This window comes from Tamandua tetradactyla, chromosome 11 (assembly GCF_023851605.1).
Source record: "Tamandua tetradactyla isolate mTamTet1 chromosome 11, mTamTet1.pri, whole genome shotgun sequence".
Taxonomy (NCBI): domain Eukaryota; kingdom Metazoa; phylum Chordata; class Mammalia; order Pilosa; family Myrmecophagidae; genus Tamandua; species Tamandua tetradactyla.
In genome coordinates this window covers 46380992-46659201 of record NC_135337.1, presented here as the reverse complement: position 1 = coordinate 46659201, position 278210 = coordinate 46380992, and the positions used below count along the sequence as shown (strand labels likewise).

Sequence of the window (278210 nt, the reverse complement as noted above, 5' to 3'; positions counted from 1 at the left end):
ATAAAATTTTCCTTTCTTTTGTTATCCTCATCTGGCTTTAGTGTAAGGGTGAGGTTGGCCTCATAGAATGAGTTCAATTTTTTTAGAAGAGTTGGAGTAAAATTGGAGTTAAGTCTTCTTGAAATTTTCACTAGAGTTCCCCTTGAAGTCATCTGGTCCTGGGCCTTTCTTTTTGGGAAACTTGATTATTAATTCACTTGCTTTACAAGCATTTGGCTTTTTGATATCTTCTGTTTCTTCTTGAGTTAGTGTAGGCAGTGTGTCTTCTAAAAATGTGTCCATTTCATCCAGGTTATCTAAATGTTCATAGTATCTTCTTATAGTCCTTTCATTTCAGAGGAGTTGGTAGCAATGCTCCCCATTTTATTTCTGATGTTATTTGTATCTTCTTTCTTTTTCTCTTTGTTACTCTAGCTAACGGTTTGTTGATTTTATTGATTTTTTTCAAAGAACTAGCTTTTGACTTTGTTCTCTCAATTGTTTTTTGTTGTTTTGTTTTCTCATTTACTTATCTCTAGTATAACTTTGTTTTGTGTAGTTTTCTATGTATATGTTTTACTTTACATTGAAAAGGTTTTAAAAACAGCTTCCTTATATATTCCCACTCCATCATCCTTGGCATTTGGCTTTCCTCCTCATAGTTGCTTCTCTGGGTTTTACATCCATGTCCAAGGCAGGAAGAAGAGGGAAGGGTGAAGGGCAAAGATCCAGAATTTTCTTTGTATAAGGATTTGTCATATTGCTTGGAAGGGAAACCCTCTTCAGAGACATCTAACCCTCTCTCATTTGTCAGGATGGAGTCTCATGGACATGTTTTGCTGCAAAAGAACACATGAAATGCGTATTTACTCTTTCAGCCTCTAAAATGAGGAAGGAAAGGGAGAACAAAGTTGATGTAGGCTCACAGTTAGCTTAACTTACAAATGTTCTCATTCAGCACCATAAATCCCTCAATAAGTGCTTTTGCTACTCTGAAATAATAATATTAAAAAATCCAATGGACCACTGGATTTTTCAATCATAGCAGTGCCATTGAGATTGATTCCTATGGACAGTCTTCAATTTAAATTGCAAAACATAGGCAGTGATGCTTCAACAAAAAAAATCCTTTAGTTGAAGTAAATTGTCCATAGCTTCGATTGACAAATAAGCAATACTAGATGAATTTCAAGAAAGAAATAATTAGATCACATTTACCAAGTGTTTTAGTTCCTAAGCTGCTGGATTGTGATATACCAGAATTAGAATGGCTTTTACAAAGGAAATGTTAATAAGTAGCAAGTTTACAATTCTAAGCCTATAAAAATGTCCAAACTAAGGCATCCAGGAAAAGATACTTTAACACCTGTGTTAGTTGGGTAGTCACATGGCTGGTATCTGGTGGTCACTTGTCCCTGGGCTCTGTTGCTTTCAGCTTCTGTTCTTGTGGTGCTTCCTCACTTTGCTTCTCCAGGACTGGCTTTCATCTCTTGGCTTCCCTTGGCTCCAGGTTCTGGCTTGCTTAACATATCATGGTGACAGGCTCCAAGCATCTCCAAACATCTGTGTCTTTATTTTCCAAGTGTCAGCATCTGTGTCAGCACTCACTCTGTTGGCTCTGTAGTTTCTGAGGTTTCTCCAAAATGCTTCCCCTTTTAAAGAGTCTAGTAAAGTAATCAAAACCCACCTGGAATAGGTGCAATCACATCTCCATCTAATCAAAAGGTCACATTCACAATTGAGCGTGTCACATCTCTGGAGATAATCTAATCAAAAGTTTCTAACCTATAGTATTACATCAGGATGAAAAGAAATGGCTGCTCCTACAAGATTGGATCAGGATTAAAACATGGCCTTCTGGGGTACATATTACTTTCAAACTGCATACCAATATAAAAACTATTCTCAAGCAGGACAAAAATGCTATTTAAATGGGCCTCTTTCTAGAGTCTGAAAAATTGTCTGCATTAAAATTATGACACCTCTCTGAAATTCAGTAATTGTGTTTTTAATTTAAAGACTTTAATATTTGTGTTAAGAATGGGTGATTATAACTTTACCAGAGAAACCTTGTTACAAGGCATTCATTCTTTAAATGAAGAAAATCAATGTGATTTAGAAAAAAAAGTAATCAACTATTAAGATCATCAGTATCCAAAGCAGCTACATCTCTCATAGCAACTGCACTGGCCTCCATGAGTCATCCACCTGTTTGAACACCAAAACAGTTGGTTATAAAACAGATTTTAGACTATCGTATGGGTTACAGTTCCACAATTTTAGGTTTTTTCTTCTAGCTACTCCAAGAATTTGGAGACTAATAGTCATCAACATGACTTTTCTCCTGATCTTAATTGGTATTTGAGCTATGCCCATTTTAATTTTTTCATGTTGGAAAGGGCTGTTGACAATATGGGGTAGGGGATAGAACCAGTTGATGCTTTGGAGAGGCTGGCATCTCTGGATTTTAGGACTTACCTGGCCTAAGAACCCATCGAGAGGTTGTAGGTTTCTGGAAAGTAATCATAGTGCATGGAACCTTTGTACAATTTCAGATAAAGCCCTAGGTTTTCTATAAGGTTGGTAGGAGTGGTTTTGATTGAGGCTTGGCAAACCATGATACATAGCTATGTCTAATAGCCTCTTGACTGAGCTCTCTCAGCCACTGATACCATATTTGCTACAATTCTTTTCCCCCTTTTGATCAGGAAGGCATTGCCAATTCCATTGTGCCAGGGCCAGGCTCATCCCTGGGAGTCATACCGCTTTGGCAGGGAGACAATCACCCTTGAATGATTTTACTTGCAGAGTTGGGCTTAGAGAGAGAGAGAGAGAGAGAGCAAGAGGCCACATTTGAGCAACAAAAGAGGCCCTCTGGAAGTAATTCTTAGGCATAACTACACATAGGCTTACCTTCTAAGCTACATAAGTAAGCTAAAGGGCAATACTCAAGATCAAGGGTATGGTCTACTGACTTGGGAATCCCTAATGTTTGAGAAAGTGTCAGGGGTTTCCCTAATGGCAAAATTTAATAGCTCCATATTTTTTCTCCCATCCTCAAGGGAATTTGCCAATACTTTAAAATTATCTGCTTAACATATTCTGGTTTGTATCCAGACATTACATTAAGCTATACAAAATTAAAGGATAGAGGAATAGGATAGGTCAAGTTCACCTCTGCTCCAAGGAATAGCTAGTGAACTGACAGGAAGGAGACTGGGATGATGATTCCAGAGAGTGAGTGACCTGGGAGCGTCTTTTATACCACATAGGGAAAACCCTGGTTGTAGAAGCTGAAGAACTGATATGCAGAGAACCGGAGACCATCCAGCTAGTGCAAACAGCATAACACGCCCTTTTTGCAATGGAAGCCCAGAGCCATCAGGTGTGCACAGACAGGGAGACAGGACAAGGCATTAAGCCAGGTCGTGTTTCTTGAACACACTACCCTCACGTATGACGCCCCTGCCCCACGAGCCATTACTCCCCCTACACTCCAAGCACCTGAACCCTGTCACCCACTGCCCACAATGCTGCAAGCAACCCCACCCTGACCCTCACAAATCCCACGTGTCCCTGCCACTCACCCCTGGCTCACGCATGTGTGCACGCCTGTTCCAGCCTGATCCACCTGCCTGTGCAATGCAGAGTCTCACCCCACCCCTCCTGATATCCGCACACCGGTGCCCAGCTCCTCGACCCCCACCTACCGCTCCCTGCCCCCTGCAGTTAGTTACCTGCACATCTGGCTTGCGAGTGCTCACCTTCATGTCTGGGCCACACCAGCCTCCAGCCCACACAGTCACACAATTCTGCCCTGACCTGACCCGCCCGAGCTCTGCACATCTGTGCATCAGCACCTGGTCCCTCCAGATGCGGCACGCACACCCGTGCACCTCGACCATGCTCCCCAGCTCTGGGAAAGCACTGACCTGCGCATCTGGGCCACACCCACCCCAAGCCCACGCAGAAACAACCCTGGCCTGCTGCCCCTGAGCCATGTGCATGCACAACCAAGGGTCCCCACCCCCGGACCCTCACACATCAGGGGCCCTTGCCCACAGACCTGCACAGTCCCACATTGCATCCTCCCTAGGTATCCATGCATCCATACACTGACCTCTTGACAGTGCACCCCAAACCCTGCCCCTCTCACTTGCACACCCTTACCCCACCCCATGGCACAAGCACCCTGCTCCCACACCTGGCAGGTATTCATGTGCATATCTGTTTTGCATAGCTCCTGCCCTGTACACGCATGCACCCCTGTCTCAGCCCCACCCCTGCACTTGCGCACCTGCACCAGTCATCTACCCCTGACCCACATCCAGCAACCCCCATGACTTGTGCCCTACCCCTATGCACTCATACATCTGCATCCCGGCCCCCTGGAATCCTCCCCCTATGTAAGAAGACACCTGCGGTCTGCCTTCCCTGTGCGCCGGCTTTTATGACTTGTACCCCATACCTTGATGCACACGAGCCCCATGCTCCACGCGCCCACATCCTGTCTGTGCACCAGCCCCTGTGCATCCATGCAGCAACCCCATCTACCTCCTACTATGTCCTACCTCTGTGTTCTCCACACTGCATCCTGCTCTTGCCTTCCAAGGCCTGCCTGAGCTACATCCCAACTCCACAGTCCCCACATCACACCTCCACAACCCTGCATCCCACACCCCATACTCACAGGCACCAGAGTAGCATCCCCGATCTGTGCCTATACCTGTGCCACAACCCGTCACTGCATTGCTGTTCCCAGTCCAACACCCTGCATGGTGTTGGACACCTGCTCCACATCCATCCTGCAAATACAAAACTTTAGACTACTGAAGAAAATCAACTTTCAATGTAGCGCTATCAAGATATGTACATGCCTGGAGGACAATAGAAGATCACTAAGCATAGGAAGATACAGACAGATATAACCCAGCCTAATGACCATATTAAAATATAGAAAGAGACACAGACATTGGAACAACTAATCAAATATTTCATATAACTCTACTAAATAAAATCAGTGGGATGATTATGACATGGAGGAGATAAAGAAGACACAAGAAGAGCATAAAAAGGAATTTGAAAGACTAAATAGCGGATATCACAGAGATTAAGGCTGCTGTAGGCCAAATAAAAACATACTAGAAGCACATAACAACAGATTTGAAGAGGTAGAAGAAAGAGTAAGTGAACTAGAGGAAGGAAAACTGATTTCGAACACACAAAAGAGCAAACAGCAAAAAAAGATAGAAAATACAAAATTACAAACCCTCATTGCCATTCTGGCCTCCAGGCATTTGGATTATTTAAATGGTCTATCCAGATAGTTTGTGTTAGATTATGTGCTACAGAAAATTAAGATTTTGGACAAAATGATCCTCTTTCTTTGATCTCATGGAGGAGGTGAAGTTCTAAAATACAGTGTCTTCCTTACCCCTGTATTCTGATTTACCTAAGACCCAACACGATTGCCTTCATTCTTATGCCTAATTGAAGCCTGATCTCTTTTTCAATTTCCTTAACAGTTATTGTATGTGACAGTGTTGACTTTCAGATCTGTAGAACTCCTACTCTTTAGTCTGAGGTGTCACATAAGTACCCACAGTTTCAGGGAAATATCAGGTTATACATATATAGCATAGCATCTCAAAATCTAGAAATAATAATCACAGGTCTAGACTAAATGTGAGCTTACAATCTGGGGCCCAATTTCTTCTTATTATTTTCTAAACGAGGCCATACTATAGTTGCTCTTTTGTTTCTGGCTTATTTTGCATCACACAATGTCCCTCAGCTTCATTCACATCATTGTATGTCTCATGACTTCATTCCTTCTTGTAGCAGCACAATATTCAATCATATGGATGCACCACAGTTTGCCATTCTACTTCTCCGTGTATACTTCAGCTACCTACACCCATTGAGCATCATATGCAATATCCAAAGTCAACAGTACCTGTCTCACATTATCCTCACTTAGTGATATAATCATCAACCCATCAATTTTAGACAATTTTCATTTCTCCCAAGAGAAAAATAACTGGTAAACACACCTCATCAAATGGAAAATCCAAACCTACCTTAACTCTTGTTATTTACCCCTGCTATTACTTTGGTACTGTTAATATCTCCCTGTTAAACAATAGCCCAAAATGTGGAATAATAGTTTCTCCCCTACGCCTCTATACTATTTACTCTTTGTACAAGAGTCATACCTTTGAGGTAGTTCATGCAAGAACCTATTTATATTTGTAGTGTTAATCAGTGGGATACATGGCTCTATACAACCCCTTTCAATCATGTTCAACTTCAATTTGTCAATATTACTTATAGATTCAGTAATGAACTGCCTTCATTTTTATCCATTCCCTTACTTTTAAGTTCAACCTCATTAGCCAACAGTTCAACCATCTCTAGCTTCTCTGTATCTCTAGGTCCCTTATATTCTGTATTTTAAGCCTTGTATTTTATACCAAGTTCATAAAAGTGAAATCATACTGTATCTTTTCTTTTGCATCTGGTTTATTGCTCTCAGCATTATGTCCTCAAGGTTTATCCACCTTGTCATATGCTTCAGGACATCATTTCATCTTACTGCTGCATAATATTCCATCGTATGTATATACCACATTTGGTAAGTTCACTCATCTGTGGATGGGAACTTAGATTATTTCCATCTTTTGGCAATTGTGAATAATGCTACTACAAATATTGGTGTGCAAATTTCTTCTGTATCACTGCTTTCAACTCCTCTGGATATATACCAAGTAGTGGTATTGACAGATCATAGGGCAATTTGATATTTAGTTTTCTAAGGAGCCACAAAAACTGTCTTCCTTGGGTAGGTGTTTTTCATAATTATGACTTCTAATGTTGGTGGCAGGGGTGCAGAACAGGACTTGGTCCATGGGAGTCCTCTTATTCACTGAAACTCACTTTGGCTTTAAATATATCTAGATCCTGATGATGCTCAAATTTAATCCCCAGACTTTATCTCTTCCCTGGTCTCTGATAAATTTTCAACTACCAGCACTATGTATCCACTTCCGTATTTCAGTAGAAGACAGAACACGTAATTTTTCCTCAACGAGTCTTCTTATAGTATACTCAACTTAATAAATAGCCCCATCTTTTACCCAGCACTCAAGCTAAACATTCTTGGAGTCACACTAAATTCTCCTCATCTTCACATCTCCCCTGACTCCACATCAGTTCAACAGTAAATACTCTTAGCTTTTTTTTTTTTTTTTCAACATGGGCAGGCACCAGGAATCGAACCCAGGTCCTCGGGCATGGCAGGCAAGCACTCTTACCTGCTGAGCCACTGTGGCCCACCCAATCTGATTGTTCTTCACTGTCTCCACCACTCACACTCTAGTCTAAATCACAATCATATCTCACCTGATATTACAATTGCCTTTTAGCTGTCGTGTATCTTCCCTTTATAGTCTTCATATAGATTGTTGTGTCAAAGACATGGCTATGTGATTATACCTGGAACCACTGACATTTTATTTAGGTTGGATTGTATGATGTGTGAATAAAATTGTTTAAAATGAATGGAGAGATACAAGTGCTGGAGAAAATGTGGAGACAGAAATGTACCAATTCACTGTTGGTTGGAAAGTAGAGTGGTGCAGCCCCTCTGGAGAGCAGTGTGGTGGTTCCACAGGAGGCTAGGGGTGGAGTTGCCAAGTAAACATGCAAACCCGTTGTTATGTGTACACCTGGAGGAACTGAGAGTGGGACATGAATGGACGTTTGCTCACTGGTGTTTATGCGGCACTGTTCTCGATTTGCAATGAATGGAGATGGACTAACAGTACCTGGACTGAGGAATGGAAGGGGGAACTGTCCTATATACTGAGTGCCTGCAAGAAGGAATGAAGTTGTGGGGCATGCAACTAGATGGATGAACCTTGAGGATAGTGTGTTTAATGACATGTCAAAAAAAAAAGACAAATATTATCATGCTTCACTCATATGGACTAATTATATTATACAAACTCGGAGAATTGAAGTTGAGAGCATAGGTTTTCAGGTTGGGGCATATTGTACATGGTCCTAGATTATAAGCTTTTATAGCAGTCACATCTGTTCCAGAGTGGTAACTGTTACTTCTAAATTCTGAGATGCTGAACTATTTGTGTATAACTTGGTCATTCCCTGGAACTTTGGTATTTGTGTGACAGTTGAGCCTTAGAGTTAGAGCACTGAAGCTATAAAGTCAGGGTTACCCCATATAGCAACTGTTAAAAAAGTTTAAAAAGTGATCAGACTTCAATCAGAGATATGAATGAAGTTGATCTGGATAGGTCTAAGGTAAACCAAAGTATGAGGTAAAGGACAAGATGGTCTATATTTTAAAACTTCAACTTCTGTGTGAGATCAAAGGAAAAGATGTCTATTTGGTGCAAAATTTATATTTCTGCGAGCACACTCTCTAATTTAATTGGTATGGCCAGTTTATTTGAACACCATAATTACATAGAATCTTGAATAAGAATTGAGATTTTGTTGTATTGTACTGGTCTGTGTGATGCCCTGATACATCCCAGGGTAATTTGGGCAGAGAATAAAAAAGTATTTGCAAAGCCCCCTGGAGGGACTGGGGCGAAAGGAGGAAATATGAGACTTCCCCTTCTGGGGAATTACGGATATTCTTGCAAGCAGTGGGGACAACCAATTTAATAGGCCTAGGTTTCAATTTTGGGGTTCATCTCTTTAAAACTTATTCCTGCAAAAGATAGGCTAAGCCTACTTATAATTAGGCCTGAGAGTCACCCCCAGAGAACTTCTTTTGCTCCTCACATGCAGCATCTTTCTCTAAGCCAACTTGGCCAGTAAACTTACTGCCTTCCCTACTACATGAACATGACTCCTGGGGGTGTACATGTCCCTGGCAACATGGGACCAAAGTCCAGGGATGAGCCAGGACCCAGCATCAAGGGATTTGAAAGCCTTCTTGACCAAAAGGAGGAAGAGCGAAATGTGACAAAATAAAGTTTCAGTAGCTGAGAGATTTCAAACAGAGTTGAGAGGTTATCCTGGAGGTTATTCTTACTCATTAAATAGATATCCCTTTTTAGTTATGGTGTATTGGAGTGGCTAGGGTGAAGTACCTGAAACTGTTGAATTGTATTCCAGTAGCCTTGATTCCTGAAGACAATTATATAACTATATAGCTTTTGAAATGTAAGCTTTTATTCAGGGTATGGACAGATGAGTCAAAAATAAGGACAGTTAAATAAATAAATAATAGGAGGTGGGGATAAGGGTTAAAAAATTGGGTAGATTGCAATACTAGTGGTCAATGAGCAGGAAGGGTAAGGGGTATGGGATGTATGTTTTTTCTTTTTTCTTTTTATTTCTTTTTCTGGAGTGATGCAAATATTCTCAAAATGATCATGGTGATGAATACACAACTATGTGTATTTGATATTGTTGTGAGCAATTGGTTGTATACTTTGGATGGACTGTATGTGCATGAAGACATCTCAATAAAAATATTTCAAATATAAGTATTTGTTGAAAGAAAAAAATGAATGAATTAATAAGTGATCTAAGTTTACAAAACAAATAGGAAGCTTACCTGCATAGCTAGAGATCCTGGAGTTAATACATAATGACTTCAACGAAGGGTCTTCTATTCAAATTTCTGGTCAGCGATCTCTTAGATGTGGTCTACTTACACTGTTACATTATTTTCATATCAGTGAAATTATTTTAATACTAATTAAATACACTATTTACATCCTTTTATGTATGACATTGTCTTTAACCTATGACCAGGCAGATTAACTGTATTATAAAATTTCTTACAATACAGGAAAACAGAGTAATTTGTTGTTTGGCAAGTGTGAACTTTGTTGTTTTTGCTATTTTTTTAACAGCTATGGTAAGGTATCATTGATATATAATAATTTGCACATATTTGATTAGTTCTGAAAAATGTATATACGTGTGAAACCACCATCACTCTGTTTTCATTTAGGTTATAGTTCAAATCTTTAACGCCATGTAGTTAGTATTAGAGTGGCCTCCAGCAAATGCTTTAACTCCCAATTTAGCAGTTTATTTAACTGAATACTGGAGATAATATCGGTATTTTCCTCATAAGTTTATTGAAATGAATAAATAAGTTACATGCAAAGTGCTTGACAAATAATAAGCGTATACTAACTTATGGACTCATTTAACTAAGTAGTTAATACACAAAAGCTGTTTAAAATATTTTTATTTGATTTTGCTATTGTTTTATAATAGGGTCAAAAATTTAAGAACTTTTGTGGACCAGGCAGATAATTTAAATCTGTTAGAACCAGTCAGGTATAAGACAAACAGGAGAATTGTAAGAACAATAGGGAATTAACAGAATGGATACCCCATGTAAAATCATTCAAATTACACACACACATACACACACACACAAATAGTGTTGGATTTACACAACAAATCTGCAGGTTTACAGGTTGCATTTAGCCTTTAGGATGCAAATTTATGACCCCAGCAGTGTGAAGTAGGAGAAGGAGCTTTCTTAGGGAATTGACATGATCTGATTTATATTCTGCAAATGAAGCTGATTCTGGCTGTGGTGAGTAGAATGAATTGGGAGAGGGAACAAGCAGAAAAGCTGAAGACCTGATTTAGAAGACTGTTATAATAATTCACATAAGGAAATATGTTGCTTTGGAATACACTCATAGCAGAGATGAGGAGAAGTGGATGGATTTGAGACGTGCTTTGGAGGTAGAAAAAACAACATTTTGCATTTCCATATAAAAGACCTCGAATTTTCTTTTTAAAGTCACTTAAAAATGTAGTGAAATGGTTAACCTATTTTTCCTTCTGACTACAATTCTTTGATTCTCCTGATATTCCTTTTATGTGACTTTGTTTAATATTAGGGGGTCGTTTTATGTTCTTACACAGAGAAGTTGGCCTGCTGCCAACTGGGCTGGCTCACAGAGTTTCAGTTTCGTTTCTGTGAATTACCAGTCTCAAGTTTGCTGAAGAATTTTTGGTCCCATTTTGCGCCTGCCTAGCTGCTCAAAAAGCAGTTACTTTCAGCTCCCACCCTTGTACAGATTCTACAAACAGGTAAATGGCTTGTTACTTTCCATTGTTTCCTTGCTACTTGCAAACAGTAGAATCTTTTTTCCTTTGAGTTAAAAAAGTCGTTTAGAATTAAAACTAGCTAACGCTTTTTTCTTGCTGTCTGTTCACTCTAAGCCATTTCCTACGTAATGTAAATAAGAGACATAATAAATGCAAGTTTTGTATGACAGTACATATCATCTGTTTTTCAATATCTAATAGAAAATATATTTGATTTTCCACTAGATTGAAAAGTATGGCAGTGACAACTCATTTGACATGGATGCAACAAAAGAGACTGGGAAACTGTTTCGGAGAAAAGCAGTTTAGCCTTCTCTATAAGGCTACTGTCCATGCATTCTCTACTGAATCTTTACTTGAGAAATGCAGTAATCAAGGACCTACCATAACAGTGGCTTATAGGGAAAATTATGTTGTTGGGGCTTATATTCAAGAGAATTACCACAGTCATCGGAAATATTCCATTATCCTTTTTGCATTTCAAGACACTCAAAATTCAGAATTTGAAGTAAGATTGTTTGAATTCCATGAATTTGTATACATACGGAATAATACCATAATCTACGGCGATGGTTTACTCAATATCGATCTACGTAGAAAACAGCTTTCTGTGAGCCTTGCTGCAAATGAAAACCTTGGACTACCTGACTCATCTAATACTACTATTACGGAGTGTGAGGTTTTTCGATGTGAAGGTAGGTTTAATCAGATAAGTCTATATAGAATTCTGCATGTTTTAGTGGGTTTAAGCTGACTCATGTCTTTAAGGAATCATGTTTAAAACTTTAACTTTCTTTCTGACTTTTTCACTTGTTCCATCTCCAGATGACCCAGACTGAAACCTTATCACAAATATATATCGTCACAGTAATATATATAATATATATATAGAGAGAGAGAGGTGAGAAATGTGCTGAAAAATTTCATGTGCCAATTTAACTAGGTTTATGGTGTCCAATTGCTTAGTCAAACATTGGCCTGTTTTTACTATAAGGTATTTCATATAATTGCATTATATGAAATATATAATTGCATTATAATCAGATGATTGCATGTACATTCAGTGAAGGAGCTTGTCCTCAGGAATGTGGATGGTTTCCTCACCTAATCAGTTGGAGGTATTATAACCTAGAACTGAGGGTTTTTGAGGTCAAAGAAAAATTTCTACCTGAACTTCAGCCTTGGCTCTTGCCAGAATTTCTAGCCAGCACACTTCCCCTGGGGGATTTGGAGTAAGGACTTCAGCACCACTTTTTTTTTTTTGCATGGACAGTCACCAGGAATCGAGCCTGGGTCTCTGACATGGCAGGCGAGAATTCTGCCACTGAGCCACCATCACACTACCATTTAGCACCCCTTTTATTAAAAGTTTCCACCCTTCAGCCTGTCCTAAAGAGTTTGGAATTGGCAGCTCCCATGATGCATGAGTCAATTCCTTATAAAAAAAATCTCTTCAAATATATGTGTGTGTGTGTGTGTGTGTGTGTGTGTTTGGATACCTTTATGTGTTTGTGTGTGTGTGTATACATATGTCCTGTTGGTGCTGTTTCTCTGAAGATCATGGACTATTGCCAGGGAGGAAAAGGAGAGAGGGAAGAAGGAAAGAAGAGAAGGTGGGAGCATGGGGAAGAAGGAGTGAGGGAGAGAGAGGAAGAAAAGGAAGTGAGACAAGTAAAGCTGAAAATTGCAAGAATCTTGGAAAAAAGCCAGGGCTTGAACTTCTCCTTATTATTGAACTTCTCCTGGTTACTTCTGCTGCAGTTTCTCATTGTTTCAAAAGACGATAACTAATTCACTTGTTTTTCTAACAGAGGGCAAGTTATTTCCAATTTTTGCTTTAATATCTCTATACGTATAACTTTATAAACAAAAACACCTGTTTATGTAAGTTAAATTGCTGCTTAAAGATGATATATATTTGCATTTTGATACACACCTTTCAAAAGCTTCAGTGGTCTATATAATACCAACAGTGTCATAGAAATGCCTTTTCCAATGTCTTTGCCTATGTTTAATATTGTCAAAAATTAGATTATTACCAATCTGATAGTCAAAAGGTGGTTTCTCATTTTCTGGTTGCTTTATCACTGAACACAAACAAGTCCTTGCGTATTGTCCAGTTTCATTTCTCTTTGTGAAAAACTTGTTTGTATCTCCATATTTAAATGAAAGGCTACTGTGAGCAATATTCCCCACGTATTTGCATATTCCACACTATTTGCCTGTGGCCTTTATACTTGCATGACTATCAGAGTACTTAATCCTTGTATGATGCTATATTTCTTTGGGGTTTTGTAATATTTCCACAATATTGGGTGGCTGCAAAGCTGCTATTTATGTACGTACGTATGCATGTTTTCCCATGTGAAGAATTTGATCTTTCTTCCTGACTGTCCAAAACATTTTTTTTTTCCTTTTCAAACTTAACCATTGGAGACATGGTAAATTTACTAGGATATCTCCTGATGTTGACCATCCTGGATCAATTTTCCTTGAGAAATAACATGTCTCTTAATGTGTAGACTTTAGCTGTCTTTTATTTCAGATATATTTATGATTTTTCTGTCTAATATTGGCATATCTCAGTGCATGTTTCTTGATCTTCCCATGGATGTCAGTTTATTTGCTGAATATCCATAACTCTATTCCATATCCCTCATTTTCTCCCTATTTTTTTAAGTAAACTTTTTATTGAAGCTGTGGTGCTGTGAAGCTGTAGGTACCTCAGAAAAGCATGTTCTTGTATCTAATCCATTCTTGTGTGATACCCATAGCAAGTTGGTTTTTTTGATGTGCTTACTTCAGTTAAGTTTTGTTCTGTCTCATTCAGGATGAATCTTAATCCTATTACTGGCATCTTTTATAAGAGGATGAAATTCAACATGGCATGAATTTCCATGGCAAAAAGCCATGGAAACAAGAAGCTGAAAGCAATGAAATCTGGAAGTGAAGGAAGAGACTAGCAGATGGCACTGTGTGCCTTGCCATGTTGGCAGAGGGGCCAAGGATTGCTAGTAGCCAGTCTTCAGGAAGAAAATATTGCCTTAATGATGCCTTAAGTAGGACATTTTTGGACTCCAGCCATGAGCAAATGAATTCCCATTGTTTAAGCCAAACTATCTCACGGTATTTGCTAGAGCAGTCTTAGAGACTAAAACAGAAGTAGAACACATACAGAGAAGTGCACAGTTAATAATGTAACTAATGACAAACATTTTCAAATTGAACATAACCTCTATACAAGTAAAGAAAGATTATTTCCTTCCTTTCAGAAGGCTCCTTTTAGACTCTTCCCCATGATTACTAACCAAAAATAGCCATTCATCTGTCTTGTATCAACATGAATTTTTACAATTTTGCAATTTCATATAGATAGATAGCACAAATGAGAATATGTGCTTAATTGTGCCTGGCCTTTTTCATTCAATATTATGTTTATGATATTGAGACAGGACAAGGGATTAGATTATAAAATCCCATAAGCAATTTTACCAAATATCAATAATTTCAAGAATAAAGGCATACCAACATTGCAGATATGTGTTAGCTCTACAAATGATTCGCCCCACCTCCACCCCCATAAAAAAGAATAAAGACAATCCAAAATCTCAGAGAAAGCAGAAAGAGTACCAGGGTATTTGGCATCGCTCCCCAGAGCCTTCTTTTCCATATTGAACGTAGCCTTCCTGGCTCAAAACAACAAGCAGTGTTTGGGTTATCTTCAATACTGGAAAGTGGTTAGATTTACAGAACAAATTAATTTTATAGCTTTGCTGACATGACATTTTCCAGAAAGCAGTGCCTCGTTATTCTGTAGAATCTGGGTTTATTTACTATAAGGAATTCTTAACCATGGACAACCTGTCAGGATGTTCTAGAGATAAGTTCTCTTCCTTGTGGCAAATATCTTTAATCTGTTTACCAGAAGGCACAGTTATTCACACATTTATAAAGAAACTAGACTGGATCACCTGTCTTCTTCCTTTCCCTGAGAGTACTGTCAATAATGTGAGGGAATGGGTTATAAGCCACCTGCTTTAACTTCTTCCACCCTAGTGATTCATTCATATTACAGAATGCGGCAGTAATTTTGTTCCTTTTCATTTTCATACAGTATTTCATTGTATGGATACATCACATATTTTTAATCTGATCACTATTGATGGACATTTAGGATTTCCTATTTGGAGCTACTATAAATAATGTTTTAATAAATATTCTTTATATGTCTTTTGGTTCACACATATTTTTTGAAAAATATATATGAGTGAAATTCCTGGGTTGTAGGATATACGTATGTTCAGCTTCAATAGATACTGTCAACATTTTCAAAAATAGTTGTACTATTTTCTCTATCACAAGTAATAGATAAGAGTTTTCATCACTACATCTTCTACAACGCTTATTTAATGTCAGTTTGAAAATATGTAGCCATTCTACACTGTGAGTTTTGGTATGGCATTTTGTGGACTGGCTTCCTTTGAATAGAGTAGTTAGTGGTTTACTTATATTACATTAAGAAATTATCAATTACTGTATTAATTTATATTTTCCAGTTTTTGAAATTTGTCTTCATAATTTTATTGATTGCTTCTGCTGCTTATAGTCCTAAGACTTGTTCCTTTATTCTTTTCTCGCCTTATTTTCTGTTTTCAAACTTTTCTCTTTTTTTATTAGTGAAATGTGCCCTTTTTACAGATTTGAGATGAAGGGTTTATATTGTTATTTTATATATGTATATACACACACACACACGCACACACTTTTGGTTTTTTTGTTTCTTTTTGGATATCAGAGTTAATTAAGAGTACCTTTTTAATGTCAAAGTAGTTGCTTTTATATCTCTTTATACTTGTTATTTCTAGTTTTGTTATATTATAGTCATAGAATGCAGCCTTTGCTATTTCTACTTCCAATAATAATTTTTTTTTCTTTTTTTTTTTATTAATTAAAAAAAGACTTAACAAAACAATTAGAAATCATTTCAATGTACATGTACAATCACTAATTCTTAATAACATCACATAGTTGCATATTCATCATTTCTTAGTACATTTGCATCGATTTAGAAAAAGAAATAAAAAGACAACAGAATAAGAATTAAAACAATAATAGAGAGAAAAAAAAACAAAAAAAACAAAAACAAAAAACCTATACCTCACATGCAGCTTCATTCAGTGTTTTAACATAATTGCATTACAATTGGGTAGTATTGTGCTGTCCATTTCTGAGTTTTTATATCCAGTCCCGTTGTACAGTCTGTATCCCTTCATCTCCAATTATCCCTTCTCTTTTTTTTTTTTTTTTTTAATTAACAGAAAAAAAGAAATTAACCCAACATTTAGAGATCATACCATTCTACACATGCAATCATTAATTCTTAACATCATCACATAGCTGCATGATCATCATTTCTTAGTACATTTGCATTGGTTTAGAAGAACTAGCAACATAACCGAAAAAGATATAGAATGTTAATATAGAGAAAAAAATAAAAGTAATAATAGTAAAATCAAAACAAAACAACACAAAACAAAACAAAAACCTATAGCTCAGATGCAGCTTCATTCAGTGTTTTAACATGATTACTTTACAATTAGGTATTATTGTGCTGTCCATTTTTGAGTTTTTGTATCTAGTCCTGTTGCACAGTCTGTATCCCTTCAGCTTCAATTACCCATTGTCTTACCCTGTTTCTAACTCCTGCTGAACTCTGTTACCAATGACATATTTCAAGTTTATTCTCGAATGTCCGTTCACATCAGTGGGACCATACAGTATTTGTCCTTTAGTTTTTGGCTGGATTCACTCAGCATAATATTCTCTAGGTCCATCCATGTTATTACATGGTTCATAAGTTTATCTTGTCTTAAAGCTGCATAATATTCCATCGTATGTATATACCACAGTTTGTTTAGCCACTCTTCTGTTGATGGAGATTTTGGCTGTTTCCATCTCTTTGCAATTGTAAATAATGCTGCTATAAACATTGGTGTGCAAATGTCCGTTTGTGTCTTTGCCCTTAAGTCCTTTGAGTAGATACCTAGCAATGGTATTGCTGGGTCGTATGGCAGTTCTATATTCAGCTTTTTGAGGAACCGCCAAACTGCCTTCCACAGTGGTTGCACCCTTTGACATTCCCACCAACAGTGGATAAGTGTGCCTCTTTCTCCGCATCCTCTCCAGCACTTGTCATTTTCTGTTTTGTTGATAATGGCCATTCTGGTGGGTGTGAGATGATATCTCATTGTGGTTTTGATTTGCATTTCTCTAATGGCCAGGGACATTGAGCATCTCTTCATGTGCCTCTTGGCCATCCGTATTTCCTCTTCTGAGAGGTGTCTGTTCAAGTCTTTTTCCCATTTTGTAATTGGGTTGGCTGTCTTTTTGTTGTTGAGATGAACAATCTTTTTATAAATTCTGGATACTAGACCTTTATCTGATATATCATTTCCAAATATTGTCTCCCATTGTGAAGGTTGTCTTTCTACTTTCTTGATGAAGTTCTTTGATGCACAAAAGTGTTTAATTTTGAGGAGTTCCCATTTATTTATTTCCTTCTTCAGTGCTCTTGCTTTAGGTTTAAGGTCCATAAAACCGCCTCCAGTTGTAAGATCCATAAGATATCTCCCAACATTTTCCTCTAACTGTTTTATGGTCTTAGACCTAATGTTTAGATCTTTGATCCATTTTGAGTTAACTTTTGTATAGGGTGTGAGAGATGGGTCTTCTTTCATTCTTTTGCATATGGATATCCAGTTCTCTAGGCACCATTTATTGAAGAGACTGCTCTGTCCCAGGTGAGTTGGCTTGACTGCCTTATCAAAGATCAAATGTCCATAGATGAGAGGGTCTATATCTGAGCACTCTATTCGATTCCATTGGTCGATATATCTATCTTTATGCCAATACCATGCTGTTTTGACCACTGTGGCTTCATAATATGCCTTAAAGTCAGGCAGCGCGAGACCTCCAGCTTTGTTTTTTTTCCTCAAGATGTTTTTAGCAATTCGGGGCACCCTGCCCTTCCAGATAAATTTGCTTATTGGTTTTTCTATTTCTGAAAAATAAGTTGTTGGGATTTTGATTGGTATTGCATTGAATCTGTAAATCAATTTAGGTAGGATTGACATCTTAACTATATTTAGTCTTCCAATCCATGAACACGGTATGCCCTTCCATCTATTTAGGTCTTCTGTGATTTCTTTTAGCAGTTTTTTGTAGTTTTCTTTATATAGGTTTTTTGTCTCTTTAGTTAAATTTATTCCTAGGTATTTTATTCTTTTAGTTGCAATTGTAAATGGGATTCGTTTCTTGATTTCCCCCTCAGCTTGTTCATTACTAGTGTATAGAAATGCTACAGATTTTTGAATGTTGATCTTGTAACCTGCTACTTTGCTGTACTCATTTATTAGCTCTAGTAGTTTTGTTGTGGATTTTTCCGGGTTTTCGACGTATAGTATCATATTGTCTGCAAACAGTGATAGTTTTACTTCTTCCTTTCCAATTTTGATGCCTTGTATTTCTTTTTCTTGTCTAATTGCTCTGGCTAGAACCTCCAACACAATGTTGAATAATAGTGGTGATAGTGGACATCCTTGTCTTGTTCCTGATCTTAGGGGGAAAGTTTTCAATTTTTCCCCATTGAGGATGATATTAGCTGTGGGTTTTTCATATATTCCCTCTATCATTTTAAGGAAGTTCCCTTGTATTCCTATCTTTTGAAGTGTTTTCAACAGGAAAGGATGTTGAATCTTGTCGAATGCCTTCTCTGCATCAATTGAGATGATCATGTGATTTTTCTGCTTTGATTTGTTGATATGGTGTATTACATTAATTGATTTTCTTATGTTGAACCATCCTTGCATACCTGGGATGAATCCTACTTGGTCATGATGTATAATTCTTTTAATGTGTTGTTGGATACGATTTGCTAGGATTTTATTGAGGATTTTTGCATCTGTATTCATTAGAGAGATTGGTCTGTAGTTTTCTTTTTTTGTAATATCTTTGCCTGGTTTTGGTATGAGGGTGATGTTGGCTTCATAGAATGAATTAGGTAGTTTTCCCTCCACTTCGATTTTTTTGAAGAGTTTGAAGAGAATTGGTACTAATTCTTTCTGGAACGTTTGGTAGAATTCACATGTGAAGCCATCTGGTCCTGGACTTTTCTTTTTAGGAAGCTTTTGAATGACTAATTCAATTTCTTTACTTGTGATTGGTTTGTTGAGGTCATCTATGTCTTCTTGAGTCAAAGTTGGTTGTTCATGTCTTTCCAGGAACCCGTCCATTTCCTCTAAATTGTTGTATTTATTAGCGTAAAGTTGTTCATAGTATCCTGTTATTACCTCCTTTATTTCTGTGAGGTCAGTAGTTATGTCTCCTCTTCCATTTCTGATCTTATTTATTTGCATCCTCTCTTTTCTTCTTTTTGTCAATCTTGCTAAGGGCCCATCAATCTTATTGATTTTCTCATAGAACCAACTTCTGGCCTTATTGATTTTCTCTATTGTTTTCATGTTTTCAATTTCATTTATTTGTGCTCTAATCTTTGTTATTTCTTTCCTTTTGCTTGCTTTGGGGTTAGCTTGCTGTTCTTTCTCCAGTTCTTCCAAATGGATAGTTAATTCCTGAATTTTTGCCTTTTCTTCTTTTCTGATATAGGCATTTAGAGCAATAAATTTCCCTCTTAGCACTGCCTTTGCTGCGTCCCATAAGTTTTGATATGTTGTGTTTTCATTTTCATTCGCCTCGAGGTATTTGCTAATTTCTCTTGCAATTTCTTCTTTGACCCAGTCGTTGTTTAGGAGTGTGTTGTTGAGCCTCCACGTATTTGTGAATTTTCTGGCACTCTGCCTATTATTGATTTCCAACATCATTCCTTTATGGTCCGAGAAAGTGTTGTGTAAGATTTCAATCTTTTTAAATTTGTTAAGACTTGCTTTGTGACCCAGCATATGGTCTATCTTTGAGAATGATCCATGAGCACTTGAGAAAAAGGTGTATCCTGCTGTTGTGGGATGTAATGACCTATAAATGTCTATTAAGTCTAGTTCATTTATAGTAATATTCAGATTCTCTATTTCTTTGTTGATCCTCTGTCTAGATGTTCTGTCCCTTGATGAGAGTGGTGAGTTGAAGTCTCCAACTATTATGGTATATGAGTCTATTTCCCTTTTCAGTGTTTGCAGTATATTCCTCACGTATTTTGGGGCATTCTGATTCGGTGCGTAAATATTTATGATTGTTATGTCTTCTTGTTTAATTGTTCCTTTTATTAGTATATAGTGTCCTTCTTTGTCTCTTTTAACTGTTTTACATTTGAAGTCTAATTTGTTGGATATTAGTATAGCCACTCCTGCTCTTTTCTGGCTGTTATTTGCATGAAATATCTTTTCCCAACCTTTCACTTTCAACCTATGTTTATCTTTGGGTCTAAGATGTGTTTCCTGTAGACAGCATATAGAAGGATCCTGTTTTTTAATCCATTCTGCCAATCTATGTCTTTTGATTGGGGAATTCAGTCCATTGACATTTAGTGTTATTACTGTTTGGATAATATTTTCCTCTAACATTTTGCCTTTTGTATTATATATATCATATCTGATTTTCCTTCTTTCTACACTCTTTTCCATATCTCTCTCTTCTGTCTTTTTGTATCTGACTCTAGTGCTCCCTTTAGTATTTCTTGCAGAGCTGGTCTCTTGGTCACAAATTCTTTCAGTGACTTTTTGTCTGAGAATGTTTTAATTTCTCCCTCATTTTTGAAGGATAATTTTGCTGGATATAGGAGTCTTGGTTGGCAGTTTTTCTCTTTTAGTATTTTAAATATATCATCCCACTGTCTTCTAGCTTCCATGGTTTCTGCTGAGAAATCTACACAAAGTCTTATTGGGTTTCCCTTGTATGTAATGGATTGTTTTTCTCTTGCTGCTTTCAAGATCTTCTCTTTCTCTTTGACCTCTGACATTCTAACTAGTAAGTGTCTTGGAGAACGCCTATTTGGGTCTAATCTCTTTGGGGTGCGCTGCACTTCTTGGATCTGTAATCTTAGGTCTTTCATAAGAGTTGGGAAATTTTCAGTGAAAATTTCTTCCATTAGTTTTTCTCCTCCTTTTCCCTTCTCTTCTCCTTCTGGGACACCCACAACACGTATATTTGTGCGGTTCATATTGTCCTTGAGTTCCCTGATACCCTGTTCAAATTTTTCCATTCTTTTCCCGATAGTTTCTGTTTCTTTTTGGGATTCAGATGTTCCATCCTCCAAATCACTAATTCTATCTTCTGTCTCTTTAAATCTATCATTGTAGCTATCCATTATTTTTTCTATGTTTGCTACTTTATCCTTCACTTCCATAAGTTCTGCGATTTGTTTTTTCAGTTTTTCTATTTCTTCTTTATGTTCAGCCCATGTCCTCTTCATGTCCTCCCTCAATTTATCGATTTCATTTTTGAAGAGGTTTTCCATTTCTGTTCGTATATTCAGGATTAGTTGTCTCAGCTCTTGTGTCTCATTTGAGCTATTGGTTTGTTCCTTTGACTGGGCCATATTCTCAATCCTTTGAGCGTGGACAGTTATCTTCTGCTGCTGGCGTCTGGGCATTTATTCAGATTTCTCTTGGTGTTGGACCCAGCAAGGTTGTAATATTTTTCTGTGAAATCTCTGGGTTCTGTTTTTCTTATCCTGCCCAGTAGGTGGCGCTCGTGGCACACGTTTGTCTGCGGGTCCCACCAGTAAAAGGTGCTGTGGGACCTTAAACTTTGGAAAACTCTCGCCGTCCGGGGGGTTCGCTAGCCGAAACGGCTTGAGCCGGCCCGGGGTCCGAACGCAGGGAGGGTTGCTGGTCGCCGCAGCCAGGGAAAGAGCCCGTCCGAATTTCCTAGTCGGCCCTGGGCAACAAGCGTGGCGGGAGGGCGCCAGCGGCAGTGGCCCGCCCGAGAGAGTGCACGTTCCCCGGGAGTCACGGGTTTGGAAGGGGCCTCCCCCACCCGTCACCGTTCTCCGCGGCCTGGGGGTTTCCGATCCAATTCTCTCAGTTGGTCCGGGGGCTGCGCGTGGTGTGGGCGCCAGCCGTCTTTGTTTCAGGGGACCGCCTCTCCAATTCTCCCAGCCGGCCTGGGAAGGGGGAAGGGAGTAACTCCGGCCGCTTGCCACCCCGCCCAGTAAGGCCCGCGCGCCTCGGCGATCTCACCCGAGCTGCTTCTCTCAGCCAGCCAGCCGTTCCAGGATGGGGTACGCTGTCTTTTTTATCTCTGTTGTGGCTTTGGGCGCTTTCTGTATCGTTTCTACTCCCCTAGTAGGTGTCCTGGAGAAGAAACTAAGATCCGCGCGTCTTACTAAACTCCAATAATAATTTAATAAAGTTTTTTTTTGTTATGGTATTTAGGGCCATATTTATCAATGGTCCACACAGGATTATTCTTCTGTATTTTAGAGAACTATCAACATTGTACACCTAATTCATTCAGTTAGAAATCTGCTGGTTTCTAAGGCCGAGAAAATGTCCCAATTAAAGAAAAAAAGGAAATCTGCTGGTAACAGTGTCTTTTTTTCCCAAAAAGCTGAAATTCTGGGCTCGCTTCTCATTGGTTCAAATGAATTCCTCAGACCCCTCAGAGCCAGTGGTGAACAATAGGTTTCAGAGCAGTTGTGCCAGTTGTGGTTTTTCCTTCTGTGTGCCTGCCCATTATCCCTTTCCGAACTATTGTGGTATGGTGGGGAAAATATTTGGGGGGGACATTCACAGTCTTTCCTTAACCTGGCCATGCCTCCAGATCTTGCTTCTCACCTATTCCTACCTCCTCAGCCCCCCACCCCACACCACCTCAACTCCTATTTGTTCAGAGCCATACATTATTCTTGAGTAATTAGGGCAGAGCAAAGATGTGTTGTTTCTTGTTTTCCTGTTGCAAATGGCAACACATTTGTATTCAAGCCTCCTCTCCGTAGCCTCTAATTGCTGGGGAACCACAAGAGGCGGCAGGTTCCATGTACAGGCACCACAGTCTTTCAGTGGTCCACCTTGATTCCGGCTCTAGCGTGTCTAAAGTGGATGATGGTAATGGGATTTTCCAGAGTTTCCTCTACTGGGTTTTCAATATACTGCACTGTTTTCATGAAAGGCTATTTACGTATTTCACGTACATCCTATCAGCCAGTCCTTCAACAACTTCCGCCAACTTCTAATCTTCATTATTCTTTGGTGATTTCCCTAGATCTATTGGACAAAAGGAAGATAAAAGGAGCCAATATGTAAGTCAGTGTTTTAAATGTTCTATTATTCTGTTTATTGTCTTAGACTTATTGTATCATAGGCTCTATCAATAAAACTGATAGTGCAGATTATCACAGATACCTTGTGGATGATAAAGAGCAAACTTTCACTATATAGACAGAACTATTTGATAATTGTAATGTTAAAAAAGGAACATTGACTAAAAGGAAGACATTTCTCATGTTATCTATACTTGAAAGAAAATAATTGCGGCTGCATGTGTATGATTTTGCTTAGAATTCTTGCATTTACAGTCTCAACTATTTTTGGCAAGTGGGGAATATCTATTTGAACAATAACATCTTAGAAATTATCTACTTCCAAAAATTGTAAAGTTACACATGTGATTTTTGAAGTTTTTTATTAATTCAGTTCCATGTTTAACATAGTTGATATTTATTCCTAGGTTCAATAAGTCTAATAGCTTAGGTATGAAAGGTTTTATGTATCACTAGCTTTAGTTAAAAGTGTTATTTTTGCTTTACCTTCTTTTACTATAGGATCTGAAGTAAGGTAAGATCAGAATGACTTCATATATTTTTTTTCTTTTTTTTTACTTCAAGTATTTTTTAAATTTTGTTTTCCTGTTTTTTATTTTTTCATGTTTTTTATATAAGAAATCAGGTTGCTAATAAAAAACAAATGATAAGAACAGAATATGAATTCTAGGAAAATGTATTGGAAGGTCTTTGCAACTTTACCTATTTACTTTTGAAAATTATGTCTAAATAGGCTCAGGGAGAGCTTATTTTCTGCTGTAAGAACTTACAAACCACATGGAAACCTGGTTCCTCAAGTCCGAATTCTGCTTCTGGGTCCGATTGGAGCTGGGAAGTCCAGCTTTTTCAACTCAGTGAAGTCTGTTTTCCGAGGCTACGTAACCAACCAGGCTTTGGTGGGCTTGGGCTTTGATACAACCAGAGTATCTGAACAGGTGAGCAAATGCCAGATCACCCAACCTTTGCTTCTTAGTCCAAGTTCATTAGATCTGAAAGCCTTATACCTTTATTACCTGTCGATTTCATCTCAAATTACAATTTTTAAAACAAGATCTCATAAATTGCCCTTTTTCCCTCCGCAGTACAGGACATATTCCATTAAAGATGGGAAAGATGGCAACTCCTTGCCATTCGTTCTGTGTGATGCAATGGGACTGGGTGAGAAAGAAGAAGGACTGTGCATGGAGGACATACCCTACGTCTTGCAAGGCCATGTGCCTGACCGATACCGGGTAGGATTTGGTTCATCTTTGTGATATTATAATTATAATTGAGTTTAATTTTCTTTTTGCTCACTATCCACGCCATTAGACTGTAGACTAACTTAGTGCATTCGAATTTATTTTACTGTTCAAAGTTTCTGTCCTCTTTTGATATTTTATTTTATAAATAATGCAATTATAGGAAGGAATCTTCTGTCATAGATGTCCTAACAATTATACTAAACACCATGCCAGTTGCTTTTGGCTACGTGAAACAGAAATCCAACTACAGCAACTTAATCAAACAGATGATCCTTCTCAGGTAACAGGAAGCCTGAAGGTAGGCAGCCCAGGGTTGGTGTGGCAGTGGTCGGGAGTCCTGATTTTTTTGTGCTGAGGCCCTCAGCTTGTGGTTCTCTTCCTTTTACCATCAGGGCATCCATGCTGAGCACTGTCTTTATTTTAGGCCAGGGCGGGGGCAGAGATCAGTCTGTCTTTTTTTTTTGTAATGAGCGGAAAACTCACTTTCTAAGTTGCACTGATTACTTTTCATGACCCAATCTGTGTCACATGGACACCAAAGCTGTAATGGACTCTTGAGAGGTAAATATTTTTTACTGGGTACATTTTAGTTCCAAACATAATGAAATCTTTATTGGCAAGATGATGAATAAGGAACTAAGCAATATCTGACATATAATCAAAGATTCGTATGAAGATTCAATATATTACTTTTGTAAATTACTTAGCAGAGAATCTGGCACCTGGCAAACAATCATTACATTGTGGTGACTGTCATTTTGGCTAGTGAAATAATGATAAATAGTGATAAGAAGAAGAATGCAGTAGCAATAAGAAACATTTCTTTTCATTATGTATTCCCTAAGTTTCCCTCTAATATCTTACTTTCCCATAAATGGAGGAATTCTTCTCAGGCCATCTTCTAATAGGGTTTTTGTTTTTTTCCTGTACCAAATGAAACCACAACTTTTTACACTAACAATAGGAAAGTTTGAAACCTCTTTGTTAGAATTCAATGACTAGATAATGTGTTCCTGTCTTTTTATAGTATCTCAGAAGGCCTATGGAGAGTTTTGGTTTCTATCTGAATAGGAGAAGATGCGGCAGACTGGTTCTGAGTCTGATGCAGATTAGAATTTTTAAGTGTTAATCATTATCTCTTTTATACGTTAATTTATTCAGTCAACAATATGCTTCCAAATATGCTTGGAATTTACTACTATTTTAGGCTTTGAAGTTGCAGTGATATTCAAGATAGTTTTGCCCTTAAGGACCATTCTGTCTTCTATAATGAAGAAATCCTTCTACAGTAATACAAAATGGGTGAAAACAGGGTGCTTTAGGTGTACATAGACTAGGTGCCTAACTAACTTGGGTGGTTCAGGAAAGATTTCTTATAGGCAATGCTTAACACTGTTCCTGAATCTACCTCCTATAAAAGATAGGTTGATTGCACAACTGCTATGTATAGGGGCAAATAGTAATCAGTAACAATGGAAGGGTTGTTTCTATTCCATGAAGTCTTTATAGAAGCTATACCATGATATCTAGATGGTAGAAGCCTAAGGTTTGCTTTGGACCCGGTTCCTTCCCATAGATTTTTAAAGAGTAAGATGCTAGCATCCAAGGAACTTAAAATCATCTGACAATGAAAAGATTCATAATCTGCCTTAATCCCCAAACCTTATATAATATTCTTAATAAGAAGGCAGTGTTAGCTATAGTTTATATGTGGCCCACTGACTCTGATTTGATAATTATTTGCTCTGGTCAAAGATTTCACTGGTGAGATTTTTATAAGATCACAGTAATGGACATACCTTCTGGTCCAGTGATATTTTTCTGTCAATAAAATTTTAATAATTGTTGAGTACTTAAAATGTACTGGGTACTGTTCCAAGGACGGAGAAAGATCATCACCAATTTTGGTTCCTAGGAATGAATAAATAGGGTTATCATGTGTCATGTTTAAAGTGCCAGATTCACTGAACAGTAAAAAACAATTATGATTTAATACTTTCTAGTCCTTTTAATCACCATTTATATCCTGAATTAATCATTAATATACCTTGTTCCAAATGGATAATAAATTGTGCCAACATTTTTCATTGAATGCCTTTGTATTTTTTCCCTATCAAACACAGAGGTCAGTTTCTGTATTCTGTATTTTGATCTATTGATGTATTTAACTATTCCTTTATCAGTATGATATTGTTTTAATTACCATAGCAATCAATTATGTCTCAACAACTTATCAGGCAAGTCATATTCATTTTTTATTTCTCCCATTTGTTTTTCTTGACCCTTTTCACACATACATTTTCCCAAGGGATTTTGTTTTTGTTCTGGCTGAAATTGCATAAAAATTTTATAAGATTTAAAAGTTGATTTACATCTTTACATATACAATGCTTCTGTCCAGAGATATGTATTTTTATTTTTACATTCATGCAAGTCTTCTTTTATTCTCTAGTATAGAGTTTTGTCTTGTAGATGGTGTTATATTTATTTAAATATTTTTTTATAAAATAACTTTTTATTATAGAGAATTTTAAACTTATACAAAAGTAAACAAAATAATTTAATGAATTTTCCTGTACCCAGCTTCTACAATTTCCCACTCACAGCCAATCATGTTTTCTATATCTATCCAGTTTTTTCTCTTCTGTATTGTTTGAGACCAATCTAAGAAGTAATTTTCATTCCTAAATGAATATATATATATAATCTTTTTAAAGTGTAGCCATAATATCCTTAACACATGTGTTTTAAGGATGTTATATTCCTTAATTTATCAAGTACCATTCAAGTGTCCAAATTTCAACATATCTTATAGGCTAGTATATAAATTTTTAGCAATTTATTTGTAAATGATTCAAATAAATCTATTTACTTTCTTTTAGCCTGTAATTTCTACCTCTTTCTCTATTGTTTTGTTCTTGCAATTTGTTTCCAAGAAATCAGGTTGATTGTTCTATAGACTCCCTTACAGTAAAATTATACTGCTTGTGTCCCTTGGCATATTTTACCTGGTCCTCTGTAAATTGGTAGTTAGATAAATAGGCATGTTCAGATTCAGATTTTACTCCATGGATGGTGTTATGCTCTATCAGGAGACATACAATGTCAGGTTGTCTCACTTTTCTAGTGTCAGTATCCATTAGCATCCAATGTCTGGATCTTGTTATTTACTAGGCTGTGCAAATTATGATATTCTATTTCCATTGGTTCTTTCTCATTTCACATATGAAAGAGAAACTTCTCTTGATGTGTTATTTCATTACTCAATGGTACAGTTATATAGAAACGAAGGATACATGCTTGATTCTTCCTCTTTTATTACCAGACTTTGAAATGATAACTTGATTCTAGATATTTATCAGTAGTAACCAGTTATTATTTTATTATCATTATGAACTCATAGGTTTAGCATTTTCTATGTATTTCAGTGCACTGCAATTTTTCTCTATATTGTCAAATATGCCTTCTTCGACTAGTGGGAGGCTCTAAAGTTGGATGCTGAGCCCTTTTGAGTTGACCCTAAAAGTCTTTACTAAATTCCTTGTTTACCAGTATAACTAGATCTCCCAACCACATTTGGAATATTTTCTGTCCCAGATTTTGAATCAACTATTTCTCCAAGAAGCTCTGGTTTTGGACATTACAATTATCAATTGCTACAGGGTTGGTCATTGTTTATTGCTGTTTTAAGTGGACAAAACTAGGAAATGCATAATTTTATGATAAAATGTAAATTCCTACAGATACACTCAAATTCAGGTCTAGAGTGTTTTAATCTGTTCTCTCTGATGTATCTACCTGCTTCCTCCCAAACTGAGAACCCCTATTATCAAAGAAACCAAAGATAATAGAATATCAAATCACAATAGCTTGCTTTATCTCACAAAATACTCATAGTAGTCTCAGAATAACACAAATAATCTAATCGTAATCATATTTTATATCATTACAATATAATATAAGCACAATAAAAATTGGAAGCAATTAAATTAATTTTTAAAAGATTTTTAATATGATACTTAGGACATATCCTTGTAAAGGTATACAAATTACTGAGTTTTGAAGTCAAGTAGAAATACTTTTTCTCTGTGTAGTTGTAACTCCAACTGGATGCAGAAGTTCACTTGCTCATGTAAGTAACAACATTGAAATATATACCTGAATGTGGTTAAAAGGGAGAAATATTGGGTTATATATATGATACTAGAATGAAATAAAAAAAATCCATAGAACTGCACAATACAAATATTGCGCCCTAAGTTAAACCATGGACTATAGTTTATAATATAATTATATTATATTATAATTATATTATAGAGCACAATGAATGTGCTTTCATCAGTTGTAACAAGTATATTATACCAATGCAGGGTGTTAAAAATAGGGTGGTATATGGGAATCCTGTATTTTATGCATGATTGTTCTCTAAACCCACAACTTCTTTAATTAAAAAAAGTTCACTTGTTTAATTTTTGTCTTTTTAGGCAATGATTTTTTATTTAATTTAGTTTTTCTGTTTGTGATTTATATGGTTCCAAAGTCAAATCACAAAGCAAAGTGTATTCAAAGAAATCTACCATCTATCACTGCCACTTCAAATAAATGTCTCCTCTTCTCTTATAAGTAACTTCATAAAAAAAAATGTATGGTTAATACACAAGCAGACATATGTAGACATGTGTCTCCCTTTTTCTTAGAGAAGCGGTAGTATGCCACATTTTATTAACATATCAGACTTCTGCTATTACAAGTACTCCTGTGATTAATAGCTGTGTGCTTTTATCATTTTGAATTGTTGCCAGTATATCTGTGGCACATGTTCATAACAGAGTGATTGCTAGTTCAAAGGCAAGTACATCTTATCCAGACCTGCTTTCCTCCCTCACTCTCTGCCTGACCTTAACAAATTTCTTTTTGATGCTTACTTCCCCCTTTGCCTACACTGCTTCTTCTGTCTACAACACTTTCCATAACATCCCTGTCCCCTTTACCAGACCAACTCCTTCTTACCTCTGAGCTCTCAGCTTACCTGTCCCTTCAGCACGGAAGCCATAGCTCACTAGGCAAAAGGACTGCTAGCTACTTGTGTAATGACTTTTCTCTACTTTACTGTAAGCCCCATAAGATAATTGCTCTGTTCACTGTTTTGTTCACTTGCACAGTGCTGGTTCCAAAAGATGTGCTTATGAATATTTGTTGAATTAATGTGCTGCTTTATGTTTACCTTACAGTTCAATTCAAAAAAACCAATTACCCCAAGTCATCCTGACTACATCGACTCCCCATTGCTGAAGGACAGAATCCACTGTGTGGCATTTGTGTTCAATGCCACCTCTTTTGCAAGCCTCTCCTATGAGATGGTGGCAAATATCAAAAGAATTAAAAAGGAATTGGTAAAACATGGTGATTATCATTCCACTTTGTTCTTGAGGGTAATTGATGAGACTATATATAGGATGGTTTTGGGACAGGACAAAGAAATTAGTGAACTGCATATTTGAATCTTCTGGGGCCAATTAGCAAATTGAGCATTCATGAATCGTATGCCCTCATACAAGTGATTTAAACCGTGCCTCAATTTCCTAATCTATAAAATTAGCATGATACTATTGCCTGAAGTCAGGAATTTATTGTAAGGATTAAACAAATTGATATATATATAGAGTTTGATACAATCTTAACTAACTGCTCTCCTTTCATCCTAGTTTGCAGTTATTGACCCAGAGTTTTAGATAACCCCATGGGCCTTAAAACATTAGAAAGTGGAAAGGAACATTTCAATAAGAAAAAAGAAACAAAGATACTAAGATGTTTCATAGGGAGAGGTGGCTTGAAGGTTTGGAGAAGTAAACAAGATCAGGGAATGAGGGTGACCCATCTGACTTTTTTTTGGTTGTATTATCTCTTTTGTTTGGGGATGAATGAGTCTATCACAATTTTCATTAAGTTAGAATCAGTGAGTGGTTGGCTTACCTTCTTAGTGCCAAAATTGTGAAATAGGAGCAGGGTATTTGTGATGCTTTGGCACAATCTGTCTCCTTCTTGAAGCCTCTGCTCCCCCTTTGGTCTTTCCTCCAGTTTCCATCAAAAGACAACTTTTTGAACAGGATGTGAAAATAATCAGTAGTATGATAGCATGAATTTTAGTCACCTTTTCTAAGGGAGTGTTAAATTTTAAACTTTATTTCTCACCATGGAAGGCAATGAAGAGATATCCTATGTAGAGGAATTCTAGACATTACCTGAGTAGTTAAATGGGATTATTGGGGGATGGGAGAGGAGCGTCCCAAATCTCTGAAATTGCTCTGTAAATAGCCTATTTCATAATTGGTAGTTATTAAATATAAGAATACTGATGCTGTCCTAAAAACCATATGATCTGTTTTACATAGGTGTGGTACATGTGGCTTTGCTTACTCAAGTGGATGGCATAGATCTGATTACAAAAGGTGACTTTATAGACATATACAGATGTTTGCCTGTGAAGCTCAAGGTAATGAATGATGCTGTTTATAAATAGATTTTCTGGGCTATATCACCATAAAATATGATATTATTCTGTATACAAATGAAAATAGACAGCAACAGAGTTTAAGCTGAATTAAAACAATTGCCTAGGTAATGAAAACCAATTTTCCAAATTTTTAAAATTTAGAAAATTTTTAAAATTTAGAAAATATGTGTCTTTACCCTGGCACTTACAGAAAATCCCACTCATTATGATTTAATTCAATTTAGGTTCAATTCAACAAATATTTGTTGAGTGCTTTCAATGATTAAGCCAGTGTAGTACTTTCTAATCCACACAATTCCCCTTCACTAAAAGCTTACAATTTTCTAGGGTGGAGTGAGGGGGTGGGGGTGAGATAAACAAAGTTTATGAATAGATACAATATATGACTGAGTGTGAGAAACAACATGAAAGGCTAAGAACAAAGTGCCTTAAAAGTTTAAAGCAGGAAAATATGGTTTTAAAGAGAATAGAGGACGATTTTACTCATGGGGTGGCACTGGGGAATGGCTTGCAAAGAGAATGAGTATTTCAGGAGGTGAAGAGAGAAAAAAGAAAATGAAATTAATCATGGGGAAGAATAGTCAGTACATCAATGTAAGGAAAGGAAGTGTGTTTGGGAAGCCCAGGGCAATTATTCTGTTTAGTGGAGGCCCCGCTCCTTATAAGAAGGAGAACGTGAGAAAGAAACGTTCATATGAGGCGATTTTACTTAATTTGAGTGCATGATAGGGAATCATAGTAACTTTTTGGAAGAGAAGTTATGTAATCAAAGTTAAGCTTCACAAATATAATCTGCTACATGTGTGCAGTTTGAATTGGAGCCAAAAGGAAAATGGAGATAGAAATACAAATTGGAAGAATGCAATTATAGCTAATATTCAGTAAGCACTACATGTAAGATAAATTATCTTATTCAGTCCTTATAAACTGATCTAAGAGGTGGGTCCTGCAAATCCCCATTTTGTAGAGGAGGAAACAGTATTTGCCAATGTTTAGTTATGGAGTTAAGTGACAGAGACATGATTTGAACCCAGGAAGTCTGGCTTCAGAGAGAAACTAGTCTAAGTAGTTAAACTAGTGTAGCAAAATCTACTTATCCTGAGAATAACTTCTTTTCTCTTTTTAATTTTTTTTTTTTGTAATCCAATTTTATTGAGATATATATTTACATACTATATCATCATCCAAATTGTACAATCAATGAATGGCCCACAGCATCATCCTATAGCTATCATTCATTATCACAATTGATGTTTTTTTTTTGCATGGGTAGGCACCAGGAATGAAACCTGGATCAATGGCATGACAGCACAATTGATTTTTGAACATTTTTCACTACTCAAAAAAAAATAAATAAATAAAAGTAAAAATAAAAATAAAAAAGAGGCAGTGCAATGGTGGCTCAGTGGCAGAATTCTCACCTGCCCTGCTTGAGACCCAGGTTTGATTCCCAGTGCCTGCCCGTGCAAAAAAAATAAATAAATAAAATACAATCAGTATCATCCCTTATTCTTTAGTCTGCCTGGATCAGCTTCATTCATAATTCTAATTGAAGTCTGATCACTTTTTCAGTGTTTTTAACAGTTGCTGTATGGGGTAATATTGCCTTTCACAGCTGTGGAACCCTAGCTCTGAGTCTTAGGTGTCACAAAAATACTCAAGGTAGGGAGTGACCAGGTTATACACAAAGGGCCCAGTATCTGAGAATTTAGAAATAACACAACTCCAGAATGGATGTGACTGCTGTAGGAGCTTAGGAATCTTTACAATAGGCCTTCACTTGAAAACCTCTGCTCACAAATTCAGTTCTCAGAATTTGCCATTATATTTATAATAACTTTAAAAAAGAACAGGAAAATTATGGACCCTAGTGTAATTGTAATGCTTTAACTCCATTCTAGTTTATGTACAACAATTGATTATCTTTTTTCCAACTCATATTGTATATAGTAAATGTATACAAGTGATAATTAGTGATTATCAGCATTTCACTCATGACGTTCTTTAAGGAAGACTTTAAAGTGCCACTTTTCTATCTCTGTGTTCCACAACAGGAAAATCATTGCCAAGTTCCAACATTTTTATTGCTTTCATAATTTACATTGACATAAAATAAATAATATTTCACTGTTTTTCTCTTTCTGGATTTTTAATTTCTTAATTGCAGCTAGAGACAGTCCACAAAGAACTTGGAATTCCTCTTTCTAATATCTTGGTAGTTAGCAATTATACCTCCGAGTGGGAGCTGGACCCTCTAAAGGACCTTTTGATCCTCACTGCATTGAAACAGATGTTGCGGGCTGCAGATGACTTCTTAGAGAATTTGCCTCTTGAAACAGGTGGGTTAGAAGCCTTTGGTGGTACAGATGCTTGGTCAGCTGCTTGGCTATCTCTTGCCTGTATCTGTTGGGTACATAGCAGTTCTCTATCTTTTCTGGGTCACTGCTCTATGAACAATCCTGCCCTTTTCCCTCCTGGCTAGATGAGGTTTTCCCTCCACATTTCCTGATTTTTGCCTCTAGAATTTATCGGAGGAGATCTGCACCATTTCTCTTCTCCTTATCTGGATTTTAGATAGAATTTATGAAATGGCCTACTTCCGTTGTTCCCTCTGTTTGAACATCCCAAAGTGTAACTCTGCTCTGTTCTTTCATATTGTGTGTCTTTGCTTGGGACTTAGAACTGAATTGGCTCAGCATTACTCCTCATCAGATGGGGTCTTTGATTATTTTCTCCTTCCTTGGGTTCCTGACTTTTCTAACTTGACTTTTGATTCCTTTCCTTCATCTTACTCTCGTTTTATGCAATTAGTTCTAGGTAGAGGTATGTGCCTTTTATATTTATGGTCTTAGAATTTAGCAGTATGTGTATTTCTGTTACTAATCTGCACTCAGTATACATTGCATTGTCCCAGTAAAGGATCATGGCAAACGTTTCATCTGTACACAAATCTTACCCAAATATCCAAGTGCAGTTTAGTTCTTGCGAAATCAAATTAGAATATCTTATCGTCTCTAATTCTCTCATACAGTCAAATCACTGGCTGGTTCTCACACTTCTAGCTTTGCTGTTCTGACTTTGCCATCTTGGTTTCTCCCTCTCATGCGCTCCTAAAGTAAGGTTGGCTTAGATGTCCAGCAGCCCATTGTCTTCTTCCCAATGGTTACTTTTTCCCAGAAAATTCATTAAGCATGTCTTGTTTTTCTTTTCTAAGCCGTCAGAGGAAAGGAAGAATGAAATGTACAGAAGAAGAAAAGAAACAAGTGAAGGCCTCACATAATAACTTTCAGCCCATCGTGGAAGAATGAAATTGATAAATGAGAAAGCAGGAAAAAGAGAAATAGCAATAACTGAAGGGCTGTATTTTATTTATGTCCAGGGTGAACATGCATGTATAAAATCATAATACCTGTAAAATACTAGGGAAAGCAGCAGCATTTAAAGTCATTAAGAGTAAGACAAAAAATCAGAACTTCTTTTGAATGTATTTTCTGTTGTCTGTAAAAAAATAGCTTCTTCTTTTAAAACCTAAGTCTAACTTGCATTTACTGAATCCTCAATTAATCATTTTAGCCTTATTCCCAAACTATGTGTGTGTGTGTGTGTGTGTGTGTGTATGTGCAAGAAAGAGAGAAAGAGAAAGAGAGAGCGAGATATTGATAAAAGTTTATTTTAATATGGTATGTCAGCATTTCTCATCTTCACTCTGTCCACCTTAATTTTATCTTCTTAATTTGTTTCTAAAACCTTTGATTTTAGTGTTTTTAAGTCCCCACATGGTGTTATCCTTTATCTTTAACCGAAAGCCATTCTTGCGTAATATATTAATACCCTTCTAGGAGGAGGCAATTAATAGTAAGAGTTCAGTGTTAAAGCTGAAGGCGGTTATGGCTTGATTACTCAATCAGTAACTATTATTTCAGTTACAAGTGACAAACTCAACCTGAACAACAGGAAGAAGATGACCATCATACTGGCTCAAACAACCAAACCTCTCCTCTCCAGCCCTCTTTCTTCCTCCCTCCCTCTCTCTCCCCCTCCCTCCCTCCTCCTCCCTCTCCCCCTCCCCTTCTCTCTCCTACACACATACACACTTAAACATGCACACATCCCACGTACACACACACACACAAACACATCCCATACACACACACACTCCCCCACCCCCACCACACACACATGCGCTAGCACACACAAACACTCCCCCCACCATTCCCCCATACACACACACACTCCCCCACCCCCACCACACACACATGCGCACATACACACACAAACACTCCCCCCACCATTCTCCCACCCCCACCACACACACACACGCGCTAGCACACACACACATCTCATTCCTTACTTCTGCATAATGCTGTCATTTTCTCAGCCTAGGATTCTTGATAAGTATCAAGCCATCTGAAGCCACATATCAAACTCACAATCATTCAGCCTTGCGAATCAGAGAAGAGGACTTTTCTTTAACCAGTTTCATTGTGAAATACCCTACAAAAGGAAAGTAGCTAACCTGGCTTAAGAAATATGCTCATCCTCAGGAATAATGACCTTGTCCAGGGGAAAAGGAAATATGACCAGCTTATCTTTGGTCATACTTGATGAGGGAGGGTGATTTATTACTAGAAAGAGAGTTAATTATGGACATGACCAATGCCTGTAGAGGCTATAATATATACCTAGTAGATTCTGGGAAGTGTTTTTCTTTTTTTTTTTTTAAAGGAAAGACAGAGAGAAGGAAGGAAGGATAGAAGGAAGGAAGGAAGGAAGAAAGGGAAACATCTTTAAACATTTTCTTGTTTTATTGTATTTTGTTTTTCCGTTTTTTGTTACATGGGCTGGGGCCGGGAATCGAACCGAGGTCCTCCGGCATAGCAGGCAAGCACTTTGCCCGCTGAGCCACCGCGGCCCGCCCCTGTTTTTCTTTTTCTTTTAGATTAGAAGTTTCCTTAAAAAAATTGTCTAAAATTGTAAATCAATTTTGAGAACTTTTTTTTAAATTACAATATATATATATATATTAAAAGTGCATAGTGTGTAAGTATTGTAAGACTTGATGAATTTTTGCATATCATGTGCACCCATGTAGCTAGCACTCAAATAAGAAATAGATCATCAGCATCCCAGAAGCTCCCCTTACGCCCACCTAATACTATCTGCTTCTGTTAGTCAGGGTTCTCTAGGAAAACAGATCTGACAGGAGATATCTGTAAATATGAGATTTTATAAAAGTGCCTCATGCAACTATGGGAATGCACGATTCCAAATTCCATAAGGCAGGCCGCAAACCGGCAATACTGGTAAAGATCTCTGATGAATTCCCCAGGAGACACTGGCTGGTTGAAGTGGAGAGAGAGATTTTCTCTTCTGACTTCTCCTTTGAAAGCCTTCAACTGATTGGATTAAATGCAGCTCATTGCTGAAGACATTCTCCTTCACTGATTGTGGAAGTTATCAGTCATCATTGCAACCCACTTACTGATGATTTAAGTTCATGAAAATCCTTGTAGTAATGATTAGGTCAGTGCTTGCTGGACCAGACAACTTGGCACCATTATCTGGCCAAGTTGACACACAAACCTAACCATCACAATCCACTTCTTGTCACCTTGGCAGCATCACATCACCTTAAAGCATATTTAATCTCTAAATAAACAACAATAACAGGCAAATTTTTCACCTAACAGTACTCAACTATCCTACGTAGAACTAGAAATGCACTAAATCTCTCTAAAATAGGTGCAAGTCTTAGGTTAATATTGTTCTTAAGCTTGATATCCTATAACTTAAATACTATGACATGAACAATGCAACCTATGTCATGATATGGAGTTCAGAGAAGAAAAAAGATATGTTCTTTATGTACAAATACAAACATGAACATAAAAAAAACAAGGAAGAAATATTCATACCATTACAGTCCTTGTTTCTATAACTGGTCACATGGTCATAGTTCATATTTATCACTACTTTCTTCCACTACCCATTGCATGTTCCCTGTACCTTCAGCAAGCACCTCAGCTAGCTGTGATTCTTTGCCTGGTGGGGTCATCCAATCCTCGTTCTTGAAGTGTCTGAGCCATTGGTAGTCCTGGCTGGATTGGATGGTTGCAGTTTTCCATTGACTTTAATCATAGGACATGGTAGTACTAACAGATACCCTAGGAGACCTTCGGAATTCCGGGAAAATTATTCTTTACCTCCATTGTGTAGTTGCATTCCTGTATCCCCTTTATACTCAGGATCAATCACCCCAGCCAGTACAGTAATTCCATTCTTTGCCTGCTGATTCAGAGGCATGAGAAGTCCAAAGTGGCCAGGTGGTAGTCTTAACTTCCAGTTCAGTGGAATCACTGTTGGGTCTCCTGGTGGAAGCACTCCTCCTTTTGTATTGAAGACCTGTAGACCAACGGAACTTAAGATTTTAGGGAAAAGAAGCACAAATTCTTCTAGTGAGTTATTAGGGGTAACAGTGAGTGGTGTCACTCCCATTGCTATGGGAAAAATAGCACTATATAAGTGGAGGCTGATTCAGAACATGCACTGCCTCCTGGAAAGCATTGCCCCAGCCCTGCAAGGTCTCTAGTTGGTTCCATAATTGTCTTCAAAAGGTCATTCCACCATTCTATCAATCCAGCTGCTTCAGGATGATGGAGAATATATTAAGGCTAGAGAATTCCACGAACATGTACCTCTCCTACACTTTATTTTCTGTAAAGTGAGTTCCTTGATCAGAAGTAATGCTGTGTAGCATATCATAATGGTGGATAAGGCATTCTGTAAATCCATGGGTGGCAGTGTTGGCAGAGCATTCTGTGCAGGGAAGGTAAACCCATATCTGGAGTATGTATCCATTTCAGTTAGAAAGAATAGCTACCCTTTCCATGATGGAAGTGGTCCAATGTAATCAAACTGTCACTATGTAACAGACTGATCACCTTGGGGAATGGTGCCATATTGGGGACTGATGTGGGTTTCTACTGCTGGCAGGTTGGGCAGGCAACAGTGACTGTAGCCAGGTTGGCCTTGGTGAGTAGAAATCCGTGTTGTTGAACCCATGCATAAACTCAATTCCTACCACTATGACCACTTTGTTCATGAGCCCATTGGGCAATGACAGCGTCAATAGGGAAAAAGGATGATTGGTAACCACAGAACAGGTCATTTTATCCACTTGATTATTCAAATCTCTTCTGCTAAAGTCACTCTCTGGTGAACATTTCACATAGAATACAAATATCTTCATGTTTTCTACCCATTCAGAATGGGCCATCCACATACTTCTACCCCAGACCTCTTTACTGTCAATTTTCCAATCATGCTCCTTCCAAGTCCCTAACCATTCAGCCAAACTATTAACAACAGCCCATGACTCAGTATTCAAACACACTTCTGGCCAGTTCTCCTTCCAAGCAAAATGGAAAACTAATTGCACTGTTCAAAAGTTCCACCCACTGGGAGGATTACCTCTCACCACTGCCCTTCAGGAACGTACCAGAAAGGAGCTGTGGTGCAGCAGCTATTCACTTGCAGTTGGTATCTGCATATTATATAGAGCCATCTGTAAACCAGACAAGAGTTTTCTCTTCCTCAGTCAACTGACTTTAAGGAACTCCCCCAGAGGCCATAGCTGTGGGCTGGGAAAGAGAAGGTAATGTGGCAGAAGTGGGGACAATGGGCATTTGGACCACTTACTCACATAACTTACTTGTATCTTCAAGACTCATTCAAGCCCTATCTCATAATACCATTTACATTTTATTATGTGCACACCCAACTTTATGGCTCAGTGGATCAGACAACACCAAGTTCATGATAGGCAGCTCAGGTTTTATGGTAACTTGGTGGGCCTTGGTTAAGAATGTGGTCTCTACTAAAGCCTAATAGAAGGCCAAAAGCTATTTCTCAAAAGGAGAGTAGTTATTTGCAGAGGATGGCAAGACTTTAGTCCCAAATCCCAAGGGCCTTCATTATGATTCTTCTTAGGGGCTTGCCATTGACTCCAGAGAGCATTTCTATTTACTTCTAGCCACCATGGATCTGCTGGACCATATGGTCCAAGTGGCAAAGCAGCATGAACAATGGCCTGGACCTGTTGCAGAGTCTTCTCTTAATCTGGTAAAAACTAGCAGGTTTATTGATCACTCTGTAAATGAACCAAAGTAGTACACATATATGATGAATATGTTGCCTCCAAAGAGGCCAATTGGGCATTGTGCCTCTTTTTTTGTTCCTATTAGTGGCTAGATGAAACAGCTTATTCTTCATCTTAAAAAGGATATCTCAACATGCCCTACACCTTTGGACACCTAGAAATTTCACTGAGGTTAAAGACTCTGTATTTTGTTGGATTATTCCTCCATCCTCTGACACACAAATGCCTTACATCTAGAGTAGTTGTTACTTCTTCCTCACTCTGTCCAATGATTATGATATAGGACTGGAGAGTTGCTATGCCCCTGAGATAGAACTGATGATGCTCAATGTCTCTCTCTCAGCTGGAAGGGCTCATGGTAAACATGGCAGTATCTGCTGGATTTCCTGAGGCTCTGTCATTCTTCTCTGCTCCCTCTGAATCTCCATCTTTATCCAAAATGTTTCCTCCTTTATAGGATTCCAGCAAAGTAATTAAAACCCACTTAGAATGAGTGGAGACATGTTCAATTTAACACCCACTCTTGAGTGAGTCGCATCTCCATGGAGATAATCTAATTAAAGTTTCCAACATACAGTACTGAATAGGGATTAGAAGAAATGGCTGCCATTACAAAATGGGATTAGGATTAAAACATGGCTTTTCTAGGGTACATAAATCCTTTAAAACCAGCACAACCTATATCAATAAATTTAGCCTGATCTAGCTTTATTTTGCTTCCACAATTATCCCACATCCCTAATATCCATCCCCATACATATGCTCCAGATTTCTGTCTATATAAATTGGAAAACTCATACAGTTCTTTTGGAGTATAGTGTACTTCCTCATTGGTCGCTTTGTACCTCATCTTTCAGAATCTGTTAAGACTTTAGCCTAGTTAATAGGTCTGGAAGAAAAGAGGGGTGGTGGGCATGGGTCATGAAAAGAAATAGAAGTGTCTTTCAAGTCAATTACCTCAGGGCATTCCGCTGAAGTTTTATCTGATGAAACAGGATTAATCTCTCCAGATAGAGCAGTGAGTGCTGTTTCCTCAGATGAGATGGTTACAAGTTTAGCAGCACTAAAGAATTAATCAGTACAGAAGAAAGTTCGATGATGTACTGGTTTGAAACTGTTTATACCCCAGAAAAACTACATTCCTTTTCCTAATCCAAGCTTGTGGGAGCAGGCCTATTGTTTAGAGTGGAACCTTTGTTTAGGTTGTTTCCATGGAGATGCAACACCCAATTGTGGGTATGACCTTTTTATGAGATGGAGTTGTGACTCTATCCATACAAAGTGGGTCTTAATTAGTTTGCTGGAGTCTTTAAGACAGCTCATGGAGAGAGAAATAGCTCAGAGCTGACACAGACACAGACATTTGGAGATGCTTGGAGACACAGAAATTCAGAGAGGAGGCCATTGGAATCAGGAGCTGAAAGCAATGAAGCCCAGAAGCAAAACACCAGCAGACATCACCATGTGCTTTCCCATGTGACAGAGAAATCCAGTACACCATTTGGCTTTTCTTCAGAACCAAGGTACCTTCATTGGGTGCCTCAGTTTGGATATTTTAAGGCCTTAGAACTGTAAACCTGTAACTTAATAAACTCCCTTTATAAAAGCCATTCCATTTCTGGTATATTGCATTCTGTCAGCATTAGCCAAGTAAAACAGATGGCCAACTCCTCAGAGCTTACTTGAGGTCAGGAAGTTGTTTCCTCAAGGCAGGCTGGAGGTGAGGTGACTGGTTGCTCAGAGCAGACCATTACAGGTTATCTAGTAAAGACTCAACAGAATCCAGGGTTTTAACATCCCCACTGACATCATTATCAACTCATATGTTCCCATCCCAAGTTTTAGGATCACATTCCTTTCCAATCAATGCCTTTACTTTAGCAGACATCCTGCAAGTTTGAGTATTTAGTTTATGTTGTGACTCTGCTGCTTGCCCAATGAGACTCTGGGTCTGATTTGCAGAGACTTCAAGTCTGTGAACACAGGAAATAAGATTTTCTTTCAGGGCACACATAGAAACTTTTACATCTTTCATATAACACTTAAATTGCAAATTTGAAACCTTCATTTCATCCCTCTCTTTTGCAACTGTATCCAGCATATCTAGGAACAACCAACCAACATCATTACACCTTTTAAATCCACAAAACTGTTAAGGTGTCAAAAACACTGTCACCCAGAGCCTTGCCTCATACAGTGTATAATTAGCAGAATCAAATAATAAAATTTTGCATATTTCTATTGCCAACTCATGCCATGGACTGTCAGGGCCATCTTATTATTGAAAATAGAGTCATTAAGTGCCTTTGAGTCTAATCAAAACTGATTTTTAAGATTCTGTTTCTTAAGAGCCACTCCTGGTACTAAGCTGTATTAGTGAGGGTTCTCTAGGGAATCAGAACCAACAAGAGATATCTGTAAATATGAGATTTTATAAAATTGTCTAACACAACTATGGGGATGCATGAGTCCAAATGCCCCAGGGCAGGCCACAAGCTGGCAATGCCAATGCAAGTCTTTGTTGAAGTCCATAGGAGAGGCTGGCTGGCTGAAGTGGAGAGAGAGAGATTGTCTCTTCTGACTTGTCCTTTGAAAGCCTTCAACTGATAGGATTAAATGTGTCTCATTGCTGAAGACACTTTCCTTAGTTGATTGCAGATGTAATCAGTCATAGATGTAATCAATTTACTGATTATGTAAGTCCATGAAATATCCTCACAGTAAGGGTTAGGCCGGTGTTTGCTTGACCAGACAATTAGTTCACCATTACCTGGCCATTTTGATACATAAACCTAACCATCACACTACCCTAGCAAGGTTAAGTATTATCCTGATTTCCAATTGCATAGATCGGTTTTACCTGTATTTGTCTTTTATATAAATGGTATTAGACACTGTTTAAGCTTTTAGGGCTGACTCCTTTCAGGTGCTAATATATTTCACACAATAATATATTTATAAATTTCGTATTTAGATAATTTATATTGCTTGAAGATAAAGCCATTTATTCTCATAGTTGTATATTATTCAACTGTGGGAATAATTTGTTCTACCATTGATGGTCATTTAGATAGTTTACAGTGTGGGGCTATTACAAATAGTTCTGCTATAAATATTCTAATACATATCTTTGGAGAGCATGTAGAAACATTTCTGTTGGGTACTTATCTAAGATCAGAATTGCTATTTCAAAGAGTAGGTACCAAGTTAGCTTTAACAGATATTGCAAAATCATTTCAAAGGGGCTTTGGAAATATTTGGTTCCATTTATAAATTTAATGGATGAAACCTCTTCAAATATTTTTAACTCCATCTAGAAACTTAATTAGTTTCCTGTTTTAGTGGTTCTATTGTGTTACTAAAACTTCTTGAGCACTAATTGATTCTTACAAATCTAATAACTTGACAAAGTTATTCTAAATATCCCAATATAAGCAAATTTAACAAGATTTCAACTTAAATACATGTCTAAATTAATTAATTAAACATTTTAAATTACAAATGTAAGGTATTTGACTTATTAGCACACTATATTTGATGAAATATTCCTAAGAAACCACTCCAAAACTCTATGGCTTAAAACAAGAAATATTTATTGCCATCTGTGCATATGGATTGGCTGTGTTTTGGCTGCCCTGTGATAGGCTTGGCTGAGGGCTCTGCTTCAGGTTGTAGCTGTTCAAGTGCATTGGCAAACGCTGTTCCACTCCAGTGTGGCATGTGCATTCGGAGGTCCAAGGTGAAGAGGTATTAGCCACCTGGAGGAAGCTCTTCTCATTATGTGGCTGAATTGCAAGAAGTCATGGAAATAATGCAAGCCTCCTTAAAATCTAGGCTGAATATTAACCAATCACCAATGCCCACCTGCCATTGGCAAAGCAAGTCATATGGCTACACCATAATTAAGGGGCTAAAAAAATCAATCCACACATAATAAAGTCATGGCAAGTGTGCTTAATGAAAAATGTAAAGAACTGGACCCATAAAGTTGATAAGGAACAGAATGAAAGAAGAGGAGTTTGACAGGGTTGCCACAAAGTCTTGACAGCTCATTACTGCTGGCTTGGAAAGAAATCCACTCCAAGTTAGATGACTATCTTTACCAAAGGGTATTCACTGTCAGATCCCTGTCAATTTTTGATGAATTCAAATGCAATGAAATTGAATGGGATTGGAGGAAGAATATGTTTGAACAGGATGCTGAATTTATCCCATCCTTTAAGGTGATGGGGGAAAAAAGTGATTGACTTGAGGGCTGGGATTCTTTACCTGATTCATAGTGAAGGTGACAAGTTCTCTCTGTCCCAAAGGATGGGTTCAGTAGGGACAGTCAATTGAAATGCCTACATGAGGTTTTCCTGCCATGGCAGTCTCAGGAAACTTGTGTTTTTTCACATAGTGACTGGCTTCCTCTAGGGTGAGCTTCCCAAAACAACTAGATGGAAGCTACGAGCCTTTTCTGATCCATCTTTAAAAGTTATATAGTGTGACTTCTGTCACACTTATTAGTTGAAGAAATCACACCACCCAAGAAGAGAGGACATAAAAAAATTGGAAGGCAAAAACGTCAAAGAATTTTCTTTTATCTTAAAAAACAAAAGACAAACACAGAACAATTGGCTAAAACTGAATGGCCTGAGTGTGATGTACCAAGATTTGTGGGCCTATTGTGTAACAGGCCACACTGTCCTACAATAATTGCTGGTGAATGGGAAGGTGACTTTAGGAAGCCAAAAGTAAAACCTGAAAAGTATATTGATAATGTGGTAAGAGGCAGTGGGGTTTTGGTGACACTATAGACTGGAACGCAAACTAGTAAAAGATACCATTTGGTGATACCACTTATGCTGCTTGAATGGATAATTGAATGGATTTGAAATGTGAATGGAGGGCATTGCCATATCCAGCTATGTTTGAATATTGGGCAACTCTAAAAATACCCCCACTTGATCATTACTGGGAATTTTGGACTTGCAAGCTACCCAGTGGCACCAATTAGACATATTTACTTCAAGGGACAATAGTTGGCCTGAAACTGGGTTTTAGTAGAGATAACTGACATCACTGAAAGACATTAAGTATGTCTGAGACCCAAACCACTTATTATGATATAAGTAAATAATGATGGGTCAGCTCAATAGAGCTCACTCATGAAATAGAAATAGTATAGTAACTGGTGGTGGTTTAGGGGAATAGATTGTATCCATGGGATAGTTGCAGTCCTCTCTTTGGGTTAGATGTTAGACCCAATAGAAGAATTGCCAGTCCTTACTATTGAAAAGTTTGAAGTATGATTCTCACCCTTTGAAAACAATGCAAGCTTCCTGGTTTACTGATTCACGTTCCCAAACTGAGGGACATGATGTTTATTGGATATCTAATCTCTTTCAATTTACAGATGGTAAAATCTTGGTTGAAGAAGACAATGTCAAATCCACATAATAGTGACATTTAAGGGCTGCATATCTAATAATGCATAAAATTTTAGATTCTTGCGTGGGATAATGTATATATATTTACAGACTCATGCAGTGCCCTGGCATTTAGAGCAGATGAAATCTACATAATTGAACAATTAAAAATACCCCTGTGTGGAGAATTAGATTATGGAAACCTATTTGAGAGTTCTGTAGAAGAATTAAACTGGCCATACTAATGACCACCAGATAAAACCTGGCCGATGGTTCTTAAAGGGTACAGATGGGAAGGGACCACATAAAATGTGTAATGGTGCTGGGAAAGAATGCATCAGTCTTTTCCTGAGAGAGTGCCTCACAAACAAGAGAAAAATACTCTTAAGATTGTTTCTCTCAGATAGTGGGCCCAGTAATGGCCAGCTTATGGAGAAAATTTTGGATTTTTTCCTCTGAGGAGAGTGGGACTGAAGGTGAAGTATTAGATTGACTCAGAACTTTTATCTGGTTATTTACAGAAAATATGTCAACCACGTGGATAATTCACCTCAATATATATTAGCTAGTTAGAATTTTAAGTTGAGTCACGTTTTATTGTTTACATTTATCATATTGGTTCTATTGTAGACTTGAGAAAAAATCCTACCTATGAACTGGAATAGATACATTGTGATTCTAGACAAGTATTGGTATAAAAAAAAACATGCCACTGCAGCATTTCCAGTAGGTCAGAGTCTCCTTTGCTCTTTTGACTAAACCAGACGTGAATGTGGATGGAAATTAAGGAAGCAGGGCATTCAAGAAATCAGAGTGGTGCCCAAGAGAGTGAGCAATTGCCTGGTATTGTGACCAAATATCACTGATGGATTTGCCTCTGAAGTTTTGAAAATGAATATGGAAATGTATTAAATTGAACTGCATTTAGGTGTTACGTATATTCATTTGACAGTAACCTGGGGGACCAATACTTTGGGTGCCCACTATATATTTAAATAGCCCTCACAGCACAAACACTCAGTGGCAATTAAACTTGTAGTGGCTTAACTAAAGCTGGTGCCAATACACAAAGAGGAATTTTGAAGCCTTAGGACTTCAAAATTGACATGTTGAGTCAAATATAGATGGCTTTTCTGGAGGCTTGTCATTTTGCGAAGGAATTTTAACCCGTGTAGGACACTAGAGGGAGCTCTCTCCCAGGAAACTTGTCTGTGCCAGGTAGGGTACCTGGAAAGATGCTGGGGCAATCTCAAGTTTATATGAAGAGAGGGAGGAATGAAGGAAGGAGGGAGGGAGGAAGGGAGGAAGGAAGAAAGAAAGGGACTGGGTGTATCAGACCTTAGGCTGGATGGTGCACAAACGAAAAATATTATAGTCAGTCTACTTATGGCAAGCCATCACTGGGAATGCAGAGCTTACTTCTATTTCCTCATAACTGGAGACCCAAAATTTTAAAAGATGTTCACATTCCCCATGGTAAATTTGGTTGAGATTAGACAGATTAAGGATCAACACCATTCCTTCTTATTACCTACGAGTCTCTATCGTAGAGACTCGTAAAATTTTATTCTTTGATTGTTGGTGTATGCTTTCCCCAGACAAGATGTTATCCAAAATTTATTGAGCAGTGGTCTTTGGCAATTATCCTGGTTACAGGAAAATATATGGTATATGGGAAAATATTGTTTTTGCTGAGAATGATATCGAAATGACTAGTAATATTATTGATGTGTGGTATGCTGAGTACCATTTAAAACTCTCTACTGTAGCTATATCGTGTAAGAAGGGGTATCCAGGCTTATTGATAGATCTAAATGAAAACAAAACCTACACAGATAATAACCCTCCAAGATGAAATGATCTCTCCACGTATTTATGCATTTTCTACAGAACTAATAGTTCTATAGTTTTCTACAGAAACTAATTGGCTAGAGCAAGAAGTCAATATCAGTTTGAAAAATTATATGCATAGTTGAATATCTCTATTAATACCTATAAAATATGCACATAATAGTGGATAAAGGAGGAGTAAAATAGTCCACCTGGTAAGGGAATATCAAAACACTTATGAGGTGTATGCTCACGGCAAACATATTCGGTGATGGAACCCAGCTCCATATTTAATGACAGGGACTTTGGTTCTTCAGTGCTTTAGTATATCTACTTTTGTGTATCATACACCACTGAAGTTACTTTTATGAGAATTATAATGAAGTATCTTTGGAATAGGTAGCAAGAATATATTCATGGAGTTTAGGAAAAGTTAGCAGCTATATTGTTGCCTTTCCTGTAGTTTTAGGGTCACATGAGAAATTGGCCATTGGTGAATTTTCTTTGTAAATAGCACAGGATCCAAGATAGGCGAGAATCTGCCCACGGTCTCTGAAATAGACCAAGCACATGCTACTGAGTAATGAGTAGCCAATACCGATGACTGCAGCTACCTCAGAGACTACGGAGTTGTGTGACTGGCTATGAATAAAAGAAAAAGAGTTCATAGGGCTGCTGGCTTCCTTGAGCTGAGGTAATCTACAGATTCAGCCTCATTTCTCATACTATTTATATCCCAGGTGTGGAGTCAGAAAAATAGCAGCCAATAAGCAAACTCTTTGGATGGGAGACCATGTTTGGCTCCTTAGTACAATCCTGTTCCAAGCTCAGTGCAGTCAACTGAGAGCTTTCTTGTGGGTTTATCAAAGTACAAGACCAGTTAAGCAATTGCGTCTCAAAAATTAATAGTCTGACATTCTTTTACTACCCTAATGTTAATGGAAAGGCCTAATATTTTCCTGTGGATAATGGTAAAAAATTCCGTTGTATTAAGTTTTTTCCCCAAATGATAGCTATATGGAAATAAGCCATATGGAATATGTGCTGTTCCCAAATCTGTGCAATAATAAACATTCTGTGATAAGAATAGACATTTTCTATTTGAAATACAGTCTGAATATAATATCTTGAAAATCTTGTATTTTACACACAGGATCAAAAATAGCCAAGAACTTTTTAAAGAACAATGTGGAAAAAACAGATGTAAAGAGACATATTAATTAAAAGAATGGAACTTGACTTGGAGAACACCAATAAATCAATGGAATAGAATAGAGAGTCACAAAACAGACTCAAACATTTAAAAACATTTTCAATGTGGTAGCATTAGATTGCAGATGAGTACAAAAACAACAGACAATTTGTAAATGGTGCCAGGTCAATTGGTAATCCATAAAGAAAAATAAATACAACAGAACCCTTTCTCACACTATTTTACCAAAGTCAGTTCTGGGCAGACCAAGTAGCTAAATGCCAAAAGGTTTTTGGAAGATAAAATAGAAGGATGTCTGTATGACCTTGTGGATAAGGAAGTATTTCTTAAACAAGACATAACGGCTAAGCACAAAAGAGAAAAACATGCCAACTACATTGAAAAAACAATTTTATGTTAAAACTCCTTTGAGAGAATGAATGTATTTATAAAACATATAACTGACAAAGAGCTAATAAAAGGAATACAAACAACTCCTACCAGTCTAGAAGAAAAATCAATTAAAAAAGGGAAAAAGGGACAGAAGACTTAAGTAGCCACTCTATGAAAGAGGACATTCAAATGCTCATTAACAGATGAAAAATGTTCTATACATTAGTTATCAACAAAATCCAAATTAAATAATTTGTTTACATTTTTATTGAGGTACAATTGATATATCATAAATTGCACATATTGAAAGTGTAAATTTGATAAGTTTTGACATATAAATACATCTGTGATACCACTTCCACAATTAAGATAACATTTTCATCAGACCTCCACCCCCAAATTTCATAATGACTCATAATCCATTCCTCTATTCCCCACTTTTACCCAATTTACCAGTCAACCAACTGTCTGTATTCCATCATTATAAGTTACTTTGCAGTTTTTAGAATTTTTATAATTGGAATCATACAGAATGTATTCTTGCATGTCTAGCTTCTTTTACTCAGCATAAACATTTTGATACTTACCCATGTTTTTGTATGTATCGATAGTTTCTATAACCTAGCAGATTGGTTCTCAGTTATAGATCTCAAGGAAATTTTGCACGTGTGCACCAAGACCTGAGCAAGAACTTTTGTAGCAGCATATTCGCAATAGTCCCAAAGTGATTTAATTACTGAATCATTACATAAATGTTCCTTTCGCTTTTTGGGATTTTGAAATGGGCCAAGAAGAGTACCTGGAAGCCCTGAACTGTAATTAAGCTGTTTGGACATCTGGGAGGATTGTAAAGCCCTTGTCTTAGCTCTGGTGCCCCAGTAGCTGTGAGAGCTGGAATGCCCTTTATCTGGTTATTTTCTTATACCCCTCAGTGCTAAGGAAAACAGTCATTAACTAGCCTCCATCCCTTACATTTGCAAATCATATCCAGTAGACTCCGCCACTGAAAGACAGCTCAGCCCTCTTATGTTAACCTACCTTAGCGATGTTTTCTTTTTGGCTCAGTTAGGCTATGCCATTTGGCTAAAGATAGATAGCTCCTTTCAACTTATGTTAACTTTAACAATGTTTCCTTTTATGCTTTGAACTTACTATTAACACTATTTTCTTGTCTACTTTGAATTTACTATCTGAAATGACCTAATCTCCCTTTGCTGGAATCCTTAAAAACTCCGAATCTTGTAAACTCAGGGAGAGAAATTTTAGGCTGTCTGCTCTCCTACTACATATGTAGTGATAAACTCTTTCTCTCTTTGAAACCCTGGTGTCTTAGGAATTGATTATTGAACACGTTGGGCAGAAGAATCCACGGCCTTTTTCTGGTAACAATAATAAATGATATTGTAGTACATTGCAATGGCACACCATAGAGTAATGAAAATGAAAGAACTATAACTAAATATTACATCATGGATGAATCCTAAAAATATATATAATATTAAAACCAAAAGAAGCAAGATATGAAATAATATATATACATAAATATTAGAATTATTAGATTTACGTAAAGCTCACACAATTCCAAAGTAAAGAAAGGGAAGGGTGATCACAAAGGTGAAGTTGGTGAGAACATTTCAAAGGGAGGGACTACAGCTAGTGAGGGACTCACATGAAATGCTTCTGTGTGGTCTGGTCATGTCTTTTATTTTGAACCTGGTAGTAGTGAATCATAATTTGAGTTACCATTATTTTTAAATTGCACACATACTCTTTCTGCACGTATTATATATTTCATAATTACAACAGGAAAAATGAGAAGCAATAACACACAAAAGTTGGAATTAGACAAAAGTGAATCTGAGTTCTTATTCTGCCACATAGTGTGTGACCTCTTTAAAGTCTTGATTTAATTTCTCCATCTGTAGGATGGGGATGATAGTAATCACAAGCAACAAAAGAAAAATAGATAAATAAGACCTCATTAAAATTGAAAACTTTTCTACCTTCAAGGACTTTATCATGAAAGTAAAATGACATCCTATCTGATGGAAGAAAATATTCAAAGAAGATATATGAATGGCCAGAAAAGCACATGCTTAACACCATAGTCACCGGGGAAGTACAAGTCACAATCACATCACACCATTTCATACCCATTAGAATAGATGCTATTAAAAAAAAAAGGAGGGGCAGTGTGACAGTGGCTCCATGGCAGAATTCTCACTTGCCATGCTAGAGACCCAGGTTCATTTCCTGGTGCCTGCCCGTGCAAAAAAAAAAAAAAAAAGTGGAGAATAACTAGTGTTGACAATGATGTGGAGAAATGGGGCACTCATTCGTGGCTGGTGGCAATGTAAAATACCCAAAAGAATTGAAAGCAGGGACTTGAACAAATATTTGCACACCGATGTTCATACTGGCATTATTCACAATTGCCAAAAGACAGAAGCCACGCCAGTATCCATCAGCTGAAGAATGGATACATAAAATATAGTCTACACACACAATGTAATATTATTCAGTCATCAAAGGGAATGAAGTTCTGATACATGCAACTTAAAGATATCATGTTGAAGGAAATAAGCCAGACACAAAGGACAAATATAGTCTGCTTTCACTGATTTGAAACAAATGAGCAAACTCATAGAGTCAGAGTCGAGAAATTAAGTTACCAGGGTATGCGGTAAGGATAGGAAATGGGAAGTTAATGCTTAAAATGTACAGGGTTCCAGGAGCGCAAGGGTAGTTCAGTGGTAGAATTCTCGTCTGCCATGTGGATACCCGGGTTCAATTCTCGTTCCATGCACTTTTCCCACCCCCCCCACCCAAGAAAAAACAAGCAAAATAAACAAACAAAAATTCAACAAATAGTGCTGCAATAATGGAATACTCGCATGGAAAAATAATGAAATGTGACCCCGCCACACAGCATACAAAATATATATATGTGTATGTATATATATATATATATACGCAGAGTTCCAATTTGGAATGATGGAAGCATTTTGGTAATGGATGGTGGTGATGGAAGCACAACATTGTGAACATAATTAACAGTAATCAAATATATATCTGAATATGATTAAAAGGGTAAATGTGAGGTGTACATGGTATTGAATAAAACTTTAAAATAAATTCATGGATGTACACTACACAAATACTGGACTCTAAATTAAATTATTATCAATAGCTAATATGCAATTATAAAAATGTGCTGTGATCAATTATAACAGATGTCACACATTAATGCAAGGTGTTAATAGTAGGACAGTATACGGAAATCCTGTATTTTATGCATGATTGTTCCATAAACTTACAACTTCTCTAATAAAGAAAAAAATAGTACTTCTTCAAAAGTGTGTGGCAAGGGTTAAATTAGATAGTAGACATAACTGGATTGTCACAGTATTTACACTTAGAAACCCAAGCTCAGCCGCATGAAATATCAATTCTGTGGAGCAACAGATTGTCTTTCCGTCATAATTTTAATTTTACTGTGATAGAAAAAGATAAAACTTCGACCTGGTGGCTACATAAGAAAATCACAGAGACTGAAAGTTGCATTATCATTTTGTTTTGCTTGTTCAGGCATATAGCTTTAACGGAAATACGCCTTTGGCTTCAAGAGCACGCTGTAACTCAAATTCAAATTTAAAAGTAGCAAATAATTTCCTAAATGGCTTGGTCATGTCTGCCCCCTAGTGGTTGATGCTCTACAAAATAGAGATATTGCTGAAGGTAGAATTCTGTAGCTAAAATAAAAACAAGTACGGCTGTAATAGGAAACTATTATGACAGAAAATTTTAGAAATCTGTTAATTTATAAAAAATGCAATATTTAAATGGAAAGCAATTTGATTCTGATATTGAGTGTGTGATGGTATTTGGAATTACTGTGTTACGTTTTGTTATGTCTTGTGTTATATCATACCTATGATTTGCGCACAACTGCATTTTAAACTAGTATTAATGTATCCAACTTTAACGTATTTGTGAACATGCAGAACAGGAATTTGCACAATATTCAACACTTATGGTGACCGACTAATACGCCTTTCCTTGCTAACACTTTGTCCACAGAGAATTAACCATGGATTCAACTACATAGGATTAAATCTAGACGACTTAGGTTGTCATACTAAACTCTCTTAATCTGGACACATTTGATCTCAAACAAAAAGCAAGAGCTCCACTGAATGTCTTCTTCCTGGACATATTTATGCGTGTGGCTTGTCTCTCCGTCTTTGTTCATATTATTCTTTCAATTCAGAAAAACTTTTTTCTCAATTTATCAATCTTCAAAGCCCAGATGAAAATATTTGTGCGGTGTGCGTGCATGTGTGTGTTTGTATGTGTTTGAAGGCACAAGTTATTAAAGGAAAGTTGTTAAGAGTTTGGGTGCTGGAATCAGACTACATACAAAATGATTTAAGCTAGCCTCTGCTTTGAGGAGAGCTATTTACTTTCTATTTTCTGGTGAATGGGGCTAATTTTAGTACCCATCTAAGAAAATTTATTTGAGGATTATGAGATAGTATATCTAAAACACTTTTCGAAAAGTGTCTGAAACTCAGTAGCACTAGATAAATGCTTGTTATCGTTATTTATCTTTCTCTGACCTGGTTTTTATGATTTTTCTCCCCCTATTCTCCTCCTCCACCCCTCAATTAGGAATTGAGTTCCCTTGTCATTGCATTCTGCTGACTCTGTAGATATCGATTCAAGCAGTATCACACTATGTGTTAATTATTTATTTACGTGGTTGGGGAGCAGAGTTCAATTAGCATAGTTTCTGGCACATAATAGAGGCTCAATGATGTTTGGAGATGAAATGAAATGACTAGAAAGCATAAGAGAGCTGATAGGATGTGAACCTGACTCATTAAAAGTGAATTGAAAACAACAACAAAAACAACTAGTTTTAAATGTAGACATCTAAAAAAGGAAAAGGCAAAGAGAGATGCAATTGAAGCCATTACCCCTTTTATTAACCAGCCTCATGATCATCTGTATTCACCAGATTTGTACATATGAGGCATATGCAGAAATTTGGCTACAGAAGTAAGTGATGGGAAAGATGAGAAGCAACTCATTAGATTACCTGCACCCTCCTTTAAGGCTGGAAGAACAATGTGACAAGGTAGTGTTACCAGAAGTAAGAATCTGAACTCTTTAGATAAATTAAAATCATAATGGATTTTCCTGAAGAAGTGAGGGAATGAGGCAGATTGCCACGTGAAGAAGGCAGAGATGCAAGCCTAGGAATCCAAGTTTTGCTGCAAAATAGCACCAGAATTCTATGGACTCTGGGAGAAAGAATAACCTGTCAAGACCTTGTTTTTGGACTTTTAGCTTTCAAAATATTAGCTAATAAATTCTTGTGGTTTAAGTCACCCCACTGTGTGGTATTCGTCATAGCAGCCTGTTTCAAACTAAGACAATTGCTGGCCAGAGAGCATGCCCAAGAGAGTGAGAGAGGAGAGAAACAAAATTGCCTAATATCTTAGTTACTCCAACCTTCTAATCTCTTGTCAGTATCTCTCAGTGACTGAAACTGGTCATAAACTGGTTGAGGTGAGGGCCTGGAAAGAGCAGTCTGCAGAGATTAGCTTTACCATGTCATAGACCAGAATTGGATGCAAATTCTAGTTTGCTAGCTGTCGGAATGCAACATACCAGAAACGGGACGGCTTTTAAAATGGGGAATTTAATAAGTTGCAAGTTTACAGTTCTAAGGCTGAGAAAATGTCCCAATTAAAGCAAGTGCATAGAAATGTCCAATCTAAGGCATCCAGGGAAAGGTACCTTGATTCAAGAAGGCCGATGAAGTTCAGGGTTTCTCTCTCAAGTGGAAAGGCACATGGCTAACATGGCATCATCTGCTGGCTTTCTCTCCAGCTCCCTGGGAGGCGTTTTCCTTCTTCATCTCCAAAAATCGCTGGCTGGTGGACTCTCTGCTTCGTGGTGCTGCAGTGTTGTCTGCTCTCTCTGAATCTCCTGGAATCTCATGCCTTTCTCTCTTGTTGTTCTCTTTGCTCTCTCTGAATCTTTCTCATTCTCCAAAATGTTTCCGCTTTCATAGGATTCCAGTCAACTAATCAAGACGCACCCAGGTGGGTGGAGACACGTATCCACCTAATCCAGTTTAACAATGTGATTGAGTCACATCTCCAGGGAGATGATCTCATTACAGTTTCAAACATATAGTATTGAATAGGAATTAGAAGAAATGGCTGCCTTTACAAAATGGGATTAGGATTAAAATATGGCTTTTCGGGTACATACATCATTTCATACCAGCACACCTGAGGAATGGCTTTGGATGCAAAAGTGCAGTTGACCACCTTATAAGCCTTCGTCTCCTCCATACCTGACGTTCCCACCATGCTGGTCTTCAACTAGCCCCCAAACAGAGGATAAATGTCCACACCCCCAAGCCTTTCCTTATACTACTTCTGCAGTCGACTGTGCAACCTCTAATTTTTTTTCTTGTTAAACTCAACAAATTGTTCAAAGCCCAATCTGAGTGCCACTTTACCATATAACTTTCCTCACACTACCAGTTAAAGTAGTCCATCTGTACTTTATAATACTTTGTTTCTATAGTTATACTTCTTTTTTTTTTTTTTTTTTTTGACATGGCTAGGCACTGGGAATCAAACCTGGGTCTCCGGCACATCAGGCACTGAGCCACAGCTGTCCACCTTATACTACTTCTTGTAGCAGTATTTTTTGCTTTGCAGCATAATGACACACACATATATATGTAAAAATATATGTATATGTATATATATATATTCTCTCCTAATGTTAAAAATACTTTTGGCTGTGACTTTGACTAAAAATCTCTTTCTCTAGTGCCACAGTGTGGGGAGTTCTTGCATTTTTACAACAAAAAGTGGAACACTGAGAAGAACAAAGATCACTAAAACCACAGGACTTGAAGAACAGTTTTCCTCAATGATTCCTAAGAGTTGATGTCTTTCAGTCCTTGACATAAATAGTTCACATCAAGTGATCACGTTTTGAGCGTGTCTGAGGTAGATAGTGCAATCTCCTCCCTTAACAGTGGTCTATTGGTAAGCCTCTGTATGACAGGAGAAACTTTCTTTTCATGCCGCTTAATAATTCAGGCTGAATTTTTTTAAAATGATGCCTTTTAAAACTTTTTGGAGCAAAATATATTAGGAAAACTAAAAGTCACTTTATCTCATCTAAAGAAATTTTACTTGTGGAAAAGACACATTGCATAAATAAAACGAACGACTGAAGCCTCCATTACTTATAGATTGGAAACATGGAGTACCAGATGTTTTCAGTTACTCTGTGTTTCACTACTTCCTCAGGCTCTGCTAACCTGAATGGTAAAGACACAAGGAATGTGGGAGGAAATGATGCTCGCAAACATGCACATGCATAGGCACAGGTAAGGCTTTGTCTGGATTCATCTAACACAGAGTCAACTTTTTCTTAAAAAGAAAATGTACCTCAAGAACTTTATCAGCTAGAACTGTTCACCTTTGGTTTATTCTTCCTTTAGTGTAGGCAGAGCTTTTTCCTGTCTCCAGCTCCCAACAAATGGCTCCTTCCCTCTCACCCGTAATGACACTGCTCCAAACTGAGTCCCATAGTGCCAGACCTCAGACATTCTCAGTGCTGCTCCTCTAATGCCGGGCACAGCCCTGCAGCCTGAAGAGCTGGGGTGCGAGCAGGTGCCCACTTCACTCCCAGCCTGTGAGCTCCTTCCTCAGGACTTTCTCTGAGGTGGGATGTCCTCACCCACAACCCAGGGAATATGGCACATATTATTTCTCTTGGATCCCAGGACTCAACTGTCCTAAGATAGTAGGAAAAGGACTTTCTTCCTGAATCATGGGAATGGTGAAGCTGCTATGATGTCAAGATTTTGCCGCTACTCTCTTTGGAGAAGCCACCACCACCGGTGTGTGCTAAATTTATTTACAAAAGTAAATGCATTGCTTTCCAGAACATCAACTAAGTTACATGCTCCTACCCTATATTATCGACAGCCCCTTCCAACACGAAAAGGTTAGAATGGGCGTAGCTCAAATACCTCTAAAGGGTGAGAGAAAGATTGCAGGTGATGGTGGAGTTATACAGAGAAGGTAGGGTTTAACAAACAAGTATGATTGCTGACTCATTATATTGATATTTCTTTTAGCCTCCAATACCTTAGAGCAGCTGGAGATAAAAACCTAAAATTGTAGAATTATAACCCATACCAAACACTGAAATCTGTTCTACAACTTTTTCTAGCTGCCAGAATGTGATATACCAGAAACAGAACTGCTTTTAAAGGGAGGGATTTGTTAAGTTACAAGTTTACACTTCTAAGTCCATGGAAATGTCCAAATTAATGTACCAACAAGAGGTTACTTTTATTCAAGAAAGGATGATGAAGTTCAGGGTTTCTCTCTCAACTGGAAAGGCACAGGGTGAACGTGGTGACATCCTCTAGCTTTCTCTCCAAGCTTCTTGTTTCATGAAGCTCTCCCAGGGGCGTTTTCCTTCTTCATCTCCAAAGGTCTCTGGCTATGTGGGCTCTAGTGATTCTTGTGGCTCTGTCTTATGGCTCTCTCCAAAATGCTTGCCCTCTTTTAAAAGATTCCAGGAAACTAATCAAGACCCACCTGGAATGGGTGGAGTCACATCCCCCTCCAATCAAAGTTAATACACACATTGGGCAAATCACATTTCTACGGAGATAATCTAATCAAGTTTCCAACCTATGGTGCTGACTAGGGATTAAAAGATTGACTGTCTCCACAGGATGGATCAGGATTAAAACATGGCTTTTCCAGGGTACACATTCCTTTCAAACCAGCACAACAACTAATTGTTGCAATGTACTTTGAAATTTATTGCTTTTTTGATTAAACATTATTTTTCACAGAGAAGAAAAGAAGTTGATTGTGATGATTAAAAATATATATATATATATATATATATATATATATATATATTTTTTTTTTTCCCCCCAATATTCTGGAGTAGCTAGAAGGAAAAATCTGAGATGGTGGAATGGTAGCCCATGAAAAACTCTGGGATCTGTTCTATAACTACTTTTAAATAAGAGTGCTTTGATAATTATTGCCTTTTTCTTTCTTTGCTTTGTATATATGTTACGTTATACAATTAAAAAGTTAAAAAACAGGGCATTGAATTTTTTAAAAATGAATTGTTTTCTTCTTCCAAATGCAGAGAGAGGTTGTGTCTTGTTTTCAAGATGAGGCTACATGGGGTAAGAGAGTTGTGGCCAGGGTCTTTTTCCTTTACAAATGGTATGGAGCTGCATTTATTGATACGAATGTTCAGTTTGGTTGGCATCTGAATATGTTGTTTTAAACTAAATATAGTTTGCAAAAAAATAATTCCTTAATTCATTATCCATTCACCTGGTCTAGAACTATTTTTTGAGTAGCCATGCACCAAGGGCTATGCAAGTGACTTAGGAAAGTACAAAGCTTGGTGTCAGTGGCCCCTGAAATGGGGAGGCAGTTCTTGCTTGTATTCTCCTTGCCTTGCCTCTGCTTACTAGTTCCCTGCTATGTCCAGGCTTTCTTCAATACTGGAACTGCTTGGGGCTCAGGAATATGGACGGGGCCACTAGGGGCCAGGATTCAATAAAAATAATACAATTTAGCTGCATCATACCAATGTCACAGAGATGAGTCTAATAGCACAGACCTCAGTGATTAGTCACTCCAAGAGAATATCAATATCTAGAAACTGGCAGTTCTTCTTAGTTTCCACCAATCTGAGATAATTCTTTAAGATTTCCAGACTCTGTATTTACAAGACTACCTCTTTCACTATTCTAATTTTTCTTCTTCTCCAGCCACATTTTATTTTGCAAACATTCAGCACTCATCTGGACTACGTTTTCCACGCGTGCCACATAAATAGAAAATGTGTTTAGTCTGAAAATCATGTAAACCATTAAGTTAAAAGAATGGGCCCCTATCTGTATTCAAGAAAATTGGTTTCTTCCATCCTTCATGATTATTATTCATGAAATTCCCAGTTTGTAGGAGATTGTTCCCGATTGTAGGGGCTAAGAGGGGTAGCATTAAAAAGGCCCTCTGGAAACCTTGATTCAATCTTTTGTTCTATTGTTAAATAGCCTTGCAATTTTGGGTTGACTTCTTTACTTCTGTAAGACTCAGTTCTTTTATTTACAAGATAAGGAGCTTGGGTTTCACATGATTAATTCTAGGCTCATTTCTAGACCTGAATTCTTATGATAATATAACTATAAAAATCCTGATATAAATATGTACATACATGGGACTCATCAGTTAAAGTTCCATAAGTATAAACCTCCAACACATGAGGTTCTAAATGATGTAATTTGATTTTGAAAGTGTCTCTGAGGAACAGGTGGTGGACAAAATGCTTGAAAAGAGAAAATGACCACCTGTGTGCCAGTTTGAAAATATTATGTACCCCAGAAAAGCCATGTTTTAATCCTGATTCAATCTTGTGGTGGCAGCCATTTCTTCTAATCTTCATTTAACATGCAGGGTGGAAAATTTTGATTATATTATCTCCATGGAGATGTGACACACCCAATTATGGGTGTAATATTTTGATTAGATGTTGATGTGACTCTACCCATTCCAGGTGGATCTTGATTAATTTACTGGAACCCTTTAAAAGAGGGAATTTTTGGAAGAACCAGAAACAAGAGAAACAACAGAAGCCTCAAAGCTGACAGAAACTTTGCAGCAGAGCCGACAGATGCGGACACCTGGAGAACAGAGACATGGATGTTTATGGATGCTCGGAGCCCAGTAGATGTTGCCATGAGACGTTAAGTAAGCCAGAACCTGGAGGCCAGCCAAGGGAACCCAAGAGATGAAAGCCAACCCCAGAGAAGCAAAGTAAGGAACCCCACATGAACAGAGGCTGAAAGCAAAGGAGCCCAGGAGAAAGGGACCAAGCAGATGCCAGCCACGTGACTTCCTAGCTGACATAGGTGTTCCTGACCCATGAGCCTTCCTTGAATTAAGGTACCTCTCCTTGGATAACTTAGTTTGAACATTTTTATAGGCTTAGAACTGTAAACTTGTAACTTATTAAATTCTCCCTTTTAAAAGCCATTCTAGTTCTGTCATATCGCATCCTGGCTGCTTGTAAAACTAATATTCCCTGCAAGGTACAAATCCAAGTTTCTATGGCTCTTATCTCACATGCCTCTAGTTTTTTATTCAAAACAAGTTTTATCACAATTTAAAGCCCAGTAGAATCAAAATAGGACATAAAAATCCATTCATATTACTTTGAATAACTCTCTGACACCTAAGACCCAGAAATGGAGACCAGCAGTCCTGAAGTTAGCATAGCTATATACAATAACAGTTGAAGTAACTGAAATAGCGATCACGCCTCAATTAGAGATAAAAATGAAGCTAATCTGGCTGGAACTAAGGTAAATCAGACTACAGGGTAAAGGATGATAGTGTATGCATACTAAACCTTCACTTACAGTATGAGACCAAGAGCAGAGAGGGTTATTATGTCTAGAACGTAAATTTTCTGTAATGCACATTCTAAATCAACCTGTCTGTATAGCTCATTGTAAATCACCCAAAACTCTTGGGGTCCAGAATGGGGATGACACCTTGTAATTTCATATAGCTTAATGCAGTACCAGGATACATGTCGGAGGATGGTGAGCTGATAATTAAAAAGTATTGGTAGAGCCCCTTGAGGGTCCAAAGGTAAAAAAAAAAAAAAAAGAAACTTTTAAACTTTCCCATCTGGCAAACCACAAGTACCTTCTCAACCATTGGGGACTCCCCAAGAAAATAGGCCAAGCCCTTGATTTTGAGGCTTGCTCTTATTTCAATAGTGGAGAAGCTAAGATTACCTATAAAGAGGCCTAACAGTTGCTTCCAGGAAACCTCTTTTGTTGCTCAGATGTAGCTTTTCTCTCTCTAAGCCCAACTCTGCAAGTAAAATCATATCCTCTTCCCTACATGGGATATGACATTGAGGGGTGAAAGTCTTCCTGACAATGTGGGGTCTGACTCCTGGGGATGAGTCTGGCCCCGGTATCATGGGATTGACAATGCCTTCCTGACTAAAAGGGGGGAGAGTGCAATAGGCTAAGGCATCAGTGAATAAGAGAGATCAAATAGAGTCAAGAGGCTATTCTGAAGGTTACTCTTATGCATGTTTCAGTTAGATAGTGCTAATTTCCGTGGTTTGCTAAACCTCAACCGACATCACTCCTGTTAACTCTCTTTTTTTTTTTTTTTTTGCCATGGGCAGGCACAAGGAACAGAACCCAGGTCTCTGGCATGGCAGGCAAGAACTCTGCCACTGAGCCACCATTGCCTGCCCACTCCTGTAAACTCTTAAGAACACCGAGGACTCGAACTGACACCCTCTTAAAGTTTCATGCACTAAATTTTCTTTCCTGGAAACTATAATTTCCAGAGAATTACTAGGCCAGATATATCTTGAAACCCAGAGGGGCCAGCCTCTGAAGATTATTATGTAATTACATCCCCTCATGCTTTAGTGTTCACACCCCTTCTTAGCATGAAAATGTCAGAGCAGGCATTGCTCAAAGATCTCTATAGATTGGGAGAAAGATGAAAGAAGGAGGAGGAGGTATAACAGAGAATAAAGGATTTAGCAAATGAGTATGACTGCTGAATCACTGTACTGATATTTCTTGTAGTCTCCGGTATTTTGGAATAGCTAGAAGGAAAAGTCTGAAATAGTGGAATGGTAACCCATATCAAACTCTGAAATATATTCTGTAAATACTTGTTGAAGTGTACTTTGAGAATTATTGCTTGTTCTTTCTTTTCTTTTATATATATTGTATTTCACAATACAAAAAATGTTTAAAAAATCAATCCATGCTTTTTCTGTTTTCATAAATCATTTAAAATTAACATATACTATGCCTGCAATTGGTCCTGGTTTGTTACCTTGTTGACTTACATGACAAGACTGCAAGTCCAGAGACGCAAGAGTACCATTTCATGACTTCAACTAGGATAAGGCTGTGTGACCAAGAAGAGACAAGTTCAGAATAGGCAATTAGATCAGTGCAGAAGGGAGAAAAGGAGAATGATGGACAAGCAGGTAATAAGAAAAAGGGAAGGCCTGGAGAAAGGAATGGATAGGCTGGGAAAACCCAACACACTTGGAAAGAATCATCTTAGTGTATGCCCTCGGAACTTCATAAGTGCGCATTGATCAGGGTGATGATTAGATAGCTCTGTTCAGCTGCTAATTTCATGGCTCCTCTCTTTTGCTATTAGTCACAAAATGAATTGGTTGCATTGAGAACCAGTGTAATTCATAAAACCACAATATATTGACTATGTAATTTTCTCTTTTCTATATTTATTGTTGTTCTTTTCCCTCAATTGCAGAAATTTAGGATGGTGTACAAGATTATAAGACAAAGACTTACAAGGGCTAATTGTAACCCATATATTCCTTTAAATCAATATTAATTAATTTATATGACACTTTGGGGTCATCAAATCCCTTCATCAAAATAAAAAAAAGAAAGGAAGGCTAACAATACACAGTTAAAAGAAATTTAAAATATCTGAAGGCCTGTATTGATTACTGCATTCTCCTCAGGTGCCTGTTAGAAAGCACCTGGATTTGCAACACGTGGTGAATCAGAAACACGGATGTACAAGTCAGTGATGGGACAGATTCCTTCTCTGTGCACTCTCTGAAACAATGACTGACCTACAGGGATTCTACCTGGCCGAAAAGGCTGACTCACTATTTGAACATGATGCTCCGTAGCCGGAGCTGAGAAAAATACCAGAAAGGGTGGATCAAGGTAACACATTGAAGCAAATCAGGTTTTTCTTTGATGTCTCCCCATTTTGTATTTCATCATCTCTCCTTTCTCTTCTCCCATTTTGTTCAAATCTTTTCAGCCTCCAACCCTTATGCTGTACCTTCTTTCTTGACATACTTGGGGAAAAAAATAACATGAATAGGAGTGCTTTTCACATGGCGAATGCTATATCACATATTATCTCAAATATTCTTCATAAGCCCTTGAGATAGAACTATTATTATTACTTTTCAAATAAAGGCCAGGAGCAGTTTTGTCCAAGGTCACCTTGCTGGTTCTCAGGAGAGCCAGAATTTGACTTGAACACAGGTGTCTATGATAGCGTTGCTGGGGCTTTTAAGCTCAGCAGTATGCTCCAGCCTTGTTTGGGTTATTTATTTATATATATTATATATGACATATATGCATGATGAAGACTGCGTTTGGCCTATGAAGCCCACGAAGCCTAAAATCATTACTCTCTAGACCTTCATTGAAAAAGTTTATTGATACTGGTTTATATTATGCTGTTATGCATTACATTTATATACTTGTAAACCCCACAAAACAGGGTCCTAATTTTTGCTTTAAACCCTTGTATGAAATTATGAGGAGAAAATTAAAGGGAAAAATGTCTTTTCCTTTTATGTATATATTCACCATTTGTCAACGCTCTTCATTGTATGTTTTTGTTCCTGTCTGGTATCATTTCCCTTCAGACTGAGGTAGTTCCTTTAGCATTTCCCGCCGTGCATGTCTGCCGGCAATGAACTCTCTTAGTTTTATTTATTTGAAATTACGTTTATTCCAGAAACATATTTTTTGTTGTGTTTTCTGGGTTGAGACTTTTTTCAGCTTTTTTTTTTTTTTTTTTACATGGGCAGACACTGGAAATCGAACCCAGGTCCTCTGGCGTGGCAGGCGAGCATTCTTGCCTGCTGAGCCACCGTGGCCTGCCCTTTTTCAGCTTTTTGAAGATGGTTTATTTTCTTCTGGCTTCCACATTTTCTGATGAGAAGTTGGTAATAATCAGATTGCTGTTCCTTGGTATTTAATGTACCATTTTTCTCTTGCTTCTCTTTGTCTGTCAGCAGTGTGACTGCGATGTGTTTTGGTGTGAGGTACTTTGTGTTTATTCTGCTCGATGTTCTTTGAGCATCTTCCATGTGTACATTTCTTTTACTGTAATTGGGAATTTCCAGGCCATTATTTCTTCAAATATTTTTCTGTCTCACTCCTCTCTCCTTTTTTTTCTGGGATTGCAAATAGATGTATCTTGGACCATTTGACTAACGCAACATCTGCCTGAGGCTTTGAAAATATTTTCAATCATTATTTTTTTAACCCCTCCATGAGTAATTCCTATTGTTCTATATTCAAGTTGAATTATTCTCTCTTCCATCATTTCCATTTCTGCTGTTAAATCCACCCATTTTTTTTTGCTAAATATTTTGTATTTTTCTCTTCTATAATTTCCATTTTTCCAATTTTATTGTTTCTATTTTTCTGCTGAGATACCTTATTTCACTACTGAAATTTCTATTCTTTGAGAGCCTATTTTGTTCTACTTCATAGAGGTTTATCTCATAGTCAGATTAGGTTGGCTTTCTTTTCTTTTGAGAGTGTGCTCTGTTTTCTTGGTTTGTGTCTTGGACATTATGAATGTAAGATTCTAGATTTCGTCATTTTTCTCTGATGAGTCCTTTTTTTCCTCTGTTTTAGGTGGTATTTTTTCTGGATGAGTTTTAAGTGAAAATTCTGTTTCTTAGGCGGCAGCTGTACTGTTGATTCAGATATTTGTCTTTAATGAAATGGGTGTGATTTTGTTCTATGTGTGTTCGTGCAGGGCTCACTCAGAGACGTACTCAACACCACATGGAGAGCCTCCCTCCAGCTCTTTTCCATTTTGGATTCCCCCAACTCTTTTCAATAGCAATCTCTCAGTTTCCTGGCTTTTATAGCCAGAGAGAATACAGGTTTTTCCCACTGGCTGCTTAGATTACAATGAGATCCAGACTAAAAGTCACAGAAATGGGGACGTTACTTTTTACCACTCCTCTCCTCTGAGTGTGTGCTGCCCACTCCAATTGGTCTTCATTCATTCTCCATTGTTGTCAGGTCATTTCTATTCATATTTTGTTCAGGTTCTATAGTTGTTTTCTGAAAGGAGAATCCTCCGCTAGAATCTAATTACACCATTGCTGAAAGTCACGAGATGCTTCTTGGGATGGTTTGAGTATGGATTAAAGTTCTTTAACACATTTAGAGCTATGTGTTAGTTAGAAAGGGTAGTTGAAGGCAGCCAAAGGAGTAGTCATCACAGAGTCATACAATCTCTTGATGGAGGGAATTCCACCTTCTAAAAATCTTCTTTGGACAAAATTCTGTTCTTGGGTAGGGCACTTTGTGTAGTTGATGGTAATATAAATTACATCCCTTTGACACTCACAGAAAATACACTTTTTATTATAAAGACAGCCCAGGATTTCTGGCTTAAAAGTCACTTTTTGGTGGAATAAAGCAGACAGATTTATAATTTGACAATCCCAGTAAAAAAAATGACGTATAGTGGAAAAAAACCTTCTGTGCAATTTTAAAAAGAGAAAAAAATTAATTCCACTCATGGTATTGTAAAGCAGTTTGCATCAGAACATACTTTCTGTAGTGAACCACAAATAAGAATTGATACAAAGATGAAAAATAAAAACAGCTGTTTTTAAGCATTGGGGCAACTGAACACTTAAAAAATTAAAATAGACAAGGTTCTGAGGAAAAGGAATCAGGGAGACGTGAACCTACTTTTCTGCTTGACTTCTGCCCTTGAAGCTGCCATGGATAGGATATTACATAATTAGGTCTGGCTTTCTAGAACTTCAGCTTGTTGTCTATGGATATGGCTGGAGCTTTCCAATTCTTTTAAAAATTAACCTCCACAGACATCCAGAAACCCATTGTCAAGATTTGGAGGGGAAATACCTAAACTAAGATGTCCTCCCACTTTTCAGTGTAGTTCAAAGTGAACTAACACCTCATAGACACAGCCTAAAGGGTACCTCACGACCCTCGAGAACAGCGCCAGACAATGGAAAGATTAAACGTCTAAGAGAGAAAGAGCAATGGATTTTCGGAACTGAGGGTCTGCACTGGCGCTCTCATCTTTTCCCTGACTGTAGATGGTACCAAGGATTTTATAGAACTTAGGGGAGAGATTGGTAAACTTCCTGTAGAGGGCTAGTTAGTAAATATTTTCAGCTTTGTGGGCTTTAACATTTCTATTGCAACTACTCAACTCTACAAAAGCAATCATAGATAATACATAAATAAATGAGAGCGTCTGTATTCCAATAAAACTATTTATGGACACTGAAATTTGAACTTCACATAAGTTTTCTGTTATGAAATATTCTTCTTTTGATGTTTTCCAATCATTTAAAAATGTTAAAATCATTCTTAGCTCAACAGCTGTGCAAATATGGGCCACGCCTGGGGCAGACTTGACACGGGGGCCATAGTTTCCTGACCACTGCCTTAGGGCTTCAAGTCTTTCCTGATATTCAGGATTCTCAGGAGATTCAGTACCTTTTCCCTGCTACAAGAATATTATGGTCCTATGGGGTTTGGGGGAAATATTCTGAGATAATTTGTTTCTGGAATCAAATGCAGATGCTTCTCAGTGTTTACACCAGAAATAATTTACTTGATTTTTCTTCTTCAGAATAGTAGACACTAAACATGGATAAGAAATGATTCAATATGACTCACTGTTTTGTCAAGAAGGCAATGTGCAATGAGAGAGGATTTGTTTATTTTTTTTCAATTTTACATTTGTTGATGAATGAATGCTATTTATGGACAGGTATAACATGAATAGATCTCTGCCAATGTTCAGGGGTATCATTACGAATGAAGTAAGTGAGTATTGCCTGGTTGAAACAGCATGAAAAATACAGATACTTATAGTTTCTTGATAAGTCAAGCAAGAGAATATTCTGGAAATTGAGAAAATGAAAAGAGAAAGACAAGAGGAAAATAATAAGGCAATAAGGACGTGTGATAATACACATTCATTGTGAGAAAGATTGCTATAGATCGGAATTTACTTTAAAGTTAATAAATTTTAAAAACCCTAGAGATCTAGTCCCAAGATTATAACTGATTTCTGGAACTCTCTTGAATTCAAATGGGAAAGTGTTACAATTGCATTTTAGGTGAACATAAGAACACGATCAAAGAAGGAGTTTTCCAGTTTTGGAAAAGGAAAATCAGAACTGAGATTTGCAATAAATTTGAGAAATTGTTTGCCTACCTCCATCAGAAACTGTATCCTCTTTTTCCCTCTGAAAGAATATTTCTAACAAAGGAGTTAGTTACGTAGAATTTTGCCAACCAAGAAGAAGCTCAAGTTGTAACATGCCAGTAGAACAGCAAAAGATTGCTTCAGAAAAGATGTCTTTAGCAAGATATTGAGTGTTTGAATGAAAATAATCTCAGTACTGGGTCCCAAATAACTGTAAAATCATCCTAGTCAAGCAGTAAGTGTGAGAATTTTGGAAAGACAAGTAATTGAAAGGACCAGTAGATGGCATAAATAAGTCAGGATAGAGGCTGAGCCTTGATATAAGGGGAAAAAAAAGACATTTTGGGAGCTTCTTACTGTTTCTCTACCCTTTGTGTCTAAGTTTGTTCTATTTTGCCTCTCTGAACCTAGCACCCTGAGCTACTACTGCGGCTTTTACTCCATGCTTATAAAGGGTTCCATCCTGAGGGACTTACAGATCAAAATCTCTGTAAAATGATGAGATCAGAAGAGAGTTATATTCATAGTCATTTATATTTTCCTACTTCCAAAGTCATGCCCATTTTTTTCTCCCTCCCTTCTTTTCTCCCTCCTTCCTGCCCTCCCTCTGTCTTACCTCCCTTCCTTCATTCTTGCTTGCCTGCCTGCGTACTGTACTTCATTTGCAAATAATTAAACCATTTACACTCCAGGCTTACCTTTATCATTGGTTGCAGACTGCCCTTGTTTCATTTATTTATTTCTCAGCAATTCTGGGCGCAACACCCAGCTCCCCCAGCAACAAACACGTTCACGTATTTGATAGCTACTCTTGACTGTGCATATATACTTATACAATATGTAGTGTTTTGTGCATGTTTTTAATTTAAAAAATAATACTATTGATTTTTTACCACTTTTTATAGTTTTGCACTCAACATGAGCTTTTTAAGAAATGTCCCTGTTGCTGTTAATTCTAACTGCCACATATTATTCCATAGTGTATTTTAATTGGCTCTTCTATTAGTGATGGACAATATTATGTTCCAGTTTGACTCAAGGGCAATCTTTTATTTTTCTCTTTCTTTTTCTTAAGACATGATCAGCCTTTAGGGAAAGAATGGCTTCTAGAAATGTGATAACTAATGAATAAGACAGAGAAAACAAGGTGTGCACGAGGTAAGAAAAGCATTCTCAGGCCTCTACTACAAATCTGCTCTGTTCCTTTAAGTCTCCTAGAGAGGCTTTCTGATTCTCATCATGACTGATTTCTACATTTTACCAAGAGCTAGATTGAAAACCAAGGAGAGATTTACATTTATTCCACACTTAAGATTTATTTTCTCTTGCTCTAACAAAATGATTTAAAGAGAAAGCAAAACAGAATGTTATCAAATCAAAATAACTGGTTAAAGTTTTATAGTCAACATCATGGATTTTTCTAATTTGACTCCTCTCCACAAATATAATAGATTTTTTATAAAACGATAATGCATTCTGCCACATTAAGCATCAGTATCATACTTGGCCTAGATAGGTAGGCAATATGGTGGGATGGAAAGAGCATCATCTTTGGTACAAGTCAGGCTGGCAAATGTTTTCTGTAAAGGGCCAGATGGTAAATATTTTAAGCTCTGTGTGTCAGGATCACATTGCAAAAGCTTATTCTGGAAGGCCTTTCTAAGAAGTTGACAGTTAGTTGAGAAATAAATCATGAGCAAGAACCAATTATGCAAAATTCAAGGTGTCTCTGGCAGAGAAAATAACACATGTAAAGGCCTCAGTGTGGCGTTTAGCCAGGGGTGTGTGGGTGGACAACACGAGGGCCAGTGTGTCTGGTTAGAGTGTGAGAGTGTGAGGCATGTGAGAGAACGACAGAGAATGAGGAGCATGAAGTGATGGTGAGAACAAGGAAATGAATGTGGATTTTATTCTAAGAGTTGCGGGAATATTGTGTGTGTGTGTGTGTGTGTGTGTGTGTGTGTGTGTATGTTTTGTTGTTTAAATTTTAATCTTTTTCCATTTTCAACACTGGAAGTAACTCTGTATGTTAAAAAATATCACTTTGGCTATTAAATGGAATAGAAGCCAGGAGCCCGGTTAGGCTATTGTAGTCCTGGCACATTGGTGCTGAAAAAAGTGAATAGATGTCAGATGTTGTTAGCTGCAAGAGCCATTGGGATTTGCTGATGGATTATAAGTGGAAGAGAAGAAAAAGACATAAATAAGACATCCTTTTTAATTTCTATACCTGTAAGAAGTGTAGCGAAATTCACTGAGATGGGGAAAAAAAATAGGGAAGGCAAACGATATTTATCTGGGAAGAGGATGGCAAGAATTTATTTGGGGTTTACTGAGTCAAAGATGTTTATTAATTCATGGAATTATTGACTAGATAGCTTACAAACATGCCCATTCTCGGTAGAGAAGTCAGGGTTGACGTGTTCATCAGAATGAAAAAGCCATGGGACTTGATGGCAATGCCCATGAAAGGTGTGAACAAGAGAAAAGAAGAGGGCACAGGATTGAGCCTGGGAAGTTTAGGAGCTGAGTGGAGGAAAGGTGCCATCCAAGGGTGCCAAGAGGAAGGATGAACAGTTAACAAGAGAGGCAGGGATTACGGAAGTGAAGAGCAGAGAGGGTTTCAAGGACAAAGAGCCCAATTGCACTGGATGCTAATGAGAGGCTTTGGAAGGTGAGGACAGAGCAGTGATCATTGGATTCAGCATTGGAGGTTGTTGGGAGCATGACAAGAGCCATCTCTCTGAAAGAAGGGGATAGAATCCCTACTGGAGGGTGTTGAGAAGAGAATGAGGGTGTGAACTTGGAGGTGAAGAAGTTTAGTAGGATGAACATTGAACTTAGATCATCAGACCTGGAAATGAAATTGATTCCCGCCATTTTCTGCCAGAAAAGGCAGATTGAGATTGTCAAGTGAGTGCCGAGAAGTTCTAGTAGCAATTTGTTTTGTTGTCATTTAATTTCATTGCACATGCCCTTATCTCCATAACAGAAAACAGACTGAGAGGAGCCGTTGCCCTTAAATCTTCTACGGGTTGCTTTCTAAGATTCTGTTTCATAACAGACAACACTGGTGTGCACAGTGAAATAAAAATGGGTTATTCTAGTTGAGGGACCTGCCACATTCAATTTACTTTCTCTTAATTCCTTTCTTCCTCCCACCCTTGTACCTGTTACTAAGGAAAAAACATTCTTTTCATAATTTAAAAATGCTTTACTGATTAAGATATTTGTTTATGTAACAACAATAATAACAACCAATTACATCCAGCCCGATGACTTGTATATCATGTTTCAGCCAAATAGGACTCAAAACAGCTGAGCTATTAAATCCTGATAAGTGATAATGGAAAAAACTATTCAGCCTTAACTATAGTGATACTACCAGCAGTGCCATAATTATAATTTCCTCTTTCATTAAGGACCATAATTTGCCATTGATTTTTATGTAAAATACCATTGACTTCAACAGGAATTCCTTGTACAAAGCCAAGAGGAAATACGGTCTTTGCTATTTCCTTGAATGTTTCTAAAATATTTAAACTTTTATTCTTTACCACCACACACAGAATGATTGGGTGCCATAAACACCCAGTTATGGTGGAAATAAACACATATTTCCATCCTGCCCTTCATATTTTATTTTATCTTGGAAAACATATATGAAATTACTACAATATTGCTTAGAATATTAATTATTTTTGAAGAAGTTGGGATAAAATTATATTCCCAAGAGAAATATAACACAAGCTAATGGTTTGAAGATAGATTGAATTTCAAGAAAAAATCTTTATGGAATCCACAAAATCCCTTGCTCCAACATTTCATGCCACTTTTTGCTCTGTTTTAATTGTTCTTTTGTTTGTGTGTGGGCATGCATGTATGTGTGTATGTTGAACTTCTGAAGTCTGTAAGCTTTCTGGGATATGTTCAGATATTATCCTTATTTACTCAAACTGTTCACTTAACATTTCCGTTACCTGTCTTCCAACACTCTCTCTACCTCCTTGCTCCCCTCACAAACACACCTAGATCCCTTCTATTGCACAGGTACAAGCACATTTATTGTCAGGCAAAGACAGTGCCAAAATTGCTATAATTTGGCCATCATGATTTGGGTTTATTTTCACTTGCCATCAAAACAATAGTGCTATAATATTATATAGCACAAAACAGTATTCTTGTGCCTTTCTTTTATTTCTTTTTCTTTTTTCTGGAAAGCATTTGACATTCACTGCTGAACCTTGAACACTCACACCTTGCTACTCAAAAGCAGAAACATGGTAATATGGTGAGTGCAACAGGGCAGTTTTCTGTCAAACTGTAGAGCCAGCTGATGGTGACATCTCCTCCAAGCCTCTCTTTGTGTCGTGTCTGCTGACATTCTGTTGGTCAAAGCAAGTCTTGAGGCAGTAGGGAAGTCTACTCCTACCGTTGAGGTGGGGGTGGGCAGAGGAGTAACTATTTTTGAACAATCACAGTAAAAGCGGAATTTATTTTTCTCTAGGTATTTACTTCCCCATTGTATATACTGGTACCTTCAAGAAGGAAGGCTTAACATACATTTTGTAGGGGGAGACTTGTTTCTTTAATTGTGGATATGGAGTGGTGGGGAAAAATAAAAAAAACAAATCACTTGCAACCAAGTAAGGGCTCACTGCCTGATGTGTGCAGAAGTCAAATACATAACATCTACAGAGCAAAAAGGAAGGGTGAGAAAAACATGCCAGTTAATGGCTGACCCTATTATCCTATCTCAGCTGTTTTAGTAGGTGAGACAATCCGACTTCAACAACAGTAATTAACGGTCCACAATGCTGAGTCTCTTCAGTGTTTTCAAGTATTTACACAACATTATGTCATTTAATTCTCACCACAGCCCTTTGGGGCCGGTCTCATTTGCAGATGAGGAGGTGTAGATATATCTTATGTTTGAATGAGCTATGTCTCTTGGGACTGTCACTATAGAAGGTTTAGGAAATAAAGGCATAAACACAGTTGGAGCTACTCTGGAGGAAATGCTGCACCTTTCCAAACGTAATTCTTCTCTTTGTACGTTTCAAATTGCTAAATAACAGTGGATATTTATTGAGGCTTCTCCAGATGGGAAGAAAGATGCTTCTATTCATAGATATTTAGTCTGCCTCAGAAAATTTCAAGGATCTGACATAAAAGGCACATCTATTTAAGTTTACTAGTATACCATCCTTTCTCTCTCTCTCTCTCTCTCTCTCTTTTTCGCATGGGCAGGCACTGGGAATTGAATCTGGGCTCTGGCATGGCAGGTGAGAACTCTGCCTGCTGAGCCACCATGGCCCACTTCTTACTTTTTGCTTGCCCAACATAATTAGTTTATTCAATATGGTGTCTCAACTGAGCCTCAACCTAGGTTTGGAATCTGGGCGGTCAGCTAGCGTGTTGGCTCAGTGAACTTCAGCTCCATTTTATGTGAGTTGTTATGGGATAGATCAGATAGCCTCTGTGGAAGAAATATCATAAAAGTTCTGGTGTAGAAGCAGGAGAGAGAAAAAATGGAATTGGATGAAGCACAAGGATTACAAAGTATGGTAGTGTTGTCTATTACTCAGTCCTATCTCTTTGACTAGTTTTGAGCCTTAAACAAAAGAATCTGTAATTTAAAAAGCCAAAGGAAGTTTCTCAGGAGGAATTTTGGGAAACTTGATATATAAGCTATGCTGCTCTAAGTTCCAGGTAATAAAATTTGCAGGACAAAATATTCTCTCCATTTCTGCACATTGCATCCTGGCTTCATTTCAGCCAAGACTCAAAGACATATCATTCTGAGTCTAGCTTAACAGTTTCATTGAGGTCCATTCTGGACTTATTCATAGTCATGAACAAAAAACAGAAAATGGAAAGATTGCAAGGAAAAATTAGAAGAAATATTTCAATAATCTTGTAAATCATTATTCGGAAACAGCAAATTAAAATTTCACAGAGAGGGAAACAAGTCATTTTTTTGTTGCAAAGCCTGTGTTTAACAGAGTCTAGTTTGAACAGTCTCCACCATGTATTAGCCATGTGACTTTAGGCAAGTGATTCAACTTTTTGTGGTTCAGTTTACTCATCTCAAAAATGAGGATAATAGCAGTACGTATCTCGTTATTTTGTTGGGATTAAATGAGTAAATACAGGAATGTAGTTATTTGTGGATTTAGGGAAAATAGGCCCTTGTTTTGCTGAGTATTAGGAGCTGAAACAATTTTCTATTCCCCTCCCCGCTCTCTTTTCCCCTTTCCCTTCCCTTCCCTTCCTTTCTCCTTCCCTTCTCTTCTCCTTCTTTCCTTCCTTTTTACCATTTGTTCAGTTTTTTATTTGAAGCCACCATCTTCCATCATTTTCCTGATCATTTAAGATTATTTTGGTTGACCCAATATTCTTTTACTGCCAACGTTTACCAATTTCTATCAATTTTATTTGTTTTTTAATAAATTTTTCAGTTTAGAATAATTTTAGATTTACAGAAAACTATCTAAATAAGTACAGAGAGTTTTTGTCTCAGTTTTCCCTAAATGCTAACTGCCTACCTAATCATGGTACATTTGTCCAAACTAAGAAATCAACACTGTCATATTATTATTAAGTAAACAACAGACCCTGTTTGGATTTCACCATTGTTTTCCACTAATGACACATTTTTTTTTTGTTCCAGGAGCCAATTCAAGATACCATATTGAATTTAATTCTTTCCATTTTTAAAAGAAACAACATCTTAGCAAAAATGAAGACAAGCACTGTTTTTATCAATTTGATTATACCACAAAGATTATGATAAATTAGTCAACAGTGATAAGAAATTAGAAAGTTTTGATTTCTAATTCCCATTAATATGACTATATTCAATGTATGATGTCTCAACCCTCTTTGATATTTCTAAAATACTAGGGGAAAGAAGCAAGGCAAGTCCAGAAAATATTGTTATTTAGCCAAAATCTTTTAAGGTAAACTTGGGAGGGTTGTGGTATGCATTATGAATGTTATTTATTATGCACAGTTATTTAAGTGTTTGAGTTTTAGTTTAATTGTGATAAATGTGGTGTCTTAGCCTTTATTCATATAAACAATATGAATAATAACAATAATGTACAAATTATCTTATTAGAGCATCTTAATTTGGCTTTAATTTCATTTCTGGTACTTAAGTACCGAATGAACTTGGTGAAGTTACTTAGCTTCTCTTTGCTTAAATTTTCTCAGATAATATAAAGAGATTGATAAAAAAGTTCTCAGGTCCAATTAAATCCAGAAATCTCCTGTTTACATTTTATTTTTATATATTTTTTAAAAACTTCATGAGATGGGTAAGGCTAGAAACTGTGCCCCAATGAGGTTAAATGATTTGTCTAGGTTGTCCAATGGGGAAGGGGCAGACAGCGAGACACAATAAGATTTTTGGATGCAAGACTGGTGTGCTTTCAATTCTGTGCTGTCCTGCTCTGTTAAATACTCTGGGAATGTGAAACGCATACATACATGTAGCTAATTAGAGGTGTAGAAACACATAATTAACAACAACAACAAAAAGGAATTCTGGGTTACTCATCCTATAGCAGCAATTTTGCTCCATTTTCCTAAGATCAGAACTGTTATAATTGTTTTATTGCTATGTGTCATGTATTTCACAAAAGACACATTCTTGTTTTTGTATGCACAGGCACTGGGAAGCAAACCCGGGTCTCCAGCATGGCAGGTGAAAACTCTCCCTTGAGCCACTGTCACACAGCAGAAAAGACGGGTTCTTAATCTTAATCCTATGGATTAAGTATTTCTGTGGATTTTTTGTGTGTGTGCTGTGTGGTGGGGACAACATTTCATTCTTTTCCCATGTCAGTATTCCTTTATTGCAGAACCATTTCACTGAATTTTTTTTTTTTTTTTTTGTATTTGAGGGGAGGAAGTACACAGACCTGGAATCCAACCAGGTCTCCTGCATGGCAGGTGAGAATTCTAACATTGAACTACCCTTGCATCCCTGTAAATAGGGTCTTCTGAAGATATTAAATTAGTTGAACTGAATCATGGTGGGTCCTAAATCCTATTTCTGGAGACCTTATGAAGGGAGGAAATTTGGTTGCAGTCAAGGAAGCCAGCACCAAGGAGAAGCCAGAGAGGAGAGAGAGAGAGGTTGCCACGTGCCTCATGTTGGAAAATCACATCACCAGCGTGCTACCCACTCCAGAAAAACACATGGCTTGGCTGGCGTCATGACTCTGGTCATGTAGCCTCCAAACTGAGGGTCAGTAAATTCTTTTTTCAGCCAGCCCATTATGTGATGTTCGTCATAGCAGCTCTGGCAAATTCAAACAATGAGATTATTTTGACAACTTACTTTATTTTGGAAAAATAATCTTTAATTTAACTGAAATAACTCCTGGCAGTGGATGGCACAGATAAAGACATCATATGACTAATCTAGGAGCTTGAAGACCAGAGAAGAATAACTGCCTTGGACACTGTCACCTAAGAGACCAGGGTTTCACCACTAATGAGGTGGCAGTTGTCTGCGTTTACTCTGATATTCCTTTTTGATCCACTGCTGAGCATGGTTATTGTCTGCTCTCAGCACTCTTGTTACAAAGTATTGCATAGTTAGTTGTTTCTTCATATGCTTTCCTTGAAAATCACATATGCAGTATAGTTTCAATGCCTACTGTCTTGGCTTTGCTATTAATGAGTAGTATATTGGGGTTCTCCTATTACGGGAAAACAAGTGGGCTGGCTGTATTTTTCAATGCCTACTGTCTTGGCTATCATTTTTCACAGAAGCAAATGAAGATCTAAACTGCAAGTCCTGTAGAGGATGCACCTGGGTTTCATTGTGCCCAAGACACTGAGGCAGCGTACAACCTTTCTTATCAAGATGTGTAGTCCATCAGCACTATTGAGGCTTTCAAACAACAAGGATCATACTTTTAAAATACGGATTGTGTTTTAGCTTGCTAAAGCTGCTTAAATACAGATACCATGAAATGAGTTGGTTTTCACAGTGGGAATTTACTAACTTAAGAGCTTATAGTTCTGAGGTCATGAAAATGTTCAAATCAAGGCATCAACAGGTAATGCTTTCTCCCCTAAGACTGGCTACCAGCAATTCCGGGCTCTTCAGGCAGATGGCAAGGCACATGATGATATCTGCTGGTTTCTCCCTTCTCTTCTGGGCTTTGCTGCCTTCAGGATCTTGCTTCAGTGGCTTCCCCTATGTTTCTGTGGCTTTCTCTCTCAGCTCTTGTGCATCTTTCTCTGAACTGCATCCTTTTATAAAAGACTCCAGTAAAAGGATTTAGACTCACCCTGAATAAGGTGGGTCACATCTCCGTTTAAGATCCTGTTCACCAAAAGATCCTACTGACAATGGGTCCATACCTACAGGAATGGATTAAATTAAAAGCATGATTTTCTTGGGTATATACAGCTTCAAACCATCGAGATTGCAAAATGAGACCTGTAGTGTCATGCCTGTTAGAGAGAAAATGGAATGTGAGGGATATACAAATCCTGCCTCATGCAAATTGGTCCTTGCTTTTCCAAATGAGCTGTTTGTTAGCCAAGTATACAGAGATGTCTTAGCAGATATGGGAAGCACTGTATGGTTTGTTGGTGGGCAGCAAGTAATTATAAACAATGTGAAGTAAGGGTGAAGTGTGGGTAGGTGGAAGCAAAAGCTGTTGTTACATTGCTTTGCCTTTCTAAAGACTCCCTTATTCCTGGAATAATAAAACTTAATTTTGATTACAAGAATGCTACGTACATTTCAGATATTCTATAGAATCTACCTTCTGTTCTGGAATGAACCCGAACAGACTTAACCTGATAATCAATTGTTTATCAGTAGAATAGGGATTGGGAAAATACACAGGTAAGGGGATACCCAGCAGTTAAAGGGTCATTTTTCCCTGATGGAAAATAGTGAATCAGAGCATACCACAATGCCAGCATGTAATTGAATTCTTAAGAAATGCTCTAGGCACACTGTGCCAGAGAAATGTGATTTGGATGCCTAACCCCTCATGCACTGGATATGGGTAGTTCAATCTGACAAATGGAGAAAGACTATTAAAGAAACAAACATAGAGTCAAATTTCTTTAAAGATCAGTGGCTAGCATTATATCTATTTACTGATAATCAAAATATGGTCTTTGTAGCAAAGGAGGCCCTGAATACTTTAGGTTAACTAACCATTTTCAATTACTTATCTATAATATACTTTAAGATCAGTTTCTGCGTTTGCAAACTTTCCTTCTATGAAAGACACACACATAAAAAGAGTGCCATAGTATTTTTAGTAAGCTAAATATGAAATGCTTTTATATGATGAAATATTAAAGGTAACCTTTTCTTGTTTCTTTTTATCAGAGCAAGATTTAAAAAGAGAATCATGTGATCATATTTTTGTATGATAGGGAGCAGAATTTCTGGATAAGATTATGCTGAGCTTGATTGCTTTATTGATAATAAAGGAGGACTTGTGAATGCATATTTTATGAGTAATGCATTTATTAGGCACAGACTGTACATAATACATTAGGCTTTATGTGAATAGCATTGGATTCATCTTTCCTTTAGAGCATATTTTAAAAATGTTTTATTGCATCCATTAGAACCCCTTTATAGCTAGGATGTTATTCCATAGTAACAGTGTTTTAGCAACTTAGAGCAATTTGTAAGATACTATTTAAGGAAAAAAGGTCACTCTGGGGCATAAAATCAATAGTCAATGTCTCCAGGTCCCCCCTTGCCTTAAACAATGCATCTTTTATTCTTATAATTCTGTAGTCAAATTCACTAACAAATCTGTGAAGAAGTAGTATGATTATAAATTAATAGTGGGTGTAATTAACATATCTCAAAGTGGCTTGTGGGGATAGATTCAAACGTCTCAGTCAGAAAAAAGTAGCATAAAGCTTGAATAGAGATTCATGTTCTCTGACAAAGTAAACAAATATTCCTGATTGTTGTTTGTGAAGTGAAAACATACAACCTCCTGCAAGTGACTGAATTTGTGCTTCTATAGCTGGCCTTAAAAGGTAGACCTCTGTGGAAATTATGTACCAGCCACCCATTTTCTCTTAATCACTGCTTGCATATTAGCTAATATATTAGCTCTAAATTTGCTTTAAGTTCACTTATAAGGATAAATCCTTTAGTAATTTTTTCAGGGTTTTATAAACTTCTAATTAAAATTTCCCATATAGTCTCAAATCTGGCATAGCATTTGTCAGTTTTAGCATTAACCTGACCACATGGCTTTATCATCTGCATGAATAAGCCATATCCTTTAATTCTGAAATAATCTAAATGGAATAATATGATTCATCCTCCCAATAAAAATTCTCAGCTGTTTGGAGATTTATCATGGTATAGAGAAGAGTATTAGAGCCTCCATTTGGATTAAGTTTGCATAATGAGAATGTGCAAAGCTTCCCTAATTTTTTCCTGGCTTTGCTATTTATGAGTAGTACATTGCATGGGAAGAAAGTTTTAAACAGTTTAACACCATTCTAATTACACAGTAAATTTGGATTGGGACTCCCAGCGTTATCTATTCACTGAATCAAGCAATATTAAGATCGTTTGAGAATTATTCTTTTCTGACCAATCTGACCCAGAGGTTTCAAAACACCATAAATGTCATATTATCCCAACATGTTGATTGTCATAAGCGATTTAATACAAAGAAAGAGATGTCTATAAAATGCTGTATCTGATTGTAAGATTCTGAGAATCTCATTTACCTTTGCCTTTAGAGAAGATTCTGAGTATTGTGTCTTCCTGTGCACAGAGAGATTTGATTGGCAAAGGTGTACATGTCACCATTGAGAAAAGGATGCCAGATATTTCCATCACCATTTAAATAACAATGATTCTTTCTAGATTTTTCTAATAATTCCAACTGCAATAGGATATATGGACTATTTATAAGCCTGCTATTGCTGGCACATTTCAAAATGCTTTAAATTTCATGGGGCCAAAGGCTGCCTTTCTGGCTTACCATTATACAGCCACTTCCTGGCATTAATGCCTGGCACATGATAGATATGTAATAATACTTGTGGAAATGTGTAACTGAATGAATGATTTAAGCAGCTGTTCTTGTTCATAATTTGCTGACCTTAGATTAAATGTGTAGAGTGGACATCCCTATATAGTTACAATGGCTGTGTTACCTAACTCAAAGCTCAGTGGTTTAAAACAACGTTTATTTTGCTTACGAACAAGAATCAGCAGTTTGGGCAGGGTTCAGCAAAGATACCTCATTTCTTCTCCACTTGGCATGTCTGGGGCAGTCCAAAAGTTGGCAGTCCAGAATCATCTGGAGATGTACTTGTTTGGAGGCTGGGCAGAGAAGATTGGAATAGGTGAAGGCTAGAATAGCTAAGGCTCCTTGGGCATCTGTCTCTAGGTCAATGTGTTTTCTGCTTTTTTGAGGCTTCTTTATAGCCAGCCTTCTCATGGAGAGGCAGGATGTTCCAACGTTGTGTGTCTCACGGGAGAGATGGAAGCTGAATTTTCTGGTCTGGTATCGCAAGTAATATCGTTTCCACTGTACTCTCGCTGGAGGCATTAGAAAATCCCTCTGGGTTTGAGGGGAAGGAGCAAAATCCCTACCTCTTGACGGTGGAGCTTAGATGTCACATTATGAGAATAGCATGTGGGATGGGCTATGAATGGACACAGACATTTATGGAAAAATGCCATCTGTCACAATCTTCAATTCCGTGTTATTATTTTATTTGAAGAGAATAGTGGCATTCTTTGTCAGAAATCTACAAATCCTTCCTGTTTTCTAGAAATGAAAATAGCAATAAAAGCTTAGGTGACTAAGTATCATTTTATTATTTTCACAGCACCATTTGGGACAATGAGGATTTCTCATTTTATGTTTCTAGGGAGATTGGAGATTGTTTACTTTTTACTAATGATGGACTTTTTTAATGTTTGTGTTTTGCTATAATCCAGATTTTTTAGAGGAGCAGAATAAATGGAATAAAGGTTATTAAAATGCATGAAGAACATGAAATTTTGATGACAAACTCAATTTCTCTATTATTATTCAAGTTCTAACAAAATTCCTGAAAATAAGTCATAGCTTCTGTAACACTCTTTGGCTTTAACACAGGTCACGTTGCGCCTACAGATCATGGTACCTATGTTCAGAAGAAAAGTCTTCTTCACCACAATTATGGAGTCTAGAATAGTGTCTATCAAATCATATTGCAAATAAACGTTTGAATTTGTGTTGCTCACATATATTAATGAGTTAACTTATAATGATAGGGTCCACTGACATTGATAATAGTAAAGAATTTTTAAAATTGTATATTTTCTGTTAGTTTTTACAATATTAGAAAATTTGCTTATTTTAATCAATTTCAAACCAGAGATTCTGCAACAAGTACAAATCACGTAACCTATTCTGGTTTTCAGACTGACTGAATTAATGAATGAATGGATTAGCTACTAAATGAATGAAGAGTTAATAGTGGGCTATGAAGAAAACTAATCAATAAGGGACTCACACACAACAGGACACTAGAACCTTACTGGAGATAAAAGAAAATGAAGAGTGCATTTATCAGTATTTCTCAGGAAGGCTGAATGTAAATGAAAGAAATAGCAAGTGCTTTGATAACCCCCTTGGGGTGGGGCATGAAACCCAACATCTGGAATCTGAATTGTCTTCTAAGATGGCGTCACGGTCAGCTTCATGTGTCAACTTCGCCAAGTGGTGGTACCTGTTTGTCTGGTTGGGCAAGTGCTGGCCTGTCTGTTGCAATGAGGACATTTCATAGAATTAGATCATGATCACGTCATCTGCATCCACAGCTGATTCCATTTGTAATCAGTCAAAGGGAGTGTCTTCTGCAATGAGTGAAGCTTAATCTAATCACTGGAAGCCTTTTAAGCAGGATTCAGAAGAGACAGGCACTCTTTCTGCTTCTGCCGGCGTGCCTCTCCTGTGGAGTTCGTCCAGACCCTCCATCGGAATCGTTGGCTTCACAGCTTGTCCTGCGGATTTTGGACTCTGCTTCCCGCGGTCACGTGAGACATTTATATAAATTTTGTATTTGCCAGTGTTCCCTGTTGATTCTGTTTCTCTAGAGATCCCTGAGTAATACAGGTGGCAAGGCTTTCTTTTGGGGGATGAAGAGTCTGGAAGAAACTAAATTTGGTCAATTGGGTAGCATTAATAGAAGGTAAATTAAACTGTGTCTCAAGAGATTTTTATTCTCTACTCTTATCCAGTGCTGTTCAGTCTCCCTCAGCTGCCTCCCTTCCTTCTTTCCCTCCCTCCCTCCTTCCCTTCTTCTGTTCAGCTAACATTTATTGTCCACACATTTTGTGTTAGGCACTGTTTTAAGAGCTTTACATATATTAGCATACTTATAAATACATGTCAGTCACATATCCAATCAATATGTACTAGCCTGCTTACGTTCTGTGCTGGAGCAGTCACGTCTGTTACCTCTTTAATCAGAGACTTTCTCTTTTGTCCTGTTCAGATCTTGGGTTTACTGAGATCCTGTGCTGAATTAACAGGAACTTCTCTTAGTTCAGACCATTTACTTCTCCAGGTTTTTCCTTGGTGACTCATCTCTTAGGTCCTTGACAGCCTAAACTCCCAGAAATCCAAACACCTGAAAAGTAGAGGAATCATAAAAGATACATCATCACCACTGAAGGGTACATTTCTAAATTAGTTTCTTGGCAACCTATTGTATTATGTAAGGTGAGATATAATAATTACCATGGCGTTATGGCCAGAACCTAAAAAAGAGATTAAATAAGTACAATGTCAAGATCAAAGAGAAAAAAATAGAGTGAAAAATTCTCTATTGAGTGGTGTTGAGAAGATAGGATAAGAATGGCAGAGATGAGGAAGCTGAGAGAATTGATGCAGATGATGACAATGGTCATCAACTACAATCTAGCTGCGTATTTGTTAAGGAAAATCTGTTTTCAACATCACATGTACTTTAGAAAATTATTCATTCAGACAGATTACCTAAGGATGAGGATTAAAATATAAATATTGCCCTTTGTGACTAATAAAATAAAAATCATGTCAAGTAAAATTCATGTTGAGGAGGAGGTGCCTTACCTTATTTTTCGTTGTATCCCTAGCATCTAATATGTTCTTTTTTTTTTTATTAATTAAAAAAAGAATTAACAAAACAATTAGAAATCATTCCAATCTATGTACAATCAGTAATTCTTAATAACATCACATGGTTGCATATTCATCATTTCTTAGTACATTTGCATCGATTTAGAAAAAGAAATAAAAAGACAACAGAATAAGAATTAAAACTATAATAGAAAGAAAAAAAACAAAACAAAACAAAAAAACAAAAAACCTATACCTCACATGCAGCTTCATTCAGTGTTTTAACATAATTGCATTACAATTGGGTAGTATTGTGCTGTCCATTTCTGAGTTTTTATATCCAGTCCCGTTGTACAGTCTGTATCCCTTCAGCTCCAATTACCCCTTCTCTTTTTTTTTTAATTAACGGAAAAAAAGAAATTAACCCAACATTTAGAAATCATACCATTCAACATATGCAATCAGTAATTCTTAACATCGTCACATAGATGCATGATCATCATTTCTTAGTACATTTGCATCGGCTTAGAAAAACTAGCAACATAACCGAAAAAGATATAGAATGTTAATATAGAGACAAAAATAAAAGTAATAATAGTAAAATCAAAACAAAACAAAACAAAACAAAAACCTATAGCTCAGATGCAGCTTCATTCAGTGTTTTAACAAGATTACTTTACAATTAGGTATTATTGTGTTGTCCATTTTTGAGTTTTTGTATCTAGTCCTGTTGCACAGTCTGTATCCCTTCAACTCTAATTGCCCATTATCTTACCCTGTTTCTACCTCCTGCTGGACTCTGTTACCATGACATATTCCAAATTTATTCTCGAATGTCTGTTCACATCAGTGGGACCATACAGTATTTGTCCTTTAGTTTTTGGCTAGACTCACTCAGCATAATGTTCTCTAGGTCCATCCATGTTATTACATGCTTCATAAGTTTATCCTGTCTTAAAGCTGCATAGTATTCCATCGTATGTATATACCACAGTTTGTTTAGCCACTCTTCTGTTGATGGAGATTTCGGCTGTTTCCATCTCTTTGCAATTGTAAATAATGCTGCTATATACATTGGTGTGCAAATGTCCGTTTATGTCTTTGCCCTTAAGTCCTTTGAGTAGATTCCCAGCAATGGTATTGCTGGGTCGTATGGCAATTCTATATTCAGCTTTTTGAGGAACCGCCAAATGGCCTTCCACAGTGGTTGCACCATTTGACATTCCCACCAACAGTGGATAAGTGTGCCTCTTTCTCCGCATCCTCTACAGCACTTGTCATTTTCTGTTTTGTTGATAATGGCCATTCTGGTGGGTGTGAGATGATATCTCATTGTGGTTTTGATTTGCATTTCTCTAATGGCCAGGGACATTGAGCATCTCTTCATGTGCCAATTGGCCATCCGTATTTCCTCTTCTGAGAGGTGTCTGTTCAAGTCTTTTTCCCATTTTGTAATTGGGTTGGCTGTCTTTTTGTTGTTGAGATGAACAATCTCTTTATAAATTCTGGATACTAGACCTTTATCTGATATATCATTTCCAAATATTGTCTCCCATTGTGAAGGCTGTCTTTCTACTTTCTTGATGAAGTTCTTTGATGCACAAAAGTGTTTAATTTTGAGGAGTTCCCATTTATTTATTTCCTTCTTCAGTGCTCTTGCTTTAGGTTTAAGGTCCATAAAACCGCCTCCAGTTGTAAGATCCATAAGATATCTCCCAACATTTTCCTCTAACTGTTTTATGGTCTTAGACCTAATGTTTAGATCTTTGATCCATTTTGAGTTAACTTTTGTATAGGGTGTGAGAGATGGGTCTTCTTTCATTCTTTTGCATATGGATATCCAGTTCTCTAGGCACCATTTATTGAAGAGACTGCTCTGTCCCAGGTGAGTTGGCTTGACTGCCTTATCAAAGATCAAATGTCCATAGATGAGAGGGTCTATATCTGAGCACTCTATTCGATTCCATTGGTCGATATATCTATCTTTATGCCAATACCATGCTGTTTTGACCACTGTGGCTTCATAATATGCCTTAAAGTCAAGCAGCGCAAGACCTCCAGCTTCGTTTTTTTTCCTCAAGATGTTTTTAGCAATTCGGGGCACCCTGCCCTTCCAGATAAATTTGCTTATTGGTTTTTCTATTTCTGAAAAATAAGTTGTTGGGATTTTGATTGGTATTGCATTGAATCTGTAAATCAATTTAGGTAGGATTGACATCTTAACTATATTTAGTCTTCCAATCCATGAACACGGTATGCCCTTCCATCTATTTAGGTCTTCTGTGATTTCTTTTAACAGTTTTTTGTAGTTTTCTTTATATAGGTTTTTTGTCTCTTTAGTTAAATTTATTCCTAGGTATTTTATTCTTTTAGTTGCAATTGTAAATGGGATTCGTTTCTTGATTTCCCCCTCAGCTTGTTCATTACTAGTGTATAGAAATGCTACAAATTTTTGAATGTTGATCTTGTAACCTGCTACTTTGCTGTACTCATTTATTAGCTCTAGTAGTTTCGTTGTGGATTTTTCCGGGTTTTCGACGTATAGTATCATATCATCTGCAAACAGTGATAGTTTTACTTCTTCCTTTCCAATTTTGATGCCTTGTATTTCTTTTTCTTGTCTAATTGCTCTGGCTAGAACCTCCAACACAATGTTGAATAATAGTGGTGATAGTGGACATCCTTGTCTTGTTCCTGATCTTAGGGGGAAAGTTTTCAATTTTTCCCCATTGAGGATGATATTAGCTGTGGGTTTTTCATATATTCCCTCTATCATTTTAAGGACGTTCCCTTGTATTCCTATCTTTTGAAGTGTTTTCAACAGGAAAGGATGTTGAATCTTGTCGAATGCCTTCTCTGCATCAATTGAGATGATCATGTGATTTTCTGCTTTGATTTGTTGATATGGTGTATTACATTAATTGATTTTCTTATGTTGAACCATCCTTGCATACCTGGGATGAATCCTACTTGGTCATGATGTATAATTCTTTTAATATGCTGTTGGATACGATTTACTAGAATTTTATTGAGGATTTTTGCATCTGTATTCATTAGAGAGATTGGTCTGTAGTTTTCTTTTTTTGTGATATCTTTGCCTGGTTTTGGTATGAGGGTGATGTTGGCTTCATAGAATGAATTAGGCAGTTTTCCCTCCACTTCGATTTTTTTGAAGAGTTTGAGGAGAATTGGTACTAATTCTTTCTGGAACGTTTGGTAGAATTCAGATGTGAAGCCATCTGGTCCTGGACTTTTCTTTTTAGGAAGCTTTTGAATGACTAATTCAATTTCTTTACTTGTGATTGGTTTGTTGAGGTCATCTATGTCTTCTTGAGTCAAAGTTGGTTGTTCATGTCTTTCCAGGAACCCGTCCATTTCATCTAAATTGTTGTATTTATTAGCGTAAAGTTGTTCATAGTATCCTGTTATTACCTCCTTTATTTCTGTGAGGTCAGTAGTTATGTCTCCTCTTCCATTTCTGATCTTATTTATTTGCATCCTCTCTCTTCTTCTTTTTGTCAATCTTGATAGGGGCCCATCAATCTTATTGATTTTCTCATAGAACCAACTTCTGGTCTTATTGATTTTCTCTGTTGTTTTCATATTTTCAATTTCATTTATTTCTGCTCTGATCTTTGTTATTTCTTTCCTTTTGCTTGCTTTGGGATTAGTTTGCTGTTCTTTCTCCAGTTCTTCCAATTGAACAGTTAATTCCTGCATTTTTGCCTTTTCTTCTTTTCTGATATAGGCATTTAGGGCAATAAATTTCCCTCTTAGCACTGCCTTTGCTGCATCCCATAAGTTTTGATATGTTGTGTTTTCATTTTCATTTGCCTTGAGGTATTTACTAATTTCTCTTGCAATTTCTTCTTTGACCCACTCGTTGTTTAAGAGTGTGTTGTTGAGCCTCCAGGTATTTGTGAATTTTCTGGCATTCCACCTATTATTGATTTCCAACTTCATTCCTTTATGATCCGAGAAAGTGTTGTGTATGATTTCAATCTTTTTAAATTTGTTAAGACTTGCTTTGTGACCCAGCATATGGTCTATCTTTGAGAATGATCCATGAGCACTTGAGAAAAAGGTGTATCCTGCTGTTGTGGGATGTAATGTCCTATAAATGTCTGTTAAGTCTAGCTCCTTTATAGTAATATTCAGATTCTCTATTTCTTTATTGATCCTCTGTCTAGATGTTCTGTCCATTGATGAGAGTGGGGAATTGAAGTCTCCAACTATTATGGTATTTGTGTCTATTTCCCTTTTCAGTGTTTGCAGTGTATTCCTCACGTATTTTGGGGCATTCTGGTTCGGTGCATAAATATTTATGATTGTTATGTCTTCTTGTTTAATTGTTCCTTTTGTTAGTATATAGTGTCCTTCTTTGTCTCTTTTAACTGTTTTACATTTGAAGTCTAACTTGTTGGATATTAGTATAGCCACTCCTGCTATTTTCTGGTTGTTATTTGCATGAAATATCTTTTCCCAACCTTTCACTTTCAACCTATGTTTATCTTTGGGTCTAAGATGTGTTTCCTGTAGACAGCATATAGAAGGATCCTGTTTTTTAATCCATTCTGCCAATCTATGTCTTTTGATTGGGGAATTCAGTCCATTAACATTTAGTGTTATTACTGTTTGGATAATATTTTCCTCTAACATTTTGCCTTTTGTATTATATATATCATATCTGACTTTCCTTCTTTCTACACTCTTCTCCATACCTGTCTCTTCTGTCTTTTTGTATCTGACTCTAGTGCTCCCTTTAGTATTTCTTGCAGAGCTGGTCTCTTGGTCACAAATTCTCTCAGTGACTTTTTGTCTGAGAATGTTTTAATTTCTCCCTCATTTTTGAAGGACAATTTTGCTGGATATAGGAGTCTTGGTTGGCAGTTTTTCTCTTTTAGTAATTTAAATATATCATCCCACTGTCTTCTAGCCTCCATGGTTTCTGCTGAGAAATCTACACATAGTCTTATTGGGTTTCCCTTGTATGTGATGTATTGTTTTTCTCTTGCTGCTTTCAAGATCCTCTCTTTTTCTTTGACCTCTGACATTCTAACTAGTAAGTGTCTTGGAGAACACCTATTTGGGTCTAATCTCTTTGGGGTGCGCTGTACTTCTTGGATCTGAAATTTTAGGTCTTTCATAAGAGTTGGGAAATTTTCAGTGAAAATTTCTTCCATTAGTTTTTCTCCTCCTTTTCCCTTCTCTTCTCCTTCTGGGACACCCACAACACGTATATTTGTGCGCTTCATATTGTCTTGAGTTCCCTGATACCCTGTTCAAATTTTTCCATTCTTTTCCCGATGGTTTCTGTTTGTTTTTGGAATTCAGATGTTCCATCCTCCAAATCACTAATTCTATCTTCTGTCTCTTTGAATCTATCATTGTAGGTATCCACTGTTTTTTCTATCTTTTCTACTTTGTCCTTCACTTCCATAAGTTCTGTGATTTGTTTTTTCAGTTTTTCTATTTCTTCTTTATGTTCAGCCCATGTCTTCTTCATGGCCTCCCTCAATTTATCGATTTCATTTTTGAAGAGGTTTTCCATTTCTGTTCGTATATTTAGCATTAGTTGTCTCAGCTCCTGTATCTCATTTGAACTATTGGTTTGTTCCTTTGACTGGGCCATGTTTTCAATTATTTGAGCGTGATCCGTTATCTTCTGTTGGCGTCTGTGCATTTAGACAGATTTCCCTGGGTATTGGATCCAAAAGTTTGGAAGATTTTTCTGTGAAATCTCTGGGTTCTGTTTTTCTTATCCTGCCCAGTAGGTGGTGCTCGTGGCACACGTTTGTTTGCGGGTCCCACCAGTAAAAGGTGCTGTGGGACCTTAAACTTTGGAAAACTCTCGCCATCCGGGGGGTTCGCTAGCCGAAGTGGCTTGAGCCGGCCCGGGTCCGAACGCAAGGAGGGTTGCTGGCTGCCGCAGTCCGGGAAAGAGCCCGTCCGAATTTCCTGGTCGGCCCGGGTCGACAAGCGTGGCGGGAGGGCGCCAGCGGCAGCGGCCCGCCCAGGAGAGTGCGCGTTCCCCGGGAGTCACGGGTTTGGAAGGGGCCTCCCCCACCCATCACCGTTCTCCGCGGCCTGGGGATTTCCGATCCAATTCTCTCAGTTGGTCTGGGGGGCTGCGTATGGTGTGGGCGCCAGCCGCCTTGGTTTCAGGGGACCGCCTCTCCAGTTCTCCCAGCCGGCCCGGGAAGGGGGAAGGGAGTAACTCCGGCCACTTGCCACCCCGCCCGGTGAGGCCCGCGCGCCTCGGCGACTCACCCGAGCTGCTTCTCTCAGCCAGCCAGCCGTTCCAGGATGGGGTACGCTGTCTTTTTTGTCTCTGTTGTGGCTTTGGGCGCTTTCTGTATCGTTTCTACTCCCCTAGTAGCTGTCCTGGAGAAGAAACTAAGATCCGTGCGTCTTACTAAGCCGCCATCTTCCAGGAAGTCTCTCTAATATGTTCTTGATATGCAGTAGAAGGTCAAGAAATATTTGTGAAAGAAGTAATGATGAAACTCATTTGCATGAACATTAAGGATATGTATGAAAAGCACAAAAAATCAGGAAGCATTCAAAATAAAATCACTACTCACTAAGAGATCACCCGCACATCGGTAGTTTACATTGTATAAGTAAAATATAAAAATTTTCTGATTACTTTTAATGTTTTTTTCATTGTGAAATATAATAGATATACAAAAAAAGCAATAAATTTCTGAGTACATTCTAGTAAGTAGTTATAGAACAGATTTTAAAGTTTGGTATGGATTACAGTTGCACAATTTTTCGTTGTTGTTTTTGTTCCTAGCTGCTCCAAGACACTGGAGACCGACAGAAATATTCTGACTACTTTTGTATTTTCATATTCACATTCCTTTCTTCATTCAGTATCAGTAATTCTATACCTCTCTAATGTTTCCCACTGTCTCTGCTTACAGCAGTGATTCCCAACGGGGGGTTCACATCAGATTAATCGTATTTGCATTTTTAAAAAGGGTCATAGATTATTCTCAGATGCTGCCCTTGTTAAGAACCAGGGGACAACAACATCTTTCTCCACCTCATAGACATGGCTAATTCTTACTTTTTTGTTTTTAGATTTAGCAGATGATTAATATCCTATGTAAATCAAAATTTTAGATTTATCCTTATTATATGCTGATGAATAAACATGGGCTACAGCAGTCAGAATAGATATATTTGAGAAACTTAAGGTACATTACAATTTTAAATGGAAGTTATCTGTTATTATAATTCAGATTGACAGGGCCAGATATTGCCTATCTATTGCATGCTACCTATAGCATATTAATATGAAGCAGATGCGTCTTAAGAAATTAACCTCAGAGTTTTATATAATTAAATGGCTTTCTGCAGAGTTAATATATAAAAGCAAACTTGGAAATAAATTATATTTTTAGAGTGAATTCTCGTTTCAAGAGAAAATTATTTAAAAATATAGAAATATATACTAAAATATATAATAAAAATAAAATATATAAAAAATATATAATAGTCTAAGAGACTGTGAGTCCTTTACAAGTTGTAGTAATATATGATACAATTATATAGTCTCAAATTCTTTTTTGCTATAAAACATAATAAAAATTAACCAACCTTCATATTTCGAATCAATATCAGCATAATATCTAATTAAAAAAATTAAATGGTGATTTGATGATTCAAAATATATTCTTATTTTCCAGCATGAGAGGAAGTACTAGTTTTGCTCATAGACAGTAATCTTTTCAACAAATTAAGTAGTTGTAAGTATTGGTTGAATATCTAGAAAATTTTACAAAGGTATCTAACTTGAGGGGAGGTTAATTCTATAGTCATATCTCTCAATAAAATCAAGATACTCAATCAAAGTATTCTATAATTGTCAAGAAATGGTAGTTTAAAAGCCTAATGCGTAAAATAGAAATTAATACTTATGATTTTTCACTCTGAAAAGATAGTGAAAAATGAGTTTGCTTCACTAACAAAAAGTCAAAACTCTTGTTTTTGACAGGTGCAGCATGATCACCTTGCATTTCTACTATTATACATACTTGTGTTTGTATTATGAATTTGCAATGCTGGTAATAAAATATACATTTATAATTATAGGCAGGTATTGTTTTAGACATCCCTAAAGTAGCTTAATGTTCATGATGGAACTATAATGGGCACACTAGACCTCCTGTTTTAAACCTAGTTGGTGTTTGCCTGATGTTTCTTTTATTTGATTTTTGCTTTTTCAATAAATGCATAAGTTCCTAAAATTGCCAGACTCTCATGATATAGACGAGAATAATTTCTTGACTTATCCTTTAAGAGGCTCAAGGACTAGTAGGTGGATGGGAGTTTTTATAAACCGATTTAAAGGAATACAGCAGAGGTATTTAAACACTCTACCTTGGAAGGTTTTAAGGAGGTCTTCATCTGAAGAGATGATGTTTAAGTTGGGGTCCTGTAGGATTTGTAGTTATTGACTAGGCTGTCTTGAAGTGAACATGCATACTGCTTTGTTGATCCCAAATGCCAGAGGATGAACAGACACTTAGAGCAAAAGGCATTCTTGGCAAGAGCACTGCCCAGGCAAAGGCACACGTGTATGGATATCTGCAGATCAGACCATTTGAGCTGTATGAGATAACTGAGATTACCATACTGAGTTGATAAATTTCCAGCCAAATCAAAATGTTTTCTCATAATTTCTTTTAGAATGAGGGTGGAATGAGGGTAGAGTAGCAGTCTAACCATGATTTATTTTTTACATTTGTACCTAAAAGAGTCAGCGGTCCTCCTGTCCTCTGGTTCCCATGCGCCTGTTGGTGATTATTATGGTTGTAGGATTAGCACCTCCTAAATCTTCTTAAAGAATCTACTCCTGCAGAAACATAGATTTTCAACCAAGAATTAACTGAAATTTCTGTAGGGAAAATGGGGTGGTGGTGGTTGATTTAAATTCCCCACAGCAAAGCACAAGATTTTAAAGTCATTTTCTTCAGACTCGTTCCTTTTCCAAGTCACCTAATGGGAATGGTGCCAGAGTGAGGGCTGACCAAGTAGGACTGGAGTGAGGGTGGGGACAGAGAGCTGTCTATCTTTTTCTTCCCTCACTCACTCCCCATGCAGACTCCTGGCACTACCATTTTCTCCCAACGTTTTCCTTTGCACAACCAGTTTCCATCTTCCTTTGTTATGCATTCTAATTCATCCTTTTTCTCAGCACCTGAGATTGAATTTAGCTGCTCAGATCCCCACACCATCAATGTGGTATATTGCACCACTGGTTGCCTGGACCCACCTTCTCAGGAGGCAGTTTAACCGTCACCTTTTCTTCATGATTATTCCTTTGGGGTCATATTGCCAAAGGATATATTCATACATTTGTTGCAAAAAACACAATGATCTTCCCAAGAGGAATTTTGGTAAATAAAATTGTGCCTATCTCTTTACTTACTCTGTATATAACAAGGACTTCTTTACTTACTCCATATATACCAAGGACCACTCCTGATAAACTACATCAATCTCAAAGTTTCCCTAGTTAGGAACTATGAGTATGAGCAAATGAGCACTTATTTCTTTTCCCCAAAATCCTTGTAAGCAGGACAATTAATTGGTGCCAGTTTAACTTAGATCTATTTGTGTAGCAAATATGTGTCAAGATGAATTTTTCACTTAGATGAAATAGTTATATAATCTTCTATATAAGTCTGTGGTATATGGATGAAATGTGTTTGGTGTGTTTATATATTCGTGTGTGTGTGTGTATGTGTGTGTGTGTGTGAGTGTGAGAGAGAGGTGATATTTTATTTAAATAGCAATTTGGAATTAAAAATATGGGACCAGGTTATAACATCTTGCAATATGGAAGAAGGCTTGGAGAAGAATCCTGTGGGAATAGAAGCTGGGAATAACCTAAATTCCTGATGGAAATCTCTCTTATGTTCACTGACTTCCCTGTATTTGTAATATTCTGGAATAAAGATTTCTTAAATACATTTAGCCTAGCTTGTTCACAATTGTGTTCCTAGTTCCACAGTCTGGGGTCTGGTACAAGTAGACACACAATAAATATCTACAGAATTAAGGAAATATGGGTAAAGCTAGGTGTTTTAGTTTGCAAGCTGCCAGAATGTGATATACCAGAACTGGAATGGCTTTTAAAGAGAGGAATTTAATTATTTACAAGTCTACGGTTCTAAGCCTATTCAATGTCTGTACTAAGGTGTCCAGGTAAAGATTCCTCATTCAAGGAAGGTTGATGGGTCAAGAACACCTCTGTTGGCTGGGTAGTCATGTTGCTGGCGTCTGCTGGTCCTGCTTCTGGGCTCCATTGCTTGCAGCCTCTGTTCTTGTGGGGGTTCCTCACTTTGCTTCTCCAGGGTTGGTCTTCATCTTTTGGCTTCCATTGCCTCTCTCCAGGTTCTGGCTTGCTTAACATCTCATGCTGGGCTCCAAATATCTCTAAACATCCATGTCTCTTTTCTTCAAGTGTCAGCATCTGTGTCACCTCTGCTCTGAAGTTTATGTCAGCAATCTCTCTGTAGCCTCTGTTTTTTCTGAGGTTTCTCCAAAATGTTTCTCCTTTTAAAGGATTCCAGTAAACTAATCAAGGCCCACCTGGAATGGGTGGAATCACATCTCCATCTAATCAAAGGTCACATGCATAACTGGGTGGGTCACATTGCTGTGGAGATACACTAATCAAACTTTTCCAACCTTTGGTATTGAATTAGGGTTAAAAAATGTGACTGCCTCCACAAGAAGGAATGAAGATTAAAACATGGATTTTCTGGGGCACATAACATTTCAAACTGGCAAACTGGGAAAGCCAGGTGTTTAAAAATGCCAGATTCTCAGAAATGGAAGAGAGATGGGAAGAGTCTAAGCAACAAGTACCTCGAATGGAGATGCAACAGATGGGCCATAGCTATGTACCCATGTACAAGAGGAGATTTTTCCTACTTATCACTTATCAGGCTGCTGGTAAGATGATTCCTTTGTCAAGAATTCATTGAAAGAGGTCAATTATCTGAGTAAACATCTCAAAGAAAGAGGATTATCAAATTAGATCAGATTTTTCTAAGAGGAAATACAAGTGTTATATATGGAAAGAAGTATTAATGGATATTATTGGCAAGAAGTTTTAGTTTGACAATCTACTATAAAAAAATTAAGTCCATTTTTTTCAAAATCAATTTTATTATGGTATAATTACAAAATATAAAATTCATGTTTTAATCTAATGGTGACTTTTTTAACTTCAATGTTCTTTTAATCATATTTATAAATATTATTCAGCTAAATACTAAATACATTCTAATAATGTTGTGCTGCTATCACCAGCACCCATTACCAAAACTTTACAATTAATCCAATAGAAACTCTGTCAATTTAACATTAAATCCCCATTCCCTATCCCACCCTGGCCCCTGGTAACTTATATTCTAGATTCTGACTCCATGAGTTTGCTTATTCTAATTATTTCATATCAGTAAAACCATACCATATTTGACCTTTTGTGTCTGATTTATTTCACTCAACATATCTCTTAGGTTTATCCAGGAGTTTACATGCAGCAGTACTTCATTCATTTTTACCACTGAATAATGTTCCACTGTTGGTATAGACCACATTTTATTTATGCATTCATCTCTCGATGGACAACTGGGTTACTTCTCTCTTTTGGCAATTGTGAGTAATGTCACCATAAACATTGGTTTGCAAATATCTGCTTAAGTCTCTGCTTTCAAATCTTTTGGGTATATACCTGTAAGTGGGATTGCATCTTCTTTGGAGATATGTCTATTCGTGTTTTTTGCCCATTTTTAAATCAGTTATTTGCATTTTTGTAGTTGAGTTGTAGGATTTCTATATATATTCTGAATATTAAACCCTTATCCAGATATGTGGTTTCCAAATATTTTGTCTCATTGAGTAGACTATCTTTTTGCTTTCATGATAAAGTCCTTTGATTCATAAGTTTTTTTCAACTTTTTTTATTAATTAAAAAAATTAACAAACAAAACATTAAGAGATCATTCCATTCTACATATACAATCGGTAATTCTTAATATCATCACATAGTTGCATATTCATCATTTCTTAGAACATTTGCATCAATTTAGAAAAAGAAATAAAAAGACAACAGAAAAAGAAATAAAATGATAACAGAGAAAAAAAAAGATTATACATACCATACCCCTTACCCCTCGCTTTCATTTACCACTAGCATTTCAAACTAAATTTATTTTAACATTTGTTCCCCCTATTATTTATTTTTATTCCATATGTTCTACTCTTCTGCTGATATAGTAGCTAAAAGGAACATCTGACACAAGGTTTTCACATTCGCAGAGTCTCATTGTGAAAGCTATATCATTGTTCAATCATCATCAAGAAACATGGCTACTGGAACAGAGCACTACATTTTCAGGCAGTTCCCTCCAGCCTCTCCACTACATCTTGAACAACAAGGTGATATCTACTTAGTGCATAAGAATAACCTCCAGGATAACCTCTCAACTCTGTTTGGAATCTCTCAGCCATCGACACTTAGTCTCATTTCACTCTTCCCCCTTTGGTCGAGAAGGTTCTCTCAATCCCTTGATGTTAATTCTCAGCTCATTCTAGGGTTTTTTCTCAGTCCCTTGATGCTGAGTCTCAGCTCATTCCAGGATCTCTGTCCCACATTGCCAGGAAGGTCCACACCCCTGGGAGTCATGTCCCACGCAGAGAGGGGAAAGGTGGTGAGACTGCTCGTTGTGTTGGCTGGAGAGAGAGGCCACATCTGAGCAACAAAAGAGGCTCTCTTGGGGGTGACTCTTAGGCCTAAATTTTAAGTATACTTGACCTATCCTTTGTGGGGTTAAGTTTCATGTGAACAAGCCCCAAGACTGGGGGCTCAGCCTATACCTTTGGTTGTCCACACTGCTTGTGAGAATATCAAGAATTCAACTTGGGGAAGTTGAATTTCTCCCCACTCTCACCATTCCCCGAAGGGGGCTTGCAAATACTTTTCCAGTCACTGATCAAATCACTCTGGGATTCATCGGGGCATCACTCTGGACAAACCAACAAAATCTCATATGCTACTTGAGATTCCAAGTACTTATGACATTCAATCAAACTATCTACATGAGTTATATTAGGAAATGCTCTAGTCAAAATATAAATTTTGTAACAAATAAACATTTTTTGCTTTAGTCTCACACATAAGGTGACATTTTAAAGTATTAATTATCATCTATTTTCAACACCCTGCAATAATGACATTCCTTTGTTCTTCCTCAGGCAAAAACATTTCTTAAATTTGTACATTGTACATTTCACTACTATTATACACTCTAGGCATTCCTAGATTATACCATCTCGATCTTTACCATCTATCTTTCTTTGATTTCATTTATGTCCCCAGTCTTCCTCCCTCTATCATTCTCACATGCAGGTTCATTCAGTGTTTTAACATAATTACATTACTGTTAGGTAGTATTGTGCTGTCCATATCTGAGATTTTATATTCATCCTGTTGCACAATCTGTATCCCTTCAGCTCCAATCACCCAATATCTCACCCTATTTCTATCTCCTGATGGTCTCTTTTACCAAGGAAATATTCTAAGTTTATTCACTAACGTCAGTTCATGTCAGTGAGACCATACAGTATTTGTCCTTTTGTTTCTGGCTAATCACGCTCAGCATAATGTCCTTAAGGTCCATTCATGTTGTTACATACTTCATAACTTTATTCTGTCTTACAGCTGCATAATATTCCATCTTATGCAAATGTCACAGTTTGTTTAGTCAACTGTCTGTTGATGGGCATTTTGACTGTTTCCATCACTTGGTAATTGTTAATAATGCTGCTATAAACATGTAAATGTCCATTTGTGTCCTTGGCCTTGTGACCTTTGAGTAGAGACAGCATATACATGGGTCCTGTTTTTTAAACCATTCTACCAGACTTTGTCTTTTGATTGGAGAGTTTAATCCATTAACATTCAGTGTTATTACTGTATGGGTAGTACTTTCTTCTATTTTGCCTTCTGGATTTTATATGTCATATCTAATTTTCCTTCCTTTTACCTTTACTCATAGTCTTCCTTTCTACACTCTTCTCCACACCTCTCTCTTCTGTCTTCGCATCTGTCTCTAGTGTTCCCTTTAGTATTTCTTGCAGAGCTGGTCTCTTGGTCACAAATTCTCTCAGTGATTTTTTATCTGAAAATGTTTTCATTTCTCCCTCATTTTTGAAGGACAATTTTGATGGATATAGAATTCTTGGTTGGCAGTTTTTCTCTTTCAATAATTTAAATATATTATCCCACTGTCTTCTCGCCTCCATGGTTTCTGCTGAGAGATCTGCGCATAGTCTTATTGGGCTTCCCTTGTATGTGATGGATTGCTTTTCTCTTGCTGCTTTCAAGATCCTCTCTTTCTCTTTGACCTTGGACATTCTGATTATTAAATGTCTTGGAGTATGTCTATTTGGATCTGTTTTCTTTGGGGTACACTACACTTCTTGGATCTGTAATTTTAAGTCTTTCATAAGAGTTGGGAAATTTTCAGTGATAATTTCCTCCATTAGTTTTTCTCCTTTTCCCTTCTCTTCTCCTTCTGGGACACCCACAACACGTATATTCATGCGCTTCATATTGTCTTTCAATTCCCTGAGTCCCTGCTCGTATTTTTCCATTTTTTCCCTATAGTTTCTGTTTCTTGTTGGATTTCAGATGTTCTGTCCTCCGGTTCATTAATCCTATGTTCTGCCTCTCGAAATCTACCATTGTGGGTTTCCATTGTTTTTTTCATCTCTTCTACTGTGTCTTTCATTCCCATAAGTTCTGTGATTTGTTTTTTCAGACTTTCAGTTTCTTCTTTTTGTTCCTTCCTTGCCTTTTTTATATCCTCCCTCAATTCATTGATTTGGTTTTTGATGAGGTTTTCCATGTCTGTTCGTATATTCTGAATTAGTTGTTTCAGCTCCTGTATGTCATTTGAATTGTTGGTTTGTTCCTTTGACTGGGCCATATCTTCAATTTCCTTAGTGTGATTTGTTGTTTTTTGCTGGCGTCTAGGCATTTAATTACCTTAATTAGTTTATTCTGGAGATTGCTTTCACTTCTTTTATCTAAGGTTTTCTTGCTGGATGAATTTGTTGTCTATCTGTTCTTTGACATTCTGTTCAGCTTTATCTGAACCTTTAGCTTACGTTTTGTTTAACAGAGGAGAATTTTTCAGTTCTTGTTTTCTTGTTTCTTGCCCTGCTTGTGTGGTACCTTTCCCCCACACACACTTAGGAGGGTCTGCTTAGATATTATATACCCCAGCCAGATTTTCCCAGACCAAACTGGCCTCCTATCAGGAGGAAAGAGTCACCTGCGTCAGTTTTCCCTGAGCATGAGACCCAGCAGGTTGAAAGACTTTCCTGTGAAGTCTCTGGACTCTGTTTTTCTTATCCTGCCCAGTATGTGGCGCTTGTCTAACTGCAGGTCCCACCAGCATAAGATGATGCGGTACCTTTAACTTTGGCTGGGGGGTTGTTGGAGACAGAAGAGAGGTTGTAGGCTGGTTTTAATGGCTTCAAATTACCAAGCACTGGTGTCTGAATTCCTTGATGGAGGGATTCCACCTGGGTGGGCCTTCACCCCTCCCCTGGGGAAGGCACAGGCTCCAGATAAGCCCCCAAAAGAGCTCACTTCTGCCTATGCCTGGGGAAGTTGCAGCCTGAAAAGTCCTGCCACTGTATCCAGAGGCAGTCAAGCCTTTGTAGATACACAGCCACAAAAACCTGTTTCCTTCTTTTTTTTCCCCCTTTTTCTGTCAGTCCTGCCCCCTTGGTGCCGGAGCAAAAATGAGCAACCTCTGCTTTGATCAGGTTCACCTAAGCTGGGGGCCTATTTTTAGTAGTCAGAATTTGTTAATTAGTTCCACAATTGGTGTTTGATTGTGCCCAGTCCCTGCTGCTGGTAAAGTCCTTTCCTTTCCCCTCTGGGAAGCGGCCTATGGGGGAGGGGTGCTGGCTGCTGCAGCTTTGGGAACTCACGGTTTTAGGGGGTGCTCGCAGCCGGTCCAGCTGGTCCAGACTGGGGTACGCTGTGTGTCTGGTCACTGACGTGGCCCCAGGAGCTGTTCTGTACTGTTTCTGGTTATTTAGCAGTTGTTCTGGAGGATGAACTAAAACGTGCACGTTGTTAAGCCGCCATCTTGACCTGGAAGTCTGATTCATAAGTTTTTATATATTTTTTTTCTGGTTGCTTTCATTTAGCATGTTTTAAAATTATTATTATTTTCATTAGAGATGTAGGTTGAGAAGCGGTTGCTGTAGCAGAGGCTTTGGCTGTGTGTCTCTGAGGATCTGCCATAGGAACCACAAGTTTGCTGAACCCATTAGTTCCCATGGCCAAAGGCTCTAGCCACTGCTGTGTCCCACTATCTGTATCCCTCAACACCCAACAAGTCTCTGTTCATGGCCGACGGCACCAGGACGGGAGATTTATATTGTGAATTTGGTAGTTATGTTCCTATAATTAATGTGTTTGTTCCACTTGATTTTTACACTTGTCACCCAAGAGGACTTGCTTATGTTCAATTTGAGGAAGCTCGTGATGCCAAACATGCAATATATAGTGGATTTGTGGAGGTCAAATTGAAATCCAGTTTGCACTGGGGATCGGAAGACACCATATGAAATGAAAGCCAAGGAAGGGAGGATGCTAGAAACAGTAGACCGACTGGAAGACCACAGTGTAGCAGAAGCCATTCCAACAATGATAGCCAAGTAAGTAAGGATAAAAATGACAGATAATGCTTCAGTGAGAAAGGAAAGGTGCTTCAGAGAGCATGAGCTAATAAGTTACAGCTCAAGGAAAAGGCCTTGGAACCACTGTGCTATTCTCTCAAAAATTTGGCCCAGTGTGCTGCTATATCTAGTTCAACTAACAAAATCCTATATACCACAAAGAATAATAAAGAAAACCAAACTGACTAACATCATTCTTTTATTTAAGACCAAATGCAGCTGGAATACCCAGTACAGTTCTGCTTACTAAACTTCAAGAAAGATCTGAAAAAGTGAAAAAAGAACCAAAGAAGGGCAGTTCAAGGCACTAAAGGGTAGGTGGAAGGTGCTGCAGTATGAATACTGTACAATATTTTGACTCTGGTTTGAAAGGATAAATGAATGGTATTGAAAACTACATGGAATAATCGAAGTCCCTTCACGTCTGAAAGTAAGCATTTTAGGACAAATAAAAGGAAGTTCAACTTTGTACTTGTGTAAACTAACCTCTAAATATGAATAGGTTTATAGTGATTCATGGGTGAAATAGGTCCATAATAAATTACTGAAAACTAGGACATCTGAATATCAAGGAAGACAGCCATAGTCTCTTACACTAACCTCTATTGGTCTGTGAGTTGGTGGAAAAAGATATAGTGCAACATAAATTTTTCTTTGGTTGTTGTGGTGGTTTGAAAGGATGTATGTCCCATAGAAAAGCCATATTTTAATCTAAATCCCATTTTGTAAAGGCAGAATAATCCCTATTCAGTACTGTATATTTGAAACTGTAATCAAATCATCTCCCTGGAGATGTGATCAAATCAAAAGTGGTTGTTAAACTGGATTAGGTGACAACATGTCTCCACCCATTTGGGTGGGTCTTGATAAGTTTCTGGAGCCCTGTAAAAGAGGAAACACTTTGGAGAATGAAAGAGATTCAGAGTGCAGAGAATGCTGCAGCACCACGAAGCAGAGAGTCCATCAGCAAGCGCTTTAAAAATGAAGAAGGAAAACGCCTCCCGGGGAGCTTCATGAAACAGGAAGCCAGGAGAGAAAGCTAGCAGATGATGCTGTGCTCGCCATGTGCCCTTCCAGATGAGGGAGAAACCGTGACTGTGTTCACCATGTGCCCTCTTGGATGAGAGAGAAACCCTGAACTTCATCAGCCTTCTTGAACCAAGGTATCTTTCCCTGGATGCCTTTGATTGGATGTTTCTATAGACTTGTTTTAATTGGGACATTTTCTTGGCCTTAGAATTGTAAACTAGCAACTTATTAAATTCCCCTTTTTAAAAGTCGTTCTGTTTCTGGTATATTGCATTCCAGCAGCTAGCAAACGAGAACAGTTGTCTCTTAAAGTCAGTTCCAGTTTTGGCAAACTTTGCCTATGTTTATTCTGGTGCCAGTGTTTTCTGCTTAATTGTTTGTTTTTTTGGCCTCTGAGTTTGTTTACTTGTTTCCCACATGCAGCTTACAACTTCTTCTTTCCCAGATAGATTCCAAATATGATTCTTGATATCTAGCTAAGAGGGGAAGGATTCTATTTCTTTTCGCCTCTTCCTTAGTCTGTATATTCAGCAAACATAGGTTGCACCCTTACTGTTGGGCAAAATATTTTTACTGGATAATTGGGGAGAGAAAAATAGATATAATTATTCAGTAAATGTCTACTGAGAGCACAATCCAGTGAATCATTACAGTATGGCTTCATTTTTTGTTTGAGGCATATTATTCACAACAATATTTTACACTTGTCATATCTTAACATAATTACTAAACCCAAAACATACTATGAAAAACAAGTAATTTTGTGATTATATGCCATTTTAAATTAGCCAGTATTTCTGGTTTAATCTGTAATAAACTGATTTATTGTGCAGTGACTGTAATATACTAGAGTTATAGTAAATTGCTAACTGCCTCTTCAAACACATGTTAAGAAGTAAGCCCCAAATAAGTATTCAGCCTTGCATTAGATATAAAGGAGACTCGACGTGCTAAAATTATTACTTCAAGGCAGGCAGAGATGTTATCTCAACTGATTTAGTATATTCTGTAATTGAGAAAATGTTCACCAAATTATACTTTTTAGTGATTTACATGTACATTTTCTATGGCACATGTTTTGTGGACAGGGAATAAATAACTTTTATAGTATCACATAAAATAAGTTATAGGTTTACATAACAGTCATATTAAAAAAAAACTTCCCATATACCCCCCTATTGTTTACACTTTGCATTAAGGCTGTTCCTTTCTTACAAATGGTGAAGGAATATTGAAATAGTTTACATTAGGTATATTTTCCCCATATATAATTAACCTCTTATAATGTTTTACATTTGTTATAATTTATGAAAGAACATTCTTATACTTCTACTATTACCCCAGTCCATAGTCCACAACAGTGTTCAACTAAATTCACAAACACAGCTTTCAACTAAATTCACAAACACAACTCAGTGCTATCAATTACATTCACAATTATTTGCTATCTTCACCACTATGCATTTCCAAACTTTTACAGTAAGCCTAAATAGAAATTTTGTACAAATCAAGCACTAGCTCCCTATTCTTTACCCCAAACTACCCATGGTAACCTACATTCTAGGTTGTATCACTGTGAGTCAGTTTTTTGGTTTGCTAAAGCTCCTGGAGTGTAATATACAGAAATGGGTTGTCTTTTCAATGGGAATTTATTAGGGTTACAAATGCAGAGTTCTAAAACCATGAAAGTGTCCAAATTAAGGCATTAAGAGGAAGATACCCTCTCTGGGGAAAGGCTGCAGGCATCCGGGGTTCCTCTGTCATAGGGAAGGAACATGGTGACGTCTGCTGGTCCTTCTCTCCAAAATGTTTCTGGATTTTTGTGGGTCTTTGCTTTTTCTTTCCAGAGTGTTTCTGTATAAACTCTCTGGGCTTTTACTGTCTTTATATCTTCTCACAAAGGACTCCAGTAAAGAATTAAGACACACCTTGAATTGGAAGGGGTCACCTTTCATCAGTAACAATCTAAGCAAAAGGTCCCACCCACAATAGGTATGCACCCACAAGGGTGGATTAAAAGAACATAGGTTTTTCTCAAACCGGCACATTTGACTTATTATAATTAGTCCATATCAGTGAGACAATACATATTGGTGAGACAGTCCTTTTATGGCTGGCTTGTTTCACTAACTATAATGTCCTCAAGGTTCACCCACATTGTTGCATGCATCAGAACTTTATTCTTTCTACAGTTGAATAATATTTCATCATATGCATAGGCCACAATTTGTTTATCCATTCATTGGTTGATGCACAGTTTGGTTGCTTCCATCTTTTGGCAATTGTAAATAATTTGAACATTGTTGTGCAAATATCTGTTCCAGTCTCCTGGGTATATAACTAGTAGCAGGGATTTCTGGATTATGTGGTAATCCTATACTTAGCTTCCTGATGAAGTGCCAAACAGTTTTTCACAGCTAGTGTGCCATTTTGCAATCCCACCAGCAATGAATGAGTGTTCCTATTTCTCCAAATCTTATCTGTCACTTTGACATTTTGTTTTTTTAAGCATAGCAATTCTAGTGGCTAGTGATGTTGAGCATCTTTTCACGTGCTTTTTAGCCATTTGTATAGACTTTGAAGATAGGTCTAGTCAAGTCTTTTGCCCATTTAAAAAAGTTGAGTTGTTTGACTTTTTATCATTGAATTGTGGAATTTCCTTATATATTCTGGATATTAAATCCAAATATTTTCTCCCATTGAATAGGTTATCTTTTCATTTTCATGACAAATTCCATTGAGGCGCAAAAGTTTTTAATTTTGATGAGGTCCAAATTATCTATTTTTTTCTTTTGTTGCTGTGCTTTGAGTGTAAAATCTAAGAAACCATTGCTGAACACAAGATCCTGAAGATGTTCTCCACATTTTCTTCTAGGATTTTTATAGTCCTTGTTCTCATATTTAAGTATTTGTTCCAGTTCGAGTTAATTTTTCTATATGGTGTCCTTTTTCGTTCTTTTGCATATGGAAATCCAGTTCTCCTACCACTATTTGTTGAAGAGACTCTTATTTCCCAATGAGTGGACTTAGCAGTCTTGTTAAAAATCAATTAGTCACAGACATAAGAGCCTATTTCTAAACTCTCAGTTTGATTCCATTGGTCGTGTATATCTGTCCTTGTGCCAGTACCATGCTTTTTTGACCACTGTAGCTTTATAAAAATTTGTAATGTCAAGAAGTATGAGACCTTCATCTTCACTCTTTTTCAAGGTAAATTTGACTATTGAAAGCTCCTTATGCTTACAAGTGAATTTGAAGATTGGCTTTTCTATTTCTGCAAAATAGGTTGTTAGAATTTTGATTCAGATTGCACTGAATCTGTAAATTATTTTGGGTAGAATTGATATCTTAATGTTATTTAGTGTACCAATCCATGAACATTCATTTATATATTTCGATTCATTTAGATCTCCTTTAGCAAAGTTTCTTAGTTTTATGTGTACCAGCACTTTGCATCCTAGGTTAAGTTTATTGCTAGATATTTGATTCTTTTGTTTGCTATTATTAGTGGACTTTTTTTCTTGATTTATTCTTCAGATTGCACATTACTAGTTGTTCTAGTCTGCTAGGCTGCCAAAATGCAATATATCAGAAATTGTTTGGCCTTTAAAATGGGAGTATATTTGTTTTCAAACTTATAGTCTGAGGCCATGAAAATATTCAAATAAAAGCATCATCAAAATGATACTTGAAGACAGAATGCTGGTGGTCCTGTCACATGGCAAGGAACATAGCATCTCCTGTTCTCTCTCTTCTCTTCCAGGTTTCATTGCTTCCAGCTTGTAGTTCAGTAGCCTCCTCTCCATATCTGTGGATTTCTCTCTCAGTTTTTTATTTTCTCTCTGTCTTTCTTTACATTTTCATCCCATATATAAAGGACTCCAATAAGAAGAGTAAGGCTTACCTGGGCATGACTCAACTGAAAACAAACTAATCTAAGGACCCCAGGCACAAAAAATGGTGGTTAGCTTTAACAGGAGATGGTTAGCTTTAAGAACATGGTTATGTAGGGTCTATTCACCTCCAAACTACCACACTAATTTATAGAAACACTAGTGATTTTTTTGTGTGTTGCTGTTGTGCCCAACCACTTTGCTGAATTATTTATTAGCTCTAGTAGCTTTGTATTAGTTTTTGGGGGACTTTCTATGTATAGGATCATGCTATCTGCAGTTAGGGAAAGTTTTACTTTTTTCTTTTCCAGTTGGATACTTTTTATTTCTTTTTCTTGCTTTATTCCTCTGGCTAGACATTTCCAGTACAATATTGGAGAACAATGGTTAACAAAAGGCATCCTGGTCTTTTTCCAGATCTTAGAGGGAAAGAGTTCAGTCTTTCATCATTGAGTATGATGTTAGCTGTGGGTTTTTCATATGTAGCTTTTATCATATTGAGGCTGTTTCCTTTTGTTCCTGTTTTCTAAGTGATTTTATCAGGCAAGGATGCTGGATTTTGTCAAATGCCTTTTCTGCATCCAATAGAGATGATCATGTGGTTCTTTCCCATCAGTTTGGTAAAGTGGTGTATTCATTAAGTTGTTTTCTTATGTTAGACTACCCTTACATACCTGGGATAAATCCCAGTTGATCCTGGTGCATGATTCATTTAATGTGCAGTTGCAGTCAATTTTCAAGTATTTTGTTGTATCATTGGGCCATATTACCCTTGTGTGACTCTTAAATTGCTCAAGACCAACTGATGGGGAGGGACTCAGACTGACTGTCTGGGTTGTTATTCCCCTACTTTTTGGTGATTTCAAAGTTTTCTAATATTTAGTGTTTGTGGAGTCCTTGTCCAGTTTCTGTCATCTTCCAGAATTCCAAGCAAGTGGGGTTTGTCCTTTCATTAGTTGTTTCTGAGAGGAGACCTTTCCAGATGCTGTCTTATGTTTCCATATTGGTGATGTCATCAATCCCAATTTGAGTCTTTTTTTCAGACAAAGTTACCTTGTAAATTTAAATTTTTCTAAACTAATCATGAATATTTTGAAACCAAGAAGGATGTCTAAAATAAAGAATGCATTGGCTAAGAGAAACTTATGAGTTTGGGGCAATATATTACATTTCCAGAAAACAACTGGGAAATTATGTTATGCTAACTATAAAATCAAGGGGGCAATATTATGGCAAAATTAAGTGTTGAGGGAATTCAACATGAAGGAGGAATTGTGTGATTTGAAATATCTCATGAGAAAAAACCAATTTTATTAAGCTCAGTACAAGGTATATTTATCACTTCACATTGTCTGGAATCGTGAATTATATTTTACGTAGGGCAGAGGGCAAAATATGATCCAAAATTTATCTCATGGAAACTATATGACCTGTCAACAAGATGCAGAATCATGGGTTATGTCTATTTTTGTGGTCATAACAAGAAGAAATAGATGCATAACAAGCTTGCTTAAGAAACTGGTTAGAATAAACAAGTATCTGAGAATAGTGATGGGAGCCATTCTTTGTCCTTGGGAGTCTTAGGTAATTGTACCTACTCAATACACAATGAGAATAAGCTGAGGAGTAATTGGGAGATTTAGCTGAATCAGACACTTGTTATTTAAGCAGACATTTGTTCATATCCTGTCTCCATGAAAGATATGGGAGGGTTGGTTTAAAAAAAGAACATCATAAAATAATGGTAAATAGAAGTAAGAATGAAAACTCAGAAACAAGAAATTTCAAGTAAGAAAAGATTGATAGGACTGCAATAAAATTTGTGCAATCTATTCAGCCTTAAATAATTACTTTGATTTAAACTCAGATTTAGTCACAATCTTTCTGGAAGCCAAAGTGAAAGAAGAGACATGACTGTTATTATAGGTTTTATGATAAGAAAGGATGAAGCGCATAATATAATCAAGGAAGCCAAGCTTTTCCTAGGGCTGAATTCCAAAAGAAATTTCAATAGAACTAAATTCCAAAAGAAAATTTTCATGTGGGACTTTGTTTAAAAGTTACTTTTTAATGTGGTGTTTACTAGCCTTAATAGTGTTTCCATGTAGCGACAAATTCCATATGGCTGTTTCCTGTAATTACTTTCCATGAAAGCTAAGACAATGGTAAACTGAAATACAATAAGGCAATTCTACAAAAGGTGATAATAATATTATCTGAGTACAATACCTTCTTATAACTCTGTGTGAGCAAAAGATGGCTTCTAGATCAAAGATCTTTAAACTAAATTGAATTTTAAAAGAAACTTTTACTCTCTTGCTTATCTTTAGCTTGAAGTTGAGTTTTCCATCTTAAGTTACATTTAAAAGTGCAATGTCTGGAGTACTATGAATGTTGGCATTTAAACATAAATAATAAATTATTCTTTTATGTATGTTTAGTGGACTCTGACTGACCCAATAATATTGGACACACCATTGCCAAATATAAAAACAATAGAAATGGACTCCCATTTGATAATTGGAAATTCTACTTAATTCTTTTTAATCCTTGAATTTGTAATTCTATTCCACGTCTCCCATAGAATTTAATCCTAATGCAATAATTTTAATGCTGAAACTTTCTAATGGTGATTCAAACCTACTTCTCTGAAACAAAAATATGTAAATAATCTTTTTCATTTTTAAATTTCCTTTGACCATAAGCCTTAAATAATGAAACTTTCTACCAAATTGAAATTCCATAATAACTATTATTGATAATGACAAAATACATATATAGACTTGAATTTTTATGATTAATTATTAAGAATAAAAAGTAAATTAAATCTCTAAGCTATTTTCAGATGCATGAAGAATATGCTTTCTTTTGTAAAATGGGAGGCCAGTTGTGAAGGGGGAGGTTAAAAAGAGAAAAACTTAAGCCAAAGGCACTCTCTCAAGCAGATCAGTTTTAGGAAAGAACATTATCCAGTTAATCCTCACTATTTGCAAATTCTTTATTTTTTAATTCATCAGTGTTTATAATATTGCCAATATTTATTTGCATCACTAATATCAATACCCATGGCACCTTTGCAGTCATTCATGGACATGCACAGAGGGGTGAAAAATTTGAGTTGCTTGACTTGCAACTGAGGTTGCAACAAGGTAATACTGTGCCTACATTTCAGCTCTCAAAATTAAACAAGTGTCCTTTTTTGTAGTACATTTAGTGCCATACATTTTGCATTTTTGTGCTTTTGTTGCTGACTCCACTGATTAAAATGGCCCCCAAGTGCAGTGTAGAAATGTTGCTTAGTGTTCCCTAGCACAAGATTTTCATGTGCCTTATGGAGAAAATATTTATGTTCTATAAGATTTGTTCAGGCATGAGTTACAGTGCTTTGGGTTGAGAGTTTAATATTAGTGAATCAACAATATTTATTGAATAAGGTGTCTTTAAACAGAAACACATTTGCAAAACAAGGTTATGTATTGACTGGTTGATGAAAATGTTGAGATCAGAGTGGCTCTCAGGTACTTAACTTCATATGTTTTTTGGGAGTGATGCTTCACTATTCACTAATTCAGTATTTACAGTGATTCTATAGCCCAGAACTACTATGAATAATAAAAATTGACCGAGTCAGAAACTAAAGATATGGAAATTGACTCCCTTCAACCTGTATACATGTATTACTTCTCGAAGAGTCTTTACATATTCCAGTTTGGAGATGACTCGATCTCCAACGTTTTATCATGGCACACTTAAAGGGGAAAAAGACCCAATAGCCTGCATATCCTGCCCTGTCCCAGTTTCCCAGGAGATTCTTCAGAGGCACTTCAGAGTTTACCCAGATTTCTTACTAGAACCCTGAAATAGCAATCTTGGTAAACTCTAATGATGTATTTAGATTGGTTTATAAATATCAAATTTAGAAACTACATAAATGCTAATAAGTTTCTTTAATCATATGAAACATCAGTCTATGGAGTTATATATCTTTCACAATTAAGAACCAAAGAAAGGACTTGCACTTCAAAAAATCTGTGGCCCTGCGGGAGGACATTATAACCAAAAAATGGACTTTAGAACAAACTTTCAAAATCACTACCCTACTGTAATGGACAGTCTGCATAAGTTCCAAATAATCCTTTATTAATATCATTTTTCAATGAAGTTAATAATTTGATTAAAATCTATTTCCTTTTCTTTTGATCCCTCACTAATACCCTGAGGGCAAACTCAGGCCATACCAGAGGAAATCAATGACTCAAGAAAAGCTTACATGTGTGAGCCAGAAATATCCAGATGCTTGTCAGCAGAAATAGGTTTTCTGCTCTGCAAGACAATGAAACTTGGTTTAGCACAGACTCTGTAATCAGGCTACTTGGATTCTAATTTCACCTCTACATTTACAAGTTAGATGTGAATTTGGGCAAGTTATTTAACCTCTTTGTGACTCGATCTTCTATATCTGTAAGATGGGATTTAAATCAGTTAGTATTTCCTACAAAAAAAAGAAAGCATAGAAGGGTGCTTGGCACATATTAGGTAGTATATAATGCTTGTTTATTTTAAAAATGTGTATATATGCATATATCTCTCTCACAGCACTTTAGATGGTCCAAACTACATATTTAACTTTTATTATTTTATAGCACAGAAATTTCAATTACAAACATGTTTTTATCACAAATCCATGAACTATTAACTAATATATTTAGAATTCAAATCCAGATATTGTAGCTTTATGTTCGGAGGAATTTTTACCAAGTTTATATCTGAATTTGCTTTACTCCTAGAGTTGTTTTGCTACTTTTAAATTGATTTTGTGATTTTTAGTTTTAAGTTACTGAATACTTTAAGGTGCTCACAGCAGAAATTGTTTTGATTCTATTCAGCCTTTTCACCCTCATGAAAGCCAGTTAGAAATTTCCTATGACTGAGTTTCATGGTTCCTGGTTGCAACTAGGTCAATGAAAGAACTCTTACTCAGGAACGTGAAAAAATTTCAAACAGTACCAGATGACATATACTTGAAGTAAAGGGCCTCTTCCCTACTGTATTAGTTAGGGTTCTCTAGAGAAACAGAATCAACAATACTCGCAAAATAAAAATTTATAAAAGTGTCTCACGTAACCATGGGAATGCAGAGTCTAAAATCTGCAGGGCAGGCTGTGAAGCTCACGATTCCAATGGAGGGTCTGGATGAACTCCACAGGAGAGGTTCACTGGCTGAAGCTGGGAGAAAGCCTGTCTCTTCTGAATCCTCCTTAGAAGGCTTCCAATGATTAAATTAAGCAACACTCATTGCAGAACATGCTCCTCTTGGCTGATTAGAAATGGAATCAGTTGTGGATGCAGCTGACATGATCATGATTTGATTCTATGAAATGTCCTCATTGCAACAGACAGGCCAGCACTTGCCCAACCAGACAAACAGGTACCACCACTTGGCTAAGTTGACACCTGAACCTGACCATGACATCTATCTATTGCATTGTCTAGGAATAATATTTTTCCATGTTTCTGGATAGAAATTTCAATTAATGGAAGATGATACAACAAAAGAGCCTATATTCTTCTCCTGCTTCAAGATACTGTAATACAAATTCCATTACAGTCTGTTTGATTGTTGACTATTTTCCCCTATTAGTCAAACTAAACTTGAATCATAATATTATTTCATTTGTTAAAACTCAGTTACTTCCATTCTAGAAAGTGAGAAACCAATCTTTCAGGATTTTTAAATGTTCCTTATTCTTAATTTCTGCTATGTTAATCTGGAAATAATATGTCTGAGTTCAAAGGGAAAAATTTATAAAGAGGCCTTTGTGTTCAGTCTAAAGTTGGGAACTAAGTCTTATATATCTTCATTTATGCCATATTCAAAGACGTAGAAACTCATTTTTTGGAAGTTATTCTTTTTTGGAAATGGCATTACTCTATTTTCTTTCTTTATTAACTATGCTATTTGAAAACAAAAGAGCCCAAATTGTCATTTCAGCCTGTGCTGAATGCCTCAGAGAAGTGAAAACATTCAGACTATTTAAATTTTTAAAAATTATCAATATAATTGAATTTATGCCTATCTTTTCTATTTGTCCATCCATTACTTATTTCACTTTATCTCTCTTTTTCTGTTTTGTAATGGATTATTGAATATTTTTCATTTTTCTATTTTATCTCTATTATTGGCTTATTAGCTAGTAATTTGCTTTTCGTGGTTACTCTAGGGATTATAATATGACTCTTTAATATATTACAAATATCTTCAAATAATAACATACCAATTCACATACAATGCAAGAAACTTGCAACAAATATTTCATACCCCCTTATTCTCTTCTGTGGTATTCATATGCTACTTTAACAAAGGTTATAAATCAACAATACATTATTATTTTTTTTTTCTGTAGACAGCTAATTATCTTTTTTTTCTGGAGGAAGCAGGTAGAAAGTTTATTAAGAATACATGGGAGGGCGGGCCACGGTGGCTCAGCAGGCAAGGATGCTTGCCTGCCATGCCAGAGGACCTGGGTTCGTTTCCCAGTGCCTGCCCATGTAAAAAAAAAATAAATAAAAGAACACATGGGAGAAGGAACATGTGAGCACTCTTGCAGAAAAAAAAAGAGGTGAGGGGCAGGAGGCCTGACACTGTAGGGCAATCTGCTTTTATAGATCTTTGTTCCTGTTGTAATGTTTATTGACAATTTACTACTCTCCCCTTCTTCCTTATCTGTGATGCTTGACGGTGGATGACTCACTCAGGTGGGCCATTTGGATCCACCCATCCCATAGATGACTCTCTCAGATGGGGGTTGTTTGCCCCCACGGTAGTGTCTATTGCTGTTCTTCTCAGAGATATCTTTCTTCTTGAGGTCTGAACACTTCTGGGAATTTGCCCTTTGCTCCATCAGCCACAATCTTAATTCTAACCCTACTTCATTTCCACCTCAAAGATTTCTAGCTCCCTTAGTCATAAGGGAATTTTGACTAATGGTGCCTCTTCTGTAGCTGCTTCAAGCTGTCAGTGGGGTTACAAGCCACACTTGTAGGAGCATGGAAGGCTCTGGCTATGCTACTGAGGGTGGATGGGTAAGCGCGGAGGACAGGAGCATAGCCTCTGGCAAGGAGAAGCTAGTGATGAAAGGCTGCTAATGTGGAAGAAACAAACTGGGTGAGAAATTGTATACATGGTCTTAACAGGAGCAGGAGCAAGATGGAGCTCAGGGTATTTTCTAGAATTTTTGGAGTGCTGTTGGTTGTGGCTTGGCATACTGTGGCAGTTTGCAATATCTGGCTGAAATTTGCATAAGAGAAACTGTTACAATGACTTTTTTCACTCTATTTGGAATTTCTTAGCCACTAAAATTTCATTTTCCCTTTTTGGTCAACTGATTCTGTGATGCAAAGGCCAGGTTCATCTTTGGGAGTCATGTTTTATGCTGCAAGGGAGGCTTATGCCTCTGGAAGTCATGTTCCATATAGGGGAGAAGATAGTGAGTTTATTTGTAGAATATGATTTAGAGAGAGAGACACAGATATGAGCAACAAAAGAAGTTCTTGGGCTAACTCTTAGGTATTAATTATAAGTAGGTTTATTTTCTGCTATTACAGAAATAAATTTCACAAGTTTCATAATAGGAATCCCTATTGTTTAAGAAAATAGCAAGAATTTTCCAGGTGAGTAAGTTGAATAATTCTATGATTTCCTCTAGTTTCTTAAAGAACTTTGCAAATATTTTTTTTTAATTTTTATTTTCCTAGGTTCTATGGCAAATAAAGCTGAATTAGATTGTTTAAATAAACTGCTACAAAAATTTTGAGGTTTAGAATCTTTAGAGAAAAGTGGCATAACTGGCAAGTAAATGTGGTTGTTTATATGCTCTGTAATTTTTTTAAGAATAAAACCATGACCAACAACATCTGACATCATACAGAACAGTAATCAGGATATAAGATGGACACTAAGAACATTGACAAATTTTTAGGAATTTATGTAATCTCCAATATATGAGTAACAAAAGGATAGGATTTATAATACTTCCTAAACACTTTCTGTCACATGTTAAGCTATTTTAGCACCTCACTTTTACAAAATGAAGGAACAAATCTTTTGTAACAAAAGTTTTCCTTTAAGAATGAGAAGACTTGTCTTTTGAAATAAAGGATGATAAGGTTAACATAAATATCCACAAGAATGTTATTCTGATGTGGTGTACAATCTTTATCGTACATGGTTAAGGAAAACTTTTTATAACCTTTCATTAAGAGGAAACTATCTTCATTATTTTAGCAACATTTACCTTCTCAAACCTTCCACAATTTTCTATATCCATCCAGGGCTTCTAATCAGAAATGACTACAAAACTCACTCATAATAGGACTATGTTAGTTCACAAACATATGTTAGTTCAGCTCCTTGTCTTGATAGCGAGCCATAAAGATCTGGGATTTGGGAATTTCTGAATATTTTCCCTGTCTTTTACAGACTGAAGGATGGTATTGTAATTGAGAGTCCCATTGGAAGGTTAAGTTTCCCCATCTTTTAGCTTCTATTGATTGTTAACGTTTCCCATTTTCTCTGGAAAAGGAAATAGAGGGTCTCACCAGTGCCAGCATGACCATGTGGTGTCCCAATGTGTGTCAGAGCTGGATGTTTCTCTCTCTGCTGGCCCAATCTTTGGGAATACAGAACGTACAGTCACTGGGCATCCCCAGGACACATTTCTTTAGAGATGTCCAGACCTATGCTTCTGGGGGTTCCCCAGGTCTTGCCCAGAAGAATTGCAGGAAAATGCTCATGAGGAGTTCCTTTTCTCTACTGCCCCAATCTCTTGAGAATTCAGGGAGGAAAGTCAATTTGGATAGTTTCTATGTTATGTCTTCAAATTCATTGATATTTCCTTCTGAAATATCTAATTGCTGGTAAGCCTGAACAGTGAACTTTCATTGCAGATACTGTGGTTTTTCAGCTCAAAATGTGCCATTTTGCTATTTTTTATATTTTACTTTTCTCCCTTCATTCTGTTTATATTTTCGTTCCAAATCTCGAGTGTAATTGCAGTAGCTGTTTTAAAGTCCCTATCAACTGCAATGCATGGTTCTGACTCCATGTCATCTAGTCATGGGTCATGGGTCATGTTTTCCTCTTTCCTTGTATGGATTGGATGTTGGATATTCTGATGTACATTGTTGAGTGCTTGGATTTTTCTGTCTTCATTTGAAGTATGTCGAATCTAGTTTCAGCAGGTACCTAAGTTATTCTGTATCAGACTGATCATTTTGAGGCTTGTTTTTACACTTTGTTAAGGAGGGACAGGAGGAGACCACTTTTTAAAGTTAGTTTAGCCCTAGCTGTGTCATGCACAGCTTAGTATGCACCAAACTAAAGGAATTTCTTGTGCGTTTTCTTCCTAGAGCCCTCCTTTTTAGTACTTTGCCCAACTAAGCCAAGGCACCTCAATCTCAATTAACTGCACCTCTGACTCCTCAAATTTGTGAGACCATCCTTCTATACTTAGGTTCCCCTTTTCTGTGCCATGAGTTTAGGCAAAAAGCCTGGGTGATAATAAGACTTATTTGCTTTCCTTTTCTTAGGGATCAAAGTTCTGTGTTGCCTGTAAGTTAATGTCTAAAAACAGCTGTTTTATATATGTTTCTGCTGGGAGGGCAAGTCTGGTACCACTTACTCCATTATAGTCTGTCTGTTGAATCAAATAATAAAATTTTGGCTTATGCTTTCCTTCATCTTTGTTGTTTAAAATTTTTATTTTCATGGCAATTTATTTTTATTATACTTTAAAAGAATATTAGTCTGTGAGAGAGGGAAATAAAAAGAACAGCTTTAATCACAATAATGTAAACTTTAATGTGCATACAAATCACTTGGGATCTTGTTAAAATTTTGATTCTGGTTCAGCAGGTCAGGGATCTGAGATCCTAACAACCCTCCAGGTGATACCAACGCTTTTAGTCCAAGACCACATTTTTTTTGTAACGATATTCTCTGGCCCAGGAAAATCAACACTTGCATTAGCCACATGATGAGCGTTTATAACTAGGAAGTGTCACTGAAGCAGCAAAACCAATGATGAAACTTCAAGACAGGTCATGTAAGGAATCGGACACTTGCCTCTTTTCTTTTCCTTTCTTCCTATCCCAAATACTGGAAAAAGTTTTTGGCAGTGGCTGAGAAGAGATGGCTCAGAGTGAAATAATATGTTACCTGCCTATGTCAAGAAGTCAGGTCTGGTTCTGGGCTGTGCTGTGGCAAAGGGCTGGCAGCACACAAGACCCTAAGAGAGTACGATGTTAAACTTTTAAATACTGTAAGTAATAGAATTGGCTCAAGATAACATCAAAACATGAGAAGATTATACAGAACATAACTGAAAGCAATGATTAGAGAACAAGAGAGTTGTTTCTTGTGCATATATCCCAATATGAAGACTACTCAACAGAGTGGTTATGTATATACAATACTTCTTTGGGAAAAATTCTCAAACACATTTCAAAGTTTATATAAAAATGGAATAAAGTCATGGATAAAATTATTTTAAATGTTACCATAGAGCTGTGTCCATACAATTAATGTGGAAAAAACTTCTCTTTATCCAAACCCTGTAAAATACGTAAAAACAATTTTTATAATAGAGTCAAGATACCACTTTTATGATTGGCATCTCCTGCCGGCTGCTCAAAGTTGGTCACTTTATTTCTAATGTCTTTACTTTCTTGAATGCTAACTTGGTCAGCTTGCAACTTACTGGAAGACTCTAGAATCTAGACAATAGAAAAAGCACTATGTAAGGCTGATTAACTCTAAATAGAAAAGTTATTTTGCGATACTGCATAGGCAATAGGATTGGATGATTTCGTAGATGCATAAATTGAATTACAATTATTGCCAAAGGCAAGCTACACCATTAGAAAGCACATCAAAACAGTAACCAAACCAGACACACTGCCAGGGTTTTTAATGGGTGTATCAATTGTCCGTGGAGATGTTGCTGAAAAATAACTTGACGACACTTTTTTTTGCTGTGCTTCAGAAAAGAGAGCTATTAAGATGTATATTTCATCAGCTTACAAAACAATGCACGTTTTTAGAGTTAAATGAGCCAGTTCATGTAAACTTGTGAACACAAATGTGCACCCACACAAAAAATACACACACATACCCAACAGGCATCTCATTCTGTGGCTACCATTTGATATTCATGACGAAATATTTGTTCTTCATCCAGAAAGCTGTATTCCCTCAAAACTTCCCCATAGAGAATTTGACTTCTTTTTTATAATTTTGAAATTCTAAGCCCTTTTTTGGCTTTTCTATATGAAAAAGAGAAAAGATAACTAAAGTTTTGTCAAGACCTGTCTACTCCTGCTTCAAAACTCCTCTCCAGGCCCACCTCCTCTGTGAGGCTTTTTTTCTGGCCGCTTCAGCAAAAAGGAAATTTATTTCTCAAGTCATTTTAACTCTCTAGTTAAATATTTAAGTTCTGATTATATATATATATATATATATATAAAATACACACACACACACACACACACATATATTTCATCAGTTAAATACTGCTTAACATCAGCAATTATTCTTTCTTGTATTATTTTCCCAAACAGGGCTTTAGGGCAAGAAATGTACCATTTTGGGGTATCTTGTTGTATTTTCCATGGAGTCCATAACTAACACAATAAGTAACAATAATAATCATTATAATTTGTTGGGCTTTAAGTACCTGCTAGACAATGCTAAATTATTCATATCTAGTGTTTCAATTAATTATTACAGTAACTTTTTGAGGTAGCTATTTCCCCATTTTCTAGAAGAAAACTGAAGGTAGAGAGGTTAAATGAATTGCTAAAACCATGTATTAGATTAGAATTTAGGTCTGACTTTAAGGATTTCATCCCTGTCACATCCTGCCTTCCTGGTATCAAATACACGGGGTAGCTAATTAGTCAAGGGTCAGATGCTAGGTCCAGCTCTGCCACTAAATATCTCATTGATTTTTCATTAGTTTATTACTTCAATTTCTTTGGCTGAAAAATCAAGAGAGATCCATACAGCTTACCTATGTGTTTATATAAGACTGACATTTATTAAGCACATATTATGTGCCACAAATTATACTAGTCAACTTGTATACATTCATCTCATTGAATCCTTCCAATGCCCTTTAAAAACAGATATTGTTATATCTGTTTAATAGATGATGAAAATAAAATCTGAAGAAGTGAATTACCCAAAGACATTCAGTCTGAAAATGATGGAACTTGGAATTGAACATAGGTATATATGACCCCAAATCATTGACTTTTAGCTTTACACTCCAACTGCTGCAGGAAAGGCTGCTGCTACATAATATTGACTTAGACAATCAATTTTCTATTTAGAGAGCAGGGATGAACATTATCAATTCCCCATATTCCTGTGTTAGGGCTCAGATTAGTCTCACTTTAATAAATAATTCCCCCTGTCAGAAATGTGGAGCTTTTTAGAAGTCAAGCATGCCAAAGTGGTTGCAATAAAAAGAATGCGAAGGTATCAATGTATCAGTCCCTAAACACAAGCGTAATTTATTTTTACCACCGTGGAGAGTCCAATAGTATAGGCAATATTTCAAATATATTTTTCAAGCAAATATTATATGAATGTGTTGAAGTCATTTCAATGTTTAGTTACAACTAATATTAGTTGATATATAAAATGTGTTAACATGTTCAGTATGCCTTCTCCAAGGCCTATAGTAAAGAGATCAAGCTTTGGCTCTATTAATACATCTTTACTTGCCGTCTATAACTTTTATTGTTTAATTGCAAGATTTTGTTTTTAAATTAGCAACTAGTTATTTAGGGATGGGCTTAATTACTTTTATTGTTTATCTATTTTAATAACCCCAATCTGGCATTTGACTTACATTTTTTTCCTATTTCTTGATAGGATATTTTATCTGAATAGGGCAGTGAGCTGCATTTATGCTGCTGTTAAAATAGCGTGGACTTAGAAAACCAATTTCTTATTTAGGGGGAAACAATGAACAAAACCATACCTATTTCTCCCTGAATGTGTTGTGGTACAATTTTCACGTTGAATTAAAACCATTAGGTCAGCAGCCGAGCCGCCCGACCTCCCTACCCCCTCTCTCTCTCCGCCGGACCGCCGCGCGGCGCACGCGCCCCGCAGCAGCCGAGCCGCCCGACCTCACTACCCCCTCTCTCTCTCCGCCGGACCGCCGCGCGGCGCACGCGCCCCGCAGCAGCCGAGCCGCCCGACCTCCCTACCCCCTCTCTCTCTCCGCCGGACCGCCGCGCGGCGCACGCGCCCCGCAGCAGCCGAGCCGCCCGACCTCCCTACCCCCTCTCTCTCTCCGCCGGACCGCCGCGCGGCGCACGCGCCCCGCAGCAGCCGAGCCGCCCGACCTCCCTACCCCCTCTCTCTCTCCGCCGGACCGCCGCGCGGCGCACGCGCCCCGCAGCAGCCGAGCCGCCCGACCTCCCTACCCCCCTCCTCCCCCTCCTGCTCCGGCTGCTCTCCAACCAACACGGTGCCCTCTTCCCCCGCCTTCACCGTGCTCCTCCGCCACCAGCCTCGACAGCCTTGCCGCCCTCACCTTTCCTCCTCCAGAACAACTACTGGGGGAGTGGAGATAATACAGAGCAGCTCCCAGAGCCACGAGGGAGATCAAAGGGACAGCGTACCCCATCCTGGAACGGCTGACTATCTGGGAGAACCAGCTCCGGTGAGATCACCAAGAGGCACGGGCTTTCCTGGGTGGGACAGCAAGCGACCAGAGTCCCTCCCTTCCACCTTCCCAGGCCAGCTGGTAGAATTGGACAGGCGGTCCCCTTAGGCCGCGGCGGCTGGTGCCCCCACCACACGAGGCCCCCCGGAACAACTGAGATAGTTGGGTCGGAAATCCCCAGACTGCGGAGAACAGTGACCGGGGGATCCCTTCCAAACACGTGACTCCCCCGTCGGCTGGGAGCAGTGCACTCTCCCGGGCTGCGACAGCTGGCGCCCTCCCGCCACGCTTGGTGCCCCGGGCCGACTAGCCAATTTGGCCGGACGCTCTCCTGTGCTGCGACAGCCGGCGACCCGCCCCGCGTTTGGAACCCCGGGCCGGCTGGCATTCTTCCAAGACGCTTCGGTTGCCGAACCTCCCCTACGGCGAGAGTTTTCCAGAGTTGAGGGACCCACAGCAACTTTCGCTGGTGGAACCCACAGACAGGCGTGTGCCACGTGCGCCACCTACTGGGCAGGATAGGAAGAACAGAACCCAGAGACTGCGCAGAAAAATCTTTCAACCCGTGGGGTCGAACACCCGGGGAAATCTGACTAAATGCCCAGACGCCAGCAGAAGATAACGGACCACGCTCAGAAAATTGAACATATGGCCCAGTCAAACGAAGAAACCAATAGTTCAAATGAGATACAGGAGCTGAAACAACTAATGCTGAATATATGAACAGAAATGGAAAACCTCTTCAAAAACGAAATCGATAAATTGAGGGAGGACATGAAGAAGACATGGGCTGAACATAAAGAAGAAATAGAAAAACTGAAAAAACAAATCACAGAACTTATGGAAGTGAAAGATAAAGTAGAAAAGATGGAAAAAACAATGGATAACTACAATGACAGATTTAAAGAAACAGAAGATAGAATTAGTGATTTGGAGGATGAAACATCTGAACTCCAAAAAGAAACAGAAACTATCCGGAAAAGAATGGAAAAATTTGAACAAGGTATCAGGGAACTCAAGGACAATGTGAACCGTACAAATATACGTGTAGTGGGTATCCCAGAAGGAGAAGAGAAGGGAAAAGGAGGAGAAAAACTAATGGAAGAAATTATCACTGAAAATTTCCCAACTCTTATGAAAGACCTAAAATTACAGATCCAAGAAGTGCAGCGCACCCCAAAGAGATTAGACACAAATAGGCGTTCCCCAAGACACTTACTAGTTAGAATGTCAGAGGTCAAAGAGAAAGAGAGGATCTTGAAGGCAGCGAGAGAAAAACAATCCGTCACATACAAGGGAAACCCAATAAGACTATGTGTAGATTTCTCAGCAGAAACCATGGAAGCTAGAAGACAGTGGGATGATATATTTAAGTTACTAAAAGAGAAAAACTGCCAGCCAAGACTCCTATATCCAGCAAAATTGTCCTTCAAAAATGAGGGAGAAATTAAAACATTCTCAGACAAAAAGTCACTAAGAGAATTTGTGACCAAGAGACCAGCTCTGCAAGAAATACTAAAGGAAGCACTAGAGTCAGATACAAAAAGACAGAAGAGAGAGACACTCTCATCAATGGACAGAACTCTACACAGAGGATCAATAAAGAAATAGAGAACCTGAATATTACTATAAATGAACTTGACTTAACAGACATTTATAGGACATTACATCCCACAACAGCAGGATACACCTTTTTTTCAAGTGCTCATGGATCATTCTCAAAGATAGACCATATGCTGGGTCACAAAGCAAGTCTTAACAAATTTAAAAAGATTGAAATCATACACAACACTTTCTCGGATCATAAAGGAATGAAGTTGGAAATCAATAATAGGCGGAGGGCCAGAAAATTCATAAATACATGGAGGCTCAACAACACACTCTTAAACAACAAGTGGGTCAAAGAAGAAATTGCAAGAGAAATTAGTAAATACCTAGAGGCAAATGAAAATGAAGATACAACATATCAAAACTTATGGGACGCAGCAAAGGCAGTGCTAAGAGGGAAATTTATTGCCCTAAATGCCTTTATCAGAAAAGAAGAAAAGGCAAAAATGCAGGAATTAACTGTCCACTTGGAAGAACTGGAGAAAGAACAGCAAACTAATCCCAAAGCAAGCAAAAGGAAAGAAATAACAAAGGTTAGAGCAGAAATAAATGAAATTGAAAACATGAAAACAATAGAGAAAATCAATAAGACCAGAAGTTGGTTCTATGAGAAAATCAACAAGATTGATGGGCCCTTAGCAAGATTGACAAAAAGAAGAAGAGAGAGGATGCAAATAAATAAGATTAGAAATGAAAGAGGAGACATAACTACTGACCTCACAGAAATAAAGGAGGTAATAACAGGATACTATGAACAACTTTACGCTAATAAATACAACAATTTAGAAGAAATGGACAGGTTCCTGGAAAGACATGAACAACCAACTTTGACTCAAGAAGAAATAGACGACCTCAACAAACCAATCACAAGTAAAGAGATTGAATTAGTTATTCAAAAGCTCCCTAAAAAGAAAAGCCCAGGACCAGACGGCTTCACATGTGAATTTTATCAAACATTCCAGAAAGAATTAGTACCTACTCTCCTCAAACTCTTCAACATAATCGAAGTGGAGGGAAAACTACCTAATTCATTCTATGAAGCCAACATCACCCTCATACCAAAACCAGGCAAAGATATTACAAAAAAAGAAAACTACAGACCAATCTCTCTAATGAATACAGATGCAAAAATCCTCAATAAAATTCTAGCAAATCGTATCCAACAACACATTAAAAGAATTATACATCATGACCAAGTAGGATTCATCCCAGGTATGCAAGGATGGTTCAACATAAGAAAATCAATTAATGTAATACACCATATCAACAAATCAAAGCAGAAAAATCACATGATCATCTCAATTGATGCAGAGAAGGCATTTGACAAGATTCAACATCCTTTCCTGCTGAAAACACTTCAAAAGATAGGAATACAAGGGAACTTCCTTAAAATGATAGAGGGAATATATGAAAAACCCACAGCTAATATCATCCTCAATGGGGAAAAATTGAAAACTTTCCCCCTAAGATCAGGAACAAGACAAGGATGTCCACTATCACCACTATTATTCAACATTGTGTTGGAAGTTCTAGCCAGAGCAATTAGGCAAGAAAAAGAAATACAAGGCATCAAAATAGGAAAGGAAGAAGTAAAACTATCACTGTTTGCAGACGATATGATACTATATGTAGAAAACCCAGAAAAATCCACAACAAAATTAATAGAGCTAATAAATGAGTACAGCAAAGTAGCAGGCTACAAGATCAACATTCAAAAATCTGTAGCTTTTCTATACACTAGTAATGAACAAGCTGAGGCGGAAATCAAGAAACGAATCCCATTTACAATCGCAACTAAAAGAATAAAATACCTAGGAATAAATTTAACCAAAGAGACAAAAAACCTATATAAAGAAAACTACAAAAAACTGTTAAAAGAAATCACAGAAGACCTAAATAGATGGAAGGGCATACCGTGTTCATGGATTGGAAGACTAAATATAGTTAAGATGTCAATCCTACCTAAATTGATTTACAGATTCAATGCAATACCAATCAAAATCCCAACAACTTATTTTTCAGAAATAGAAAAACCAATAAGCAAATTTATCTGGAAGGGCAGGGTGCCCCGAATTGCTAAAAACATCTTGAGGAAAAAAAACGAAGCTGGAGGTCTCGCGCTGCCTGACTTTAAGGCATACTATGAAGCCACAGTGGTCAAAACAGCATGGTATTGGCATAAAGATAGATATATCGACCAATGGAATCGAATAGAGTGCTCAGATATAGACCCTCTCATCTATGGACATTTGATCTTTGATAAGGCAGTCAAGCCAACTCACCTGGGACAGAGCAGTCTCTTCAATAAATGGTGCCTAGAGAACTGGATATCCATATGCAAAAGAATGAAAAAAGACCCATCTCTCACACCCTATACAAAAGTTAACTCAAAATGGATCAAAGATCTAAACATTAGGTCTAAGACCATAAAACAGATAGAGGAAAATGTTGGGAGATATCTTATGGATCTTACAACTGGAGGTGGTTTTATGGACCTTAAACCTAAAGCAAGAACACTGAAGAAGGAAATAAATAAATTGGAGCTCCTCAAAATTAAACACTTTTGTGCATCAGAGAACTTCATCAAGAAAGTAGAAAGACAGCCTACACAATGGGAGACAATATTTGGAAACGACATATCAGATAAAGGTCTAGTATCCAGAATTTATAAAGAGATTATTCAACTCAACAACAAAAAGACAGCCAACCCAATTACAAAATGGGAAAAAGACTTAAACAGACACCTACCAGAAGAAGAATTACGGATGGCCAAGAGGCACATGAAGAGATGCTCAATGTCCCTGGCCATTAGAGAAATGCAAATCAAAACCACAATGAGATATCATCTCACACCCACCAGAATGGCCATTATCAACAAAACAGAAAATGACAAGTGCTGGAGAGGATGCGGAGAAAGAGGCACACTTATTCACTGTTGGTGGGAATGTCAAAGGGTGCAACCACTGTGGAAGGCAGTTTGGCGGTTCCTCAAAAAGCTGAATATAGAATTGCCATACGACCCAGCAATACCACTGCTAGGTATCTACTCAAAGGACTTAAGGGCAAAGACACAAACGGACATTTGCACACCAATGTTTATAGCAGCGTTATTTACAATTGCAAAGAGATGGAAACAGCCAAACTCTCCATCAACAGAAGAGTGGCTAAACAAACTGTGGTATATACATACGATGGAATATTATGCAGCTTTAAGACAAGATAAACTTGTGAACCATGTAATAACATGGATGGACCTAGAGAATATTATGCTGAGTGAATCCAGCCAAAAACTAAAGGACAAATACTGTATGGTCCCACTGTTGTGAATGGACATTCGAGAATAAACTTGAAATATGTCATTGGTAATAGAGTTCAGCAGGAGTTAGAAACAGGGTAAGACAATGGGTAATTGAAGCTGAAGGGATACAGATTGTGCAACAGGACTAGATACAAAAACTCAAAAATGGACAGCACAATAATACCTAATTGTAAAGTAATCATGTTAAAATACTGAATGAAGCTGCATCTGAGCTATAGGGTTTTTTTTTTGTTTTTGTTTGCTTGTTGATTTGTTTGTTGTTGTTTTTTACTATTACTACTACTTTTATTTCTTTTCTTTATATTAACATTTTATATCTTTTTCTGTTGTGTTGCTAGTTCCTCTAAACTGATGCAAATGTACTAAGAAACAATGATCATGCATCTATGTGATGATGTTAAGAATTACTGAGTGCATATGTAGAATGGTATGATTTCTAAATGTTGTGTTAATTTCCTTTTTTTTCTTTCCGTTAATAAAAAAAAAAAAAAAAAAAAAAAAAAAAAAAACCATTAGGTCAAATTCTGCAAACCATGTTGGACACTTTTTGACTTAATATTTTACAGTGGTTAAGGTTATTATTATTTTCTTTTTCTTAAAGTAAGTTTAAAAATCGGCAAATTACAGGAAGTTACCATTGTTTGCCTTCAGGTGAATTATGCATTATTTGGCATTAAGGTGGCTCTACCGAAGAGCCCTATTAAAATGTATATATATATATATATATATATATATATATATATATATATATATATATATATATATATATATATATATATAAGGAGTTTTCTCTAACACATGAAGGCTATCCTTGCTGTGAATCCAATTCATTGAAAAAAAATTTGTGCAACTGATTAGTAGGGAATGTGTTTATTTCAATTTTTTCCCAGTCCTGACAGTAAATTTCTCCTCAAGGTAATATTGAATATACCAAGCAAAGAGAAGAACTCAAAGAAAATTGGCCTTTACATTGAGCAATCTAGATAGCTTCTTTATGATATTTTGCCAGTGACTATAGAGCCCAAGAGTCTGTTTAGCTCTACTATTCAGATCTAGTGTAGAGGGAATAATCTGAGCATTAAGCAGTTCTTAGGGACTCCTGAGCCAGAGCCTGAATCCCTCTGCCAAGCTTGGAGAGAAAATACCCGTGATGACCGGAAATGAGACAGACACTGAAGCTCTAGTGAAGCCTGGGAAATGAGCAGCAGTGTGAATTCCTCAGAGGTCACTGATTCCATGTCCAGTGGAGCCAAGCCTGTTCATAAGCAATTAATTTTATAAAAATGGGAGCACTTTTGTCTTTATTCTACTGCTCCCAGGTAAGTATATTAGATACCTGGAACATGTTAGCACTAAGTTAGTATCCTATAGGACTGTATTACTTAAGGTAGGATTTTAGGATATAAATTTCTTATTATCACTTAGAAAAGTGTATTTAAAATCTTCTATCCATTTATATACTACTTTTTGTAGAACTTGATACGACTCTGCTGCCTATGGAAAAAATCATGTTTTTTTATTCATCCCTGAGAGCATGGGACTCCATCAAGGGTTAAGCCCAGTAAACAAGGTTCAAACTACATTTACCTGAGGGAGGGAGACATATCTTGAATTAATAAAGCTGATCCTATAAAGAGGGCTCTTGGCAATTCCATTGATCTCATTTTACCGAGAGTCATTTTTGAGACATTAAAAAGTAATTGAATATTTTACTCCCTTTACACACTCTGAGACATCTAAAAAGAACAAGGGTATTTAGGAGCCATATTATGGAGAATAATGTGTATTTCATAGTCACAGTTGAATACTTTTATACATTTTCAGCCCTCTGTCTTTGCAGAAAATACATCAGCAATCAAAATGCGCCTTTTTTTTGTTTGTTTTCCATGTGTTTTTTTTTTTTTCTCTTTAGTTTGATAAACAAACTGCAGCACTAGTAAGTGAACTCTGTGTACTGCATTTTGGGAGAGTAAATTTCTAGCTGTGGTCAATATATTTCCTGCTGTTTTAGGTTAATAGCTCCTTTCCATTGTTTACTCCAGAAAATGCATTTCTCTGAGGTTGCTCCTGTTTCATTAAGTTATTAAAAAAAAAAAGCAATAACCTCTTGAGTAAAAATGTTACCACAGCTATTGATACTGCTGCTGCTGTTGTTGATACTGCGACTCCTACTGCAGCTAATGCTTTGCGTGCTTCCTGTGTCCATTTTCTTCCCTGGGATTCTATAAAGTCATGACAAACAGAATTACATCTGTAATTAGGCAAAGAGGAAATCTTACATTATATGCAATTGAATAATATTTATTTTATTTCAGAGGGCCAATTTAGCTTCTCAACAATAGAACAATGTTGTATCAAATACACAAAGTTCTTTACCCAGATGAGAATGATGGAAATTGGTCCAGCAGGCTGACCATACTTGTTTTTGCCATTTTTAAACAACACATGGAGAGAAAACAACTACTGGTGTCATTGGGTTGAAAAGTAATGCTTTAGTTTGAGTTGAAATGTGGTTGGGAAGAGGGATCATCATTTAAGGTAGACCCTTATTTAAAATAAACAAAAATCCTAATAAATAAATCTTATTTAGTGTTATCTTCAATTTTATTTTATATAAGAGCTGAGATTATGCCCATGGTGTTAGTTAACAGGATTCTTTGAACATGGCAGGCTAATGTGGGATTTCAGACCATGAGGTCAAATAAAAGCCAAGCTTAGTCACTTACATGCTGTGCTAAACTCTTTTCAAGTCCATGGCTTCACTGGTGGTCATGCATTTAAATTCATATTCCAAGTTCTATTTCTAAGGCAGTTTTTATTTCTAAGGCAGTTAGCTTAAACAATCTGGTCCCACAGTTTTCCTGGAGAATTAGGTGTTAGCAGAGTAAGTCTCTTTTCCCAGGTATTAGATTAATATTTGCTATTCTTGGTATGGATTTTCAGTGCACGAGCTCCTTAGAGACAAACTCCCTCAGCTTGCACACATATAAACTCACCCACAATTTCCCAAGACAAACAGATAGCACCTGAGCAGGTGGGTCAGGAGCAGTTTATGCTTTAGGCCTTTGAAATTCCTCAGGTTTTAGGGAAGAAGACTGCTTAGCTTCAATTCATTCATTTATTCCTTCATTCAACAAGTATTAATGATTATCTTCTATATGCAGCAGTGTAGGAGTTAAAAAGGTTATTGTTTAACCTAAAGAAAGTCTGTGAGGAAATGCAGACTTGAGCTTTCAGGATCTGGAACTTCAATAGAAGCTGAGATATGCAGATAAAAGCACAATGAGGTGTGGAAGAGACTTGCTTAAGGGAAATCAACATCCTAGCGTTAAAAGTATTTACTTCCTGGAACTTATTTTTGCATTATATAGCTTTTGCATGCAAACAACCTTTACCACCTTTCTTTCTAGTATATAATTTTGTACTTGGCTGAAAATAAACTTGTCTGAAGACCGATGTTTCCAAATCCCCTGATCCCAAGCTCTCTCTCATTTTTACTTTAACATTCCTTAGGGTCATAGCTGCGGCCAACAAATGGTGACCACGAAGGGACTCTAAGAAAGGATTACTCTGCTTTCATGTTAAAGTATCCAAGGAAATTGAGTGTGTCCGGACACTGAGGATTCACCACAAGAACAGACCTAGGTCATTGTTGTAAGTCTTTTAAAGTTTAAAGTAATTTTAATTTCCTTGTAGCATCAGGGTAATGGGAAATCATAGTGGGTGAATGGAGGAGTACATTTGTGTGTTCATAGCATTGTTAGAAACTGCAGGGGTCTCAATGAAGACTTCAGAGTCACTAGAGCTCTTATCTTTAGTACAAAAAGTATTGTTATTGGTTTCGGCCTCAGGGCCATAATGTTTTCTATTAGTATGATAGATTTAAAAGATTGCTTCTTTACCATATCTTTAGCAGAGCAAGAAAAAAAAAAAGTTGATTTCTGAGCTTGTTCTTAATGAGCTGCCTTTATATAAAAACTCATATACACCTGAATCAAAAAATACTCAATAGGAACAATGCAGAACAAGAGTCAGTGCTCATTAATGGTTCCTATGGAATTGTAACAGATTGGTCCCCTTAAGGGGTATGCAATTCAGGATTGTAGTTCTGACTCAAGGTATTCTGTTAAGTTACCTTGGTTTAATCTAAACAATTATTCTACTGAAATTTATACCAATGTTACAGATAAAATCCTATGACTCAGAATGGGAATGGCAGCCCCATCTCCTTTTGTTAACTTAGATCCTCAACAAATAGCTGTTTGGAAACTGGCCATGAGTTTAGCTCCTATTCATATTTGAAAAGGAAATATATTTTCAGAATTTTACTGAAAATTTTTGTTAAAAACTATATATTGATGTTTCAAATATGCATTAACTAAAATATTTTAAGTATTTAACATTATTTTAACAAATTTAATTTTGATGGTAATTATATGTGGTAAAATATTTGTTTAAAATAATGGTTTAAGTATTAAAAATATAAAAGATGTATTTTTATTAATAGGAAAAAGAAAATAATTTTATCTTAAGATAAAATGAATAACTGTTACAAAATGAGAAGAATGTAGGACAAAGCCTGAACTAATATAATAATTGCTGAAGGTTTATAAAAATAAAAATTATAGTCAAAATCAAGAAAGATTTAATGAATCTAAAATTATGTTTTCTTGGACTCTTAATGAAAAAATATAAATTTTTTTCTAGACAATCAGTGTAAAAGGCAAAGAGTCTGTGTTTTATCAAACTAGCTTACATTAACTTTTATCATGTCATTATCTGTATAAAAAATACTGATTTTCTCCTGGGTATCATTATACTGGCAAAAAACTGTTTCTTTTCTTGCCCTAAATCAGGTGGCTTAATCTATTAATCTAAGTAATATTACTATAAATGAATCTATTACTGGCTAAATAATATTCAAATCATATAAATACCTAAATTCCTTTAAGCCAAATATCTTAATGCTTTGTTTGATGTTTATATAAACTACATATATACAAAGTAAATTTATCCCAAAATAATTGTGGCTTATTTTGGGAGCAGATCAGATTTGAGGGCTGAATGCAAGGAAAAGACTGTGGAGTCTTTTTTTTTCACCTGATGTTGCCATTAAATGCACCTGATGTTGCTGTCACATGACCTTGGTAAGAAACAATTAAAATGTGCACTCTAGCTGGGAGGACTGGCTATCCTCCCAGAGGAGGTGCACTTTAATAAAAATATTTAGGTCCCAGGAAGCTCCTCTTGGTCCCTAGCCAGTTCCCAGAGGACCTCACTGGGCCTGGTCATGTAAACAAATTGGAATTTGGCCACTATGGTGAAAAAATATCATAAAAACTGTATGCAATAAATTTAAAATTAGCAAAAACACAGAACCAATTATAAAAAATCCTCATTCCTGCATTCCTTTTCAATCAATCGAATGAATTCATTTAAAAAATCTGGTCATTTGCTATGGGTATATGTCACTATTTATACTTTATGTAATGAAACCTGTTTGAAATTTTACAAGGAGATTCTGATTTATTAAGCAAAAGGCAGTTAACAGCTGTAGCTTAACAAGAATTAAAATTAATTGAACAATGCATTCAAGAAGGACAGCTTGTTCAAATAGATTTAGAAAAACCTGTTAATTTTGTTATTTTCTTTACCGTGCAATCTCCCACAAGCCTATTTTGGCAAAATAATGTTTTAAAATAAATTTTATTACCAAATACTTGACAAAAATGTTTAAATACATATCTGCAAAAAATCATTTCTTTAATAGCCAAAGGTCACCAAAGATATCAATTAAGAGGTCACAATCCTAATGGCATAGTGTGTGAACCTCACAAAGGAAAAGAGGTTCAAAGTCTATTTATCTTCAATGCCTCTTGGCAAATAGCTTTTAGAAATTATAAAACACAAACTGATAATCATTTGCTGATGTCAAAACTTTTATAATTTCTTAATCATGATGATGAATGTGCAACTGTGTGATGATACCGTGAATTACTGATTATATATATAGAACCGAATAATATGTTAGAAATGTTTTTGTTCATTTGTTAAGTTTTTAAAAAATAAATAAATAAACTTTTACAATTTCTAAAAAGAACATAATGGATTTTGCCTAAAATAAATCGCGCTTCCCCCCTAGCTATTATCATCTTTACTAATGGTAATAATAATGGGCAGGCTGCATATGTCACCCCAGGGAAAAACAAAAGTTAGAAAACACCTTATACCTCAACCCAACATACTAACTTAGCAGCTGTAACTCAGATATTGCAAAATTTTCCACAACCTCTTAATATTGTTTCTAATTCTAAATATGTCTGCCAAACAGTCACTCACATTAAGACAGCTTCTTTGTTTGAAGGAGATGAATTGTACCAAATGTTTTTACATTTACAAACATTAGCCAAAAGTTGAATTAATCCTCTTTTTATCATGCATATAAGAGCTCATACTAATCTTAAAGGTCTTTGTCATTACAAAATTAGCAAGTAGATACTCTTGTGAGGGTAATTCAGGATCCCACAGCATTTCACAAATTGACTCATATCAATAACACAGGGCTTCAAAAGAAATTTCCATCTTTATCTAAACAGCAAGCTCAGGTCATTGTTAGGACTTGTCAAACCTGTGGACCTTTAAATGCACTCCCATTTGCATCAGGGATTAATCCTCAAGGTCAAAAACAAATAAATTATGGCAAATGAATGTTACTCATATTTCACATTTTGGTAAAATGCAATATGTACATGTTATCATAGACACCTTTTCTCATTTCATCTGGGCTACCGCACAATCTGGAGAATGTTTCTGCCATGTTCGATCACATTTACTTAATGCTTTTGCTCTTATGGGATGTCCTCAATCTATTAAAATGGACAATGGTCCCGCTTATACAGGGAAGCCATTTCATAAATTTTATACTACTACTTTTCATATTACTCATATCACAGGAATTCCACATAATCCCTCTAGGCAACAAATTATTGAATGAACAAACTGGACGCTAAAGTCTATGCTCATAAAACAAAAAGGGGGAGATCAGGAGGATGATGTTGTGAAAATAAGTACACCAAAAGATTAATTAGCAAAAGCACTGTTTATTTTAAATTAAAAAAATTTATGATAATTCATCACAGACTCCTGCAGAACAACATTTTAGTAATTTGAAAAAGAAAAATGATTCAACCCAAACAGAACAGCAGATGCAGCTGATCTATTGGAAAGATGTTTAGGATGATCTATGGAAACCAAAATGATAAAGGTGTGGGTAGGGGATTTGCTCTTGTCATTGCAGATGACGGAACCTTGGTTTGTATTTCCTCGAAGGGAATAAAACCCAGACATGTCGACCTGGACAAAAATAACTAAATGGGTAATGTATATTATAGGACATATAACTTTAATTGCTAAAGGACAGTGACATGGTCATACATATTGGGCTTATATCTCTAACCCACTTTTGCTGCAGGCCGTCACATGGGCAGATCCAACTTTACCAAAATATCTGAATACTAGTTTAGGATTCCCAGGTCCAGTAGATTCTAGGCTTCCAAAAATACTTAAGGAAGAAGAAAAATGGTATCAAATTTAACTTTTCCATTTTTAGAAAGATCCACATGCATAACTCTATGGAATCAAATGATACTTGCCTGTTAGATGGGAAAGAAAGTTGGTATAGATGGCAGTTATGTCATAAGGATTGAGCAGTTATCATAATTAATGATTCCTATGAAATTGTAAGAGATGCGGCCCCTGTGGGGTCTAAGATAACTGAGACTATATGGACAGGCAAGCTAAATCAGAGTTTATTACATAGAGGATGATTTGTGCCAAAATTTGAGATGATAAATACATTATTCAGAGAAATCTATAGAAAATTTTCCTAGGACTGGGATCAATTTTTATAGCAAATTCTAGTAACTGCAACTTCTCTTTAGGTAGTATCCATAAACACTATATGCAAATATGTACTAAAGATCATATGTATTTGTTAAAAGTCATATGCATATAAGAAATAAAACTTTTAATTGTGAGAATTGTTCTCTATTCACTTGTCTCCAAGCATTTATGTTGCAGGAAAATGAGATGATTATAGCAGCAAGGAGAGGAAGAGGTATTTGGCTGTTGGTGCGGATGTCAAGATCTTGGCAGTCCTCTCCAGAAACACAAATCCTGATCTGTTTGGCAAAAGAATATCTAAAAAGGACTAAGAGACTAATTGGACTCATTATTGCAGCTGTTATTGAAATCATTGGAATTATCACAGTGGCTGTGGTCACTGGAACTGCATTGCATCAAGCTATACAGATGCAGTATTATGTTAAAGGATGGCATAAAAACACCAATGAACTGTGGCATAGTCTATCTTATATTGATGAGCAAATTAATATAGACTAAATGATATAGAGACAGCATTGGTTCATATGGGAGATCAAATGTATAATTTAAATTTCTTACGAAGTTTGAAATGTGACTGGAATAAGAGCTATTTTTATATTACCCCTTTCTGAAATAGAATAGGAAAAGATAAAGAGGCATCTTTTGGGGCTTTCACATGGTTTAAATCTTGGTATCTTAGAGTTACAAAAACAGGTATTAGAATTATTTCAGAATAATTTACATGTAGCCTATGGAGGTGATGTTATACAATCAATTACCCAAGAGCTAAAAAATCTTAATCCTGTTTATTGGTGGAAAACGTCTCATTTTCTGAAAACATTGGGAATAGGAATTTTACTTTTTATACTACTTCTTTTCCTCTAAAGTGTCCTGAAACATCGTTTGCCATCTGTCATATCTTCTAATCATAAACAAACACAAGCTCTCAATGGATTGTTTGTAAAAGCTTTGAACTCCTCCCCTAAATAAGCTATAACACTTGGCTGGTAGTCAATGACAGGTAAGACCCTTACTTCAAGGATAAGGGCAACCTAAGACAGGCACAGTCACCATAGCTTTACAAAAAAAGTGGGAAATGTAGGAGTTAAAAAAGTTATTGTTTAACCTAAAGCTTGCAAACACAAGTCTATGAGGAAATGCAGACTTGAGCTTTCAGGATCTGTAACTTCAATAGAAGCTGAGATATGCAGATAAAGCACAATGAGGTGTGGAAGAGACTTGCTTAAGGGAAATCAACATCCTAGCGTTAAAAGTATTTACTTCCTGGAACTTATTTTTGCATTATATAGTTTTTGCATGCAAACAACCTTTACCACCTTTCTTTCTAGTATATAATTTTGTACTTGACTGAAAATAAACTTGTCTGAAGACTGATGTTTCCAAATCCCCTGATCCCAGGCTCTCTCTCATTTTTACTTTAACATTCCTTAGGGTCATAGCTGCGGCCAACACAGCAGCTGTTCTAGGTACTGCAGATAAAGGGGTGTAAGAGAAAGTGCCTGCAGCATAATAAGGTAGACAAATAATAAGCAAGTAAAAATAAATAATACAACTTCAGAGGCAAATCCTCTCTGAAAAATAGTGTAAGGGATAGAGAGTGATGGCTGGTCGGAAGCATGATCAAAGATAACCCCTCTGAAGAGATGACATTTGAGCAGCTGTGGCTGAAATGAAGGAACAAGCCATGCAAAATCTGGGATAAGAGCCTTTCAGGCATAGGGGACAGTAAGCATAAGGATGTGGAAGGGAAGAAGCTTGGTGTGTTTGAGGCCCAGCAAAAGGCAAGTACGGCTGGAATGGAGTGGCAGCTGCGTGCAGACTGGACTGTACTGGGGGAAGACTGCCACTGAAGGGCACAAGAAGAATGTTAGGGGGCCCTTTTAATATTCTCAGAGAAATTATGGTGAATTGTGTTGTAGCAGTAGTCACGGATGCAATAAGAAGTGGTTGAGGTTTAGAAAATGTTTTAAAGTAGAGTCCAAGAGTCTTATGAGATCTGAGGAGAGAGGTGGATGGACGAATGGTGGTGTCACTGATTGAGAAAAAAAAAGAGGATATGGGTTAGGATCTTATTTTTTTCAAGGGACCTGAAAAGTTTTGTTTTGACCAGAACTTATTGGACATCCAAGTGGAGATGACAAGAGAGTATTATCTATTTGAGTCTGGAGTGCCAGAGGAATGTTGGTGCTGGATATATAAATTCATTGTCCTATTAATAGTAAGTAACACCGTGGATCTGGACATGATTGTCAAAGGAGGCAGTGGGATAGAGATGAAAGAAGGTCCAGGAACTGAGCCCAGGCACCCTAACAGAGATCTGGAGATCTCTGCTCTTAGCTCGATGTCTAATCATGTCAATAAATATTCAGATCATACAGTGCATCTGAAATCTATTATACCTCACATTTGAACTTTGAGCTGTCATGAGCAAAGGGAACTAATTCTCTATTCTCCTAATTAAAGTGATTATCAAAGGAAGCAAACTTTCTAATGCAGGTGGAGTAAATGTCAGAAGGTCAAATGTACAATCAAAACAACCTTCCCTCCTATTAAAAGAAAATAAAAAAGGTTCAGGCTTCACTTTTCACCATTTTCTAAATTGGAAATTAATTCCAGTACTACATTATTTGAAGATATATATATATGTATGTACATATATATGCACATATATAAATATTTAATTCAAATCTTAAAAGTTATGTACTTTCAATTATTATTTTGAATTCAGCAATTCTTCATGAAATCTTACATTTTTTTTATATCAAAGTAAAATAATTCCTTTAAGGCACTGTGATAGAGTGAATCCTAAATCCTATTTCTGGTGTTCATGGTGGGCAAAAGCAGTTGACTTGATTTTTTTTTTTTTCAGGAAATGTCTTAACAGGGCTTTTTCTTCTGTGAGTGTATAGACACTAAATGCTCCAAGCACGTTGTCTAAACAGACACCTCCCTTTGTCTTAGTTGCTTTAAGAACAGGAAGAGAACATTTGAAAAACATAAAAGAAACCCTGTTGTTACATTAGTCAGAGTTATTTTCTTTCCACTGAGTTTGTCCTTCATTTATCAAAGAGTTGTTTGCAAGGGTGAGAAGGCTGACATATCTCTCTGTTCTTTAGTTCTTTGTTTATGAACTGGTATAATCAAACAAGAAAGTACATAGCACGGGGAGTGGTAAACAACCATTGCTTTGTTATCATAGTTTATAAAATTACAGAATTTCTCAAGAGATTTGGATCATTGTTTGATGCAGAGCATTTTCTCATTAATTAAGAAATGAAATCACTTTCAGAGATTTAGTAAATACATTTTAAATGATTTGCTCAACTGTGCTTAAAATAAAATGATTAAGAAATTAATGTAAATTTCTCTACTCACTTTGAATTAATTTTAAAATATTTTAAGTCCAAATATCTTTTGTCCTACATCGTGTATGTTATCCTTGCTTTCATTGTCAATTTGTAGCCAGTACATTCTTAACAATTCAAACTTATGATATGTAGTGCAATGTTCTGTAGAGAGGCTATATTTTAAGCATAAAGACTGTTGGAGGTCAGGGGAAGAGTGTCAAATAAAACGTGGCTCATCTTCATTCTTGAAGATGGACAATTCATTTGAAAAATTCTTGGGATACCCTGAAAACACCATCTCAGCCTTGGGATATGACTCCCTGAAATTCATATGTACTAAATGATTACAAATTAACAGTAGGCATTTCTTACTGTGCAGCTGAATTGGATATCCTGAAACAGTCTTTCAGATGGTCATATTCTGATTCCTAGGAGAATTCCACTCATGAATTTGCTTCACAACATTTCTTATTCTATATAAGTTGGAAAACCAGGTAAAGCATTATTTGTGCCACCAAGGTCACACAGATGGAAAAAAAATGCCATTGTTTTGGTTTGCTAAAGCTGCAAACAATACACCAGAAATGAATTGGTTTTTACAAAAAGGACCTATTGGATTACAAATTTACAGTTCTAAGGCCATGGAAATGTCCAAATTAAGAATCAACAAGAGGATACCTTCAGGGAAGAAAGATCGATTGCATCCAGGTTCCTTTGTCACATGAGAAGGCATGTGGTGATGTCTGCTGGTCCTTTTCTCTTGGGTTGGTTTGAAAATGGCTCCTGTGGGCCCTTCTGGCTTCTGCTGGGGTATTTTCTTTTTTAAGCATCTTTCACTTGATTTCATCTTTCTGCTCTCTGTACAGACTCTCCAAACATCTTTGCTTTCTCCAAAATGCGTCCCTCACGGAGGGCTCAGTAAGTGAATTAAGACCCATTCTGAATGGGTGGATTCACATCTCCATGAAAACAACCCTGTCAAAGGGTCCCACCCACAGTTGGTCTGCCCCTACAAGATAGGATTAAAAGACATGGCTTTTCTGGGATACATAACAGTTTCACACCAGCACACCATACACAGACCCCATCTGTACTCCATCTGCTTCCGTAATTAACTGATGAAAACCATTTTAAATTTTATTTTCTGGGGGAACATTTCATTAGGTAAGATGATGCTAACTGATATAAAGGATCAGCAGAAAATCTCAACAACCTAATAAAATAGAAGTTTATTTCTCTCTAACATAATCCAAGTTGGGTGTTATGGATCAACAGACAGGCTTCCACATTTAAAGGCTTAAGTTCCTTCCGCCTTGTCTTTCTGTCCTCCTGAAGAGCCATGTATCCTTCTCAAAGGAGAAAGAATTTAGCTTATGGACAGTTTGGAAGAAGGTGAGAAAGCATACTTACTCCTTTACCCATTTGGCTGGGAAGATTTCAAATTACTTCTTCTTCCATCACCAGTTTGATGGTTCCAATGACATGCCAAGGGGCCGGGAAATGTTGTCCATTGTTCTGCAGTTACTTCTCAGTAAAAATTCTGCACAATGGAGGGGGATCCTGAATCTTTGGTTGTCTTTTAGACTTAGCTGTCCCAAACATCTTTGACCCATGCAGAAGTGATGCTTTTTTATTTAAAGTAAATTTATTAAGTTCTTACTAATTGACAATTGGATTAAAAATCTGGAGAAATCTGATAAGGAAAACTTCTAGGTGAGAATGTATTTTGTAAGGAATATTTTTTTTCTTTGAAAGATCTTTTTTTTTCCTCTCTCCCTTAAAGGGAGTATTTTAACTTTGGAGTTTGCACAGCATTGATTTCCAAAGTAATAATAATTGAACCCATACAAATGTTCAGCACAGGATCAAAGACTGATTAATCAAGAAACAGTGACATATAATCATAGGTTGAAGTCAATGTTCTCAGGCATTTCTTCTCATTTTCTATTTGAAATAATGGCTTTATGGATTCACTCCATTGGTGTAGGGACTTTTCAAGAGGCACACAGTAAAATACAGTATAAATATCTTTATACAATAAAATACTATCAGTTAAAACTTAGGCTAGGAAAAGTTTCTTATAGGTATGAGGCCCAAAATAGAGGCCTGAGGAGGGCAGAACCTGGAGTGACTGAGAAGGATGCTGGAAGAGGAGATGGTGTGATGATGCCAGTGACAAGTTTTACCTATTTTGTAATTGTACTGCATGTCAGCATTCAGTGGGACTGATTGAGCTGGCATACAATCAACAATTACCAATTATAAAGAGAATCTATTCCTTTATTTTCTCAAAATATATTTTCCAAGTGCTATTTGTTAGTCATTTTGGAAGGAGCTGGAATAATGAAGAAGGGGATGGTGGTTCCTGTCCTTGAAGAGCATACAGAGTACTAAATTGGATTAGTTATGTTGGCAAATTAAGTCAGAATTATAATTAATAATGAAACTAGGTCAGTGATATTGGTAGTTTCCATTTCATTTGAGATACTTTGACTTCCAGTAAGATATTTTAACTTAGATGTGTAAGTTTCTATATGACATACTGGTGTATTTATGCATAGCTAGCAAATAGGATAAAAGGTGTTCCTGGAGCCCAGTGGAGTGTTGGCATGTAACTGTTGCTCAGTCAATCTTGCTGAATAAATGAATAAATAAGAGAGCCCTAGGGAGAGGTGGGGCAGGATGAGGGTAGAGTGAAATGTGGAATTTAGTTTGTCCTCCAGAAAAGCTAGTGTGTAGCCAGAAACTGTACAGAACCACTGCTGTGGGGACTTCAGTGCCTGGACATACAGTGTACACCAGTCTGGAACAGGTGTAATGGCTGAGATCCCACACAGAGCTGAGTCTCCCAAGCTGCGGAGGCTGGTACCCCTCCCCCATGGGCATGGCAGGCTGGTTCCCTGAGGGGAAAGGAAACAGACCTTATTAATAGCAAGAAGTTAGCTCAACCAAGCTCCAGTTGTGGAATTAATTGACAAATTCTGACTGCTGAAAACAGGCCCCTGAGCACAAGATTGAAAGTGAAAGTTGGAAAAGATATCTTATGCAAACAACAACCAGAGAGAGGAGGGGTAGCTATGCTAATAGCCAACAAATTAGACTTCATATATAAAACAATTAAAAGGGACAAAAAAGACACGGTGTATAAGTAAAAGGAAAAATTTGACAATGTCATAATAATCATAAATATTTATACACTGAGACAGAGTGCTCCCAAATACATGAGGCAAACAATGACAACACTGAAGGGAGAAATAGACTCCTCTACCATAATAGCTGGTGATTTCAATTCCCAGCTCTCATCAATGGCTAGAACATTTAGATAGAGGATCAATAAAGAAATAGAGATTTTGAATTATATTATAAATGAACTAGACTTAATAGATATTCACAGAACATTACACCCCATAACAGCAGGATACATATTTTTCTCAAGTGCTCATGGATCATTCTCAAGGATAGACAATACGCTGGGTCGCAAAGAAAGTCTCAATAAATTGAAAAAGATTGAAATTACACAAAACACTTTCTCAGATGATAATGAAATGAAGTTTGAAATCAATACCAGGCAGAGTGCCAGAAAATTCACAAATATATGTAGGCTATACAACACTCTCTTAAACAACCAGTAGGTCAAGGAAGAAATTACAAGAGAAATCAGTAAATATCTCAAGGCAAATGAAAATGAAAGCACAACATATCAAAATTTATGGGATGCAGTAAAGGCAGTGCTGAGAGGGAAATTTATTGCCTTAAATGCCTATACTAAAAAAGAAAAAAGGGTAAAAATAGAGGAATCAGCCTTTCACGTGGAAGAACTAGAGAAAGAGCAGAAAACTTACCCATAGTAAAAAGAAGAGAAATAAAGATTAGAGCAGAAATAAAAAACGGAACCGAGAACATGAAAACAATAGAGAGAAACAACAAAAGCAGATGTTGGTTCTTTGAGAAAATCAATAAAATTGATGGATCCTTAGTTAGGCTAACAAATTAAAAAAAAAAAAGGGAAAGGATGCAAATAAATAAAATTGGAAAAGGAAGAGGGGACATGACCACTGAACCTGCAGAAATAAAGGAGGCAATGAGAGGATGCTGTGAGGAGCAATATGCTAATAAACTGGACAAGGTAGATGAAATGGACAGTTTCCTAGAAAGGCATGAACAACCAACATCGACTCAAGAAGTAATAGACAACCACAACAAATCAGTCATAAGTAAAGGGATTAGATCAGTCATTAGGAAGCTCCTAAAAAGAAAAGCTCAGAAGCAGATGACATCACATGTGAATTCTACTAAGCATTCAAGAAAAAATTAGTACTAATCCTGCTCAAGCGCTTCAAAAAAATTGAAGAGGACAGAAAACTGCCTAACTCATTCTATCACCCCACAATCACCCCAATACCAAAGCCAGACTAAGATACTACAAGAAAAGAAAATTACAGACCAATCTCTATAAGGAATATAGATGCAAAGATCTTCAACAAAGTGCTTGCATATCAAATCCAGCAGCCCATTAAAAGAATTATACACCATGGCCAAGTTGGATTTATTCAAATGCAAGGAGAATTCAACTCAAGAAAATCAATTAATATAATGCACCATATCAATAAAAAAAGTCAAAGCAGAAAAACCACATGATCATCTCAATTGATGCAGAAAAGGCATTTGACAAAATTCAATATCCTTTCTTGAAAACACTTCAAAGGATAGGAATAGAAGAGAACTTCCTCAACATGATAAAGGGAATATATGAAAAATGCATGACTAACATCATCCTCAGTGGGGTGAGATTGAAAGCTTTCCTTCTACGATCAGGAACAAGACAAGGATGCCCTATGTCACCATTGTTATTTGACATTGTGCTGGAAGTTCTAGCCAGAGCTAAGAAAAGGAAATAGAAGGCATCCAGATTGGAAAGCAAGATGTAAAACTCTCACAGTTTGCAGATGAAATGATACTACTATGTGTTGGAAATCTCCTAAAATCTACAGCAAAGCTACTAGAGCTAATAAATGAGTACAATAAAGTGCAGGGTACAGATCAGTACCCCCAAATCAGTAGTGTTTCTATACACTAGCAATGAGCAATCTGAGGGGGAAATCAAGAAAAAAATTCCATATGCAATAGCAATCCAAAGAATCAAATATTTAGGAATAAATTTAACTAAAGACACAAAATACCTATACACAGAAAACTACAATAAATTGTTGAAAGAAATCATGGATATTCTCACAAGCAGAAGGGACAACCAATTCAATAGGCTGAACACATGATCTTGGAGTTCACCCCTATGAAACAGGACTTCTGGAATGAGCTGGAACCTGGCATCATGGGACTGAGAAAGCCTTCTTGACCAAGAAGAGGGAACAGTGAAAGGAGACAAAATAGTTTCAGTGGCTGAGAGATTTCAAACAGGGTTGAAAGGTTATCCTAGAGGTTATTCTTAGGCATAATACAGATATCCCTTTTTAGTTTATGGTGTATTGAGTGGCTAGAGAAAAGTATCTGAAACTGTTGAATTGCATTCCAGTAGCCTTGATTCTTGAGAATGATTGTATAAGTACATAACTTTTGCAGCATGACTGTGTGATTGTGAAAACTTTGCGTCTATTGCTCCTTTCATCCAGGATATGGACAGATAAATAAAAAAATAAGGATGATAAATAAATAAATAATGGGGGATAAAGGTAAAAAAATAGGGTAGATTGAAATATTAGTGGTCAATGAAAGCGGGGGGTAAGGGGTATGGGATGTATGAGTTTTTCTTTTTTCTTTTATTTCTTTTTCTAGAGTGATGCAAATGTTCTCAAAATGATCATGATGGTAAATACACAACTATGTGATGATAGTGTAAGCCATTGATTGTATACTGTGGATGGACTATATGTGTGTGGAGATTTCTCAGTAAAAATATTAAAAAATAAAAAAGATAACCCTAGATAAAAAATCAAGAGATTTAGTTCTTAATGCAATTTTGCCTGCATCCTTTTATGGGATTTAACAAGTAACTCCCTTTACAGTTAGCTAACTTGAAAAAAGGTAAAAATATCCATTCTACCCATCTATGTTGTAGGCTCTTCTTTGTATAGTTACAGGATAGGACAATACAATATTGCCTGCAGATATTGTAATAGCCATATAAACTGCAATTTACCTCCAGTTTCAAAATGGAATATATTCTTCCTTGACTTATTTCCATATTTTCTTTTAAAACTATGTTTCCTGGTTGGCATATGTTTTAGGGAAAATAATAATCATTTATCTTAGAAAATTTAACTATATTACCATTAAGCAAGTAAATTTTGTGAAATATCTTAGACAATAGCATCTCTTAGAACTATATAAACTCAGGTAGCCTAATAAAACTGACTTCAGGCCCTGGAAAAATTTCAGTGCATCAAATTCTATCTCTTCCACAATCCTTTTCCATTTATGGATAGATATAAGCTAAAAGGTAAAATCTTGGTTCACTTTTATTCAACTTGGGATGGATAGGAGAATGAACTGCCAGATGATGGCAATCTAACAACGAAGAGGGAGAATCAGCACACTCAAAAATTCAAGATAAAGATAAAAGATGCATGTTTTATTCAAAGTTCAACATTTATTTTGGGGATAGAGGTGTCTGTGTTGTGACTCAACCCTGCTGTGAAAAAATGCCAAGTGTTTTGATAACTAATGTTAGTAAGGAAAGATTCACCAGGGGCAGAAGCTCATGAAATGCTAATAGTTGAATTCAAGAGTGAGACTCAATTTTAGATTTTGATCTCCTTGAAACATTTCTAAGAACTTAATGTTTTGTTGAAAAAAGAAATTTTTATATTCTGAGAGTAATGATAAACACTTCTCCGACCTACATTTGATCTCTGAGGTTTTCTTTCCTTTCTGACTGCTTTGGTTTTCCCATTTGGCATTTGTCTTCATGTCACCCCTCATTTTCCCTCTAAGCTTTCAGACTAAACATTATATTCTTTTACCTTTTTTTTTAAAGGACAATACTTCAGAATCTCTTCTTCAACAAATGATTTTTCAGAGCATTAAAAATGCCATAAAGAAACAATATGTTCTCCTTCACTGTTGAAAGTATGATGAGTGGTCTATTTTGAAAGTGAAGGGACGAGCCATTTTGTGAAGTATGAAGAACAAGTACTAGGATTTAGTTGTTAACAAGAGACACAAGGCAGTTTACCTGAATGGCAGTGGATCAAATTGATCCTGTAAAATGACAAGGGCAAACACAGGTGACATCCATTATGAAACACCTTGCAGTGAAGATTTAGCATGAAGTCAGTCCTGAGTAAGCAAAAAAGCCAAACTCTATCACAAAATAAATTGTTGGAAATGATTTATTTTTATTGGAGAATAATTAGTTATTATTTTAGAACTTTTTCTTGAATAAAAATACTGATTTGGCTAAAAAGATATATTTTTTCATCTCAAGATAACAATGGCTCCAAAGAAGAGGTAGGTGGGTCTCTAAAGGAGCAATTGTGCTGGTTTGAAAGGAAGTATGCCCCCTAAGAAAAGCCATGTTTTAATATAAACCCCATTTCATAAAGATAGAATAATCTCTATTCAATACTGTATGTTTGAAACTGTAATGAGATTATCTCCCTGGATGATGTGATTTAGTCAAGAGTGGTTGTTAAACTGGATTAGGGGATGACATATCTCCACCCATTTGAGTGGGTCTTGATTAGTTTCTGAAGTCCTATAAAAGAGGAGAATGAGAGATTCAGAGAGAGCAGAGAATGCTGCAGCACCACGAAGTGGAGAGTCCATTGGAGATGAAGAAGGAAAACGCCTCCCGGGGAGCTTCATGAAACCAGAAGTCAGGAGAGTAAACTAGCAGATGACGCCATATTCACCATGTACCCTTCCAGCCGAGAGAGAGAAGCCCTGACTGTGTTCGCCATGTGCCTTCTCATTTGAGAGAGAAACCCTGAACTTCACCAGCCTTCTTGAACCAAGGTATCTTTCCCTGGATGCCTTTGATAGGACTTTTCTATAGACTTGCTTTAATTCTCGGCTTTAGAACTGTAAACTAGCAACTCATTAAATTCCCCTCGTTAAAAGCCATTCTGTTTCTGGTATATTGCATTCCGGCAGCTAGCAAACTAGAACAGCAATCATAAACTACAAACAGAATACTTTAAATATCTTTTGCTCTTGATCACTGAAAATGGGTTAACAAAACCAAAGCCTTCTTCAGCTTGTAATTCAAACACATAAAATCATTTGACCTCAAAAGACAATGCAAATTCACACTTACTTGGCAATGTCAAAAGTGCTTTCAGAAACTCAAGGAGAGGACTTAAAGAGATGAAAAATGTGTCTAATAAATAATTAATAAAAATAATGCTGACTCAAAGAATATAGTTGAATGGGATCTTCCCTACATCTTAAATATTTCCTAATGTTAAATGTGATTCTATCAAATAGCTTCAAAAGATGTGTTGGCTATATATTAAGAAATCTGCTTTTAGGCATTAAACAAACATGGATTTAATATTTTTGTATTAGCCAGATTAGTTAAATTAGTTAAAGCCAGATTCAAGTCCGGTGTGATTTGCGTGTTTTGAGTCTGGTAAATGTAGTTATAAAAAGAACGCACATTTTTAAAAAAAGCAACCATACCATTTGCTCTTTTAAATTGCTCTGTTGCATTTATAAAAGAGTTTTAAAATGGGTACTTGGTATGTTCAGGACAGCAACTGTTGCTCATTCTGTCTGTGCCTCTATTCCAGCAAAGGGATGTTTTGAAAAGGAATACATTAGAAATACATCAAAGTACATAATGCAATGGAAATACTTTTCATTTTCTTTTTTCTTTTTTTTTAACCTTCATCCAAAGCATTTTGTTTGCCCTCCAGAAGAGAATACCTCTTCCAAAACCCCATGACCCCCTATCACGAAGCCCATATGCTTTGCTGCATCTAGACGATTGGCATTCATCAGAAAATACAGTGACTTTAAAGAACAGGCTATCACTCATTGGAATAATACAAGGGTTTGGTGTTTTTGAAAGTATGTGGCATTTTGGGAAAAACAGTTTTGAAGACTTTTTTTTCTTTTCCCTGTTTCTTCTATGTCACTGTAATTTAATAAGTCTAATTGAACTAATAAACACAAAGTGAAAGACCAAAGTTGAAAATGAACTGAGAGACTTAGGAGTTAGAAAGATCAAAACTTTGAGTAGAATGTATTCAAAACCACAGAATTTGGGGTTCATCAAAGACCTTAAGGCTGAGTGCTGTAAGGTCTTTGAGAATTTTGAAAAACATGCTGGATATGCAATTGTTTTAAATCACTGACATAGTCAAACCATTTCGAAAACATACAGAACAGTGCCATGGACATTTTGCAGTTCTTTCACCCTTCATTTCTTTTATATTCAAATATATAAATATTTACATATTTTTGAATATATGAAAAATTTATTTCATATATAAAATGCGTGTTTATATGCATTCAAAATATATATAACATATATGCAAAAAACAATATAATCTCACTGGTGAACCTATTATTCAACTCAAGAATTATAATGAGTTGTATCTATTTAACCATGCATACTTCCCTATTCCATCCTCCTGTCTTACTGCATGAGAAAACTAATGCTGTTTTCATTTCTTTACATATGTGTATACACACACACACACACACACAAATATATATGTATTGTTTTTTGAACATTTATATGTAAAACGAAGACAGTTATATGTTCTAATTTTTCTTGTATCAACATTTATAAAAATAGTTTCATATTTTAGGTAGTATTTTAGGACATTTTCAAACTCAACATTATTTTTTATTTTATTATTTATTTTTACATGGGCAGGCACCGGGAAGCGAACCCGGGTCCTCAGGCTTGGCAGGCAAGCATTCTTACATGCTGAGCCACCGTGGCCCTCAACATTATTTTAAGATGCATCCATGGTTTTATAAAAAGCAGTGTTTCATTTATTTAAAATGCTTTGTAATATCTGAGTCAGCAAAAATACCACAAATTATGTTATTTATTCCTTTGCCAAAACACATTTGTATAGTTTCCACGTTTTTATTATTACGAATAGTGCTGTTTGAGTATTCTTGTATGTGTCCCTTGTCAAACACGTATGCAAGAGGATTTCTAGGATTTGTACATAAGAGTGGGATTTTTGGTTTGCAGGCTATGTGAATCTTTAACTTAGCAAGATAATGTCAACAGGTATACCAAAAAGCTTCCAAATTTGCAATACCACCACCAGCAAGTATAAGGGTTCTTATTGATCTATATCCGGCCGAGATTGTATTTTTTCTTGATTATAAATGATTTTATTAATTAATTAATAATTACTATTTGTAAACTAAATTGCCTTTCACTCATTCTGTTCAATTTACTTTGATTTAGTTCCTACTATGTGCCAGGGACTCTTGACTATGCCAAGAATCCAGAAATAAACAGTAGAGAAAAAAAAATCCCTGCCTCTTGAATGTGAAATTCCCATTGAAAAGAGACTGAAAATAACAGCAACAACAAAAATATGTTGTGTAATTATAAGGGGCAATATGTGCCATGGAGAAAGGAAAAGCGAGATGGAGAATCCTGGAGTAGAGGGCTGGTCATGACTTTAAACAGGGTGATGAGGGTTGACTTCTCTTACAGGGTAATATTGAGGAAGGACTTAAAGTAGGTGGGGAATTTAGCAGTAGCAGAGATGAGAGCCATGGCTGGAAAGATCCTAGTATGTTTAAGGAATAGACAGGAGCCATTATGCCAAGAGCAAATTGAATGAGGGCCAGATCACGTAGCACTTTGTCAGCTATTTTTAAGGAGTCTAGTATTTATTTGGTGAAATGTGAATCTTTTGATAGATTTTGAACAAAAGATTGACATGTTCTGATTTCCATAGGTGGAATATGGAGGATAGGTAAGAGAAAATTATAGAAATATGAAAGATGATGGTGGGTTGGGTTAGGGTGATAATTGAGGTGGTGAAAATTGAGACGAGTATAAACTTTTTGCATGTTGGGCTATTTTATCCTTTTACATGGGATATCTTTCTATTTATTTAGGTCTTTTGCAATGCCTTTTACTAATGTTAAATTTTCCTATGCATGTATCCCCACATCTTTTGTTTTAGTTTTTGTTGTAAGAAATCTCTCTCCCTCCTATTCTTTCTTTGGTTTTTGGCATGGACAGACTCCCGAAATTGAACCCAGGTCTCCAGCATGGCAGGTGAGAATTCTGTCACTGAGGCACCATTGCGCCGCCCTTCCTCCTACTCTTTGTTACTTGTGTATTGGGATGCTATATATTATTTAGCTACCTTGCTCAATTCTTACTACTTCTAGCAGTTTGTCTGCACATATTCTTGTATATTTTATTTGGTCAATGATATCATTTATAAATAATAAGTTTTCTTGCTTCCAAATACCTGTGTCTTTAACTTATTTCACTTTACTTACTCTCCTGGAAAGGACTTGCTTTTTAGTTTCTGTCATGGTCAGGTTCATGTGTCAGCTTGGTCAGGTGGGGGTGCCTGATTGTCTGGTTAGGTAAGCGCTGGCCTATCTGTTGCTGTGAGGACATTTCATGGACTTAAATCATGATCATATTGGCTGCATCCAAAGCTGATTGCATTTGTAATCAGCTAAGGGGAGTGTCTTCTGCAATGAGTGATGCCTGATCTAATCACCAGAAGACTTTTAAGGAGGATTCAGAAGAGACAGTCACTCTTCCTGCTTTAGTCAGCCAGCCTCTCCTGAGAGTTCATTGCGGACCTTCTTAAGGGCTGCCAGCTATGAATTGCCCTACAGCTCTTGGACCCTCACATCCCCATGTTGCCCAGCCAGCCTCTCCTGAGAGTTCATTTAGGACCTTCATCAGAGCCAGCTTGTGGCCTGCCTTACAGACCTTGGGCTCTACATCCCCAAGGTTACATGATCCTTTTATAAATTCTGTATTTACAGATATCTCCTGCTGATTCTCTAGGGTTTCTCTAGAGGACCTTAGCTAATACAGTTTCTTAGGCAGCTTAAGCAAATACCATGAAGTAAGTTAGCTTAAAAATGGGAATTTATTAGTTTATGGTTTTGAGTCTAAAAAGAAGTCCAAATCAAGGTGTCATCAAGACAATGCTTTCTCCCCCAAAACCGACATTCAAGGGCTGGCTATAGCCAATTCTTAACTCCTGTGTCATATGGCAAGGCTGTTTCCATGGATTTCAGCTTTGTGTTCTTTCCTCTGTTGCTTTGTCTCTCTCCTATTTGAATTCAATTTGCTTATAAAAGACTCCAAGAATAGGATTAAGTGCTGTCCTGATTGGGCTGGGCTGCACCTTCTTAAACCATGTAATGTCATAAAAACATCCTACCTACAATGGGTTCATACTCATAGTAATGGATTAAATTTAAGAGCATATCTTTTTGTATTTTAATATTTTCTTTTAAGATTTTGCCTTTAGGTAGAAAGAGAAAACTATTTTCAGGAAGTTGGATTCCAGTCCAATTTTAATAATAAGTCATATTGGCTTCAACATTTTGAGTAGCACACTATTTTTAAATTCTGCAGTATAAATTTTCATACTAACAATTAACAGTCAACATCTCATTTTCTATATTCAATCATGTATTTTTTAAAATTTATTTATTTGTTAATTAAAGTAAAATTTAACAATAAACAAACAAAAATATTAACATATGATCATTCCATTCTACATATATAATCAGTAATTCACAATATCATCACATAGTTGCATATTCATCATTTCTTAGAACAATTGCATCAATTCAGAAAAAGAAAAAAAGACAACAGAAAAAGAAATAAAATGAAAACAGAAAAAGAAAAAGATTATACATACCGTACTCCTTACCTCCTACTTTCACTGATCGCTAGTATTTCAAACTAAATTTATTTTAACATTTGTTCCCCCTATTATTTATTTTGATTCCATATGTTCTACTCATCTGTTGACAAGATAGATAAAAGGAGCATCAGACACAAGGTTTTCACAATCACACAGTCACATTGTGAAAGCTGTATCATTATTCAGTCATCATCAAGAAACATAGCTACTGGAACACAGCTCTACATTTTCAGGCAGTCTCCTTCAACCTCTCCATTACATCTTGAATAACAAGGTGATATCTACTTAATGTGTAAGAATAACTTCCAGGATAACCTCTTGACTCTGTTTGGAATCTCTCAGCCATTGACACTTTGTCTCATTTCACTCTTCCCCCTTTTGGCCAAGAAGGTTTTCTCAATCCCTTGATGCTGGGTCTCAACTCATTCTAAAGTTTTTCTCAATCCCTTAATGCTGAATCTCAGCTCATTCTAGGATTTCTGTCCCACGCTGCTAAGAAGGTCCACACCCCTGGGAGTCATGTCCCATGGTAGACGGGGAAGGTGGTGAGTTTGCTTGTTGTGTTGGCTGGAGAGAGAGGCCACATCTGAACAACAAAAGAGACTCTCCTGGGGGTGACTCTTAGGCCTAAATTTTAAGTAGACTTGACCTATCCTTTGCGGGGTTGTTTCATATGAACAAACCCCAAGACTGGGAGCTCAGCCTATAGCTTTGGTTGTCCACCCTGCTTGTGAGAATGTCAAGAATTCAACTTGGGGAGGTTGAATTTCTCCCCGTTCTCACTACTCCCCGAAGGGGACTTTGCAAATACTTTTCCAGTCACTGATCAAATCACTCTGGGATTCATCGGGACATCACTCTGGACAAACCAACAAAATCTCATATCCTACCCAAGATTCTAAGTACTTATGGTGTTCAATCAAGCTATCTACATAAGTTATATGAGGAAATGCACTAGTAAAAATATAAATTTTATACCAAATAAACATTTTTTGCTTTAGTCTCATGCATAAGGTGACATTTTAAAATATTACTTATCATCTATTTTCAGCACCCTGCAGTAATGACATTCCTTTGTTCTTCCTCATGCAAAAACATTTTTTAAATTTGTACATTTAGTCACCATCATTACACACTCTAGGCATTCCTAGATTATACCATCTCAATCTTTATCATCTATCTTTCTTTGTGATTTCATTTATGCCCCCAGCCCTCCTCCCTCTAACATTCTCACATGCAACTTCATTCAGTGTTTTAACATAATTGTACTACAGTTAGGTAGTATTGTGCTGTACATTTCTGAGCTTTTATATTCAGCCCTGTTGCACAATCTGTATCCCTTCCACTCCAATTACCCAATATCTTACCCTATTTCTATCTCCTGATGGTCTCTGTTACCAATGAAATATTCCAAGTTTATTCACTAATGTCAGTTCATATCAGTGAGACCATAACAGTATTTGTCCTTTTGTTTGTGGCTAATCTCACTCAGCATAATGTCCTCAAGGTCCATCCATGTTGTTACATACCTCATAACTTTATTCTGTCTTATGACTGCACAACATTCCATCATATGTATATACCACAGTTTGTTTAGCCACTCATCTGTTGATGGACATTTTGGCTGTTTCCATCTCTTTGCAATTGTAAATAATGCTGCCATAAACATTGGTGTGCAAATGTCCATTTGTGTCTTTGACCTTATGTCCTTTGAGTCAATACTTAGCAATGGTATTGCCAGGTCATGTGGCAATTCTATATTCAGCTTTTGGAGGAACCGCCAAATTGCCTTCCACAGCGGTTGCACAATTTGACATTCCCACTAACAGTGGATAAGTGTGCCTCTTTCTCCACATCCTCTCCAGCACTTGTCATTTTCTGTTTTGTTGATAATGGCCACTCTGGTGGGTGTGAGGTGATATCTCATTGTGGTTTTGTTTTGCATTTCTCTAATGGCCAGAAAAGTTGAGCATTTCTTCATGTGCCTTTTGGCCATTTGTATTTCCTCTTCTGAGAAGTGTCTGTTCAAGTCTTTTGCCCATTTCGTAATTGGATCGGCTGTCTTTTTGTTGTTGAGCTGAACAATCTCTTTATAAATTCTGGATACTAGACCTTTATCTGATATGTCATTTCCAAATATTGCCTCCCATTATGTAGGCTCTCTTTTTACTTTCTTGATGAAGTTCTTTGACACACAAAAGTGTTTAATTTTGAGGAGTTCTCATTTATTTATTTATTTCTTCAGTGCTCTTGCTTTGGGTGTAAGGTCTATAAAACTGCCTCCAAGTATAAGATTTATAAGATATTTTCCTACATTTTCTTCTAACAGTTTTATGGTCTTAGACCTAATGTTTAGGTCTTTGATCCATTTTGAGTTAACTTTTATATAAGGTGTGAGATACGGGTCCTCTTTCATTCTTTTGCATATGGATATCCAGTTCTCTAGGCACCATTTATTGAAGAGACTGTTCTGTCCCAAGTGAGTTGGCTTGACTGCCTTATGTATCAATTGTCCATAGATGAGAGGGTCTATATCTGAACACTCTATCCAATTCCATTAGTCAATATATTTATCTTTATGCCAGTACCATGCTGTTTTGACCACTATAGCTTCATAATATGGCTTAAAGTCAGGCAGCATGAGCCCTCCAACATCATTCTTTGTCCTCAGGATACTTTTAGCTGTTGGGGGCACCCTGCCCTTCCAGACAACTTTGCTTATTGGTTTTTCTATTTCTGAAAAGTAAGTTGTTGGGATTTTGATTGGTATTGCATTGAATCTGTAAATCAATTTAGGTAGGATTGACATCTTAACTATATTTAGTCTTCCAATCCATGAACATGGTATGCCCTTCTATCTATTGAGGTCTTCTGTGATTTCTTTTAACAATTTCTTATAATTTTATTTGTATAGGCCTTTTGTTTCCTTAGTTAAATTTATTCCTAAATATTTTATTCTTTTGGTTACAACTGTAAATGAAATTTGTTTCTTGATTTCCCCCTCATATTTTTCATTACTAGTGTATAGAAACATGACAGATTTTTGAGTGTTGATCTTGTAACCTGCCACTTTGTTGTACTCGTTTATTAGGTCTAGTAGTTTTCCTGTGGATTTTTCGGGGTTTTCGACATATAGTATTATATCATTTGCAAACAGTGAGAATTTTACTTCTTCCTTTCCAATTTTGATGCCTTGTATTTCTTTTTCTTCTCTAATTTCTCTGGCTAGAACTTCCAACACAATGTTGAATAACAGTGGTGATAGTGGACATCCTTGTCTTGTTCCTGATCTTAGGGAGAAAGTTTTCAGTTTTCCTCATTGAGGATGATATTAGCTGTGGGTTTTTCATATATTCCCTTTATCATTTTAAGGAAGTTCCCTTCTATTCCTATCCTTTGAAATGTTTTCAACAAGAAAGGATGTTGAATTTTGTCAAATGCCTTTTTTGCATCAATCAAGATGATCATGTGATTTTTCTGCTTTGATTTGTTGATATGGTATATTACATTAATTGATTTTCTTATGTTTAACCATCCTTGCATACCTGGAATGAATCCTACTTGGTCATGATGTATAATTCTTTTAATGTGTTGCTGGATTCATCAATCATGTATTTTGATAATTAAGTTGAATTACATCTGCCATTTGTTATTTCAAATATTTATTCTTTCAGTTTTTGCATCTACCTTTTTCAATACTTTCAATATATATATATATATATATATATTTGATAATTGCTTCCCAGTCTTCAAAGGTCTAATATGTAATATACTAAAACACTTTAGGAAAAATTTTCTGTTAACTTAATGCTTCTACATATGTATCGTGGATTCTGAAAAACTTAAGGTGAAGTTAATAACTTTCACCACTACTAATATAGGTACTTATTATCTCTCTAAAATGCATTACTTTTGATGGGAATAAACATGTCTGTATAGAATATCATTGGGCAGAAATTTAGTTTCATCTTTTGATTCTTGCAAAGCCCTGGTTAATTCACAATGCAAAATGTCTGTGAGTCTAGGAGTGTTCTTTTAAAATATTTCTTGATAAAAGATAGGAAGAAACTTTTCTTCTATTATTTATCTCTCCAAAGAGAGATCTAAACATCTCTCTTTGATCCATGAATCAATTACTTATTATTTATTTGACATTTAAGAAATTCTATGTATTATACTGGGTAGTGCAACACATAATCTATGTCCTCAAGAACTTTTCTATTTGTTTGGTCAATAAGGCAAGTGTATATTTGTTTCAAGACAAAGATTATAGATTCTTTTGTCCAGTTGCTCAAAGGACCAATTCCTGAGACTCTGGATATTCTAGTTTGCTAGCTGTTGGAATGCAATATACCAGAAATGGAATTGCTTTTAAAAGGGGAGATTTAATAAATTGCTAGTTTATAGTTCTGAGGCTTAGAAAATGTCCCAATTAAAGTAAGTTTATAAAAATGTCCAAGCTAAGGCATCCAGGGAAAGATACCTTGGTTCCAGAAGGCTGGTGGGAAGCCTTCAACTGGGAAGACACATGGCAAACATGTGATGTGTACTAGCTTCCTCTCCAGGCCTCTTGATTCATGAAGCTCCTGGGCAATGTTCTCCTTCATCTCCAAAGGTCGCTGGCTGGTGGACACTGTGGTTCTCTTTTCACTCTGTTGTGGTTCTGCAAGTCTCTCCTCACTCTCAAAAGGGAATTCTCTGTAAAATGTCTCTTCTTTTATAAGATTCCAATAACTAATCAAGACCCATGTAGAATGGGTGGAGACATGTCTCCACGTAACCAAGTTTAATATCCACAACTGATTGAGTCACATCTCCGTGGAGATAACCTAGTCAAGTTTCCAACCCATAGTACTGAATAGGGATTAGAAGAAACCATTGCTCCCACAGGATTGATTAGGATTAAAACATGGCTTTTCTAGGGTACATAAATCCTTTCAAACTGCACACCGGGGTTTCAGTGAGAGAAAAAGTTTATTATTAGACATGTAACAGGAGACCAGATGGCCCATGGACCAAATTACTATAGTTCTGTCACCCTGAACTGCAGTAATTTGGATAGTTTATAACATTGAAAGATAGGCAGCTTTTAGGATAATGAGTATAATGGCCCCAGATGATGTGATTAGAGATAGTTTAATTATTGAACACGCGTAGATTAATTGCATGCTTAGTCATAGATCGTGTGTAAGAAAGTGGCGGCCTTAATGTGATAATGTACATGATTTTTAGTATTATAATGTGGTATAGGTGATTTTTAGGTTAAATCTAAGTTACTGTGCATGTCAGGAAGGCCTATTTTGGTTAGAGTCATTCTCAGTTATCAAGATAACTTTGGACTTGAGATGGTTTATTTTGGTCTGACCCAGGACTCTTCATTAAAAACCATTAAGAGCTGCCTTTAGTGACTACTAGCTCCAAAGTCAAAAACTGGATAAATGGGTACAAGGTTTTTACAATCACAGGGGCACAAGTTAAAGCCTATACAGCTATTATTAGAGATTAAGGCAGCTGGATTATAGCTCAGAGATGTCAGGTATTTCCCTCTGTCTACTTTAGTATGCCAGAAAGTAAAAAGGAATATTATATAATGATTCAGCAATTAAAATCAACCTTTAAGGGCAGGCCAAGGTAGCTCAGCAGGCAGATTTCTCACCTGCCATGCTGGAAACCCAGGTTTGAGTCCCAGTGCTGCCCATGCAAAACAAAAACAAAAAAACAAAAAAGCAGACAAAAAAAAATCAACCTTTAAACCCTAATTTCTTGGTTACACATTTAATTGCATTAAATAATGCAGTGAATTCTGAGGTGATAACATTTTAAATGATGTGGTACAAAGAATTAAGAATAAAATGTTTATAATATACTACTTGGAAGGTAGAAACAATCAGGGTGAAAGGAATTAGAGTAAGCAAAGAGGCTTTGCAGAGGAGGTAAGCCATAGTAAGATCTAGAAGGTTATTTAAAAGTGATATAGAGAGGGAAGCATAGTTCACCAAATAAGCATCTCCTAGTCAAGCAGCCTATTCACTTTGGAGTCATAGCTAATGATTCCCCTTTTGTAACCAACAAATCAGGATTTAAGGGAAATTTTTGATTACTGAATCATAATGTAGATATTCCTTTTTGCTTTCTGGTATGTTGGAGTAGATAGAGAGAAATACCTGAAATCTCTAGATTGTAATCCAGCTGCCTTGATCTCTAATAATGACTGTATAGCCCTTATCTTCTGCCCCTGTGACTATAAAAACCTGTGACCTTCATTTGTACCCAGTTATCCAGCTTTTTGACTTTAGAGTCTTGTAATCACTGAAGACAGCCCCTAATGTTTATTATTGAAGGGTCTTGGATCAGCCTACAACTAACACACCCCAAGTTCAAAGTTATCCAAAGATAGTCCAAAGATAACCAAGGTTGGATCTAATGAAAATGGGCCCACCTGACATGTGCAGTAGCTTAGACTTTAACCTACAAGTCACCCCGTTATATTAAAAATCGTGCCCATCATCATATTAAGGCCATCATTTTCTTGCATGCCTCCTGTGACTCAACATGTAATCAGTTTGCACATACTTGATAATTAGATCACCTCTAATTAATCTGAGGCCACTGTGCTCATGATCCTAAACACTGCCCATCTTTTTCTATAATAAAACGGTTAGAATCAATGCCATTCAGGGAAACAGAGTTTGGGCCAAGAGGCCATCTGCTCTTCTGCTATGCGCCTAGAAATAAACTCTTTCTCTCTTTGAAACTCCAGTGTCTCAGGAATGGTTATTGAGCATGTTGGACAAAAGAATCCATGACCTTTGTCCGGTAACACTTTCTTTGGTCCTCACATGCGGTCGTTTTTCAGTATTCTGTGTTCTGTCTCTCTAGTGTCATTTTCACTTTCTACTTCTCGTTTTTTATGACCCACATTAGGCTCAGCCTTCTTAACTGGTGAAAAACCTCCTTATTTATTTCCTTATTTCCACTTTCTCTATTCTCCTGTCCCTCCTTCCAACATTGCAGATTAACCCTCTCAAAAACACAATGCAACTATATCTCTCCCTGTTGTTTTACAAATTAATTGCAAATTCCCCAGAATGGAATTTTATACTCTCCACAGTATAATCACAATCTATTTCAAGGTCTATCATTTTCTTGCACATATATTTCTTGCACATCCAGTGAGATGGTATTGTGTGTGATGATTTAAAAGTATTTTTAGTCAAATGTTTAAATCCTGCGTTAAGGATTTTGTTTGTAGTAAATCATATAACTCTTATGACAATTCTGTGAGGTAGTTACCATTGCTATTCTTACTTTAGAGAATGGAGGGATAAAGCAAAAACAAACAAACAGAAGCAAGGCATGTAGAAGTTAGACAACTTGCCCAAGGTCACAGAATTAGTAGCTGGCAGTGTCAGGGACTGAACCTCAGCAAGCTGGTCCCAGAGCATGCAGGTTTAATGGCTATGCTATGCCTCCTCCTTGCCTGCTAATTGTTATTCTATTTCTGAGCTTCTGTTCCTGCTGTTTCTCCTTATGATGCTTTACTCCACCATCAAACCTTTTCTTCTTATTGAACTCCTACTCATCTTTTAAGGTTGATCTCAAAATTCACCTTCTCTCATGATCCAACAAATGTACCTTTTGTACTCCACTATACTGCATGTCCCTCTTACTACTGTATAGCTTTATCTGATTTCTCTTCAGCTGTTTATTTAATTCTCCCTCCATCTCTGTGCTTGTGTGATGGTTAGGTTCTGGTGTCAACTTGGCCAGGTGTTGTCCAGTTGGCTGATCAGGCAGGTGCTGGCCTAACCATTGTTGCAAAGATATTTCTTGGTAGGCTGATAAACCAGAAGGCTGGTTTATTAATCGATGAGTCAGTTGATTGCATCTGTGGCTGATTACAGCTACGATTAACTAAGGGCACGTCTTCTGCAAATGAGACAATCCAATCAGTTGAAAACTTTTAAGGAAGAAGAGAGACTTTTCACTGTTTCTTCAGCCAGTGAGCCTCTCCTGTGGAGTTCATCGAGACCCTTCATCAGACTGCCAGCTTCACAGCCTGCCCTATGGATTTTGGACCCTTGAATTCCCATGATTGCGTGAAACACCTTTCTAAATCTCTTATTTACAGATCTCTCCTGTTGGTTCTGTTTCTCTAGAGAACCCTGTCTAATACAGCTTGTTTTAGCTGCATTAGGAGATTACAAGACTTATCTTATATCTTAATTCACATATGTATCATTCAATCAAATGGATTTATATATTCATTCAACTCTGTCACTATGTCAGTTTTTGCAGAACATGGAATAAGAGAATTCCTGACCTCATGAAAAAAATCTGCCAGTGTGGTAGGTAATTACATTAAATAATTATAATCCAGTGGGATCAGCGCAATGATATTGATACAAACAAGACAGAACCAGAAGGTGCACTTAAATAACCAAGAGGAAGGGGGTAGAAGATAGGAACAATTTCTAGGAGGAGTTGATGCTGAGCTGAGATTTTAGTGTTGAATTGACAGGTGAAGAAATGGACAACATAGTCTGCAGTGCCAAACAATGTCTCTGCACATAGTAGGTGCTTAGCAAATATGCCTAGAATTCAATCAAATTGAAGTGATTTGCATGTACTTTCCTGTTTGCCATTCTTATGTTCCGCTGTTATTCAGACACTGAGAATGATTTTAAAGCTGATGATCAGAAAAGACTTTACAGAAATGAAAAGTTTTAACTTTTTGTGAAGTTTTCTGTCAAGCAGCCTCACAATTGGCAAATATTATGGGCTTTGCATCCTTCATTTTCTTTAAAACCTTTTTATTTTTTAGAGCTTGCTAGATAAACACGTGGTAGCATTCCATGCTGTCAGCCTATTCAAAGATAAATCCTAGAAAGCTGAGTGGATAAAATAATAATAAAAAAAATCAACTAGCATTTCAGGTGGTTCATTTGGGCCAAAGAGAGAAGACTGGAAATGGCTTTTGTCCATTCCGCAATTCAAATTACTGGAGAACAGTAAAGGTACAGTCTCCAGGCAGAAAATTTCCTTATTAATTTTTTGAAAAGAATTTCTTATACTAATGGCTTATTTCTACTCCCAAATGAAAGCTGAAGATCAGTTTTTCCTCCGTGAGTACAGAGCGCTGGCCAAATGTGGTTTCACCACAGGTGACATACGGAAATGCCTGTAAAATTACACTGTATAATAAAAATAGGCAGGCAGAGTTGGTTCTAGTGTTTTAACAGCAAAAATATTACAAAGACTGCCCAAAGCCATGTCATAAGAGAATGTGTGCTCCCTATGATCTTTGTACTAGGGAAAGTAAAATAGATATTCCCAGTCTAAATGCACTGATATACTTTGTTATAATATTGGGTAAAATTGAGTGTCTACAATATTAAAGGTATGTATAAGCTGTTTACTTGTAATTCATTTAAATTACTTTCCCTTAATATAGTATTAAAGAAAAAGAACAGTAATTTCCACGGCATCTGCCCACATTTGTGCTTTAATCATAACAGCCTCATTTTCTAAAGGTTTATTTACATAAGTACTTTCTCTGTAAATGTTACATTAGAAAAACACACACATTCACATAACTTTTTAAATGGACGACTGCTGGCAAAATGAATGGGGGAGACCAAAAAAATGTGCCAAGAGTGGTTTGGAAATGTAGTTAGCCTTAGTGCTGTTTATAAAATTCATTTTAACTTTGATGCCTGATTATATTGCAACACTTTTTCAAGATTCCATCTGGCGCTGTAAGTGTAGTGGGTAATCTGTGCTGAAAGGGAGTTTGGGAGGTGTTAAGTACATTGCCGTATGGGGATTTTGGACTAGGTTTTTCAGGCACTGGTGCTTTTGCCTGATTAAAATCTGTGAACTTGACTTACATCTTCATCTTGGGGGCAATGGGAGCCTGCTTTTCCAGAGCAGACCCTCGCTCCAGCACCTTTTAGTGGATGTTAATGAGCCCAAAGGACCCCTCCCCAACATGGAGAAAGGTCTTGTCATCAGACAGTCAGACTCCTTTTCACTTTCTAGAGGCATTGTTTAAAGGAACTGAAGAAATCGGCCAATTATTTTAAACTTGAGTGGACAAAATCTAACAGATGATACTAGAACAACAACAGCAAAAATCCTAAAACTTCATAACAATGGAGGTAAAGTTTCTAATGAGTTATTCAAATTGTTGTTTAATTCTCAGATTCACTTTTTCCCATTCTGACATCATATTTTCATATTTACTTACTGAATCTTTTCTTTGGTTTAGCTTTGTAAACATGGACTCAGATGTTATAATGAAGGGGCTATAAAACTGAGTCATACATTTTAGCTATTGAAGTTCTGGAATATTTATATAGATGCTTTTACTTTAGAATTGAAACCATCTTCAAAGCTGAAAGAGAGATTAACAAACATTTTAGTTGCTTTTCATGTTAGCTCTCTAAGGTCATTTTAAGAAAATACTGTCTATATATGCTTTTAAAAAATTTTTTTCCTGGACTAAATCTTTCCTCTGGATTACATGATCATCTGTTTTTATTTTTTGGTATTTTTTCACAATTGTTTTACGGAGAATATTTTTTAATAATTAATAGAAGTAAATCAAATCCTTCAGAGAAATAATTCTCATATGTTGAATAACAAAACCAGATGAAAGTATAACTGCAAAGATCAGGTTCATGTTCAAAGTAAAGACTGGAGAATTTTCCCTGTGGCCTTGATAAAAATCAACAGGACTTGTATGAGTAAGCCTTGGCAAAATGTTCTAAAAATGCTATTTTCTGCAACTATCGAAGGAAACTGTAGCCAGCTAAAATGTGTCAAGAAAACACAGGGGCATAAAAGGAAGACCTAAGAAACCCATATTTTGTAAAAGCTAGGAAAACATCTTGTATTAAATCATTCAGTATTTTTGGCAGTGCATTGGAGATAAAATTTTATGCTCTGGAGAAACCATGACTAATTTTTCTACCTGCTGTTCCTTGGTTTCTATATTTTTTCATTGGAGTTTTCTTTCCTCGGCTCTGCTGAATGCAGCCTTATCTTCTTGGGAAAGAGCAATGAGAATTCCAATTTTTCATTATTTAGTATTGTCTAAAAGTCTCATCTGCATGCTGATCTCACTTTGAAATCAATGGAGTCTCAACCCCTTGAAGAGGTGTTTAAATAAGAAGCAGCTCATGGAAAAATGACAGGGACACCATTTTATCATACTAATGTACATTTCAAATGCAAATCTAAAAATATGGTGGACAATAGAGACAAAACTGTTTGATAAATGCCAAAGTGCAAAGAAACATAGTATGCTAAGAATTGATTTAGTTCAATGCAACAAATGTCTCAGTGAAACAGAGAGGGTAATACAAAGAAGTAAATGTTCATGTCATTAATTTAAAGTAATGCATCATAGTTACTAAGATCTAGCATGATTCAATACTTATTTGATTTCCTAATTAAGCAAGTAGTATACCAGGTGTGGTGGTTTGGAACTGTATGTACCCCACAAAATTGTGTTCTTAAAGCTAATCCACTCCATGGGTGTAAACTTACTATAAGTAGAACATTTTTGATGTAGTTTCTTCAGTTAAAATGTGGCCCAGGGTGGGTCTAGCCTCTTACTGAAGTCCTTTGTAAGAAAATACAACTCAGACAAAGAGAAGAAAAGTTGCAGAAGCAAGAGACTGAAATCAACAAAACCCTGAAAAGAAAGGAGAGATGGACAGACACCACCATGTGTCTTGCCATGCTGCAGAGGAATCAAGGATTGTTGGCAGCTTGTCTTTGGGAAGAAAGCATCACCTTGACGATGCCTTGATTTAGATGTTTTTCTCAAAACTGTCAATTAATAAATTCTCATTGTTAAGCCAAAGCATTTCATGGTTTCTTCTTTTAGCAGCCTCGGAAACTAAAATGCCAGGGTATTTTTCATTGGCGAATATTTTCTATGACTAGAAAGAAAATGCTCAGAATCACAAGTAATATATCTAATTACATTATATTATAGAACTTTATCTTTATTAGCTATATTATATTATAGAAGGATGATTATTTGCAGGAATGATCAGAAATCAGGTTATCTTAGAACATTTCCGTTGTCCGGTGAAGGAGTTCATTCCCTGGAGGTCTTCATTTCCTTGGGTTGAAAATTGTGGGTATCGTCCTTTTAGACCTTCAAAACTATACAAAAACCTTTTCAAACCGAAACCTAAGACGTTTGCTACCCACTGTTGTTTCTCTCTGTCATTTACATACTATACAGGCACAGTCTTTCATCACCCCTTCAACTTCTGTTATCATCCTGGGTATATTTCACCATATAAAGCACCACAAAAATACCAAGTCTCACAGTTCCATGTTTCCTCTATGCCAATATCTCTCATTTATATGTCTTTTCAGCAATTTGTCTTCCTGGCCATATCCTGAACATTCTCCTCACCTGCAATCAGACCTCCACATGGTAGGATTAGAAAGCTTAAGCTGCCTTATCCTTACTGATGACAGCACCATTTCTGTTCATACATCTCATGCTAGCATTTCCTACACTTGGATCTTGTTAAGACTTTCAGTCTCTAGACATCAACTTTTTCTTCTAGTCTTCTAGCCTCTAGGCATTCTTTTCCTTCCTAAAATGCACACAATCAGTTCGAGAATCCTTTGGCTAACAGGCTCGATTCCTTTGCCTCATCAATATTCTATTTCACTCCCTACAGCCCTCTCACGAACTTAAAACACTAAAAATTGCCTTACTTCCCTTTACCTGTATATAACCAGAGACAATCACAATTTATCAGCTGCTTTCTAACATTTCTTAAAAAAAAAAAGACCTGATTCTTCTTTTTGCTCCTCATCAAGCACCTAACTTGCTCCCCTAAAACTTTTTGAGATAAACTTGCCTCCCCCTTCAATGAGTACAAGAAGTGTATAAGCTTCCAGGCATGAATTAAGCCACTCCCCCAATCCCGCTTCTAGAAACATCTCCTTCTCCTCTTTGGAGACCCTGAGAGTAATCTTCATTTGTGTTTTAAAGCCTTTTCCTTCTAAGGGAAATCCCTTTTAAGCTTTTCCATAAGTTGATTCATCAGTTCTCTCCTCTTTGTTTTGTCAACCACTTCTTCATTTACCCTTTTCCTCAGCATTAAAAAACAAATATTTTATGTACAGATTTTACACTATCTTATATGGATCAGTTTATCTTTACAATAGTCCTTAATGTGTTCATGGTTAAGTCACAACCTGACCTGGGAAGCTCAGGCTTAGTGACATTGAATGTTTTATGTGATGTCATTCTACTAGTGATATAGCACCAGCCAATATCAAGCCTTCAGACCCATTCCATCATGCTTTGCTAGTTATTCTTCCATATGCAATCTTCTAAAGTAAAAGGTGTGTTCTTTATTCCTTATTGTCTCCATCAAAGTGCTCAGCCCAATACTCATTATAAATAATAAATATTCTATATAGTTACCCATATATAAGTGTATAAAAACAATACATTTTATAACAGCAGTATTGATTTCATGACTGATCATGAAAATTCGAATTGGAAATTGCTGTCCTTAATAAAGAGGTGACAATCATGGGATTATCTGCCTTCATTCTTTTTTTTAATAACTTTTTTAAAATAATTTTTAAATTATTTTTTTAAATACCAAAAAAAAAAAAAACCCACATCAGATGCAAACATTCTTATTTTGATCATTCTGTACTACATATATAATCAGCAATTCACAATATCATCACATAGTTGCTATTCATCATTATGATCATTTCTTGGAATGTTTGCATCTATTCAAAAAAAGAAATAAAACAAAGACAGAAAAAAAAATTATACATACCATACCCCTTACCCCTCCCTTTCATTGATCACTAACATTTCAAACTAAATTTATTTTAACATTTGTTCCCCTTATTATTTATTTTTATTCCATGTGTTCTACTTGTTTGTTGACAAGGTAGATAAAAGGAGCATCAGACACAAGGTTTTCACAATCACGCAGTCACATTGTGAAAGCTATATCAATATACAATTATCTTCAAGAAACAGGGCTACTGGAACACAGCTCTACATTTTCAGGCAGTTCCCTCGAGCCTCTCCATTACATCTTGAATAACAAGATGATATCAACTTAATGCGTAAGAATAACCTCCAGGATAACCTCTCAACTCTGTTTGGAATCTCTCAGCCATTGACACTTTGTCTCATTTCACTCTTTCCCCTTTTGGTCAAGAAGGTTTTCTCAATCCCTTGATACTGAGTCTCAGTTCATTCTAGGATTTCGGTCCCACGTTGCCAAGAAGGTCCACACCCCTGGGAGTCATGTCCCATGTAAACAGGGGGAGTGCCTTCATTGTTAAATGAATATTTTTGGTTCATATTGCAATTCTGTTCAAATATATGCAGATAGAGGAAAGGAATAGAACAATGCATATAGGAAAGATATAGGAAAGATGTAAGATTTTAGTTCATATCATATGGAAATCATTTAAATTTTAAGCTCAGCTAAGAGGCACATATATTATTTATTTTACTTCTGCCTTTTAGGTACAATTCAGGGTTTCCATAAAATAAGTGAGTCAATCTGAAATGTTCAAATTCTGTGGTGGAATCTGAGTTTGAACCAGCTAATGTAACTACAATGATTTGATGTTTTAAAGCTGCCTTTACAAGTTATAATCTTGCTGAATATACTTACTCTGATCTAATGGTATACTAATAGATGTACTAACTGGAGGTTAGTATATCTTTTGAATGTTTGAAAAAAATAGTGGTTTCCATCACTGAACTATAAAACCATACTGTCATATCTTAATGACATTCTTGATTGTCAAGAGATTTGTTTCTCTGGAAAATTCCTGAAATTATAGGAAAAAAATATGAAATACTAACATCATGTTATGAATTACACCTGGAGAAAAGGCTCCAGTTGTCATGAAAACCACTTGATTATGCAGATGAATCAATTTTATTTGAAAAATAAATAAAGAAGAGAACATATCATCCCATGATTCAAAGGAGCTAAAAGAAGATAGAAAAAAAAACACTATATCTTTTTCAATATTCTAATCAATTTGGAATAGATATTCATCAAGTCCAGTAAAATTTTTGTTCATATAACTTCATATACAGTGATGAAATTATTATCTGTGGCTATTGCTTTTCAGTCAGGAAGCTCTATAACAACAATGCTATAGCAATGATCTCACCTTAAGTATTAATAGCTCAAAATTAATTTTCCTGGTTTTATTTTATGTTTCGTTGTTTTTTGGATATCATTGCTATTATCTGACCCATAAATATCAGATCTGACTAGATGCTTTTTAATAAGCGCTCCTAGCCAGTGTTAAGTAGGCATCTCTCTTTACTTTAGAGGAGTAGACTACACCAAAAGATTTCTTCCATATTTTACATCCAGGGCCAATCAAAGAAAAAATTTCAATATTTGGATATTAGCAATCTTTTGAGAGAAAAATAATACCTGTATTATTTACTGAATAGTATAGAAGGGCATTTTCTATCATAGGAGAATCAAAAGAGAAAAAAAAACACATCAGCAGAAGCATGGTTGGTCTTTAAAACCACTCTGCAGTTTCAATCAATTTACTAATTGCCTAGTTTGACTGATACAGCATGATATGAGAGATGCTGGAAATCCCAACCATAAAATCATGATGTTATTAAACCATCATAAGCTGAAAACTGTCCATCTTTGTCTTATTAATGTGTATAATTAGAGGTCCTTTGTTCATTTCATGGCGGTTTTAATATTTTTCCATTTGTGCTAGCTAGATCATTTATATTCCTACACATTCTGAAGTATCAGCTCATGAGATGTATTAATAAGGAATTATTCAATGTGAGGTGACAAAGGGCTTCAAGAAATGAAACAAAGGGCTCTCTTTTGCTATCAGTTTGGGAAAAGTGATGGAGGTGCTAGAAAAAACTACGCCAGATGGTGAAGAATTTTATCAGATACTAAATTATATTAAGGTAGTTTAATATATCCAGTGATGCTTGCTAAAACTTTGAAAGTAAGTGGCAATAAAAGCACATATTTTGTTAATCTAATTTTGGACATGTATATATATATATATTCTCAATGGTAACATTTGAAAGTTTAAGATGTAGGGCTCAGTGAAAAAGTACTGATTACAAGCAGATACAATTATTGCATGCATAGAAGGAAATGAATTTTGCTAAAATGTGTTCAGATTTAGTTTTTAAATTTCACTTTAAGTTTAATTGCTATTTTATTTTGCAATTAAAAGTAATTAGAATCTTTTAAAATAAAGAGCACATATAACCTCAGAAACATTTGCCATGTTGTAAGGTTGGCTATTTTTCTTTGAATTTATCCCTTTCCGATCTTAGAATTAAGGGATGAGATAAGGTTTTACATGTAACTGCTGCATTTTGAACTATAGTAGTAGTCTCTCCCATTAGGATGGACAGCAGAAGTAGAATTTGCTAGTATGATGATACGGACCATAAAAAAATGTAGTCTAGAGAGGTTGTGGCAGATGCAGGATTATACTTAGAGGAAGTCAGTCTTCTGGTGGAGTTCCTATGGAGAGATCTAGGCTGTCTGGTATGCTATTAGGCCCTTTTCCCCTTCATCTGCCAACTCTATAAATTGTTTATTTGAAATTTATTTATTTGATAGGCAGATATGAGTTCTCTTTGGAGAAAATCCCAACCACCCCAAATCCCTATTTCTTCACCCAATTGCACTGCAGTGGATTCCATATCAAAAAAGACTATTGGATGCATCACTGTGAATATGTACTATATAAAGAAAAGTGATAGGTTTGCTAGAACAGGTGATGAAACATATAGACTTTTGAATTGATAAAATTGAACTGGTATTGATTTGTAGCTCTTACGGTGCAATTGTTTCTAATTCAGATGCCTTTATCTCACTGACAGCGCTCCACAGACACTCACTCTTGCTCCACCTCCACCACTGGGATCTAATGTCATCAGCATCATTCTAGAATCGTTAGTGCTGGAGGAAATAGATTTGATAAACACATTCACACTGAGGTATTAAGGATTTGGTGCATTATTCTTCCCAGAATGTAGTTAAATAATAGGTTTCACAAACCCCCAAGGAGAAAGCTATTTAAAAAAAAAAAGTAAAAAGATGCTAACAATCTTATTTCTGGAATCAGTGGGGAAATCTCTGGGCCTGGGGAATCTAGAAGTGTTCAGTTAATTCTATCAGCAGTGAACAAGCCCCTGTCTGTACATGAGATTGGCAAGATAACTGCACCTTATTTTAAAAATCTAAGTTATTTAATGTTATTGGTATCTTTAATAATAAGGCATAAACTAGAGTTTAAAGGTAATTAATATATTCGCACAGCATTATTCTTTTGAATTTCCACTTCACAAACCACTCTTTGTAAAATAATGAACTTTTCTTTTAATATAAATGTTCTTTCCCTATAGTTCAAATACAAACTCACTTCTTCCTAATTATAAATTACAATTTCCTCAGTATATTGAGTAGGTGTTGGGGATTGACTCATGTCCTCAACAAATGACTTGTTCAAATGTTTAATCTTACTGCATTCCTGTGGGTGTGAACCAATTTGCAAATAGGACCTTTTAAAGATGTTTTTATTAGTTAAGGTGTGGAAAATATGAATCAGGTTAATTAAAATATGAATCCACATGACTGGAGGTTTCTTGAAGAGAGGAAATTTGGACACAGTCAGTCAAAGAAAGTCACAGAAAGAGACAATGTGACAGATGCAGAGATGCAAGCCAAGGAACCCAAAAGATTGTAGCAACCAACATCAGAATGTCGCAGGCTCCAGGAAGAAAGCAAGTACTGCTAATACATTGATGGTATGTCTAGCCTTTAAAACCATGAGATAATAGATTCCTGTTGCTTAAGCCAAGTAACATTTGGTATTTGTCATAGCAGCCTTGGCAAACCAAGACAGTGGGGTACATAAGTAAGTCAGAAGGTAGGTAAGGCAGAAAGTTATTGTGAGATAGAGATTTCTTTTGACATTTGTATGGTTTCAAGGCAAAAATATTACATCACTCCTTTCAGGCATTATATAAGCAACCCTCTTGTCTTTAAAGGGAGTGGTGATGGCTTAACAGAAAAGGGTGCAGTACAATACTATATATTTTAGCTATAATTAAGGCTTTTGTTTTGGCATGTGTGCTGTATGGCAGGGTCACATTTTCATTCTTTTCCCATGTGAGTATCCTTTATTGCAGCACCATTTGTTGAATTCTTTTTGCTAGTTTGGTGTTTTGTTTGTTTTGCTTGTTTTTTTTGTGGGGGGGAAGTGCATGGGCTGGGAATCGAACCCGGGTCTCCTGCATGGCAGGGGAGAATTCTACCACTGAATTACCCTCGCATCCCCAGGGCATTGTTTTTAACTGTCTACCATGCACTTCTAGGCTATAACTTTTGGCTGGTGTTGTTAAAGAATAATTTTCAAAGAAAAAGTAAAATGATTTTTATACATAAAAAGTGAGAATGTAAAGAAATAAAAAATTTTATTTAATCATTAATTAATAGGGGAACTGGTAAGATGTTGCAACCAGTTCAAAGGAAAAGTCAAACAGTAATCTTAGATTTATAGGGCAATCTACTTGAAAATGTAGAGTAATTGAATGTTGAAATGAATGTGCAAGTGGAAGCACAACTGGCTTTTCTACAGGGTAGAAGGTTGTTTCTCCACAAGATTTATTTGCATGTCGATGGCTAAGAATTGTTTAGTACAAGAGCTCTCAAAAAGTCAGAATCAGAAAACTCAGAAGGATGTGCTATAGACATTGCATACTTTCCCACTGAAATTTTCTCTATACTGTCAAGACATTATGAGCTTGATTAATATGTCCTGTTGGCCTGAAATCATGTTTCTGATGATTTTTAGTAATATGAGCATCATGGAACATCAACTGCAATGCCAAACACAAATTTTTACAGTTGAATTTACAATGCTGACAGCTCTCATTCAAACACTGATTAGTCTGAGAAGCTGCTGTAGTCACTCCTCCAATTGCTGGCACATGGGGTGGTCTAGAATTGGCACCTCCAGAAGAAATAGCACTGAGTAGCAAAGAAAAATTACTGTAAGGAAATGTGGAATAAACAAAAAGGTCATTTTACTGGACTTGGTAAATATCTATTCCAAATTAATTAGAGTATTGAAATTAACAACATCAGGGCTGAAAATGGGAAAATACAATAGTTGATAAAATGATAATAAGGGAATATTTTTAACAATTTATGACAATAAATTTGACAATGAAGAGGAATTGGACAATTTCATCTTACACAATAAGAAATTGAAAATATGAAAAAACCATAAGTGTTGAGAAACTTAATATCAATATTTTCCCACAAACATTTGTAGATACAGATAGTGTTGCTATTGGAGTCTATCAAATAAAAAACAACTCTGATGGAAAATTATATATTATGTAGATGACCATACACTTTTGGGTTACAGATTCTTAGCCTTTCATTGCTTGCTGTAGATAATTGTTAGCAATGAGAAATCATTCTTGCCAATAGATATGTAAATGAATTATGTAAGGTGCAGGTTGAATTGCTATCCTTTCTCCCTCCTCACACTACCCTGTGGCAAAAGTCCATTTTGAGTCATTTGTAAATTTATTTCAACATTCCTTTATTCCATTTAAATTTGTGGTTCTTTGAGTCTCCTTTGAACTGGTCATAGCACCTACCAGTTAAATAAATTATTTGACACCTGTTTATTTGATATTTGTATGGCAGTCTTGCAGGTCTTTTAGAGTTTTCATTTAACTTCACACAAATATCTAGAACTTCCTCTTGCTTAAGGAATAATTGCAGTATCATAGTGGCTGGGCTACATGACAAAGCAGGTAGAAATAAAAAAAAATGACCACAACCTCTAATAAATCTCTGCCCTTGTATCCCTTCTTTTAAACTTGGTGAGTATTCCTTGACATTAGGAATAAAAACTAAATAAATATTTGTCATATGGGGGGCAGGTGGTTATTAGATGAAAAGCACTATGTAATTACCATTATACTTGATTAAGTAACTTGTTTCCACTGTATCTTATATTTTTATGTGAAGATAGATGGCATTAAATTTATTTCAATTCAACCAAGTTCAATTCAAGTCAGTATACCTCTATTCCAAGTTTTATGTGCACTTTAAATTAAAAAAAAGTTTTTGTCATTCTGGTTAGATGTATTTGTATAGTTCTCTGAGAGATCCCTATGGAAAACTATTTCATAACTACAAGGTAAGTTTCAGATTTATATATAAGCAGTATCAATGATCGCTATTTCTCTATTATGAAAGAAAGCAGTGCTTTCTTTTTAAAAAAGGTATTGGTTGTTACCTATAGCCTTACTCAGAACATAGATATTTTTCAGCTGTTCATGCCAGTTTCTCAGCTTCATTAGCACCAATTAATTATAGACAATGAAGAGAAAACATCTACCAATGAGTAACATGTTGACAGTGAAATGATGCATTTAGTTATCACGTTTAAGAAGGTAAGTCTAGATAGGTAGACATCTGATTTAAGGATATATGTTATGCTCAGTTGCAATTGTTTGAAAATCTTTTTAGAATGTATTTATATTAATAATTATCTTTGAGAAATATAAACAAAAACAAATGCCTTTAACAGATCTATATCACAAAGCAATTTATTGTGACATTTCTTAGGAAAGCATCCTCCGTTGCATATCTGATGCTGTGGTACCTTGAAATGGAAGGGACTGCATTGCTCAACCTTGTTAACAACTTTTGTCTCTGTGTGTATAAGTATATTGTTAAAAACGGGGGAACGAATTATTCAATCTGAGCAATATTTGCTTATAGCATCACCGTTTTACCTTCTAGAGAAACTGTTGCTGGCTTCATGAAGCCACCCTTAGTTCAAATATAAGACATTTACATTCTCAATGAAATAAGTTTCTGCAGTGCAATGCAATTGGTAACATCTGGTAAATATAATTGCCTTAGTTTGGAATAGAACCTCCTGATTAAGTGAAAGTAGACTATTCACTTTCATTACAGCTTTCTTGAAAAAATACATATATGTGCATATTTCCTCTTTTCTGTCACAAAACTCAGACGGTTACTTTCTGTGCAAATTAGAATGAGATGCTGATAGCACAAATGAATATGTTATGAAAAGGAGGAAGTTAGTGAAGAACTTGGTACTTTTAGACCTCTTGTCAATTCATGATGGTGCTACCCTCCAAAGTATCTACAACTCAAGACTCGCAGAAATGCTTGATTATTATAAGCTGTAAATTATACTATAGGCATAGGTCTGCCAAAGTGATACTGTATTAATTGAAATATTTTAACATATGGTACATTTTAAACTTCTCTCCAAGTTTTGAACATATAACTAACACGAACACACTGAATCAAGTTGCTAAAAGTATTGTGCACATCCCCAGTGTCTGCTGGCATACTGTTTTCTCTTGACCACAACATGAAATGCCACAACACAGCTCATAAACCTTTTCGTCTACACTCTTGCTTTGCACAAGGATTTATTTTAAAGTATAAGTGAAAAAAAAAGAAGTTCGACAGAATGAGATATTTGGGTTATTATGGAAAATTGCCTCTCACCTTCAGTACATTCTAGAAAAGCATAAAAGTTCTTTTATACTTTTAGTGCACAGTAGTGATTGTATTTCTTTGAGCATGTTTTTCTCCATGTCTCTCAAGTGCCTAGTATAGGTATCATATATTACTGTTGCTTCTGTGGTCTGTTTTCTATTTGTTTTTATTGAGGGTGGGGATTAAATGGTGTTGTAAAGTATATGAAATTAAAAAAAAGGGATCCTGTAAATATGCCTGCCAATGACCTCAAAGCTCTACATATTTATTTAGGGGTTTAAAAATATTTCAGGGGCTTCACTTCCCCACACAGCTTTCCCCAAAATTGACTATAAGTGCTATTTTCATAGCCACCTTCTTGACTGTAAAAAAAATACTTCTTTGTGGTCTTCTAATAAATTACATGGGCTATGCTACCTTTTGACAGCTTCCATGTGTTACTTCTATTATGAGGACAACTTACAAAAGGGAGCACATAAATTGACCTACCTGCAAACCTTATCATTGGAGAGTTTCCATGCAAATATTATTTAGTTGGAGCTAATCAGTAAGAATCATAAGAAAAATAGTTGATATTGAACCAATTACTATGGCTTCTCTAATTATCACACTCAGCTATATAAACCACAGCTATATATATAGTCAAAGATCAATGAGCATAATTCCCAGTATCATCATTAAAATTCAGACGACAGAATTTGGAGCCAGACAGACCTGATTTGAAATACAGCTTCACGACACATGAACTTAACCTCCTGGATGTTACCAACCTGTTGAAACTTCTGTTTCCTTTGGAGGGTAATAAAATTAGAGATTATATATACAAGCACCTGGTAAATTCCTGACAAATAATTGGAAGTCACCAAGTTGTTCACATTATTGATTTTCTTACTACGTATGTGTGAGGCCAGGCTATTTCTTGATCTTCATAGAAGGAATATGACACAGTTTTTAGTCTCTAGGTATGTAAGGCTTTGTAGAATATATTAAATATTTTTATTTTTGAAAGATCAGCATGAAATTCTTATATACTTTAATACATTTGTATTTATAAAAGATTATTTCATGTAATAGTGGAGAGTAGACTTCAAGAAGGCAAAAAGTATAGTAGAAGGCTCTATGTCCAAAATAGAAGTTAGAAGGCTGCTTGTGCAAACACAATGTGATGATAGCTTGGGAAAAGGTGCTGGCAATTTGATGGAAAGGTGTAGATGATTTTGAGATGTAGTAATTAAATAGATTCAAGAAGAAATGATGATCGGAAATGGTATTATAGAAGGTATATCCAAATATAACATTAAGGTTTTTAGTTATTTCTTTAATTGATATATCACTGACATACAATAAAATACACAGATCTTAAGTGTGCAATATGATATGTTTTGGCAGTTTTATGAACTGGTATAATGACAGCATAAAAAAATACATGGAACTCTTCCATTGCTTCAGAAAATTCCTTGTGACCTTTTTTGGTCAATTTCAACCCCCTTCCCTAAGCCTTTTCTGACTTCTATTACCATAGGACAGTTTTGTAATTTTTGGATTGTATATAAATGGAATCATACTAAATGCATTCTTTTGGGTCTGGATGTTTCACTTAACATAATATTTTTGAGATGGTTGTGAGTTTTGGTAGTTCATTCTTTAACTTTCTGAGTAGTATTCCCTTTTATGAAAATATCCCAATTTATCCATTTTTACTATCAATAGACTTTGGGCTTGTTTCCTGATTGCTATGACTATTTTTGTAGTATATCTATATCTGTATTTCTCTCTCTCTCTCTCTCTCTCTCCCCCTTTTATCTACCTACCTACCTACCTACCTACCTAGTCTTCTCTTCCCTACCCTCCTTTCCCTTCTTTCCTCCTCTCTCTCTTCCCCTTCTATGCCTTCTCCTTTCCATATTAATATCCAAGAGTGGAATTGCTGGGCTGTAGAGTACATATATACTTGAATTTAATAAGAAACTGCCAAGCAAATTGGTTTCCATTTTACGATTCAACAGTTTATGAGGGTTCCAATTTTCCACATACTTCTCTATATTTAGAATAGTCCATTCACGTTTCTCTATATCTACCTACATATCTATCTATCTATCTATCTATCTATATATCTATCTATCTATCTATCTGCTTATCTACCTATTTATTTAATTTTGCTATTCTAATAGGCATGAAAAGATATTTCAGTGGCTTTCATTTTTATTTGTATTTCCCTGATCACAATGATGTTGAGTGTCTTTTGATTTAGTTCTTGTTTTTTTGAATATCTTATTTAAAATTTTGTTTCTGAAATTATTTTTCCACTTTTTAAAAATAGGGTTAATCATCATTTTATTGTTTATTATGAGTTCTTTATATGTTCTAGATATAAAGATTTGTTCATATCTATGTATTGTGAATGTTTCTCTCATTCTCAAGTGAATAAGTGGCTTGTCCATTTATTGTTTAAATGGAATCATTGCATGACTAGAGATTTTTTCAATTTATCAAATTTTAATTCTTTTAAGGTTAATGTTTATGTATGGACCAAGAAATATTTGCTTACTTTAAGGTCAAGAAAATATAAGTGTATGACTTCTTTGAGAAGATTTATGTTTCTGGGTTTTCAATTTAGACCTATTATCATCTCAAATTAATTTTTGCTATGGGATGAAATAGTAGTCTCATTTCCTATTTAATTGTTTCAGCAACATTTGTGAAAGGACCTCAGTTGAAAGTTAGCTGCCTTTCCTCTGAAGAACTAATGAAATAAATCTCCTTTTATTAAAAGTCAAAAAAAAATACTTTGACTTCTAATTTATTTAGATATTGACCAGATAAATGTGACTCTATTTCTGAACTCTTTTTCTCTTCATTGATTTTTTATTTATATTATACCAAATCACCCTGTCTTGATTATCATGGCTTTATTGTAAGTTTTGAAATCAGCTTGTATAATTTTCTCAACTATTCATTTTTTTTCAAAAATAATTTTTGCTGCTCTAGTTTTTTTTTTTGTATTTTAATGGAAATTTTAGAATCAGTTTGCCACTACCTATGAGAAATTCTACTTGAATTTTTTTATGGATTGTGATGGATCTGCAGGGCTGTGATCATCTTAAAATATTGAATCTTCCAATCCACATACATAGTCTCTACATTTATCTAGGTTTAAGAAATGTTTCTATTTTTTTTTGGTATAAATGTCATGCACATATTTCATTGGATTTACTCCCAATATTTTTAAATGTACTAATGATCTTGCTTATTGCTGGTATATAGGAATACAGTTGCTTTTATCTATTTATTTTGAATCCTGTAACCTTTTCCAATTCTCTTATTAGCCTTAGTAATTTCTTTGTAGATTCTATAGGGTTTTTGTAATATACATAATTATATTGTCTTCAAATAATACCTGTCTGATATCTGATTTTCTATTTTTTTTTTTTTTGTTTTTTTGCATGGGCAGGCACCAGAAATTGAACCCGGTTCTCCGGCATGGCAAGTGAGAACTCTGCCTGCTGAGCTACCATGGCCCACCCTAATTTTCTAATTTTAATGCTTTTTTTTTTGGTGTATGGTGGAGGTCACATTTGATTCTTTTTCCACGTGAGCATCCCGTTATTGCAGCACCATTTGGTGAATTTTTGTTTGTTTGTTTTTGTTGGTTTGTTTTTTGGGAGAAGCGATGGGCCAAGAATTGAACCCAGGTCTTCCAAATGGTGGGTGAGAATTCTACCATTGAGCTACCCTGGCAGACCCTGTGTTTTATCTATCTTTAAACAATTTTTGATTTCTTGTACTGAGTAGGGCAACCAGGACAATACTGAATAGATGTGCTGAGAATAAATATCCTGGCCTTATTTCTAATATTAGGCAATAATGGCTTAATATTTCATCAAGTATGATTTTAGCATTACATTTTGCATAAATGCTGCTTATCGGTTGAGGAGATTTCCTTCCATTCTTAGTTTAATTATTTTTTATCATGTAGGGCTGTTGAATTTTGTCAAATGCTTTCCCTGTATGTATTGAAATAGTCATATGGTTATGCTTTATTCTGTAAATGTATCATGTTATATTGATTTTTAAATGATAGATCAAACTAAATTTCTGGGATAAATCCCACTTTGTCATGACAATATCGTTTTCATATGGTTATGGAATTCATAAACCTACTGTTACGGATTTTTGCCTCTGTGTTCATGAAGGATATTGGCCTGTATATATTTTTTGTTATATTTTTGCCATAATTTGGTTATTCTGTTTTCATAAATTGTGTTTGGAAATGTTCCCTCTTGCACCATTTTCTGAAAGATGTGTTTGATAAATATTATTTCTTCCTTTTTTAATTATTAGAATTCAAGAGCAACACTATCTGTATCTACAGATGTTTGTGGGAAAATATTGATATTAAGTTTTTCAACACTTATGCTTTTTTCATATTTTCAGTTTTGTATCATGTTGGATGAAATTGTCCAATTCCTCTTCATCGTCAAACTTATTGTCATAAAGTTGTTAAAAATATTCCCTTATTATCATTTTACCAGCTTTTGTATCTCTAATATTTTCCCATTTTCAGCCCTGATGTTGTTAATTTGGGTTCTCTCTCCATGAAATTGTGACAGACTAACTGAAGGTAAAATTTCAGTTTTTGAAATTTTCACTGTCTTTGACAGCAACATGGTTTAATATTTCACTAGCCTCATGTTTGTCTAATTTTAAGGTAATAATGCTTTTTTGGCTACTTTCCAACTATCTCAACCAGGTAGTACCTGCACAATATTTCTGGTATCCTTGGTGAAGATTACAGTCTTCAGAAATAATTTCACTTATGATTGAAATAAAATATACGATCATTTATTTACGAGGATGTGGTACTTTCGCTTTCCCTTGCTGACATTACCTGCCCTATTACTAGAAACCGGATGAAATTGATTTTTGAATCACTTAGGAAATATTGAGAACTCCTTTTAAGCCAGCCATTTTGTAAGGTGCTGGAAATATAATCATTAATAAGTCAGTTCCTGCCCTGGAGGGATTGTTGAGGAAGGCAAATTAATATGAAATTATGGTACAGTCTAATAAATATGGATTGATTTTAAAAAGCAGGCATAAGGAACATAGAATGAGGTAATTTACCTCAATCTTAAGGATTAGATAAGGCTTCTAGGAGGTGGTGTATGTAAACCATTTTATGTAAACTCAATTTTGAAGAATGAATAAGCATTAATTAAAACCACTCCCAGATATCTGACCCCAAGGAACTGTACGATAATGCTTATTGTTTTAAGCCACTAAGTTTTGGGGGTAATTTGTTATACAATGATAGGTAAGTAATTCAACATCTGAAGCCCAAAATATAGCCTTGTTTTAAGACCTACATAATCTCATGAAATAGAGCACCTCTAAGAGCATGTCTAATTGACATCCCCCAAAATTTAAGGATGGGAAATATGTGTGCATTTTCAGGATGCTTGTTCTTTTTTGCTTGAATTGCCATAGTCTTATAGGCTATCTGTACTCATTGTGTGTTAAGATAGTGTGTGTAGTCTTCTATTTGGAAGTAACTCAATGTATTAAGAATTGGCAACATCCAGGACCTTCCATCTAATTTTGCTTTCAGGGTCCCTTTTAGATGTTTTTTAATGAACAACATGCCTCTGTTAGTAAATACATGTCTTATGGACTTAATATTGTATAATTGAATTTTTAAAAATCAGTCAAAACAAGATTATACTCTATTTGTGGAAAAAGGCGTATCTTGTTAATTAAGGATCCCCTGTTTGGTTTATATCCTCCAAGATTACTCTATATGTGTTTAAGATCTCAATGAATATTATTCAAACTATAGAAGTACTTTACATAATGTTGATTAATGCATCCTATGCATGCTGGTTTGAGATTATTATGTACCCCAGAAAAGCCATGCTCTTTTAATCCAAACTTGTGGGTGGGATCTTTTGATTAGGTTGTTTTCCTGGAGATGTGACCCACCCAATTGTGGGTGGGATCTTTTGATTAGATTATTTCCATGGAGATGTGGCCTGGCCCATCCAAGGTGGGTCTTAATTGGTTTATTGGAGTCCTTAAAAGAGTGAGTTCATGAAGAAAAAGCTCAGTGCCAATACAGAGAGCAGACACCTAGACACAGACATTTAAAGATAAAGAAGGAGGACCACCCCCCAAGGGATACCAGAAGTGGCGAGAACAATTTGAAACCAGAAGCCAAGAGAAAAGAACAGCAGACTTCACCATGTGCTTTCCCATATAACAGAGAAACCTTGGACACAATCACCCTTTCCTGAGTGAAGGCATCCTTTTGTTGATGCCATAATTTGGACATTTTCATGGCCTTAGAACTGTAAATTTGTAGCCTAATAAATCCCTTTTGTAAAAGCCAACCCATTTCTGGTGTATTGCATTCTGGCAGCTTTAGCAAACTGAAACACTACAGGTGTGGGTTGAACCATAGCAAAAAAATTCCACTTTTTGGTTCTGTTTTGGAAAATTCCATATAGTTTGTTAAATGGTCCAGATTATGTGCAAAAGTTAAACATAGATTAGTTGGTCCCAGTCATACTGCTGGGATTGGGTGCATGGCAGCTGCAAAACTGTTCTGAGATGCAAAAGCAGCATTTTCACTCTAAAAAGGCTGGGGGTTCTCATTGCCTTTTCAGCTCTGTTTTATTGCCAGGTCAGCAGTTAAATTACTGGTACTTTTGGACAACCTGGAGTTGTCTGTGTTGATAAGGAAAATAATTTAGGAAGTACATGTGCTTTACTTCCAAGAATGGAATGTTAAATGGATATCTAAGAGTAATAATCTTAATATCCAATTGTGTGATGTACATATGAATATTTTATAAGGTACATGGAAAGTAAAGTATGTTACGGATATGGTTAAATATATATTTATTGAGTACTTACTTATTATCACTGTTCATCTCAGAGATAGCACTGATACTGATGCTGAATTTTGGTGGAGACAGAGATAATGGAAACTGTCAAGGTATTATTTGATCTAGAAGGAATATAAGGGTTTAGCAACTTATATTTTCTAAATTTAACAGATAATCCAAAATCATATATATCACATCTTCAAGGATTCTATTTTCTTATTTTAGATTTTATTAATCAAAGACTGGAGTTTTAGCACTGCAACGAGAATATTAGCACTTATTCACGTTCTTTAGAGTCTCCAATATTACTCTAAAAAAATCACAGTAGAAATGACTTATTTGCACGTTAGTGCTGCTTAGACAGAAAGTCATATTCATGCCTTCGTCTACCATAGAATGAGGAAAAACATGAAAAAAATTAATTTAGTACTCTAACTCTATTCCCTTTGCTCTCGTTCTCCCAAGTTAACAATTCCGTTTGGGGTGTTATAACACATACCTTCCACATACTAGTTCAGGGAAACAATTGGACCAGCTATTTCATTTTCTTTACATACCAATACTTATTTTTTCATGTCTTCAACAATTATAGTAGAGCAGATATAAACAAATGGTTACAAAATAAATTTTTGAAATTGTCAGGGGGAAACTTTTAGATCTTCCCATTTTAAATTTCTATGTTTTAAAAAATCTTAATTATTAATTTTCAGATTCCTTAAAACCACCAAATGGTTTAAATAAAATTCGATTTTTTTTCTGATTAATCCACAAGTGGAGTGAAAATGGAATCTTGTTCTATGAATTATAGTTTAATAGTTGCATTATTATTTAAATTGACTGCACCTGTATTTGATTTTTTTTCATAGCATTACATTCAATCTATCCTTTTGATTTACCCTATCGGAAATATCCTTTATAGGAAGAATGATTAAAATCTTTGATCCCTTTTAAAATTTATCCAGTGGCCAACTTAGTTCACTGATCTGATTCTAAAATGTTGGTATACGAATACCTGAAATAATTAGTTTCTGAGAAAATTAATGTCTGAGATAATTGATCGAGTTCATAAGGGCAAACTCTATGGAGGTAATAGTAAAACTGAAAATAGTGTGAAAAAATTTCCATTAGTGGATTCTTCATATTGGAAAAAACAATGGATTTGTAATTCTCTCTGCAACAGAAGCGCACCAAGATTATGAAATATATTTCTGAAGGTAAAATGTGTAATTTATATCTGGCAAAAAAATGAATTTTAACTCTATTTTAACTTTTCAAAAGATGAGAAACATTCGAGAAAATGCCTTAGGTTCCATTTCACTTTATTGATATGAACATATCTGTACATAGTAAGTTCATTTAATCTGAAGGAAAAGAAAAAATAGCTATGATAACAATGCATTCTTCATATTTCAGGAATAAAACCAGTTGACTGATTTTTTTTTTATTTTTATAAGCAACAACAAAAACACTGAAGAAGTCATATATGCTCTAACTATCCTATTTTGTGACTACCATTGCTTCGATCAATAATATTATATTCATTCTTGATTTTCCTTCTCTCACGACATACATCTCATCCTCCAGGAAATCGTATCACTTCTAACTTCAACATGTCCTCTGTGCTGGTTTGAAAGATGTATGTACCCTAGAAAAGCCATGTTTTAATTCTAATCTCATTTTGTAAAGGCAAAATAATCCCTACTCAATACTGTATGTTTGAAACTGTAATTAGATCATCTCCCTGGAGATGTGATTTGATCAAGAGTGGTTGTTAAACTGGATTAGGTGACGACATTTCTCCACTCACTGGGTTAGGTCTTGATTAGTTTTTGAAGTCCTGTGAAAGAGGAAACATTTTGGAGAATGAGAGGAAATTCACAGAGCAGAGAATGCTGCAGCACCAGAGTCCATCAGCCAGTGCTCTGGAAATGAAGAAGGAAAATGCCTCCCAGGGAGCTTCATGAAACAGGAAACCAGGAGAGAAAGGTAGATGCTGTGCTTGCCACGTGCCTTTCCATATGAGAGAGAAACTCTGAACTTCATGGGCCTTCTTGAATCAAAGTATCCTTCCCTGGATGCCTTAGATTGGACATTTCTATAGACTTGTTTTAATTGGGACATCTTTTCAGCCTTAGAACTGTAAACTAGCAACGTATTAAATCCCCCTTTTAAAGCCATTCTGTTTCTGGTATATTGCATTCTGGCAGCTAACAATCTAAAACATCCCCATAATGCAAAAATTTCTCATCACTTCCATTGTTTCTACTCTCATATAAACCACCATCATCTCTCACTAGGATTAACACATTAGCCTAATATGTTTTCAACCAGGAGATGTCTGTGTGGATAGGGAAAATACTTTTGGAAGTACATGTGCTTTACTTCCAAGAATGGGATGTTAAATGGATATCTAAGAATAATAATCTTAATATTCAGTGGTATGATGTACATGTGAATATCTTAAAAGATGCATGCAAAGTAAAGTATCTTACTGATATACTTAAATATGTATTTATTGAATACTTATTATCACTGTTCATCTCAGAGATAGCACTGATACTGATGCTGACTTTTGGTGGGGACAGAGATAATGGAAACTTCCAAAGTGTTATTTGATCTAGAAGAAATATAAGGGTAAAGAACTTATATTCTATATTTTAATAGATAATCCAAAATCATATGTATCACATCTTCAAGGATGTGGAAGAACCTGAGGTCATTAGGACTGGAGCACAGTGAGTGGGGGAATGACAGAAGGAAAAAAAAAAGGAGAGCTGGGGACCAGATGATGCAGACCTTTTATGGAGGTTTTGTTATAGTTTTGGATGCTTGCATAGATGGGGGCCTTTGCCTCAAGGTCTCTCAAAAGCCTGCGCTGGCCAGTGTCACAGTCTCTCTCCTCTGAATCTTGGAGTCATGGAGGACCCACTTACAAGCTTATACACCTGGCTGTTTGCTTTCACACGGGCTGTAAGATTGAGGTTCTCAGTCTCTTTTACTGTGATCTGGCATTCTCCTGCAGTTCTTTGAGATGTGGGCCTCTCTTTTGAGCATCTTATACATGTGAGCTCCTCTCAGAGCAAGTGTGCAAAAGAGAGAGCACCCAAGATGGATGCCACAGTCTTTCTGTAATCTAATCTCAGAAGTGACATCCCAACACTTTGTCCTATTCTATTCACTGTAAGTAAGTTATTAAGTCCAAGACACGTTCAAGGGGAGGAGAATACTAGGGCACAGGGATCATGAGAAGCTGCCTACCGAAGATGCCATTCCAGGGGTAAGGGAAAGCCACTCAAGAATTTTGAAAAGAGTAAGAACAGGATTTAACTTCCATTTTTAAAGCATTTCCCTGGTTATCAGTGAGGAAAGTAGAAGCAAAGACCTTTCTAGTTTGTTGCCTCCACCTAGAATGTTCTACTACAGATCAAAGGAGACTTGTTTCTTCACATTCTCCAGGTTTCTGCTGAAATGTTATTCCATTCAGAGAAACCTATTCTGCATGTCCTATCTAAAACAGCTCACCTCCATGTCAGTCTCCATTCCTTTATCTTGTTTTATTTTTCTTCATGGAGTTTATTACCAGCTGACTTTGCACTACGTATCTATCCGTCTCCCCATTATTTGGCTGACCCTCTAGGAAATGAAGTCCATGAGATGAGGGACTTTTTCTGATTTGTTTACTGCTCTATCCTAAACACTTGTTATAATTCCTGGCCTTTCTCGGGTACTCAATACAGAAATTTGGAACAAATGAATAGGTTCTCATTATTTAGTATCTAATTTCAGGTAAAAGGTCAACATGCATATCTGGGCATGTAAGTCTGGATTACCTTATTCCAGTGCTGCTTTCCTAATGTAGCCAGCGAAGATAAATGTGGAATGTGAACTGGTTGGCTTTTACCTAGTTGTCCAATTTATTCATTGTGAGCCCCCTTGATGATAAGTTGTAGTTATACCCGGAATTTTGAGAGGTATGACTTGGTATATCTCTTACTACTTACTCTTGAAAGGATCTTGTTTCCTTTATGGTATAAATGCTAGATAAAGACTAGCAGAAGAGCATACTGACCTGCTTTTTAGCTGTCTCTTACATGGTGCATACCTCATATTGCAGAATGGCCTGAAAACCCTGCCTGGCATTTGGGGAGATCACCAGAAGCAAATGCTGTTTGGTTATGGTCTCAGCGCCTGCCCATTTATCTTAAAGCTAAGTAAACTGGTATTGAGGAATATTGAATCACAGAGGTCTTTTAGATAATTCCTAACCTAGGTATAACTGATCACGAGTCAGTAGCCATGCAACAGGCAGGCAGCATTCCTGAGTTTAATTAACTCTGATGGATCTAGTAATGGTTTTATGAACCTACCAAGGGAGGGCCAGACCCTGGAGGATTATGAGATCTACTCCGCTTACAGAAACAACCAGTATTCCTAGATTGAATTTGTATTTTTATAACCTCAAACAGTAACTTTTATTAGGACATATGTAGCTCCTCCAGTGTTCAATGGCTGTTTCATGAATGTGAAGGATATACTAACATAATGTATCCCAGTGGTTAAGTAAACAGGTTTGGAGTCATTTACATCTGGTTATAAACTGTGAAACAGGGGAAAAAATTGCCTAACCCTTCTGGTTCTCCATTTGTTCATGGGATAATTTCTATTTGAGAGGTTATAGCACCCAAAAGGCATTTGTAGATTAAATGAAAGAATAAATATCATCTTATATAGTTAATGTCAAACAGCAGGTACTCCATAAGTGTTGTTTCCTTTTCTTTCCTCTTTTAGGTCACTAGTTTACTACTGAACTATTATACTTGTAGTGCAATGAACAAGAGCCATGGACTCAGAAAGTCAGCGCATTTCCGAGCGTGTCTACATCATACTCACAAGAAATGAATAATGATAGTATAAAATGGTTCAATATGACATCATAAGGGAGGGTCCAATCGTATTAATATTACTACAGCAATTGCCTCAAGTATTTGAAAAATTGCTTCCTAAAATGAATAGGGCCCTTATTTCAGGATAAATTGCTGTTAGAGATAGAATGGGGTGCTTTTTATCACCTTTAACTTAATTTCTGCCATCTGTGTAAAACACTATAATTTTTCAAGCTGTATGTACTTTGCTTGCTCTTGATGATGTTTTCAAAAATTTCCAAATTGCTTTTGTATCTATGCAGTGTGTGTGTGTTTGTGTATGTATGTGTATTCAGAATACTATTAACTTTTAATGTGTCGCATAAAATCTTCCAGCTTGGCCTCTGTCATTCTGAAATTTGTCAGGTATGACAAGTTGTATTGCTAGAGATTTGAAAAGTTTAAAAGAAAAAAAGTTATCTTTTAGCCAGTTACCTTTATATTCTGATACTTTAACTGAATTAATTTCCAAAAGAAGGATTACGGTTTGGACTTTACATGGAAATTTTTCAAAAAGTCAAGAACTTTCTATATAGTACTTATTTTCATTTCACTTGCTTTTTTTTTTAACTTCAATCTGTGTCTCCCTGTAGAAAGCAGTAATGTTCCTCGTAATAATAAAAATAATCCTTTAAGGATTACATTTTTTCTATAAAACAGATGAAATTAGGGAACACAAAATATTAGGATTTCTATATATGACAGAAGTCTGAACACACATAAATCTTCATTTATTCCAAAAGTAGTTTTTGCGTGCCTACTGTGCACCAGGTAGTGTGCAATGAAATGAAGATAGAATGTTGAACAAATCAGATACATTTATTGCCCTTTTGAAGCTACAAGTCTAGCAGGAAAGAGAGATGGGTAGTCAGATATTTAATATGAATTGAAAAGGCACTATGGAAACATGTAAGAGATAACTTAGCCCAGCCTAGGGATGGAGGAATAATAGACTGTAAAAGGCAATGAGAATGCTGTCTTACCTCCCATCTCCCAAATGAATGAGATCTGAGGTCATTCTTTTAGTCATTCATTGACGAATATTCATTGCAAAAATACTGGCTCAGAGGCTAGGCCAGGATTATACTGGTGGACTAAATTAGACACAGTTTTGCTCTCATGGAGTCTATAGTAGGCACTACAGACTTAAACAAATTATGTCATTTTATACATTATGAGTCATATACATTTAAAGTCATTTTATACATTATGATGAATCTGGTGAAGGTAAGAGGTAGAGTTCTAGGAGAATAATTAATGGGTGAGGTGTGTGTGGGAGGGGGTGGTTGGTGGGTGGGGAAGAAAATACTTATGAGAATGAAGGAAGGTCTCGAAGAGAACAGGACATTTCAAATAGTGCTTGAAAAATGAATGGAAGCTCAGGGAAGGATCAAGAGAAGAATTTCAAGCAGAGGGAAGAACCTGAAGACGGAATGAACTCTGATATGTTTCTGAAACTGAAAGAGAACCAGTATGTGGCAAGTACAATGAACAAGAGACAGAGAGGGGCAAGATGATGCTGGAGAGGTGCCAGAATATGCAGAACCTAGAGAGCCAATGCTTAAAACTTGAAGTGTTAATAGAGTGGGAAGACACAAGCGAGCGTAGAACAGGAAACAACCTGACGTGGTTACTAAGAAAAAATTTGTATGTTTGTCCAGAGTGATACCCTGATAAATCCCAGAGTGATTTGAACAGTGAATAAAAAAGTATTTGCAAAGTCTCCTTGGGGGAATGGTGAGAAAGGGGGGAAGGAAATTCAACTTCCCCATTTGGATAATTCCTGATATTCTTATAAGCAGTGGGGACAACCAAATCAATACGCTGAGCCTTCAGTCTTGGGGTTTGTTCATTTGAAACTTATCCACCCAAAGGATAGATTAAGCCTACTTAAAATTAGGCCTAAGAGTCACCCCCAGAGAACCTCTTTTGATGAGTAGATGTGGCCTCTCTCTCTCAGCCAACATGGTGGGCAAACTCACCACCGTCCCCATTTCTACGGGGGGACATGACTCCCAGGGGTGTAAACTTCCCTGGCAACGTGGGACAGAAATCCTAAAATGAGTTGGGACTCAGCAAAAATTCTCGACTGAAAGGGGGAAGAGAGAAACAAGACAAAATAGTGTCAGTGGCTGAGAGATTGCAAAGAGAGTCGAGAGATTATCCTTTACACATTTTATTGATATCCCTTTTTTAGTTTAAGGTGTATTAGAGAGGCTAGAGGAAAGTGCCAGAAACTGTAGAGCTGTGTTCCAGGAACCCATGTTTGTTGAAGATGAATGTATAATGATAGAGCTTTCGCAATGTGACTATGTGATTGTGAAAACCTTGTGTCTGATGCTCTTTTTATCTATGATATTGACAGATGAGTAAAATACGGATTAAAAATAAACAAATAGTAAAGGGAACAAATGTTAAAATAAATTGAGTAGACTGAAATACTAGTGAACAGTGAGAGGGAGTGGTAAGGGGTATAAAAAAGAGAAAATAATTCAGATTGCTGAATGGAGAATGATGTGCAAATTAGACAAAAGATTATGGAAGGAAAGGAAGGGAGAGGAGTGGAAAAATGACTGGAGCAGCTCACATGTGGCAGAAACTAAGAATAAAAGATCTGTGGGTTGCTCAATATTTTCCTTAGCACTTGTTACACATGCCCCCAAGCACCTAAAAGCATGACTGGAGAAAAGCACTTCATCCCAACTTGTTCCACTTTATACCCATGATTAAAACCTCAAATAAACCTTTGGAGGTTCCTAGAAACCCTACTGGATTTCCCTAGTGCATTCATTTTTCCACTCTCCCAGATCAGGGATCAGCCAACCACAGTCTGTGGGTCAAACTGGCTCTGTGCCTGGTTTTTGAAAATAAACTTTTATTGAAGCTCAGCCATGTCAATTTGTTCCTTCATCTCTACGGCTGCTTTTACACTACAAATGGAAATTGGGCAATGTGACAGAAACCATATTGCTCATAAAGCTTAAAGTATTTACTGTATAACTCTATGTAGAAAAAAGTTTGCAGACCTCTGTCTTAGGTGACTGCTACATCCATTCCTCTCTGTCATTTAAACTCAAACCCTCTTTCTTCTCAGTAAATATTAAAAGATCAATTATTAGAAATTGGCCCACCTGACCATGAGGATTGGCAAGTCCAATACTGTAGACCAGGCTGCAGGTTGGAAACTTGATTAAGGTGAATTCACTGGTAGAGGCTGGCTGGCAGACATACAGACAGAAAGTCTTCTTTCTGACTGCTGAAAACCTCGGTTTCCCCACAAGACCTCCAACTGGTTGGATGAGGAGATTCATCTCAGAGATGAGGACACTCATCATTTCAGAGATGAAGGCAATGTATTTGATTGAAAGTATAATCAGCCATAGGTGCAATAAAAAAATACAGATTTAAATCCATATATAAGATATTCACAGATTTCTGGACAAGAGAAGGGTTTTATAGTGCTTTCACTTTATTTGCTCCTTCCCATTTTTTTGGCCATTATTGTTGTTGTTTTAAATAGTCAACGTTCACTTAAATACAACTACAAATTACTCTTTTCAGTGCTTTTCATTCCTTCTTGAATCATTATCTCTCCACATTTGGGAATAATTTTCCTTGTGCATGGTGACTTCTCTTTTATGTGTGCATGTGTATATGCGTGCTTGTGTGCACATGTGGATACATTATGTAGATACTCTACCCTAAAATGACATGTGTGAATGTGTAATAGGACAGGGATGTTGAATTCTCCATGTAATTTTCTGAGAAAGTTTTATTTTGGAAGGATATTTTCATTATGTTTAGAATTCTAAATTGGCATTTATTTACTTTTTTTTTTTTAACATTTCATTCGATTTGTCTTCTAGCATTTATTGTTTCTGTTGAAAAGTCAGAGGACACTCTTATTATTGTTCTCTTCTTTAAGTTGCTTTTAAGATTTTCTATTTGCATTTAATAACATAACCTTAAATATACAAATCAAAAACTGACAGGAGTAAACATAGAAATAGATAAATTCCCATTCAGAATTGGAGATGTTATCATATCTCTTCAAAAGGTGATATGATAAGCAAACAAAACTAAATCATTGAAAATTTGAACAATATGATTAACAAACTTTATCTTTTCATCACATACGGATCACCGCCATCAATAATTGTTGAATATACATTATTTTCAAATGCACATGAAACATTTTTATAAATTGACCACATACAAAATATAGAAAAGTTTAATTCAAATGTAAAGGATAGGATCACTATAGAAAATTCAAAATATCTCTCTGGCCATAGTGAATTTGAGATAAAATAAAAAATTTAAAAGATAGATAATTTCAGAAAGTTAGAAATGTAAGCACCTATTCCTAAACAAGCCATGAATTAAAAAAAAAAAAAAAGAAATCACCATGAAAATTAGATACTACCTTGAATTGAGTCATCATGGACATATATCAAAATTGAAATACCAGTGTTCCAAGGGAAATTTATTTACCTGAGAGAATATATTAGAAGAGGAGAACTAAAACCAATGGTCTAAGCATTTCTCCTAAAATTCTATACTAACAAATTATCAAGTGAGATCCAAATACAGCAGGAAGGAAATGTTAAGATTATTAATCAATAAAATAGCAAACAAAAATACAATAGGAAAAAATAAAGAAACTTAAAGATTATTTCTTTGGAAATACTAACAAAATTGTTAACTCCCTAGTGTTCTAGTTTGCTAGCTGCCAGAATGCAATATACCAGAAATGGAATGGCTTTTAAAAAGGAGAATTTAATAAGTTGCTAGTTTAATTGTCCCAATTAAAACAAGTCTGTAGAAATGTCCAATCTAAGGCATCCAGGGAAAGATACCTTGGTTCAAGAAGGCCGATGAAGTTCAGGGTTTCTCTCTCAGCTGGAAAGGCACATGGAGAAAATGGCATTGCTAGCTTCCTCTCCACACTTCCTGCTTTATGAAGCTCCCTAGGAGGCATTTTCCTTCTTCATCACCAAACGTCTCTGGCTGGTGGACTCTCTGCTTTGTGGTTCTGTGTCATTCTCTGCTCTCTCAGAATCTCATGGCTTTCTCTCTTGTTTTTCTCTAGCTTTTTCCAAAGTGCTTCTTCTTTTAAAAGATTCCAGTAAAACTAATCAAGGCCCACCTGGAATGGGTGGAGACACATCTCCACCTAATTAAGTTTAACACCCACGTTTGACTGAGTCATATCTCCATGGAGATAACTAATTAAAGTTTCCAACATATAGTACTGAATAGGGGTTAGAAGAAGCTGTTGCTCCCACAAGGTTGATTAGGATTGAAACATGACTTTTCTAGGGCACATAAACCTTTTCAAACTGATACACCTAGCAAAACTGATAAAGAAAAAAAGTTAATGCACAAATCACCAATGTCATGTATGAAAAAAGGCATATCACTACAGATCCCAAAGACACTAAAATATGATATTATGAGAAATTTACACAATAAATTTGAAAATGCATATGAAGTAAACAAATTCCATGAAAATAAAATTTGAATACCTACATAATAAAAAATGGAAACTCAATAGTAGTCCTATATTTATCTAAACATTTGAATGTTGTAGGTATATATAGACTAGCGGTCTATCTGTCTTCACCACTGAATGCTTTCAAACATTAGAGGCAGGTGCAAAACCCATCCTAACCAAACTCTTTTAGAGAATAAGTAAAGAAAGAATATTACCCACTTCATTGTATGATAAAGCTATAGCAACTATATCAAAACCTTTACAACAGCATCACAAGAAAGGAAAATCTCTGTCATGAATATCAGTGAAAAAAAAATCCATAACACAATATCAGCAAGCTGAACACAGCAATATACAAAATGGATTACACATAAAGACAAATGGGTTTCTTTCAGGAAGGAATGGTTGATTTAAAATTTGCTAATCAGTGTAGTCCATCACATTAAAAAGATAAAGGAGGAAATAGACTTGACTATTAACAGATTCAGGACATGCATTTGAATTTGATAAAATTCACATGCACTTGTGATTTCAAAAATTTCTTAATAACCTAGATATTGAAAGAAAACCTCTTATTCGGGTAAAATAAATTCACATCAAATGGCATGGTTATTGGTTAAATATTGAAAGCTTTCCCCCTGATGGTAATGAGACAAAGATGGCCCCTGTCATCACTTGTACCCACTGCTGTGCCCAATGCAATAAGTCAAAAAAAAAAAGAGTGAAATATTTGGATTAGAAAGAAAGAGATGATATGATTATAGCTTTTAGAGGAGATGTGATCACAGAAAATTCAAAAGAATGTACAAATTAATCATTGGTACAAAGAATTTACCAAATGACGAGATACAAATTCTGTATATAAAATCAATTATGGAGAAGAGACAAGTTTCCCATGCAGAAGAATTCCAAAAACATTATGTAGCTACTCCATTCTAAAGGAGAGGGAGCAAGTCCTCACTTCTTAAGAGTAGGCTGCACATAGTAACTTCCTTCCAAGCAATACAATATGGAAAGAGGAAAAGAAAGAGTAACTTTACAGTGTAGAGACCTGATAACACTATGCCAGCTAAGTGAGAAAGGGTCACACCAATGATCATAAATCATTCTATAATGTGCCCTTGACATGACGTGAGGGGAATGACACTTCACCTCTGTGCCATTCGTCCCAATAACCCATAACCCCAGCCTTTTCATGAGAAAAACATTACATAACTACCAATGGAGGGGGCATTCAACAAAAACAAAACAAAACAAAACAAAAAATGGCTAGCATTCCTCAAAAATGCCAAGGTCAACAAAAACAAAGAGTCTGAGAAGCTGTCGCAGCCAGGAAGTACCTAAAGACAACTGAGATAAAAAATAAAATAAAATAAAATACAAGTAGCAATGGTATCCTTGACGGGATCTTGTTTTTTTCTTTGTATGTTGTATGGTGGGGTCACATAGCATTCTTTTTCCATGTGAGTATCCCCTTATTGCAGCACCATTTGTTGAATTTTTGTTTGGTTTAGTTTGTCATTTGTTTGTTTGTGTGGGAAGTGCATGGGCTGGGAGTCTCCCACGTGGCAGGCGAGAATTCTACCACCCAACTACCCTCGCCCTCCATTGATGGGATCTTAGAACAGAAAAATGACACTAGAGTAAAACTGAATAAATCTGAATAAACTATGGACCTTATTTAATATTTTTGTATTAATGCTGGTTCATTAATTGTAACAGATTACAAACTGATGAAAGATGTTAATAACAGGCAAAACTAAGTGCAGGTGGTATATGGGAACTCCACTATCTTCACAACTTTCCTGTAAATCTAAAATTGTTCTAAACCATGAAGTCCATTAATAAAAAAATAACTATGAGTGCAAGCAATAGCAGAGCAAATACATAGCAACTTTTACAAAGTATCAGGAGAAAATATACCAGAATACATCCAATTAAATATGTGCAGGGTCTATGTATATATAAAATTATCAAACAGTACTGAGACAGTTTGCAAAAAATATGAATAAATGGAAAGATATATCTGTGGATTGAAAGATGTAATATGAGAAAGATGTCAGTTCTCTACCAATTGATCAATAAATAGTTTTAATGCACTCCCATTCACAATCCTCGGAGATTTTTTTGAAAATGAGAAATTACATAAAATTTTATGAAAGTTGCCAAGGGCCAGCAAATGTGAAGGCAATTCTGAAAAAGTACCAATTTGGAAGACATAGTGCCGGACATCAAGACTTATTCTACAGCTACATCAACTGAAAAAAAAAAACACACATTATTTGAATAATCATATTAGAAGAATGGTTAAATGAGTTCTGGTGTATTCATATACTTGAATATCATACAGCATTTGCAAAGATAAAATTGATGCTACCTGAGAAAATCAGATTGATTCTCACAGTCATGAAACTGAGTGAATGCAGACACAAAAGATTATATATCATGTGATTCCATTTACACAGACTTTAAGAAGGGAAAACTAAATTATGGAGATGGAATCAGGTTATTGTTTACATTTTGGTGGATAATGGGGTAAGGCGGGACACAAAAGAAGCTTCCTGCCTAAATTGAAACCCATAGTTTCATGCAGCAGCCAGAGAAGTTTTAAATAATGCAATCCGTTGTCTACATTTGAGCTGGGAAGAGGTTAGGAGATTGTATCTGGGTGGTAAGAATGTATTAAACTACATAATGTTTTGTATACTTTATAGGATGTACATTATGCTTTAATAAAAAAGTAAAAATTAAATCAGGAGGAAAATAAAACGTTGCCCAAGTATTTTAAACACATCCAAGTTGAAATTCAAGTATAAGAGAATGATGCAGCTGTTTGAAGTTGTTTATATATATATATATATAAAATCAAAGGAATGATGCAGCAGTTTGAAATTGTATATATAAAACTAAAGTTATTCAGTCTAAAGTACTTATATAACTGAATAACAAAGAAGAAAATTAAACATTTGATTCAAGACAAATAAAATTGAAATTAACCCAGGGAAAGCAGAATAAAATAAATATTATAAACAGAAAACAAAAATTAATGGATTAGAAAACATAAAAAGAGTATAAATATAAATATATTCTAGAGCTAACTCTGGAAAAAGAACACAAATGAAAAAACAGTGACTAATTATATAAAATATCTAGGAAGTACTTACAGAAATCATTTTGAAAAACTGTGCAAATAAAATGAAAAAGACCTAAAGAAAATAATGAATGCACACTTTTTGAGGAAATTATAATGTCATTATTACTGTAGAACAGATACAAAAACTAAGCAATAGATAACAATGAAAATAGGAAATTTGAGAGGCTTGTTAAAGGGTTAACCCCTGCAAATTACCAGTCACAGATAAATTCACCAAAGTGTCATTTCATACATTTTAAGATAAAGTGCATAGAAGTAAAATTAAATTTATAATCTGTTTTTAATTTAACAGAATACATACAAAATTATGAAAAAGATATCATGGAGAATAAAGCACTATCAATGTATTGCTAAAATTTTTGGATTTCAATAAATGCATTCCTTTTAAATCCAGGATCAAGGCAAGGGTGGCTAGTACCACTATTATAATATAACTTCGCAATTTCTAGTGAATTAAATTGTAAAGAAAAACTGAAAGGACAAATTTTAGAAAGGAGAAACAAAAGTCATCAGAATGAATAGACCAAGTGATGTGTTCCTAGAAGAACTATTAAAAACGATATGAAATCCTTTAAAATGACTGAATAAAAAAGTTTTCAATATAAACAAGAGCCATAAAAATATAATGATATAATTGCAGAAAAAATATAATTACTAGAGTTACCAAAAATAAAATACCTAATGAAATAATCAGAATAAGCACATTCATAGATTCAGTAACTAGAATAAAGGGTCTAGGGAAGAGATAGGAAATGGGGCATTAAAACTTAATTGGTACAAAATTTTTGTTAGGGGTGATGAAAAAGTTTTGGTAATGGATGATGGTGATGGTAGCACAACACTGTGATTATATTTAACATCGCTGAATTATATATCAGAATGGGGTTAAAGGAAGAAATTTTAGGTTGTGAATATATATCACTAAAATAAAAATTAAAAAAAATCTTCCAACCCCAGACAAAAAGAGACATTATTGGAACAACTAAAAAAAATGGAATATGGACTGTATGCTTTATATAAATACTAAATTTCTTGGACTTATTGATAACTATACTTAAGGTAGTTACGTAGTGAATGTCTTTGTTCTAAGGAAATGTACTTGAAGTGTTGTGTTAGAGGAGTATGATGTATGCAACCTGCTCACAAATGTTTAGATAACAGGTAGATAGGTAGGTAGATAGAATGATATAATACATGCCACAAAATACCAAAAGTTGGTAAATCTGCGTATCTGGGTGAGGGGGTATTTTGTAGTTCTATGTGTTTTTGTATAATTTTTGCCCCTTTCCTGTAAGTTTGAAGTTACTTCAAATAAAAAAAATTTTTAAAAATCAATAAAAATAACAAATATCTAGGAATAAACTTAAAAAATTTGCAGGATCCAAATGAAGGAAACTTTTAAAATATATTTTTAAAATCATCCCTTCCCACCCTGTAATTTTCGTAATAAAATTGTACTCAAGTTATGTATGTAAAATGTATATCTATTTTTATATCCACAAGCATACATTCAAACACACACATATACAGATAACACTCACTAATGCACATTCAGACAGTTATGTTTTGAATGACTGTAATAAAAAAAACCTGGAGACAACCAGTGAGCAGGAACTCTGATTTTGAGCTCAGACTCAGATTGCATGCTACATGGAAAAGGGACAAACAATAGTACTTACTGCACAGAGCTGTCATAAGCATTAAGTGAGTTAATCTATGTAAAGCATCGAGTACAATTCTTGGCACAAAGTATTTTCTAATAATAATAATTAAAGAAATGGAATATGATAGTCTTATATGTGCTGATATGAAATGTCTTTAAGAAATGTTAGTATATGAAAAAGCAAGGACAAAACAACGTATATAGGTGAGCCATTTTATAAACAACTTTTTTTGTATGCTGTATGACTGGGTCACATGTCATTATTTTTCCATGTGAGTATCCTGTTATTGGAGCACTATTTGTTGAATTTTTGTTTGTTTGTTTTTGTCTGTTTTGCTTGCTTGTTTTTTAGGAAGTGCATGGACCCGGAATTGAACCCGGGTCTCCCATTTTGCAGGCAAGAATTCTACCACTAAACTACCGTTTCATAAACTTTTAAAGGCTATAAAAAAGGTCTGAATGCAGATGTATAGACAGGTGTGTGTGTGTGTGTGTGTGTATGTAAATGTGTGTTTGTGTCTGTTCACAGACATTTAACACTTAATTTTTTTTCTGGAGCTGTATATAAGTAAATATTAACTGCTATATACTTTTGAAGAGCATTTGGAATTGGTGTAAGACGTAAAAATGTTTTTGCTTTTCATTTTACATTTCTTAAAAACTTTAACTTATTCATCATATGTATAGTTTACTTTCTAGAAACCATAAATTACAGTAGTGCTGTCACATATAAAATATGAAAACTACATTCTATATTATGTAATATTTGTAAGAGCCTAATTATGTGAATACTATTGTGTGAATTTGCATAGTTGTAAGGACTGTTCTGGAATGATACATATGGATATTTAAAAATATAACTAAAGAAAAAAGCTAATGTGATAGACATTTCTAGACTAATTTATAGAATTATAAACAGATGTTATCAATATGCCTTTGTTTGAAAACAGTAGAAATTCTAAGTTGGTCATGTGGCACTTCAGCAGAGCTATTTTGGGAAAATATCTAATTTATCTTTATTTTTGAAGAAAAACAAAAATCTGTGCAAAACTTGTGGTTATGACCAATATTCACAGTGCAATGTAAAATTCTATTGATTCAGCACTGTATCACCTCAGTCTATCTCTTAATTGACTATACCTTACCTGTTAGCAGAAAATAGTAGTTAGTAATTAGCTAGTATTTTAAGGGAAATTTGTCAGCAAAAAAGATAGTACTTTTGGAAACTAATAAAAACATTGGAGGTTGTATAGTAGAAAATGATACTGACACTTTTTTTTTTGACTAATACTAGGTGTGCTAGTTTGAAGCTGTTATGTACACCAGAAAAGGCCCTACTCTTTTAATCCGTTCCTGTAGGTACAGACCTGTTGTAGGTCAGACCCTTTGGCTAGGTTATTTCAATTGAGATGTGACCCACCCCATTCAAGATTGGTCTTAACTCTTTTACTGGACTCCTTTGTGAGAGGATAAAGAACAGAAAAAGTCGAGAGGGCTTAGAGAGAAAAGCTCAAGTTGTAAGAGAAAACTCATAAAGGAAGCCACTGGAACCAGAGCTGAAAGCAACAAGACTTGGGCACAAAGGACCAGCAGATGCCAGCCATGTGCCTTCCCGTGTAACAGAAGTGTCCTGGATGCTGCCAGCGTTTCTTCAGAGTCTAGTTATTCATCTGTTGATGCCTTAATTTGGACATTTTCATGGCCTAAGACTGTACATTGTAAGTTAATAAATCCCCAATGTAAAAGCCCACCCATTTCTGGAATATTACTTTGCAGCAGCTTGAACAAACTGAAATACCAGGTGTTACTGTTGTAACTTTACTGTTGTAACTTTAGATCCTTTAATCCTGGCTACAAACACTTGAATGGGCAGGAGATTTGAAATAGCCTTTGAGGTTCTAATGGAGTGTTTTGATTTTGAACTCATTTGACAATTTCAGTTCACTTTATAATGATCTGTAAAAACCTTAGCTTGGTCTGAGCCCTGACTTATTTCATGTGGAGAGATAAATAATAGTTGATATAGAAATGTTGAATTCCTAAATGCTGAATTTCCCTTCAAAGAGTTTCTGAAGGATGTATTCTTCTAGCTATACATATAGCTAAAGATGCAGATATTAATATAAAACAGATAGCTCTCATAAAGTACTATTGGTCTGTGATCATCTGTATTCCCTGAAGTCAAGCGATGCTGTTTTTATGTAAGGAGATTGAGGAGGCTGTTTTCATATATTTTTCAACAGGACAATATTTAGCATGAAGACATTCTTTTGCAACATGGGAAATGTCAATATCAGCACATAATTAGAATTTAATGTTTCTCTGCTGAATATATATATATTTTTTGAATCCTTGAAATACAAAAAAAAACCCTGTATTAATTATGATGAATATCAAGTAGTACTCAACTACTTCCTTTTACATGTGTTTTTTTTCTGCTTATGAAATGAGTTTTATGATTTGAGGTTATAGAGTTTTGGTTCAATTGTACTGATCCGGAATGAACTTCTGTGCATTCAAAATTATGTTCTATTGTCTCCCTGAGCACAAAGCAGAAGAAATCCCTCAAGCCCAAGGTTGGCTTGAGCTGAGAATTACCTGGCAATAGTGTGAAATGGAATTTAGGCTATTGCATTAAAAAGAATAAATAATAACAGTGTTATTTACATTCTGCATGAGTAAGCAAAACATATGATGAAACTTAATTATTTGTCCAAAGCTTGAAAAAGTCGTGGAGAAAGGTAATTTCAGCTTTCAAATTGGATATATTTTTCTTACCCTAATAAGACTGGATTTTAGTTCTGTGCCAGTGATTTCTACTTTACTTTTCATTTACATCTCAGCTCTTTCAAGTGCTGTGTGGCAGTCCACTAGAAATATACTTTTATATTTAGAGCTATAAATCTTCCTTTTCTGGAAGTTTGGTTCTGAAAAATAAATACAACTTCAAATTACAAACATGTTCAATTCTATTTTATGAAATATGAAGAACAGGTTGAAATAATGGATGTGCTTTTGTTTCCCTGAGGACCACATGCAAATAAGAGAGCCCTACTTCTATTAAAAATGCCTACATACCTTATCCTATATTTTAGTTTCAATTATGAAAACACTGTATATCATGTGGACCAAAATAATGAGATCCAATATTTAATTGAGCTAAAAATAGTACTCTAATACAATTGTTGATTCCATGAATACCCTCAAAATTGGAAAATATTGCAATTAAGTGAGATTAAAAAGAATCATTTATTTCCTCCACTACATTGCAATATCATTTATTTGTTGTAATACATCCATTTTGTCAATTTTGTCTCCCTTTAATTGATATTCTTCATTTTAAGAAACACATCAAATGGGTCCTTATTTCATTATTATTAATACACTGAAAAACTTTCTAAAGATCTATTAGTTTTTCATACAAGATGCTGAAGGTTTTATGTTTATAAATGTTCCAAAAATCAATAGTCTGCCTAATGTGTTATCCATCATGCATTCCTCAGGAAATTGATTAAAATGAATTTACATTTACTTACAAACACAAGTAAAGGAACAAAAGGAATAAAATAAACCACCTTATTTTAGTGTGAAGTATGCTGTGTGCACTCTAAATTCACTTTTAAAAAAATATTTGGCCAAATGGTTATTTTGGTACTTAGCCATACTAAATATATGTACTTTTAGAGTCAACATTTAGCTATACTCACAAGGAAGGCAGATGTCTTTTTATTTTAGCCAAATTATTTGATCCAATATTTTTTCTGAATATTAAACATATCTTTATAGTATTTGCATTTGTCATCTGATACTTCAGTTATTAGTATAAGTTGGAGGCTCAACAATAAGGAAATTACACTTTATTCCAATGGTAGAATAAAAAAATCTAAAGCAAATTTAGATTGCTTAATATTCTATCAAATATTTATGAAAATCTAGGTGTCATTGAAAAAATAGCAAAATTTGATCAGTTATTGAGTTTACCAATTACATTTTTTCCTGGAAATCCCGTGAGTGTGCAGATAATAAACAGACACAATAGCTGATGTTTAACATTTGAGCCAAGAGTTTTCCTGCTTTATATCATTTATTTCTGTCAACAATATAACATAAATTCTATTATTATCTTGAAATTATAAATGATAAGTTTGAGACATTTAGCAATTAAGGAACACGATTAAGCATTCTCAGTTAATAAATGGAGAGGCAATAAAAATGGAAAACATGATTATTATCTTCACTTGAAAGCTGAAGAAATTAAAGTACAAAAGGCAAGTCAACTATAGAATGTCCCAGATTATTAATAGATCAGACACAAGCATCTAGGTCTCCAACTTCAAATCTTAGATTGATTCCATTGTGCTACAGTCTCAATCTTAGAATAAATGGTATTTTCTGCTTTTTCTTTGATAGATCAAATTTATATTCCATAGGAAATTGAAATTCATCTTGATATAAAGTAATATACTACGTATATTTTTTCTTCCCTCTTTATACATTTATATGACAAATGGTAGCCATAAATCAAGATTTACATTCTCTAGTAAGTTAGAATGACCATTTATGGAAAATTGCACATAGTCCTGAGTGCTTGCATATCTCATTTAATGGCTAGAATGATTCTATTAAGAAAACTAAATTATCCTCAAGTTTAGCTGAAGGAATGTAAATACAGACTGAAAAAACTCAAGGTTATACAGTCAATAAACTGCAGAGACATAATTGAAATCCAGATTTTTATTCAATTCAAAACCAAGCTCTTAATTGCTATTCTATGAAGAATATTAACTATACCACAAGATCAAAAAATTTTAATTTTAAAAGTATCTTGAAATAAAAAAACAATTTTACTTTTAAAACTGCATGCTTTTAAAACATAATATTGCCACAGTAATCTAAAAAGCATTGCATATTTCAATTCTGACACCCAAGTACATTCTGTGGTTTTGTTTCATTTTTTTGAAGGGTAAACGGATTTTCAAGCATATATTCACCCAAACAGTCTACGCTCTCCTTGTTTTATTATTCAACTCAAGGTCCCACATCACATTTGTTGTAGGAGTGTCCTGTGGGGCATAAAGTTTCCCATATGTCTGGGTGGAACATTTGTATACTCTGAATTGAAAGAAATGATAAATGCATTTTTAGTTTAGATTCGCATATCTATATCCTTGTTTGGTTTGTCTCCAGATAATTATATTTAAAATAAATGATATAATTTTTAAAAATGTAGTTAAAATTTGCATAGTAAAGTGAAGATCATAGGGGAGAAAAAAATGTCTCTACCTATAGTCCATGCTATTAATGAACCTCAGGTTTTCCTGCATGGCATGTGACTGTGTAAACAAGGCAAAATATTATTTGTAAATATGTTAGCAGTATTCACAGCCTTATTCATTGAGTGAAAATTACCAACATTTTTGACATTTATTGAATGCTAATTGTGTGCCAGTCACAGTGCTGAAACCAGCTGTAATAAGCCCATTTTCTAACTCCTCCCTAACTTGCTTGAGGTCCACTTACTCATGTTTATTAGTAAGTGACTTGCTTCACTGAAAGCTTAATTACTGTATCCTTCTTTCCCTGTGGAAACCAGTAGGACCAATTCCAACTAGATCTGGAGACTGGAGCATGAGCAAAAGAATGAAACTTTGACCTAAAGTTACCTATGCTTAATTACAATGTTAAAAAACACCTTCCTTGGGCAGGCCATGGTGACTCGCCTGCCATGCCGGAGACCCGGCTTCAATTCCCAGTGCCTGTCCAAGCAACGAAAACAAAACAGCTTCCTTTTCATGTCAAGGCCACCATTTTAAAACATGCAATGCATGAACAAGCATGGTTTGCAACTGTGCATGCTCCACATAACTTGCCTCCTGATCTGCAGTATCTCACCCTGTCCTGAGTCACCCCCCTAGGTCATCCCCTTCCAACTCATATCAATAACATAAACCCCTTTCAGCCTGGGGAGACAGATTTGAGTCTTACCTCCTGTCTTCTTGGCTGGTCTTGCAAAAAATAAACTCTTCTCAATATCCCATACTATATTGGCTTGTATGTGCATTAGGCAATGAGCTCTCTTGCTCGGTAACAATTTGGTGACTCCGCCAGGATGATAAGGGTCTCAGAACCCCTTCCTTGAGGCCCTGTGGGGGCTGCAGGATAGAATTCTTCGGTCGCTGACTCTAAGGGACCACCTGGACCTGTTTGTCTAGAAGTTCAATGATCTTTCGATACAATATAATTTTGAGAAAAGAAATGTTTCTAGAAACAGATGTCTTCTGGGTGAATAACTTTGTCTGAGCCCCTATTCTCTTGACGAAGCTTGTTTGCTAGGATTATGGGTTCAAGTCCCCCAGTACCAGTTTTGCCTTAAAGGGTTCCTGGTTGCTAGGAGCTTGGATTTGTGTCCCCCCTAAAATCTGTTATTGGGAACAGTCCTCAAGACTTGAAAATCAGCTGTGGCAAGTACTCACAGTTTCTGGTTTGGGTTCTGGGTAAGCTTACAAAGGTTCAAAATTAGGTTTGAGTCCAGCTAGGTAGATCTGGCACCAGGGAATCTGCTGAATCCAGATGATTGTAATCATGTGAGATGTTAATAGTACATCTGACTGCAGTCCTTTTAAATGTATTTTGGGTAATTGGCCTATATTTAGTTATGAATCAAAGAAAAAGAAAATGATTATTATTATTTTTTTAACAAAACCTAGCCCCAGTAAAAACTACAACCTGGGAAACAATGGCCAGAAAATGGATATCTTAACTATAATTTAGATTACAGTTAGGTTTATATTGTAAAAGACAAGAGAAATAGAATTAAATCCCAGATGTCTGATATTATATGTCTTTGTATCAGAATAAAAATGTACAGGAAAGGTACAAAATTATAGTTTAAACTAATACGTTTTATGTTTGTGTTTCTGAATCTGACTCATGGCTAAAGATTTTTTTTTTGTATGCTGAATGGAGGGGTCACATTTCATTCTTTTTCCATGTGAGCAGCCATTATTGTAGCACCATTTTTTGAATTTTGTTTGTTTGTTTTTGTTGGTTTCTTTGGTTTTTGTTTGGGAAGTGCATGGGCTGGGTCTCCCACAAGGCAGGCGAGAATTCCACCACTGAACTACTCTGTTACTCCCTGATTCATGGCTAAAAATTTTGATTGAAGCTACAGGCTTTCTATGTGTGTCTGTGTTTGTTTGATGTGTATTTTTCTGCCTCTGCATAATAATACCAAATTAACAAATAAAAAATTGTTAAGAGAGCTCTATTCAAATTGCTTAAAGACAAATAAGCACATTTATATATACACACATATATAAATATATATTTTTATATATATATATATATGAATAAGCATATGTATATAAAAATTAGTATTTCTGGGGAGACCAGAAATTAAAGAAGCCAGACTTCTAATACTCTTTAAACTCCTCCTGTCTTCCTATTCTATTTTCTAGTTTAGCCTAACTCCACTTACATAATAATAAGATTTCCCAAATCTTGTGGAATACTCAGTGAGTTTTGCAAAATAATTCAATCTTATTCAGATTTATACGCCTGTATACCCAAACATTTACCAGTTAAGTTACATGACTTCTGGTGAAAGTCATGGACAAATCTGGATAAACAAAACTATCTAAGAAAAAAAAAATGAAAAAAAGAAATCCTCCTCATCTGAAACAGTAGCTAAATAAATCCCGATAAATTCTCTAGGCACCAGGGTTCAGGGCGCTAATACTTATAATTGCTGTAAATGACGTGGACATTGGAAACACACACCTGGAACTTCCTGAAAGTAGCTGCAAACCTTTCTCCACCATGTTCTTTGCCCTCTAAGAAAGCAAAGTGTCCTTCAGTGTAACTGCTAGGGCTGCTTCTGAAATGGCAGAGACTTTTCCAATTGTCCATATCATATCTTTAGGTGAAATAGATCTGATAATTGGAAACAATTAAGAGCATAAGGACTCTGATATTTTAGGGTCACTTTATCTGTTATCCTACCGCCCTCATTTGGAATATTTAACACCTAATTCAAAAGACAAGGGCACATTCTTTTGTCTCACCTGTCTCATTTCCCAGGACCTCTTATACCTTGGCCCAATATGAATGAACCAGTTAGGGCAGTTTGGGGTAAGGATAAATGTGGGAAAATGGGAGTGATATACGTTTGATTTAGAATTCCTTCTACTGGGCCTGAAGATTAGAAGTGATAGGCATAAGGGAATGCTGCAGAATTGGCCATGATTGTTCTGAGGGAATTTCCCAACTAAAAAATTTCTTTTCTAATAACACCTTTGCAGTGGTAGCCTCAGTACACAAATTGTTATTAAAATGTATTTATAGCCTTCAGAGGGAAATAATTGAATAAAATCAATGGCCAAATTTGAGAAGATCCAATAGGTAAAAGAAAAATGTCCTTGAGATATATGGAAAGGTTTTCCTGGATTGTTCTTTGGACAAATTAAACAGCTATGGTATATTTTCTATAGTCTGATAGTCAATACCCTTTTTGAGTTTTCTTTTTCTATCTATTTTTTTGAGTGCACAGTCCGGGAATCAAACCCGGGCCTCCCACATGGAAGGTGAGCATTCTACCACGGAACCAGCCATACACCCCATAGTTAATATACTGTTAAAGTTGTTTGTAAAATTGGCATGTTATAAAACTAAAAAACTTTTTTTTTAACCTTCAATGAAAGAAAAAGGAAAAATTTGCAAAAACTACTTTTATAAACCTACAATTAAATCATGGCTTTAAAGCAATCCTCCCTGCCTCCAGAAAACTATTTCAGAAATTATTAACAATATGTCACTAGAATACTTCTAAAACGAATAACTGAAGAAAGCAGTATTTCGGGAGACCGTCCCCTAAAATAGCTGCTTTCTAAACTATCAATGTTAAGTGCAATATAAACATACAGATTTATTCTACTTGAGTATGTTCTCCCTAAATTTAAGCAAGTTTACTGATAAAATAAGCTAGCATCGTATCTATTAAATCTTTAAGATGATGAAAAATGTAAACTTGTGTTTAACAAAATTGAGTCATCATTTTGACAAATTTTATTTTAAGAATAACTGTGTTTTTAGGGTATTTGGAAACATGCAGATATGTAAAGTATGCAATATATACTTTGCTTAAAAAAAGAATGCAGTTTTGCCCGAAAATAAAATATTCTTTTTCACAAAATCAGACACAAGAGTGGATAGAACAAAGCCTGGATGAGTATGGAAAGTTAGGAAGCACATTTGGAAATGATTTTTTTTTCTTTTTTTTGTTGACTAGGATTTGATAAGCTCATTTATAATATTTTTTAGAACTTTCATATCAAACAATTTTTTTCACACAGAACTGGAGTTTGATTTTCTCTCAAATTAAAGAAATTTTCTCTGATTATTGGTCTGCATTTAATGAGAGGTGTTAGATACTTTTTCTTAACCATCTGAGTATTCTTACTCGAAAATAAAGATTTTATGTCATACCAAAATAATATCCTTATTGATGTTTATGTTAACCTTAACATCCTTTATTATTTAGGAAGACATGTCTTCTCATTTTTAAAGGAACTAAATCTTTTTTTTTTACAATCATATTAATTCCTATCGTACTCTTTTATTGTCACTTTGTTTACATAGGGACCCAAATATTGTTTCACAATGACCCATTTTCCTGTATAACAAAATATGAAAACCTGAAAGGTTGACATTTTATCTTTCCAAAATCAAACCTTAAAATATACTTTTTTATTTCAAACCATTGCAAAAAACTCTTTCTTTTCTTAAAATCTTGATATTATAATACTGGCTTCTGTGCACATGGGACAATAAGCCCACTTGCTCAGTAACGGTGCTAAGCATTAATCTTTCTCAGAAGCTTGTGTAAGAGGTACTATTTTAAGAAGTTAATGAGGCCCAGGAATGCCCATGAACTGGCCTAAAGTCACAAGGCTAGTAAGGCACAAAGTATGAGAAGCAATAGAAAATATTTGTAGACATTAACTTATTTATAGGACTCAATTCTTAAAATGACTGCAGCGTGGGTGACTATATATGTGAAGGCTTACACAGGTGCTCTCACTCTGAACTTCAGTGCCCAACTCCAGACTGACACTTGGTAAACTTCCAATTAGACTGTTGAAGAAATGAAAAAAAAATGAATGTGTTAATGTTACTCTGCATTTTTTTTTTTTATTTTTTAATAGAGACTGAGAGTTGCCTATCAATATTATTCTGATTAAGCCCTTATTTTCTACTTCTGCAAGCTTGAAACTCCATTTTTTCTATTAGATAATTGAGAAATTCAGAGCATGGATTAAGTCAAATAAACCTTGTTTTTGTCTCATATCTTCTTGAGACTTGTAAAGAATAAAATGTAGGACTTTCAGTCAGAGGGAGTTAAGGGTTACAGTTTGACATCATTCTAAGTAGCACAGATCCATTCTGACACTCAACAGATCCTTAAGAAAACTGGATCCAGCCTCTTCTCATTAGAAGAGGAGCAAAACCCCCATCAGTGGATCCTATTGGCTACAATAGCAATAGCCTGGAAACATGTGATAGACACATGGTCATTTCCTTGTCCAATCATCTCATGTCCTCCTGGAAATGGTCATTGGCCCCTTCATAGTAGAGGCCAGCCAGTCACTCTTAGATGTGTGGTCAGGTGACAGCAATTCTGTTATCTATTTCTTCAAGAATGACCAAGGAAAAATGAACCATGAATATTTTAAAAACACCTCATTTAAAAATCAATTACCCTTTTATTTCAAGAACAGCATTTGCACTTAAATTCAAATACATGCCATACAGTCATATATATTACCCAACTTAATAACTAGGGTCTACTTTAGGAAACCATTTTGTGGCCAAAGATAAAAATCCTCACATCAAAGTGATGATTGCTTGTAGTATATCAGACATACCTTTATGTGTACTTCAGATCCTCTTGAACTCACTTATCTGTTGTTCCATCCAGGTCTGAAGCAGGTGAAACTTGACTACCTTACCTTAGCCCTTGCTGAGGGCTTCTCAATTCCTTTCCCATGGCCTCTTTTTGACACTGAAGGGTGGGATATCACCTTATCAATACTGGGTACCCACATATAGGCAATCCAGAAGTTTAAGTTTGGAAAGCATAATGACCATGGGATAATCTTTTGACCCATTGTGGGATATGAGAACTGGTAGATAAATCTTGTCCCTCTTTCTCCCTCCACAATTCCCCACCCAGACAGACTTCCTCTGAGATACAGATTAATGACTTCCTAGAGGATGACCTGACCAGACTGAGCAGACTTTCACACCCAGGCAATCAGCTTAATAACACATAGCCTTCTATATTTTACTTCCCTTGTCTCTCCTGCTCTCTGGGCTTATGCTAACTAATAAAACAGTAGCATGAAATCCTTTTACTTAGCTTCTGTTTCCTGGTAAACCTTTGATAAGACAGTTGGTAGCAGGATGAAATATTAACAATACCTATCATGTTATAGCATGATCATTACTAAGTGTGGTTCATTAGGGTGAGATACAGGAAAAAAGAGAAGCAGTAGAATATACAATAGCTTTGGTTCTTAATAGTATGGGATTATGATAATCATAAGAACTGAAATTGTGGAGGAAGTCAGCTTCTGTTAACTTCATTGGAAGCCTTAGAAAATAAATGATAGACGTAGGGCAGCCAACTGACAGCTGTGTGGATATGCTGTGAAAGCTTAGAGGGCCTCAATGACAGCTTTTACAGAGTTTATCATATTCTGTATCTACAAGGCAAATTATGTAAATATCAGGCCCAATATCTAATTATAAGGGTGGCAGAGGTTTAAAAGGACTGAATGCATAGCATCAAAAGGACTTGTATGTCAAAGTCAGGAAATGGATAGGAAAAGAATGGGAACTTGAACCCAGGTAGAGTGACAACTCAGTGGGTGAACTTGAAAATCTTGAAACACCAAATTGAAATAAGTCTTGCCAAAGTTATTTCATATATAAAGGGGGTATGGCTGCTATAATGGTTGTTCTCAGATCTTAAGAGGCAAATCTTTTCTGACATTTCCATCTCCTTGAATCTGCTGACACCTTCTTCAAAACTATATCAAGAAAATCCTGGCATCTCCTAATTTACTGTAGGCAATCATTTTATTCAAGTTTCAAAAAGCCATACCAGCAGATGTTTAAGATCAACTAAAGTTAATCCATTTTTGTGAGTGTGGAATCATTGTAAATAGAACCATCTGATGAGGTTACTTAAGGTATATCTCACTTCAATAAGGGTGAGTCATACCCCCTTTTTCCTAAATATCTGCACCCATCCCTTTTCATGTCCTCCAGGTTGATAATCAAGATAAGGTATCAGGACAGACTGAGTGGGGAATTACAGTGCCTACCCAGGGAGGAAATTGTTTGAAAGAATTAGCTAATTTAGCTGATATGTACACAGAAGAAACATGAGGGTGTGCTGACGTGGATCCTGCAGGTGTTTATATAAACCTCAGTAGGGGATTTATTGTCAAATGAGTCCTTATCAATGAATCAGGGTTTAATGTTCTTTCAAGGGCATCTTCAGTTGGTCTTAAACATCTGCTAGTATGGCTTTTTGAAACTTGAATAAAATGATTGCCTACAGTAAATTAGGAGATGCCAGGATTTTCTTGATATAGTTTTGAGGAAGGTGTCAGCAGATTCAAGGAAATGGAAATGTCAGAGAAGATTTGCCTCAAGATCTGAGAACAACCATTATGGCAGTAAGGAATGCACTGGTGAGACGGACACATAGTGTCTATGAAAAGCTAAGTGGTAGTTTGTTGGGGTTGGTGCCATAGAACTGGACTCCATGGTATCAATAGGGACAATGATTCTGGAATGGTAAAGGCCAGGATGTGGCATTTACTTAGTATAAATAAGTACAACCTAAGTACCAAAATAGGCAATAAGGCTCTAATGTGAATCAGGGTGCATTGACCCTCAGAGGCAGAAACTAATAGTCATGGTATTCCTCTGAGTAAGATAGACAGATTGCTGACTAGGGTATTGATCAACCTGAATGTTGTTGTGGGTTTGTGCATCCCAGAAAGACATGTTCCTGAAGTTAATCCACTTCTGTGAGTGTGGAGTCATTGTAAATAAGACCATCTGATGAGGTTACTTAAGTTAAGCTTATCCCACCTCAATAAGGGTGGGTCATAAGCCTATTATTGGCGTCATTTACAAGGTTAAAATTCAGACGTGAGAGAGAAAAAGCCACAGGAAGAAAGAAGCTGAAATGGGACCCACAAGAAAAGAAGAGATCAGGAGATGCCACCATGTACCTTACCATGTGCCAGAGAAAACAAAGATCACTGACAGCCAGCCCTAAAATCTTGCAGTCTTTGAGGAAGAATGCATCACCTTGGTGACACTTTGATGTGGACACTTTTTCAGCTTCAAGATTATGAGCAAATAAATTTCCATTGCTTAAGCCAAACCATTTCATGGTATTTGCTTGAGCAGCCTAGGAAATTGAAATATGTAATGAAAAAATAAAGATTTGTGAGCATAAAGTTTGTAATAGCTACCACAATAAATCATCACAATCTGACTCAGAGCTTGGGGGAAGTATTATGTTCCTTTGAGATGAACCTACCATGCTAACACAAGTTTTATGAGAAAATTTCCCTAAACCTTTTAAAAGAGTTCTACGTACATTTGTCAGGATAACACTGCACTTGGAAAAGAAAAATGCCTAAAATTTTGAGGGTTATAACATACATTGCTTACATGAATACCAGTCAATTTAGAACATGATCATGCTACTCAAATTGAAATGGTAGGCTTTTGGAGACTAGATGATTAATGGAGTTTGAGCTGGGGTCCATTTAAAATGAATCCTAGGGATTCATAAATCCTGCCTGTGGTTATTTCCATAGTGCTTGAGTACAAAAAAAATTGGAATGGATACACTTAGCAACTGATAGAACCCTTACATTGTTTCCTGATCAGCGAAGTAGGTAACCATTGTGGAAAGAAGGGTTTGACTGTGGCTTGACCCCTTGCTCAACCAAGATACTAACCAAGAAGCATATTCCAACTTGATTAATCTGTATGGGCCCACAAACCAGATTAATTATAGTAGATGGCAGTGGATTTCTTTAAATTAGCCATGTGGTAACCTTAGTTGCAACTACTATGCGAAATGCGGTTCTTTACTGGAATACGTTCTTCCAATCTCTGGTAAATAGTATATAATAATGGATCTGATGAACAAATTATTTCCAGTTACCATTATCTGAGAGGTCAAAAGCAATTCACTTTAAATATATATTCACAGTTTTGCCCCTAGGATTATGTTAATAGCTCAACTCTCTAAAACAGTTAAACCTTCAACATCTTCAACTGCCTTTGTATTTCTAGAAAACTTCCCTGATATACTCTGTTAATGACATAATGCCATTTGGAACTAAAGGACAAGAACTGGCAAGACTCCAGAAGCTTTACTATATAATGCAAAACCCAAGAAGAGTTGTCCTACTAGAACAGCTTAATGACCTGTGAAAACTTTAGCTAATATGCTAGCTTGGTCAATATCCAATGAGGTTAGAATGCCTCCCATTAGTTAGTGGTATAAGAATGAATCAATAGCCCCAATGTGGTAGACAGTCTCAATAATTACAATGCACAGATCTGTAAATTAAGAAGTAGGAATATGAGCGGCTCCTCTCATCATTCCTTCTAGTATTTCACTTATAGAATTTGTGATTCCTGTTTTGCAACATTAGCCACATTACAGATCGTTGTTTCGAGTGAGGGAGAATTCTTTTTCAGGACCATAATAAGGATTCTGCTGAATTCAGAGATACAGCTATCACCTGGTCTCTTTGAGTTCTTCATGTTAGTAGTCAAAGAGGCAGGAAAATAAAATACTGTTGTAAGTAATCAACCCTGTTATCATGGAAATGTTGGGTTGTTGCTTCACAATAGGGGTAGGGTGAGTTTATCTGGGCACTATGGGATTCTTGGTGCTTTCATCCCCAATAGTAATGACAAATGCAGTAACCATGGCCCAAAAGGGCAATATAACTAAGGGATCTATAGTCATCTCTCTGGGATAAATATTTGTATCATCCTATTGGGTAGGTATCCAAGATAAGCCAAAAAGCTGGCAGCAAGAGTGGAAAATCTGAAGTGGGAGATACAGGAGTATAACACCTAGCAATTAAGGCCTCAGGGTCAACGGCAATAGTGGGGTTTTTAGAAGGTTTCATGAACTCTCTGGCCTTAAGTTTTTCCAAAGATTGTAGCTGGCTTTTATCTTGAAGGGAACTTTGTGGCTTATTACGGCTTGAATTAAGCCTTTAGGGAGCATTATATTCTCACTAACAAATCAAGTCCATTTATTTATACCTTCTTTAATTTCTTACAGTTATTATTTGTAGTTATCAGTGCACAAGTCCCTTACTTAGGTATTTCATTCTGTTACTTGCTATTGTAAATGGAACTGTTTACTTCATTTTCTTTCAGGTATTCATTGATGGTGCATTAAAATACCACTAATTTTTCAGTGTTGATCTTGTACCCAGTCACTTTGCTGAACCATTCATAAGCACCAGTAGCCTTCTTGTATATTCTTCAGGATTTTCTCTATATGGGAGCATATAATGAACAAATAAGGAAAGCTTTACTTCTGCCTTTCCAATTTGAATGACTTCCATTTCTTTTTTCCCCTAATTGTTCTGGAGAACATCCAGTACAATTTTGAATAGCAGTGGCAAAATTAGATGTTTTTGTCATGTTCTTGATCTTAGGGGGAAAGTTTTCAGTTTTTCACTCTAGGGTATGATGTTATCTGTGATTTTTCATGTATATCCTTTATCATGTTGATGAGTTTCCTTTTATTTCTAGTTTTCTAAGTGTTTTTCTCAAGAAACAGTGCTGTTGCTGGATTTTTTCAAATGCCTTTTCTGTGCTAATTGAGATGATCATGCACTTTTATTCCCTTTATTCTATTCATGTGATATATTACATTGATTGATGTTGTTATGTTGAACGAACCTTGCATTTCTGAGATAAATCTCACTTGATCATGACATCTAAACCTTTTACAGTGCTATTGAATTCAATTTGCTAGTTTTTGTTGTGGAGTTTTTCATCTATATTCATAAGGGATATAGGTCTATAATTATCTTTTCTTCTGGCTTTGGTATTCGGGTGATTTTGGCCTCAAGGCACTAGATCCACTTTAGTTTTTTGGAAGAGTTTGGACAGGATTGGTATTAATTCTTTTTGAATGTTTGGGAAAATTCATAAATGTAGCCATTTGGTTCTAGAATTTTATTTATTGGGAATATATATATATTTTGTATTTTAGTGTTTTGAGCTCTTTACTCATTATTGATTTGTTCAGATCTTCTATTTCCTCTTGAGTCTGTTTAGGTAATTTGTGTATTTATGGGAATTTATCAATTTCATTTAGGTTATTGAATTTGTTGGCATATAGTCGTTCACAGCATCCTCTTATAATCTTTTTTATTTCTGTATTATTACTGACCTTTTTTTGCTTTCTAAGTTTTGTTTTTTGTGTCCTTTATTTTTTTCCTTTGTCACTTCAGCTGAAGTTTTGTCAATTTTGTTGGGCTTTTCAAATGACCAACTTTTGGTTTTTCTTATTCTGTTTGTTTTTTTATTCTCTATTTCATTTATCTCAGCAGTAATCTTTATTATTACCATGTTTCTCCTCACTTTGAATTTATTTATTTATTTTATTATTTTTAGTTGCTCCAGCTGTGCAGGTAGGTTACTGATTTGAGATATTTCTTTTTAAATGTAATCATTTAGGGCTATACATTTTCCTCTGAATATTGACTTTCCTACATTCCATAAGTTTGGGTGTGCTGTGTTTTTATTTTTATTCATTGCAAGATATTTCCTGATTTCACTTGTGATTTCTTCTTTGACCCGTTGGTTATTTAGCAGTGGATTGTTCAGCTTACACATATTTGAGAATTTTAAAGTTTTTATCTAATTATTTATTTATAGCTTTGTTCCATTATGCTCAGAGAAGATATTTTGTTAATTTCAATCTTTTTACCTTCATTAAAAAGACTTCCTTGAGCATGATCCAATCACACTGAGTAAAAAGTTTGTTCTGCTGGTACTAGATGATATGCTCTATATATGGCTTAGGTCTAGTTGGTTTATAGTACTTTTCAAGTCCTCTATTTTCTTATTGATCTTTTTCTAGATGGTATACCTACACTTTCTAGCAGTGTATTAATGTCTGTTATTAATGTAGAACCAGCTATTTCTCCCTTCAAATCTGTCAATGTTTGCTTCATATATATGGGGACTCTGTTGTTCTGTGCATAAGTGTTTATAATTGTCAAATCTTCTTAAATAATTGGCCATTTTATCAAAATACGGTGGTATTTTGTCCTTTTTAACAGTTTTAGATTTGAAGTAATTTTTTCTGATTTGAGCATAGCCACACCATTCTCTTTTGGTTACTATTTTCATTAATTTTTTCCCATTTTTTCTTTTTAACCTGCCTGTGTCCTTGAATTTATGGTGAATCTCCTGGGAACAGCATATAATTTGGTCATGATTTACTATTCAGCCAGTCTCTACCCTTTTCCTAGAAATTTTTTTTGTTCACATTTTTTTTACATTTAAAGTAACTACTGATAATGCAAGTCTTACTTTTACAATTTTGCTATTTTGGCTTTTGTAAGTCTTAAAACTTTTTTCCTCAGTTCTTTCATTACTGCCTGCTCTTACATTTAGTTCATTTTGAAGTGAATCCTTTAGAATTTCTACATATATCTTTCTAGCCAGATTTTTCATATATTTTCTTTGTGGCTACATTGGTGCTAAAATTTAATATCCTAAATCTGTAATAGTCTCCTTTTATATGATATAAAATTAACTTTAATAGCATACATAAACTGTTCCTTTATCCCACTCCCCCACCTTTTTAATGTTTTTATCACAAATTACATCTTTATAACTTGTATTCCAAAACCATAGATTTATCATTACTTCTTATGCATTTTCCATTTGGGTCCCATAAACAGTAAAAAGTGGAGTTATAAACTGAAAAATGCATTAGTACTGGCATTGTTTATCCATATAGTTACACTTGCTAGAGATCTTTATTCATGCGGCTTCAATATATTGTCTAATGACTTCTCCTTTCAACTTGAAAAACTCACTTAGCATTTCTCTTAAGGACAGTCTAGTGGTGAAAAACTCCCTCAGCCTTTGGTTAGTCTTAATCTCTACCTCATTGTTGAAAGTTTTGCTGGATATAGAATTCATGGTTAGCATTTTTTTCTTTTCAACACTTTAAATATAGCATCCCACTGGTTTCTTGCCTCCATGGTTTCTAATAAGAAATCAGCACTTAATCTTATGGAGGCAATCTTTTACTGATGCATTTTATCTATCTTGTGGCTTTCTGAATTCTGTCTGTTTTTGGCATTTGACGGTTTAAATATAATGTGTCTTGGAGGTGTAAAATTGAGTTTACCCTCGTTCAGAATTTGTTGAGCTTCTTGGATGTGTATATTCATGTCTTTTGTTAAATTGGGGAAGTTTTTAGCCATTATTCTTCAAAGAATCTTTCTGATCATTTCTCTTAATCCTCCCTTTTAGGTCTCCTGTAATGTATATTTTGGTTCACTTGACAATGTTCCATGGATCTCTTCATCTTTGTTCACTTTACTTCATTCTTTGTTTCTTTCTGATCCTCAGACTGATTTTATCTTCAAGTTTGCTGAGTCTTTCTCTTGCCAGCTCCAATCTGCTATTGAACCTCTCTCAGGATTATTTTAATTGCAGTTACTGTAGTCTTCATCACTTTCCATTTGGTTCCTTTGTATGCTTTCCATCTCTTTATTGACATTATCTTTTTTTTTCCTTTATTGTTGTTATGATTTCCTTTAGTTCTTTGTGTCTTCCTTTATCTTTTTGAATGCATTAAAGATAATTCAAAAATCTTTATCTGGTATATCCAAAATCTGGCCTTCCTTAATGATGGTATCTGATGCTTTTTCTTCCTTCTTTACATGGGTCATCATTTTCTCTTTCTTTATATGTCTGGTTATCTTGATTTTTCACACTGGTCATTTTAATACTTTATGTGTTGTTCTAGTTTGCTAGCTGCCGGAATGCAACACACCAGAGACAGATTGGCTTTTAATAAAAGGGGATTTATTTTGTTGGTTCTTCAGAGGAAAGGCAGCTAACTTTCCACTGAGGTTCTTTCTTATGTGGAAGGCACAAGATGGTCTCTGCTGGTCTTCTCTCCAGGCCCCTGGGTTCCAACAACTTTCCCCAGGGTGACTTTCTTTCTGCATCTCCAAAGGCCCGGGCTGAGCTGCTAGTGCTGAGATGAGGAATGCCAAGCTGCTTAGCAGTGCTATGTTGCAATCTCTCATTTAAGCACCAGCCAATTAAGTCAAACATCACTCATTGCAGCAGACACGCCTCCTAGCTGACTGCAGATGTAATTGGCAACAGATGAGGTTCACGTATCGTTGGCTTATGTCCGCAGCAACAAGACTAGGTATGCTCACCTGGCCAAGTTGACAACTGAATCTAACTAACACATGTGTTATCTCTGGAATCCAGTAACTGTGGTGTCTGCTCCTTAAGCTTGTATTCAGCTACTTTTATGATAGAGATTTTCATGAATGCCAAGAGCTAACACCAAGTACAAAAAATACACTTTTCCCAATCTTTGCAGATTAACCTGTGCGAGTGCTCTCCTTCGGAACTCACCCTACCTTAAAGGAATCTAAAGACTAGCCTAAGGCAAAAACTAGGTTCCTTCCACATCTTTTCTGTGCATTCTTCTCGTCCTGGTCTTGCACACATAGTCTTAGGAGTTCCCCAGTCCACACAGACCTGGAGGTTTCCTTCTTCCAGAAAATAGTCTCTCATCTCAGGAAATAGTCTCTTATCTTGCATATCCCAAACCAGTACTCCTTTACTCCAGCATCCACAACTTGACATCCCTTTTACAGCACTCTAGATGCCCTGTAAGGCACCTCCATATTCAGGGCAAGCTCTGTGAGGCAAGCCTATGTCAAATTTCCTAATTCAGTCCTTCAGGCTGCCACCAGACAAATCGACACAGACATGTATGCACCTAAGTATATGCAAAAAAGGTTATTCTCCTCTTCTTGGAGTGGGACCAGGGACCCACACTAGAAGCATGGACCAGTTGCATTTGGAGTTAGAGTGGAGGTGAGGGAAGGACCAGTAAGAATACCACGGGATTTTTCTACCATTTTTAAGTTGACTTTTTCATGATTTAGTACTCACCCAATTATAGAAAACCTTTAGCTGTTTTTTTGAAATGTGAGAAAGATATTTCTGCCAAGTTTTTGCTTGTTATTTAAAGCTTCTGTCAGGGGATGGATTCACCCCACCAACTTGGTCTTCTTTTTTGCTTTTGCTAATTATTATCTCCCTCCCACTTGTTTTTTTAGGTACATGGTCTGAGAATCAAACCCAGGTCTCCTACATGGAAGGCGAGCATTCTACCATTGAACCACCCATGTACCTCCCCCACTTAAAAAATATAATTGTCTTAGATATTTCCTCTATGTACATTGAACATCATATAAGACATGAAAGATGGAAAATTAACTGCTGGCTTGTCCCCACTAAGTCTGTCCTGTCAGGGGAATTCAAACACCATTTGTTTCTACTAGGTGTGATATGGAAGATCAACTTCTCACTTGACACAATGCTAACCCTGCTGATAGTACACTGGTAAAGAAATTGGAGCACTGCTTACTGCATCTACCATAGGATGAAAGATTAATTCCTTGCTTTCCCAGCAGACATGGAGAAATCAGTAACATTCCCTGACCCCATGGGTAGGGGTGAAAAATAAGCTTTTGGCCCCACTGAAACCCTGAAGAAAGGTACAAGGTTTTCTCCTGATGTTTGACTGGGATAGGGTGGATATTATCAAAAAGGTTTCTCTTCTGCTAGGTCATTCTTTTCCTGATGCCTTGAATAGGGGAACAGATTTTCTGGAGCTTCATTTGCCTGTGTCTTTTGATAGTTCCAAGTTGCAGGATTCTCTGGCATCTCTTCCATGATTCATAGTAGGAACAAAGGAAATCACCACCACATCATTTCTCAAGTTTCAAAATCAGTCTACCTTCCTCTTTCCATCTTTAAGAATATTCATATATTTGTTAGCTATGTTATGTCTAGGAATTTCTAATCACAAGAGGGAAAACCTAGGAATAATTGGCTATTCAATTTTGACCACAATGGGACATCCAATTTGTATTTTAAATATATTTCAAGTCACCAATCTTGTTATCAGTGCCTTAATTCATTTTTTAAAATTGATTTTTATTTATTTATTTTTAATTGTATAAAATGACATATATACAAAACAAAGAAAGAAAAAGCAATAGTTTTCAAAGCACTCTTCAACAAATAGTTACAGGACAGATCCCAGAGTTTGTAATGGGCTACCATGCCATCACCTGATATTTCCTTCTAGCTGCTCCAGAATATAGGATGCTATAAGGAATAAGTATCTTTTTATCATCACAGTTGACTTTTTTCTTTTTTTTGTGAAAATGAGATATATCCAAAAAAAATAAATTACCTTTATTCATTTTTAAAATTCATTTATCAAATATGCAGAGAAGAATGGCTCTGTCATGCCACTAACTGACTTTACAAGTTTCACATAGGTTCTACAGGCCAGGCTCGACCACAGTGAAACCCAAACCTTAACATAATCTCTGTGATCCTCTCTGGAACAGAGCATGACAAGCCTTCTTGTGAGGAAATGCCATAAGACTGTAGCTCATCCACTTCCCTGTCTTGCAGTAGGCTCCCTGTCTAGCGAGAAGGCTATACAGGCAGTTTCTCATTCACCCCTAAAGCCTGAGACCTTCTACCTTGCCACTTAGGAAACAGTTGCAGGCTACAAAACTACTTAACCACAGTCTAGAAATGACTTCTTCGCAGTGGAGGGACCTCATAATTGCATTGTCATCTGCTCCCTCAAGCTCTTTTTCAATTTGTGGGCTTAGCATCACAGGCAGCTGAATCCATGCTGAGCTTACTTTTCCTTTGTGTAAATAATAAAATGTCTAAATCTACTTAAGCTCTCTGTCTCTTTACTGGCTGAACCTATGGAAATGCAGCAAGCCAACCTAGCAGCTGTCACCATGATGCTACTCGGGGATTACTTGACCACTTGAAAATATTTATTAAACTTCTACCCCCAAGAACCACCTGTCTTACTTATAATCACATTCACTTCACAATCTCCTTGAGAATAATCCTGTTCTCTGCAAATTTATTTACTATATTGAAGTTAGAGTGACTTTCTAAAATGCAAGTTTAATATCTCTCCCTCACTTTAAATTATTAAACTCATGATAAAGTTGAAATATTTAACCACACCTTACAGTGGCTTCCATGATTTGACTTCAGACCACCTCCATCACTTCATTTCTTGCCACTCTTTCTTTTACAGTGTAAGTTCTAGTGGAATTGAATGTGTTCTCACTTTTGGGGCAAGATGCACATGTCAAGTTTTAGACATTGAAAAGTCTTTAGCACTGAACAATCCTAAGCATGCCTAGAACAGTAAGATATAAGACTGCAAAACAAAACAACATTGGATTCCTATGGAATCTGCAGTCTTACCTTATTCCCCTTTGTCTTAGTGAGTGTGTATCTCTGAAATATATGCAGCAATCCATTATTTTTATGTAATAAATACCACAAGTATCATATATTATTGGATGGCAGAAGACCTCAAGTCCAGAATGCCATCTTATTCCCCCATCTCCTCTATCTCCAGGATTTAAATTTCCTCACTTTTAGAAAACCTGAGAGGATATGTGTTAGTCTGCCAGGCTGCTATGACAAGAATCATACAATGGGTTGGCTTAAACAACAAAAATTTATTGGCTCATGGTTTTAGAGATTGGAAGTCTCATATCAAGGCATCAGCAAGGGTGACCCCAGGTCATATGGTGTTCTGGTGATGGTTTTCTGCAATCCTTGGGATTCCTTTGCTTCCCATAATATGGCAATGTCCTCTCCTTTCTTGTTTCTGTGACTCCCAAGTGCTCTTTATAAGACCTCCAGTAGCAAGAATTAAGGGCCGCCCTCATTCAGTTGGACACACCTAAATAGGGCGTTCGGAGATCTTATTCACAAATGAGACCACACCCTGAACCACCTTAATATATTCAAAAATATTGTTTACAATGAGTTCATAGCCACAGAAACATGGATTATCATTAAGAACATGCCCTTTCTGATTTAATCTACTATAGGATATTATAACCTGGAGCTGATTTTGAATCATAATTAAGTAGTGTATACAGCACTTTTAAATGGTCTAGGATTAATTGAGAGCTGTCTGATCTAAAATTTTCTGCAGTGTTTAAAAAGCCAAAGAGTCTCATGTTGATGTGCATCAGACTCCAAAGTACGTGCTTTGATGCTATACCCTCTGCCCTCTCTACCATCCTCAAACCATTGGAAACTAAACAGGCCTTTGTAAACATTTCGTAAACATATTTTTAATATATATATTCAAAAAGAAAAGCAAAAATGGGGCTATCAATACATTTCCCCCCTCAAATTGAATGTTCCTCAAAAGGAAACTGAATAAGAGGCCAAGAATAATGTTTAATAAAAGTATGAAAGATCTTAAGGAAAGGTGTTTAGAGGATAAAGATGCTATTTTAACATTCATGAGGGAAAATATGATCTCCCTCCTTAGTGATAAGAAAAGCTGACATTTGTGACTCACCCACTTTGATACATCTAATGTGCATCTGGTGTTTGGCAGGGTTGGTAGAAGCAAAAATAAGAGTGAATAGAGCATAAATGTGTGAGGTTGAATGTAGGATGTTTTGCATTGCAAAATCCCCTAGATATGAAATGGGAATGCATTTTAATTATCACTTTAGAAACGCTGCTTTCACACTGGTGTTGTTTGTTGCTAACATATTCTTTTCAGATAACAGAGTCACATTAATGGTTGTTGAAATTCAGCAGATATTCCTAGGTACTCTTCTCACTATATCCAGGATTCTGAATTATGGTTTAGTGGTGCTACATTCATACCTTTCAAATGCTGCTTAGGGACAAAGAAAAGATTAGGAAAATTGTTCCCTAGCCACCATAGTAAATTTTCACCAAATGTAATCAAGTAGGCTGCTGTGGTAGATGGCATTGGCATTCACTTTGACTTCTAAAGTACAATCTCATTAGAATGGAAATGACTTTGTGTCATATCTCCAAAATATATGTTCTATTTTACTATCCTTTGTTGCTGAGTTATGTTGCCTAAGATCAGTACATTCTGCATCTGCATGCTACAGGGTGAAAAAATCAGTATGTTTAACATTCTCCCTCTTGTTTTTCTTTGGGTATTTGGTGACATTGGCACACAAAGAATATGTATGAAGTGGCTAGCATTTAAATTGTCATTGTGTGTGGGGGGAAGAGGTAGCTTAAAGCATTTTTAATGTCTACAATTAATTCCTTGTTATTCTCTGCAGATTCCATACTATTTTCCAATTTCCTAAACACTCAATAACAGAAATTGTAATGTAAATGCTAAGTGACAGCTGATACTTTAAACAAATGTTTACATGACCATGATGCTGCCCAGTCTGATACAAGACACAACGTTGTATTGATGCTATGCAAATATTTTACTCATTTAACTTCTGAAAAAATATTTTTAGTAAATATGCATTATTAATAATGTCAGAACCCAAATTGTCATTGTAATCAATGCGTTCTGGTATTTGTGTTCTAACTTGTCCATAGTGGATGTTTCTGATTGCAGTCTGCCATAGGTTCATAAACTCAGACTGTCCTCTTGGTTGCTTCTCTCAGGTGACCTTACTAGACAATCGTGTTTTAGTTTCATGGAAGAGGCCAAATTTTAGTGTCAAAAATGCTAAAATGGAGCATAGAACAAAATGTTTTACACATTAAAAAAAATAACATTGTGCAATTTATTTGCTATTAGGGAAATATGGGACAACAGGAGTTTTTAATTCTTTTCCTTCCAGTCAATTTTGTAGAAAATACTGACATGGGAAACCAGAAGAGATTGAGATGTTAATTCTAATCTGCCATTTTTTTATTTTAGCTGTTACCTTGGCCAAATCATATTAACGCTTCCTTACTTTAATATTCCCATGTATCTAAGAAGAGGAAGTTGGACACGATTATCAATATGATTTCTTTAGTTCATGTGTTTTATATTATTATAACAGAGAACTTGTTTACATATGAATTTCTTTTTAAGTTATACACCACAAAATTTGGTATTACTTATGTGATTCTAAAGTGAGAGCATAAATTTTTCTTTCTGTTAAAATGAAATCAGGGTTACTTTCTTAAAATTCAATTATACTTATTTTAGGCTTTTTTTTGTCAAATAAAAGTAAAATATTATTTCTTCTCTGAAAAGATGTTAAGAATACTAAATGATTTGTTTTTTTTTCTCCAAAGGATTTTATTTGTCACAGAGATATACATTTTAATGGTGTCTGTGTTTTATTTTCAATATAGAATTGATATATTGCATGGCACACAATAACATCTTGGAATAAGTCAATAGTTGATTGTGTCACTAGATTTGATATGTGTAGAATGTCATGATATATATAGAGAGAAACTAGCATGACATATATGTGTGTGTATATATATGTATGTATACTGTGGAAATATACCCTTTCCACATGGAAAGGGTGAGTTTGCCTTGGAGGCAGAGGGGAAGGTGGAAAAGTGTTGTCCCCTGGGGCCTCTCGAGGGTGGAGCACATTTCTTGGGGTTGAGGAGAGACTTGCTGCCACCCTATCTTTCTAAAGGGGCTGAATATAAGCCCTGGAGATGGCAGAGAACCTGGATGCTTGGAGAGGGTGGAGCTGAGACAAAGTTGGTCTCCCCAAAGTTTCCTAAGGTTCCAACCCTCAGCACAACATTTGGAGAGAACAGGGCTCTTCCGAGTGTGGGACTGCTGCTCTATTGACCCTCAAGGATAAGAGACTCTCAGACTTTGAAATCTGATGGTGCTTGCCCTGTCAATTTTAGGAATTGTTTGGGTCCAGTGACCCCTATGTTCTCTCTAATTTCTCCCTATGGAAATAGGACCATTTATCCTATGACTGTTCCTCCTTTGCATATTGGCACTAGATAACTTGTTCTGAGTTTTACATGTCCAGAGTCAAAGGAGAATTTTGCCTTAAGGTAGAGTGCCGTCGGAGAGCTCCAGTCGGTCAGGCCGGCTGGCATACCCGGTGGGGTTGGGGAGCGAGCTCGCGGAAATTAACCTGGGTAAGCCGAAGCCGGGGTCTTTCCCCTGCCGGGGGTCGCGAAGAAGTCGTCACTCAGGCCAGATGCGGGTTTTAAGTCTTTATTGTTACACTCCGGGATGGGTCACCCGGGAACCCGAAGAGTGAGACGTCTGGGGTCCGAAGACCCTGGGGCTCTATCGACAACGCGGGGCTGGGCGAGCAACAGGCTTAAATATACTCAGAGGAGGGGTGGAGCTAAGGGTCTACACGTCACACTGAGGCAGCCAATCATGCAAGGTAGTAGGCAGTTGCCAGGCAGAGGGTAGAAATTAGGGGTATGGAACGAGTTGAGCATAACAGGAAGGGTTGCAGGCTTTGAGATGAGCTAAGGAAATGGGCGGTCTACAACAAGAGGGGGAAGGGGGAACAGTGAACTAGGTTACCGATATGGGGGCCGGGAGTGAACATAGAGAGGGAGAGAAACATTAAAAAATTTTAAGTTTGGCTAGGCTCCAGTCCCTGAGAAATACGCCACAGTAGAGCATACCTATAACTGGCTTTGATGATTTTTTACATGGACAGACACTGGGAATTGAACATGGGTCTCCAGCATGACAGGTGAGAACTCTGCTTGCTGTTCCACCGTGGCCCACCCATTGATGAGATTTTGTACTGCTCCTGACTTTGTATGTATTTGTATTGTTACTGAAATGGTTTAAGCCTTTTGTGATATTGAAAGGGAATGAATGAATTTTGTATATGGAAAGAACTTGTCTTTGTGGGTTCCAGAGGATAAAATGTGCTGTCTTGAAACTGTTATGTATCCCCCAAAATGGTATTGTGTTTACCAAACCAGTCTTATGGGGGCAGATCTATTGTTTAGGTGAGACCTTTTGATTACGTTGTTTCCATGGAGATGTGTCTCCACCCATTCAAGATGGGTCTTAATCCACTTACTGGCATGTTTAAGAGGAAACCATTTTGGGAAAGGCTCAGAGTTGACACAGACAGAGACATTTGGAAATGTAGAAAGAAAAATGGCTTTGGGAAATCTGTTTGACACCAGAAACCAAAGGACTAGCTATTGCCAGCCATGTGTCTTCCCAGCTGACAGAGATATTCTAGGTGCCATTGGCCTTTCTTGAGTCAAGGTATCTTTTTCTGGATGCCTTAGTTTGGACATGTGCATGGCCTTAGAACTGTGAACTCATAACTTAATAAATCCCCTTTATAAAACCCAGCCCATTTCTGGTATATTGCATTTTGGCAGCTTTAGCAATTTAAAACAAGAAGTAAGGAAAATTACTAATGATGAAAAAATTGAAACAGAAACCCAAACCAAGCTGAGACCAAAATAATGAGCAGTAAGTTAACAGAAGCTAGGGGATAACTCAATAGTAATTGCATATACCAAGATCGTAGAAGTAAATGACAGAATACATAGGAAATTAAGCACTATAATTAATGCCACAAATTAGAAAGAGATTAATTGGACATCTTAATTAATCTGAAATTCTAGGAAAGAATTACATCAGTAGTTTATATGTAAGATACCAAAAATTCACTGGCCAGTAAATGGAAGCTACAAGGACACCTGTCTGTTTCCATTTCAGCAGTGTGAAAAATAATAAGGCATAAAAATAATGATAGTTATCAAAATGTTTGTTTTCCTTGATGATTTACAAGCATAGGTCTTCTCTCATGGGAATCCAGATTTCAAATTCTATAAACCATTTCAGCAGAGAATGTCAAGTCAATAGATTAACTTAATGATGTCTCAAGTCTTTAGTTTCCAGATGACATATAAACCTCTCAGGAGGAAATCATCCTTAAGAAAATGTCCACAGGTTACTAACAGATTAAACTCTACCAAATATAAATATAAAATACTGGCCATATACACCAAGAGAGAAGACACCAAGCCTGGGGTTGAGAAGATACAAAGACATCCAATGACTTCAGATACTGGAATGATCAGTTATAGAATATTATGAATTGCTTCAAAAATAAAAGATGGCATGGAAAAATAGCAGAGTATAAAAATGTATCAAAAGCATCAGAAAGATTTGATGTTGAACAAAATGACTATTTAAAGTGAAAATATAATGCATTAAATTGAAAAAGAATAGAAGATTAAACTGCTAATTACATAAATTTTGTAGAGAGTACTAATGAACTAGAAAAGAGATTTAAAAAATGAAAGAGATGAGGAGATGTACACATGAATGAGGGATGAAAATATATGTAGGATATACTGATCTGGTCCAGATCAATATGACTAGAATTACAGAAATAAAGAATAAAAATAATGGCTAAGAATTAATTTTAGAAAAGATAAGATATATAAAATTTATAAAATTTTATATGATTTTATATTATACACAGAGAAAACTGAATGCAAAGAAGAATAAGTGTAAAGAAGCTTACAACTTGATACTTTGCAATGAAATAATTCTAACATATTAAAGACAAAAGAGGAAATACAAAAAAGTCACATAAGATATATTTAAAAGCACAATACCCTACACATGAATAATAAGTATACTAATAGTAGATTTCTTAATAGTAACACTGTGATCCAGGAAATAATGAAAAACATTTTCAAAATGTTGAGAGAATTATTATACCCAGGAACACTGCATTCTACAAGTGAGGGGAAAGAAGAGTGATTTGCAAGTAAACAAACTGAGCTTACTATTAATAAACTCTTATCGAAAGAACTTGCAGAGGTGCGATGGTGGAGTAGGGAGCTCCAAAGTTCAGCACATCCTGCAGGGCAGCTAATAAACAGCCAGGAACTGTCTGGAACAACTGTTTGGAGGCTCTGGAGATGAGAAGAGCACTGTACACCATCCAGGGAAGAGACAAATGGCAGTGAAGAACTGTGAGTAGAACTCTTTATACTTTGGAAGCTGCTGTTCTACTCTCAGGGCAAGCCACCCCAGTATCTAGTTCCTGGCTGGAAATAAAAGTCCTCTTTCCCAAGGTTGGGGAGAGGGGCATTGCTGATCATGGCTTCTGTTCAGCAAACTCAAATAGCTGGGTCCAGGATTTGAGGGAAGGTACAGTTTCAACCTGACCAGAAAAAAGTTACTGGCTGCTTGCTTCAACTCTGTCCCCAACAGGGGTGGAAGCAGAGTCTGATTTAGAGAAACAGTGCTTTCTTGGGACTGTAGGAGGCAGTTTTCTGAAGGATGGCTATATCCCAAGAAAAGAGGGGGTGCATAACCTAGCACTGTACATTGCTTTTGATGAGCAAATTCAGATCTCTGGGTGCAGTTACAGTTTCAACCAGTCCAGGTAAAAAAGCTGTCTACAGTCTCTGTTTCAACTACACCCCCAACAGGGGTAGAGTCAGATGAGACTTAAAGGCACGGTATCTCCTTGGGACTACAGGGAACAGTTTTCTGAAGAACATCATCTACAGGGAAGGCCAGGAACAGCACAGATTTACAGAGCCATCAAAAAGAAGTTTGGAGTCTTCTGGGGCTCTTCCTTAGGGCATTTTGGAACTGATCTACACTGCCTTCATATCCCTGTTCCTGTTTTGACTGGGAAATATTGACTTACAAAAATCCTCTAAGGGGAGACCTCCTCCTAGAATTCTCCTAGAATTCACGCCAAAGCAGTTAGAGAAAATGAAAGGAGTATTAAAAGGCTATAGAGACAAATAAAAAACAAGTAGAACAGATCAACATTCTCAGAGAAGGAACAGGAGAAGGGTAGGGCAAGAATCAGATAATAAGAACCGAGAAAAGCTGATCATGAGCTTTCTGAAGGCCTAGAATAAGTTCAACCAAGTGTTAAAGAAGAGCCTTAGCACAAAGCCAATAAACAAGAAAACCTTAGACAAGAAAGATAAACTGACTTCCAGAGTAAACACATCAAAACAATTAGATCCTTAGACATAAGAAAAATTATAAGCCACATTAAGATACATGAAGATATGGCCCAGCCAAAGGAAAAGATTAAAATTAAAGAAGAGAAATAGAATTTGAATAACTAATCAAAGAAATAGAACAAATCTGAATCAACTCAAGGAGATGAAGGAAAATATGGTAAAGAGATAAAGTGTTTTAAGAAGGCATATGTGAGCAGAAAGAAGAATTTGAAAATACAAAAGGAAATACAGTAGAAATGATGAGAATAAAAGACACAAAAAAAGAGATTAAAAATTCACTAGAGGCATACAGTAGTAGATTTGAACAGGTAGAAGAAAGAATTAGCTAACTAGAAGACAAGATAATTGAAATTTATGGACAGAAAGACAGAGAAAAGAATGGAAAGAATTGAACAGCGTCTCAGGGATTTTAATCCAGCACAAAGCATGCAAACATGTGCCATGGGTGTCCCAGAAGGAAAAGAGAAAGGAAAGGGGGCAGAAAGAGTATTTAAGGAAATAATAGCCAAAACTATGAACGACACAAACATACATGGTTGAGATGCAAGCAAACTCCAAAGAGAATAAAACCTAATAGATTTCTGAGCACATACCAATCAGAAAATCAAATGCCAAAGATAAGGAGGGAATCCTGAAAGCAGCAAGAGAAAAACAATTCACCACATACAAGGACAACACAACGAGGCTAAGTGCCAATTTCTTGTTAGAAACCATGGAAGCAAGAAGATAGTGTAATGATACATTTAAAATACTGTAAGAAAAAAAGTCTCAGCCAAAAATTCTTTATCCAGCAAAACTGTCCTTAAAATGAAGGAGAGTTTAAAATATTTACAGGTAAACAGAAACTGAATTTGTCAACAAGAGATCTGCCCTACAAGAAATATTAAAGGGAGTTTGTAGGCTGAGGGGAAAAGATAGGAGAGAGAGGCTCAGAGAACAATGTAGAAATGAAGGTTATCAGTAATGGTAATTTAAAGGGTGAAGAGAGAGACAAAATAATAAGATATGGCATACAAAAACCAAAGGAATTGGCAGGCAACAGTGGCTTAGTGGCAGAGTTCTTGCCTGCCATGCCAGAGACCTGGGTTCGATTCCCAGTGCTTGCTATGCAAAAAAACAAAAAACAAAGGAGAAAATGGTTGAAGGAGGTAATACAGTAATATATTAACAAGTATACAGTAATATTCATTGTTAATGGATTAAACTCCCTAATCAAAAGACACAGATTAGCAGAATGGTTAAAAATGTATGATCCATCAGCATGCAGATATAAGATACTCATCTGAAACCTAAGGATGCACAATTAGGTTGAAAGTGAAAGGTTGGAAAAAGATATTCCACACAAACAATAAGCAAAAATTAGCTTGGGTAGCTGCACTAATATCAAACAAAGTAGAATTTAAATGCAAAACTGTTGTAAGAGATGAAGAAGAACACTGTATATGAATAAAAGGGGCAATCCACCAAGAAGAAGTAACAGTCATAAATATGTATACACCTCACCAGGTTGCCTCAAAATACATAAGACAACCACTGGCAAAACCAAAGGAAGAAATAGACTTCTCCACAATAAGATTGGAGACTTCAGTACACCCTTTTCATCAATATATAAAGCATCTAGAGAAAGAGTAATAGCGAAGCAGAGAACTTGAATAATTTGACAAGTGAACTAAACCTAACGAACATATACAGGGCATTACAACCCAAAGCAACAGATTATATATTCTTCTCAAATGCTTATGGATTATTCTCCAAGAAAGACCACATGTTGGATCACAAAACAAGTCTCAATACATTTTAAATGATTGAAATTATACAATGCAATTTTGTGCCCATAATTGAATGAAATTGGAAATCAATGACAGGTGAAAACCCATAAAATTCAGAAATATATGGAGATTAAACAATACACATTCTTAAACAATCTGTATGTCAAAGAAGAAATTGCAAAATAAATGAATAAATATCTTGAGATGAATAAATATGAGAAAACTATATTTTAAAACTTATGGGATGCAGTGAAGGCAGTGCTGAGAGGGAAATTTATAGCCTTAAATACCTAAATTAAGAAAGAAGCAAAAATTAAAATCAAAGACCTAATGGCATACCTGGAAGAACTAGAAAAAAAAGACAACAGCAGACATCCCAACATCCCAAAAGAATGAGAAAGGAAGACATAACAAAAATCAGAGCAGAAATAGATGAAATTGAGAGTAAAAAAGACAAAAGTTGTGAGAAGATCAATAAAGTTGACAAACTCTTAGCTAGATTGACAAAGAAAAAAAGAGAGAAAATGCAAATAAATAAGATCAGAAATGAGAGGACTGACCCTATTCCTGACCCCACTGAAATAAAAAAGATCATAAGAGGATATCATGAACAACTGTATGCCAACAAACGAGACACTTCATTTTTAAATTTTTTATTCTTTTTAATAGTTTTATTGAGATACACTCATACACCATACAGACCTTCTGAAGTATACAATCACTGGCTCACAGGATCATCACATAGTTGCGCATACATCCTCTTGATCAATTTTGGAACATTTTCATTATTCCAGAAAGGAAATAAAAATAAAAATAAAACCCAAATCCTCCCATACCCCTTATTCCATGCCATGCCCCCCACTAATGACCGATAGTATTGGTGTGGTACATTTGTTAACTTCTCATGACCAAATATTAAAATATAACTGTTAACAATAGTCCATAGTTTGCAATAGGTATATTTTCCCAATGTATCCATCTATTATTATTTTTTTAACATTTGTTCCCCCTATTATTTATTTATTTTTAATCCATATGCTTTACTCATCTGTCCATATCATAAATAAAAGGAGCATCAGCCACAAGTTTGTCACAATCACACAGTCACATTGTGAAAGCTATATCATTATATAATCATCTTCAAGAAACATGGCGACTGGAACACAGTTCCACAGTTTAAGGCAGTTCCTTTTAACCTCTCTAATACATCTTAAACTAAAAAGGGGAAATTTATACAATGCGTAAGAATAACTTCCAGGATTTAGTTCGACTCTGTTTGAAATCTCTCAGCCACTGACACTTTATTTTGTCTCATTTCTCTCTTCCCCCTTTCTGTCAAGAAGGTTTTCTCAATCCCTTGATGCTGAGTCCCAGCTCATTCTAGGATTTCTGTCCCATGTTGCCAGGGAGGTTTACACCTCTGGGAGTCATGTCCCACATGGTGATGGGGAAGGCAGTGAGCTTACCTGTGGATTTGGCTTAGAGAGAGAGGCCACATCTGAGAAACAAAAGAGGTTCTCTAGGGGTGACTCTTAGGCCTAATTTTAAGTAGGCTTAGCTTATCCTTTGTAGGGGTAAGTTTCATATGAACAAACCCCAAGAATCTCGGCCTATTGATTTGGTTGTCCCCACTGCTTGTGAGAATATCAGGAATTCTCCAAATGGGGAAGTTGAATCTCATGCCCTATTCAAGTTTCCAGTTACTTATGGTGTTCAATTAACCTGTCCATGCAAGTTATATCAGGAAATGTAACAAACATTTTTTGCTTTAGTCTCACACAGAAGGTAAACTTTTAAAATATTAAAATATTATTAATTATCATCTATTTTCAACACCCTGCATTATTGATATTCTTGACTACAATTTCTTAACATTAGAAATATATTTAAGATAAATTAGAAACAAATTACAAAAAAGATAATTAATGAAACTTCTCTACATATTATAAAGTTAAAAATATATATTTAAATAATTAATGGTTCAATGAAAAAATAAAAATGGAAATTAAATTAAAAAATATTTTACCTGAAAGTCTACAAAATACTGCGTTCTAATATTTGATAGGTGCAACTAATTTATGCTGACAATTTATAGCTTTCAATGCTTATATTAGAAACTGAGGCACCTTAAAATTAATGCGCTCCGCAACCAACAGTTAGAAAAAGAAGAGAAATAAGCTACATAAATTGGGAAAATAAATGTAATTAAGATATTAGTAGACATTAATAAAATATAAAGCAGATAAACAATAGAAAAGAGTCACTAAGCCAAAAGAAAGTGATTAAAATATTTAAGAAACAGGCTTAACAAAAAGAAAAAGTAAGAATGAAGGTACAAATAGCGTTTAGAATGAAAATGGTTACATATCTACAGATACAGCAGAAAATAAAAGGACAGAAACAGAATATTATAAACAAATTTGAAAACATAAGGAGTGGGAAAAAAAATCCTAGAGTACTGACTTACTAAATCCAACTCAGGAAGAAATAGGAATCCTAAATGATCCTATAATCATTGAATAAATGGAGGCAGTTAAAAATCTCTTCACAAAGATAACATCACTAAACATTACTCACAGATGGTTTTATAAGCAAATTCTGTCATTTTCATAAATATTTCTCATCTTTAACAAATTACAGAATAGAAATAGTGAGTATATGTCTTTGTTCAATTTATGAGACTAGTATAATCTTGCTCAAAAACCAAGTAAAGAAAAAGGAAAATTATACTTGTGGACATAGATAAAAACATTGATAAAATATAGTAAATGAAATACAACGTATATAAAACTAACATTACATCATGACCTGAAATGTAAGTTTGATTTAATGTTACACATTCTATGCAATCTGCTCATTAAAAGCTTAAAAAATCAAAATCCTATGATCATCCCAATAGTTTAGAATCATTCAATTAAATCCAATATCCATTCATGATAAGAAATTAATAAACTAGTATTGGAATGGAACTTCCTTTACCTCCTGGCAATTGATAAACATCATTGTTAATGGAAAATGTCTGAAATATTCCTTCCAAACAAGGAAACAGATAAATATACTCAATCTCCTTCCAGGGAAGGTCCTGGCCAGCACAAAAAATAATAAAAGACATGAGGGTTGGAAATAAAGAATCACAGTTTTAATTACTTACAATTGAAAGAACAAAATCTATTTATTGACAAAAAATTAAACAATAAGAAATTATAATGAGGTGCTCCAGATATAAGTAAATAAAATAACAATTACTGGTGTGTTTTTAGGAATAAATATAATAAAAGATGTGCCAGATTTTTTAGAGAAAATTATTGATTATTGAAAGGCATTAAGGATGGACTCCATATTAAGTGTTAGTTTTCTCTAAACTGATAGTCAACGTAGTACCACTCCAAATTCGAACAGGATTTTCAATGAAATTTGACAAGTAGATTTAAAATTTGATATGGCTAAGCAAGGAGAAAAGAATAGCCATAACACTGTTGAAGAAGAGAACCAATTTAGAAAATTTGTTCTCGCAGATTTCAGGGCTAAGTATATATGATAATTAACATAGGGTGGAGTTAGCAAATAGATCAGTGAAAAAGAAGATATAACATAGAGACAGACCCAAGCATGTACAGAAGCTTACAATTTGACAGCATTGGCATCGCGAATAGGCATGTTAAGCATGGACTATTCAATCAATAGTAAAGACAGAACTGGTAATCCATATGGGGAGAAAACAAAATTGGATCCCATCCCCCACATCATAGACAAAAAACAAATTCAATTGTTTGAAGGTTAAATGTATGAGGCAAAGCGTAATACTCTTAGAAAAGAATATAGGAGAATATGTGTGTGCTTAATGTATCATAGGTTTTCTTAAAGAAGAAAAAAAAAATCAAACTCAATAGAAGCAATTAGTATATTTGACTACTTTACACCTGATCTTAGCCAAAGGGCTGAGAAGCTATTTGACTATTTTAAAATTAAGAATCCATATTCTTCAAAATATACATAAAATGTGGTGGAAAAATTAGTTACAAAACAACAGAAAACATTTGCTATATGTAAAATGTAACAGCTTATATTTTGACTGGATATAAAATAAAATTAAAAAATCACATAATGTATAATAAGTAAAGGTAAATACAGTCATTTCAGAGACCAGAAAGCAAGAATTCTTAGTAATCATAGTAAAAGAAACTCAAAATAATCTGCAATTAAGTGCAAACTGAATCCATAAATATACTTTATTTTCAATACAAATGATTAACTAAATAAAATGTCTAATGATACTGGTTGTTGTAGAAGATGGACAGCAAAAGAGCTTACATACTACTCACAAGAATAGAAAACTTCATTATAAATCAACTTGAGATTATCTTGAAGTGTTGAGATCGATACCATACAACCTATAATTCCAGGCAGAGATGTAATGAACATTCTCGATTAAAGAAAACCTTGAGCATGTGTACCTAGAAACATGTACAGAATATTCATATTGCCACTTTTTTTGGTGATAGCAAAAACTACAAATAACCCAGATGTCTATTTATTGGAGAATGGATAAATAAATATAATTAAATTCATACAATGGATTACTCTGTAACAGTAAAAATGAATGAGCTATAGATGTATGCATGAATAGAAATGAATCTCAAAAACACAATATTGAGTGAAAAATAAGTGTCCAAGCATACATGATTTAAAAATATACTGTGAGATTGATATTTAGGAAAACAGAAAAATGAAAATTCTGAATTGTACTGACATTTGTTGGGGAACATGGACATTTGTTGGGGAACGTGGGGAACATGGCAGGGGATTAGAGGTTACTTAAGCTAAATGTTAGGTACATGCATGAAATTATTGTTATTTTTATATCATATATTAAATATAAAAACATAAATAATGAAAAGTAGGTATTATATAACTACATATTTACATATTTTCTTTTGGCACAATGTACATTTGATCCAATAAATTAAAATCAGGTTGTTCTAGTTTGCTAGTGGCCAGAATGCAATATACCAGAAACGGAATGACTTTCTAAAAGGGGAATTTAATAAGTTGCTAGTTTACAGTTCCAAAGCTGAGAAAATGTCCCAATTAAAACAAGTCTATAGAAATGTCTAATCTAAGGCATCCAGGGAAAGATACCTTGGTTCAACAAGGCCAAGGAAGTTCAGGGTTTCTCTCTCATCTGGAAGGGCACATGGTGAACACGGCGTCACCTGCTAGGTTCCTCTCCTGGCTTCCTGTTTCACGAAGTTTCCCAGGAGCTGTTTTCCTTTTTCATCTACCAAGGTTGCTGGTGTACTCTGCTTCTCATGGCTATGTCATTGTTTGCTCTCTCTGAATCTCCCATTCTCCAAAATGTTTCCTCTTTTATAGGACTCCGGTAAACTAATCAAGGCCCACCCAAACGGGTAGAGACACATCTCCCCTAATTCAGTTTAACAACCACTCTTGATTGGGTTACATTTCCAGGGAGATGATCTAGTTACATACAGTATTGAATAAGGATTATTCTGCCTTTACAAAATGGAATTTTGATTAAAACATATCTTTTCTAGGGTACATGCATCATTTCAAACCAGCACACAGGTGTATGGTGATGAACGTCTTGAGATAATTATGCTGAAGACATAATAAAGATGTAAGCAAAAGCAAATGAACTAGAAAGTAGAAAAATACAGAAATTATCAATATCTTCAAGATTTTTTTTTTTGATAAAAACTAAAATGAACTCCTGGTTTATAGATTGGCTTAAACAACAATAATTGATTGTCTGAAGATATTGAAGGTGAGATGTCCAAAATCAAGATGTGAGCAAGGTCATGCTTTCTCCTGGAATTGGTAGCGTACTGGAGCTGGCTTGCCACACTTTTTGGGGTTGTGCTTCTGCATTAGTCACATAACAACATTCCTGGTCTCCTCGTGTGGATTTCTCTGACTACTGGCTTCTGGTGTCTGGCTCCATCCTCTGAATTTCCTCTTTATATAGCGTCTACTGATATGAGCCCCACCCAGTTGGCCACACCCTAGTAGTATAAGATCCTATTCACAAAGGAGTACACATCCTCACTCACCTCATATTACTGTTTACAAATAGGTTCATACCCATCAGGAATCTGGATTAAGATTTAAACTTGCCCTCCTTCTTGTTTCAACTTTCATACTATAAACAAGTGTCATTACTGTGGTATATTTATTATCACATTTTTTTGCATTGTTGCTTTTTTTGTTGGTGATATCACTGTTGAAAATCATCCCCAAGCATAATGATATAGTTCTGTACAGTGTTCCTAAGTGCAAGAAGGTTGTGATGTGCCTCACAGAGAAAATACATGTGTTAGATAAGCTTTGTTCAGGAATGAGTTAGAGAGCTGCTGGCCATGAGTTCAATGTTAATGAATCAACAGTATTCATTAAATGTGTCTTTCAACAGAAACACACATAAAGAAGGTTATGCATTAATCAGTTGAAAAAAATGTTGTGACCAGGCACTCATAGGAAACTAATTCTGCATTTCTCTTAGAAGTAATGGTTCAGTATTCACTAATTCACCATTCACGATGACTTTATATAACCTAACTATGACGAATAACGATAATTGACTGTACTACTATGATTTCTGTTTGTCCAACTGATTCTTCACCAATGGTGGATCAAAACTGTCTTCTGGAGATTGAAACATGAATTCTTTCCACTCTAAAGAAACCTGACATATGGAATATCAAGTAGCCCACCCTACCCACCCTTTATATGTATATCAATATCCAAACTGTTCCAACTTTATATCAAGAGTTCATTTTAGTTTAGATGTCACTGTTAGTCCAGTAACCAAATTCAAATCACATATGGGTCTTGATTTGCAAGCATTTTTATTTCAAACATTTGAATTAGAATGTCTTTAGATGGGGTACATGATCTTTAATTTGGTTAGTGATTACCTATCCTTATTGTCATATATTTCGGCTACTTCATTCTTTTAATTTACTTTCAAGTTGCATTTAAGCCCTGTCCAATCCCTGCCTTAAATAGATTTTTCCTTATAGAAACATTTACTTATATATTTATTTCTTCAGTTATTTGCTTATTCATGTTATTATGTATGCATATATTCTAGTGATTGTGCTTGGGTCTTTCACCCAACACTTTACAATACTATCTCTTGTAATCATCATATAACACTTTCAGATATTATATTCCTCACTCTATAGTTGAGGGCCTCTAATTCAATGACATTAAATATCCTACTGAAGTAAGGAGGAAATTCCTTCTTGTAACACAACTGAGGGACTACTTAAATGTCCCAGCAATTTATTTTATGCTTAAATACTTTTTTCATAAACAAATTGTCATTTAAATCTCACAAGTGCACTATACATTTATTTTTGAAGAAATACAAAGAATTTAAAAGTTCGAAGTTTTTCACAGCAAATTGGTACTAAGACTGGAAAAATGACTCAGATTCCCTAATAATTGGGCTAAGCAATTTTCCAATTAAAAATTAAAGACATTCATAGACATTATTACATTACTAAAACATTATTCTCCAAGATAAGGATGATTGTCTAAGACCCTGAAAAATAATTTTCTCTAGGGCATGGCTGCTTCTCTTAAATACCAGAACCTGGTGTCCTTTCTCAAAGCTCTTTCCAGGATCCTAACTAGATGTCAGAAGAAAGGATGATGATGAGATTAAGAATAAGAACAGTGGGGAAGAAAAATGTAACAGAGGTTGACAGAAAAGTGTAGTCACAGAAACATCACTAGCAATAATACAAATAGCTTTTTTTATGGACATTGTTTTAAAGAAAAACACGAGTAACCATAGCATGGGAAGAGAGTTTAGCTAAGTGATGGCAGACTGACTAAGGGAAGAACCCAAGAAATATTAACATATTAACTGGTTCAGGAAAATGAAAACAATGTCTTCTACATAGAGATAGCTTGTTTGAAGAGTCATTGTCTTTTGAGTGTTATCAATGACCTAGGAATTTTTCTTATTTTTATTTCCTATTTCAATGAGTTTTAAATGAATTTAAAGCAATAGTACTTTGAATATCCTCTTCCAATTGTCATTTTATTTCTGGGAACCAAAGGTCCTCTGTATACCACCTCCCTACATATAGTAAGCCATATTTAAAAATTTTTTTAGAATAAATCATTGTCATTTATTGACAGCTCTGTTTAAGTATGGAGGAAGACTTTCCTCCTTGCTGCAGATCTACAAGACAGATAAGGGGAGCTAATTACTTAGTTAACAGACACTTATCTACTCTTTCAACATATTATATTGATATTTTACCTTCTTTAGATAAGCCTTGGAAAATCTCATCATTTCCCGATTTATTCATCAACATTTAAATTACATCATTTTCTCTTCTTTTGCTACAAGTGTCCCCAAACTTACATCCCCAGCAAAGACTTCTGAAAATACCTTAAACATATATTCAGCATTTGATATTGTCCCACCTTCACTACTACAGCTCTGGTCCAAGACACCATCCTCTCTGGATTATTGTCATAGTCTCTTAATGGGTTTCTGTACTTCCACCTGTGAGCTCTGGGAGTCTAGATTGCACTTCGATTACCAGACGGCTCACTCCCTCACCTCCCTCAGGTTTATTTAGTGCCACATTTCTTGCATTTTTGTGCTTTTAATTCCGTACAGATGTCACCTTCTCAATGAAGTGTACCATTAAGGCCCTAATATAATAAAAATTATTTCTCATCTACCCTCTTTCATTCCCATTTCTTCCCTTCCCTATTTGATTAGCACCCATTTATTTTAACATTAAATTATAATTATATTGTCCATTTTGATCACTGCTGCATCTCCAGTACTTAGAATGATGTCCACCAGGCATTCAATAAATATTTGTTGCATGGGTCAATGATGTGTGAGACAAGTTGGTGTGGAGGACATATGCTCATTTAATATAAACAGATAATCTATATGAAGTTTGGAGAGAGAGAGAATGAGGAAAAAGAACAGCAATTTAAATAATGCAGGTAATTCAACTCACCATTCCATTCACTGAACATCTGCCCTAGAATTAACATGACACGTATCTGAATCTGCTCTTTCTCTATGTTGTCTCAGTGGCCTTCTCAGAGTATGAGCATGGCCCCATACTGACTAGAATTCTACTCTTTAAAGCTGTGTATTTTTAATGTACATGGCCCTAAACATGAGCCAGCAACTTCATCTGAAGCTCAACTGAAGAAACCATGATCTGTTTCAAAGCTGGGGGAATAACAGCTGTGCTGGACATTCAAGAGAAGGCATGTTAGTGTCTGACATGGTATATCCTAAGGAGTCTTTAACTCTGCTTGATTTCTATCTTAAAGTTCACTTTAATGTTTAATTTCAGAACTAGGTGGAAAGGACTCCACTGTCATTTATATGATTTTTTAATAATGAAAACAGCAATCTATGTCAGGCATAGACATAGGACAGGTCATGAAAACACAGCTTCCCCACACCATATATGCTTCCCAGGCATCAGTCTCATTGCATAGCCTTTATTTTCACACTTCCCTGCTTTTGCATTTGCAGAGAAGTTGCCTGCTTCCTTCTTCTACCATTGGTAGAATTCTACTTGTTCTTTGAGACCCAGTCAAGGACCTTTTTGACAGAAATTCTTTCTCTGACTTTACACTGTCCTTTATTTGTTGTTCCATTCTCTAATAGTATGTATCGCATTGCATTATAACATTTAATATCTCTTATTTTAAATATGAACTAGATGTTGACATTTTAAAATATAAACTAGAGGTAAACAAACATTAAACATGAACTAGAGGTAGAGAAATGGGCAGTTTGTCTGCTGAGTTTTTGAAAAGTTATATTTACATAGTTATGAATATTTTTGTTTATTGATCTATTTCTTTAACTATATATCCAGGTTCCAGCATAAGATTGCCATATTTTAGGCACTCAACAAATATTTAATAAATAAATGTGGCTCAAGTGGCCTTAACTTATTCTTAGCTCACACCTAACTTGGCCCAAGTTGTAAACAGTTTAACAAGGTAACAGCTTAGAACAAGAGGTTTATTTGTTGTGTTTTTCTTCTAAGGACTACTGTATGATTGGGAAAATGAAATAATGTAGAAAATTACTGAAAAAGAATAATTAATACAGTGTGTTATTATCCCAGCTTCCAAGGTAAGGATTAGAGAGAGACTGGTGGATCCTTTTTCCAAGTTCTACTTCCTTTTTCTCTCTCCTTCGCATTCTCCATCTCTACCTTTCCCTCCTTTCCTTTCCTCTCCCTCCTTCACTGCCTTTCTCCCTCATGTTCTTCATAATAGATTTCTAAATATTAGCTTCCCCAGAGAAGTGATCACTTCTCTAATGTAAATCTTCTATTTTTCGACAAAACATCATTATAATTGCAGTGCCCTGGAAGAAAACCATGATAATTTAGGCAATTTCTTTAGGTCTATTCCAGACCCACCTTCCACCTCAGCTTCCATTTATCCTTTATACCTTCCAGCACTTTTTAACCTCTGAGAAGATATAGTGTGGAATTTCTTTTCTTTGATTAACTCAATTCAGTCAGAAACTGAGCTTTTCTCAGAGGATTGAGGGTGGGAATCAAGATACAAGAGCATGTGTGAACCACTGTTTTTTAAAAATACATACACATACAAAATCTTTTCTTTGAAATAAATTATTTTAATGCTCATATATAAAAAAGAGAATTTTCAAAAGTAACTCCCACTAGGAGAACAATAAGCTCTGATTTTATCATTTCTCCGGGATTTGTTCAGTTAGCAAAAAGTTACATTTACCACTCTAAATCTAGATTTTAAAAAGTCAATAAAAAATAGAAGAAATTTTGGTTATCACAATGATAGATTGTGGTTTATAACAATATCAATTCACACTTTCTACATTTTTCTTTGTAATATAAGTAGAGCTTATAGTAAAATTTTATTTTATGTTCCTTATATTCCCTATACTATATACCTGTATCATATTTCCTTTTCATTGCTTATTAGGTTTCGAGTATCAACTTGGCCATTGGATAAAAATGCCTTTTTCTTTCACCCTGAGATCCCCATCCATTTAAGAGAAAAATGTTACAGAGGGAACTGGCATATATATAACCATATTGGTGTCATATAACTTAGCTCTGGACCTGATACATCAAATATAATCTAGGGCAGTGTGATGGTGGCTCAGTGGCAGAGTTCTCGCCTGCCATGCCAGAGACTCAGGTTTGATTTCTGGTGGCTGCCCATGCAAAATAACAATAATAATAATAAATAATAATAATAATAATAATAATCTATAGTGGCCCATATTTCTTAAAAGTAAACTTATGATCTCTTTTGCTGTGTCTATCTTAACAAAGAAATATTTTATTTTAGTTTCCTGTACTTCTCAACTAAATTCCATGAAACAGGTTGGGTTAAACAATGGGAATCTATTTGTTTGCAGACTTAAGGCTAAGAGAGTCCACATCAAGTCGTCATCAAGGCAATATTTTTTTCCTGAGGACTATGACATTCTAGGGTAGGCTGCTGGCAATTCTTGTCTCCTCTGACACATGTCAAGGCACATTGCTTCATCTACAGAGCTCTCCCTTCTCTTCCAAGTTCCATTAATTTCAGCTTCTGGCTGTTCTCTCTGTGGCTTTCTCTCTCTCATGTTTGACTTTATTCCTTTTATAAAGGACTCCAGTGATAAGAATAAGACCCATCCTGACTGAGCTGGGCTACACCTTCTTAACTGAAGTAACCTCATCAAAAGGTCTTATTTATAAAGGGTTCACTCCCACAAGAATTAGATTGAAGAACATGTTTTTTCTGGGTGCCTGCAATTTCAAAGTAACACTACTGTAATGTCTAGACTCCAAAGCGTATTTCTATATGCAAAATAATTCATTCCATCACAATATTCCAAAAACCTTAAGTTGTTTCAGAAACAATGCCTATACAAAGTCTCATCAAAATGTTTATGGGTTTGGTCTGTCCTGGGGCACAATTTTCCTCCAGCTGTGGACCTGTAAAACTTAGAGAACAAGCTATCTGCTTCTGATCTGTAATGGAGAAATACAGATAGGATAAACATTCCCATTTCTATAGAGTGAAATTAAAAGGAAACAGGGGTCAAGGGTCCCAAACAATTCTAAAACCCACCAAGTCATACTCCAGTAGATTTCAAAGTCTGAGAGTTATCTATGGAATGATGTTTTGTTCCTTGGGCCTGATGAAACCTCATCCCTTCCCAGTGCTTGTGGAACAGTCGTGCTCTCCCCAAACACAGGGGTAGAGGTTTAAGGGTTAATGGCAGCCAGGGCCTATGCCCCATCCTCTCTAAGCTCTGGGGTGGCAGCATTCTTCCTGAACACAGAAAGCCAGCTCTTTCCAAGCACGGAGGCAGATTCACCTTTTCCACATACATAGGTGGACCTGCTCTCTTGGCCTGAGAAGCAGTCTTCAATCTCGACCCCAGCTTCTATGGTTCTGCCCCTGAAGTGATTTTTTCCTTCAATTAGTCCCTTCTCTATCCCTTTTATTGCAGGCTGGCAATGGTTCTGCTCATACAAATTATTCAGAACATTTGTTGGTTTTGCATGTAGTTCGCAGGGACCCATGCCATCAGTCAAAAGAGCTTTCTACAGATCCTTTCTAGATAACTTGCATTTCCAATCGTGACTGGTTGCTGATTGATTTCATGTTGAGTTTAACTCTTACATGGAGACCTATTCTCTGGGGATTCACTTTCCAGAAAACCAGGATTTTCCAAATCACCAGTTTCTGGTTTCTTTGTGCTCAGGAGTTAAGTTTTCAGTTTAGCCCTTTCCTCTCTCATTTTACTATAAGCTTCAAGCAGAAACCAGGCTTCACTTTCCACACTTGGCTTCAAAATAGCTAAATATCCAAGTTCATCACTCTCAAGTTCTGCCTTCCATCACTCAACAGAACTCAATTTCTCCATGTATTTTGAAACTGAGAGAGAATCCACATCAAGATACCATCAAGGCACAAGATGTCATGTGCTGTTCTGGGACTGGCTGCTGGTGATCCTTGGTCCTAAGGTTGTCACATGACAAGGCACATGTGACATTTCCTGGTCTCTCCCTCCTCTTCTGTGTTCCATTGATTTCAACTCCTTGCTACTTCCTCTGTTGCTTTTTCTCTCTAAATATGAATTTCATTTTGCTTGTAAAGGACTCTGGTCATGGGATTAAGACCCATCATGATTATGCAGCACCACAACTTAACTGTAGTAACCTCATCAGAAAATCTTACTTACAATAGGTTCATAGCCACAGGAATGGATTACATTTAAGAACTTGTGTTTTCTGGGGTACATATAGCTTCAAACTACCACTTAATTAAGAAAAAAAATCTAGAAGTCAGTGAATGTGGAGTACAGCACCATCCATGCACAACATTATTGTTTAAAGAATTGTCTTCTTTTGTGACTAAATAACTAGAAAATGGTGAATTTTTAATGGAAATGTACAAGATGGGAGTGTGTAGAAAAGTTTATGAAAAAATATAATTGATTTAATGGCATTTACCTGAGAAGAGCAAATTGATGTTGGCTGATTCAGAATTAGCAAAGATGATTCAGCCTTATGTGCACAAGAAAGGCATTGCCTAACATTTTTACCCCAAGACTCTGGTCTTTGAGACTTTTAAAAAAGTGGAAATGAATGGATAAAAGTATGTTTTGCATTCTTTATTATTTTCTCTTTAACAGTAATACTGACTTGATATAGTTTTTAGATTCTTTTAGATTAAAAGACTTGTAAATTCCTCTCAGTGAAAAGTACCCAGCTTGATTAGAAAATACAGGAAACTTTTTGCAGGTCTCATGGAGAACTTGGAAATTGCTTAACAGTAAACTTAAGAGTATAGAATTCGGGGCGGGCCGCGGTGGCTCAGCGGGCAAGAGTGCTTGCCTGCCGTGCCGGAGGACCCCGGTTCGATTCCCGGCCCCAGCCCATGTAAAAAACAAACAAACAAACAAAATATAATAAAACAAGAAAATGTTTAAAAATGTTTCCCTTTCTTCCTCCCTTCCTTCCTTCCTTCTCTGTCTTTCCTTCCTTTCCTCCCTCTCTCTTTAAAAAAAAAAAAAAAGAGTATAGAATTCCTGTCCAGCTAATCTATCTCCGTTTCTTTTTTTGCTCATTTCTTTTTCCAACCCTGCTACTGACTACCCTCTCCTTTATTTTCCCCAATGATTTTTCTTACTCACAGCTTATTCTGCTTAGTAAGCTCTTACTGTTTTCATCAATCAACCATCTGTTATCTTCCTTGCCAGGTGTCTTATTTCATTCATTCATTCATTTAGCAAATTATTTTTCATTTATTTGACAAATATTGAATGCCAGGTACTACGCTATTTCTTGTATTGAATTCAAACTTACCAAAGATGATCTTCGTTAATTATTACTAAAATATTAGAGGTCTTGAACGTGACCGTTTTTAGAAGCCTATGGATCAATCTGTGGTTGGCCAATTTAGCTTATCTTTCAATTCCAACAGTATCAGTTTTGACCAAGTGATACGATCTAGCAAAGAAGGAACATGATTATCATTCTATTAGAATGTTTTGTTTGTGTCATGGTAGAATCGGGAGAAGCAGTTCTAGCTATTTCTGATACCATTTTAATATCATGTGATGTTTTTCATTCCCTCCTCTTAATTTGGTCAAAATATATAAAGTCCATGCCAAATTAGAGAAAAGAGTCTACAAGACTGCTCTCATTTCTGACATAATTACAAATCTGAGGGTCCCCAAGACCCTCCTCATGTTTGATCATTTATGAGAAGGAATCACAGAACTCACTGAAAACTTTTATACTCACAGTTATGGTTTATTAGAGCGAAGGAATTCAGATTACAGCCTAAGTAAGAGGCTAAGTAATAGGGCAGGGTATAAGAAATTTCCAAATGTGGGGCTTCTAACTGTCCACTCCCCATGGAACAAGGATAGCATTACTTTTCTGTAAACAACGAGTGACAGGATGCATGGAGGGCCAAGAGCGAAGCTCACCTGAGCCTTGGAGTACCAGGGTTGACAGTCCACATTGCTGATCTCATGTCCTACCTCCAGGGGGCATGCTTTAACCACATGGCTCAAAGCATTGACCTTAAACACCATGTTAGATTACCTAGCATGACTTAAGAACTCCAGACAAACGACATTGTTATCAGATGTGACACTCCAAGAGCTTAGAAATGATCTCCCAGAAGCTGAGGGGAAAGGCCAGGGCTGTCTTTCAAACATGGTTAAATTATTTACTGCACACCATGAAAAAAAGAACTCTTCAATAATCAGCAAAAAAAAAAAAAAAAAAAGGCTGAAGTGGTGGTTTCTCTATGCATAATTTTCTCCCCTTTTTTTCTAAAATGCCTTTCAAAGCTATTTTGGAGTACCAATTATTTCTGTTCAGATTGTTCTTTGTGACTTCATGATTAAGTTTGTATAATCTATCTACTATTAGAAAGACAGAAATCTTAGAATAAGTGAGATACATTTCCAATTGCCCATTGCAGTTTATTCCAGTTCTATAAAATTGTTTGCAATCTTTACACCTTCCCATCCTTTGGATGAAAATGCTCATCTCCTGTTAGACTGGGGAAACTGTCAGGTAGAATGGAAAGAACTTTCTCTCTCCGGTATGTGGATTCTCTTGTCATCACATACTTTCTCCTATTGGTCTCAGATAGGACCTATAGGATCCTGGTCAAAGTTGAAGATGAAGAGCCTCAGTAGTGCCATCCATATTGCCATGCCTTTAGCCTCCTATTTCCCATTTCCCTGGAATCTTTTTTTTCCTTCCGGGCAGACCTTTGACCGGAAGTTCTCTCACTCAACTTCTGTTGAGGCCCATATGGTGGTGAAAAGCCTCTTTATTTCCTTAGCATGTGTGCAGGTCTTAGACTGGAACGGCTCTCTATTAGCTAAAATGCAAGCAGGCTGGAGGCGGAAATGACGAAGGAACCCTCAAGAGCAGGCAGGCAGGCAACCGGAAGGGCTTGCAGACACCAGGCTGTGTGAGAAGGATGGCGGCCGTAAGGGCTTTCCTTTCCTCAGTGCACGGTCAGAATGACAGCTGGAAGTCCTGTTGGCTCTGTATCCTGTGCGACCTACAAGGTATTCAAGTGGGTTCTTGTGTGCAAAACATGTAGGCAGGTTGAGGGCTTAGATGGGTCTTCTTTCCTCAAACACTAGCCGCCTGGGGGCCAAAATGTTTCGCGAAACCCTTGTGCGGGCACGTTGTCCAGCGCACACATGCACTGGAAGGACGGTGCTAAAAGGGTTCCTGTTTCCCTGCACGGGGGCAGGCCGTTGGTCTTAAGGGCTCACTCAGCTGCCTTTAGGGCTCATATGGTGGTGAAAACCTCTGATTTACACAGTATGTGTGCATACCGATGACTGCAAAGAGTCACTTAACTAAAAAGGTAGTGGGCCTGAGGTGGAAATGACGAGGAATCAAGTCAGGTCGTTAACCGGAAGAACTTCCTAACAGCAGCCTGCTTGCAAAACGGACGGTAGCCGGCGGGGGACTTACTTCCTCAAGCTTATGAGCATGCCTCTGGCCAGAAGATCTCTCTGCTCTGTATGGCAGGAAGGCTGATTCATGGCAAAAGTGCTCTCATTTCCACAGCGCAAGGGTATGTCGAGAGTCAGAATAACCCTTAATTCTTTAGCACTGTGGTAAGCTGCTGGCAGAAATGACCGGCGGGACCGTAGAGAGCAGGCAGGTTGTTATCGGGATCCCCTGGAGTCTTGAATGTGCTTTTGGTGGAGGCTGAAATAGAATATATGACTGCACTGGTTTAGAATTTGGGCTTCTAATTGCCTTTAATCAGATTTTACTTAAAAAGAAATTGATGCCAAAGGAGAGCATGCAAGCCTTCTCTTGGTGTTAGATTACTTTTGGTCCTTGCCAATAGTAGGCTTTTTTGTTTGGAAGCTGTGGTAGACATGGAAGGCATTTAAAAATTGGAGTCTCCTCTCCAGGGCATTTCTGTTTATGGTTAACACTTTTAAATAGGACTTTCACCTGCCCTAATGAGATTAATAGCTAGGATCTGTATTTTCTCTGTTTCGTAAAGGAAGACATTGGAAAATTTACTGATTGGACAAAATTTATATCGCTTTATTTGTTTTCCTAACTTGAATGATGGCCATTTTCTGGGCAAAAACTGTGTCTTACTTATTTTGTTTAACCTAGTGTCTAGTAAGTTTCTGACACATAGTAGATATGCAATTAATGATTGATGAATAAATGAATAAATAAAATAAATATGAAATTAGAGCCTACGCCTCTCTAGTCTATTGCATATCTCATTTCATTAAAGAGTCTTTCAGTTGATGAATATTTTGAAACTCTAAGTCCCTGCCATTAGAACTTTCTACCATTATTCCCAAAGTTCAATACATTCAATACTGGATATTAATTTGCCAACTAATTTAAATTTATGTCCAGATAACACACAGGTTCAACACAAATATCTTACTCTGATTAAATAGGCAAGAAAGGCATATTTATCAGTACATCAATATGATTATTCTTCACTTTAAAATTTCAACAAAGGCACACAAGATACTAAGGGAATGTGCTATATGTATAATGCAAATTTCCATGTATATGCAGTAAATTAAGTTCTTTAAATTTGAGACCAATTTTATTTTGACTAGGTTATAACCTAACACTGTCTCTACTGCCAATCAAAATGACAATCTCAAATTCATTCCTAAACTTGTTCTGAGGAAAAGGAAAATCCTTACAGATGATTTAAGTAAAGGGGAAGTAGAGAAGAACGTGAAATTTGTGGAAACTGGATGTTATTGTCCATTATGGTTGCCAAAATTACTACTGGGATCTCTGAGAAGTGGTGGAAACAGTGTCCAGGAAGTGGCTAATAATTTGAAAGGATGTAAGATGAGATTAAAAAAGAAAACTTAATGCCCATATGACAAATATTTGTGAGCTAGAGTGGCATATTTTCTCATCTAGAAACAAACAAAAATCCTAGATAGAAACTTTAATAGAAAACCTTAAGCTTTTGGAAAATTGGTCTGTCTGTCAAACTTTATAATATGATTTAGGTAAGAGTTTTTGCTTGCCTCAGGGAATGAGGGCTGTTGGGCTTAACTAATGAGATTTCACTGAAATAGATGAATCCAAAAGAGAATAATTGCTCTAGTATTTTTACCCTTTTAATGGATAGAGATCAAGGAAATTATCTATCCATATATACATATTCTTGGATGTGGTCCTTTTAAAGTATTTAGAATACTTGTAAAAGACTGCACAGTCAAAGAAATGTACACATTTGTGAAACACAGTGCCTGGCACTCAATAAGACATGAGTCAGCATATGCTGGAGAGAGGGAGCATGAAGGAAAAGATAGAAGGAGTAAGAGAATAAGGAAAAGTGAGAAAAGAAAGATAAAGGAGACCCTATTTGTGCCAGTTTGAATCTGTGGTGGACCCCAGAAAGGCCATGTCCTTTAATCTTCATTCAGTATTGCCGGGTGGGAGCATTTTGATTGTTTCCATGGAGATGTGACCCACCCAATTGTGGGTGGTAACTTTTGATTAGATGATTTCCATGGAGGTGTGTCTCCACCTTTGAAAGTGGAGTTGCTTACTGGAATCTTTTAAAAGAGGAAATATCTTAGAGAGAGTCCCTTTGATAGAGCCAAGAGAAAGCCAGCAGACGCTGCCATGTTCGCCATGTGCCCTTCCAGCTGAGAGAGAAACGTTGAATGTCATCGGCCTTCTTGAACCAAGGTATCTTTCCCCAGAGGCCCCAAATTGGACATTTCTATAGACTTGTTTTAATTGGGACATTTTCTCAGCTTTAGAACTGTAAACTAGCAACTTAAACTTATTAAATCCCCCTCTTTAAAAGCCATTCTGTTTCTGGTATGTTGCATTCCATCAGGCAGCAAACTAGAACACTATTATAGTAGTAGCTCTGAAGTTGCTACTTAATCTGTTACTCATTTGTAGGTTTAACACTTGTTATATAACATTTAAAATATACAAAAGGGTATAAAGAATATCTTATCAAGTATCCATGTACTCAACTCAAGAAAATAATACCTCGCAATAGAGTTAAGTCCCCATTAGAAATCGTGTCTTGGTACACAGCCTGTACTTCCTCTTGTAGTACCCATTATCGTAAATTTGTCTTTTTGTATTCTCATGAATTTCTTTTTGGTTTTCTGTATGTATAAATCCCTATGTATACACAGCACTGTTTTGAATACTTAAATCTTTATATAATTGATTTCAATTCTGCAGCTTTCTTTTTACCATTCATGGTTATGTTTGTGAGATTTATCTATATTCATTCTTTTTCTGATTGGTATTGTGATATTTAATTTCATGTGTCCATTTGGCTAGGTGATAGTGTCTAGTTGTGTGCTCAAGTACGGGCCTACTTGTTATTGAGAGGTAATTTCGTAGATGGAATTTACATCTATAATCATTTGATTGCCTCTCTAAATAGTAAGGGATGTTGTCCTCCACAATGTGCGGAGTTTCCTCATCTAATCAATTGGAGGTTACAAAAGCTACAAATGAAGATTTCAGAGGTTCAAGGAAGAATTTCTGCCTCAACTTCAGCCTTGACTCTTGTCAGAATTCTTTTGGCCTCCAGTGCCAGCAAACCTCATCCTCCAAAACTCTCATCTTTTAAAATAGCCTCACCATCCATATAGTTTCTTAGTGTGAAATTTTCTAGCTACTAAAACAAAAAACTCTTCTCTTCCTCCCATACCCAAATACAATGCCCCCCTGATGATTTTAGTTCTCCCTTTGAACTAGATTCTAAATTTGAACAATGCTTGCTGTCTTCACTGCCAACACCCTGCTCTAAAGCATCATCTCCCACAAGCAGTATTGCAGTTTGCATCTACCAGGTATCCCTGTGTATTCCTCATGCTCACTCCATGCCCATAGCAGACTGAATGATCCTTTGGACATATAAACAGGATTTTGCTATTCCTTAGCTCTAATGGTTTTCTGTTTCTGTCAGAGTAAAAGTCAAAAAGTCTTACGGCTTTTAAGTAGAGTGCACATGCATTTGTCCTCCAAACCAGGACATTTTGGGGAATTAAAGGGGACATAAAACTAATTTAAACAATGTAATTTTGAAATGTAAATTTGTGAATAGGTAAATTGGACGAATTATTTTAGTAGACCTAGAAAATAAATTATTCCAGATATATATTTTTTCAAAACTAAAATTCACTCTAAAATATGTGTATATTAAAGTAAAATTTAAAAATTAAATATCTTATCTAAAGCTTAACATAAACAGTATAATTATTCTTGATACATTTTCACACAATTTAGTCACAGCTAGCCTTGAGCTTTCTCTAAACAATGCCACTGATAATTTCTCTAAAAAGTATGTATTTTTAAACATGGCTTTATTGATTTTACTTTTTTCATAAAATTTTCTTCAAATGCTCTTCAAATTTGCAATTTATGGTTAGTTTGAAAGTGATGATTCTTACAGTTCTTTCTGGTTGCAAGCTGAATGTTCAATACTTTCAACTGGTTGAAATCTTTAGATCTGATATTTTAAGGGAGATCAACTTCTTGAATGATTTGATTGAGTAGTTCAAACTGGTTTTGAAAAAAATACATAAAAGTTTATGGGATATTTGTTAAAATGTTCATTTCCACTATAGGACACTTCAATACAGTTTTTCAAAGACTCAAACATTTCCAAAATTTGATTGCTCTGGGCAGCAGTCAAAATGCATACTGTCAGGCGGAGATGTATATTTTTTGGTATTTAACTTTAACTTAATCAGAAAAATGCTATAGTTAAATTATTTTTATCTGTGTATCTATGTGTGTGTATTTGTAAATTTTGATAATTACAGCTTACTGTTTCCATCATAGAATATTGCTATTTTTTTGGATGTGACTAGAAATTATATGTGCATCACAACCAATTTAGGAATATCTCTCCATACATTTTTAAGTTTGTAAGAACATTGTTTGCACAGCACTGCTATTTTTAACATTTGTATTTAGATTATCACTGCAGTGCTAAACTTTCTAAATGAATTAACAAAAGTATTTATAAGAATGTCAGATATTTCACTTTTGACAGGATAAATAAAAAGCTTTATTTTCATCCCATGAATTAGATAAAAAAATGTAATCATTACTACAGTTAAATTAAAAATTTTTAAACATCAGATGACATTGATAATATATAAGGATTATAGCTAATCCTTACGTGGCTTTTAGGGTGTGCCAGAAATGTTCAAAAAATGTTTACATATATTAATACATATAATTCTTACCATGACCCTGTGAAGTAGATGTTATTATGGTTCCCATTTACAGAGGATGAAACTGACAGCCAGATAAGTTAAATAACTTGCCCAAGAAATCATAGTTAATATGTATAAAACTTGTACTAACCCCAGGCAAACTGGCACCAGTATCTGTGCCTCTTACTGATAAAACCTCCAAGTGCAACCATGAATTACCCCACACTTCTTGAACTCATCTTCTGGAGTGCCCAAGACACTCCAGAATGCCAAAAATGAGCATTTACTCTGGGAAGCCTAGAAATATAGTGAAACCTTTCTTCAAACCCTAGGAGAGGGGCAATTATGAATAAACCCATCTCCTTTTCTTTGTTCCACTCTCTGTATGTTTTTATGCAAAGGAATAAGCTGGTTTCCAGCATCTTTTCCCCACAAACAAGAAATGAACTTCTTTCAAACAAGAAATGAACTTTTTTCAAATTTCCTGTGTCTTGAAGAAGGGTTTGTAGGTTTTAGGATTTATGTATGTCACCCTAGGAGAACTAATTTCAGAGTTAATTTAGAACTGGGGTTATTCTGTTACATATGAATCCCAGAATACTCTCTTAGCAATCTTGGTCTTGGAGAAGCTGATTAAGCTTTACAAATAGCAATATTGATATTTGTTAATTTTCTTTTCCTTTCAGATATTTAAAGCAATAGGTGCTATTTAGGGGATCCATTCTGAAAAGTGTTTTCATCCATACTTTTCATTATTGGATTGATTTAAACACATATATTGCTATGCAAGAAAAATAGTTTGCACACTATTTACTTATTTTGTTAGCTCTTGGACATAATTAGAACAAAATATGATAAACTGACTTTGAAACAATTAAGAACCTGAAAGATTGTGCAAAAAAAATAGATTAAAAAAAGAAGCTGCAATTTAGGAACTTAGGAATATTGAATTCCAAATTTGAAAATAATACTTTAAAATATCTCTGTGTTGGTGAGTATCTTGAAATTTCGAATGGGGTAAAGATGGACAAAATTCAGAATGGCTGACCTAGCAAAATCTCAAAGCAAAATGAAGTAAATTGTTCTGGCTGGGCAAAGACCATCGTAGACAACGTTAGTCTTCATGAACAGCTTGACTGGTAGACCTTCACACTTTCCGCTACGTGTAAATCTGTGCATTTAACATGAAGAACCAAAGAAGTCTCCTGGAGGTATAATGTGGGAAATCATTAAAACCCTCTTTTGCCCTGATGAAATTTAGCATAACAATAAAAATTCTGATCTAGTAGGGAGGAGTCAATCAATGCCTGACTATAAGAAAGATCCTAAGAGGACTCTGAGAGAAACTCAGGTTGAAGAGAGAAAGAATGTAGATTGGAGACCCAACTCAGGACAGCACTGGCCCTTCAGAGGAGAGAGCTGGTGCAGGGTATGGGGAAAAGCTGGCTCGGGGACCTGTCTGAACCCAGTATATTTTCTGGAAAAATGGACAGGTATAGTATATGAACTGAAAGTGCTGTGCCACTGAAGAGTGTAATGCCTCTCGTCCAAGTTGGTTTGTTTGATTAGTGTGTCTGAGTTTGAGAGGACTCATCCTTTTGTTTGACCTGCCAAACCACTGAGATTGGATGTTGTATACTTCACAAAGGGCACTTTTAGGTGAGCTATCAAAAATGCTGAATATCTGTTTCCCCTACTAGCAGTGACACTCCGCTAGGGCTAATGGCAACAGTTATAAGACTGAGGGCAATTGGAACCACCGGGGTGGGGGGTTAGTGTGGGACATTATTGCTTGTGGAGTTCCACCTTGAGTGATGCCATTGGCAATAGGAGAGTTCTGACAGGGACTCATTTACATATACAGTGTAATCAGCTTTGGGTATTGTGTAAATTTTGTGGAGAGAAAATCCCGGAAAAGATTGAAGTAAAGGGATAATGGTCTAAAAATACTACAATCTAAGGGTAAATATACATGGGCTTTCACTTGTGCCATTAGGCTAGTAAAGCATGAGGAGGTTCTCAGTGATGAAGCAGCCTGTAGCGAGGCAGTGTAAGAAGGTGGTTAAGGGCTCAGAAGTTGGAGCTGGCTTCCTGTGTTTGAAGCCTGGCTCTACTATGTAGTAAATTTCTAACTGAAAAGTTAATTCATTTCTCTATGCTTCATTTTCCTTATCTGCGAAATGGAGCACAAAAGTGCCAACTTCATAGTGTTTTTATGAGTTTCATGGTCCTAGATCATTTATAAAATAGTTAAAGCAGTACGAGACCCATCATATATGCTATATAAATATTTAGCAAAAAATCAACCAAGGAGACCAAAGAGAATGAGAGGATGAGGAGTGTTAAATTTGCATTTCTAAAAAATAAGAATAACAGAGTGAGGGGATGAATTTGTTAGCATTTCAGAAGCACGATTCATCCATTCAATGAATATTTTTTGGACACTCCCTGTGTGTCAAACACAATTGCCTAATTGCAATTGTAAACCAAAAACTCCAGCAATAAGTGAGCCAATCAGGGAGGGACACCAACCTCTGTTTTCTTCCATGATTCAGAAGAGTTGGCACTGGACTTTGGCCTGATGTTTGGTACCTTGAATGTTTCTCCTTCAAGGTAAAACTTGTATTCTTCCAGCCTAAGGAATGACCCTAAGTGAACTCTGTGCAAGATTCTCCTCTGAGGGTATGTAGGGCATGACTAGATGTTGAGAAGCAGTAATGTAGAGTTATTAGAAACTGGCTATGGGAATGGACAGAGAAATACCTCCTTCACAGGGTTATTAGTATTAAGTAAAGCACATGTACAAAGCCTAATGACAGGCTAATTGTAGGCTCCTGTTATTAGAAAGTTAAATTCCTTAAATGATTCTCCTCTGCTGGTTCTCCAAGAAATTCAGCATCCGTCAAATATACAGCACTGTTGACAAGTGCTTTTGGGATGCAGCCAAGAAAAACAATAGTTAAACGTTTGTGCTATCACTTCTGGGATGAAGTTTCCTGTCCTTGTATGTGGCTGTTTTGGTTTATCTGTCAAGGTGAAGTGCAAACCTGTATTCCTGTAGGTGTAGTTTGGACTGAACTTTGCATGTTTACGTCCATCCTTCCTCTTATTTCCATTCATATTGTAAAATACAGGACTAAGGCAGAAGTAGTTAAATAAGTGAATGAAAAAATAAAGTGTTTTGGACCTGACTCAATTTTATATGGGCTTTTAGTACTTTATAAATGTAGTATTTCAAATTCATAGATAACAAATTGGTCTTTAGGCTTGAAACTGATGCTGAGAAAATGAGTTAGCCTTTGGGGAGAAAACTGTAATGAAAATTCATACCTCACTGAAATCAATTCCAGATAGAGCAATGAATTTAATATTAGAAAGTAAAATTTTAAAAACAGTTGAAGAAAATAGAAGTGAATATTTTAGAAGCTTTGATAGAGGACAATGTTTTTATGCATGACATAAAGCCAGAAAGTATAAAGGAAATAGTTGACAGTGTTGCCTACATAAATATTAAAAGTTTCTGGAAGGAATAACAGATTCAATAAAAAAATTAAGATGCATATAACAAACCGAGAGAACATATTTACAAGATAACCTTAATGTATTTAGAGATATATTTACACATACACATACCACTTCCAAGTAAGAGGAAGCTTAGCCTTCCCGTGGCATATGTTCTGGTAGCCACCTTCCTTCCCTCTTTGCCATTGGGGTTGAGAACTCAGCATTGAGGATGAATTGGCCCCAGAAACGTGTCTACAAGCCTCTGTGCAGCTAAGCCAAAAATGTGTGTGATGTGGTTATGGTCTGTGGGATTTGAGTTGAGGTATGCTGAGCCGCCTGGAAAATATTTCCCCCTCTAATAAAAAGGTCTCTAATAGGAAATATATCTTTTCTTTCTTTTTGGACATTGCCATGTCTACATGGGGGCAGCATTTTGCTAAATTTGGGGTACAAGTCAAAAGTTTCACGCCTTAAGGCAAAACTGACATGGTGAGGAATTCAATCCCATTTGTAATTTGAGAAATGATAGGTCATACTAAAAGTTAAACATAAACAATACATTGTCAAGTTTTCCAACCCATAAACATGAAATGTCCTTCCATTTAGGTCGCCTTTGATTTCTTCTGGCAATGCTTTGTAGTTTTCTGTGTATAACCCTTTACGTCTTGGTTAAATTTATTCATAGATATTTCATCTTCTTTTAGTTGTTATTATAAATGAAAATTTTCTTGATTTCTTCTTTAGATTGTTCATTACTGGTGTATAGTAACACTATTGATTTCTGCATGTTGATTTGGTACCATGCAACTTTCCTGAATTTGTTTATTAGTTGTAGAAGTTTTTTTGTGGATTAACATCATATCATCTGAAAATAGGAAAAGTTTCATTTCTTTTCCAATTTGATGCCTTTTATTTCTTTCTCTTGCCTTACTGCTCTAGCTAGAACTTCCAGTACAATGTTGGATAACAGTATTGAAAGAGGGGGCCCTTGTCTTGTTCCAGATTTAGGGAGAAAGTTTTCAGTCTTTCACTATTTTTTTTTTTTTTGTATTCAGTAATATTTAAAAATTAGTAGTACAGGTAGACACAAGCCATGCCTTTTCTTTTCTTTTTTTAGGTGCATGGTCTAGAAATTGAACCCAGGTCTCCTGCATGGCAGGCGAGCATTCTACCGCTGAGCCACCTGCGCCCCCACAAACCATGTTTTGAAAACACCCTTGGAGAAAGAGTAAAAGATTAAATAAAGATTTTTGAATTGTTATATGTTGCATATATATATATATTTTTTCTGGTACAAAGTTAAATTTTATTGACTATTACTAAAAGCCTAGATTTTTTTTTAGATCTGAATAGTTAATGTTGGTATTACAATCTTAAGGTGGTTTAAGCTGAAAATAGTATTGTCATTTCAAATTATCCCATCACTGGAGTAGGATTTCTTAACCAAATATGCAATTTTTTTAGAGTGAAAAGGTCAACTATCTTGTAAAATAATGTAGAATTTAGCTATTACCAGTAGGTGTCTGCTTAAAAAAATTCATGCAAATGTCTATCCCAGGTCAGTCTTTTTAAATGAGCTTAGTTCTCCCACAAATTCTAAACCAGTAGTGTGTAATTTCCAGATTTCCTGGTTCTGTTTGCTCTCCTTTTTGCATTTCCTAGCTTTTGGGGGTTGCTTATTTCACACTGAATTCTGACCAATATGCTTGACAGTTTTTGACAAATGCATTTAAGCCTGCTTTACTCAACTTGATCCTTTCACCACTTCCTGGATATTGTTTAAGGTTATCATTCATTCACCTTACATTCTTAAATTTGGTTAAGAATATTATCATGAAATTGCCACTGAATGAAAATGTGAAGACTTCAAGCTCAGTTTAATTAAGCCACTGAATAGACTGGTCACGTGAACCAGAATCTGCCAAATCCATTTCCTGAGGTGGACTTCTTTCGTCTTTGATTTTTCAGCATGCATTCTCATTCCGGTAACACCTAATTTTCTACTGAAAATCTGTTTCCTCCATTCTCATCCCTATTTCCCAATTCTGATTTGCTTACTTTTTTATTTTTATTTTTTTTAGCTGATGAAGTTTGGCAGAAGGTTTTTTCAAATTGATTTTTAATTGATATAATTATATATTCACATAACATATTATGATCCAAAGTGTGTATACAATCAGTGGTTAACAATATCATCATATAACTGTCATTTATCATCACAATCAACTTTTTTTTTCTTTTTATGTGGAAAAATAACATATATACAAAAAAGCAATAAACTTCAAAGCACAATGCAACAATTAGTTGTAGAACAGAATTCAGAGTTTTGTATGGGCTACAATTCCATAATTTTAGGTTTTTACTTCAAACTGCTCTAAGATACTGGAGACTAAAAGAAATATCAATTTATTGATTCAGCAATCATACTTATTTGTTAAACCTTACCTTCTCTGTTTAACCTCACTATCACCTTTGATCTTTCTCCCAGTCTTTAAGGGTATTTGGACTATACCCATTCTAAATTTTCCATGTTGGAAGGGAATGTCAATAATATGGGACAGTGGAATGGAACTAGTTGATGTTCTGGAGTAGCTGGTCCTTTGCATTTCAGGACTTATCTGGTCCAGGGACCCATCTGGAGATTGTAGGTTTCTGGAAAATTACCCTAGTGCATGGATCCAGTTACTGTAGTGCATGGAATCAAGTCTTTCACTATTGAGTATGGTAGATTCTGTGATTTTCTTCATATATATCTTTTATCATGTCAAGGAAGTTTCCCTCTGTTCCTAGTTTCCTAAGTGCTTTTTATCAATAAGGGATGCTGGATTTTGTCACATATCTTTTCTGCATTGATTGAGATGATCATGTGGTTTTCCCTTCATTATGTTATTGTGATGTATTACATTGCTTGATGTTTTTATGTTGAACCACCCTTGTATACCTGGGATAAATACCACTTGACCATGATGTATAATTCTTTTAATGTGCTGGTGGATTCAATTTGCTAGTGTATTATTGAGGACTTTTGCACCTGTATTCAGAAAGGATATTGACCTGTAATTTTCTTTTCTTGCATCTTCATCTGGCTTTGGTATGCGGACAACACTCGTCTCAAGAATAAGTTAGGGAATGTTCCCTCCTCTTCAATTTTTTGTTAAGAGTTGAGTAGGTGTTAATTCTTGTTTTAATGTTTGGTAGAATATCCCTGTGATACTATCTGGTCTGGCCTTTTCTTTGATGGGAGGCATTTGGTTACTGATTCAGACCCTCTGCTATATTGGTTTGGTGAGATCTCCTGTTTCTTCTAGAGTTAGTGTAGGTAGCTTGTGTGTTTCTAGGAATTTATCCATTTCATCAAGTTTATCTAGTTCTTGGTGTAGAATTGTTTATAGTAACCTCTTAATGTCCTTTTTATTTCTGTGGGGCTGTCAGTAATGCTCCCCTTTTTGTGTCTGATTTTAGTTATTTGTGTTTTTTCTCTCTCTTTTTTTGTCAGTCTAAGTAGATGTTGATTTTATTCAATGTCTCAAAGAGCCAGCTTTTGGTTTTGTTGATCTCTCTATTGTTTTTTATTTTATTTTAAATATGCTATGTCATTTGTATCCATTCTAATCTTTATTTCCTCCCATCTAATTTAGTTTTTTCTTCTTTTTCTAGATCCGCCAGTTTTGAGATTAGGTCTCTGATTTGAAATCTTTATTCTTTTTAGTGTGAGTCCTTCAACCCTGTTCTTTTTCAAGATGGCGTTGGCTATTTGAGGTCCCCTTATCGTTCTGTAAACATTTGATGATTGGCTTTTCAATTTCTGCAAGAAGGTTGTTGGAATTTTTATTAAGATTGCATTGAGTCTATTAATTGCTTTAGATAGAATTGACATCTTAACAATATTGTGCTATGTATATAACGTGGAATATTATACAGCTAAAAAAACGAAATACTGATACTTGTGGCAACATGGACTAACCTAGAAACTGCCATGTTGAGCGAAATAAGCCAGGAAGAAAAGAACACATATTGCATGACATCATGGTTATGAAATAACTAGAATATGAAAATTAATAGAGTCAGAACTAGAAAATAGATTACCAGGGGCTGGGGTGGGAGTAGGAAAGGGAAGGTAATGTTCAAAATGTACAGAGTTTCATCTGCGCTGATGAAAAAGTTTTGGTAATGGATGGTGATAATGGTACCACAACATTGTGGATGTAATTAACAATTCATATAAATATAAATCATGTATTTGAATATGATTAAAAGTGAAATTTCAGGTTGTATAAATGTTACTAGAATAAAAATTAGAAACAAACAATGTAGGACTGTACAACACAAGCAACAGATTCCAGTGTAAACAATGGACTACAGTTAATGGGGCAATTTTAAAAATGTTCTTTCATCAGTTTTAACAACTATAACACACTAATGCAATGTACTAATAATAAATATGGGAACTCTGTATTGTATGCATGCTTTTTCTGTGAATCTACAATTTCTCTAATAAAAAGAGATAATGCTTTGCCATTCTTTCAAATGCCCATATCAGGATTCTTTTCTACTCTAGATGTTTAAGCAGACTATAGCTGTTAAAAGTCTTTGAGGACTTTTTTTTTCCCACTCACATGTTCAGTATTTGAATTAACCATCATTCAGATGGCTCAGCAAATTAGTCTACCATTTGTAGCTCTGCTGCAAAACATCCCAAACAGTACGTGCAGTTGAAAGTTTCCAAGTTTTCCAACAGCTAACACATATAGTATGCAGCACTCATGGCTTCTGGGATCCCTGACAAACAACCAGGCCAAATGAAAAAAATTAATATCCATAATCCTAAACAAAATTGTTCTATCTAAATCTGTATACTTCTAATTTCTGTTTCAATCAGTGCAAAGTCCAACTTTGTGCCTCTCTACCATCTGTGTGCTAATATTCCATGGTCTCTATAAATCTCTGTGCTTCTTTATCCTGAGATGCACTCCTGCATCTACTAAACCATTCACTATATCCTCTGAAGTTGTTCCTCCATAATCTGCAAACTCTCAGCTTATCATCTCATTATTTCTTCCATCATCTTATCTTAACTAAAATTGACTCCTTCCTGAGGATGCCATTTCCGCTCTTTTTGCTAAGTTTCTCTCACTCTATATAACTCATGAACAAAAATTAGTCTTTGGTGTCCTCCTTGATCTGCAATTATCATATCCAGCACATTATTCTTACATTCTTATGCAGAAAACTCTTTTAGCCCAAGCCAATTTACTGAAGACTGTGTTACCTAGCTTACTGTCTTCACCCTGTGTACTCTCAGTGCTCACAGAATGAACCCTTCAGTGTCCTAATGCCTCCACAGTCTCACCTCCTTATCCCCAATGACTCTCTTTTACCCGTTTCAGCAGTCCATTCCAGTCGTCATTTGTAACATCTTTTCTAATTGCTTTTCCTACAAAATAAGTAATTCAAGCCTCCTTCTTGTCACTACACCCTCTTCTATATTCAGCTTATTTATTCATCTACTCATTTTTTAACTGTTTAACAGTATCTGTATCATTTGGCCATTTTCATCCATTCATTCCTTTATCAATAACTACTTTTCATCTCTCTTAAGGTTAAATTTCATGATTCATCATTTCAACAGTACTCTTGCCTCTATCTTAATCTCCCTTTCTTTGTTTTTTCCATCATATTTATCTGGAAATGTTCTACATCTGCATCTCTTTGATTAATTTTTTCCTCCTTTTACTAAATCAGCCATTATCTGATTCTTGCTTCTTACATTCACCCTCTTCCCCTTCACAAGGTTTGTTATTCAAAGTTCTCAAAATATTTTTTGAAATTTCTCCATTTCCTTATCTGTAATTTATTCATTAATTTAGTCCTGTAAGCATCTGACCTCATCATTCCACCAAAACAATACATGCCTAGACCACAAATATCCCCTGTTTTCAGTTTCCCAGCTGCTAAAATAAACACCATACAATGGGGTGGCTTAACAGCAGGAGTTTATTGGCTCATGGTTTCAGAGGCTAGAAGTCTTGCTTCTCCCCAGAGTCAGTATCTTCCGACTGCTTGGCAATCTTTGAGGTTCCTTGGTTTTCTAAAACAGTGTTTCAAGAAAAACATGTTCTTAATCTTAATCCATCCTGGTAGGTGTGAGCCCATTGTAAATAGGATCTTCTGAAGGTGTTATTTTCAATTAAGGTATTGCCAATTGAATCAGGATGAGTCTTAATCTATCACTAGAGGCCTTATCATTAAGGCCAGAAAGAGAAACCACAGGGCACAGCCAGAATCTGGAAGTCAACAGAACCAGGAAGAGAAAGGAGATACTGCCATGTGCATTGCCATTTGACAAAAAAACCAAGGACCCAGGATCACCAGCAACTAGCCCTGAAATGCCACAGTCTTCAGGGAAAAAACATCAGTTTCTGTCAAACTCTGGTTTGAACTTCTAGCCTGAAAACTGTGAACCAATAAATTTCTGTTGTTTAAGCCAATCCATTGTTTGTTTGCTTGCAGCCAAGAAACAATTGTATCTGTCTTCTCAAAGAGAAGGATAAGGGTTGAGGTTGACCCAGAGATTTGGCCTGATAAAATTCTAGGGTAGTAGTGGCATTTCCTGAGATAGAGATGAATGTACAGCCAGGAGGACTTTGTTGTGCTGTTCTTTGTAGTGGTGGAAATGATCAGGAATTGGGTTTTTTTTTTTTTGGAAATGCACATTAAGCATCCAAAAAAGATGATAAGCAGGCAATTTGATGTAGGAGTTTGAGATTTTAGAAAGATGGTGTCAGATATATTAAGTCCATTATTTTATGAAATTGTCTAGGAAGTGAATGTTAATAGAGAAGAGGTTCAAAAATTGAAACCTCAAGTATGCAAACATTTAAAAAATTTGGTGAAGAGAAAGATTCAGCATAGAAAACAGAAAAGAATGATCAGTGAGAAAAAAACAAAAGTGGTGGTGTCACAGGAAAAAGCAAAGATAGTAAGGGACGACGTATAACTGGGCCATATGATGCTGAGATGAGTACATTTACCCTGGATTTCTCAGTGTGAGCTTGATGATGTCCATTACAAGTAAAATTTCAGGGGAATAGTGGTAGTAATATCCTGGCTAGACAAATCCAAAAAAATATGGAAAGTGAAGAAGTAGAATCAACAAAAGTACTATACATTCCATGAGAGAAGTGTAGTGTCTGTCTTTGCTCTCCAGGTACATTCATGATAGTGAGATACAGTAGGCGTTAATAAATATTTGTTGTTGAAATGGAATCCATGGAAAAGATGGAGGAAAAACCATTATAAACATAAAATTACATAAAATACATTCAGTTGTTCATTATTAACATTACCGTTATCTAACTTACGTTGTGCTGGTCAGAAGGGACATTTGTTGCCACCTCCAATGAAGGAGTCTCAAGTCATGGAGAGTAGCAAAAAACACTACTGTGCCTGCCACTATAATGGTAGTCCTTCAGTCCCAACCCACTCCATAGCTAACAGGTGTCAGGGTCACCAAAAAAAGCCAGACTCACACAGTCACTGGGGAGAACAGTGTATCCACATGGAGAAGAAACAGAGCAAGGTTAGCCTCAGTAGCGGACACTGGTGCCCCACGGACGCCATGCACTTTCCTCCAGGAACAGATATAACAGTGGGGATGGGCCAGTTGTTGTGAAACTTAAATACTTAGTATGGAAATGTTTATATGAACTAAGGGCAAGAGGAAAAAGATTACATGAACAGACAACGATCTGTTGTCGGATATCCCCAAGAGATGCCCCAAGAAGTGTCAGCCCGCATTCCCATTCCGTCCTACAAGTCTGACTAACACAGCTGGTTTTCAGCACAAGTCTTCTTTGTGGGTCCCAGGGAAAGGCGGCAGGCTGCACTCTTGTTCCACAACTTAACATATATGTGTGCGTGTGTATATATATGTGTGTGCATACAATTCCAGTTTTCTTTATATAATAGTACACTGTATATTTTCAAATTGTCATACAGTAAAATTGAGTTTTTTCTCTTGATGCACAGTTCTATAAATTTCAATGAAAGTATTGATTCCAAAATAATCAGGATACAGAATAGGTATATCATCCCCCAAACTCCCTTATGTTGTTATTTTAGTCACACCCTCCCTTTATCCATATCCACTGAAAACTACTTATTTGTTCTCCATTACTACAGTTTTGCCTTTTTGAGAATGTCGAGTGAAATCATTCAGTATGTAACCCTTTAAGAGCAGCTTCTTTCATTCTGCATAATTTTTTTTGAAAGTCATTCAGGTTGTATGTGTCAGTAGTTTGTTCCTCTTTATGGCTGAGTCTAGCTGAGTATGTACAGATGCACTATAGTTTATCGATTTATCATTTGAAGGGTATTTGGATGGCTTCAGATATTTTAATTATTATATGTTCTCTTTTATTTAATATATATGGTAATAAGTTCCATATGCTATCACTCTCAAATATTAATATAGGAAGAAATAACTAAAAGAAGGTTTTAATTTTATAACTGTGTCATAAAGTGGTACCTGGATTGTATAAAATGATTGTTTTTTCTCTTAAAGGAAACACTATTTTAAATTCTAAGTCAGCTTACAATAGGACTATAATTCATTATTTGGAATTTTGTAAGCACAAAATGCCGAGATTATGTTAAAATGTTTTAAGATCAATATAGAGAGAAAACTACCAATATTCTTTATTATCAGTATCTAAAATTTCTTTCTCTCCTTCTTTTCAAAGCCCTTAAGAAATTTTGCATGAGTACATGTGTAAATGTTTTCACATTAAAAAAAAAAAAAAACGCTTTCAAGTATCAGGTTGAGGTCCAAGCCCTGAAGAAAACTGTTTCTTAATGGACCTTTCATCTTTTGTAGCTTTTAATCATTTTTCTTGTTACGAGAAAAGGTGATAAATATAACTTATTTAAAAGTAAATAAAAATAAGATATATTTTGGGAGAATTTTTTAAACATCGTGACAACAGAGAAGGTAGAATGCCTTTGGGCTGTAGCAAAATGGAGATTAAATCAATCATTTACTTAATTCAATGTAATAATCTCCCAGGAAAAAAATTAGAAGTCCACAAAAGGAAGAAACATCTCCAGGTATTTTCCAGGTATGTATCTTCTACATATTACAGATATATGTGTGTGTGTTTGAGAGACTGAGACAGAGAGAGAGAGAGAGAGAGAGAGAGAGAGAGAGAGAGAGAGAGCTGAGCTGATGGTCACCTGGCCAGCATCAGATGGAAGTGGAGATAGAGAAAAGTTTGAAGCAAGTACAAATTTTGGCTTGGGGACAAGAACTTACTCTACTGTTTAGAAAATGCTTCTTAATATGAAAGGGAAGGTAAACATACAGTGAAAATACTCTTAGAAAGCTCAAGCATTGTAGGCTGATAAAACTCCTTTGGCAACTGTTGATTTGCACAGGGCTTTGCTTTGCCACTTTCCAAGGATTGAGAAGTATAGCTGGGACATCAGTCACAGAGAGAGAGAGAAGGATGACAGTGAAAGAGGATGGCATGTCATTTTATCTTGAGCCCTTATGTTTAGAATGGTGAGAAATACATGCATGAGAAATATATTTGTTGCTGAACTTGAGGAAATTTGAGCATGGGTAGTGTTTTTTTTCTGGTTCAAATGGAAAAGTGTTCTCTTATCTGCTTATGCCTGGAAGATGGTTTCTTTAGAATCCCAAGAATGGTGGCTGCAAATCACCAGGAAGCTGGACACTGATATGCTGCTCATCAAGGGTACTTTCAATTATGACACTGGAGAGGTCCCTTCGAAATCTCTGGGCATAGACAAGTATGAATTGGAGAAGGAGAGCAAACAGATACACCACATTGACTTTTTGCTTACAGGCTGGTTTGGAGACAAATGTGAAGATCTACTTAGGATTCAGAAAATATGGACTCTGAGGGAACCAGAGGGATGTAGCATAGCTAGAGAATGCAGAAGAGGAGTGGAGATGGAATGTAGAGACATTATCTAGACTTTCTATATTACTGTGCTTTCATTTGTACCCATTGGATCGTAAGGATAGGCAAAAATACATGTTATACAATCACACTCTCACATATGGCCTAGATAAGTAAAGATCTACAAGGCAGACACTTCCTTGGGGGTTAATCGACTATTTTCATCTTCTCTAAACTAATTTGAATTGGTGTTGGCTTGAAGTCCCATTTCTTTGTTCTTCATCCATATAATCTGAGGACAAGCCAATCTGTTTTCATGAGGTGCATTAATGGAAATATAATTCATTTTAATGCACGGTTAAATCATATCAAGAAAAGCATAGCCCATATTCCTATCTGTGGAGCAAAAGCTGCTCAGGGCTACTGTTTTCTCAGGTTGCATATGTGGACTCACCATCAGTATTTAATAGAAGCTGGGCACGTGCACCAAGAAGATAATATTATAGTACCTGAGAATGTGGAAATGGCTGTATAATATTAGGCTTTTCTTGTGGAATAGACATAAAAATGATTGAAATCTTGGTTTAAGGAAAAAAAGGCATGTATTCATTTTAACTGTCTTCTTTGGTGGCATTTATAGAAACAGCTTTTATTCTTCTCCAACAGCTTTCCTAACTTGGAAAAAAATACATGATCTCAATATGATGCCATATAATATATAAAACCTTGGCCTGCAATTGCTCCAGGCACCATTTAAGTACACATAACCGTCTGGCTGGAATTTGGAAGAAAAGTCAAGGAGTTCTACCTAAAATTTGCTTTAAATTGAGGACAAAATTAAAAGATTATTTTGCGGGTCTTAGTGCATATGTGCATATGTATGTGTGAAATGATACTGTGCACATTAAACTCTAGAGTCAAAATAATCAGCAAGAAGTGTTTCATTTTCTAAATGCTGGTTTGCTCAAAAAGACTGTCTTTTCAAGGTTGTTGGTTTAAAAAAATAAAATCACCATGTGTTTCAAGTCTTTCTTCTTAAATTTCTTCTTTCTGGTGTCAGCGCGATACAATAAAAAAAGAATCCTCATAAACCTGTGATTGATTAAAATGAGAAATTAAAAATATCCTAATTATCTTTCCACAATTATCATTAAGCCTAGCATGATGAGGCTTACTGGCTTGCATTTCATTTTTAAAATCAAATGTCCCAGATCCTCACATTCAAATTCAATGAGCACTCATTATTTGAGGTAGAAGATCTGTATTTCCTACTGACTTGTTCTTTAAGTGAGATCTCTGAATGAAAAGGAGGTCCCCCCATCTCTTTTCCTTCCTCAGGAGGTAGGGGGTAGGGAAGCCTGTTCTGGATGGACTTATAAGCTAGAATGTCCCAATATGGAACTGCTTCTTGAATAGTTCATTTTCAGAGACATTAGTAAGCATCTTCTAAATGCATACATTTTATTAGAAGTTGCATAGTTAAATTCAGAGAAACCACACTTGCTTCCGCTGAAAATTGTTTCTTTGCATTTTTTCTATACTGAGTTCAAGGCAATTAAAAATTTTAAATCTAATATTCTTCCCTCAAAAACCATATGCTCTGTTTGGATTGTTTCTGTGAGGGAATTTAGTTTCTAAAAAAGTCAATCCTATTATTATTTAAATCTATTTAAAATTTACAACATCATGTTACTTATTTTGGAGATATTTTCAGTAATTCCTAAATAAATGGCTTGCTTTACCTGTTCGTATCTCCATGCCTTTTGAGGTAATTCATCCTGAATATTAGCTTCATTCTCTTATATACATAATAAACTTATTATTTATTACTTTGGGATTTTCTAAAAAAATGTGTCCATTAGAAAATAAGCTAAATTCTAACTCTCTCTCTCTCTCTCTCACACACACACAAATAGGTCTCAGTCCTATTCTTGTGCTTGATTCTTCCCATTCTTTCCTCTTTCTTTATCTTTATTTAAAAATAAATCTTTCTTTTCCTTTGATCAGTTCCCCTTTTCTCTTTCTTCATCTTTCCCCCACCTTCTCCTCCCTCTCCTTTTTCTTCTTCATTTTTTAAAATCTTTTTTCTTTGCGAATACTAATGGATTCTTTCAATTCAGCTTGGGTAGGCTCAGTTTCTACCTCTCTTGTTTTTAAAGATTTTTCCAGGAGGTGGCAGTAAAACACTGTAAAAAGATCGAGTCACAGTTATTGATTTTGAAATGTCATCATTTGGAAAAAAACAAAATCTCTGATGGGTCATGAGGTTGCTACATATAAAGACGGAATGTTTGCAAACAAAGAATGCTTTGCACTAGAGAAGTCTTACTGCTTACATTTAAACTACTACCAATAATTTAGTCGAACCTTTTACTCTGTACAAAAGAAATCAATATTCTTGTAGAAATAGTACGAGTTTGTGTCTCCGTTGGGGAGAATTAAGCGCGACAATCTTTGTCTCCAAAGAGTTTGCTAAATGTTGTATAAAATATTATGTTAAATCTGCATAAAATCAGAATTAAAAATGTATTTATTAGTATCCATATGGTTATGTTCCTATTTAGACATGAGGGAATTGGTGCAATACTCTAACTCCTATTAGTGTTAATGGGAATTATATGTGTAAATCCCCAAGTCCCAGTGCATTGAGATGAGAATCTCCATAAAGATTTCAAAATCTGTATTTGTGTTGCTTTTGGTTATGTAGAAACTAAAAGTATGGTAGCTGTGTGTATATCTTTAAACTTAGTAGGGATAAGTTGCACCTGAAACAACAGACCCTGAAGTGTTATTTATTCCAGTTAAACCTCCAGTTTTAGTGTAATGATCAATTCAGAGCCAAAAGCTAGAGAGGCTTCTTAGATTGCCAACCCTGAATTCTGGAACTTAGCCATCTCCAAAGAACTGCCACAGCTGTTCCCATAGTAGCAGAGGTTGCTCCTGGGTCTAGCTTCCAAGAAGAAATATCTTCTTTTCGATGCCAGTTCAAGCACATTAAAAACAGCCGAGCATTCTTCTCCCTCCCCACCCTTATCTCTGCAGCTCCTTCTGCCTTGCACAGCGGGGCTGCTTAGCCTCACTGGCGCCTGCTGCTCCCTGGCTTCTCAGAACACCACCTGGATTTGGAGCTGGTCCCCAGTGGCTCTGTAGAAGCAGATTCTTTCCAGAATGCTGCAGGCCCAAGCAGCAAGGAGTAAAAGTCAGCTGCATTGCAGCAACCACCTCTTCCTGACTGACAGTACTGAGTTTGGCACTTAACCAGGAAAGTGAAGAGAGGGTTCTGACAGCTGGGAGATGCCCTACCCTACAGACCTAGAAGATCGTTGCACCAGAAAAGAAACCTGTCCATCCAGGAATGCAAAGGGTCAGCCAGCCAACCAGCCAGTCTTTTTTCTTAGCTGGTTGATTTTCCCGACTCTGCTTTTCTGAGCCTTGTCCTGCTTAGATGACTAATAAATGTGATTGCTTGAAGAATCTGTGTGGTCTCCATTCAGCTGTAGGCTCTACCTCTCATGGTCCCAAAAGCTTTCTGGCCTTACTTAAAAGCCATTCTGTGCTCCAGAATATGCTACCAGGAGCTGAAGACTTCAGTTTTCTGTCAAATTGATCCTGAATAAATTGATTAGCTGATATTTATTGAGTACTTCCAATGTGGTCTATGCTGATTATATGAGGGATAAGGGACAAGGTTCCTCTTCCTTTTCAATTTGCTCATCCCTCTTTATTCTGACTAGCTTGATTTGATGTAAAATTACTGTTTCCTTCCTTTCCTTCCTGTGCCTAGCATGTCTTTCTATTCTTGCTGTATTTGCCAAGATGATAGCTGTCACACATATATCCAGCCTTCAGTGTGTACTGGGTGATTCGTAAAGGCATGATTGGGGGCAGTAGGTGGTATACATGGAATTCTGGTTTAAGGAAAGCGTGAAAAAGTCTTTCATGGTAGGCTGAAAATTCACTGTCCTTTAAATCTTGTAGTTTTAAAATTCCTAAAATAAAATATATATTTTTTCCATTTCATACTAAAAACAGAGTGGAAAACTGCAACACTAGCACCATGTGATTAGTAATGATTTGCTTCACTGATAGAGCAAATTGGTTGTTGACGATGGTTGACTGCAACTGACACTGCCTAATAAGGGAAAGAGGCATTTTATTGATTATAAGACAAAAGTACCCAAACTGGGTTTTGTACTTTTACATTTTATTGACTATAAAATGGGGACCTTGCACCTTTTAAATTTGAGTTTAATCTGATATTACAATTACTGTTACTATCACTCTGTTCATGCTCTCTGAAGGCATGCTCATTTATTCACACACAAAAATACTAACCTTTAGCAAGTGTTTTGCAGGAATGTAGAACACATTCATATGCAGAGAAAAATTTCAATGCAAGAGATAAATATTTAATTCATCTAATTTAAAATAATATCTAATTTTAAGGAACATTCTGAAACCATTGCTTAAAAAAATTGACTTGAAGTCATCACCTCCAAGTTGAATATAATATTTATTTAGGTCAGGATCTTCGATCTATATCTCATTTACCATATTTGAATCCTTAATTCTCTAATACCAGTTTGAGTAATAGTCCATTGTATAGGTTCCATCTTCAAGTCACCAGTCAATGTGAAATGACAGGCAGTGAAATCAGAAGGGTTTACTGGCAGGAAGATAAAAGATATCAAAGAATGCCTGCATGCCTTGTAAACAGCCAGAGTTTATAAACTATATATTAAATAAATATTTTTTTGAGCACTGTGCTAGGCAATGGAGAAAGTAACCAAAATAATCATCATTCTCAAAAATTGTCACTGTTCTCAAAATACTTATGATCTGGATAAGGCAGGTTGATATATCCAGAACTACAGGAGCTGATAACAATAAAGCATGTGCTTCTAAATGCCACTTTCCCAGTAAAAGCTAATATATGCCATTTTATTACTCTTCACAGCCTCCCTACAAAAGGTATATGCCATCTCCGTTTTACCACTAGACCGTTAAAGCTCAGAGAGGTTAGGTTACACGGCTATAATTTACCTTATTAAGTGAAAAGACATCATTTGAACCCAAGATTGTCAGACTCCCAGGACTGAGACCTTTCTTCATACCTGGGTATTTCCTTTTCTTGGGAATGCAAATTATCAAGTCAAATTTTCTACCAGGGACATTGAGGTGAACAGGTAAGACTTCACAAAGAAGGCATCTCTTGGAACCGGAGAATAAATTTTCAAGGCACATTTCATTGGCTAATTAAAAAAGAAGTCCTGGAGTGTTGCTAGGTAGTTTATATTTTATTCCATTTCAAGTTGGGAATATACCTTGCTTCAAAGCTTTGTTTTTGTATATATTCTTTGGAGGATGGATCACATTGTAGGCAATTTGGAGAAAATGTTTATAGTTGTGCAGGCTGAGAATCTGGTCCTTCCCCAACACATATTTTAATGTATAGCAAAACACAGCCACAAAACAGTCCTGCTGTTCATGATGCAAAACTTGATTCTGGGACACATAAACAAGAGTGTAACTATAGGAAAGATTAGTTAATTCTCATAGTTCTTTGCATTTGTAAAGTCTTTATTAGAGCCTCATGCTTAGAATTGGTCAAAACAATTTAAATAAGACACGGAAACGGGAGAATCCATAGGAAAGAGTCAGGAGTGACACAAAGATTATTGAGTTTACCTTATGCAGGAAAAGTAGAGCACAATTCAACAAACACTCATGTGTGAGATAACACAATTGGAAAGGCACAAATTGTGAGCTCCAAGAGAGCTGAACTCACATCTGTTTTGTTAACTGTTGTGCCCACAATTCTTTTTCCAGCTCTGGGTACATAGTAGTGGTTCAGTCCATATATGATGAATTGAGTCAAGGGCCTTAGAATCTGATGGGGACACAAAATTAAAAGGAGGCTTGCAATGCTAGCAACAGGAGATAAGTGATATAAAAAATACACAAAGAAGAAGAGAAGAGATGATTCATTTTGACTAGGTCATCAGTTAAGGCTTTATGGCAAAACATGGCATTGGAGATAAGATTTGAACTATGGGAGAACTTCTATGGGTCAAAGAGACAATGGACATTTCTGGCTTTGGGGTCAGCCTGTGAAAGGACATGATAATATTCTACTGTATTGATAGAATGCAGAATGATAGCTCTCTGATGTAAGTTTTGTGACTGGTGGTTAAATATAGAGAAAATAAGACTGGAATTAAGTTGATCTCAGGCTACAGAAGATTGGACTGCTATGTTAAGAAGTTTGCTTTATTCTTTAGATGTTGGATAAACAGAGCTAATATTTATTAAGCTGCAGTAATATCTAGTTTTATAGTGAGTAAATAAGCAATTTACAAACATTGTCTTACTTAATCTTCAAAAGCATGCTGAGGCTCAGAGAGTTTAAGTAATATTCCCAAGGTCACATATCTAGTTAATAGCATATCTGGGATAATAATCTAGATCTGTCTATCTCCAGGGCCAGAGCTGTTAACCAGTACACTAAACTGCTTTATTATCAAAAGGTTTTGAACAGGGAAATGATCTGATTAGAATCATAATGTAAATTTGAAGGATGTATTAAAAAATACAAGAGAATGGAAGTAATGAAACCAGTAAGATGGTCGAAGCAAAATATCATTTGAGGTATATATATATACCTGTTGGAGTAAAAATAGGGACTAGGTATAAAAACAAATGTCAAAGTGAATCTAACATGGACTCTAATAGCTTGACTTTGAGGATGTAATTGTCTTTAGTTCTATTGGCCAAATAATTCCAATTCTCTCTTTTTCTAGATACGTAGATTGCACTTTCTGTCCTTCTATAGTGAGGTGGGTTCAGGTGATTAGTTCATGACAAGTTGTGCATGGAAGTGAAGTGTTTTAATTTTTTACCTGAGCACTCAGTTTCCAGTGTAAGACTCTCCAGTGTGTTCTTTTTCCCTCTATCATTGTGACTGGCTGTATCTGGGAAGGTGAATGCTCCGTTAGCCTGAATGGCAATGAGGAACAGTACCTGTTGTCGCATAAGAGATATGATCTGTGAATGAGAAAGAAACCTCTGCCACCGCAGACTACTGAGATTTCATTTATTTATTTGTGTGGTGGTTTGAAATTGTATGTACCCCAGAGAACATGTTCTTAAACACAGTTCAGTCCTGTGGCTATGGACCCATTGTAAGTAAGACCTTTTGGTGAGGTCCCTTCAGTTAAAGTGTGGCCCAGTAGGGGGTTTAATCCTGTTATTGGAGTTCTTTTTAAGCAGAACGAAATTCAGACAGATAGAGACAAATTTAATGGAACCAGAAGAAAAAGGAGAAGCCCTGAGATGCCACCATGTGCACTGCCATGTGACAGAGGAGCAAAGGATTGAACATATCTGGCAGCTAGCTTTTTACAGGAAGAAAGCCTCACTTTGCTGATGATTTGAACTTTCTCTTAGCCTCAAAACTGTGAGCTAATAAATTTCCATTATTGAAGACAGCCCTTTGCATGGAATTTTCTTGAGCACACAGAGACACTAAAATAATTTATTATTGCAGTAAACCTAGGCCATCTTGACTAATATAAGGCATGAGGGAACTAGCTAACACTTATTGAGCTTATACTATGTGACATGCATTTTTGATCAATTATTTAGTTCTCAAAGAGAGTCTGTTTCGTAGAGTCCATTATTGTCCCTATATTTAGGTAAGAAATCTGAGGCATGGTGCAGTTAAGTTCAGTCTTTAGCCCTTTCCATTTCACTTTATATTTCTTCTCTGGGTTATCTCACCAGCTTCCCAGCATCAACTATCAAGTCTCTATACCAGAATCCCCAAATGTACTATTCTTGCTGTACTTACATCACATTGCTGTAATAAATTACTACAAATATAGTCATTAAAAACAGCACAGATTAATTTTACAGTTCTAGACATCAGAAGTCCAAAACAGGTTGACCAGGCTGCATTCCTACTGTAGGCTCTAGGAGAAAATCTAGGCAGTTTTCTCCTAGTTCCCATGTTCTTTTGCATTATGTTACCCATTCATGATGTTTTCTGTTAAGGATGACTGGGATAATAGCTATACAACATTAGTGGAAAGGAAAGGGGAGCAGTTTCCTTGAATGTATGTTGAGAGATGATTTTGCTTTTGAATGTTTTTAAGTAGAAGCAGAAGCAGTAAATTGGGAAATTTAATGTAAATTTAATACTTGGAAGAAAAGTCAAACTAGTTTAGTAGACAGCATAATGGCTCTCCACAGATGTCCATATCCTAATTCCCCCAATCTGTGCATATATTACCTTACGTGGCTAAGGACTTTGCAGGTGTACCTCAGTGATTAAGTTAAAATCTTGAGATGGAGAGTTAATCCTGGATTATTTGAGTGGGCCCAATGTAATAACAAGGATCCTTAAAAGGGAAAGAGAGACAATGTGATCGAAGGAAGCATAGGTCTGAGAGTCAGAATAATTTGAAGATGCTGCATTACTGGCTTTGAGAGTGAAGGGAGGGGCCATGAACTCAGGAATGCAGGTGACCTCTAGAAGCTTGGAAAGGCAAGGTAATGGATTTCCCCCCAGAGCCTACAGTAGGAATTCAGCCCAGTCGACCTGTTTTAGAATTCTGATCTCTAGAACTGTAAGATTAATCTGTGCTGTTTTTAATGACTACGTTTGTAGTAATTTATTATGGCAATGTGAAATGAGTAGAGCAAGAATAGTACATCTGGGGATTCTCGTATAGAGACTTGAGAGTTGATGCTGGGAAGCTGCTGAGATAACCCCGAGAAGAAATGTAAAGTGAAGTGTAAAGGGCTAAAGACTGAATATAGGACATTTATAAGTTGTTTTCATGAGGAAGACAAGGGAAGGAGGCATAGTCAACAGCAAGAAGGTGAATTGGCAGTTTTGTGAGGAGAGAGCTAAAAATGGGATAGTTAGAGATCTGCCATGAGTTTGGTGCTGTGCTTTCTGGAAGGAACAGTGAAACTGATTCAGAGGCTAATCACAAAAATAAAAATCTAAGAAAAATAGGGCATGCTGGTGTGGAGCTCAGCTCCAGCAGCTCAGTAATAACAACAATAATAAAAGTGACCAACATTTTATTGATCATTTTTCATATGCTAGGTACTATTCTAAGTAATTTACATGTGTTAACGTTTTTAAACCTCAGGACTGCTATTTAAGGTATGTGCTATTATTAGCCTTGTTTTGCAAATGAGGAAATCATTTGCTGCAAAGCAGAATTTTAAGTGCAAGAGTTGAGATATAGAACAGAGAAAGCTTTACACAGAGTCTGCAATCTTTCTTTCCTCCACGTTTCTCATCCCTCTCATACCTCTTTCAGCATGTCAAATTCATCCTTTTCTACAGAAAAATTGCTCCCTCCATTCACTGGGGAGCATGTTTGTCTGCATTTCTTAGATTCTTCTCCACTAACTTCATGGGTACAAAGCAAATGATTTGGCCTGTGGATATTCCTTGTTTCATATCTCCCCACTCTGCTACTAGCTCCTGCCTCCATCCAGCCACACTTACTTCTTTACTGTTCCTTGACTATGCCAAGCAAGCTACTATTCAAGTATTCTACTGGAATTTGCCCCCGCAAGATAACAATAATAATAATACTTACAGATTACTTCGTATGCTCAGCTGCCATTCTATGGGTTTTTAAGTAACTCATTTAATACTCAGTGTCAAGTCTCTGAGGAATACAAATGAAGGATACTAATTTATAGAAAGATATCTTACTTAATGTCACAGTTAATAAATGGCATAGCCATATTCAAGCCTTAGCAATTTGGCTTCAGTGTCTGATTCATTATGTCTTCATTCTCTCATTTCTTTCAGGACTCTGATCAAATGCCACATCTCAAGGGCCTGGACACCTTATTAAAAATAATACCTCTGATATTCTCTATCACTTTTTCCATTCTCTATTTTCTCCTAAGCATTTATCAGTACTAGGCATTCTGTTATAACTTGTGGTTTATTGTCTGCATTCTCCACTAGAATGTAAGTTCCATGAGAACAGAAGCTTGATCTGTTTGTATAACTACCTGCCATGTAGTAACATTCAAATATTTGTTGGATGAATTGAATGATCAGATTATTATGTGGCAAGAGCTGTTCTAGATGCTTAGAATATCTCAAGGATCCTTGTCTTAGTATAATTTGCATTATATGGGAATGGAGGAAGACAACCAACAATATTCATAATCTGAAGGTAATTTTTTTAGTATGTTTGAAGGTGATAAATTCCTTGGAACAAGAAAGAAGTAGAGTAGGGATATTTTAGTTTGCTAATGCCGCCAGAATGCAATATACCAGAGATGGAATGGCTTTTACAAAGGGGATTTATTAAGTTACAAGTTTACAGTTCTAAGACCACAAAATATGTTCAAACTAAGGCATCCAGAGAAAATGGTTTAATTCCGAAGAAAGGCTGATATCTGTCAAATGGGAAGGCACGTACATGGCTGGTATTTGCATCCGTTCTTGGCTTCTCGTTTCAAATGGCCCTCCTAGCCCATGTGGAGCCTCCTGGCTTCTGGCTTCTGGCTTGCTTAGCATCTCGTGGGAAGGCACATGGCCATGTCTGCTGGGTTCTGAATCTCCAAACATCCACGTCTAGGCATCTGCTCTCTCTGTTGGCGCCCCAAACATCTTCAGTACTCCAAGCATCTCCAAAAATCTGCCTCTATGTAGTTTCTGAGATTTCTCCAAAATATTTCCCCTTTTAAAGAACTCCAGTAAACTAACTAAGACACTCCTTAAATTGGTGGGTGTCTCATCTTCCTCTAGTCAAAAGGTCACATCCACAACTGAGTGGGTTACATCTCCATGACAACAATCTAATCAAAGTTCTCACCCACAATTGGGTGTGTCACATTTCCATGGGAACAATCCAATCAAAGTTTCCACTGTAAGCAATAGGTCTCCCCTCAACAAGATTGGATTAGGAGAAAGAACATGGCTTTTCTTGGGGTATATAACAATTTCAAACTAGAACAAGGGAAAAATAAGATCAGGAATGTTGTGGGGGAAGGGAGTTGCTAGTACCAAATTGAAACTTGAAAGTGAAGGAGGAATCATGTAGATAAGGAGCAGGGGGGTAAGACTTCCAGGCAGGAAAAAGTAGCCACTACAAACTTGAGGCTGGAGCTTGACTGGAAAGCTGTCACTCAGTCATGAGGAAGAAGCCAGAGGTAGGAGCTGAGATGAAGGAGGTCAGAGGCAGAGAACAAAGAGACGGGCAGTTCACATATAGGAGGCTTCCTGTAAGTTTTCGGTACTTGAACAGAGCAGTTACTTGATTTACTGAGTGAATAAGTGAGTGAACGATTATAAGAGAAAAACTCTATCACATTAGCTCCAGCGAAAACAGCAACAGCCGTAAATCCTGGGATAGACTCTGAATCTCTTCTTCAGGCTTGTGTCTATCTCTGAACAATTACCATGACCAGTGTTTTAGTTTGTAGACTATCGGAATGCAATATACCAGAAACAGAATGTTTTTTAAAAAGGGAATTTGTGAAGTTGCAAGTTTATAGTTCTAAGGTCATGAAAATGTTCATATTAAGCCAAGGCTATAAATATGTCCAAACTAAGGCATCTGGGGAAAGATACCTTGGTTCAAGAAGGCTGATAGCATTTGGGTTTCTCTCTCAGATGGAAAGGTATATAGTGACGTCGGCTAGTTTTCTCTCCAGGCTTCTTCAATGACTTCCCTGGGGGTGTTTTCTCTAAGTATCTCCAAAGGTCTCTGGTTGAATGGGCTGTGTTGGCTCTAAAGCTTTTTCAGAAATGGTTCCCTCTTAAAGGGCTCCAGTAAGCAACATCACCTTGAATGGATGGAGACACATGCCCAGAGAACCATGTAATTAAGAATTACTACCCACAATTGTGTGGGTCATGTCTCCATAGAAACAACAAAAATGATTCCACCCAACAATACTGTATTAAAGGACATGGAATTTTCTGGGGTACATGATAGTTTCAAACCAGTACAACCGGGAACTTAGGTACCAAGCTTAGCTCAAATTTGTTCAGTTGTCCACTTCTCAAAAGAAAAAAAAAATCACTGTGGCTAGAAAGGTGGAACTATGTAGCAGGCAGTGGTTCAGTGTCGTAACATTTAGTTTGATTGAAAGAGAATATGTTCTCCCGAAGTTGTAATGGGATCCCACATATGGCTTGGAACAGTGGATATTAGCAGAAGAATAACCTGGCGAATAAAATTCTAGTTAAATTATAAATGTCCTTTCATCTCTTTAAGTTATTGGGAAATATCATGTTTGATGTGTGGAATCTACTTCAGATTATCTTTCATTAAACTCAGTGTTCTAGGCACTTTGGACATAAAATTAATTGACCAGGACATGCCCTCAAGAAGCTTGCAGTCTAGTGAGGCAAAATATAAGCAAATCACTCTAATAGGATGTGCTTCCTGCCATAATGGAAGATGCACTGACTGCATGTATGGGAACATACATGCTGGATAGGGCACTTAGGTCGCAATTTTCATGTCAGCGCTTCAAGAAGTATTGTTCATGGACTTACCTGTATTTGAATCACCTGGGAAATACTTATTAAGATGCAGATTTCTGGGCCCCACTCCAGACCTATTGATTAAAAATCTGTAAGTATGGGACATAGGAATTTGCTTTGTAACACGTGTCCTAATGATTCCCAGCCACACTAAAATTTGAGAACTACTGCCATATATTCTTTCTTTACTGCAGAGCTGCCTGGTAACAGTGCTGAGCGCAAAACCAGCTGCAATGAGCTGGTTTACAGCTGAGCCAAGTCACAGGGGAATTGCATGGTAGTCTCTGCCATAAACCGTACACATCTGAAAACTCAGCACTGAAAATAGAACAGCAGAGGCCCCCGGGCTATTCTTCAGATTTTAAGGCAACGCTGTGGATGCCTGTGTTTAGAACTTAAATATTACTCTGGGTGATATGGGTCATTATTTTTTTATTGTCCATTGTGACTTAATTATTTTTCAAAACACCAGGCTTTTGAGAGAGTCATTCTTTGACCACTGATAGCCACCTGTAGTTTTCCTGAGGGTCAAACACTCAAGCTAACCTGATTGGGGGTTGGTGAGTCAACCAATACTTTCTTTACATTTGAAAGATTTAAAAAAAAAAATCTATCTTTTCTGTTGTTGTTAAAATTTTGGTCATAGACCTTACTTATTTCTCCATACAAAAAGTATTTACCTGAGGGATTCATTAAGGAATCGACTCTGGTGATGTTCAGTACTGATATCCAGCCCTTCAGTCTTGTTCTCCAGGATCATTCATTCATGTCTCTTTATTTCTTCTGTCATTTCTTTCACTATAGTCTGTAGGCCTCATGTTCTCTACTCTAGCTTAATTCAATATATTCTTATCTATAATATTCAGTACTGATGTCTGATAGATATTCCTAAAAAAAAACTCTATAATGCGATGTAGTAGGCTTGTTGAGAAAAGGAATGACGTTTTGCTCTGATCACCTTAAGTATAAGGGGATTAATGCAAGCAATTGTCTACTTTCTTAGTCTCCCTTGTGGCCTATGTGGTTTCATGAAATGTTTCACTCTACAAGTTTCCTTAGTCTAACCCATACTCCTTCCTTATCTTTCCCGTATGCAGCCAGTCTGATTGACTTAATTAATCATCATCATTTATCTTGGGAAGATCCCTGTATCACTGAGGTCAGTACCACCCCGAAACAGTCGTCAGCTCTAATAAAAGAACTTCCTATCTTAGCTTTCCTGAGCAGGAGTCTTTTGTTGAGGACGTGTGTAACTTTCTAGCTCAAGACGTTACAGTGACTCTTTGTTATGGCCACAAAAACTGTTTAAAGAGGATTTCACCACACTGGTCTAACTCTCAATTTTATTGCTGACTACTCTCCAATATGAAACCACTGCCATAACTAGACCAATTTTCTTTCAATTGCTTCCATCTTTCCACCTCCATACCTGAGCCAATAATGCTTATTCCACCAAAGTGATGCAACTCTCTAATTTACACCAATCAGCACCTTACCATAGAGCCACAATTCAAGCATTCTGCAAGGATCAGGTCCTATCACCTTCAAAAGTATCTGCGAGGATCTTCTTACATGTTTATTTCCTCTGTCATTACCCATATGTAATTATTCATGTCATCTAATTTGTGTATTTTTTAGAGTCTTTCTTCTCTAATGGGCTTCTTTATGGGTGACAGTATTGTCTCAGCACTGTCTTCTTTTATTAGGGCCGTGTTTTACTGTGTTTCTGTGGTATAGTGCTCAGCCAGGTTCTAGACTTATAATCAGTGCTCAAATAATCATTGTGCAGACAGGACAAACTAGGATAAGCAATTGTTAAATACCAAATCCCCTGAATTATTGTCGTAAGGGGTATGATTAGCATCATATAATTGGTCAATAGGGAACTTATTTTCAGTATGGATTCCCTGAGTGAGTTATTCTTTCTACCACCCGAAGTGGATTTACTAACCTTCCTCATCAGTGCATCTCAAAAAAGCAATTGCTGATCTGGCTAAAGCACAGAAGTTAAAAAAGAAAATTCTTTGAATGAAGTAAAGGGCGTAGCTCATGAAAAAAATAGGAAGGGAAAGGAATTTAAAGCAGAAAAAAATGACTTAAAAAAGGATGAAAACAAGACATTCATGGTGTGATTTGGAGATTAATTGCATCGAAGCAGAGGTTTTATACGCCACAACCCCACTTCTGCACTGGTGGTAAGGGTATGGGAGCGGGAGGCTTGAGATATCCTCACCAAACCTTTGTGGAAAGATGACTCACGTTAGAATGAAAAAGGGAAAAAAATTTAAAAGGCATAGAGAAAGCATTCTTCAGAATATACAGGAAGAATATTAAATACACATGAAAATAAATGTATTTGAAAGAAAATATGTAGGTATCAGTCACTGATTTTTTTTTCATTCACTATTATAACTACGTTTCCTAATAATAAAAGTAAACTGCTCATGTGTGGATGATTGATTTAAAAGACTTAGTAATGAAGGAGCTGAAACAAACATTGGCAAGTCTGGTACCAAATGCCACAAGATTAGGTTTCTACTGGGCACACAGACGAAGATGAGTAGGTCTGTGACAAGAGTAAGGAAAAAGGGATTCAGACTCAATAATTTGTTTTTTTAAACATATTTTCTTTTGGTCTTCCTGCTGAAAGTTTCTTATCAGTACCTATATGAGCACATTGACATTGTAACTCATGTTGTATTAAAAATTGCTTTATTATTTTGTGCTTGGTTATATAAATTTCTGTCATTCCAAATAATTCATTATGTTCCTTCTCATACAATCTTCATTAATTGCATGCCATGTCTTGTTATTGATTTTCTTTCAAATATTTTTATATATAGATAATAGAATTTAGCCAGTCTCATTTAGGTTAGAAGAACTTTTTTACCACAGTACTAGAAATGCAATGGCTAAAAAAAAGGAACTTATTTGTTTGTGTAACCTGAAAGTAAAGATTCATACACATTCGAATCTTGGGACTCCAATGATGTGACCATAGCTTTCTCTTCATCCTGTGACTCTACTTTTGGTTGTATATAGCTTGAATGTTTTCTGCTCCAGATGCGCATCTCCTATGTGGCCAGTTAAGGCCACCAGTGGGCAAAGATCCACATATCCCCAGCTTAATAACAAAGGAAATATACATTCTCTCAGATTTCTGTTTTCAGAAAATGCTCTGATTGGCCCTGCTGGGAGATGTAATTTCTATGAAAAAATCACAAGGGCACTAAGTTTTATGATTATTCCAGTTGTGATTGTGTCCCTTCCCTCTCCCAACCCCTGACCTCCAGTGTCCCAAACCCTGATCCCCGCACCAGGTGGTACTGGCCACCACATGTTACAGCACTACAAGATTACATGTATTAATGGAAGAATGCTCCAAAAAATTATGTTGGCAATTTCAAATAACATATACTTACAATTATGACAAAATAAGTGAAATGAAGATTATGGTTTGTGAATTGGGAACAAAGAAGTAAGCAGTACCTTTGTCACAGGATGTCATCCTAACAAGGTTAATTTTTGCATGGTGGTACTTTGTTAAAGGCTGTATTTTATGAAGATAAGTGCAATAAATCTTCGATCTCATATAATTTTCTTCAATATGATTTTTCTACTTTCCCATCAAGAGATAGAGTCTAACTCCTCCCAACCCCTCAAATCTGGACTTTAACCTATGGAATATATAAGAAGTAAACACAGCAAGACTTTCGAAGTGAGGTTATAGAAGTCTTACAGATTCTGTTATGGTCTCTTGGGATGCTTATTTTAGGGATTTTCTGGATCCCAGAAATTATACAGTGAGAAGCCAAATCTGCATAACTTGACCAAGAGAAGATACTCTGATGGATAGTCCTAGTGATGTCCTAACTTTCAGACACCCCAGCCATGGCACCAACTTGGATGCATATCCTACAGCCCAATTGTGTCACTTTCAACTGAGGCTCTGGACATAGAGGAACAAAGATAAATCACACCACTCTGTCTTGGTTGAATTTCTGATGCCAAAATTAGAAGGTATAATAATATGACTGTTCCTTTGTGCTACTAAATTTGAGTTAGTTAGATAACAACAACATGCTTCTTGTTCTGAGTGCTCAGCTCGGGTATTTTCAGAGGAAAGAGAATAATTTTGCTCCTGACATTTCAAACAGAATTATTTCAAGTGAAAATAATATATTCTGAAAGTATCATTATCATAGAGAGATTTAACAGACAGAGGTGGAGACAATTAGATAAATAATTCTAAAGAGATAAATTTTGAAGTAATAATGTCAGAGAAGAATATTAATTAGAAGAGATAAATTTAAAATAAAACTCAGGAATGGAAAGTTTAGTAATTACAAGAACAATATGAGACTTTCTTGATTGAAGTATAGGGGTAAGAATTGAGATGAATTTCAAAATGAGGCAGTTTGTTGGGGTCTTGAATGCTTTAAGAAGTTTGAAGTTAGATGAGAATACACAGGAAGGATTGTTGTGATGACCCAGCATTTCCACTTTTGGTGGAAATGCTTTGTATTGTTCATTCTGGCAGTTTGGGTCTTCATCCTTCCTTGGACTTTAGGCAATGTCTTTATTGTCTTTTTTGACTTCATGTTCCGTAATCACAGGCCACTCTTTTTTCTATTCTAGCATTTTAAAATTGATTCTCATTATCAGGAACAACACCTTAAAAAGAAGGTTTGAAAACAGGTACTCAGACAAAACTTTGTGCCCAAATGTGTATAGCAACAATATTCACAATAGGCAAAAAGTGGAAACACCCAAATGTCCACGACAAATGAATGAATGAACACTATGTGGCATATCCATTCAATGGAATATTATTCAGCCATGAAAAGGAATGAAGAACTGATACTTACTACAGCATGGATAACCTTTGAAGTCATTATATTAAGTGAAAGAAAGCAGACATAAAAGGACATATATTCTACAATTCCATGTATATGAAATATCTGAAAGAGACAAATCCAAAGAAACAGAAAGAAAATTAGTGGTTTTCTGGGACTGGGAACAGAAAAGGAATGGGAAGTGACTGCTTAATGGGAAAAGCCTTCCTTTTAGAGGGAGGAAAATGTTCTGGAGCTGTATAAAGATGATGATTGCACAGCATTGTGAATGCACTACATGTTCATAATATTAAATTTTAAAAAATCAAAATTTGAAAGTAAAGGGTTATATGAGATGTGAGGACTTGAAAAAATATGAGAGAGAATGTAAGGGTAACCTAATAACTAAAATGACTTAGAGTGAGGAGAAAGAGAAGAGGCAAAAATAATAATCTCATCAGGTAGTGACTAGAGAGGGTGTCAGAAAGCAAGAACAGTTCAGGATACATATTAAACATGGAAGAAAAAATAGGCATAATTGTGAGGCTGATTGTAATTTGGAATCCATCATAAATTCTTGCTTCCACTAGATGATCAATAACCACAATAATTCCAGAGTATGACTACTGTTAGTACTGGGGGACAGCTGGGAGAGCAATTTTTTCAGGGGATTTCCAAAGTTAATGTTCCAATGTTAATGGTATTCAAAAATTGCTGTAAAAACAAGGATGTTTCGCTTGGCATATTTGTGATTTTTAAGGTTTTGCAGATAGGTCTTGCAAATCCTGACTTTAAAACCAAATTTATTGGACTATGCTGTATTTGATGTAATGGACTTAGGTTTAGCACTCAAAGTCCCCAGTTACTAGGGATAAGGATTAGAGCAAGTAACAGTCCAAGAACTTAATTTTATCACTGGGAAGCTATTAGTTGAGTTTATGTTAGAGTAGGATGAAGAAATAGATGTGGAAATGTTTTTCCCGTCATAAAATTCTAGACAGATAAAAGATTCTTAAGATGAAACTATATAGTTATTTCTGAATGGTTCACAAGAATAGGTTAGAATAGTTCAGTTGTATCAAAGGAGTTCATTATAAAGGTAAAGCCCTTTAGTAGTGACCCAACTGAGTTGGTATCTTGGATTCTGTGTGGGTCTATCAAGAGAGGGGTAGCTTTGCCCAGATTGAAGATTGGGGAACACAGGTAGATAATGTATCAGAATGTATCCATTTTATTTGGAAGGAGCCAGGAATGGGCCTGGAGGGACCAAGGAATATGTAGAGATCATTTTGAGTCTTAAGGTAAAAGAGGAATCAATGAGCAGTCAGAGAAACAGATTTAGATAGACTGAAGGAACAAAGTCAGAAATGTGTCAGGGACCATCAGTAGGAGAGTCGCAGTATGCATTATCTGTGTTCTATTGGTGAAGAGATTCCAACCCCGAGGTCGTGGCATTCTCACATGGGATTACTTAGCTATTAAGAGCTACAACTTTTTCATTTTTTCCATTCTTAAAATTGCTATAGTTGATATTTGTCTAAGAGAATTCCTATTCATGTCTTAGGTTTAAACTAAGAGCTAAGGAAATATAAAAGCTACTGCTGTAATTGGCTCAGCACTATTGACAGCTCCCTCTCTACACATACACAAGAGATGCTGCAGGTACCATATATAAAGCTTTTATCCCCAACCCCAAACCCAGCTATTATAGTTTCCTCTTTCCATTTTGAAATCCCATTGCATCAGAAGTAGTTCCACCCCCTTGCCTGTCTCCTCTGTACTGTCATTCTGTTGGGATGGGTCTTCATCCTTCTTTGACTCTAGGCAATGTCTTTACTGTTTTCTTTGACTTCATGCTCCATAACCCCAGGCCACCCTTTTTCTATTGAAGCATTTTAAATAGATTCCCATTGTCAGGACCAACACCTTAAAGAAATTATCTCAGTTATGGCAATCACATACACTGTTAGGCAGATGTTGATGTAGTCAGATATATTTCAGATCAAACATTGAGATTATTTCCTGTTATCATGTGTCATGTGAGTGTTGAATCAGAACTTTAACAAGTAGTACTGTATATTTGAAAGTAAATAGAGAATAGATTATGGGTACAAATTATAAATAAAAGATGCAAACATGTTTCTTACATTTGAAAATGTTTTTTACTTCCTGGCAAGTGAATTGCATTTTATATCAACTTGAAAAAATTTCACTAAATTTCTAAAATGAACTTGTTAAATTTGAAAGAGTACTAATTTACAGAAAAATTGAGAAGCTAGGACAGAGAGTTTCCATGTACCTCATACCCATTATCCCCCACTTTTAACAATAGACACTATTGTTAGTATGCTAGTATACGACAAATGTAGTATGGTACATTTGTCACAATCAGCAAACAAATACTGATACTTTATATACTACCTAAAATGCATAGTTTATTCAGACTTTCTTAGTTTTTGCCTAATGTCTTTTTGTGTGTGTGTTTCAGGTTCCATCCAAGATACCATATTACATTTAATCATCATGACTCTTTGGACTCCTCTTGGTGTGACAGTTTCTCAGACTTTGTTTTTTGATGACTTTGACAGTTTTGAAGAATACTGGTCAAGATTTTTGTAGAATATTCCTCAATTAGTAATTGTCTGATATTTTTCACAAAATTAAACTTGGATTACAGGTTTTTGGGAGAAGACTACAGAGGTGAAGTGTCACTTTCAGCACATTATATCAATGGTAATAACTATCAACGTGACTTTTCACGGTCAATGTTGCCTTTAATGACCTGGCGGGGATAGTGTTTGACAGGTTACTCCCTTTCTATACTGTAATCTTTGGAAGGAAGTCACCATGCTGAGCCACACTTAAAAGTGGGGAATTAGCTTCCATCTTCTTAAGGTAGAATATTTTGAGAATTATTTGGAATTTTTCTGCACGGGTCATTTGTATAACCCCCTATTTATTTATTGTATCATTTATTCATGTCAGGACAGACTAATATTTACTTTGCACTTTGGGTTATAGTTCAATACTGCTTTATTCATTTTGTTTTTCAAATTATTACAGGTTGGACCATTGAGAGCTCTTTCAGTTGGTTACTGTGTCCCTTTGACCTATTTTTCATCATCATGGACATTGTATTCTGTGTGTGTGTGTGTGTGTGTAAGTGTTCACTTGCATACTTCCTTGTGATACAAGTTACTCCAGATTTGTCCTGTGTATTTACTACCCCAGTTCTTGAATAAGACATTTCTCCATGGAGTCCTAGTTCTTTTTATTGGGGAATGGTACTGGGAACCAAAATCTGAGTGCTAGATGTGCTCATTGTTACTGGGTTGTAATCACTTCTAGCTGACAGAGCCATGAACTAGATGTGTGTTTACTAACCCAATTACATGCACATATCTATAAATATTTCTGCATGTAGCCATCTCTACCTATTTTAAGTTTGTATTGATGTCCCCGACTCTAATGCATTAACACATAATCAATCCACATTATTCATGGGTTCTGTAATTGTAAATTTTCCTACTTTCTGAAATATATGTGTAACTCCAAAATCAATGCTTGTGGCACTTTTGCTGCCTTTCACAAACATGCACAAAGCACTAAATCTTTGAGACCCCCAATGCATATGTTCCCAACTGAATTTGGAATAGTTGAGGCTCTGCCTTCTTGTTTCAACTCTCATACTGTAAACAAACATCTTTTCAGCAGTATATTTAGTGGTATGATTTTTTTTCATTTTCGTGCTATTTCTTGTTGACTTCACCATTTAAAGTGGACCCCAAGTGTAGTACTGAAGTGCTGTGTAAAGTTCCTTAGTGCTAGAAGCTGTGATGTACCTTACAGAGAAAATGTGTATTAGACAAGCTTTGCTTAGGCATGAATTATACTGCTATTGACTGTGAGCTCAACGTTAATGAATCAACAATACATGTGAATTATAGTGTTTTTCTTAAGACTTCTAAAACCAATTTATTCCAGTAACATTCAAATAATCATAATTTTAGTTTTCTAGTTTTATTTTATATACAAAGAGCTAGTATTGTTTCCTTAGTCAGGCAGTCTTGGAAGGTCACTTAGTCCAACTTGATGAAGCGTATATCCTTTGTGTACTGATGGAAATATTGCAGCATGTATTGAGGCTGCATTTCCCAATCAGACTGTGCTGGTCTGAGCAGAAGGGGCAAGACTGGAAGCCCTGGCTGAATTTTTGAGGATGGCTCCAGCAGAGTTGCTGGCGACCCATCTTGTTTTCAGGGATGCAATAAGGAAAAGGAAAGAAATCAATTACAGTGTTTTAAAACTGAAACACACATTAAAAAAAAATCACATATTGATTGGTTGACAAAAATATAACCTGAGACTTGCAGGCCAACTAACCTTGTAATTCCCCTAGGAATATTGACTCACTAGTCTCTAATTCAGTGTTCATGGTGACTTTATAGAATATAACTACCATGAAAAAGAAGAAACAATCATATAGCATCTTTTCACTGAATTGTCCGGTTCACTTGTATATGGCCTCGGAGTTGTTAACCCTTACCTCTGTGGGAAACAACTTTATCAATGAGAGCA

General features: G+C 36.2%; 1 protein-coding gene, 3 long non-coding RNA genes and 3 pseudogenes across 5 annotated transcripts; 4 read left to right on the top strand and 3 right to left on the bottom strand.

The window, feature by feature from the left end:
* Window positions 1-9998: 9998 nt before the first annotated feature.
* Window positions 9999-35324, top strand: IFI44 (interferon induced protein 44). The gene is made up of 9 exons (XM_077120513.1): window positions 9999-11079; window positions 11323-11792; window positions 23314-23350; window positions 24105-24306; window positions 24454-24603; window positions 29847-30018; window positions 31008-31108; window positions 33297-33468; window positions 34344-35324. Exons 2-9 carry the CDS (start codon window positions 11333-11335, stop codon window positions 34364-34366), a joined length of 1317 nt encoding a protein of 438 aa, XP_076976628.1. The 5' UTR covers window positions 9999-11079; window positions 11323-11332; the 3' UTR covers window positions 34367-35324.
* On the bottom strand, window positions 28635-40478 carry LOC143650119 (uncharacterized). Its single transcript, XR_013159382.1, has 3 exons — window positions 40245-40478; window positions 30589-30710; window positions 28635-28773 (listed from the first exon to the last, which is right to left on the bottom strand). It is a non-coding gene; the product is annotated as an uncharacterized LOC143650119 (long non-coding RNA).
* Window positions 40479-80711: 40233 nt separating this feature from the next.
* LOC143649506 (uncharacterized) lies at window positions 80712-180393 on the bottom strand. Its single transcript, XR_013159066.1, has 3 exons — window positions 180261-180393; window positions 174384-174477; window positions 80712-80914 (listed from the first exon to the last, which is right to left on the bottom strand). It is a non-coding gene; the product is annotated as an uncharacterized LOC143649506 (long non-coding RNA).
* Window positions 92235-98440, top strand: LOC143650940 (serine/arginine-rich splicing factor 10 pseudogene; annotated as a pseudogene).
* A 2940-nt stretch (window positions 180394-183333) lies between the features above and the next one.
* LOC143651095 (small nucleolar RNA SNORD116) lies at window positions 183334-183422 on the top strand (annotated as a pseudogene).
* A 53976-nt stretch (window positions 183423-237398) lies between these two features.
* LOC143650117 (uncharacterized) lies at window positions 237399-277106 on the top strand. Of its 2 annotated transcripts, XR_013159381.1 has the most exons (4): window positions 237399-237672; window positions 275197-275294; window positions 276121-276365; window positions 276696-277106. It is a non-coding gene; the product is annotated as an uncharacterized LOC143650117 (long non-coding RNA). The 2 variants fall into 2 exon arrangements; XR_013159380.1 differs by lacking the exon at window positions 275197-275294.
* A 605-nt stretch (window positions 277107-277711) lies between these two features.
* LOC143649505 (small ribosomal subunit protein uS14 pseudogene) lies at window positions 277712-277881 on the bottom strand (annotated as a pseudogene).
* Between the last annotated feature and the right edge of the window lie 329 nt (window positions 277882-278210).

Bases quoted from the DNA above. Each gene is read 5' to 3' on its own strand.
- IFI44 (XM_077120513.1), top strand. From the start codon at position 11,333: ATGGCAGTGACAACTCATTTGACATGGATGCAACAAAAGAGACTGGGA. The intron at 23,351-24,104 runs GTAAGTCAGTGT...ATGTCTAAATAG, and splicing joins AAGATAAAAGGAGCCAATAT to GCTCAGGGAGAGCTTATTTT. The intron at 24,307-24,453 runs GTGAGCAAATGC...TTCCCTCCGCAG, and splicing joins CAACCAGAGTATCTGAACAG to TACAGGACATATTCCATTAA.